This window comes from Pelodiscus sinensis, chromosome 1, assembly GCF_049634645.1.
Source record: "Pelodiscus sinensis isolate JC-2024 chromosome 1, ASM4963464v1, whole genome shotgun sequence".
NCBI classification, from domain to species: Eukaryota; Metazoa; Chordata; order Testudines; family Trionychidae; genus Pelodiscus; species Pelodiscus sinensis.
This window is the reverse complement of record NC_134711.1, coordinates 138,944,032-139,198,047: the sequence shown is the minus strand read 5'-3', so window position 1 is coordinate 139,198,047 and position 254,016 is coordinate 138,944,032. Positions and strand designations below refer to the sequence as shown.

Genomic DNA, 254,016 nt, shown 5'->3' with positions numbered 1-254,016 from the left:
GTTCCAATACTCGCCTGGCTGAGGTAATGGCCACCAGAAAAGACACCTTCTAGGAAAGGTGTAGAAGGGAACACGTAGGGAACAGTGGCTCAAAGGGAGGACCCACAAGCCTTGAGAGGACCATATTGAGGTCCCAGAGGGCACTGGCTCACGCACCTGGGGGTAAACCCTGTCTAAGCCCTTGAGGATCTCGTGCACCATGGGGTGCAAGAAAATGGTCCTTCCCCCAAACCAGAGTGGAAAGCTGAGATGGCTGCTAGGGGCACGCGCACAGAGGATGGAGCCAGGCCCTGGAGCCTCGTCAGCATTGGTTCCTGGACCTCCTCGCCCTTTCAGTGGAGTGGCCTCTGGCCTTCCCCCTGTGCCCGAACCTAATCTCCCAGCAGGATGGGCCTTGTCACCTGACCCGGGGGGATGGGCCTTGTCACCTGACCAGATTACAAACCATTTCCACTTCTCCAGGTAGGAAGACCTGCCAGGTAAAAGGCTTCCAGCCCCATAGGAGGACTGCCTGGACCTGCTCTGAGCACTGCCTCTCTGAGGCCATTAGCCATGGAGCTTCCATGCCATGAGGTGCAGACAGTGGAGGTTCAGGTGTCTGAGCCTGCCAAACTGCTGGGAGATTAGGTTCGGGCACAGGGGGAAGGCCAGAGGCCACTCCACTGAAAGGGCGAGGAGGTCCAGGAACCAATGCTGACGAGGCCAGGCTGGGGCTATCAAGATCACTGAGGCCCAGAATTCCCTGACCCTGAGGATTAATCGGGATCAGCGGGAAAGGGGAAAGGCCTACAGCAGGCCAGGGGATCGTCTACGCTTCCCCCAGAGACCCCAGGCTGTTCCCAAACAGAGAGCAAAATTGGGGACACTTCCTGTTGATGCAGGTGGCCAACAGGTCCAGGTGCGGAAACCCCCACCTGTGGAAGATGGAAATGTGGAAAGAGGCATCTCTGATATCGAGGGCATCGTACCAGTCTCACATGTCTATGGAAGGAATGAAGGAGGCCTGGGTAACCATCTCGAACTTGGACCTCACTATGAAGGTATTCAGATCCCTCAAATCCAAAATAGGACGGAAACCGCCCTTGGCTTTTGTGACCAGGAAGTAGAGGGAGTAGAAACCCCTTCCTCAGACAAGGCTCTGAGCTCCTGCTTCAAGTCTTGGTGCAGCAATTCCTCAACTTGTCCATAGCTGCCCATGAGTTAAAGGCGTACCTACTTAGGAGGACTTGCTGGTTAGCTATGCTGAGTAGGAGACCCCGTGAGGCATAGGCCTTGCGACCCAACACGTCTGAGCACTTGGCTTACCTGTTCTTAGGGACGGAGCAGGTTGGCCCTATTGCTCATAGTGATTAGTGGTCTGTACCACTATCAAACCAGGTGGCGGATGGGAGAACAGGTGCTCACGGCCCACCTGAGGGAAAAATTACCGGCGCTCTGCCCTTTTGTCCATCGGTGGGATAGAAACTGTGTTAGAGGCTCATAGAGCTGCACATCCACCAATGTGATATATGCCATCAAGTGCCACCAGAGCCCCTCAGCCATGAATACTGGCCAAACTGGACAGTCTCTATGACAAAGATCACAAATCAGATATTCAAAAAGGCAACGTACAGAAACCTGTTGTGGAACATTTTAACTTGCCCAGGCACTCACTAATGAATCTCTATATTATTACAAGCCAATTTCAAAAACCAACTTCAAAGGGAAGATGCAGAACTTATTTTCATGTACAAGTTTGATACCTGTGATAGAGGTTTGAACAAAGACCTTAACTGGATTACCCAAGCCAAACAGCAGGTATTTAAGGGTACTTAGAACCCGCTCTATCAGCTTCTGTTAGCATGGACACTCTAATTGATTATTCTTTTCCAATTTTGTTTTCTCCTTCCATTTCCCTCCCCATCTCTTTCTCAGCTATTTATTTGGAACTTGGCCCTCTTAAACGCCATTCATCTTAAGAAGTGGGTTGTGCCCATGGAAGCGCATGATCCCATCTACATGGTTTGTTAGTCTCTAAGGTGCTGCGGGACTATTTGTTGTTGTTTTTTTAATATGCAGTTTACCAGAACTCAAAACCAGTGCCGTAAGTCGTTGTGGCAGCGATGCTTGCTGGCTAGCACACGTTTATGGCAAGGCTCCAGATTTCACTGAATACTTACAAGTGCATTGCTGGAAACCCCTCTTACTTACCAGTGTATTACAATTATCCAAATAAATAATAGATTTTGAGTTGATAAGAATGCATTGAATGTTTTATAAAATGCTTGTAAAATACTACATGTACTGTTCTCACTCAGCTGTGCCCCATCTGATAATGTAACAAGGAACATTTGCATTGTATATACCTCTTTAGCTAAGTAGCCTACTTAACAAGAAAGGAGCCTGGCAGAATGCAAATGACGGTCTTTTACAAGATGTTGTTAAGTCCTGTTCATTAAACACAAATGAGCCATTGCACAAGATCAAGCATCTAAGACTTCATTAAGTGTTCCCTTCCTCTGCACCATCCCTGATACAGGGACTTGTGTGGGAACAGCTGCTGTCAGCTTGAGTTGCCGCTGTGAACATGGATTCAAGGAAGAATTCATCTCCGAATTGTTGAGATTCTAACAAGACAATAATTTAATTGAGAAGACGGAAATCCCAAAGTTATTCTGGGCAGCCCTTTTGGGACATTAGTGGAGGACTTCATCTCTGGCACCTTTTGAAATTATACATTGTTACTCACCTGGACGTATTTTTTACCTGCTTTAACCTCTCAGCAACTCATTCCTTTTTCTTAACTAATAAACCTTTCAACTACTATAGTATTGTCTACTAGCATTCTTTGATGTGAAATCCAGAATGCAAATCTGCCTTGCTGAGTGACTCATCTCTTGGGACTCCGTACCACCTGAATATTTTGTAATTTTTTGGTGTAAAAGTCCATGTCACATAGTCCGGCTTACCTAGGTGGCAAGATAGACTGGAGAGTCTAAAGGGACTCTCTGTGACTCCATTATGAGACTACTGTAATACTTTGAGAATTCACATTGATTACTGGCTTAGGTAAATCCAGTGCTAGAGCATACCATCAGTCTGAGGCAGATGGCTTGAGGTGGGCTCTCATGGTTGTAAACAGTGAACTGGAGCCCATGGGAGCCATGAGGCTTCATGTCTATGGACCTTTTAGATAAACAAAGTGGCAGGGGCCTGCAAAACACTTGGGGTACGTCTAGATTAAAGGCCTCTGCTGACAGAGGCATGTAAAATAGGATACCTAACATAGTAAATGAAGCAGGGATTGAAATATCCCCAGCTTCATTAAAATAAAATGGCCACCGCGCTTTGCCGGTTCAGCTTATTGTCGGCACAGCGCGCGAGTCAAGACGCGGATCGTTCAACAAGGAAAGCCTTTGTTGACCGCTCCTGTAAACCTTGTTTCACAAGGCATACGGGAGAAGTCAACAAAGTCTTCCTTTGACCGATCCGCGTCTTGACTCGCGCGCTGTGCCGACGATCAGCTGAGCCGCCACAGCACAGCGGCCATTTTTATTTTAATGAAGCCGGAGATATTTAAATCCCCGCTTCACTGACTATGTCGGGTAGTCTATTTTACATGCCTTTGTCGGCAGAGGCATGTAATCTAGATGTACCCTTGGAGAAACACTGCTGTGTACTGGTAACATCAGATTTGTCCTCCATTTCAATACCAAGTTGTTTTTTTAGTTCCTGACTATGGCTATGTCTACACTACCTCTTTTCTGTAGAAGAGACAATGCAAATGAAGAGCTTATTAGCAACTTCTCGTGCTTCATTTGCATATTCTCTTTCAATGGTTTTTGCAGAAGAGGTTTTTGCACCAAAAAAAGCAGTGGAGACGCGTCCGTTTTGTGCAAAACCCCCCTTTTGTGCAAAAACCCTTATTCCTCAAAAAATAAGGTTTACAGGTTCTTGTACAAAAGGGGTTTTTTGCTCATAACAGACGTGTCTACACTGCTTTTTTTTGCGCAAAAGCCTCTTCTGCAAAAAGCATTGGAAAAGGATATGCAAATGAAGCGCGAGAAGTAGCTAGAGTGCTTCATTTGCATTGCCTCTTCTGCAAAAAAGAGGCAGTGTAGACATAGCCTGAGGGTTATTAGGCCTTGCACCTTCCAACAACAAGCATTTAGCACTATTTTAGTTAAACCTCAATGTTGTCCTCCCTCAGAAATGCATTAATGGACTCTGTTGCCAAAATACTAGCATGCAAATGCTTTTCTATTACTTTTAATACAATCTTTACTCTTTCCTGTTTGCGAAGTGCAGTTTATCACTTCTACTGCTTCAGATAATAGATATCCCTCTTTCTCTTGTGTGTCACCCTGCCCTTTGTCACATTTGCAAACAGGAGCAGCAAACAGGGAGTTTTAAGAGGGAGTTCTCCAGGTAAAGGAGGAGTAAATATGGGACCCTTGAGGTAAGTGGCTCTCTGTAGTGTGTATTTATGGGGGAGGACCGGGGGGGGGGGTGTTACTTGCTGTGTGCTGAGCTTGTGTTTGTTTGTTTGTTTGTTTGTTTGTTTGAAGGAGTGTGTGCTGTGGCCGGCAGCTGGAAGCTGAGAGCTTCTAAAGGTTTAAAATCTAGAAGCCTCTGTTAATTGGCTGCGCCTTAGTCAGGGGGCGGGGCAACCAGGGCTTTATAAATCTGTGAGTCAGTGACCAGGGAACTTGCGAACAGGAGTAGCAAACAGGGAGTTGTGAGAGGGGGAGGTTAAAGGGCACTAGTTACTTCTGACCTTCTTTAGAAATAACTTTTATAATAATCTATATTCCAGCCATTTAAAAAGAAGCCCAGTTTAATTATAAACTTATTCATGAGAAAAATGGAGACAGAAGCCCAGCAGCAGAGTTGGGGTTATCCTGTTTATTGTGTCAAGTGTAACATGTATGATTACCAGCCCTATGGGCGGGTAGCGTAGGTGTGCACCCATTGCTAGGAGCTCCTGACCCTCAGAGTCCGAGTTCGGGCTTTGGAAGCCAGGGTGGCTGAACTGGAGGAGCCAAGGGAGGCAGAGAACTATGTTGATGAGACTTTCCGGGACACTGTAGTACTGTCCCACCTCCAGTCTGAGAGCCCCAGTGCTCTTAAGGAGGATGAAAGTCTTAGGGGAACAGAACATTCAATAGGAGCAGAGAGAAACCATCCCATAGTTGGGACCCTCCTTCCAAAGGATGTTGTGGTGTCCTCTCGCACTGAGGATACCTCTGAGGGAGAGGGAATGCCTGTTGTTAGGAAGAGGCAGATGTTAGTAGTGGGTGATTAGATCGTTAGAAACATAGGTAGTCGGGTTTGTGATAATCAGGAGAACCGTATGGTCACTTGCCTGCCTGGTGCGAAGGTTGCAGATCTCTCGAGGCATCTAGATAGGCTTATGTGTAGTGCTGGGGAGGAGCCGGTGGTTGTACATGTAGGTAACAATGACATAGGGAAGGGTAGGAGAGATGTCCTGAAGGCCAAATTTAGGTTGCTAGGAAAGAGACTGAAATCCAGGACCTCTATGGTGGCATTCTCGGAAATGCTTCCAGTTCCACGCGCAGGGCCAGGTAGGCAGGCAGAGCTTCAGAGTCTCAATGCGTGGATGGTGTATGGAGGAGGGGTCTAGATTTATTAGGAACTGGGGACACTTTTGAAAGAGGGGGAGCCTGTACAGGAAGGATGGGCTCCACCTAAACCAGGGTGGAGCAGATTGCTGGCACTCAACCTTAAAAAGGCCGTAGAGCAGATTTTAAACTAAGAGATGGGGGAAAGCTGATTGGTGCAGAGAAGCACGTAAATCGGATGGACACTTCTCTTAGAGGAGAATCCATTGATAGAGATTCTCTAAGCTGTAGTCAGAAAGAGAGGTGGGGAGAAGACAAACCATGGGCCAGAGCAGACAAACAACCGCATATAAAGGAATCCAATGCATCATGGAAGCACAGACAAATAAACAGTGGCAATTTTTTAAAGTGCTTCTACACAAATGCTAGGAGTCTGACTAATAAGATGGGTGAACTAGTATACCTCTTATTAAAGGAGGAGATTGACATAATATGCATCACTGAAACCTGGTGGAATGAAGAAAATCTGTGGGACACAATCATACCGGGATATAAAATATATCAGAAGGATAGAGCAGACTGTGTGGGTAGCGGAGTGGCACTGTATGTGAAAAATAATTTAGAATCAAATTAAATAAAAATCTTAAATGAATCAACATATTCAATAGAATCACTATGGATAGTAATTCCATGCTCCAATAATAAGAATTTAGCAGTAGGGATATATTATCGACCACCTGACCAGGACAGTGATACTGACATTGAAATGCTGAGGGAGATTAGAGAGACTACCAAAATAAAAAACTCTATAATAATGGGGGATTTTAATTATCCCCATATAGACTAGGTACATGTCACCTCAGGAAGAGAAGCAGAGATAAAATTTCTCAATGGCTTAAATGACTGCTTCTTGGAGGAGCTGGTACAGGAACCCACAAGGGGAGAGGCAATTCTCGATTTAGTCCTGAGTGGAGCTCAGGATCAGGTCCAGGAGATAACCATTACAGGACCTCTTGGGAATAGTGACCATAATATAATAACATGTAACATTCCTGTAGTGAGAAGAACACCTCAGCAGTCTAGCACTGTGGCATTTAATTTCAAAAAGGGGAATTACACAAAAATGAGGAGGTTCGTTAAACAGAAATTAAAAGGTACAGTGACTAAAGCCAAATCCCTGCAAGCTGCATGGAAACTTTTTAAAGACACCATGTCATGGGACAGACTGCCCCTCAGGCTTACAGCCCTGTCATCATGGGGCTACCTGCCCACACACCCTTCCCCCACCCGTGCCTCACTAACGTATTCTACCAGTTCGGCAAACAAAACAAAAGGTCCGAGGCCCGTTTAAGAGCCCCCTGAGTCTCGGTCTCCCTGGGCGCTATGGGATGACCGTGAGGGAGGAGGGGGACTCGGGCCCGCCCTCACTCCAAGTCCCGACCCAAGACCCTAAAGGCAGCAGCATACAGTCGCTGCCTGGTTGGTGGGGATTCCCCCGTAACTCACCAACCCTCGGGATGCGGTTAAGGCACTGCCGCTGCCTGCCGTCCCCATCCAGGGTCACTTCCTCCTCCTCGCCGGGCTCGTCTCTCCGGCGACGAACTCCCCCATCTCTGCGGCCGCTGATTGCTGCTCCCTCCGCGCTGGGCTCCTCTCCTCCAGTCAGAGCATCTCCTCCTCGTTCTGCTCTCCCCGGGCGTCTTTTGAAGGGGCCACCTTCCCTGGCCCCGCCCTCCTTGCCCGAGCGCCAACTGATGACATCACCCGGGGAGGGGAGTCCCCTCCGGGTGACGTCTATGTCCCCGGCTTTCCCCGTACAGGCGGGGCACGTGAGCTGGGGTGCCGCCCACAAGTGGCCGCGCTTCCGGCTTTCGGGGCCATTTGACGCCGCGGCTTGTGCCCCACCAGCATCTCTTTTGCCCATCTTGGGCTCAGGAGTGTGGCACCCCGTCACACATCATTATAGAGACCCAAATTAAATGGATACTCCAAATTAAAAAACATAGTAAGATACCTAAAAAAGAGTCATTGTGGCTTAACCACCATGCAAAAGAAGCAGTGAGGGACAAAAAGGCATTTTTCAAGAAGTGGAAGTCCAATCCTAGTGAGATAAATAGAATGGAACATAAACACTGTCAAATCAAGAGTAAAAATGTAATAAGAAAAGCAAAGAAAGATTTTGAGGAACAGCTAGCCAAAAACTTAAAAAGAAATAGCAAAATGTTTTTTAAGTACATTAGAAGCAGGAAGCCTGCTAAAAAACCAGTGGGTCCCCTAGATGATTGAGATATAGAAGGAGCAATCAAAGACGATAAAGCCATTGCAGAGAAACTAAATGATTTCTTTGCTTCAGTCTTCACGGCTGAGGAAGTTAGAAAGATTTCCAAATCTGCACCGTCCTTTGTGGGTGATGAATCTGAGGAGCTGTCCTGGATCGAAGTGTCATTAGAGGAGGTTTTGGAACAAATAGAAAAACTCAACGTTAACAAATCACTGCGACCGGATGGCATTCATCCAAGGGTTCTAAAAGAACTCAAATGGGAAATTGCTGAACTATTATCTGTGGTTTGTAACCTATCCTTTAAATCAACTTCCGTACCTAATGACTGGAAGGTAGCCAACGTGACACCAATATTTAAAAAGGGCTGTAGAGGCGATCCTGGCAATTACAGACCAGTAAGACTAACTTCAGTACCGGGCAAATTAGTCAAAGCAATAGTAAAGAATAAAATTGTCAGGCATGTAGAAGGACATAATTTGTTGGACAAAAGTCATGTAAAGGGAAATCCTGTCTTACTAATCTATTATTCTTTGGAGGGGTTAACAAACATGCAGACAAGGGGGATCCAGTAGATATAGTATACTTAGATTTTCAGAAAGCCTTTGACAAGGTCCCTCACCAAAGGCTCTTGTGTAAATTACATGGTCATGGGATAAGAGGGAAGGTCCTTTCATGGATTGAGAACTGGTTAAAAGACAGGAAACAAAGGATAGGAATAAATGGTAAATTTTCAGAATGGAGAGGGGTAACTAGTGGTGTCCCCCATGGATCAGTCCTGGGACCAATCCTGTTCAACTTATTCATAAATGAACTGGAGAAAGGGTTAAGCAGTAAGGTGGTAAAGTTTGTGGATGATACTAAACTGTTTAAGATAGTCAAGACAGAAGCAGACTGTGAAGAACTTCAAAAAGATCTCACGAAACTGAGTGATTGGGCAACAAAATGGCAAATGAAATGTAATGTGAATAAGTGTTTAGTAATGCACGGTGGAAAATATAACCCCAACTATACATACAGTATGATGGGGGCTAATTTGGCTATGACAAATCAGGAAAGAGATCTTGGAGTTATTGTGGATAGTTCTCTGAAAACGTCCACACAGTGTGCAGCAGCAGTCAAAAAGGCAAATAGGATGTTAGGAATTATTAAGAAAGGGATAGAAAATAAGACCCAGAATATCTTACTGCCCCTGTATAAAACTATGGTATGCCCGCATCTTGAATACTGTATACAGATGTGGTATCCTCACCTCAAAAAAGATATTTTGGCCTTGGAAAGGGTTCAGGGAAGGGCAACTAAAATGATTAGAGGTTTGGAATGGGTCCCATATCAAGAGAGGCTAAAGCAACTGGGAGTTTTCAGTTTAGAAAAGAGGAGACTGAGGGGGGATATGATAGAGGTATATAAAATCATAAGTGGTGTGGCAAGGGTGAATAAAGAAAAGTTATTTATTAGTTCCTATAATAGAAGAACTAGAGGACATCAAATGAAATTAATGGGTAGCAGGTTTAAAACTAATAAAAGAAAGTTCTTCTTTACACAGCACATAGTCAACCTGTGGAACTCCTTGCCAGAGGAGGTTGTGAAGGCTAGGACTATAACAGAGTTTAAAGAGAAGCTAGATAATTTCATGGAGGTTAGGTCCATAAAAGGCTATTAGCCAAGGGATAGAAATGATGTCCGTGGCCTCTGTCAGAGGCTGGAGAAGGATGGCAGGAGACAAATCACTTGATCATTGTCTTCGGTCCACCCTCTCTGGGGCACCTGGTTCTGGCCACTGTCGGCAGACAGGCTACTGGGCTAGATGGACCTTTGGTCTGACCCAGTACGGCCGTTCTAATGTTCGTATTTATGTTTTAGTGATAGTACTTTCCCTTAATGATCACCTCCTCCTTCCCCACTTGTTGCTTTGAATACTTTTTAAGCAGCATCCAGCTTCTGTGTATCTTGTTGAGAATTCTTGTCCTTTGTAACTTCTTCGCCTGTTTAGGTATCACATCTCCTCCCTGAGTCATACATTTGAGTTTTGTACTTTTCATAGGAATGCTCCTGCCCACATTTAGCAACCTTGTCTTTCCTCTACATACATTTGTCATATATGCAAATTCTAAACTCTCCAAGGGTGTGGAATACAAGCTAGATCAAAACAACTGATATTCTAGCTTTATTGTGCCACATAAAGCCCTTTGCTTCCATGTGATTTGCACAGCTGTGGATGGTTTCTCCCCTCTACAAATTAATCACTTATCGAACAACACTGGGTCCCCATCCATAGATTTTTTTTTTTTAAAAAATTCATCTTCGGTCATTTCCAGAAGAACTCTACATACCCTTCTTTCTCCCTTCATACATTTGGGTGGCAATCTACTTTTATTTTTCTTAGAATTGTAATGATCAGCAGTTTTTCAGCCATCTCTTTACTGTCACTCCACTAAATCTCCATTCTGTGACTGTCTGGCTGTAGGCATAGCCCCACTGTTTCTAATCCGTTCAAAGGTTTTCATAGGATTATCACCACCTGTCTATCTTTTCTTCCCTCCTCAGTACTTTGGCAATGGCAATACTGTGGCTTTCCACCCTACTCTTTGTTCCTTTTGTGCCTTCTGCTTCTCCAGATGCATCTGATGAAGTGGGTCTTTGCCCATGAAAGCTTATACTCCAATACATCTGTTAGTCTTTAAGGTGCCACAGGACTGCTTGTCGCAGATGTATCTGGTTTCTTCTAATTTGCATCCATTCTTCATTCCACATCTCCCTGCTTTTCCCATGACCACTCTCCGCCCAGGCTAGGCCAATTCAGGATAGGTCTGCCTGGAAGACCCTCAAGGCAGCAACCACTCAACTTACTGTACTTCCTTTGGGCTTAAATGGTGATTCGAGACAATCAGAGACTGAACATCTCCCATCAGGATAGTGACAGGGCCCACCTACTCCTGCCTGTGCTGAAGTCCATAAACTGTTCAGAGATCTTCATGCTGGTAAAACATCCAGGGCAGTTTGTCTGCAATATCGGTTCCCACCACCCTTGTACACTACACAGTAGAGGGGAGCCCTTAGGCACTGAGGCAAGCAAGGAAGCACAATTCCTCTCCCTCAGTCTGCTTCTCCCCTCCAATTCCTTCCTGTGCCTTTTAAGTTAGGCACAGCTCTTCTTACCCAGCCTGATTCTCCAGTCTTTAATTGAAGCAAATGACCAGACTTTCATGAGCACTGTGCTCTCAAACTAGTTTGACATTAATACTTTCTTCAGTGATCTCTGTTAAAATGTCCTAGGTGAAAAAGGGGTTGGATGTCTCGTTCTTGTCCCCACAAGGCCATCGTGCAGTTGATTCCATTTAGCAGTGACTGCTCAAAAGGGGTGCCAGAACTGATCAGGAGCCATTAGAGAAACCAGCTGGGGCACGCAGGCACAGAGGGTGCTGCAAGGCAGGACTGAAGTGTACTGGTAGTGCTGTGTCTGCGTATAACCTTATGGCACCAGCGTCTATGGTAACTGGTTCAAGACAAAGTCTTTAGCCTCCTACTTTCATAATCACTAACCTCACCCAAACTATCACGTGTATATTTTTTGACCTCATCAGTTTCACACTCAAGGGCAGATTAGATTTATCCCCCATGGTCAAGATGAAAGCAATAATACAGGAAGACTTCATGGTGCAAGGACCGACGGAGCAATTCTCTATTGCCACTTCCCTTCTAGGGCTGCTGCAGGAGGGGGTACGCAAGAAAGTGGCAGTGTCCCATTCCATCTGAAATTTTTAATAGCTATCAAATGTATTAGTTTTTCACATTTTGTACAAAATTGAAGTCGGTTTCTCTTAATTAGGAGAATCAGCTGAACGTGAGATTTTAAGTAGGTGAGTCTGAAAACAAAAGGAGACTGGCTTCTCCCGCTTCTGGAAAGGTCCCCCGGAGCTCGTCCCATGTCTCTTCAGCTTTGCTCTCATGATTGCAGAACACTGTCAGCGGAAGCACCCCTGCATCACTGGCTCTTTGGAGGTTTGTAGTGAATTCGGCAGCGCTCATTAAAAACCTAAGAGACCAAAATACAAGGGAGTCACTCCTTGTCATAAGCATCCTCAACACAACACAAGCTGGCACCAGCCTGGCAAGTCTCCCATTTGACAGTGCAAGTTTTCAAACTAGGACTGATGGCTGGCCTTGCAGCCCTAATGCTCACTGGCACTCACGGCGCTCCTTGGCCTACTCACACTGCTGGCAGGCGGGTATCCAGCACTTGCAGCCTGGTGCCAAGCGACTGCATATTACTAGATGGGCTCATTTTTAGATGAAACAAAATTAAGACCCTAACAATTTGCGGTCACTACCCTGTGGCACGTTTCACGGGGAGAAAAGCACTGGCCCCAGTGGCTGAGCGTACTACGTTCTATCAGTCTCCATTCACTTGAGCATTTTAGCTGGATACAAATTAGTCTTTACTTTCTGAGCTAATCTGTTGTCTTGCATCACTGCACTGCTCAACAGATGCTCTGGTGCACACCGGAGGTGGAGCATTATAGTGGAGGATGAAATGCAAATGACATGCCAGTCTGTTCAAGCTTTGGAGTGCTACTCTATACAGTTTCCAATCAATGCAATGGTTTGGGATAAAACAATTTCAGTTACTTGACAGCAACCTATCCTTCAGGTGCTCACACTAGCACCCCAGACACCTGCAGCAGTCACCTTTAGCAACATGCTCGGCTAAAATCTGGTAAATCCAACCAGTAAATTCAGACGACCTTCCTTTCTCCTAATTGGAGGGCTCATACTAAATACAACTGGCTTGTGGAAGAAATTAACAAATCGGAACTCGTGGGTTTAAGCAACTACAGAAAACAATTTATATGAAATCGAAATAGAACACTCAATCTGAAATCATTCTTATGCACCAAAATAACAAAAGAATTTACACTGATTCAGTTATTTTGATTCTAGTTTGTGTTCAGACAAGGCTTGAATAATGGCAAGAGCACCTCTTAGAATCAAGTCAGAACAATGGCTCAGTAGTGATTCAGACTTAATCTCTCTGCCTGCGATAATAAGGTTTATCGTGGAGATTTCTCAAGTAATAACCAAACCTAACAATTACATTTTAATCTCTGAAATGGCAAGAGCGGCAATGCAGGCTTCATACTAATTCTTAACATCAGCTACAAGGTAGAGGTACTTAAAGCTGTTTCAAAGGTTGCCCCTTTCCACAGTCCCATGCTCTTTGGATTGAGCTCCTAGCACTGGAAGGGGCTGTGGGAACCTTTAGAGCCTGACCCCAACCTCAGCAAGCAATTTCTAGTTTGCAAGGTGCACAGGTTCAGATTTTACTTTCAAAGATTTGTTCAAGCCCCCTTCTGCATTGTAAGACATTTGAACCTGAGTCTCCCACCTCAGAGGTGAATCTCTCCTCCCTTCTCATTTTGCGTGACGTTCAGAGTGCTCCGACTATACCTACCAGGCTGTGCCCTGCAGGCAAGACAGGCAGAGCACTGCCTAGTTTCACTTGCATTCCCAGAGGAAGGAACTTCTAGTCCCTGATGGACCTAATGGCAGAAATGCAGGCTCTGAGTAATTTTTAGTTGACTGCAGGGTTAGGTGGCAGCTTAGCAAGAGTTTTGAGTGGCACTTAAATTTAGGACCTAGGCACCCACGTCTCTTTGTGAATCTAGCCCCAACTGGCTAGATGGGTGATATAAACCAGATTCAGCTCTATTCGTAGGCACTCCCCTAAAACAGCCCCCTTTTCTGCTAAGTTACATCTACCTGCCAAGCTCCCCATTGACACCGTGATGCTTCCTGGGCAATGGTTAACCGTTCCCTCAGAACGGCCCCCGGCCTGCTGCACATGGAAGGCTACTCCATCCCATGGGACTGTTGGGTCATAACCAGCATGGGCTGGGACCTGGCAGCCTGCCACAGGGCCGGAAGCAGCCAGGCGGGAACAGCCCCTGCCCACGGTGTGTGTGGGTGTGGGGGGGTGTCGGTCCAGCCTGCCTGCCCCTGTTCAATTAGTGAACCAGTCAAACATGACGTTTAACCGGTTAACTAATTAAACGGGATTTTACACCCTTAGCATCTACTAGGGTTGTGTGAGTAAGTGGCTAAGCTTCTCACTGATGAGCCGATGCTTATCGGTGTCCTTCACACTCAGCAAAGCCTCCTCCCCAGGAGCCAGGTGGGCAGGGGCAGGTGGTCCCACAACCAGGGAGGCTTTGCTGTGGGCCCTGCAGTATAATGTTTAGGTTCACACGCAGAGCCTGCAGCACGGGGAACCGTGAGACCACTGAGAGTTTTGCAGCGGTTACCCTCACACATGATTTTTAACATCCCTAGTGTCTACTACTGGATTCAGAGTTAACTTCCCATTGATACGAATGGGAACAATTCCTGCCTCCCTCAAAGATACTATTCCAGGCTGATATCAGACTGACGCGCAGCTCAACGTACTGGGTAGAACTGTTCGAAATACTCTGAATGAAGTTGACAAATTCAATTTTTTTCTAAATAATAAAGCTGTCATCAATAAAAAGATGGTATAAAAACAAGCCTGGTTACTTACTACTTACTAAGAGCCTGGTTTGTAGGAAGCAAAAATCCAACGACCATTTTTGTCCTGTTTTTTGGCCAAAGACATGAAAAACTTCTAAAAAATATTTTGAAGTAACAACAATTTCACTTCAAACCCTGCACCCCCTTATTCTGCAACCATGTTGAAAAATACTTGTCAGCATTAGTTTGCATTTTGAAGTTTTCATTCCTGTCATAAGGGCTGTGTACTTTTCTACAAAATTTAAAATGACAGCATAATAGACTAACAGTCTCGAATACAATCAATGGGTTCAAAGCTTTTTACAGAAGATTACTTCGATGTCCCAGAAAAATAAACTCAGAAAGAAATTTGATTTACTCGGTCACACAGCCAGCCACCAGCAGCAGTGGGAATAAAACCCTAGAGTCCTGCTTTCTTATTCTCTATTCTCATCTGAACCAAACATAAGGAAATCCATATCCTTTGTATGTATTTTGTGCTGTGCAGCCCTTTTTTTAACCTCTTCAGAGCATCAGAATTTAAAAATTAGATAATGCTGTTCCTGGCCAGAGCTTACTTAGACAGGGTGTAAGGCTCTTGGCTCCAAAGTACCAGAGCAAAGATCATAATTCAGCCTGGTCTGATGTCAGCATTAGCTGCCTTGAGAATGTATCCCCTTTCCACAGGGGACACTGGAATGAGGGAGGAGGCTGGATAACTTGACAAAGAAAGCTTTCTGTGCTATTGGAAACTACAAGAGGATTTCAGGGCAAGATGACCAGGAGTTCTAATACTTGCCCATTTTCAAGAGTTCCAAGATTCTCTTTTGGGCTTTAAATTGATCTTTGTGCTAGATTAACAGCCCCGGAAACTGAAGCATTAGCTGTCCCCAAATTGGCATAATATAAGCATCAGAACTTCTCTCCTACACAGTGCCTCGCCACACCAGAATGCCTCCATCCTGATATGCAGAAGTTCCCTCTAGAGCAGGGGTCTCCAAACTTTTCAGCCCGAGGGCCGCATTAACTATCAAACAGCAGTTCGGGGGCCGACTACACACTTGAGGTCCAAATAAAAAACAATCAAAACATGGATGTTGTTTTTAATTATTTATTTAATATTATTTTATTCAGTTATTATTTAATAACACATTGATACACTACACATGAACACCTGTATTAGTGTGAATGGTGAAATTGTTTCCTGGATGCCAAAATAGCAGACATTTCTGGCTTTAGATTTGTTGTCCCTAACATCAACAGTGACCTGAGATTATCATCGGACAAGTTTGTTCTCAAATTGTTCTTCACATATTTCATTCTTGAAAATGTTTGTTCACACAGGTATGTTGTTCCAAAGATTGAAAGGTACCTTGATGCAAAAGTTTTGACATTAGGAAAGTCTTCCTTGGGCAAAAACTGGTAAAAACCCACCAGTCCTATTTTGAACTTGTCCCTAAGGAGGTCATTTGCTTGCAACTCAATGACTTCCAGCTGCAGTTCATCTGGGCAACTGGCCACATCTGCTTCAAATGGGTTTTGAAACAATCTCACTTCTTCTGCCTTTGAATCCAAGTCAGAAAACCGCTGCTGAAACTGCAGCTGGAGGTCTTTGATGATCTCACATGCAAATGACGTGGGGAACTCAGCTGACACTGCTGAAAGTGCGTCAAGTTGTTGGCCTGTACTTGTTCCAAAAACAAGACAAGTTTGGATCTGAAGGCCTTTAGGTGGGTGTATAGATCAGAAACTAGATTTTGCTCTCCTTGTAGTTTTAGGTTCAGAAAATTTAAATGACTAGTTATGTCTGCAGCAAAAGCCAATTTCCATACCCACTCTTCATCAGACAGTAATGGCTGTGGCTTGCCTTTACTTTCCAGGAAGTCACCTATTTCCTTTCTTAACTTAAATACTCTGCTCAGAACTTTCTCACAACTTAGCCATCTTACTGCTGTGTAATATGGTAAATCTTGTGATTCTGTGTCTGTATCTTTCAACATGTCTCTGAACTGTCTATGGTTGAGCCCATGTGACCTTATTAAATTCACCATCTTCACCACAGGATTCAGTACACTGCTAATGTCCACATATTTAGCACACAAAGCTTGCTGGTGAATAATACAGTGCAGGAACATTGGTTGTATAATGTTTTTCTCATTACACATCTGCTTCACTTGTCCAACCAAGCCTTTCTTTATGCCACTCATGTTCTTTCCTCCATCAACAGTCAGGCAACTGAGGTTAGTCCAGTCCAAGTTATAATCAGCAAATGTTTTTTTCAACTCATTGAATATATCCTCTCCGGTAACAGTGCCATACATGCTATGTAGGGAAGCCAGCTCTTGTGTTATGTTCATGTCTTCATCCACACCTCTAATGAACACAAGCAGTTGAGAGGTGGAGCAGCTGTCCAGCGATTCATCCATTGCAATTGAAAAATGGCGAAACTTGCTTGCATTTTTCGCTATTTGAGTCACAATGTTTTCACCCATGTCTGCAACACGGCGGGCAATGGTATTCGCACCCAAAGCTACATTTTCAAATTGTTTTGACTTTTCTGGGCAAAGTTCCTCAGCCACTTCCAACAAACATTCCTTCACTACTTCACCATCTGTAAAGGGCTTGCCACTTTTAGCCAGGACGTAGGCAACTTTATAACTGGCCTTAGTTAAGGATTCATTTTCATTTGAGGATTTACTGAACAATGTCCTCTGAGATGTGAGTTGATTTTGTAAATTAGAAAATTTTTCGGCACGGACTTTACCCTTCAACTGTACATATTTCTCCTGATGTTTGCTTTGATGATGACGGCGCAGGTTGTATTCTTTCATCACAGCCACGGTTTCGTTGCAAATCACACACAATGCTTTCTCGCCGGATTTGATGAAGAAGTATTTCAAACTCCATTCTTCTTGAAATTGCCGACACTCATCGTCTATTTTTCTTTTCCTCTTCTCGGCCATCGCTGGGCACTAAAATAAAGTGAATTCAACATGAATAAATAATGAAACTGAAAGTATCTTGCACACAATATTGCTCAAAAAACCTGATTATGCGAACTAATTTTGTCGCAATAATAGCTGCAAATGACCCGAAACAATTTTTAAAAATTCTTATGATTTCTTAAGTTAAACTTACCTGAATATAGTGTGCAAATATATCCACTTATGGTAGAGAGATTGTTGCTTTTAATGTTTCCTCTTCAGAATATTCGCCTGCGAATCCGTTTCTCCCGGAAGGGGGGGGGGCTTTTCCCCCTGCTCTCCCCTTCCTCTGCACACTGTCCTCCCCTCCTGCTTGCCACCGCTCACTCCTTCCCCCCCCCAGGCGGAAGGGGTCACCTTTTTAAAGTTCCCGCCGGGGTTCACGTTCCCCCGCACGTCGCCGGGCGGGCGTTACCACCACCGCCCATCCTGCCCCCTGATTGGCCGGCTGCCCTGTCAGTCTGGGCAGGGGAACGCCGCCCGTGCTAACCCCCGCCCCCTGCGCCGTTTGCCGCCGCGCGGCCGCTTGTCAGCGGAGCGGCCCGCTTCTCCTGCCCCCTGATTGGCCGGCTGCGGGGGTCAGTCTGGGCGGGGGAACGCCGCCCGTGCTAACCCCCGCCCCCTGCGCCGTTTGCCGCCGCGCAGCCGCTTGTCAGCGGAGCGGCCCGCTTCTCCTGCCCCGGCGCGGCGTGAGTACACGCCGCACACCCCTGACAGGGCCCCCCCCCCGCGGCAAGAAGGGCCCGTTCGGCGGCACCCCAGGGACGGTCTCCACGGGCCGGATGAGAGGGCCTCGCGGGCTGCATCCGGCCCGCGGGCCGTAGTTTGGAGACCCCTGCTCTAGAGGTAGGAGATAGTTCAGTCTTCTTGGCCAATTCACTCACTCAGAGACCACCAAACACAGGGCATTGATTTCTAGTGTGGGTCTAAACTGCACCGTTTTTGTGGAATAATGGCTATAATTCCAGAAAAACAATACTAGCATCCATACAGCAATTGTGTTATTTTGAAAGAAAATCAAAATAATGGAGGGGTTCTTCCGATGTTGGCAAACCTCATTCCATGAGGAACAACGCCTCTTCCAAAAAAGCTCTTTCAGAAGAGGGCATGTGTAGACGCTCCACAGCTGCTATTTCTAAATAGCTCCTCCCCAGTGCCTCCTGGGGCTCTAAAATGAGCTAGTGCCTACACATTAGGGGAGCCTGCCTCAGACTAATTTTGAGGCTTCCCTGTAGCGTGGAAGCTCTATTTTGAGATAAATTATTCCAGCAGATCTCTTCCAGAATAGCTTTTTCCAAAATAAGCTTGCAGTGTAGACGTACCTTTAGTCTTACAAATCTGAATGGGACTAGCAAACCTGCAGGTGATGTACTTTGAAGGTCATCTCTCTCACACATACACCTTTAAGCCGGTTTTTATCTTTCCTTCGCAGTTTATTTGAAGGGTTCTTTATCTGTAAGCTAATAACTGCAGAGAGGAGAGGTGAAGGTGTGGGAGTCAAACCAGTTCCCGTCCCCTATTCAAAAGGAAGGTGTTAATTGTGCTCTGCAGGAATCACATGTGTTCATGGCGATTAATTGCTAGAACTCTCACAAACTCTGTGTCTAGCGCCCAGAGCCTCAAAGGTTTTCAGGCCTTTAGCTCCCACTGTACCCTAAATACCTCTGAGGCGCTGGGCCTGGGGCCCTGACAGAGTGGCGCTGCCCCTGGCAATGGCAACAGGGGCCACCCCTCTGATCAACCCTTTGTTTCACGCTCTTCCACCTGGGTCTCTCTCCAACCCCACCCACCTGCAACTCACCTTAGGGGGGCGAGGAAGCCAGCACAGTATGTTATGTGCCATTCCTTAGCTATGCACCAAGCTGTGGATGCCAGATCTAGGGCTGACGGTCTTGAGACAGACACCTGCTTAAGAGCAAAAGCAGACAGTTTGAATGTGTTGGTGGCGCTGGTATTCCTGGAAGCAAGGTGCTGGTAAATACCTCAGTGCAGTTTACTTATTAAGGTACTGACTTCTTATAATACACCAAGCATCAAGTTGCACAGTCACATAAGCTGCCAGTGTGATACCTGAGGTCACAAAAGAATGTATTTACTGCACTGATTCAGGGAATTTTTTTCCTCCTGGAAATGGTAAATTTACATTATAGCAAAAAGTCCCACAATTGCATTTGATCTTCTATATTAAAAGTGACAGGGTCGACTTTTAATATGTGTTTGCAACCTTGGAGCTGTGTTGCTCCCAAGATGTAAGAGAGACAAAGTCAGTGAAGTAATATATTTTACTGGACCAAATTCTGCTGATGAAAGATACAGGCTTCTGAGCTAATGGGTCAACAGAGAGGAAAAAATCAGGGCATGTCTACACTAGGAAATTATTTTTAAATCACTTATTTTGAAATAATAATAACATCCAAAATAGCTATTTCAAAATAGCCTGTCCACACTGCAGGGAAGCCTTGAACTTAGTCTGAGGCAGGCTCCTTTAATGTGGCTGTGCTACCTTGACTTACAGCCACAGGAAGCACTGGGGCATAATTATTTGGAATGACTCTGGGGAGTAGTTATTTCAAATAGCAGCAGTGGCGAGTCCATACTACCGCCATTTCAAAATAACTATTTTGAAACTAGTGTTAGTCCTCCTGGAAAGCAGGAGTTATTATCTTGAAATAACCAGCTGCTTATTTTGAAATAACAGGCTTGCTCTGGATGCTCTGTTTGTTATTTTGAAATAACTCCCTAGTGTAGACCAGGGCTTAGTGTGTTTGATCTAAATTCAAGTTGGGACAGCCTATTAGGTGTAAGGAGTAATGTGTGTCTTAGGACACCACTTGCAGGGAGTGGACAATAAAGATTAAACTGTTATGTAAAAGGAGTTTGAAGTTGGCCATTAAGTGTTAGCAGATAGGTGCTATTACACATTGCTGTAAAGACCATAAAACTAGCGTCCCTCTTAAATTCATGCTTTTTAGCAGCTAGCAGTATTATAAATTTAATTTTCCAAGCTTGTTATTTGAAGGTGTTGTGCAGGTTACCTTTGAGAACAAGTATTGACAGCTCCAACACAGGGGCTGTGTCTACACTGGCAAGTTATTCCAGAAAATCAGCCGTTTTTCCGGAAAAACTTGCCAGCTGTCTACACTGGCCTCTTGAATTTCCGGGAAAGCACTGACGATCTAATGTAAAATCATCAGTGCTTTTCCGGAAAAGCTATGCTGCTCCCGTTCGGGCAAAAGTCTTTTTCCAGAAAACTGTTCCAGAAAAGGGCCGGTGTAGACAGCACAGTAGTGTTTTCCGCAAAAAAGCCCTGATCGCGAAAATGACGATTGGGGCCTTTTTGAGGAAAAGGGCGTCTAGATTGGCCACGGATGCTTTTCCGGGAAAAGTGCTTTTCCGGAAAAGCGTCCTGCCAATCTAGACGTGCTTTTCTGAAAATGCTTTTAACGGAAAAGTTTTCTGTTAAAAGCATTTCCGGAAAATCATGCCAGTGTAGACGTAGCCAGGGTGTGAAAAGTGTTCACCTACTGGTGACATAGGTGGATTTGTCTGCTCCAGAATATTAAAAATGCTGCACAAAGTATATTAAAATTCTGAGTACATTATTTGTCAATATATGACACTATAATAATGCCAGTTTCAATTGTTTTGCTAATTTAGTTCAAAATACCTGTCAGCAAGTTTGTCTTATAGTATTTCCCACACCCCTCAGACAAGTGAAAAGACTGGGGGAGTCTGAGAGAGAGAGAAAGAGCCTGGAAATGAACCTGGAGGACTTTTAGGTGTGGGTGGGAGAAGTATGAACTAATTTCTTTGGAGGGGCTTGTTCAGGAGTTAGGGAGCCTTCCCCATGCAGACCCTTACTGACCCCAAGCATGTCCCACTCATTCAGGCACATCTGCCCAGTCTGTGGATGAATCTCTGTAACATTTCCATATAACCATGTATCATTCTCATATAACTTTCTATTAAGAGAAACTTTGCAAGTCCTTTTATATTTATAGATGTATCTTTGGCTACGTCTACACTGGCAGCTTCTTCTGCAAAAACTCTTCCACAAGAGAGCATTTACACTGGCATGTGCCTTTGCGCAAGAGCATCCGTGCCAGTGTAGACTCTCACTTGCACAAGAAAGCTCTGATGGCCATTTTAACCATAGGGCTTCTTGCACAGGAAATTCACGTTGCCTGTCTACACTGGCCTCTTCTGGAAGAGCTCTTGCGCAAGAGGGCTTCTTCCTGAGAGGGAGCGTCAGAGTTCTCATGCAAGAAGCCCTGATTTTCTACAGTACAATGTCAGTTTACTTGAGCAAGAATGCACGGCCAGTGTAGACAGACAGCAAGTTTTTGCACAAGAGCGGCCGTTTTCGCACAAGAACTCACCAGTGTAGACACAGCCTTTATATTAAGCCTTCTTATAGAATCACTTGTATTAAGAGAAACCCTGTATCCTGTCTTTTCCATAGAAACTTTGTATCAAGCTCTTTATGTTATAGGTCTTAGGAATAGTTAAGGTAAAGAAAAATGTCTTTTGCTAGGAGTAGAATAGATCTTTCCCCTTTCATTGATTGTCCTGTTGAAATGAAGGAGGTGTGAATGGAGAATGAAAGGAGATCACCTCCAGCAGCAGTTGCAAGGGTGGAGAAGGCTGGGAGACAGATCCAAGACAATACCTGTGAAGTGAGCTCATTGAAAAGAAGACTGGACATATAGATGCTTTGGGAGTCAAGCAGCAAGTGCCTGCATTTGGAAGGACTCTCTTTGAAGCAGCATTAAAAAAGGCGAGGTGATAACTAACTGGCTGCATGAGAGGGATAAATATGAGGCATCTTGCAGAAGGACCCCTGGTTTTCATCTTGTCAGCATCGGAGCATCGATCCAGATCTGCAGAAACCCGGCTCCACCCCTCCCCCATCTAACTCACCTGCCCAGTGCAGTTAGGGGGAGCAACTATTGGTAACAACAAGACCGAGTGTGCTTGTGTGTATGAGTGCATGAGTGTCATGTATCATATGCATCTGATAAAGTATTGATTGATCTACGTATGTTCAATAAATGTGGCGTGCTGCCTTATCCCCCTGAAAAAGATGCCGGGTGCTTCTTTTAAGCACGACAGGTCCCCCAACACCAACACTATTATTTGTTAGAAGAGTTGCTTGGGAAACGATTTGATTGTTTTTTTAAATTCCTGGGTGACATAATGTGGGCTCCTTCTTTAGTTTTTGAGAGCAGGGCCTTTGGTGAGTTAGCAGCAGGTGCTTACTGCTGGAATGAACGTACCCTTCTGTTACAAGCAACATGGAAACACAAACTTTGGTTTGAAAACCAGATTCCTTTTATTTTCATTCGTGTATTGGCACGAACATTATGAGCCGGGCCTCTGTAGAAAGAGCAGCAGAAGAGCCCATTCCAAGCAGCTCATTCAAAGTAGGTAAGTTCATCACATTTGGTTTTGCCAGTCTGATAGGCAGTAAGACTGGGCTCCTTCTTCTCATGGGGAAGGCTTTTGAACACCCTCAGGTGCACACACTCTTCAGTGCTGTCGCTGACAGAAACCTGAAAAACAAAGAGCATAGGACACCCATGGACTAAGCAGATTCCAAAGAAAGGATGTTTTGGGGAGATGCCGTGCTGAGCCATTGAATAGCTATAAAATAAAAATTAAATCCAACATGGATTTACATAACCCATGTTACACCCCATGTGTGAACAGAAACAGGCCTTTGTGTCCAAACTAGGATGCGCCTGATGATCAGCAAAAATTGGTATCTTATCCCTGCACTCACAAGGTCAAATTCAGCCCTGCCCTAAGACGCTGCTACTTCCATTGGTTGCCCTGGGAGTTGCACCTGTTTATGCCTGGGCTTAATTTAAGTCCCATTCTTCACACTTGTCCTCTTGGAAAGCCCAAACTGTGGCAATTTACAGCTGAACATGTGTGACGTGTGCTTTATAAATACTTAGGTGAGATTCACAAAACCCACTTCTTTCCTTTTCTACTCGTGTAGAGAAATAGCAGCCAACACATGCTAGCTAGACAATGCAAAAATTATATGAGAGATAGTCTCTTCCTTAATTAAAAGTCATCTTGGACCTTTCCCAACATTGTTTGATCACTGTTTGAACGTCTCGCCTCAAGCCACTACAAATGACAGCTCCATTCTACTTAAAGTAGAACACTTAGCAAGGCTGGAAGAAGTAGGGGATTTTGTTGATTGCTGACCTTAATGAAGTAGTTTGTTCCAGCAACCACCTGACTTTTATATTCAATGGCTTCAAAGGTTGTATATCTCTTATTCTCTTTCTGTTCCAGCTGTGACTTCACCTATAATGAAAAAGAAAGGGTTAGGATGTGCAAAAAGCTCAGCACACTCCTTCTCATCATATGTTTAATGCCTCAGTTTCCCAGAAAAGGTACATCAACTTACATGCAGCAGACATTTCGCTTCTTTGGGCCTTGCTTCTTAACAAACAATTCAACTCACCTCAGAGCTTCCCATGGTATTTCCTAAGCTCCACAGATCCTGCAACAGGCTTCACGTCCCAAAACTAGGATTCCTGCCTGGCCTTTCCTGAAAGCTTTTACCTGAAGCTCCTGCTCTCTGCAAACATCTCCTCCTATACCCCCATCCATCCATTGATTTTGGAATTTGTCCACCTTTTCCCATCCCCTTTCCAGAGTACGCCCCATCCTCGTTCCTTCCCATCCCCGCTCCTCCCTCACTCTCCTGGAGCCTTGACATTTCCAGTGTGAGCTACCCCAGTGGCCTCAGGTCACATGATATATCAAGACTCTCATGATATATTAACTAAAGAGGCATCTTGATGAGCTCTGAGCCAGGGTACTCCAGGGGTCCTGGTTCCTTGGGGCTGGCAAACACTGGTTAAAGACTGATTTGTGGGCTGGGAATATACTTTATTAGCTAGGAAAGGTAATGTAAGTGTATATCCAATTTAAGAATATCTTGGAACAATTTGTTTCCATAACTCACACTTGTTCCTGTTTGAACCTGTTCATCCTTAAATAAATTCCCTCTTGTTTTACATGAACTCAAGTACCGTGTGTGCTAGAGGAACAGCGACTTAAAGTAAAACTGGGTCCACTGTTCCTTTGGGAATGGAGGATCTGGGATTTCTATGGGTGTGCAGGAATGAGGGGCTGGATACCACATGGGCGCACCTATTGTCAGTGTGCAGGGCAAAGGCAGGTTTGGTGCAGCCCAGAGGCGAGTGCCTCACAGGGATTAACACCCCTCTTGCAAAGGCAGGACGTGCTGGTGCAGGAGGCAGGTTTGGGTAGATGTGTGTCTCCCTGAGGACACTTCAAATGCTGCGGATTTTTAAAAGCTTATTCAGTGCCAGGACTTCAGAACTGTGACATGGAATGAAGAGAGTTTCCCATTGTAACATACAGCTGAGGGGAAGGGAAGTTTGGGGCTCATCAATGAGGTGACAGGCACATTATTAACGACCGTTACAAAGGCTAAGTGCCCACTGGCGCAGTTTAGGGCAGGGATACTCAACATGTAGCCCGTAGCCTGTTTGTTTGCGGCCTGCGGTGCGATTTGGGTTTACACGGGGCTCAAAAACGGCCCGCAGGTGGGATCCTTTGAAATGGCCTCCACTGGGAACACGCTCCACAGCGGCGAGGCGTCTCCTAGGCAGGGTGAGCACTGAAAGGTGCAAGCGGACGGGCTGGCGGGAACAGATGGGTACAGAGTGGCGGCGTTTCTAGCCCCCAGGGACGAGGTGCCGGGAGCACCTGGGCATTGTGGGAAGTGCTGGCTGCTTAGCCTTGTGGGCAGAGCCTGAGAGGTGCTGACTGGCTCACACAGACCAAATTGGGATCTGGAACCGCGGCTTAAGGCTTCATCTTTATATTCATGTCCCTCAGTGTGAAAGAAGCTATTTGCATGTATATTTGCATGTCTATGGAACCACACTTAAGTTGCGGCCCTCGGCACATGCTGTGAGTATCATTGTTCCCCCCCCAAACACACACCCAAGGCTTCTAAAGTTGAGTAGCCCCGGTCTAGGGCAAGTGCACCTGTGCTTCCCCTTGAAGGTACCAAGGGCACCCACTTGAGGCCCACAGCTCCTCAGCCATCACCTCTCTTGGGCAAAGGCCCTTCTCTCTTTCTTTCCTGAGCAGGGAGTCCAGGCTGCACAGCTTCCTGAGCTACTGTGTGATCTCTCCAGCAAGCCAGCCTGCCTCAGCGGGCCAGCACCTGTACGGCTTTCTCTCCACAGGCTCTGAACAGTGCTGAGCCAGCAGCAACCGGTTATCACACCGCTCCTCCTAAGCCAGCACATTGATTGTGAAGGAAAAGCATTCCATGGAAACCATTCACACAATACATGCCCTACACACACGCTAGCTAGTTCACTAGAGATCACCCCAGCTCCAGCCTAGGGCTCCCGTAGGTTAGGCCCGTCCAACTTTTCCCCAAAGGTTGGACACAAGGCCCCGCTCGTTTGCAGGGTGAGAAAAAAGGCTCGATTCTGTTTAAACTATTTATCTAAAAATCCTTTTTGTCAGTTGGTCTCTGGAGAATCCAGTTGAAGCAGTAAATGCAAGTATCTCCCCAGGTGGTGGGATCTCTGTGGAGGTCTTACAATTTGAGTCAATTTGCCTAACCACGCCCCCTCTGCACTATTCCTAGCCGGCCGTGGCTCCCCTCCCCCATGGAATTATATTGAATCCCTCAATAGAACAGAAACGATTGTACTTTTAATCAATGAACTCCTATAACACTTACAGTGAATTCAAGATGGTTTGTCCAGGAGATTGTCGTATCTGGCACAATCAAGTGACTTAGTTTTTCCCTAGGACTGCTGTGATCACCCTAACCTGGTGGTGTCATTGGATTGCTGTGGTGCATCAGCCCTTCTCAGAATGTGCCAGCTGTTCTGTGTCTCCTGTTTTGTGCAAGAGTGCTTGTGCAAAAGGTCTTGCACGAGAGCATTAAAGAAACTTCAGCTGCAAGGCAGCCTGGGTTGCAACAGCTCTCAAAAGCTCTGGGATACACAGCACCAATGAAATACTCATTTATTAGGGCTGCCAGAAAAGGTCAAATGCCTTAGGGCCTAGGCTCACTCAACAGGCTAGAGATGTTCCCACTGTAACCTTTGGGAGGCAGTTCCAATGCAGGGTAGGGATCCTCAGGCCTCACTATCTTAATATTTCAATCCACTCGCGCAGCAGAAGAAATTCAGAGTTCAGGTCTGTGTATAAAGCAGTGTTTCTCTCCCAGTGGTACGAGTCCCCATAGGGGTACTCTAGAGAAGTCTGGGGGGATACGTCAACACCACTGAAATTTGGAGAAAACTGAATTTTTGTTTTACGTTTGTAAGCCGGGGCTGAATTACAGCTTGCTATCAGACAGCTAGAAGGAGGGAGCTGCCCTGGGGGTGGGTGTGCTCACTCCAGTTGTTTAGCCCTGCAAGATAATTAACTGTTAACCGTTGATATGTAAATCCAGCTCATGCCAGGAGGGGGAAGGAATCCGAGGTGTGGCTATGTAAATCCAATTCAGCCAGGGCGGATGGAGGATCAGTGTTGGAATGGAATGTGGTGTATTGTAACTAATTTGGGACTGTTGTAGGGGTCAGAAATCATGCTACTCCTAAATGTGGGAACTGTAAAATATGACACCAGTGGGTGCAGGAGAGACACCATCATTGTAAGAGGTCTCAGAGGAACAAGCGTTTTACAGCGTTTTATTATTTTTTTACTTCTTACACCCAAACATTTCATCGCCCACCTGGCTATGATTAAGTTCTTTAAACAAATGTGTTGCAATGGTAGAAAAAAATTGCATGTGTCTGAAAAGTGTAGTACTGGGGGGGTCTTTATAATTTTTTTAAAGGAGTACTTTATAAAAAAAGGTTGAGAAACACTGGTGTAACGCATTGGAGGCTCCACACAGGTGCAGCATCTTCTGCTTGAGTGTCAACTCAGGAGCAGCTGTTCCAGTGCTTCCCAGGCTGACACTCTCACCCCAAATCAGGAGCAGTCAGTGTAAGAGACAAGGGAAACCAATGCTCCCCCTGGGTTTTAGTGCCCAAACCCTTCTCTCTTCCTCTCCCCATTTTGACTCTTCCACAAGTCTCCCCACCACAGGCTGTTGCAGCCTAATGAGTCTTTCTCTGGAGCAGATCTAGTCACTAAAAAGTGAAAGGTCTTCCAGCTCTCCAGACCTAGTACCCTAACATCAAAACGCTTAAAAGAACCATTAAGCGGTAATGACGCCATTTGCCAACCCTGAAGTATGAACTGTCCGTTTCTGACACAAACTGTGGAGCATGGCATATTTACTCAGAACTAGGCCCTTAAATTAAATATTTAAAGCAAACTGTAAATATCAACCCTTGCATTGATTTTTAGATGCACAATTTAGGTATTCATCTTTAACCCCCACATGCTTGGATCTTCAGACATATACGTTTTAAATAAATCCTTCAAAAGACCACCCGGATCGAAAATACACATGTTCATTTTAAGTATCAGAGGGGTAGCCGTGTTAGTCTGAATCTGCAAAAGCGACGAGGAGTCCTGTGGCACCTTATAGACTAACCGAAGTGTAGGAGCATAAGCTTTCGTGGGCAAAGACCCACTTCGTCAGATGCATGTAGTCATGCATCTGACGAAGTGGGTCTTTGCCCACGAAAGCTTATGCTCCTACACTTCGGTTAGTCTATAAGGTGCCACAGGACTCCTCGTCGCTTTTGCATGTTCATTTTAATTACCATCGTACAAAAAACTTGCTTCCAAAGTCTTCCTGTCCTTTCTGTTCATCCCTGCAGTAATGTTTCTCCCTTCAAAGACACAACTCTCCTTTTCTTACAGATAGTTGGACAAATGAATTTCTATCATTATTTCAATCACACAAAATACATTCGTGTTCCCTTTTCTAAAAGAAATGAACATTGTTATGAACACGCAAAACCACTCTGATTAATTTAAAATAATGTCTTTGTTCCCAGGTGTTCAATATGTATTGCTTGAGGAAGGCTTAGGAGTACAAATATAAAGTCAGCTTAGAAATACCAATTAAGAAAATGTAAAACAGAGGAGAGCTGCATCATGTATTGCATAATATTTACTGTTGTATTCAGCAGGACGACTGACTTACCCTTCTTACAAATTTTTGCAAATAACTCTAATTATTTGGTATATTTGGTATCTCAGGTATATATTATGGTATATATTATTCGGTATATCAGGTTTTTCCAGGGTATATCAAAAAACCTGTGGCTGACATGCTTTTAGTGCTTTTCTTTAGGTACCAGTTTTGACAATCTGGCATGCAGTGCAAAATATACTCCATTTTCTTTAGGGGTTTTTTCAGATGTTATTTGCTGCATTTGAGTTCAGGCATTTGGCTGGAACGGGTCGAGCTGGGGGGGAATAGAGGAGGGTGACAGTGGGGAGGGGCAAAGCAGGGTGGAGTATGGGCGGGGCCACAGGCTGAGGAGCTCTCCTCCCCAAGCAGCAGTTACACCCATGACCCAAATGCTGCAATCATGGCCCTGCTCCCAGAACCCCGACACCCTTGTTCTTGACTAGACGCTCCTCCGGCTCCCATGGAACCTCCCCTTCTGCTGCTCTCAGCAATTTCAGCGTGCTGCACCCAGGCTCCGTGCAGCTGGAGCGGGTTGCCCACCTCTCCTTGGGATTCCTGCTTTCAGCTCCCCAAATGAAAAGTGCAAAGTGATTTGTATCTGCTGAGGAAATCAGGGTTAAAATCCTTTGTCTTTGGCAAAACACCATTTCTATTTGCTGAGATTTAATTGTTTTGAAGCCTCTTTTAGGAGCATTTGTCTACTGCAAATATGCCCCGCATGGCATCGGGGGAAACTGAGGCAGAAGTGCTGACATGACTTCCCCAAAGTCAGCCCACAGAGTGACTCTGTGGCTGACAGAGGAGTCACATCTGTCCCATGACAACCAGTCCCAGTGCACTAGCTGCTAATCCATTGTGCTTCATTCATTAGCTTATTGGGAACTTTGACTGTTTCTTTAAAAGCACGTATGCAGTAAAGGCAATTCTCGTATTCAAGCCAATCAGCAATGGCATTTTTCTGCTGGCAGCTAGATTCCATTCCCATAAAAATGATCATGAAGGCTGGGGTGGCACAAGTGTTTTAGTCAGCAGGCTGGTGGTCAGATGTCCTTGGCTGCTAAAGAATACCATGGAGTTCCCATTTGACTCTCAAATGCCAGAACCTAGTCAAAATCTGCCCTCTCCTCAGCACACACAGATCTTACGCAATGGCAGAGCCAGCAAGGGGAAGTCAGAACTCGTGAGTTCTTTCTGCTGCTCTAAGCACCAGGCAAGGGTTTCGTCTTTTGGAATGGATGAGAGAGCAATGAATAATGTTGTTATATTTTTTTAGGTCAGGAGTGTCCAGTCTTCTTTCTGACTCCCCCTTGCTGCGCGTGGTGAATATTCTACAGCCCACCTGTGCCACAACAACTGGTTTTCTTCACATTAGACAACTAGATTAAAGCCAGGGCCGAGGCGGGTAGGAAAGGCAACTAACTGGGGCCCTGCAAAGCTCCACTGCTCAGCCTTTGCCTTCAGCCCCATGTGGGGGCTTCAACGCCGGGTGCCAGGGCTCCGGCTTCAGCTTTCTGCCCTGGGCCCCCAGAAGTCGAGCGCTGGCCCTGCTCTCTGGTTTATTTTGGTGGGCCCCCTGAAACCTGCTTGTGGCCCCTGGTTGAGAACTGCTGCTTTAAATCATTCCAAGTGCATGGTCCTTTCCTGAAGTCGTCCAGGTCCTTACATCGCTGCCCTCCAGAGGCTGTCGTCTGCTCTCAGTGAACGGGCAGGGACATTTGAAACCCTCTGCTGACCCTCATGGCAATGAAAGCAGAACCTGACTTGACGTTTCACCTTTGTGCCACATTTGTGTTCACTGAAAACCAAGTATTGTGGCCTCATTTCTGATACGTGCTGTCTGCAGATTTAAACTTGGCTTCTAAAAATTGGTTATTTTTTTGAGAGAAAGTGTCTGTTACATTTCTACAATGCGTGCACACAACACCACCAATGTCTTGTACTTCCATGTTGCCTTTTGAGGAAGACTCTCAATATGTCTTAGTAACATGAATTCAACTTTACGGTCCCCATTTGAGGAAGGGAAGTGTCAGTCTCCCTCCTCCCCCTTCAGTCCTCCTTTTAGAGCTGAGGAAGTTGAAGCACAAAGAGGTAACGTGATATGCCTCCAGTCACATAGTGAGTCCACGGCTGAGCCAGCCAGTCCCAGGGTATTTCCCTCCTCCAGACTCCCAAACCCAAACAACCTTCAAGGGGCCTTAAATCATTATCGGAAAGGCCAACGTTATAAATCACAGCAAGATCCTGACAAACTCTGAAAATCCAAGGTTTCCCAGGGATCTACCTAGTCCATGGACTCCTAGAAGGCTATTTGTTTTTTAAATAGTGGAATCCAGGGTCTCTGAAATACCCACTCCCCTCTTCTATCCTCTCTCCCTCCCCCAGTAATGGGACTCTAGTTGCAGCTCTGAACAAAAGCCTGACTCCCTGGGCTGCTCTGCATTAGCAAATGGGACCCCTAATGCACCAACCGTGCAGCTCCACTAGTCCAAGTACACAAGTGCCCGTGTAGACAGAACACTGATATTTTTACTGCCCCGTCAGCCAGTTCTGTACAGGTCAAGCTTCGATGGCAACTTGTAAAACCCTGTCTCCACGGGTGTTTCTATCACTGCTATTATCAGTTGAACTGCACTGGCAGTTAATTGGCTGTGTAGATTCAATTTCTAGTGCTTATAAAGACCACTAGACCTTGCTGTCTTTCATACATTTCTGTACATGTCTCTAGAGCTTCAAGAAGAAAAGCAGGTCAGAATACTGGAAGAAAGCTAATGTGTTACTATTTCAAGAGTATAAATGGGATAATCCAGGCCAATCTGACCTGGACCATAGTTACAAAATTGAAGCAGCTGATATGGGTCTTGATTAATAAAGAATTAAAGGAAATTAGTATACGTAATGCCAATCAGTGTGAATTTATGGAAATTTGATCCTGTCAGATAAGCTTGATAACTTTTCTGATGAGATTAAAAAGTGGTTGATAAAAGGTAATACCACTGATATAACAGACCACTGTACGGCATTATACTTGGTGCCACATGACATTTTGATTAAAAAACTAGCCCAATTTAAAATGAACAGTAAATTGCCACAGTAAATTGATTAAGATTGAAAAGTTCTATGCCTGTGGAAACCACGTGGTCAGACTAGCTAGTCCCTTCCAACCTTGGCATATCTAGAATTTCCTGGACTGCAGTCAGTATCATCTCTTCTTAAGCAATTTCTCCATGCCCCATGCTTTGAAGCTGTCTAGCGAGCTTTCATTGACTATGCTGGATGTTAGATTTTTAAAATAAATTCTAGCTTCATTCCATAATCTCTCTGGAATTTGCTTTAAAGACATACCCTTTTTCGCTGTTAGTTTGTTTTACATCTTTCATTGGCTGTGACTCACCTGGTCAGCAATCTTTTGGATTTCTGGAGTTGCAGGCTTACTCTCGCTTAAGCCTCCGGTCATCATAGTGGCAAATAACTTCTTAGAGTGTTTGCAAACTCTGACAAGCAAAATCTAGAGCAAATGTGACCAAGAAAACTCAGACTGCTGGTATTATATGGTCCCACAGTCATGTGATTTGTAGATGTGGAGTTTACCATCATCAGGTTTGTAAGGGAAAAGGAGAAAAGAAAGGAACAAAGCAAACTGTAGTATTTTTAATAGTAAGGGAACAAGTACTTTAAAGACCATTATGTGTATATTGCTTTCTGGACCCCAGAAAAGCAGAAAACAAATAAGTCCCCAACCCCCATTATTTACGGTACTTGGTTCAGGCTGGTGTGGCAATTTCTTGACTCAGCACCAGTTTCAAGACATCGGATGAGGATGTGACTCTTTGTGCTTAGGAAAGTGAATGTAAACACTGAACTACACCCATATATTAACCTTAAAATTCCTGTTTAACTTGAAACTTGGTTCTCTAAGTTACCCTAAGCGAGCAAAGGCAGCAGGCCTTTTATTTTTAATTATTTTATTTCTCTATTGTTTGTTACAAAACTGAAAGGTTTTCCAACTGTTGAAAGGACATATAAGAATGCTGGCACATGCTGGCACACCTGCCACCTGTGAAAGTAGACTAAAATATATTGTCAATGAAGAATTGTGTTGAGGAAGTGTATGGCCTGTATTACACAAGAGGTCAGACCAGATTGTCACTCTGGCCCCTTCTAGCCCTGGAATGTCTGAATTTAATTTAAAATATATGTAACAGTGTAGACGTGGCTAATGCACCCATTGCAGCTGATCTTGTCATGAGGGGGAGCTGTGATCTGATTGATCAAGCCATAGCACACTACCAATTTGGTTTAGCATTCACAGAACAAAAGAGTCTTTCACAGTATCTTAAACATACCTTTAACAAGTTTTATTTCACTCAATTCAGGAGCAGTTTGAAAAGCTCTCTCTATATATGTATATTTAGTACTAAGCAATTAAGACAGCATTAAAAGGCATCACAAGCATTAAAAGGCATTAAAAGCAATATTTAAATGGAATAACTAACAATCTACATCTAAGCCTTAACCCAATCGAATACACACACACACACTACCCCTCTGAGGCTGGCCAAACCCCAGGTAATATTGGTTAATTTGGTTGAGATGGAAGTCCGATGTGCACGTCACCCCAATATGCCGAATCAATGGACTCCAATTTGTGGGGGGAAATGGTGTGGTATATATCCCCTTGGCAGGAGCCAGTCCAGACAGATGCCATTCACTAATTGCACACAGTTCAGGTGGGGTGATGTCCATTAGTGACACCCCCTTCTTTTTACTGGTGTGTTCACGACTGATCCAGAAATATCTGGTTTTTGCACTGCTTGCCTCACCACAAGTCAATGTCCTTGGCTAGAGTCTTCCCTTGTTACTTTTTCTTATCTGGAAGTGCTGGAAACGCTGCCTGAGCACACATACACTGTTCTTTTATTTCACAGTTGTAAACAAGTCCATAAACCTCTGGGGCTCTTGCCTGGACCTCAGCATAGCCACTCTTCAGCTCATTGTCTGTAGATTCACTCATGCTAACCATTCACACTACCCATGACAATCTCTAGATTATGTAGTAAGTGTAGTAAGTTGTCATTTGCAGGATAGAGAGGGTGACCATCTGGCCAATTTTTAACAGGACAGACCCGTATTTTAACCCTCTTGCCGCTCTCCTGACTTTTTAAAAAAAATGGTCACAGAGAGACCATGTTGGTCTGATCTTGGTAAAACAAAAACAAAAACAGCAGTCATGTAGCACTTTAAAGACTAACAAGATAGTTTATTAGGTGATGAGCTTTCCTGGGGCAGACCCATATTTTCAGCTCTGGCTCTCCCCTTGCTGGTCAGTGGGCATCAGCTCAGCAGCAGCAGCCTCCTGTTTGTGGCTGGCAGGTGACTGCGGCAGGGGGTGGCCAGCAAGTGGCGCTCTCAGGCAGGGCACAGACACAGAAAGACAAGAAGCCAGTAGGAGGAGAGGCAGCCTGTGTGTGACAGAGGGATAATGGGGATGGGTGTGAGTGAGGGGTGTGTCGCCCCTCCTCATGAGCACCCTACAGCCAGGTGTCCCAAAGCGGGAGGGGTCTGACAGCCCTTTCAGGATGCGGGAGAGAAGCCAAGATCCCCGGCACCTTCTGTGGGGCTGAAAACTTGATCCCTGTTGGCTCTTCCCACACTGAATTCCCAGCAACCTGGAGCTGTAGCCCTGATCCATGGGGCACCCCCTGAATTGCCAACACCACTCAGGCTGCAGCCCGGTCCTCAGCGCACCTCTCCCCTCCCCAGATAGCAACTCCAAACCCCGGCATGCCTCTCCCCCCGAGTAACAGCCCTAATTGCTGGAATGTCCCCCCCCCCAGCAGAAGCCCTGAACCCCCACACTCCCCTCCCCCAAGGACCAAAGCCACAAGCCCTGGCAACCCCTATAAGGCTGGAAGCAAGAGCTAAGGGCAAGTCCAGATCCCCACCCCTGAAAACTTTGAAGCCAGGAGTGCCAGGGCTGAATCCTGGACCCTAGCGCACACAGGCGCAGCTGCCCCCTCCCTGCCCCCGAGCTACCACGTGGCCGCACACAGCCCCCAGCTACCCTCTCCCTCATCTTAAGTTACCCCCTGACCACACGCACAGCCCCAAGCTGCCCCCTCTCATGTGGTAATCACAAACATTATTGAATGTTCTTTTCTACCACATGAAACTTCTGCTGTGCAGTGTGGATTTCTGTATCAAAGGACTGGAAAAGCTTGTTGGGCTTTGTGCAGACAGTGCCAGTACAAATACTTGTGGTGCTAACGGTGCTGGGAAAACAATGTCTGACGAAAACTGCAAGTCAGATTAGGGGAAGAGATCTATGGTTTTGGTGCTCACATTGTTCATAATAGCTTGCTAACAGCAGCTGACTGTCTTCCACTGGCTTTGGAGTCCTTTGCCGTGAAAGCTTATAAATACTGTCACAGTTACACTGTTCCCGTGGAAGAACTGAAAGACTTCTGCCAATGTATCAGCCTTGAGTATCTCACATTGCTAGAGAACGGCAGCACATGATCCCCTTCTCTGGGACCAGCACTAGAGAGAATGTGTTGAAGTCTTCAGTGACCATCACACAAAACAGAGGCTTGTTTTGCCTTGAAGGCAAACAACTACTTTTCCGAAAATGCAATCGAGGAAAACAACCGATCGGTGACAGAAGTTGCACTGCATATTCGTACCTTTCAAAATAATTTAGCATGAGACTCAGTGAAAGATTTGTCACATCACACACATACACCCTCCTGCAGTCTTTGAGGCAAGGGTGGGAAAATGAAGGAACAGGAATTTTACAATGCAATCGAGAATTTTTATTCAACATTCTTGAAGTAGTTGAAACTCTGGAAACCTGCCTTTGAGTGCACGGAAATGTTGGAGTGGGCCCTGTTGAGAAGCATGCTGGTCTTTGCCTTTGCCACGCAAGAAAAGCAGTCTTGCCTTTGCCACACTTTGCAGAGAGAAAAGGTAAAGGTTTATAAAATATTTATTAATAATGGGTGCCACAGTGGCACATCCAAACAAGCCACATGAACTCAGCACTGGTGCACAACACAATTCACTCTGCTCATGGGAGGAAAGTCTAAGGCTATGTCTACACTGGCGGCTTCTTGCGCAAGAACATCTTGTGCAAGGGTTCTTGTGCAAAAACACGTCCACACTGCCATGTGCGAGCTGTGCTTTTGTGCAAGAGCATCCATGGCAGTGTGGACACTTAGCCATAGGGGTTTCTTGTGCAAGAAATCCCTGCCAAGCATCCACACTGCCCTCTTGTGCAGGAGAGCTTACACCTGTTAGAAAAGAGCATAGCTCTTGCTCAAGATACCCTCTCTTACCACACTGTACTGTAACTTTACTTGTGCAAGAGCAGGCAGGCAGTGTGGCTGCTCTGTGGGTTCTTGCACAAGAACGGCTGTACTTGCACAAGAAGCCGTGAGTGTAGACATAGCCTTAGAGGGAACACTTCCCCCAGCCTCTCCGCCCCCGAGTTAATGTCACACACATTGGGTTAATGCACCTGCAGGATAGTTGCACGAGGGGGGTTTAGTGGGAGCCAAACTAATCCCTGTTGGTAGGAGGATGGTGGGAAAAGTCCTTCGAGAGGGGCAACATGACACTTTATTTCTGGTCATGTGTCCATCTTGCCCCAAGCGTGTTACCTCCAGAGGCCTGGTTGATGGGAGCTAGGGGGCGTGGCTAATGGGACACCACCAAAAATTATACAAACCTACTGACCCTGCCTGTCGCTCACTGTGATTAGTGGCCTGTATCATTATCGAACCAGGTGGCGGATGGGAGAACAGATGCTCATGGCCCACCCGAGGGACAAAGTACCAGCTCTCTTCCCTTTTGTCCATGGGTGGGATAGATGCTGGCATCTGCCAGAGGGCCTTCATGATTTTGCCCACTGTTTTATTTAGGGTCCGGGCCATGCGAGATGGCACCTCTGCATTGAGAATGTTGACTGTGAGGTCTGAGTCCTCGGAGGTTTGCTTTAGCTGGATCCCAAGGCTTTGGGGTCAGTCTCTGAAGGAGCTCTTGTTGAGCCTGGGAGTCCATGGCTGGTGCTGACAAAGAAGCCAATCCCAGGGCCTCGTCAGGGGAGGATGAAGAATACTCCTGAACTGTCGAGTCCTCCATCTCTTGCGGCTACTCTGATGCTTGAGAGACTGCTCCGATGGCCCAAGACCCCTGCCCTCTTCCAACTTCGGTTCAGGGGACTTCCCCTGTACTGCCAAGACCTGCGGTGCCGGAGCACTGGGCAGTGGAATGGCTGAAGACGGGGCCTGGATCCCCAAATGTGCAGATCCTGCTGTAGAGGGAATGCGCTCCTGGGCCTGGTGGTATGATCGCGTTCTGGCCCAAGACCAGCAGACCTCATGGTCGGTGCGGGTGCACCAGGGTGCCCCGGGATTGGGGGGGCACCTCGGGCGCATGACGAGGCAGAGATCTGCCCCGCTCCACTCTCCTCTTCTTGTTCTGCATCGGCGACTGAGAGCAGTGCCACTCCGTAGGGCGCCTTGATGCCGACGAGGCCCCTAAGAACCCAGGCGTCTCCCGCACCGAAGGTGGTGCACTGAGGGATTCCGTGCCGAGTCCAAAGACGGTGCCTCCGTCAGGAGTATCTTCAAGTGCAAGTCCCTCTCGTGCTGAGTCCTGGGCTTAAAGCTGCAGCAGATTCTGCAGTTCGCTAGGACGTGGGCCTCGCCCGAGCACTTCAAGCACAAATTGCACAGGTGACCACAGGGCATATGCCTGGAACAGTCAGTGCAGGGCTTAAAACTATGACGCCCTGGCATGCCCCGTGGGCCAGGCGGGAAGGGGACGCAACGGGCAAGCCCCAACCCGAACAACTTATCTGACTCTATCTAACAGTGAAAGTAACTTGGAAAGAACAAAAGGGTTTAAATAGGTGCTAGCTACTTAGAATGCTACAAATACTGCTGAGATTGCACTTGCAGGCAAGTGAGAAAGGAGCTCCAACAACCATCATAGGCAGTAAGAAGGAACTGATGGGATGGAGGGCCAGCGGGGTCTATATGCACCGATATAGCGGCGCCATTCCAGGGGGCTCCCCAGCTGGCCAGATGGGTAGCGCTAAGGGAAAGCTCTCCAGCAAACCATGCATGTGGTGCGCACACATGTAAGTGGAATGGACATGAGCAAGCACTCGAAGAACAGAAAAACTATTTTAGAAATGTTTGCGACAATTAACACTTATATTGTCACTACTTTTCATGATCCTTCTTCTATTAAGTCATGATTTTTAATTTACTCTAATAAAGATTTTCAGAAATGGATGCCTAAAATCAGGTTGCTAAAGCCATATGAAGGCACCTAAATTAGTGACTGAAATTCATGTCAAGGTGATCTTTCAAGTGCTTAGCAGTTTTGAAAAATCAGGCTACTTATTCAGGTATCTAATTTTAATTAGATTCAAAATATTAAATGATTGCCTAAATCTGGCTCATGAGTTCAACTGTTGCAACAAGGAGGAGAAAGTTTACAAGTTTTTCAGTTTTTTTAAAGATGGTTTCCACAGATAATTCTTGGTGGAGTGACTGATCTCTTAGCACTCAGTGCTACCTGAAGAGTTTGTAATTTTTTGTGTAAAAGACCATGTTACATAGTCCAGCTTGCCTACATGGCAAGATAGACTGGAAAGTAAAGGGACTGTCTGTGATTTATATCTTCAAGTCAGCGGCACAGCTATGGGCACCTTCATGGCCCCACAATATGCTAACACCTTTATGGCTGACCTTGAACGACGTTTCCTCAGCTCTCGCCCACTAACACTCTTACTCTACTTATATGCATTAATGACATTTTCATCATATGGACTCATGGAAAGGAGACCCTGGAAGAATTCCACAGGGATTTCAACAACTTCCACCCCATCATCAACCTCAGCCTGGATCAGTTCAGACAAGAGATCCACTTCCTTGATGCTACAAAGCAATTACACAACGGACACATTTCCACCACCTTATACCAGAAACCTACTGACCGCTACACTTACCTACATTCCTCTAGCTTCCATCCCAGACACATTTCTCAATCTATTGTTTATAGCCAAGCCCTAAGATACAACAGAATTTGCTCCAATCCCACAGTCAGAGAGAAACACCAACAGGATCTATAGCAATCATTCTTAAAACTAAAATACACACCTGGAGAAATGAAAAAAACAAATTGGCAGAGCCAGACAAGTACCCAGGCATCATCTCCTTCGAGACAGGCCCTACAAAGAAAACAACAGGACACCAATGGTCATCACCTAAAGCCCTCAACTTAAACCCCTCCAGCGCATTATCAGCAATCTACAGCCTATCCTGCAAGATGACCCCTCACTCTCACAGGCCTTGGGGGTCAGGCCAATCCTCGCCTATAGACAACCCCCTAACCTCAACCAAATTATTTCCAGTAACCAGGCAGCATACCTCCATCATACTCATTCAGGAACCCACTCCTGCTATCAGCCCTGGTGCCAACTCTGTCCACACATCTACACAGGCAATAACCTCACAGGAACTAACCATCTAAGCCACCACATCAGAGGCTCACACAGCTGCACATCCACCAATGTGATCTATGCTATCAAGTGCCAGCAATGTCCCTCCGCCATGGATACTGGCCAAACTGGACAGTCTCTATGACAAAAATCACAAATCAGATATTCAAAAAGGCAATGTACAGAAACCTGTTGGGGAACATTTTAACTTGCCCAGGCACTCACTAATGGATCTCAAAGTTACTATATTATTACAAGCCAATTTCAAAAACCAGCTTGAAAGGGAAGCTGCAGACTTAATTTCATGTACAAGTTTGATACCTGTGATAGAAGTTTAACAAAGACCTTAACTGGATTACCCATTACATTCCACATTCTAATGACATAAAAACCCAAACATCAGGTATTTAAGGGTAGAACCCACTCTATCAGCCTCTGTTAGCATAGACACTTTAACTGACTATTCTTTTCCAATTTTTTTCTCCTTCCCTTTTCCTCCCCATCCCCTCTCTTTCTCGGCTATTTATTTGGAACTTGGCGCCCTTAAACGCCATTCATCTGAAGAAGTGAGTTGTGCCCAAGAAAGCGCATGATCCCATCTACATGGTTTGTTAGTCTCTAAGGTCATCACCTACAGCCCTCAACTTAAACCCCTATTTGTTGTTTTTTAATATGCAGTTTACCAGAGCTAAAAACCAGTGTCTTCGGTCTTTGTAAATGTGGTGGCAGTGATGCTGGCTGGCCAGACACAAGTTTATGGCAAGGCTCCAGACTTCACTGAATACTTACAAGTGCATTGCTGGAAACCAGTCTTATTTACCAGTGTATTACCATTATCCAAATAAATAATAGATTTTGAGTTGATAAGAATGCATTTAACATTTTATAAAATGCTTGTAAAATACTGCATGTACTGTTCTCACTCAACTGTGCTCCATCTCATAAGGTAACATGGAACATTTGCATTATAAATACCTCTGTAGCTAAATAGCCTACTTAACAAGAAAGAAGCCTGGCAGAATGCAAATGACGGTCTTTTACAAGATGTTAAGTCCTGCTCATTAAACACAAATGAGCCATTGCACAAGATCAAGAATCTAAGACTTCATTCAGTGTTCCCTTCCTCTGCACCATCCCTGAAACAGGGACTTGAGTGGGAACAACTGCTTTAACCTTTGGTTCTGTAAGAAGGAGCTGTGAACATGGATTCAAGGAAGAATTCATCTCTGAACTGTTTAGATTCTAACAAGACAATTTAATTGAGAAGACGGAAATCCCTAAGGGTATGTCTACACTACCCTCCTAGTTCGCATTAGGAGGGTAATGTAGGCATACCGCACTTGCAAATGAAGCCCGGTACTTCGTGTACCGGTAGTTCGGAATAGGAATCCTAGTCCGAACTACCTAGTTCGAGCCCCGTGTAGCCGCGCTGCACGGGGTTCAAACCAGCGGGGTTTTAAAAATGGCGGCTCCCCGCTTATGCAAATGAAGCCCGGGAAATTCAAATCCCGGGCTTCATTTGCAAGTGCGGTATGCCTACATTACCCTCCTAGTGCGAACTAGGAGGGTAGTGTAGACATACCCAAAGTTATTCTGAGCAGCCTTTTTAAGAAATTGGTGGAGGACTTCATCTCTGCACCTTTTGAAATTATAGATTGTTACTCACCTGGATGTATATTTTACCTGCTTTAACCTCTCAGTAACTCATTCCTTTTTGTTAACTGATAAACCTTTAATTTACTATAGAATTGGCTACTAGCATTCTTTGATGTGAAATCCAGAATGCAAATGTGCCTCAGTGAGTGACTGATCTCTTGAGACTCAGTACCACCTGTATACTTTGTAATTTTTTGGTGTAAAAGACCATGTCACATAGTCTGGCTTACATAGGGGGCAAGATAGACTGGAGACTCTAAAGGGACTGTCTGTGACTCCATTATCAGATTACTGTAGTACTTTGAGAGTTCATATTGATTACTGGCTTAGTGAAATCCAGTGCTAGAGCATACCATCAATCTGAGGCAGATGGCTTGAGGTAGGCTCTCATGATTGTAAACAGTGAACTGGAGCCTATGGGAGCCACGAGGCTTCATGGCTATGGACCTTTTAGATAAACAAAGTGACAGGGGCCTGCGGAACACTTGGAGAAACACTGCTGTGTACTGGTAACATCAGATTTGTCCTCCATTTCCAAACCAAGTTGTTTTTTTAGTTCCTGACTATGGCTACGTCCACACTACCTCTTTTCTGCAGAAGAGGCAATGCAAATGAAGAGCCCATTAGCAACTTCTTACACTTCATTTGCATATTCTCTTCCGATGCTTTTTGCAGAAGACATTTTTGCACCAGAAGAAGCACTGTAGATGCGTCCATTTTGCGCAAAACCCCATTTTGGGCAAGAACCCTTATTCCTCAAAAAATGAGGTTTACAGGTTCTTGCGCAAAAGCGTTTCTTCACGCAAAACAGATGCGTCTACACTGCTTTTTTGGCACAAAAACCTCTTCTGCAAAAAGCATCGGAAGAGAATATGCAAACGAAGCACAAGAAGTAACTAATGAGCGCTTCATTTGCATTGCCTCTTCTGCAAAAAAGAAGCAGTGTAGACGTAGCCTGAGTGTTATTAGGGCTTGCACACTCCAACAACAAACATTTAGTACTATTTTAGTTAAACCTCAATGTTGTCCTCGCTCAGAAATGCATGAATGGGCTCTGTTGCCAAAATACGGGCATGCAAATGCTTTTCTATTACTTTTAATACAATCTTTGCTCTTTCTGTTCTTTTTCCTGTTTGCGAAGTGCAGTTTATCACTTCTACTTCTTCAGATAATAGATATCCCTCTTTCTCTTGTGTGTCTCCCTGCCCTTTGTCACATTTATGTTTTAGTGATAGTACTTTCCCTTAATGATCACCTCCTCCTCCACCTATTGCTTTGAATATTTTTTAAGCAGCATTCAGCATCTGTGAATCTTGTTAATAATTCTCCTCTCTGATTCATACATTTTAGCTTTGTACTTTTCATAGGAATGCTCCCGCCCACATTTAGAAACCTTGTTTTTCCTCTACATACATTTGTCATATGTGCAAATTCTAAACTCTCCAAGGGTGTGGAATACAAGTTAGATCAAAACAACTGATATTCTAGCTTTATTGTGCGACATAAAGCCCTTTGCTGCTGTGTTATTTGCAAATGATTTCTCCTCTCTACAAATTAATCACTTATTGAACAACACTGGTGTGGAAGCAGGCTCTTTGCTGGCCAGGCCTCTCGCGCATATTGCCATCCAAGCAAAAGGTCAACTTCCCCTTGATGAAAAATCCTTACACTATGTAACAAAGATCAGCAACGAACAGGAACCAAAACCAGACCCAAAAAGTTCATGTAAAGTTCATGCTGGTTGTGCTGACTGTGCCATGCCCAATAAGGCAGAAAAGGAAAAACAGGAAACCATCTCACCCCCTTACTCCTGTCAGGCTAGCAGACCCTGTCTGTTAAGTATCACAAAAAGCGTGCAAAAGCTCTCCCTATAAAACAGCTACCCCGCCTGTATCAAATTAAAGAATCCCGAATAAACATTGGATGGTGGAATATGAGCCAGGTCTGAGGACTGATCACCCGAGGGCCACCTCCCGCTCACCGAACCAAACGAGTTCCTGTAGAGCGTAACGTATACCAAACATAACGAATACCAAATAAGTTGTTATTGTTGTAGTTTGTGTGACTGTTAAATGCAAGTATTATCTGAAATTGTTTAGAGGTATTGTTAAGCAGTGGTGTTAAAAGTTTTAGATAACTGTTTAGTCTTACAAGACCGATGTAAATGTAACTGTTAATAATCCCTAGTCCCTTGTTAACAACTATTGGGATTTAGAGAAACCTCAGGGAATTTTCTTTACTGTATTGCATTTTGCTTATTGGACATTCTAATAATTATTTGGTGCCTACGTATGTAAGAAACTGATAAAATCATAATTTATACGTAGAAGCCCTTTAATAAGTTTAAAAGATATTTAGTAATAGTTTGCCTGTTTCAGTGCCTCCCTGGGACTAGCCACATTTCCAAACCTTTTACTTTAAACCACAACTGGGTCCACATCTATAGATTTTTTTTTTATTTCATCTTCAGTCATTTCCAGAGGAACCCTAAATACCCTTCTTCCTCCCATCATACAATTGGGTGGCTGGCAATCTACTTTTATTTTTCTTAGAATTATAATGATCTGCAGTTTTTCAGACTTTACTTTATTGGCACACCACTACATCTCCATACTGTGATTCTCTGGATAGCCCCACTGTTTCTAATCAATACAAAGGTTTTCATAGGATTAACATCACCGGTGTTTCTTTCCTTCCTTTCTCAGCACTTTGGCAATGGCAATACTGTGGCTTTCCACCCTACTCTTTGTTCCTTTTGTGCCTGCTGCTTCTCTAGATGGATCTGGTTTCTTCTAATTTGCATCCATTCTTCATTCCACATCTTCCTGCTTTTCCCATCTCTAGGGCACAGTCACTCTCCGATCAGGCTAAGCCAATGCAAGATAGGTCTGCCTGGAAGACCCTCAAGGCAGCAACCACTCAACTTCCGGTACTTCCTTTTGTCTTGAATCACCATTTAAGCCCAATCAGAGACTGAACATCTCCCATCAGGATAGTGACAGGGCCCACCTACTCCTGCCTGTGCTGAAGTCCATAAACAGCTCAGAGATCTTCATGCTGGTAAAACATCCAGGACAGTTTGTTTGCAATATCGGTTCCCACCACCCTTGTACCCTACAGAGTCGTAGGGAGCCCTCAGGCCCTGAGACAAGCAAGGAAGAACAATTCCTCTCCCTCAGTCTGCTTCTCCCCTACAATTCCTTCCTGTGCCTTTTTTGTAATCTCTGCTTATGGCTTAATTAGCCTTCCAGCTCCCTCCCCGCCCGTTAGGCACGGCTCTTCTTACCAGCCTGATTCTCCAGTCTTTAATTGAAGCAAATGACCAGTCTAGTGGCTCAGCTGGTTATGACAGTGATCTAGGCAAGGACTTTCATGAGCACTGCCTCTCCTAGGGTCTGCCAGCCCACCCTCCCCACTAGTCTCAGCGAGCTAGTGGGATGGGGCACTCTGAGGCTTGCCTTGTGACCCACCTGTGGGCATGGCTTCAACACCCTTCAAGTTTCACCTCATTATGGTGCCCTCCAGGCATCAGTGGGCTGGGTTTTTCCCAAGCACATTCTTCAGGTGCATGGACCTTTCCTACAGGCACCCAGGGACACTCTTCAGCAGAGCCACATCTGCCCCCTCAGCCAGGCAGAACCACAGTGCACTGGGGCTAGTGGCCCTGGGATGCAGCCTCCTAAAGCCCCTTTCATAATCCAGCCCTGCCTGTAGGGCTCAATCTTGAAGGTGTATTCTGAGCACACCACCTAGACCAGGCCCTGCCCTAAAGACAAGTGGGGGCATTCTGAGGGCTGGCTGGTCTGCATGTCCCAGATCCCCAGTAACTCAGTGGTGAGCATGCTCAGCCTGCATGTAATAGCCCCGACATAATCCTTACTTTGCCAGACTTGTACAGAGATTTGAACCCAAGTCTTTCATAACTCAGGGGAGTGAGAGCACCACTAGGCTATGAAGTCACTCTTTCACGCTCAACCAATATATACTTTTTATAGAGTGGAAAAGATGCCCATCCCAGAATGCCCAATAGCCTCATTTGTGGGAATTCCACCAGGTATGAGTCACTGGCTTTCATTAGGACATTCCCTAATGAAAGGATGTTAGTCTTCCAAGCAAAGTTTTGGTACTATACACTATGGCCAATTTGACTTTGACCACAAATAAGCACATTTAAAGTCCACAGATGCACTGGCTCCTACTGCACTGTGCTCTCAAACTAGTTTGACATTAATACTTTCATCAGTGATCTCTGTTAAAATGTCCTAGGTGAAAAAGGGGTTGGATGTCTCATTCTTGCCCCCACAAGGCCATCGTGCAGTTGATTCCATTTAGCAGTGACTGCTCAAAAGGGGTGCCAGAACTGATCAGGAGCTATTAGAGAAACCGGCTGGGGCACACAGGCACAGAGGGTGCTGCAAGGCAGGACTGAAGTGTACTGGTAGTGCTGTGTCTGCGTATAATCTTATGGCACCAGCGTCTATGGTAACTGGTTCCAGACAAAATCTTTAGTCTCCTACTTTCATATCCACTAACCTCACTCAAACTATCACGTGTATATTTTTTGACCACATCAGTTTCACACCCAAGGGCAGATTAGATTAATCCCCTATGGTCAAGATGAAAGCAGTAATACAGGAAGACTTCATGGTGCAAGGACCGACGGAGCAATTCTCTATTGCCACTTCCCTTCTAGGGCTGCTGCAGGAGGAGGAATGCAAGAAAGTGGCAGTGTCCCATTCCATCTGAAATTTTTAATAGCTATCAAATGTATTAGTTTTTCACATTTTGTACAAAATTGAAGTCGGTTTCTCTTAATTAGGAGAATCAGCTGAACGTGAGATTTTAAGTAGGTGAGTCTGAAAACAAAAGGAGACTGGCTTCTCCCGCTTCTGGAAAGGTCCCCCGGAGCTCGTCCCATGTCTCTTCAGCTTTGCTCTCATGATTGCAGAACACTGTCAGCGGAAGCACCCCTGCATCACTGGCTCTTTGGAGGTTTGTAGTGAATTCGGCAGCGCTCATTAAAAACCTAAGAGACCAAAATACAAGGGAGTCACTCCTTGTCATAAGCATCCTCAACACAACACAAGCTGGCACCAGCCTGGCAAGTCTCCCATTCGACAGTGCAAGTTTTCAAGCTAGGACAGATGGCTGGCCTTGCAGCCCTAATGCTCACTGGCACTCACGGAGCTCCTTGGCCTACTCACACTCCCGGCAGGCAGGTATCCAGCACTTGCAGTCTGGTGCCAAGCGACTGCATATTACTAGATGGGCTCATTTTTAGATGAAACAAAATTAAGACCCTAGCAATTTGCGGTCACTCCCCTGTGGCACGTTTCACGGGGAGAAAAGCACTGGCCCCAGTGTCTGAGCGTACTACGTTCTATCAGTCTCCATTCACTTGAGTATTTTAGCTGGATACAAATTAGTCTTTACTTTCTGAGCTAATCTGTTGTCTTGCATCACTGCGCTGCTCAACAGATGCTCTGGTGCACACCTGGGGTGGAGCATTATAGTGGAGGATGAAATGCAAATGACATACCAGTCTGTTCAAGCTTTGGAGTGCTACTGTATACAGTTTCCAATCAATGCAATGGTTTGGGATAAAACAATTTCAATTACTTGACAGCAACCTATCCTTCAGGTGTTCATACTAGCACCCCAGGCACCTGCAGCAGCCACCTTCAGCAACATGTTTGGCTAAAATCAGGTAAATCCAACCACTAACCTCAGACGACCTTCCTGTCTCCTAATTGGAGGACTCATACTAAATACAACTGGCTTGTGGATAAATTAACAAATCACAACTCATGGGATTAAGCAACTATAGAAAACAATTTAAATGAACTCGAACTAGAACACTCAATCTGAAATCATTCTTCTGCACCAAAATAACAAAAGAATTTACACTGATTTAGTTATTTTGATTCTAGTTTGTGTTTGGACAAGTATGAATAATGGCAAGAGCATCTCTTAGAATCAAGTCAGAACATCGGCTCAGCAGCAATTCACACTCAATCCCTCTGCCTGCGATAATAAGGTTTATCATGGAGATTTCTCAAGTAATAACCAGACCTTAACACTTACCTTTTAAGCTCTGAAACGGCAAGAGCGGCAATGCAGGCTTCATACCGATTCATAACATCAATTACAAGGTCCGGGGTAGAGGTACTCTATAGAGGTACTTAAGGCTGTTTCAAAGTTTGCCCCTTTCCACAGTCCCATGCTCTTTGGATTGAGCTCCTAGCACTGGAAGGGGAAGGGGGAATCTTTAGAGTCTGTCCCCAACCTCAGTAAGCAATTGCCAGTTTGCAAGGTGCACAGTTCAGATTCTACTTTAAAAGATTTGTTCAAGCCCCCTTCTGCCTGAGAAGAGATTTGAACCTGGGTCTCCTGCCTCAAAGGTGGGTCTCTCCTCCCCTCCCATTTTGCATGAAGTTCAGAGTGCTCTGAGAACACCTACCAGACTGTGCCCTGCAGGCAAGACAGGCAGAGCACTGCCTAGTTTCACTTGGTTTGAGGATCCTGCTGGGGATTCAGCATAAGAGGCGCGCATGGGCACCAAGACTGAGGCAGCAGCGTGCATGCCCAGAGGAAGGAACTTCAAGTCCCTGATGGACCTAATGGCAGAAATGCAGGCTCTGAGTAATTTTTAGTTGACTGCAGGGTTAGGTGGCAGCTTAGCAAACGTTTTGAGTGGCACTTAAATTTAGGACCTAGGCACCTACGTCTCTTTGTGAATCTAGCCCCGACTGGCTAGATGGGTGATATAAACCAGATTCTGCTCTATTCATAGGCACTCCCCTAAAACAACCCCCTTTTTTGCTAAGTTACATCTACCTTCCAAGTTACCCATTGACACCGTGATGCTTACTGGGCAATGGTTAACCGTTCCCTCAGAACTGCCCCCAGCCTGCTGCACATGGAAGGCTACTCCATCCCATGGGACTGTTGGGTCATAACCAGCATGGACTGGGACCTGGCAGCCTGCCACAGGGCCGGAAGCAGCCAGGCGGGAGCAGCCCCTGCCCACGGTGTGTATGGGTGTGTGTGGGGGGGTGTCGGTCCAGCCTGCTTGCCCCTGTTCAATTAGTCAACCAGTCAAACATGATGTTTAACCGGTTAACTAATTAAACGGGATTTTACACCCTTAGCATCTACTAGGGAGGTGTAAGTAAGTGGCTAAGCTTCTCACTGATAAGCCGATGCTTATCGGTGTCCTTCACACTCAGCAAAGCCTCCTCCCCAGGAGCCAAGCAGGCAGGGGCAGGTGGTCTCACAACCAGGGAGGCTTCGCTGTGGGCCCTGCAGTATAAAGCTTAGGTTCACACGCAGAGCCCGCAGCACGGGGAACCGTGAGACCACTGAGAGTTTTGCAGCGGTTACCCTCACACATGATTTTTAACCTCCCTAGTGTCTACTACTGGATTCAGAGTTAACTTCCCATTGATACGAATGGGAACAATTCCTGCCTCCCTCAAAGATACTATTTCAGGCTGATAGACTCAACGTACTGGGTAGAATTGTTCGAAATACTCTGAATGAAGATGACAAATTCAATTTTTTTCTAAATAATAAAGCTGTTGTCAATAAAAAGATGGTATAAAAACGAGCCTGGTTACTTACTATTTACTAAGAGCCTGGTTTGTAGGAAACAAAAATCCAACGACCATTTTGGTCATGTTTTTTAGCCAAAGGCATGAAAATCTTCTGAAAAATATTCTGAAGTGACAACAATTTCACTTCAAACCCTCCACCCCCTTATTTTGCAACCATCTTGCAAAATACTTGTCAGCATTAGTTTGCATTTTTAAGTTTACGTTTCTGTCATAAGGGCTGCGTACTTTTCTACAAAATTTAAAATGACAGTTTCAGTTCTGGTGCACCACTGCTTACAAAATTGGGCAATTAAGCAGCAATTTGTAACACTGCACAACAGCATAATAGACTAACTGTCTCTAATTCAATCAATGGGTTCAAAGCTTTTTACTTTGATGTCCCAGAAAGATAAACATAGAAAGAAATTCTATTTACTCCGTCACACAGCCAGCCACCTGCAGCAGTGGGAATAAAATCCTAGAGTCCTAGTTTCTTATTCTCTACTCTCATCTGAACCAAATATAAGGAAATCCATATCCTTTGTATGTATTTTGTGCTGTGCAGCCCTTTTTTTAACCTCTTCAGAGCATCAGAATTTAAAAATGAGATATAGTTGTTTCTGGCCAGAGCTTACTTAGACAGGGTGTAAGGAACTTGGCTCCAGAGTACCAGAGCAAAGATCATAATTCAGCCTGGCCTGATGTCAGTATTCGCTGCCTTGAGAACATATCCCCTTTCCACAGGGGACACTGGAATGAGGGAGGAGGCTGGATAACTTGACAAAGAAAGCTTTCTGTGCTATTGGAAACTACAAGAGGATTTCAGGGAAAGATGACCAGGAGTTCTATTACTTGCCCATTTTCAAGAGTTCCAAGATTTTCTTTTGGGCTTTAAATTGATCTTTGTGCTAGATTAACAGCCCCAGAAACTGAAGAACGAACTGTTCCCAAACTGGCATAATATAAGCACCAGAACTTCTCTCCTACACAGTGCCTCGCTGCACCAGAAAGCCTCCATCCTGATATGCAGAAGCTCCCTCCAGAGGTAGGAGATAGTTCAGTCTTCTTAGCCAACTCATTCGTAGGTGTCTCCAATGAAGATGGTCCACAAGAAGGCCAAATAATGACAAATGTGGTGCTGTTTGTTCCACAAGTGCTCCTCTGCAGTAAACCAATTCACATCAGAGACCACCAAACACACAGAGCATTAACTTCTAGGGTGGGTCTACACTGAACCATTTTTGCGGAATAATGGCCATAATTCCAGAAAAACAATACTAGCATCCATACAGCAGTTGTGTTATTTTGAAAGAAAAATCGAAATAATGGAGGGCTTTTTCTGATGTTGGCAAACTTCATTCCATGAAGAACAACACTTCTTCCGAAAAAGCTCTTTCAGAAGAGGGCGTGTGTAGATGCTCCACTGCTGCTGTTTCAAAATAGCTCCTCCCCAGAGCCTCCTGGGGCTCTAAAATGAGGTAGCGCATCCACATTAGGGGAGCCTGCCTCAGACCAAATTTGAGGCTTCCCTGTAGCTTGGAAGCTCTATTTTGAAACAAGCTATCCCAGAAGATCTCTTCCAGAATAGCTTTTTCCGAAATAAGCTTGCAGTGTAGACGTACCTTCAGTCTTACAAATCTGAATGGGACTCGGAAACGTGCAGGTGATGTACTTTGAAGCCCTTCTCTCTCTCACATTCACCTTTAAGCCAGTTTTTATCTTTCCTTGGCAGTTTATTGGAAGAGTTCTTTATCTGTAAGCCAATAACTGCTGAGAGGGGAGGCGAAGGTGTGGGAGTCAAACCAGTTCCCTAGAACTGCCCATCTTATTTTTCCCCAGCATCGCCTATCCATCCCCTCCATTTGTTTCACATCTCTGCATTGTGATTACATGTCAGTTTCCACAGATAACATTATGGACTTTAAAAAACAATGATTTGCTTCTGTACCTTCCAGCTTCTGTCGTTTACTACTTCTTCCACATTCAGTTCAGACTGCATCAGCTTCAGCTGCAAGTAGGGTGAGAGAAGACAGAGACCGTTCAGAGTCAGATATTAACAACAGGCCTACCCAGCCTTGCCAATTCACATAATGTGACCCTAAAAAGGCCTCAATGCCAACTGGCAAAGAGATCACTGTTCTTTAACAGTCACTCCTGACAAACACTGCACCTAGCACACTGCTTTCAAAGTACCTACCTCTAAAACATGCATTTGAGGTCTTCGGTATAAAAGCTGGGGTCATATTGGTCTTCAGTATTAGTGTGAGGTGTATGTATAAATACTGTGTATGTGTCTACACACCCCCAAACTACCTATAAACACACACAGAGACATTTTCAGTATGTTCCTAACAATGTCTGAGTCAAGGTCAGGTTGGCAAACAAGGCTGCATATTCAACTATGTGCTTCTCAGTTCATGGGTACAGTGAGCACTGTAAACTAGGGATGTTAGGAAGCGAGTAACTAATCGTGTAAGTCGATATCAATTCTGTCGACTATACAATTAGTCAATAAGGGAGGAAGCCTCAGTCCTGGCTTGCACTGGGTCCAGGAGCTACTCCCCTCCACTGCAGCTCTGCAGCTTACATGTAAGAGCTGGGCGGGCAAGCGGGCAGCCTGGCTACTACTATTTTTAAACTGCAGAGCCACAGCAGGGGGTAGGTCTCAGACCTGGCGCAAGCAACCCCAGGGACCGCCCCCCACGGCACTGTGTTTGTGGCCAGTCCTGGCTGCTGCGGACAAGGGCTGCTGCCGCGGGATGTGGAGCAGCCTCTGCCTGCCGCGGGATGTGGAGCAGCCTCTGCTGCTGCCGCGGGATGTGGGCCCTCTGTCGGCAGAGACTACTTCGTGGCAGCCTCCCCTGCTCCCCCGCAGGGTAGAAGTGCAAGTGGGGGCAGGTGGCAACATGGAGACTGTTCTGGGGGGAACTGGCTTTTAAGCCTAGGCTTTTTCGGTAGTCGACTGCTTGCTTACATCCCCACTGCAAACCAACACAACAGAAGTCCTGTTTTCAGACAGACAATGTGCACATGAGGCTGTAAGTCAATAAGAAATCAGCACACCTAGGAATAAAACCTGGGGGTGGGGGAGTCAACCTGACTCCGGGGACAAAGGATGAATTCTGGGGGATACAAAGAGAAGGCAAAAAGATTGTTCTTTTTCCTGCACCTGAGGAAGTAATTAGTGTGATTAGATTCATGAAAATGAAATTCCAACCTGCCCTGGTTGGAAGCACTGCAAATGACATTTAGGCAAGATAAGATGGCTTTTAGGCAGATGGTTATACCATTAAAGTTAAGTTTAATCACTAAGGCTAGGTCTACACTACACCTTTTTTTGATTTTTTTTTCAGAAGAGACTTTTCTGAAACTTGGCCCATCTACACTGGGCTAAATTTTGGAAAATCCCCCTCTTTTGGAAGATCCCTTCTTCCTCCTAGAACAGGGAAGACAAGGCTTCTGAAAGAATGTGTTTGCTCTTCCGCAAAAAGAGGAGCAAATGCATTCCCTGGACATGGTGGAGTTTTTCTGGGATACCTCTGATATCCCAAAAAAATCCTGAAGTCTAGACATACCCTAAAACATGTGCACGAATTCTTTTATATGTAACTTTCTCTTCCATTAGCTCTTAATGCTTTGACAATAAACTTGATTGTTTTCATAATCAATTTCTCAGTACTGTGACCTTATGACTCAAAGAAGTTGGTGTGTACACTGGCCCTTGGGGACAGCAAAGCTGGTATTCCTGTAAGGAGCAAGAAGGGCATATGAATCTTTAGCACATCTGGTACATAAATATATTGTGATGTCAGCTAGCATAGTGCCACGTTGTCACGTGGCTGGATCTTGAGGGGAGCAGCCAGATCACTGATGCACCCATAGGTGGGGGTGTTGGCCCCAAAAATGGTATAGGAGGGGGCCATGTGAGGTATTGAATAGAAGCTTATTATCTGATAATCCTATGTATGCTGTTCTGGTGTTTGTATAATGTCTGTGTGTGCAATTATTAGCATGTACTTTTATAGACACTGAAGATTTCCCTGCATGTGGTTAAGCATTGGGCAGGGCCGAGCCTGTGGACATGCTAATTACCGAGGCCCTGTGGAACAATGGCTGTCAATGGGCTATGGACACACCTAAAGAATGGGGGCTGTCACCTGAGAGCAGCCAGCAGGAAACACAGAGATTGGCCTCTGTCCAGGTGACCTGCTACATACTAGAAGAGGCCAGGAAGGAGGTATAAAGAGGCCATGCGGTCGATGCCATTTTTGTTCTCAGCTCAGCACTTCATGCCAGAGGCAGCATTGCAGGGGTCGAAGAGCCTGGAAGACCTGTGAACCCATCCTGATGCTGGGATGTGCAACAAGAACTTTTAAACCAGCAGCTGTAACATCTCTGCTAGAGCCTGCATCGAGGACTGGGAGATTCGGTGCATGTAACGTAATATTCTTTAACAACCTTACTCTCATGCTTTTCTTTCTTGTGATAATAAACCTTTAGATTTAGATTCTAAAGGATTGGCCCAGCGTGATTTGTGGGTAAGATCCAGAGGGTAAATTGACCAGGGATCTGTGGCTGGTTTCTTGGAACCGGACAGAATTTGTTCGGGGTAGGTGGGATTGGGTGTTAGGACCCCTCACCTGTGTATGAGGCCCGGGGCCATCTGGGGCACGGATATTGCTGGGGTGTCGGAGGGGTTTTGCTCGGGAGGCTTCAGGCAGGCTGCTGAAGCACTCTGAGGGACTGGTTTGTGGCCGGTTTGGAAAGGTCACCAGTCTGGGGGCTGTAAGGAGCCCCGGATTTGAGCAATTCGCCCTGAGCGGACGCCCTCAGCTGTGCCCAGACACGGCCCGGTCCGTCACACACGTGAACACCTTTTCTCGCTTTGAGGTGATATCAAATGAGAAGTGAGCAGCTTCATCTCCTGTAAATGTAAACAAACTTGTCTGTCTCCACGATTGCCTGAACTAGAAGTAGGACCTAGTGGGCTTGTAGGCACTAAAGTTTTATTTTTGAAGGCAGGGATTTTCTGTACATAATTCTACATTTGTAAAGTTCAACTTTCATGATAAAGAGATTGCACAATGATATCTCTGTTAAGTGCTGAAAAATACAAATATTTGCACTGTAATAAAAAATGAGTAACAAAAATTAAGTGAACAAGGTACACTTTGTATTCTGTTACAACTAAAATCAATATATTTGAACACAGAAAACAGCCAACATATTTAAATAAATGGTATTCTATTATTAGCAGTGATTAAAACTGTGGCTAATCACACGATTAAAAAATTAATCTCAATTAATTGCACAATTAAAATAATTGCTTGGCAGCCCTATTTTAAATCCTTAACTAAACAAGATCATGGAGTTTTTAAGGGAACATTCAGGCTGTGCAGAATTTTTCAGAGGGAAATGAGTGACAAATTTGTTCTTTCATTTGCTTTCAAGCATAAGGCCATAAGTACAAATGTACAACCACAAAAGATGCAGGCTAGAAAATTGCGGGAATTTTCTGATGTATGAATTCATACAGGCAAATCATCTCAAGGAGCTACAGTTAAGACTAGGGATGTAAAGTGTTAACCTGTTACCTGGTAAGCATGCCCAATACCGGCTCTCTCCACCCAGCAGTGCAGTCCTGGAGCTGGGGAGAGTCGTATCTCTCTCCAGCCACTGCAGCCCTGCACATTCAAAATTCCCACACTTCTGCACCTCACTCCATACTTCCTATGCCCGCCAAGGCCACCATCTCTTCTTACATGTGTGTCCTCGCCAGGGTTCAAGCACCTAACTAGACAAGCCACAGCTGCATGGCTCTACTAATTAGGTGTGCAGTCCTTCATTCCCTCATGCCCAGCTGCTCAGGCACACACCCTAGAGGGAACTACAGTGAGGACATTATACAAGAGCTGGTCATACCAAATAATCCTGGATTGAGTGTTCACAAAACGGGTCAGTTTCACGAAAGTGGAAGGATAATCAAAATGAGGATGGCTATTAGGATTTTTTTTTTTTTCCTAAAGAGCCATTAAAGGAATTAATTCAAAAAGTCAGAGGGACTGAAGTGCTCAAGGACCAGTATTCAGGACACTTGGAATTTCTTTTAAGTCAGAGGGACAAAATAAGTTATTTCAAAATAGATTTGAAAAATTGCTTATCTTGTTTCAAGTTTAGGGTGCTTTGTAGACGCACCCTATGAGTCCTGGCTAAGATAAATCAGTTCTGGGCCAAACAAGGCTCAATGACCTCCTGCTGAGCAGCGCAAGGAACAACAGACCCAGCTTGCCTAAGGAACTCACACGTACACTCGGTGCATGCCACAAGCGCACTGTACAGAAAATGGAGTAGGGAACGGAGAGGGGCATGCTCTGTGCAGGTCACAGGCACATGGCACTGAGATGGGGCAAGTGGGGAAGAGAATGCCCATTGACATCAATAAGGCACTTCTCTCCTCTGCAAGCTTTGTATGCCATACATAGGTATGAAAACCCATTCCCCGACATGCTAGGCTCTGACACGGGGTAGGGACTCGGGAGGTCGCCTTCCCTTCTCCTAGGCTACCTTCAAGCTGGTATACGTGCTCCCTCACAGCTGATAAGTAAACTTTTCTCCACTCTATGGCCCCTCCAATGCTACTGATTGCAAGAGGGGATTGGAGGAAGGCACTGCTGGTACCAGAAGGGCAGTGATGTGTGACCCCAAAGCCCTCCCATCATACCCTGCCACCACCTACCTCTTCTAAAAACAAGGAATATTCATACAAGCTTGATAAAGGGGGAGTTAGAATTGCCTGGCAGTGCCTCAGACCCTGCAAACTGATGTGCGAGTACATTAGAAAAGAAATTGCATAGTTAGAGTAATGTTATCCATACCACACAGCACCTCAACTGTGCCCCTAAGGGGATAGCAATAGGAATATAACATTACTTTACCTGGTCTAATAAAAACTGCCACTTTCTCAGTGTTTACACAAAGCCCGATATCAGTACTCCAGTTCAGACCTGTACTCTTGAGCACCATTGACACAGCAACCCAGGCATAGGTTGGCCAACCTCACTGGAGACAACAGTTTAAGCTCTCATTCACAAGGGCAAGGGGTTGGTAGGGCCATCTCCCTGAAGCACTCCTTGTGTCAGACATCAGAGAAGGCAGACTTAAGATTCTAGGAAATGTTAGCTAAACTGTGCATTGCCCTATATACTAGTGTTTGCATTTTGTTTATTTTCCAAGATGTTAGTTTTCAGCAGGCACAAGCTTTGAAAAGGTATGAGGTCCTGCCAGGATACCTTTAACAAAGATTTGCTTCTCTTCTTTTTTTAAACAAGGAACATTCACTGTATGTAAATGGATGTTATTTGGTTAAGACCCTACTCTACGATTTGGTGAGTAAACTGTTTATTTTGTATGTTGTCGCAACAAATTATAGATTAAAAGTGTGGACAGTTTTATCTCGTGGACTGAAGGCTGTCCTCTTGCCAATCAACTCAACAAGTAGCCAGACTTGAGTTGTATGAGCTAGAATTCAGGACGGGCTGACAGATCTTCACAATGAAAACAGTAAGTTAGCTGAGACACCAACCCTCTTTATCCCTGAATGAATTCCAGGAAGTGTCACCACTCACCTTTGTCTGCTCCTGCCTCAGATGCTTTAATAATACTATGTCATCCTGGGCCTTCTCCCTCTCTTCTCGGAGAGTTTTTACTACATTTGAAGTCTGAGCAATACAGCTTTTGATTATTTTCTCTCTGCTGGCATGAGCCTCCATCAACTAATTGGAGAAGAAGAGAGTCAGATTAACTCATTCAATTGCCTGTTGGAAGAAAAAGCCTATACATTACAAAAAGGTTGTGTCTATATTGGTGTGATCTTGTGCAAAAGCAACTGCTTTTGCACCAAAACTTGCTGCCTGTCTACACTGGCCATGAGTTCTTGTGCAAGAACACTGACGTTCTAATGTATGAAATCAGGGCTTCTTGTGCCACAACTCTGACGCTCCCACTCAGGAATAAACTGATCTTGTGCAAGAGGCCAGTGTAGACAGTCAACATGAATTTCTTGAGCAAGAAAGCCCTATGATTAAAATGGCCATTAGAGCTTTCTTGCGCAAGAGCACGTCTACACTGGCACGAATGCTCTTGCGAAAAAGCACATCTCTTGCGCAAAGGCACATGCCAGTGTAGACACTCTTCTGGAAGAGTTTTTGCACAAGAACTCTTCCGCAAAAGTTCTTGCGCAAAATCATGCCAGTGTAGACATAGCCAAACAGGTTAAAAAACAGGCTGTGTTTAGTTTTGCAGTGCAGCTACAATAGCAGCTCTCCTTGTTAGTCTAGCAATCTTGCCACAACTGCTCTTCTGTACTTCTGTTTATGGGACAGGTCACCATTTCCCTAGACCACAAGAAGAGAATAACCATTCCCTCTCTCAGCAGTGGAGTTCACTCTCCACAAACTGGCAGCTGCACAGAATTGGAAATAAAATATTGTAAGGAGGGTGGAGAAACTGAATTGCAATAATATAACTACAGGAAGAAACTGAAATCAAGTAAATTGAGGGCAAGACAAGATACAGGTGAGCTACTACACCATTACACTAAGGTGACAGGTCACACCTTTCCCAAAGCTGCTTCTCATCAACACTAGGGATGTTAAATTTAGTTTAATCAACTAATCGATTAGTCAGTAAGCAGGGGAACGGCAGCAGGGTTAGCTCCTGGCCCAGGAGCTAATCCCACTGTGGCTCTGCTTTTAAATGTATAAAGAGCTTGTCAGCTCTTAATACATTTAAAAGGCTAAACTGCAGTAGGAGGGATCCAGTGTGAGCTGGGACAGCTGAATGCCAGCTCATGCTGGGTCACTCCTGCTGCGCTTTAGCCTTTTAAAAGGCTGGTGTGCAGTGGGGAAACCCAGCACAAGCTGGGAATCAGCTGTTCCGGGTCGTGCTGGGTCCCCCCCGCTATGCTTTAAATGTATTAAGAGCTTTTAAATGTATTAAGAGCTGACATGCTCTTTACGTATTTAAAAGGCAGAGCCGCAGTGGGGTTAGCTCCTGAGCCAAGAGCTAACCCCGCTGCAGCTCCTGCACTTATAGACTCTTAATACATTTAAAAGGCTAAAGCACAGTGGGGCAGACCCGGCACAAGCCAGGAATCAGCAGAGGCACAGAGTCTGGGACTGGGCACGAGCTGGGAATCAGCTGATTCCCTGCTCGCACATGGTCCCTGCTACCCCTCTACCTTCCATGGAGATGGTGCTGGGGGGGGGGGAAACCAGCTTTTAAACCGGCTCCCCCCAGCTCCAGCTCCCTCCCCTTGCTGCCTCTGATAGGGGCACACCCCACTGCTCTGTTGTTTCCTTAAGTCAGATCTATGCTATAAACTTACATTGGTTATGTCAATCAAGGTGTAAAAAATCCACGCTTCTGAGCAACACAGTTATACCGACCTAACCCCCAGTACAGACAGCTCTGTATCTAAGGCAGAGCTTCTTTTATTGACCTAGCTACTTCCTCTCAGGGAGGTGGATTAACAACTCTGGCAGCAAAAGCTCTCCCATCAGCATAGTAAAATCTTCTCTGATGTGCTAGTGGTACTGCTTGTATATAGCACAAAGTAAGCACTTGTGTACAAGACTATATTCCCACCCACATCCTACCATTTTATAGGATCAACAGCTCCAGGGAGGAGTTTCTATGACATAAAAGTTTCATGTCTGGTGGCTCCTATTATCTTTAGAATCCACTGTCTATGCTCCCATTAGAATCAGTTTTGACTCTTTAATCTACATCCTGGTAAGCAGTGTTGCTCAGAATACCAAGTAAATGAATTTAGCAAGTAGTATCTGTACCTTAGCTTTATAGATTGTTTTGAAAGTACTGCAGAAATGTATTAGGCTTGGTATTTAGACAGGTCATGGATGAGAACCTGATAAGATCCACAGTATTTCCTGCAGGCATGCTACTGTGCAGCAAGAGGAATTCTGCATATGGCATTTGTTGTAAAATAGCTATACAGGCAGTCCCCGACTTACACGGATCCGACTTATGTCGGATCCACACTTACGAACGGGGCTCTCTCGACCCGGAGCTCGCAGGCAGCGGTCCCGCCATCTCGACCTCCGGGGCGAGAAAAGCTGCTCCCGGTGCCCCTGGTCTGCTGGGGACCATGTCCAGCAGACCAGGGGCACTGGGAGCAAAGCCGCAGCAGCGGCGGGTTCCTGCGCTTCTGAGGCTTTGCGCTGGCAAAGCCTCAGAGGCGCGGGACCGCGCCATGGCTGCAGCTTTGCTCCTGGTGCCCCTGGTCTGCTGGGGGGGGGGGGAGGGGGACGCAGCTAGTGTGCCCCTCCCCCCCCCCCCCAAGCAGACCAGGCTTTTGTTGTGGACCCTGGGGCAGAGCAGCTGGGGCGCTGCCGGTTGGTCCCACAGCGCCGCTCTGGGCACTACTGGACCAATCCGGCAGCACCCCAGCTGCTCTGCCCTAGGCGTCCTGATTCAGCCGCTACTGGTCAGTTTCAGCAGCGGCTGAATCAGGACGCCTGGGGCAGAGCAGCTGGGGTGCTGCTGGGTTGGTCCAGTAGCACCGAGGAGCGACGCTACTGGAGCAACCCAGCAGCACCCCAGCTGCTCTGCCCCAGGTGTCCCCAAGTCAGCCGCTGCTGAAACTGACCAGCGCTGACTACAGGAAGCCCAAGGCAGAGTTGCTCTGCCCCGGGCTTCCTGGAATCAGCCGCTGATCAGTTTCAGCAGCAGCTGACTTGGGGTTCTTAAGTTGAATCTGTATGTAAGTCAGAACTGGCGGTCAGTTTCAGCAGCGGCTGAATCTGGATGCCAGTTCCAACTTACATACAGATTCAACTTAAGAACAAACCTACAGTCCCTATCTTGTACGTAACCCGGGGACTGCCTGTATATGCATGAGGAGTGGCTACATAAAGAAAATTAAGGGGGTCAGTTGTGGATGTATATTGGACTATTTACTGTGCCAGAAATTTGTAACCAGCCGAGGAATGGGTGAGATTGTTTTCTGGACACTATATTTAATGAAGCATCAGGTATTGGGAGAAAAAGACCATAAGAGAACAGATAAACTTACAGACTGGTAGAGCTCTTTACAGGTTTGGCTTGCATCAACTTTCCCTACAAAGGAAGCTGTTGGAAGCGTAGTGTTTAATTCATGAACTATTCTGTCATCAATTGTCCGCATCACCCTGAGCAATTCCTGTATATAAAAATAAAAACCCTTGTTTATACCTGAATGAGAGGGAATTTAGAGAAACTGTTCAATTAAGCATTTTTTGTTGTAATAGCTGTATTGTCTGGAGAATATAGAAAAAAACCAACCAACCAAAAACCCGAAATTTGCCATCCATGAAACAGTGTTTGCTGAATTTTTTTGTGGGTGAATATTGTTCCAAATCTGGGCCACAGCCTCTGAGTATTTCCACTTTGTTCTCTAAGCTACTGCGTTCCACTCCCCTGCTCTCCAGGTAGCTTGCATAAGACCCTCTTTCCCTCAGTGAGTACGCCAGGGAGGTGCTTTCAGCTGGTTTCAACAGAGCCTCATCTTTCCAGAATCAACTATTGTGCTATCCCTGGCTATGTCTAGACTGCATCCCTATGTTGGCAGAGGGATGCAGATTAGGCAGGTCGACATTGCAAATGAGGCAGGGATTTAAATATTCCACGCTTAATTTGCATAAAAATGGCCACCGCGTTTTGCAGACTCAGCACTTTGTCGGCAAAAAGCAGCAGTCTAGAGGGGGATCTGTCGAGAAAAAACCTTTTTCAACAGATCCTCTAAACCTCCTTCCAGGAGGCATATGGCATAACGTGGCGGCCACTTTTGCAAATTAGGCAAGGGATATTTAAATCCCTGCCTCATTTGCAATGTCAACCTGCCTAATCTGCATCCCTCTGCTGACAGAGGGATGCAGTCTAGACATACCCCCCGAGGCAACTCAAGGTGGCTGGTGTATTTCAGCAATATTAGGGTATGTCTACACTACAACGTTAATTCGAACTAACTTAGTTCGAATTAGTTAATTCGAACTAAGCTAATTTGAACTAACGGATCCAGACTAAAAAACTAGTTCAAATCAGCGTTTTGCTAATTCGAACTAGCATGTCCACATTAAGTGGTCCCTGAACCGGACTTAAGGATGGCCGGAAGCAGTGCCGGCACGGCATAAGAGGAGGACTTAGAGCGTGGAGATGCTGTCTCAGGCTACCCGAGGGCTGTGCTTAAAGGGTCCCGACCCCCACCCCGGACAGACAGTTCTCAGGGGTGCCCCGCTTGCAAAGCAGTCCTGGCTTGGATTGCCCGGACTACCCACACTGGGCACATCACACCACTCAGCCATCAGACCAGCTGCACTTGCCGCAGGCTGCCATCTGGGGAGAGGGGGCAATTGGGGGGCTGCAGGAGAGCTTCCACCCCCAGAAGCCCGCAGAGCCAGCCCAGTCCTCTCCATCGGGGGCTCGTGCCCCATTCCTCCCTCACCTCCTTCCACTTACCCTTCCCTAGCCCCTCTTCTTATTGATGTACAAAATAAAGATAACGTGTCTTCCAAAATGGAATCTGTCTTTATTGAACAAAACTGGGGGAGACTGGGAAAAGGAGGTGGGAGAGGGGAAGAGAGAGGCTGGGAGAGGGGAGGGCAACTAAAATGATCAGGGGTTGGGAACAGGTCCCATATGAAGAGAGGCTAAAGAGACTGGGACTTCTCAGCTTAGAAAAGAGGAGACGGAGGGGGGACAGGATAGAGGTCTCTAAAAGCATGAGTGGGGTGGAGAGGGTGCATACAGAAAAGTTCTTCATTAGTTCCCATAAAGAAGACTAGAGGACACCAAAGGAAAGGAATGGGTAGCAGGCTTCAAACTAGTAACAGAAAGTTGTTCTTCACAAAGCAAAGAGTCAACCTGTGGAACTCCTTGCTGCCTGTGAAGGCTAGAACTGGAACAGAGTTTAAAGGGAAGTGAGATCAAGTCATGGAGGTTGGGTCCATGGAGTGGTATTAGCCAGGGGGTAGGAGTGGTGTCCCTGCCCAAGGTTTGTGGAAGGATGGAGAGGGATGGCACGAGACAAATGGCTTGGTCACTGTCTTCGGTCCATCCCCTCCAGGGTCCCTAGGGTTGGCCACTGTCGGCAGACAGGCTACTGGGCTAGATGGACCTTTGGTCTGACCCAGGACGGCCATTGTAAGCTCAGGGTCTCAGTGGACCCCCTTGATTCTCTTGCACACCTGCTCCTGGGTGGCCAAGCTGGCAGCTCTCCTGCCCTAGCCGGCCACTTTCCTGTGCATAGTGCGGAGATCGTGGACGAGGTCCACGATGTCTGCACTAGCCCAGGCGGGTGCCCGCCTCTTGCGGTCCCAGGCAAGCTCCCGGGAGCCGCCAGCCTGGTCCCGGGAAGAGGGTGAGGACTGGGGGGCATCGGGTGGGTGGCTCGATCTGTGCCAGGTGCAGGGTCTGCTGGCTGGGTGCTGGCAGGCTTGCACCTGGCATGGGCACCGTAGCCAGCCCGTGCCCCTTTAAGGGGTCCGGGGCCGGGAGGGGGGCAGACGAGTTTCCCTGGTGTTGGCCAGAGTGGCCACCAGGGAAACCTGAGGAGGGCTAGTCTCCCACTAGTTCGAATTAAGGGTCTACACAGCCCTTAATTCGAACTAGCTAGTTCGAACTAGGCTTAATCCTCGTAAAATGAGGTTTTGCTAGTTCGAATTAAGTTCGAACTAGCGGAGCGCTAGTGTAGTGCCTATGAAAGTTAATTCGAACTAACGTCCGTTAGTTCGAATTAACTTTGTAGTGTAGACATACCCTTAGATACAAAGTTGACTTAATTCTTCCTTAATTCTTTCCTGTAATACTACTGCATTAGTGCACTTCTATGATACCTGCCATCACATGAAATCTAAAAATTGGGTTACATTTAACTTCTCAAATATCCATTTATATCCATTGACATGGAATGGGGGAATTCTGAATATTTTGCTAAAAACTATAAATAGCCTGCATACAAATTCTAGTTTCAGGCATGCGAACATGAATGCCAAACCAGGCATGTTATTTAGCAAGGGATATAAAAACATAAAGCCAGATAAACAACTAACTGTCTGTCAATGAACAGCAAGCATCAGAAAGGGAACAATTAATCTCGGCCTTTGGGTGCTATGTCAATTGAACAGGAGTTAAATGAAGCATCACATTAGAGAGACAAGATGGGTGAGTCAGCGACCAAGCAGCTTTGCGAACAAGGGTTGCAAACAGGGAGTTGGGAAGGGGGCGAGGGACACTCGCCATTCTTAAAAACCTTTACATTAAAGTATAATCAATACTTCCTGAGCTCAGGTGATCCTTCAGGAGTTGACTGCATCAGAGGCAAGGCTTTGAGCTGGGCCTAGCCTCAGCCTTATACAAAAGGCAGTCAGAGCGAACGCAGAGAGCAGCGAACAAGGCAGCAGCCAACAAGCAAGTCTGCCTGGGAAATGTCCCAGAGGAGCTCAGGAGGCATTTAAAAACATCTCAAGAATCTCTCAGAAGGAAGGCAGGTATGGATAGCGATAGATCTGCTGTTGTTACCTGCACAGCATGTGCCGTGTTTGTCTTCCTCCCAGAAGATAGAAGGGATTTCATCTGCACTAAGTGCAAGCTGGTCATCATTTTGGAAGAAAAAGTTAGAGGACTTGAGGCCCAAGTATCAACCCTATGTCCCATCAGAGAGGATGAAGACTTTCTTCACAGAAGGCAGCATTTAATCCTGCAGGCACAGCAGGCTGAAGAGCCAGTGAGGGCAGTACAAGACAAGGAAGAGAACTGGCAGCATGTGACCTCTAGGAGAAGGCAGCCAACTCGGGTTCCTGTAGAGGTAAGTAACCGCTTTCAGGCTCTCTCCGAGGCACTGTGGTGGAGAATGCTTTAGCAGAGACCTCTCAGGAAGAAATCAGAAGGGAACACCATCCACTGGAAAGCATGGGATGCATCCTAAGGATGGGGGTTCCACGACCACCACCCCCAAAAGACAAAGATGAGTGGTGGTTGGGGACTCCCTCCTAAGAAGGACTGAGTCATCCATCTGCCGTCCAGACCTGGAATCTCGAGCAGCGTGCTGCTTACCGGGAGCTTGAATTCAGGATGTGACCAAGACTCTTCCAAAACTGATCAAACCTTTGGATTGCTACCCCTTCCTGCTTCTTCATGTGGGAACTAACAATACAGCCAAGAATGACCTTGAGCGGGTCACTGCGGATTACGTAGCGCTGGGAAGAAGGATCAAGAAATTTGAAGCGCAAGTGTTCTCATCCACCCTCCCTGTTGAAGGAAAAGGTCTGGGTAGGGGTCGATGAATTGAGGAAGTAAATGTGTGGTTGCGCAGGTGGTGTCGCAGAGAGGGCTTTGGTTTCTTTAACCATGGGATTCTGTTCCGAGCACAAGGCTTGTTAGGAAGAGATGGGATCTACCTAACCAAGAGAGGAAAGAGCATCTTCGTGGGCAGGCTTGCAAACCTAGCGAGGAGGACTTTAAACTAGGTTTGTTGGGGGACGGTGACCAAAGCCCTGATGTAGAGTGAGGAAGTCAGATACCAGGAAGAAACACAAGGAGGAGCGAGCAACGAAGGAGGACCCCTAACTCTAATGGAGAAGGCAGGGTGATCAACTGGTTATCTAAGGTGTTTGTATACCAATGCAAGAAGCCTGGGTAACAAACAAGAAGAATTAGAAGCCCTGGCCCAGTCAAAGAACAATGATTTGATTGGAATCACGGAGACTTGGTGAGATGACTCGCATGACTGGAGCACTGCCGCAGAAGGGAATAAACTGTTCAGCAAGAACAGGCGAGGGAAAAAAGGAGGAGGAGTTGCACTGTATGTAAGAGCGGCGAGGAGTCCTGTGGCACCTTATAGACTAACTGAAGTGTAGGAGCATAAGCATTCGTGGGCAAAGACCCACTTCGTCAGATGCATGTGTGGGATGTTTGTGTAGAGAGCCTCTACATCCATGGTGGCTAGGATGGTGTTTTCTGGAAGATCACCTATGCATTGTAGTTTTCTCAGGAAATCCGTAGTGTCACAGAGGTAACTGGGAGTGCTGGTGGCGTAGGGTCTCAGCAGAGAGTCCACATAGCCAGACGTCCTTCAGTGAGAGTGCCAATGCCCGAGATGATGGGGCGTCTGGGATTTCCAGGTTTGTGGATCTTGAGTAATAGATAGAACAACCCTGGTCGGGGCTCTAAGGGTGTGTCAATTTGTTCCTGTGCTTGTGTAGGGAGTGTCCTGAGCAGATGGTGCAGTTTCTTAGTGTATTCCTTAGTGGGATCTGAGGAAAGAGGCCTGTAGAATTTGGTATTGGAGAGTTGTCTGGCAGCCTCCTTTAGGTAGTCAGGCCTGTTCACGATGACAACAGCACCTCCTTTGTCAGCCTCTTTGATAATGACATGCATCTGACGAAGTGGGTCTTTGCCCACGAAAGCTTATGCTCCTACACTTCAGTTAGTCTATAAGGTGCCACAGGACTCCTCACTGCTTTTGCAGATTCAGACTAACACGGCTACCCCTCTGTTACTTGACTGTATGTAAGAGAGCAGTAGGACTGCTCGGAGCTCCAGTTTATAGAGGGAGAAAAGCCTGTTGAGAGTCTATGGGTTAAGTTTAGAGATGGAAGCAACAGGGGTGTTATAGAATCATAGGGTATGTCTAGATTGCATGGCTCCGTTGATGGAGCCATATAAAATAGTTTACTTGGCACAGTCAAAGAAGCAGGGATTTAATTAATCCCTGCTTTATTACAATAAAAATGGCTGCCACACTGTGCCGACGATCAGCTGATCCAGCATAGCGCAGCAGTCTAGATATGGCACGGTCGACAAGGGAAGCCTTTGTTGACCGCTCCGGTATGCCGAGGTTTACCGAAGCGGTCAACAAAGGCTTCCCTTGTCGACCACGCCGTATCTAGACTGCTGCGCTGTGCCGGATCAGCTGATCGTCGGCACAGCGCAGCAGCCATTTTTATTAAATGGAGATTATTTAAATCCCCGCTTCTTTGACTATGCTGAGTAAACTATTTTACATGGCTCCATCGACGGAGCCATGTAGTCTAAACGTATCCATAGAGCTGGCAGAGACCTCAGGAGGTCATCAAGTTCAGCTCCCTGCCCAAGGCAGGACCAATCCCAACTAAATCAAACCAGCCAGGGCTTTGTCAAGCCAAGTCTTAAAAACCTCTAAGGATGGAGATTCCACCACTTCCCTAGTTGGTGTTGTGGTTTGTGTCTGCTATAGTCCATCGGATCAGGTGGATGAAGTAGACGAGGCTTTCTTCAGACAACTGAGAGAAACTTCCAGATCACAGGCCCTGGTTCTGATGGGGGACTTTAATCACCCTGACATCTGTTGGGAGACCAATACAGCAGGACACAGACAATCCAGGACATTTTTGGAGAATGCTGGGGATAACTTCTTGGTAAAAGTGCTGAAGAAACTGATTAGGGGACACAGGCAGCTTGACCTGCTGCTCACAAACAGGGAGGAACTAGTAGGGGAAATAGAGGTGGGTGACAACCTGAGAAGCAGTGATCATGAGATAGTAGATTTCAGGATCCTGATCACAGGAAGAAAGCAGATTAGCAAAATATACACCCTGGACTTCAGAAGAGCAGACTTTGACTCCCTCAGAGTACTGATGGGCAGGATTCCCTAGGATGCTAACATGAAGGGGAAAGAAGTCCAGGAGAGCTGGCAGTATTTTAAAGAAGCTTTATTGAAGGCATAGGAAGAAGCCATCCTGATGCGCAGTAAGAAAAACAAATATGGGAGGCAACCAGATTGGCTTACCGGGGAAATCCTTTGTGAGCTTAAACACAAAAAAGGAAGCTTACAAGAAGTGGAAACTTGGACAGATGACTAGGGAAGAGTATAAATATATTGCTCAAGAATGCAGGAGAGTTATCAGGAAGGTGAAAGTGCAATTGGAATTGCAGCTAGCAAGGGATGTGAAGGGTAACAAGAAAGGCATGTTATCAATAAGAGGGTGATCAGAGAGGGTGTGGGGCCCTTACTGGATGAGGGAGGAAACCTAGTGACACATGATGTGGGAAAAGCTGAAGTACTCGACGCTTTCTTTGCCTCTATCTTCACGGACTAGGTCAGCTCCCAGACACATGCACTAGGCAACACAGTAGGGGAAGAAGGTAGGCAGCCCTTGGTGGGGAAAGAAAAAGTTAGGAACTATTTAAAAAAAGCTAAACGTACATAAATCCATGGGTCCAAATTAATGCATCCGAGGGTACTGAGGGAGTTGGCAAATGTCATTGCAGAGCATTTGGCCATTATCTTTGAAAACTCGTGGAGATCAGGAAAGATCCCAGATGATTGGAAAAGGCAAATGTAGTGCCCATCTTTAAGAAAGGGAAGGAAGACGATCCAGGAAACTACAGATGTGTCAGCCTTACCTCAGTCCCTGGAAAAATCATGGAGGGGGATCCTCAAGTGATCCATTCTGAAGCACTTTGAAGAGGGGAAAGTGATCAGGAATAGTTAACATGGATTCACCGAGCGCAAGCTGTGCCTGACCAATCTGATTAGCTTCTATGATGAGGTAACTGACTTTGTGGATATGAGGAAGTCAGTGGATGTGATATACCATAAAGGGGTATTAGCCAGGGGATAGACATGGTGTCCCTGGCCTCTGTTTGTCAGAGAATGGAGAAGGATGGCAGGAGACAAATCGCTTGATCATTGTCTTCGGTCCACCCTTTCTGGGGCACCTGGTATTGGCCACAGTCGGCAGATGGACCTTTGGTCTGACCCAGTACGGCTGTTCTTATGTTCTTATGTTAGCAAAGCTTTTGATACGGTCTACCACAATATTCTTGCCAGCAAGTGAAGGGACTATGGATTGGATAAATGGCCTGTAAGGTGGATAGAAAGCTGGCTAGAATGTCAGGCCCAGCGGGTAGTGATCAATACCGCAATGTCAGGTTGGCGGTCGGTTTCTAGCGGAGTGCCCCAAACATTGGTTCTAGGGCCAGTTTTGTTCAATATCTTTATTAATGACCTGGATGAGGGGATGGATTGCACCCTCAGCAAGTTTGCAGAAGACACTAAGCTAGGGGGAGAGGTAGATACGCTGGAGGGCAGGGATAGGGTCCAGAGTGATCTAGACAGATTAGAGGATTGGGACAAAAGAAATCTGATGAGGTTCAACAAGGACAAGTGCAGAGTCCTGCACTTGGGATGGAAGAATCCCAAACATTGGTACAGCCTGGGGACCAAATGGCTAAGTAGCAGTTCTGCAGAAAAGGACCTGGGGGTTACAGTGGATGAGAAGCTGGATATGAGTCAACCGTGTGCCCTTGTAGCCAAGAAGGCTAATGGCATATTAGGTTGCATTAGGAGGAGCATTGTCAGCAGATCTAGAGAAGTGATTCCCCTTTATTCAGGTCTGGTGAGGCCACATCTGGAGTATTGTGTCCAGTTCTGGGCCCCCCACTATAGAAAGGATGTGGAGGCATTGGAGAGGGTCCAGCTTAGGGCAACCAAAATGATTAGGGGGCTTGGAGCACATGACCTATGAGGAGAGACTGAGGGACTTGGGTCTGTTTAGTCTGCAGAAGTGAAGAGTGAGGGGGGATTTGAAAGCAGCCTTCAACTTCCTGAAGGGAGGTTCCAAAGAGGATGGAGAAAGGCTGCTCACAGTAGTGACAGATGGCAGAACAAGGAGCAATGGTCTCAAGTTACACTGGGGGTGGTCTAAGTTGGATATTAGGAAAAACTATTTCCCTAGGAGGGTGGTGAAGCACTGGAATGGGTTATCTAGGGAGGTGGAGGAATCTCCATCCCTAGAAGTTTTTAAATCTCAGCTTGACAAAGCCTTGGCTGGGTTGATTTAGTTGGGATTGGTCCTGCCTTGGGCAGAGGGCTGGACTTGATGACCTCCTGAGATCTCTTCCAGCTCTATGATTATGATTACAAAATATATTACTTCCAATATCTTCAGGTCCTAGAGCTGTGTGTGGCTCAAAAGCTTGTCTCTGTCACCAAACAAAAGTTGGACCAATAAAAGACTTCACCTCACCTACCTCATCTCTCCAATACCTTGGAACCAACAGGGCTTCAACTACAGGGATACATGAAACAATATAGTGTCCATATCTTCTGAGGACTGCTCAACTTTGCTTAGATCCTGTCTACTTATAAGAGTCTACATTTAAGAGTTTTGCTGGATCGTAAAATTGGTTAGCTGGCCAAGAGGGGTGAGGTTAGCAACATTTCCAGAGCAGCAAAACCGCTAACAGAGATGCTTTACACCAGAAAAAAATGTTTTAGCCAGCACTGCTTGTTTGCTTAGTGCACTGGCACAGCAGTTCCCAACCACTGGCTGCTGGAGATCAAGCCAGCTGTTCACAGCAGATCTGGGGGCCAGGTTCACCCCAGCCCCCTGAGCTATCACACAGCAGCTGGCTTCACCTTGGCAGCCATGGTGGCTGATTTTGCCTGGCAGCGGTGCTGGAGCTGAGGCAGCAGCAGGAAGAGGTAAAGCAGGAGGTGCCTTCCTCCCTAGTAAGATGGCAGCCCAGCCAGGGCTCTGCACTTCCGCCCCACGCAACTCTGCCCATGAGGGCACAAGACATGCTTGGGGAGGGAGGGGACACATAGGAGGAAGCGTCCGCACCACCAACATCCACTCCCCCTGACTGCACAGGTTGCTTCCCAGGCCACGTTCCCTAGAGGGGGCAGCCTCTCCTTGGGGACAGCAAGGGTGAGATGAGGTTAAAGGGGTGTTTGGTGAGGGCATGGTGGGGTCATGGGGTAAGAGGGTGCTGTAATGGACTGTAGGGGTCAGAGGTTAAAAGGTCAATGGGCACAGGGGTGGTGGGGGGTCAAAGGGTGTTAGGCACTGGGGAGGAAGGGGCTGGGTTGGGGCTAGAGGTTAAGAGGGTAGGGCTGGGGCTGAGGGAGGGCAGGGGTTAGAGGTCAAAGGGCAAGAGGGGGCGGGTTGCAATGGGCCAGTGGTTATGGAGCCAGGAGCGGCACAGTTCATGCTTCTGTCTCAGGAGGCAGCAGATCTGAGGGTGTCTGAGCAGGATCGGGTGCTTATAGAACGGGCAGGGTCAGTGGGGCTGGATCAGGGTTTTGCACAACAGACAGTTGTGGAGTAAGTGGCACTGGAGGTAGTTGGGCAGGATCCTGGAGCACAGGGAATGGATGGCAGGATCTGGGAGTGGTGGGGCAGGAGTCAGGGAAATGGTAGGTTGTCAATTTAAGTTAGGGGTCACCGGGATACAGCGCACCAAGGTTGGTAATGAGATTGGATGCAGGATGGGCTCCAGGTAAGATAGAGCTGGTTGGCAAAAGGAAGTTGGCAGGAGGGGGTGTGAACCGGGGTGACAGGCTTGACAAGACAGACTTGTGAAGTAATGGGGTTAGTGGGATATAGGGGATATCAGATGATGGGTTTGGAAGGTTTACTAATACAGACACGCGGAGTATAGTTGGACATCCCTGGTCCAGCACCCTCGGGACCAGGGCGGTCCTGGATGAGGGAATTTGCCAGACCATGGAAGGTCCCGTCATCTTCCACCTGCCACCCTTCCTCGCTGCCAGCGCCTTCAGCCCTTTTGCCAGCCAGGTGACAAGGCTGTTCCAGACCCTCTGCCAGAGCTGCTGTCTCAGCCCCACTGCCAGCACATGGCACCAGCACTGCTGCTGGGTGGCACATGGCCCTGACTGAGCTGCCCTGGTCCAAGCTGGGTTGCTGCTGGCCCTCCTGCCCCGGGGCTTTCTTGTTCAGGAACAGCTGTGGTTCTGCCGAACCATGGGTGTTGCCAGATGAGAGAGTCCCGGTTTTGGGAGGCGCAACCTGTACCAGTGCTGGCTTGCTGGCGTCAGAAGGTCCTGGGATTGGAGATAGAGGGATGCGCAGTGACAAGACGGGGTCAATGGGTGAGTGGGTTTGTGGACATGTAACATAATATTTGCATATTCACTATTTGCATTATAAATATGCAAATAAAATATTATCAGTCCACCAAAAGTGCGTGAATGGGTTTGCTGGTCACAATATTAAGAAGTTGGGAACCACTAGACTAGTATAAGCTACACTAGCAAAGCAACCTTTTTGCAGGCATAAATTGCAACTACACTAGGAGAAGTAAGCGCGGACAATGCCCCACGCATGACTTCAACTGAGACTCTGCTGCCTCATGCTCTTTCCTTAGCGCCTCCCACTCCCAGTGCAACTGTCACTACCCGGGAATCCATACACACACACACACACACACTCACTCTCACTCTCTCCCTCCCTCCTAGACAGGGCCGGATTAAGGCATGGGCTAGCCGGGCAGCTGCCGAGGACACCAACCTATGGGGGGGGTGTCTGATGGCAGCTGTAAGGAGCACGCTGCAGCAACTGCCAGCAGCCACCCTGCAGTGGCCACCTGGGGCGGAGGCCGCGTTAACCCCCGCAGCACCAGCCAGCAGCGCCCTTCCCCCTGCGGCTGCGGGGCCATGCATGGCCAGGCTCAGCCTGCCCCAGGTGGCACGCCAGCGGTGGTAGCTGGGCCGGGCACGTGCGTCCTGCCGCCGCCAGCTGCGCATGCCCTCCCCATGCACCAGCGCAGGTGCGGGGCCGCGCATGTGCCCTCCCCCAACCCGGGGTGCAATTAAACTGCCCGGTGCGCCGGAATGGCTCCGTCTGGCCCTGCTCCTAGACCCCCCCGCCGCCCGGACACTCGTCTCCCCCGAGAAACGCGCCCTGCTCCTGTCTGGCTGTAGGCGGGGGCTGGGGGGCACCTTGGCGCCCACGCTCCGGGTTGGGGAGAGGGGCGCTCGCCTGCCTTGTCCCCCCCTGCGCGGGGGAGGGAACTCGCGCCCCGCTGTCAGTCAGGGCCCCCTGGGGCCCGCGCCGGGGCGAGGCCCTTTGACCCCGGCTCCGCGTGGGGCACAGCCGGCCGCTCCCGCCCGCTCCCGTGACCCCCCGGCTGGGGCAGGTTCGCTCCCGCCGCCCCCGGCCCTGCTGCCCGCGGGCGCAGCGCCCGGCGCCAGAGGGGCCCCGCCGGTACCTGGAACTCGGCAAAGTCCTCGCAAGTGCGGGCTGCGCTGGGCGCCGCCATATTGGAGAGGCCGCGGAGCCCGACGCCGGCCAATCCGCGGGCAGCGGGGGGAGGAGCCGCCGGCAGCGTCCGAGGGGATTGGCTGGAGCGCCCCGGGCCGGGCTTCGCTGGGCGCTCAGCGGGAGCGGCCCCCGCCTGGGCATTCAGCTCCGCGGCCGTAGCCGCGCCAGGGGCCGGGAGCAGCGCTCCGCTGGGGGCTGCGCGAGCCGCCGCACCCGTGGGAAACTTCAGCCAGTTAGTCCCAGCGGGCGCGCCTGGAAACTGCTCCGCTCCGACGAGAGCCCTGCCTGACAGCGGCTATTGCTGAGAGCAGCGGAGCCCTCGCGCCTCACCCGTGCGTGCTCTCCCCTGCTCAGTCTAAGGCCCCTGGCCCTGCCAACCCTGGCACCCAAGGTCCTGCCCTCACCCCGCCTTTTCCTGTCCCAGTCTGCTGCTTTTCCAAGGCTCTGTCCCCACTCCAGGTTTCCAGATCCACCCTTGCTCTGCCTGCCTTCATCCCCAAGCACCTCCTCCCCAGCCAGCCCCGAACAGCTGCTCAGCTACAGCCTATGGCTGGTGGGTACTGAGCACCCATTGTAGTTTTTCCTATGGGTGCTTGAGCTTCTGAGCACCAAAGAACTGGCACGTATGCTTCACACAGCCTTTCAGTAGTACCTTGTTCCATGTGTCTGCCATTCCAACACAACACAAGAATTGAGTGCATTGGAGAAAAGGGTGGGAGGTTGGGGAGAATGCAAACTTCTACCCCACCCCTGAGGTCTTGACACAGCTCTTCATGCTTTTCTACAGACTGATATATATAAAAGCTTAAACCTCTTTGATGCTTCAGTGGGTCCCGTCTACACTCCTGATCCTTCAAATAGGTTGGTGCAGATGGTTACTCTTCTTGAAGCCTTTTGTCTTTGTAGGGGGCATGATATAAAATGCAGTGCAACTCAGCAGAGAAACCTTACACAGCACAAAGGGAATTTGCACAGACCAGGGCAAGCAGTGCTTGGAGAGGTAGGAAAGGGTGAGTTTTGGAAAAAATAAAATGTGTGAAAGAAAGTCTCTCCTGAGCTGGCAGGGGGTGGAGGGAGAATTAGTTTCTCTGTCAGTTTGGTGCCAGCAGCTGGACTGCAGCAGGTTTGTTTAGTGCAGTAGTTTTCAACCTTTTTTCATTTGTGAACCCCTGAAAATTGTAAAATCCTTTGGAAATCTTAGCCATGGTCTGTATATCCTGTGGGTCCTTGGACTACAAATGAAAAATTAGAGGTTTAGGCTATGTCTACACTACAGGTTGTGTCAGTATATCTTACATTGCGCAGGGACATACGGTTGGGGGAGAAAGGTGACTGGGTTATAGCAGGGAGGGGAGGTGTTTGGCTCTGGGAAAGAGAAGGGAAGGACAGGGGAGGGGGCTTGCAGCCGGGTTTCCCCAGCTGGCCAGTCACCAGCAGCTGCGCGGGGCTTACCCTGCCTCCAGAGGTTCACCACTCGCGCACCATTCCCCGGTGACCCCCGCTGTCTGGATGCCTCACTCCCTCTCCTCTGCCCCCCGCTTGCAGCTGACGGCTGGGTTTCCCCAGCTCGCCGGTCACTGGCAGCTGCGCGGGGCTTCGTCTGCCTCCTTGCAAAGTGGCGGAGGTTCTCCGCTCACCACGCAGTTCCCTGGTGATCCCCTGTGGCCGGACACAAAGCATCCGGCCAGAGGGGGTCACCGGGGAATTGTGCAGCGAGCAGCAAACCTCTGCTGCTTTGTAAGGAGGCAGACGAAGACCTGCGCAGCTGCCCGGGGCTTCCTCTGCCTCCCCTCCTTACAAAGCGGCAGAGGTTTGGCCGCTCACCGCGCAGTTCCCTGGTGACCCCCCTCTGGCCGGACACAAGGCATCCCTTATGCCTCAAAAAAGGAGGTCTACAGGATCCTGTGCAAAAGGGGTTTTTTTGCACCAAATGGCCCCATCCACACTGCTTTTTTTTTGCGCAAAAACCTCTTCTGCAAAATGGATTGGAAGAGATTATGCAAATGAAAGTGTGAGAAATGCTAATTAGTGTTTCATTTGCATTGACTTTGCTGACAAATCATGGATGTAGCCTCACTGTGTTTTTTAATATGGGGTATACATTTAAGTTGGGCCTCTATTATGGTGTCTTTGAAAAGTCACCATGCATCTTGCAGGGATTTTATTTTTGTCACTGTATCTTTTAATTTATGTTTAAGTAACCTCTTCATTTTTATGTAGTTCCCCTTTGTGAAATTAAATGCCACAATGTTGGGCTTCATACAATGTTCCCTTCTTTTAAAAGCAATGAACATTGTTATGAACACACTAACCCATTCTGACTGATTAACTTAAAATAATGCCTTTGTTAAATATGTAATAGTTTGGAATGATAACTTCATGAAGATGTAAGAGTACATTTAAAATATAAAATAAACTTAGAAATACAGATTAAGAAAAAGTTAACAAAGATGAGCTGCATCATGTATCCTATAATATTTACTGTTATGGTCAGCAGGACATCTGATTTGCAAATAAATATCTCATATATCAACTTCAAGGTATATTAAAAAACCATGTGACTGACGTATTTTTATTCCCAAATTTAGTGCTTTTAATTGGGTACTGAACATATCCAGTCTTCACAATCTGACATTCAGCCAAAACATACTCCATTGTCTTCAGAAACAAATTGTAGAAGAGGGTTTTTTTCAAATGTCATTTGCTACATTTGGATTCAGGCATTTGTCTGGAAAGGGGTGAGCAGAGATGAGGAGGGAAGAGAGGAGGGAGACTGTGTGGAGGGGGCGGGGCCTGGATATAGTGGGGATGGTGGATATAGAGTGGAATATGGGTGGGGCCAAAGGTTGGGAAGATTATCTCCTTAAACAGCAGTTTCACCCAATGCCCATGTTCAAAACACAACTCAGTGTTGTCAGCCAGGCCCACCAATGGTGGGATGGGGCAAAGGAGCCAACTACTCTGAGGCCTGGTGATACAAAAGGGCATGCGGATCCTGTCCATGGCTGGAGCCCCGGGTCCTTTAAATCGCAGTAGAAGACCCATGTAGTGTGCTTTGGGTAGCACTGAAGGGCTGGCAGGGGAAAGCTAGCCCTAGCTCTACCCCCTCTACCTGAGGTCCTGCCCCTTCTGGGAATGCAGAGCCAGCCCCCTCACCAGCAGACATGTGCATGCTTTTGCATGATATCACAGGGCTGTCCTAAGCAGATATATTGATATTAGCAGGGCTCGACAAACTGCGATGAGATCTACTCGCCAGCCCTGCACCGCGCATGCGCCAGACTGGGGTGAATGGAGCGATCAGCTGAAATCTACTCGCCATGGGCGAGTAGAAACAGCGATTTGTCGAGCCCTGGATATTAGGATTACCAGGTGGCTTCAAAAAAAATACCGGACACACTTGGTCTCAGATTGCAGAGGGAGGTGGCAGGCTGGCCAGGAGGAGGTGGGGAGAGGAACTGGCCGGCGGGAAGCAGGGCTGGCAGAGGGGACGGTCAGGAACAGGAGAGCTGGCCAGGGAAGATTGGGAGGAGGAGCGGGGGGGGAGAACCAGTCGGCGGAAAGGAGGGCTGGCTGGGAGGGGACTGGGGGGAGAGAATTGGCTGGCGGGAAGCGGGACTGACCCGGGCGCATGCAGATCCCACGGCACTGCCAGTCCTGCGCACGGTCCTGATGAAGCATGAGCGAGTCCAGCCCCCGGGATTCCCTCCTCCCCCCCCCCGGGTATAATTGCATATTGCCTGGCTGGTAGAGCGTGAGCGTGTCTACCCGCCAGGCAGTTCGCAACTAGGTACTGATACTCCAAATAATAATAAAACTAGGTATTAGAAAATACCAGACATTTCATATGTCTGGTATTTTCTCAATTTATTTCCCGGACAGAAACCTAAAATACCGGACTTTTCGGTTCAAAACCAGACACCTCGGAGCCCTAATTGATATTTTCCTCCCCTTAAGGCCTAACTGAGCTATCAATAAACAGGATATGACTGTCTGGCTTTGTCTAGACTGGCAAGTTTTTCCGCAAAAGCAGTTGCTTTTGCGGAAAAACTTGCCAGCTGTCTACACTGGCTGCATGAATTTCCGCAAGAACACTGACTTCCTACTGTCTGAAATCAGTGCTTCTTGCGGAAATGCTATGCTGCTCCCGTTCGGGCAAAAGTCCTTTTGCGCAAAAGGGCCAGTATAGACAGCTCAGATTTGTTTTGTGCAAAAAAGCCCCGATAGCGAAAATGGCGATCGGGGCTTTTTTGCGCAAAAGCACGTCTAGATTGGCACGGACGCTTTTCCGCAAAAACTGCTATTGCGGAAAAGCGTCCGTGCCAATCTAGACACTCTTTTCTGCAAATGCTTTTAACGGAAACCTTTTCAGTTAAAAACATTTGCAGAAAATCATGCCAGTCTGGACTTAGCCACCATGTGGCTTGTCTGCAATGAAAAGTTTCAGAAGTAAATACAGAACAAGTCTAAAGCAAAATGCAGGACAATGTAGCACTTTAAAGACTAACAAGATGGTTTATTAGATGATGAGCTTTCGTGGGCCAGACCCACTTCCTCAGATCAAAGATGATTTGATCTGAGGAAGTGGGTCTGGCCCACGAAAGCTCATCATCTAATAAACCATCTTGTTAGTCTTTAAAGTGCTACATTGTCCTGCATTTTGCTTCAGCTACCCCAGACTAACACGGCTACATTTCTATCACTATTCTAAGAACAAGTCTAGTATCTGTTATACCCTATTTCTGGATGTTTCTGGGTCAGGTGATTAGCTACACACTTTGCACATGTGCTCAGACTCACCATCTCAGTATTTTAAGTTAGCTGAAAATACTTTTGTTACAGTCTATTAGGCTGTGTCCTCACACCTTTCTGTATAATGCAATCATGGAGTTATGCATATTTCCATCATAATGTTGTAAGGTGTAAGAGACAATGCTGTGCTTCTAAATTAAATTTTCCTGCAAATACACAGTAAACTATCTGGTTTATGTCACATGTGGTCAACAAGCAGGTAGCAGTTGAGATTAGAGGAATCTTTACAGTTTAAAGCATCAAAATGGGGATCAGTTGGTTAATTCTAACAGGACAAGAGTGCCACTACTCTATGTACATTGTTCATAGGGAGAATCACTGTACAGGAAGCCAACACCTTGCATGGGTCCAGCAGGATCTACCAAAATACTTATCAGGCCTTCACTCTCTTAATCATGAAAAATGCCTTGACCAGTGCAGGCCTGAGAAAAGGAGCAAGATTACCGTATATACTCGAGTATAAGCCGACCCGAATATAAGCCGAGGCACCTAATTTTACCACAAAGAACTGGGAAAAAATATTGACTCGAGTATAAGCCTAGGGTAGGAAATGAGGCAGCTACTGGTAAATGTAAAAAATGAAGATAGATACCAATAAAATTACATGAATATTTATTTCAAAGAAAAACAATAACCTAGCTCTGTAAGTGGAAAAGGGGGTCAACAAAAACAATATGGTATCAAAAATACCGTAACTCCCGCTCAAAGTCCTCCCACCAATCCAATGAGCCCCTGAAGGGCCGCCTGCAAGAAAGCGCCCAGCGCCAGCACCAGTCACACACGAGAACAGACGCTCGGACACTCGGCCCAACCAGCTCAGCCCCCGCCGCCCCCACCCGGACCTTTCCCAGGCCAGAGCCCCTCTCGGCTGCTCCCCGAGCCTCCCTGCCGGCGGCCCCGGGGCGAGGCCGCTGGCTCCGAGCAGCACCTGCGGGCGCACCTGCAACCCAAGCGGCCGGCAGAGGCTCCGAGCGCCCCGCGCAGCGATGGCCCCCGACACACGGAGCCCAGCCCGCTCCCGGCAGCGCCCCCCGCCCCGAGCGCCTCGGTTACCGGGGCCGGAGCTCCGGGCTCACGCGGCTAGACCCGGCCGGCGGCAGAGACGCGTTGAGCCCGCCCGCGAGCAGGAGGCTGACTCGAGTATAAGCCGAGGGGGGCATTTTTCAGCACAAAAAATGTGCTGAAAAACTCGGCTTATACTCGAGTATATACGGTACCTTAAATTTGTGACTGAAATAAACCAACCATCTGGGGTTTGCAGCTGACCAAAAGCAAAATGGAAAACCCCAATTTGAAAAGTCCTTACAGTGCTACCTGCTGCAGGTTAGTTACGAGATGAGAATGGACTTTATTAAAAATTGTGAAACTATTATAAATAAGATATACTGCCCTCAGAAATAAAATCATTAATAAGGAATATAAATACTTTTATGCTAACTAATAGAAAATAAATATATTCCGCTCACAAGCAAAATGTGCTAATCAAATAATTGAATTTGGTTGTTGTGGCTATAAATGTGTTTTAAAAGGAGATGTTCTGTAACCAGAACCAGAATGTACTAGTAATGGATAAGTACAGTACATTGTATTTAGAATTCTTTACATTCATGCTGAAGCTATTCTAATTAAGTGCTGTACTTTTGCATGACTCTTGCTCTGCATACCTCAGGAGAGTACAGTGCTTGAGAAATACACACAACCTTTCAGTCTTTAAGTATGCTACTGTGTTTGGCTGCTCTAGACCTTTTATCTTGCAAATATGTGTGGAGTCAGATAAAGTCTATAAGCTTTAGAGTGTTAGCCAGAATAATATACAATATCACAAGTTTTTTGTATACCTCCTAATTTTATTAATGTTAAGCCCTTCTAATATGCTCTTTTTTTGCTTACATTAAACTGTGTAACCATGAGAATATGTGAAGAATTGTCCTCTAAGAGTTAGTTATAAAAACATTCCAAAGGACAATACAATGTTGCTGATGCTTAGCTACCATATCTGTACCAAGCTATCATCGATGAAGCATGTCTCGTGTTTTGCTAACTTCTGGAGTGTGATCAAAAACAGGATAATAATTTAGATACAAACTGTCCTGTCTACTGCGGGGGATGTGAAAACCTAGCAAAAAGTCTTCAAAATATGTCAAAAGTAATAGATAAGAAGGATAAGAAATAATGCAAAGGAAGGGTGAAAAACTCAACACTAGTATACATGAACTAAGATTGAATCAGATGGCCAGCCACACAACTGTCTCCCAGATTAGTGGTAACATATTGTTCTTTCTTTCTCCATGCATTTTTAATCTTTCACTAATTATCTTTTATTGATAAAGTTGATTAGGCCTAGATATTTGACAACTCTTGTTATCAAATTAACTCAGTGCATTAACAAATTTTAACCTTATACCATGTATTGAAAAACTATTTCCGTAGGAGGGTGGTGAAGCACTGGAATGGGTTACCTAGGGAGGGGGTGGAATCTCCATCCCTAGAAGTGTTTAAGTCTTGGCTTGACAAAGCCCTGGTTGGGTCAGTTTAGTTGGGATTGGTCCTGCCTTGCGCAGGGGGCTGGACTTGATTACCTCCTGAGGTCTCTTCCAGCTCTATGATTCTATGAAATAATGAGTAGTCCTGTGGCACCTTAGACACTAACAAAAAAAATAGTATCATGAGCTTCAGATGAGATGATCTTGAGAGAAGATCTAGATGTTCTCATCTCTAGGAGTGATAGGACTACTCATTTTTAATGTTGTCATTTCAAAATTGATGCCTGGGAAATGTTGCAAAGGGTTTTTTGCTCAGGGCAACGTTCAGGAAAGTTGAGTACTCCACTTTCTTCCCTCTCTTTGGATCTAAATAAATCAAATGTAAGTTACTATTGGAAGGTACAAAAATGTTCAAAACAGGTCATAAGCTGTTTTGGGATAGGATTCCTGCATTCTTCTGTGATTGCCCTCACTGCCATTATTAAAAGGAAGCCATGTATTTCTGAATGAGAGCATCCATATGGGCTTTAGGAGTTGTAATTTATGTGCAATAGCTTCACACATATGCCTATCCAGGCAGCCCTTAGCAAAGAAAGGGAAAGGAATCAGGGAAACTGGGGGAGGAGGAAAACCTCTATTAGTAACTAAAACATTTTCCAGGTCACCCACACAAATGGGGGGCTGTAGAGCCTCAGATGCAAATAACTCTGATGGCAAGGGGGAGCAGTGTTACTACTGACACAATTAGTGATCATGAATAAATACGTTGCATTTAGCTTCTGTATCATTACAGTCTGTGTCCTCAACGCTGAGAGTATGTGTGGTGTTGTTACTATGGGGTAACTAAGGCCTAATCTACACTAGGGATATTAGAGTTTAACCAACTAATCATTTAACTGATAAACCATTTTGTTAGTCTTTAAAGTGCTACATAGTTCTGTATTTTGTTTTAACTGATAAGGTGAGGCTTACTGGTTAATGACATCAGTTAAACTCAGCCCACTCCTAGGGAGGTGGCTTTGCTGCACAGGGCAGCAAATTCTCCTCCCCGGAGCCCAGGCAGAGTAGGGGCTGATGGCCGCACTCCTGGGAAGACTTCACAGCAGGCTATGCAATATAAAGTTAGTTTTATACTGCAGAGCCCACAGCACATGTAACTGCTAAGACCTCCCTTGGTTATCTAAGATACATAACTTAAGCAACATGAGCTTCAGCGGGTAGCTGAGTTAGTCTGTTACAGAAAAAAAACAGCAAGCAGATGGTCTGGTAGCACTTTATAGACTAGCTCTAAAACTTGTAGATGGTATCATGAGGTTTCATGGGCACAGCCCACTTCTTCAGATGACCGGAGTTATGATTAGAGGATAATGAAACTCGAAATAAATAGGAGAAGGGGGGAGAAGGGAAAGATGTTCTATTGCCCACCCCCCTACCTCTATGCATAAAGTATCAGGAGAAAGGGTGCTAAACTTTAGTAGATAAAGATCAAAATCAGTGGATGGATAAGGCAGGAAGGTTACCATTCAGAAGGTAGTTAGCACCTTCATTGATAAAGGTTCCACCACCCCATATCTTGATTAAGTCCATAATTAATTGAATTTAATGTGCATATGTATTGTGATTCCAAACTTTCAGCGTAGCTGAAGTTGACATACTTACTGCAATGTCTTCTATGTGGTATGGTTTGTAGCTGATGGTCTTCCTTCAACTCCACCTTCTCTTCTGTCCAGGTGGATGGAGTACCAAGACAGGAGAGCCCTGCAGTGTGGATCCACCATATAGTGGAAACAAGCCCTAACAGGCATTACCTCTCCCACTGTAAAACCACAGTGGGGATAAAATCAGGTACTTTAGTTTACTTAAAAGGCAAAGGAGGTGAGGTCAGTACTATGTCTGCCCCCTCCCTGATCAATGCAAAGGACTAACAGAATAATTTGTTTAAAAAAAATCTGTGATTTTGCCCATGTAAAACAATAAGCTTGTCCAAATGTGAATAACATGGTTCATCATCATCATCAACAACCATGGGCTCAACGCCTGTTGGTGTCCGATGCCTCCCTCACGATTTCCTTCCATCTTTCCCTGTCCAGTGCGGAGTGACTTAGTTTCTGTAGACTAGCTCCGCACCAAACTACTATATCATCTACCCATTCGCTGGGGGGGGTCTGCCTCTCCTATTGGACCATCCATTATGCCAAATATCAGGGGCTTAACTTTTTGCTTGTCATTCATTCTGCAGATATGCCGGAATGGCTGTAACTTCTGTTGTATAACCTTCTGCAGTAGGTTCTCTTTCGCCTATATCTTACTATGTAATTCCTCATTGGTGACCTTCTGCATCCATCCTATTCTCAGGATCTTTCTATAACAACTCCTCTGGAACACCAATATCCTTCTCTTCACATGGCTGAACTGTATTATATCAAAACAGGTATCATACAAAAAACCCTCTACAAGTAAAATATGGAAAGAGGCGCTAAACTATTCAGTAGGAAAACCAACCAAACCCCCAGAAGTGGAGGAACAGGAAGGTAAACTGGGCTTCAGTCTTTGCAGGCAGCAGATTAGAGAAACGAGGCTTTTGAATACAACTGGCATTAAAAGGCGGCTCTTCCAAGCCCCGCCAGCCCATGGCAACGAGATGCTGGTTGCCAGCGGTGCCCGCAGAGCCCGTCTCTATTGCCAGCCCACGGAGAAGCGAAGCGGGCGCTAAGATGCACCCTCGGGACGGGGATCCCCTCTGCCGCCCGCAGCCCGGCGCAGCAACAGCGCCCGCCATGGCCACAGGGGCAGAAGCCGCGGCGCGCGGGCAGCGGTTCCCAACGGACACAGGGCTACAGTTGGGCTCAGCTGCTCTCAACCCCCCGTTGTACCCGCTCCTCCCACCCCCCTGATTGGGCCCCACTCCAGCCCCTGCCTCCAATCAGTGGCCTGACTCCCCTGTCACTCGGCGCCCCCCATACCAGCCCCGACCCGCCCCGCGAGGCAGTGACGGGCGTGCTACTGCGCATGCTCGAGCTCGGTGGGCGCAGCTAGTCCTGGGACTCGGCGCAGATTGACCCTTTCCCCGACCCGTCGCGGCTGGCGGTGACATTGCCCCGGCTCCGCTCGAGACTCGGCCCCGCAGGGAGGCTGCTTGGACATGTGGGCCGCCGCCGGTGAGTTTGCGCGGGGGAGGGGCTGGTCTCAGGCCGGGCAGCAGGAGGGTACAGCTCTACCCCCCCTCCGGGCACGGGCCAGGAACCCGCCCGATCGGCCCCTGTGGCTTCTCCGCTGCTGCGCAGCCCGGCAGCCGGCTCCTTGCCCGGCTCCCCGCTCGCCCTGGCGCTGCGCGCAGCGGGAGGCGCAGGCCGGTGCGCGGGACCTGCTTCCCTGTGGCGTGAGCGCGCGGGCAGGCTCCGCTCCAACCGTGCCGTGATGTCACAATCGCTCCTCCGTCACTCTCTGCTGTCCCTCGAGTTCTCCCCCCGGCGGTGACGGGAACTCACGTGTCTGTCTCGCAGGCGCTGCCCTTCGCCGCTGCTCAGCCAGCTCCCGTCACCCCCGCTCCCACCTTACACACTAGAGTTTCATTTATTTAGTTTTCGAATTTCCTCATATAAATACGCACTTGCATGTGTGTTCATACATTTCAAAAAACCTCAGTGTGAGCATAACCAGGTCTGTTGTAATTAAAGTTTAGAACAATTTTCTGTTTAAGGCACAACTTTTCTAAGAGCGCTACATTCTGCACAGTCACTCAGATTGCTTTGAAATGTTTGGTGTTACTTTTGAATTCCGTTATCGCCCCTTCTGTTTTTTAGGCAGAGCTATTGGGATATTGGAAAGAAATGTCCCCTCATTTCTGAGGCCAACTAAACAAATAAATCTGAAGGCCCAGAGAAGTTTTTGCAGTAAATCACAGGAGGGGAGCAAACATAAACATGAAGGTGGAGGTAAGCTTTTTGCTCTGAGATTCAAAAGTATCAGTGTTACTGTTCGTGCAAGCACCAGAGTGAGGAATAGGTATGAAGAACTGCTAAACAATTGTAAAATCAAGAGCAGGAGCAGGGAGCCTTTTTGGATCAGGGGCTCTGGCCCACAGAAAAATCAGTGAAAAACAAAAGAGAGTGAGAGAGAGAAATCTGAACCCTCACTGATGTGACCCCTGACTTGAGAAGGTGAAAGACACATGCCTTTAGTGGCAAAGTATTTTAGTCTCTGGTGGGCCCCCATCTTCTGCACTCAAAATGCCAGAGTGGGGAACAGCTTTGATAGCTGGTAACCTTTAAAACATATTCATTTGTGACCAGATTTGCACTAGATTTGATGCTGCTTTTTGTTAGTCAGGAAGATGCATTAGATTTATACACATTTAAACAATTAGCTTAACATCTAGTTATTCAGTTATTCATTTTTACTTTTTTAGGTTGCATTTCTTAAAAATTAAGCATCTCCTACTAAATATCTGTGATTTTGTGTCAAGCTCTATTTGGATGGAAATTCAAATTCAGTTAAATGCACAAAACAGCATTTTACCCTCACCTTTCATTTAATAATTTTAAAAAATACTATCTTAAATATTATCTCTTCCCCCATTAGGTATCCAGCATACTGATATGGTATACTTTTTGTTTTAAATTAAATGTTTAATAAGTAGTTCAGTTTACTAACCAGAGATAAAATTAATTTTTTTTCTGGTTACTATGTCCTTTGAGATTTTAGAAGTAGTAGACAAGTATCAGAGTTCTTGCGCAAGAAGCTGCCAGTATAGACGTAGTTATACTGTTTTTTTTAGTAGCTATTGCAAAATATTTACAGTAAGTTTAAAACTTATATATAATTGATAAGTTGTTAATTTTAAATAGCTTTACTTTTTTTTTTTTTTTTTTACAATTAACGCTTATTTAAATTATTAAAAATTCAATTTAAATAATCATTTAAAAAAACCCTGTTAATTCACCTTGGGTCGTTTGTAGCTGTGGGATTTTTCCATCCCTCTAATGTTCATGTTACCAGCAATTTCACTGCTAATTGTGAGATAATAATAGTTAGCAACTCATTGCGATAAATGTGGGCAGCTCTCATGTCTGAGATAATAGTCTGTGGCTGATTGAGGATGACAGAATGCATTAGTTATTCCTGGTTCATGTTTCCAAGGTTTTCTTCACAAATATGAGGCTAGAAACACAAGATTTGATTCTCTACTTTTTCACATTCTTTCATAGTAATTTCTAGCTGTGCAAAGTAGATGTAAAATGCTCCCAGGTTACAGTGTGTAACTCTTAGCTGGTATGTTACAGTAGTGCAGTATTTCTTAGACTCTTGAAAGCTGAGCCTGCCTTCAGGAAAATAAAACCAATCTCATCCTCTTCACTCCCACCATATGTTGCTAAAATTGAAAACATTGGTAGGTCATTAACAATATACTTTCTCTCCTTCCATGTTTGGAAAAAACTCTAAATAGTTAACCAACAGTTGGCATCTAAGTTGTCATTAGCATGTGAGCACCTGTTGAATTGACTAAAGCGGATTGCATATTATAGGGATGTAAGCGACTATCTGATAAACATATGCTTATTGGATAGTCCACTCGACCAGTTGCTTCCTTCCCCCCACTTGCTGCCTCTCTCAAAGAGAGGCATCAATGAGGGGAGTAGGAGCTGGTGCCATCTCCGTGAGAGGGGCTGGAGGTACAGCTGTTCTTGCTACATTTGAAAGGCGGAGGTGCCCTTACCGACTAATTGAATAGTCGATGCAGTTTGCATTGACTATTGGATTAGTTGATTAATCTAAATTTAACATCCTTAGCATATTGTGTTTTCTACAAACTCAGGTAGATGTTTCTGCAGTGGTTACATTTGAATTACATTTTAAAAGGTTTTCTTCTCAACCGTAGCAATTGGAGACTTATTTTAAATGAAAGCTGAATCTCTGTAGCCCTGTTGCCCTAGCTAGTCCTTTGTACCCAGCATAATGAGAAATGCTACCCTAGTGTAAAGGTAGCTAATGCTATGTACAGGTGTAAATTTTGATACAAAGTGCAAGGAAGTGGAGAACCAGCACCACAATATTTTTAAATGAATACTTTGATTCTGGAGAATGAAAGGTCTGGGTTCTGAGGCACATTCTCTGCCTTGAGAATTGCAGAGTACATGGGGTCATAGCCCATGGGTAAAGTACTCTCACCTGAAGCTCAGTTCAGTTCCACATGCCCTTACTGCTGCTCAAAGACTGCTCCTCTGATATTTCTGCTCCCCTTTTGGTTACAACAGCAGATTTGTGTTGCTCACCCTGACAGTTTCATTAAGCTGTGATTATTCTCCATATTGTATCTTTTCTTCCATATTTACTATAGGGCAATCCATCTTCAGAGTGCCAGGACACAAGCCCACAGACTGGGAAAAGAAGGTTCTGATGTGGTCAGGCCGTTTCAAAAAAGTAGATGATATACCAGAGACGGTCTCGTAAGTATCAGTCCTGAATTTGGAAGTACACTACTGTACGCTTTCCAAGGAATAAATTAATGGTTGAAAGTATACAGGACTGAGTATCCGTTCTGCAGAAGGGTGATGTCAGATAATCTAGGCAACAGGATATGGAAATTACAGCAGTTAACTCCCTCATACTTCTCCCAAAGTAAAAGAGAGAAAGTAGCAGTCATTTCAATAAAGGAGACCTTGAACCAACTAGTTTTCATCCTAGCTTTTTTGAAGAAGTTTTGCAAACCGTAATATGGATAGAAATGTTTTCTTGGTTGTTTTTTTAATTTCCATGAAAAGTGTATTATTTATTTCATGAAAAGTACATTATTCAATGGAGGTTGAACCTTTTTAGTCTGGCACTCTCTGGTCCAGCAACATCCATGGTTCAGCATAATTTTACTTGGCCACGCCCATGATAAGTAGACATTTGGCTAAGTTTCCTGCAGTCCCATTAAATTTCTTTACAGCTGCCAGTCCTGGCTCTCAGTGTTCTGTGCTGTAGATTTACCCCCAGATGTCTTTGAAGAGTCTAGCAAGCAGTGAAAGTGTTGGTAATGCTGCTAAGTGTAAGCCTGTTTTTTTATTCTTTATCTACTTATTTCCTTGTGCCAATACTGTAAAAATTGTGTAACAGCATTAACCCTTTGATATGAAGAGAACTGATAAAGCTTTGTCTAGGCATAGGCTCCTATAGAATATATCAGTACAGTCACACTTTACTAAGCAGCATTGTTCTGTTTATTCACCTTGATGAAATAAAAGTAGACACCCCCTCTCACTACAATATTGACCTGTAGTTCAGCACTCATTAGATCCAGAGTGTGCCACACTAGAGAGGTTCAACCTGTAATTATTGAAATGACACTCAATATAAACCATGTGATAATAAATAATATTTAACATAGGCCTTGAGAAAGAGAGAGAGAGAACTCAATCTCCCTTGGGATTTAAACAAAGCAAATAGTAGACTAGGCCTCTAATGAAAATAGAGTGTCAAAATTTCGCTGCAGCAATCCGAGCCCCAGTGAGAATACTGTGCTAGTCTGTGAGAACCAAAAAAAAAATAATTAAAAAACTGACAATTTTACACTGTCCAAGCAAGATGAAATGTAAATCATACTTAAACAATTCTCTTTGAATAATTACACATGACATTAATAATGTAGATAAGGCCTTCTCTTTTTAAATGAATTATGTTGATAGTGTCTGTTTAAAAACTTTTTGTTAAAGTGACTCCTATATGAATTAAACTTTTCACCATTTCAGGAAGATAAACGCATCTGAGGGTTCCCTCTAAAACAGGGAATCTATCCTGTGTAAATACATGATGCAGAGTCAGAACACCCTCTAATTCTTACTGGTAAATGGTTTTATTGGGCCTCACGTGTATGTCCAATAAAGAGCGGAACAGAAAAGCTTAGCTGATTGGAGGGCTTCACTACTCTCCTGTTTTAAGCCAGCTGAAGAACTGAACAGCCTTATGCCCAGGAATATGTAGCCAAGAAGTGGAATGCTTAACTGACACTCCGCCAGTTTCATTTTATATTTATTACCTGATGAGTGACTGAAGTCATAGTGGAAATTCTGCCACATGGAGGCTCTAGTATGGCATACCTGATGAGTTTCTGCAATCTCCAATCCAAAGGGTTTTACAAGAGCAGTTGGTAACATAAAATCATACTATAGATGGAATGTTAACTATTGTATATAATCTCTCTGGAACTAAGGCAGCATTAAGGCTACCAATATAAGATAGACTTTGCTACTTTTAAACCAATCAACCTGAAATTCTAAAGGCATGAACTTATACCAGGGATAGAATTTGTGAGGCAACATTAGTCAAATTGGAGAAAACAATTGACACTCAAAAATGTGGTGACTTCATTTTTCTAATTTTGTAAAGTTTTTGAAACACAACAATGTAGCACAAAATAGGTTGGCCCAGAACTTTGATATGAATTATTGTGTTGTTCTATGGCAGAATGGATCCATCAATAAATTCTGGACAGTAGGATGTAGGCATTATTATTTTGAGTAGCGTTCTTACAAATTATGAACATTACAATTTTCCTAACACACAGTGGCTTATAAGCAGTTTTCTATACATGTACCTCCTAAACAATGCACAAGTGTCATGTGCTGTCTAACAGACATAGAGGTGGTATGCTATTTATAATTAAGTACACTATATCAACCTGATCACCTTTGTGCAGGTACTTATTGACACCTTCAGAGAATTCTAATAGAGTTCCTCATATTTCTCAGTAGGGATGTAAGCAACTAATTGACTACCTCATAAGCAAATGCTTATGGGGTAGTGGAGTAAAAACTCGACTACTCGATTCCCCCGCCCACCCTTAATGCCTCTATTAGAGGCAGCAAGGCGGGTGGAGCAGGAGCTGGCTTAAAAGCTGGTTCTTCCTCCAGCACTGTCTCTGCAGGAGGTAGTGGGGAAACAGTGCGAGCAGGGATTGAAACAGTCCCACTCACACTGGTCCTACTGTTGCTCCTCTCCCTTTGGAATGTACAAGAGCCACCTGCAACTCTTGTACATTTCCAAGGAAATGGCACAGAGGAGAACCCGTGCAGGCAGGGACTGCTTTGGTCCCCACTGGCATGGGTTCCCGCTGCCTCTCTACCTTTGAAATGGGTGGCTTTTGTATATTTCAAAGAGAGAGGTGCAGTGGGAGAGCAAGTGCCCCCCTTATCAACTAATCTAGTAGTTGATGGAAATTCCATTGACTACTCAATTAGCTGATTAATCAAAATTTAACATCCCTATTTCTCAGTGCAAAACAAATTCTCCACCTTCAGTTCCTGTTATTAGTTGAAGTATTTACAACCCAAATCATTTAATTCTTTACTCTGCCCTTCATGGAGGGCATTTGGAAGATCAAGATTACTGAAGCTGACCTTGTAGGGGACTTGTCTTCCCAGGAGTTAAATGCTGCAAATATCTAGAAGCAAGTGATATAGCTGCAAATGTTGGGTGTATTTAGATAATAAGAGGTACTAAAATTTGCAAGAGTCTCTCCAGGGCAAAACTTACATGGCATAGCCATAAGCAGTCCTCCATCTTTAATTAAACTCTCGTGAGAACTGTTCCAGGAAAAAAATCAGAAGCTAAATTTTAAACTTCTACAAAGAGCTACAAAAATTTTCGTAGGGATATAAATTGCTGGAGCACATACTGGAAACAGCTGATATGAAGGCTGTACTGTAAAACTGTTTCTATTTGCAGCTAGCATTTCCAAATCCAGTGTTGGAGGAAGCCAGCTTGCTGAAAAGTTTAATTTATGGTGCATAGCATTATTACCCAATAGGAAAAAAACCATGAACCAGTTTTGATTCCCCCCCCCCCCCCCCAAAAAAAAACCCTCTATTCTTCCACAGATTAATCTTTCTTTATACCCTGCAAACTTTCAGGATGTGCCAAAACTAGAAAAAAATGTAGTCTTACCATGTGTTAACATGATAAAATCCTAACATGAAGAAGGCAGCTTGTTGTTTGTATGCAGTTTAACAAGTTGAGGTAAGCACTGGGGGGGGGAAACTAGTGGTAAGAAAACACTATGGTAAGAGCTCACTACTTTTCTGCCTATTCTCTCCTTACTGAAGACAAGACTGTAGGCAGAGCAAAAAGGGGTACACGGTTCCAGTGATCTGAAATGGAAGCACTGACTTGTGATTAGAGCAATGGGCTGAGTGTTAGGAGACCTGGGTTCTGTTCTCAGTTTTGCTAATGACTCATTCTGTGGTCTTGGGCAAGCTGCCTCCTCATCTGTAGAGTGGGGATAGTGCTTTTGGAGGCACTGTTGAAAGGCCATTTACAGATGATAGTTTCTTGACAGTAGATTGTATGGATTCTTGTTTATCAGCACAACAAGACATATCAATAGATACAGCTATGGTCTCTGATAATGATTGTGGTTTCCCTTTGCTTCATGAGGTTTGAGATGATCGATGCTGCACGAAATAAATTGCGTGTGAAGATCAGCTATCTGATGATTGCCCTGACCATACTGGGCTGCATTGTGATGGTCATTGAAGGAAAGCGGGTGAGTACAATATTGGATAGTTGACTGGAGCTGGACCTTGACTCTCAATCTTCAAATCTCTCAAGATCAGGAACGAAGGAACAACAAATACTAACTAAGGCAATAAACAAAAATTGAAACGAAGACTCTGCCACTCCCTTAAAACTTACCCAACCCTAAAATGTACCTTTCTGGGCAAGAGAGAGCTGTACTTCTTAATACAGCGTGGGGTCTTCCTGGGAATGTGTACACTCCTTCATTCCTTCACTTGTGCTTGTACCGTGCTGAGGTAGTGCTCCTGGAAGTGCACACGTAGGAGGTGAGATGCTGTGCAACTTCTGTTATTTCAACATAGCTGGGATTGGGGAATGCCTGTTGCTTCCTGGTAGTGGATTCATAATAAGAGGCACTGCAGTGTGCTCTCAGGTACCTCCAAGAAGTCATCTTGAGAGAAGTTTTGGGATGAGAACCCTCCCAGTAAATAAGTGGGACTGGAGGCAGTGGTGTTTCCTCTCGCAGTCATTTAGATGCTGCAGTGATTAGGCAGGTTCTTTATAATGCATCTAAGAAGGGTGGGGTATCTCCGGCATGCCAGCGGCATGTGGGTCATCAGGGTTAGCTGCTGGCGAGCCATTAGATGCTTTGTTTACCTGAATGTCTTCAGGCACAGGGCCCCTCTAGGAATCATATATATATATAGTAGCCCAATGTCTGTGACTCTAACGTTGAAATGCTGGCTGTTCCCTCTGGACGGCACTGTTGTCTCCTGCCGTGGCGCTCAGCTGACTTCTGTGCGGGAGGCAACAGCGCCGCCCAGAGGGAACAGCCAGGGAGCGTGGGGCTCAAATGGCTGCTTGCACTGCTTGCTCCCACGCAGCGGCCCGGCTGAGTGGCACAGAAGTCAGCTAAGCGCCACAGCGGGAGGCAAAGGGGGTGGGACTGTGACGTACATGCCCAAGAGGTGTGGCCTGGGCATGCATGCATATATATATATATATGAGAGAGAGAGAGAGAGCACTAAACACTTCAGCAGCTAGCAGAATGTTGATGGAATGACAAACTTGAGCAAGCACAACTCAAAGAAGGACAAGGGGTGCACCACAGAGGGACTTAGGGACAGCCACTTGGGGCAATAAGTTGATTACCAAAGCAAACTAGTCAGTGATAAATGTATGTTCCAAGATACTTGTCTTATGCAAGCTGGACTGACAAAATGTGTTGAACAAAAGGACTAGAAAAATCCAGCTCCAGTTGCAAGAACTCAAAAGTTGGTGTCTTGGACCCTGATAGGATGGAGAGAGAGGAGTCTCATTTTAATTGGATATATTCAGTGCTTATTTTGTGACGGTACTGCCCGGTACACAGTACCAGCACCTCCAGTCAGAGCTCACCAACTTTCCCCTGGAGTACTGGCACCTTTTTTTTTTTTTTTAACAAAAAAAAAAAAAAGCTCTAGATATATTGAATCTTTGGAAGAAGTATTGATCACCATCTGACTGGTCCATGCCAGGACCTCCAAGAAGGTAAATTAAGTTGGGCTACCCAGTAGAAATAGGATAAAACTGTCTGTTTTCTTCAGCGTAACACTTTCTAAAAAGCCATAGTTACAAAGAAAGGAGAAGACTGAGGTCTTTGGCTGGCCAGCTGAGAGTCCTCCCAATGACATCAACCATTTCAGAGAGGCATCTTGAAATGTCTCTTTCCCAGAAATTTGGAATTTGGGCTACCTGCTAGGGCACCAGAAAACACTAGGGTTGTTGCCATACTTCACTCAGCTTGTGATTGCTCAGCCAAGAGCTTAGTTACTAATCTCAGCAGAGTTCTGATAATAAGTTAATTTACCACTGCTTGAACCTGGGTACCTAATTACTGAGGCGGTATTTGTGTTTTTGTATGTGACTTAAAGATTGCCATAGTGTATATCCTTGTTTTGTAACAGGTTCCAATCAAGGTTGTTATAAAATAGATTTGATACTGAATAAGTTATTGTTAACTAAGATTGTAGTACACTATACACATGTCTATCGTATTTAATGGTTTCATACTACCTTTCACCTTTAGGTGCATACAGACATAAAACAGACCAGCGTACAAGCTTCTTAAACTGCACTAAATCTATACAGTCTTCACAAATTTAGTGTGTTATGTATTTAGGAGTGTTAGTCAGATCCTGGGACTAATCACTGGTAAGTAGGCTAAAAGGGCTGGCTACCAATAGATCTATTGGGAAGGAGACCTTGGAGAATTGGCATGGAAGTAAATAACCAAATTACCTTTCCCTTTAGCTTTAGATTGTATTTTCTCCATCCCCCCACCATGTTTGCAACAGTGGAGTTGACAACCTTTTGGCATACGTGAGGCCCTATTCTGAGGGGTTCTTTTTCAAAAATCTAACCAAAGTCACCTTCCCATGAGAGAACATAACACGTACACTCACTATTGTGGTTGTGTGATTTTAATTTTGGAATCCTAAATGGTTATTTTCACCAGTTTTCTAGCTTTATTAGCTAATTCATAGTTCAATATTTTTGTTATCTCTTATTCTATCCTATTGGTTGCTTTTGTTAACAATACTCAAGTAAAATTCTCAAATTAAAATTCAGCTCAAGCCAGCTTCTTCAGTTAAGTAACTGAAATTGAAGGACCCTTTAGATGGGTGGCACACATCTGCTTATGCCAACCAAATGGAGATTTAACCTTAAAGGCCAACGTTTTGTAGAGTTCTGAGTGGGTGGGGATGGGGATTAGAATGGAAGCAGTTCTTAATTATAGCAGCATTGGCTACTGGAGTATGGTACATCTGCCTACACTTTTCTTTTCAAATTCTCCTGGTTTTTGAGGAAGAGAAAAATATTATCACTGACTAGAAGGTGGGAGAGCATCTGTAGAAGCCGCCAGTATATTGGCTTAATTCAGCCCTAAGCAAAGAATGACCTGAAAGCATTCCAGGATTTTGTGCCTCTGGAATGTATTTTAACCTCTATGTCTTCCTAGCATTAAAGCAGGCATGTTACAAAAGTGCAACTAAGCATGGGAGCGGTTTCTCAGTAAGGGAACATTCTTGAGATGTATAGGTCAGACCCCCTGATGGTTTGTTCACTGCTACTTCAAACTTCATTTCTACAGTATGGTAAGGAACATGTTGGCTCTCTTATCATATAATTGCAGGCTGTCAGAAGGCATGAATCCCTTACAACCCAAAACTTGGAAAGAAAAGCTCGCTGGAGAGAGGAGATTGCTCAGAGTGCATCTGCCAAACCCTAGGAGAGGCGAGACCTGGGAAGGAGGATACAAAGCTGATGCTTTCTTTGTTGTTGAGTGTGGTAGATCTTTGTGTATTACACTTGTATGTTATGTTCCTCTGCTCTTACACTTTAGAAAAGAGAAATAAATTATTTTGTAGTAATACTGAAAATGTCTTGACTCCTCTGTATTGGGCTATCATCAAAATGCCTTTTTTGAAGAGTTTAGAAGAGCGAGGAGAGTGCAAGGGAAGGGCCTCTTACTGGATCAGTAACTGGTTAAAAGATAGGAAATAAAGTGTTAGGAATAAATGGTCAATTTTCAGAATGGAGAGAGGTGAATAGTAATGTCCCCCAAGAATCTGTACTGGGACCAATCCTATTCAACATTCATAAATAGTCTGGAAAAGGGGTAAACTGTGGCAATTTGCAAATGATAAACTACTTGAGCATTAAGTCCAAAGCAGACCGAGAAGAGTTATAAGGCGATCTTGCAAAAGTGGATGAGTAGGTAACAAAATGGCAGATGAAATACAGTGTTGATAAATGCAAAGTAATGCACCTTGGAAAACAATCCCAAATGTACATACAAAATGATGGGATCTAAATTAGCTGTTACCACTCAAGGGGGCAATCTTGGAATCACTATGTATAGTGACAGAGCTTACAGCTGGGCTTAGAGGCCACTAGATTTTGTTTTTTCTTCTGATTTTTCTATTCATCGCAAAAGGGGAAAGGACTGAGATGAGACCTGATTGTAGGATTAGGCCATGGAAATGATGAACCATATTCCGGAATGTGGATGGACAAGGGAGCAGTAGTGAGAGAAGTCCTGCACTGCTATGTTTGTGACATGGGAGGGGGGGCTCAGTAGGATGCATGCCGTAACAGAGGCCTTTCAGAATAGGGCCTGGTCTGTACAATTACTGATGGCATGGTCTTTCTCCTATTCCCAGCTGCCTTGGAGTGTTGGGGGGCACAGCAGGGAAGCATCCTCCACCAAGACAGTCAGCAATTCCAATACCTTTAAACACAACATTTATCTAGCATACGAATTAAGAAGGAAAAAAGCAGTATTTAAAGAGTACATCTACACTGCACAGCTACATTGAGATACTGGAGGTATCCCAAAATAGCTACCCTGAGTCTACACAAGCCAATCGGTATTTCAAAGTATTTTTCAAAACAACAGGTGCACTATTTCAGCAACCCGGTAAACTTCATTGCATGAAGGATAAGGGATAGCTTGAAATAGCATGTTATTTTGAAATTTGGTGCTGTGTAGACGTGTCAAATTTCAAAATAAGCTATTTCAAAATAGATTTGAAATAAGATATGCACTTTGCGTAGTGCAAATTCGAGTTTAGGGTGCTGTGTAGACACACCCAAAGATGACATAACAGAGGATGTTGGGGGGAAAGGACACTGAAAGAGGAAAGGCTTTTGTGGCAGAACTCTCAGTGGTCCCTCTAAGATTTTCCATCTACGAGCAGAGGGAACCCTGCTCTCAAACCCTATGTCTGTCCCAGCCTATTTCTCCAGAGTTCTCCTTCATAACAGCCATGGTCAAACCAAAGGTCCATCCAGCCCAGTGTCCTGTCTGCCAACAGTGGCCAATGCCAGGTGCCCAGAGGGACTGAACAGAACTAGGAATCAAGTGATCCCTCCCCTGTCATCTGTTCCCAGCCTCAGACACTGCATGCATACATTCCACTGTAGGTATCCACATGCCTAATGCACTGGAGTTGGCAACTGTTGCCAGCAGTACCAGTAGGTGGCACATGAACCCTTGCTATGCTTGTGCTCTCAGGTGAGGGCGTAAAAAGAGTGTATCTGCTGCCTCCCTCTCTGGTCCCTTTCTCTACCATATAGCCTTCGCCTCATTCAACCCACTTTAGTTGTTGCAGTTCTGTGTCATGTTGTATAGTTACACAGATAGAGCTTTCTAGTAGCTGGAGGATTTACTATAAAATCCCTATGTTTTAAACAATGTGCCACCTGCACAGTCATTATCCCCCTTAAAGATGGACACAAGAATTGTCTCGTTAGTTTGTGTTGAGGGATAAATGCCCTGTTTGTGCAACCTTTCCCACGCAAAGTGAGGGCATTTTTTCAGTGAAGATACTACTATGCTGATGGGAAGACCTCTGCCATGGGTGTAGTTAATCTGCCTTGGTGAGAGGCAGTAATGATGCCGATAGGAGAAGCCTTCCCATGGCCATAGCACCATCTGCAGCAGGGATTAAGGCGTGTAGATTTTTCACATCCCATGGTTCTTGATGTCTGTGTAGAATCTGGTGTTGGTCATCTTCCTTTCCAAGTGCAAGCTAATGGTTCTTATCAGCTTCTTGTAACTATTTAGTCTTTAAGGTGCTACTGGACTGTTGTTTTTTAAGTCTTTCCTGTTACAGACTATCTACTTACTGTCTTTTTTTCTTCCTGCCCTCCATTTTTTTCCTTCTCCCTCTCTCTCCTCCCCTTACTTATTCTTGGATCTGTATTTCTAACTCTCTACTCATCTGAAGAAGTGGGGTGTGCCTATGAAAGCTCATACCACAGTCTACATATTTTGTTAGTCTTTAAGGTGCTACTAGACTATTGGTTCTTTTTTACATTTTTCCTGTTACAGACTAACTTGGCTACCCCTCTGAAGCTTTTGAATGATACTGATGTAAGTTCCTACTGTAGATCACACATCTCTCCACCTTAGTGCATGAATGATTGCTAGTTGAACACTTGTGAGAAAATATGTTCCCAAGAGGTCCAAGTCATCTCTGAGAGTGGCAGGAGATCACAAATACCATGTCCAAATAAAAATGGAAGAGATTTTTCTCTTTGGGCATATACCCATAAATTAGTACTCTGTCACACTGAAGTTACACATGCATTGGACTATCTCCCTCTGAAGTCATCAGGGATCTCATAGTTCTGAGAGTTCACCTGGTTTCTATTTTAGTATTTAATTTGCCAACCAATGGATTTTCCATTTTCTCTTATCTGCTTGTTTCTAGATTTTTGAAATGTCTGGTTAACAATCTCCTGTGTCTGCTTTGGTGCTAGTATAGAATTTAACTTTTGTTCTGTGTTGATTCATAGGTCTCCCTTTTGAGCCTATGTCAACAGCTTCACTGTCTAATCTATGAAGAGGGCATGTTTAGTTACAAACACTTCCGTGAGGAAGGTTTCATAATTTCAAGCTGTTCTTGCTGATCCTCCTTTTGTGGCTTTCACAAGGACATGCTGTTCCTTAGGCCACATCCTTAGTTTATGCCTAAAATAGTGTCAGGCCTGCTTTTGAAACCAAACCTATAACTTTCTGACATTTTTCATGAAACCCCATTTGTTTAAGACTAAGGAAGCACTTCTAGAGATTTCATATTTTATTGAGACCACTCAAGTTTTAGAGCAATGGTGAGCAACTTGCAGCCCACAGGGGTTCTATGTGTGGTCCACGAGACATTTTGTTTATGGTTGCCCATGCACAGGGCTGTCAGATTCTGCTGGTTTTCAGCTGTGTATTTCTCCCGCCCTCTTCCCCTGGTATTAAAGTGACACACACAAAGCAAGAGCCCGTGAAGTGAGGTGCATGCTGATGGCACACAACATTGGCTGTAAGAGCCGTGTGCTCCCAATCACAGCGCTGCTACGGTTCAATCAGCACAGCCTGCACATTCTAGATGCGCAAGTGCAGTTAGCAAAACTACCCTATCCCAGGAAATCATCTTGGTTACAATGATCTTGTGGCCCACTGCGATGAAGGGCCAGTCATGCAGCCCACTCACTAGCCAATGCTACTCCTCACTGCTTTAGAGCGTTCCCAAGAGTCTTTGTAGCCTTTGCTCCAAGAGCTAAGTATCAACTTGTGCCATCTCTCACTGGAATCCTGCCTGTGTTGTTTAGATGATACAAAGTCCCTTTATCCCATCACTCTGGAATCTTCCACTAGTTCCCATCGGTAACTTCATCAAATCATCATTATAAATATGTCCCTTCGTCCTTACATTCCTTTGCTGAACTTCATATGGCTCCCTGCACACACTGCTCCACGGGTGTTGCCTTGTGCTCCCTCTTGTTTTTCAGCATCTTGAACAATCTCCTCCATGGCGCTCTCTATACTGCTCAAACTCATACAGAGTCCACGAGGAGTGAGTTGGTGGGGGATACCTACTTTTTCACAAAGAAACAGCTTGAGGTTCCCATCCACATGGACTTTTTCTCTGTCCTGAGCCTCAGTTGAGATGCCTCTTGAAGAGGAGAAAGGAGAACAGATTCCTCAAATTCTCTCTCCCTTTCTCCCTACCCACAGCATCCACAGCACCTGAAGAACGAAGGAAGCAGTACTAGACAGAAAGGATCCTGGTTGGGTGAGAGCAGACCAGGTATGCTTGCCGTCACAGTGAAGCAATGGAAAAGGCACCCCAAGACTGAATCACCAACACCCTCCACTAAAGGATGGAGCAGCACCATCCACCTCTGCAGCTGGTCAAAATATCCCAGCCCCAGATCAATCCAACTGTCCCACAGGAAGGATTTGCTGGCAGAAAAATACTCAAGATTGCCACGGGCATGGATAGGAGGGAGGCCACTTGCCATCCATCCCCATCAGGCTAGAGCTTTTGACCCAGTTGACTTGAGAAGCCTCCACTCACACCAGGACTCCCAGGTCCTGAGTCACAAGGAGCAGATCGCTGGCAAATGCCAACAGGAGCACCTGCACATATGGTTCTCGAAGCACCAAGCGTCTCCTCTTCTGGGGGAGATGAAGGAAGGGCTCAGCGGCAGTGGCATACAGCTTGACACACAGTGAGCAGCCCACACGCTCTTCTTAACTGAGGGCAACAAGTTTGGTCATGGCCCAGGTAAGCTCATGCAGAAACCTCAAAGGCTGCACTGAAGCTGAACACTTGCACACTGCCCAGGAGAGATGCCTGCGATCCATTCTGTCAAATGCTTCTCCTCATCTAGGGGCAGGATGGCAAATGACAGACCATCTTACCATGCTATCTGGGGAAGACCTGGGACTGATAAGCAGATTGTCCCATTATAGTCCATGCTTGAGGGGTGATATTGGGTGCTAATCCCTTCGGCTGCAGCAGCCCCCCTTTTTGAGCAGTAACGTAAGCACAGCCAGCCTGCATAACAGGGGAAGCACTCTGTTCCCCCCAGACACAGCCTCAGTGATGGTGAGAGTAAGGCTAAGAAGATCCTAGAACGTGGCAGAATATCACACTCAGAGACTTCTTGGTGGCCTTCAGGAGCGCTTCTGAGAACTTGGCCAGAGTAAGATGATTCTTGTAGCTAGCCTTGGGTGCCCATGCTGAATATAGGGAACTCATCCCACAGAACCCCAGTGTCAGTCAGGTCCAGGGTTAAGTAGCTGGTGTAGAAAGCATTGGCCCTTTCTTACTTCTCTGCTGGATTCCTAAGACGGGTGCTGGTCTTTGCCAGGAGGCATGGAACAAGTAGGAATTGCCATCTGTCTCTTAAAGGAACTGGATGTAGGAACAAACAAAAATGCCCAGAGCATGAACATTATTGATGCTCATCCCACTTCTCCTGCTAGTCTCTAAAGGATGACAGATCCCTGGAGTGAGTGGCCAAGTACCTCTCCCTCTCCCAAAACTCGTATTCCCATTGCTCCATAACTTCATTCATCTATTGAGTGTCCCATGTGCAATCACAGCAGGAGAGTTGGACACATGATTTCCCTGCAACCCACCACCTCCGCCCCCAAGGGCATGTCTCTGCCCCCTACTGTGCCAGCCAGAAATCATAGAAGGATGCCATGAAGCCCACATCCAACAGGCTGTTACTGAAATGCCTCTCAAGTACCAATGAGACCATGGTCACCAGGTGGTCTGAGCATAGTGCAGGCCTGATGCTGAAGGAGTGGGCCTGTAAGATGTTAAACTTGGAAACATAAAAGCAATTCAGCTGGGAATGGCACAACCAAGTGTACTCCACGTGGACATAGGTAAAGGTAATAGAGTTGTCTAGATGCTGTTCCTGACAGACGTCCACCAGAGAGTGACAGTCAATGGCCTGACACTTCTCTTTCCCAAGGCAGTCCCGCATGTCTAGGACAGGGCTAAAAGTTTCCACCCAGGACAATACACTTGTGAGGATCCAAGATGCTGAGGAAGATGGAGATCTGCAGATAGAACCATAGAACAGTGGACCTGGTATCATGGCACAGATGTAAACAAAGATGAGGGTCAGCCTCTTCTCACAGAGTTGGAGGTTTCTAAATGAGGGACTCTGACAGCGTCTCTTCAACAGGGACTTTGATTGTTTGCTTTGCATAATTAGTTTAACATTTAAACTGATTTATAGCTTGTGTTCACTTCTTTTTGTTCATGTATCTTAAGTTTAGTTTCATGGCAAATTTGTAACTAAGTCTCTATATAACATGCCAAACGTTCTTTAAAATGATTTAATGTTGGACAGTTTGATACCTTTAACTCTTCGGGCTAACATTTCATGTATATTAATACATTTTGGTGTCCCTGGGGCGGGGGGGGGGGGGGAGCTTAAAGACTTAATGTATACTCAACGGTCAGTTTACTGGGCAAACAGAATAAGTGGATGATATCAGATTTGGCTTGAAGAAATAAGAGTTAAAAATTATTAGGATTTCAGAGTGACATTATTTCCTGCCAGTATTACAGGAATGTACTTGGATTTTGTTTGATACTCTGATATTTTCTTATTTAAATGGTTTGATCCCTCTTCCCCTTTTTATTTATAATCTATGGATTTTTTTTCTATTGGTGTTTTGACTTTGTTGTTGTGCCCTGTTTGATTTCTTGAAATTTGTAATATTTGCAATCCAGTGTCTTTTCCAGAAAGACCTCTCAAAAAAGACAAGTTAATGCTGGAATTCTTTCTGTTGCTCAGAAGTCCAGGGAGATATGATTTCTTTACCATCAAGTGTAACTCCCTTTAAACAGTTTGAGGGGGCACCATGTTAGTCTGTAACTGAAAAAGACAATGAATAGTCCTGCCATACTTTAGAGACTAAAAAAAGTAAGATGATGATCTCGTGAGCTTTTGTGGGTACAACCCACTTTTGTGTTTGCTCATGCAGTTTTAGTTCTGAGACGTTCACCTGAATTAGCTACTATATGGATGATGAAAAATAGGGATTTCTTGGAGGAGTAGTTGGAAATGTTTGTCTTGGGTATATATGAGAGTGTATTCAAAGGTGCAGATTCAGTTAAAGTCTGGCTTGCAGATAAATAAGTTGGGTTTGTTTGGGCGTGATTTTGCACATTTTGAAAAGTACTGGTTGTGTAAAAAAGAAAGTTGATAGCTGTGCAAGGTTTGGCAGCTAATACCTGTTTATCAACCTGTTGCATAGAGGTCAGTTAGGGTATGTCTACACTACAAAGTTAGTTCGAACTAACAGACGTTAGTTCGAACTAACTTTCATAGGCGCTACACTAGCGCTCCGCTAGTTCGAATTTAATTCGAACTAACGGAGCGCTTAGTTCGAACTAGGTAATCCTCATTCCACGAGGATTAAGCCTAGTTCGAACTAGCTAGTTCGAATTAAGGGGTGTGTAGCCCCTTAATTCGAACTAGTGGGAGGCTAGCCCTCCCCAGGTTTCCCTGGTGGCCACTCTGGCCAACACCAGGGAAACTCGTCTACCCCCCTCCCGGCCCCGGACCCCTTAAAGGGGCACGGGCTGGCTATGGTGCCCGTGCCAGGTGCAAGCCTGCCAGCACCCAGCCAGCAGACCCTGCACCTGGCACGGCTCGAGCCACCCACCCAATGCCCCCCAGTCCTCCCCCTCTTCCCGGGACCAGGCTGGCGGCTCCCGGGAGCTTGACCGGGACCGCAAGAGGCGGGCACCCACCTGGGCTAGTGCAGACATCGTGGACCTCGTCTACGACCTCCGCACTAGGCACAGGAAAGTGGCCAGCTAGGGCAGGAGAGCTGCCAGCCTGGCCACCCAGGAGCAGGTGTGCATGAAAATCAAGGTGGTCCACTGAGACCCCCGACCCTGAGCCCTGAGCTTACAATGGCCGTCCTGGGTCAGACCAAAGGTCCATCTAGCCCAGTAGCCTGTCTGCCGACAGCGGCCAACCCTAGGGACCCTGGAGGGGATGGACCGAAGACAGTGACCAAGCCATTTGTCTTGTGCCATCCCTCTCCATCCTTCCACAAACCTTGGGCAGGGACACCACTCCTACCCCCTGGCTAATAGCACTCCATGGACCCAACCTCCATGACTTGATCTCACTTCCCTTTAAACTCTGTTCTAGTTCTAGCCTTCACAGCCTCCTGCAGCAAGGAGTTCCACAGGTTGACTCTTTGCTTTGTGAAGAACAACTTTGTTACTAGTTTGAAGCCTGCTACCCATTCCTTTCCTTTGGTGTCCTCTAGTCCTTCTTTATGGGAACTAATGAAGAACTTTTCTGTATGCACCGTCTCCACTCAACTCCTGCTTTTTAGGGGCTGGTTAATCACCCATGAAGCTGGGCTGCTGCAAAGCTCAGAGGGAACACTGCAATGCCTGCCCAGACCCCTACAGGCTGCAGCCATGTGCTCTGAAGCCCCTTGTGCTTTGTGGCTGCCTGTCATTGAAATAGGCAGCTCCCACTGGCTGGCTTCTGGCCAGAAACCGGCCAATGGGATCGTGCTGGGGATGGGAGCAGCTCCTAAAACTTTCTCTACTCCAGACTCAATTTTTAAACAAAAACTGCCCTGCAGCTGCATTTCTGAGCAGTGTGTGGGTGGGGCTCCCTGCACATCCACAAGTTGGATCCAGTGGCTTGGCAAGCTGGATTCGGCCTGCAGACCATATTTTGCCCAGGCCTGGGTTATGGAGTTCCCACTCACCGCTAGTGCGCTTTCTTGTGTCTTGGTCTGGGAGGTAGCTCTCATTGCATCAAATACCCCCTTGGTGCTCGTTGCTTGCTCTGTGAATAGTTGTTCTTCTGGCAAGGTCATTAGTTATTCCACCCTTGCTGGGGTTACAAAGTCAAATACAACAAATGTCCACGTGCTGTCTCCAGACCATGTTCTGTCCCAGCTAGGAAGTCTGTGCCCCAACACACCAGACTCCAAGCCCAGGGATCCCACAATCAGCAATCCAGGTCGGCTCAATTCCAGTCATGTTGCTGTTTCCTAGGACTGCTTCCTATTCAGCCTCTAGCCTCTCTCTCATCTTGTTTCTGATTCACCACTGGAGCTTACTCTGCTCCCTATGACTACTTCAATCTTTCTAGCTTCTTGCCAAACTCCTATGAAAGGCCAGGATCCCAAGGCTTACTTTCCCCCTGGACCTCCTATCCCTTCCTGGTGGTCTCCCTTTAGGGAGTGACTGTAGCCTCCTCCAACTTCAGCTGCAGCTGCTTTCAACCTCCTGACTTTACAGTACTGTCCCATCCCATTTCCAGCTGGGCTTCACTTTCAGTTAATTCAGCCCTCCCTCTTTCAGGTGACAGCAGGCAATGTCCCCTTGGCCTTGCGTGCTTTTGTTAACTCTGATTGTCAGCATTTCTTTTTATCGTCTGCAAACAGATTTGTCAAAGGCCTTTTCAATCAAAGTCCAGTTTTATTTGTGTATCATTACAAAACCAACTGGCCTGAAGAAGAGTATTGTGCAGCTCAAAATCTCAGCTCATTCACCAGCAGAAGCTGGTCCACTGAAAGCTATTAGCTCATTCATCTTGTTTCCATTACGAAAAAAGTAATTAAAATGTGTGTCATGTTTTGAAGGATGCCTCAATTTTAGGGCTTTAATATTCAATTGTTTTTAAATGTATCCCACAAGGTGGATTGGATTGGACCCATGCCAACATTAAACCAGGAAAACAAAGAGCAGTGGTGATTTGTCTTTTTACAAAATGGGTGGAGTGCTTTGCAGTCCCCTAATGAAACTATTGTCATCTCAGCATTTCTTTGGGAGAATAACATTTTTACCAAGTGGCGATTGCCCTTGACATAGGTGCCTACACTATGGGTGCTGTGCACCTACAGAAAAAAAATAAGGTGGGTGCTCAGCACCCCCCCAGTAGCCCACCTGATCAGCTCCTCCCCCAGTGCCTCCCACCCATCAGCAGTGCCTACATGCCAGTGATGAGCTGTTCACCAGCATTTAGGAAGTGCTGTGGGGGGGAGAATGAGGGTGGAGTGTGTCAGGGGGAGGAAAGGGGTGGGAAGGAAGAGGTGGGGTGGATTGGGAGTAGGAAGATGCAAGGCAGGGGTGCAGCCTTGGGGGAAGGAGTGGGGACTGGGGCAGAGCTAGGGGAAGCACCCCCAGCATATTAGAAAAGTTGGTGCCTCTGGCCCTTGGGAATGGAATCTGAAAGTGGTTCCAGTTTCACCTCAGAGATGAACTTGCAGATGTACAAAATACTTGGAACTGAAAGGAAATTGCATATTTCTTATAATCTGAGTCCTCAGGAGTGGGTGAGTGAGAATAAAAGGATTATTGCCATGCTACATAAAAGTTTGCAAGATGATCCAAGAAAGATTAAATTACTCTGGATTTTATGAGCTATCCACTAAATACCTATCTGACCTAAGCACATCCCAATGAATGGATGGTACTAGCAACTCACTTTTTGCATCAGGATTTAGCACAAAATTATTCATTTCCAGCCTTACAAGTGGCTGAGTGCATAAAAAAATTAACATACCTGCAAAAGACTTTTTTCATTTGTACAAATTAAACAGCTAATAGCAGCCACAGGAGGAAATGTGCATGACTGAGCTACAGGCAGAAGCTGTGTTCCAGGATAAGCTTTGGGGAGGGTGACAGAGTTACCAGCTGTGACATCTGAAAGCCCCGTGTTCTTCCATCTGTGAAGTGGGGCTCCGCACAGACTGTTAGAAGGTAAGCTACAGTGGCGAGGCCAAAGAGTGAGGCCAAGCTGAAATAAGACCATACGCTAATGAAGGTACTCAGATGAGGATCTCAAACGCGAGTTATTACCTCCATTTCTAGATGGATAAAGAAACATGCAAACAGATCAAGTATTGCGAACAGAACCCAAGAGAACTGACTCAGTCCCAGCCTCCCTGCATGGGACTATACTGCCACCCAATTAAAAATAGATCCCTTTCTGCTCTGAATTCACATACCCACCTGCATAAGTAACACAAACACTAGCCAGGTTCTTTACACAGAAAGACAAGCCACTCTGTTTAAATTGACTTTTGTTTAATTCACTTATTTAAAGGAAACTGTCATTTCCTTAGGGAGGGTATACAACAATGCACCACATTGTTTTTACTAGCCTGGGGGAGAAAACACACACTGTGTGTGTGTATGTGTGTGTGTGTATATATACAGAATAATACATCTATATATACACAATATGTATACACACACACTTTTCCTAGATTTGTTTACAAAATATGTAGCATTTTCATACCATCCAAGAAAAGGTACATGATTTTAAACAAATTCTATAGAGATGACATGTTATTGTTAATTTACACTTAAAATCTAGCACATGAAGTCCAAATAACAAAAGATTTTGCTACTAATCAGTGCTTCTAGAAAGAGAAACAGTTCAAGTTACTCTTCAAGAAAGAGAAACAGTTATTATTTATCAGATGATGTAAAGGCAACATTGAGGGTTTTTGTTTTGTTTTTAAATTAATCACCTAATTTAATCTCTGAAGTTACAAAGAATTAAAGTCAATTTACAGGTCAAGTTCAGTAAACTAAATGTTCTTTGAGCACACAGCAGCACTAGAGAAAGTAACACAGAAGATGGAGGTTGAGTGGATTAGAAAGGGAGGCAAGAGGCAGCTTTCTTCCATGCCCACATAGGGTCAGTTCCATCCAAAAGCATAGGCTCAAATGAAGACTGTGTGTAAAGAAAGGGTCTCACAAAGCTGATGCTTAGGCCCTTTAGCAGTTTGATAAACACTTTTTTAAGCCTATGTCCTGTGACTAGTTGAAGCTCTTGCAGTGATTTGTCAGTGAATGAAGCTATAAGATCTTGTCGATAGTTCTGCCAATAGGAATTACCATAGATAGATGACACTGTAGTAGGGACAACTTTTGAAATATTTACTTTGGGGTAAATATGTATTCCAAAGGTCCGAGATGGCTTGAGAGCATGTAGCCCAACGCAGGAGGGAGCAGATAGCCCGAAGAATCCATTACATTCAGAAACTGAATTTGTGTCAGATGCATCGTGGTCCAAGCAGGTTGTGGAGCAGCTGTCTCACTCTCAGCAATGCTTTACAAACGTGGCCTGCAGGAACCATTTATTCCATGCTAATTCATCTGGGGTCATTAGACCAGTGAGGGGGAAATGGAAGGCTGGAATGGAATATCACAGTATATTTGTTAACCAGACCTTGATCAGGAGGGCTCTATTTTGCAAGGTGGGCCGACAGGAAGCTCTCTTTCATGTGGTTGAAAGTAGTCAGGAGAGCTAACACTACAGAGTCCTCCTCGTGCTCACAGTTTAGCACACTCAAGTTTTACATCAAAAAGTGATTTACAGAACAGAAACCAGTTCAAGTTAAGCTGCATAGAAAAATGTAAAAGTGTGTGTGTGTGTATGTGGGAGCAGGGATAGATCACCTGTGACTAAGCTAGTGAGGACCAGACTCAGGCGTATGAAGTCAGGAAGGGTTCGACTTCATTTCAATGAAGAGGCCACATTGTGAAAGGGATGGGGCAGCGTGGTAGTTTTTTCATTCTAGAAGCCAGATACAAAAGTGGCTTTTGGAGAGGTGACCTGCTCAGGTCCTTTTTGGGTGGAGAGTTCAAATCTCTGAAGTGGTTTGTGGAGTCCAGTTTGGGAGCTCAGTTTTTTAATGGACAGGTTCAGTTGCATTCAGTGTACCTAGTAACTAGAAAGCTTGTCCTTTAGAAGCTGTAGATGCAGGGGACAGAGTTTACTCCAATATCTGTGATGTGTTCCATATGCCAATGGCCCAGGCTGGCGCATAAAGCAAAATAATCAGATATATTGTGTGTTAGGACTGAACACAGCTCACAAAGGCATCCAAGGAGGCACCCAGGGAAGCATGTGGGAAGGGAAGGTAGACAGGATCAGTCGTGGCTATGGAAAACATTGAAATCACTCCACGGGTGACTGAAGGCTTTACATGAGGACTGTCTGGGTAGAGAAATAGGTAGCATGGGGCACCTCAGAGCTGGAAGCCTTCCATGGGAGCCTCACGCTGCTGGAAGATGTATTGTTGCTGGCTGAGATCCACTTGTGGGACAATACTGCTGTCTTCATCCTCTGACCCAAAGTAGTGCTCAATCAAATCAAAGGCCTTCTGATAGATATCCTGGTTCTCGTGACTCTGCAAGAATTCAATCTTATCCAGGCCTACAGAGGAAAGAAACAAACAAAAAGCACGGCTAAGTCCTGGGCAGGCAGACATGCTCTCCTCATGCCACCCACTACACAGAACAAGTTTCCCCACCCCGAGAATGACTTGGCTCCATTGAAAAAGTGCTTCTCTCTCCCACCACAACCAAAGTGATCATATTCTGTTACATAGGTTATTTGTCTCCCAATGCACCACCAGATCACAAGGTGACACTCTGAAGGCCTGAATAGCAAGGCTTTGAAACGTTCTGATTAGACTGTGTCCGAGTATGTTTGCTGTATAGATTGAATCTCTCTAGGTTGACACCCTCAGGACCTGATAGGTGCCAAACTAGAGAATTTGCTGGACCACAGGTCGTCAATAATGTGTATTTTTATTTTGCTGAGACAAAAAAAATGGAACAAGGCTTCTTAATAATGCATAACTGTACTAATACACCCTATATAAGCCTATGGCTAGATCATGGGTTCCCAAACTGGGGGGGCGTGAAGAAATTCCAGGGGGGGCATGAGGCATCTCAGCCACACACACACACGCACACACACACACCCATCAATCCCACCCCAAGTTTTGCTGCTTTTTTTTGGGAGGGGAGGCATGAGGATTTCTCAAGAATCAAAAAGGGGGGCGTGATGCCACGATAAGGTGGGTGCATAATTGGCTGGATAACCATAGTCAGAGAGTTGTTGTTAACGGTTCTAAATCCTGCTGGAAAGGGATAACAAGTGGAGTTCCTCAAGGGTCTGTTTTGGGACCCGTACTGTTCAATATCTTCATCAATGATGTAGATATTGGGATAGAGAGTACGCTTATTAAGTTTGCAGATGATACCAAACTGGGTGGAGTTGCAACTTCTTTGGAGGATAGGGACATAATTCAAAATGACCTTAGCAAGTTAGAGAAATGGTCAGAGGTAAACAGGATGAGGTTTAATAAAGAGAAATGCAAAGTGCTCCACTTAGGAAGGAACAATCAGTTCCATACATACAAGATGGGAAGCGACTGTCTAGGAAGGAGCATGGCGGAAAGGGATCTAGGGGTCATAGTGGACCACAAGTTGAATATGAGTCAACAGTGTGATGCTGTTGCAAAAAAAGCAAATATGATTCTAGGTTGTATCAACAGGTGTGTTGTAAGCAAAACTCGTGAAGTCATTCTGCCGCTCTACTCTGCACTAGTTAGGCCTCAGCTGGAGTACTGTGTCCAGTTCTGGGTGCCACATTTCAAGAAAGATGTGGAGAAATTGGAAAGGGTACAGAGAAGAGCGACAAGAATGATTAAAGGTTTAGAGAACATGACCTATGAAGCCAGGCTTCATGAACTGGGCTTGTTTAGTTTGGAAAAAAGAAGATTAAGGGGGGACATGATAGCGGTTTTCAAATATCTAAAAGGGTGTCACAAGGAAGAAGGCGAAAATTTGTTCCTCTTGGTTTCTGAGGACAGGACAAGGAGTAATGGGCTTAAAGTGCAGCAGGGGAGGTTTAGATTGGACATTAGGAAAAAATTCCTAACTGTCAGGGTGGTCAAATATTGGAATAAATTGCCAAGGGAGGTGGTGGAATCTCCCTCTCTGGAGATATTTAAGAACAGGTTAGATAGACATCTGTCAGGGATGGTGTAGGTGGAGCTTGGTCCTGCCTTGAGGGTGGGGGGCTGGACTCGATGACGTCTTGAGGTCCCTTCCAGTCCTATTATTCTATGATTCTAAGTCCCACTGACTCAGAGCTGCATGCGGGCGTGCCAGATTTGAAATGTACAAGAGTCTCCAGCAGGGGCTCTTGTGCATTTCAAAGCGGAAGCGCACTCATAGAGCCCGGGGTCGGTGGGGGATTCAGAGTCCCCCGCTGGTCCTGGACTCCATGTTGCACTGCCGATTTGAAATGCCACATGGAGCCCAGGGTCATTTGGGGACTCCCCAGCTGATCCCGGGCTCCAGGTGGTGCTGCCGCTTTGAAATGCTGCCTCCGCATTTCAAAGGGGCAATACCGCACAGCTGAGCCGGACTGAGGTGACATTCAACGTGGCAGTGCTGCACAGCTGAGCCAGGCTCAGCTGTAGGGCGCTGCCCTTTGAAGTGCCCTCTCTTCCCCCCACTTGCTGCTTCTATTGATAGAGCCAGCAATGGGGGTGGGGGAATAATCAACTAGTCAACTGACTATCCGATAAGCATTTGCTTATCAGATAGTTGACTAGTCTTTAATATCCTTAGCCTAGACAAAGCTTATCAGCTCTTTTCATAACAAAGAGTTAGTGTTGTTACCCAGTTTTACTGTACTGGCACAAGGAAGTAAGTAGATAAAGTATAAAAACCAGGCTTCCTTGGAGCGGCATTACCAACACATGCACTGCTTGCTGGGCTGTTACACATTTAAGGGTAAATTAGTGTTAAACAACAGCACAGAACACAGAGGACGACAAACATAATGGGAAAGTGGAATACTTGGCCACAGCCATGATCAAATGACATCCAGTTAATAAACTCATGCCAGATATTGGGTGTTGCCAAACCAGAATGTGCTGGACTAGAAAGGTTCAACCTGTAGTAGCTTTCATTATGCTTCTGTGTGCTGGACATGTACAATGCATCTGAACTACTATAAACAGTGTTTAAAACAAGTGATCTGAAAATGAGTGTGTGAGAGACTTTCTCATCTGCCTGTCTCCCAATTAATTCTGCTAACCAACCCCCAAAGCTATGCTGTTCTCACATCAATTCTGCTCCTCCATTCCCCCAATCCAACAATTCTACCTCCAACAGCCCCTGAAGTACTTAATTTCCCTCTCCCAGCCATGGGACAATGGCAGCCATGTGCCCTTCTCTCACTTTCAGAGCAGGACAAGAACAAAGGAAGTGTCCCATCATTCACAGGAGGGGAGAAGAGAGGAGGGAGCAGAGTTGCTGGGCTTTGTCTGGGCTCAGCCTCTCCTGTGAGAACAGCACTGGTTCCAGAGGAACATTCTGGCTGCTTTCTGTGGTAGATCAGATTAGCTGTTCTTCTCCAGGAATTGGGCAGATGGGGTAAAGCAGAAGCACAGCTCTCTGAGCAGAATTAAAAATGTGCATCCCTTAGCCACCCAGCTAATTTTTTCAAAATTTGTATTTCCTGGATCTGGGGCATTTTAAACAATGAAAACAGGCTTTGCACATGACAAGATCAGGTCTTGGGAGTCTGGAAGCCACTATAGCATTTTCAGAAGCGCTGTCTGCATCTTATCTGTAAAGTCAAGTGAGCAGAAGAGAATACTAAATATGAAAGTCTGGGACCAGTGCCGCATAGTTAGTGTAGGGGTTATCTTTGCACACTGAGAAGATTGCTTTCATGAAGGTGCATGCTAGTACATTCTGTGGATGTTTTTGAAGCACTCAAACTTTTCATTATTGGGTGAGGAGAAACTGATCTATTTTTGTTCTTGGTCAACTTGAGCTGGTTACTCTGCATTTCTGTGCAATATCACTCAGCACTTAAATGAGTTGATGAAAGGCAAGAATAAGACCATGGACACCACTATCAACATTCTGTCAAACTGCAGTTACTACATAAGGCAAAATCTGATGCTGCCTCTGAGCCAAAAGCAGTTCTGTGATGTACAGGGTAGGCTGGGTGAGAATTTTGATGTCAGATTCAGTGGTTTGAAGAATTACAACTAACTTTTGCTTCCAGTGGACAATGCATTTCTCACGGACTTGGGTGAAATGGAAGAAATCTCACAGCTCGGAGATGTGGCTCTGGTGATGGAGTTTGTGGAACTGAAGAGCTCTGGTGAACTGGCACATCAATTCCATCAAAATACAGATGTACCATTTTGTACTGACGCATTTACCTCCACTACTGGCATTTTCCATTACAGCCGCTCCCCAAGTTTCGACCACCTCCAATCACTACCATTCGCACTTACGACCACAGCAGTCGTAAACGCAGATCCGAGTTACGAATGGTGATCCACCCTTACAAACAGCGCAGTCGCCATGTAACTCTGGGATCCGAGTTACCAACACTTCGAGTTACGGACCAACACTTGGTCCGTAATTTGTTTGTAACTCGGGGAGCGGCTGTACTACATTTTCAAATACATTGATTTGAATTACAACACAACAAAAAGTGTATAGTGCTTACTTCATATCTATATTTGATTACAAACACTTGCACTTTAAAACAAAAACAGTCTTTCAATTCACCTAATACCAGGAATGCAGTACACAGTCTCACCATGGAAGCTGAACTTACAAATGTAGAATTTGTACAAATAATAACCGTTCAAAAATAAAACAATGTAAAACTTTAAAGTATTATCTCCTATAAATTTAAATAAACTTGTTTATCTTAGTGATTGGCTGTGCGAGAAGGACTAAATGGACTTATAAACAAACCAGTGTAAAACTTTAGGGCCTATTAAGTACAGTTATGTATCAAAAACATTTGTAAGTTACATTTTCACAATCAAGAGTACTTGTATGAGGTGAACTGAAAAATGTTTTTTTTTTACAGTGCAAATATTTGTAATAAAATATAAAGTGAGCACATATACTCTAACTGAAATCAATGTATTTAAAAATGTAGGAAAATATACAAAATATTTAATACATTTCAGTTGGTATTCTATTAACAGTCCGATTAATTTTTTAAGTCATGATTCATTTGAATAAACTGTGTCAGTTAACTGCAATTGACAGCCCTAATACTATCATATTCCAGGGATCACAGTGCCCATCTCAATCTAAGCAAATCTATGGTTCTGTCCAGAATGGGTCCTATCATGCAGACCTGAGATGACAAGTAATGGATCCAGAACTTTTGCATGCAGAATTAGTCATTCCTGGAGGTATGTGATCAGCTTTCCCTAGATTTTCAGGGTCAGGAAACCCACACCAGTCCAGAAGCAGGTCACTACAGCCCTCTGGAAGCTGGCTATAGGCCTGAGGTTAACCAGTTTGGAGTTGGCAAATCAACCATGAGGACTGTTCAGAGTCAATCAGAGGTGTGTTTTACCCAAAGGCAGAGGACGTAAGAAATGTTCTTGAAATAATTGCTGGTTTTCAGAGAATAGCATTTCCAAATTGCAGGGGCTACTGATGGGATTCATGTGCCTAGTTTGCAAACTGCAAAGAGCACTACTCCACAAAGGATATTTCACCACCACTATGCAGGTTGACCACAGAGGCAGATTCATGGCCGCTAATGGGATGCACCAATAGGGTGTATCATGCTAGGTGTTCCAGAGATTAGAACTTTACCTTAATGGAGAAACATTATTCCCACCAAATAACATGGTGGTAAACAAAATGACCATCCCCACTGTTACAGTAGGGAACCTTATTTGCCCTTGGTGTGATGGGTTATAAAATCAGGCCCTGACTTCAGAGGACGTAGCAAAAGGTTTGATTACACACATTATTGCTGTAAAATGTGCATTTGACAGACAAATCCCACTGGCAATGCCTTCAAAATTGTTTGGGTACCAGTGTCATTAACATAATTCATGTCATTGTGGCTTGCTGTGCCCTACACTGTTGGAAGGTGGGATATTGGGCTAAATGGCACAGTGGCCTGACCCCAGTATGGCTGTTCTTATATTTGTGGGGAGAAGGGGGAATCTTTTTGCTTGGAGTGGACTCAGGATATTATTGGGTATCTGAACTAGTACATACAGCCAGACAATGCACCTACCATGAACATTTGTGCACCCACATAATGCATGAGGGGGAATGAAATGGTATGTGAATTTGTCGTCTGTGCAATATTTTTGTAAATATGTCTGTGCATCGTGAATTCTGTAAACACTTGCATGAAGTGTATGAAGGTATGTTATGTTTTTTAATCAAACTGACAATGTACTGCCATACACAGTTTATGAATTACTGTAGTGACAATTTATACATTTTTATTATAAAACTTTGACACGGGGGTCTAAGAATACATTCATTAATGTTTATGCTCCAGTTGTTACATTTAATAAAACTTGTCCTGGTCAGCTTGCATGCAAATCCAACATTTTATTTTACACAGGTATTCACATGTTGCAACAATCATTAATGTCAACCTGCTGTCATGGTGTGCAGCACAACAGTATAACCTAACTTTGACCCAAAAAACCCTATCAAAAGGTCCATGTTCTCCTTGGCCTTTCTGGCATGTTTTGGGTATGCAGGATGTTCCTGGACAGGAAAGGATGAGTGCATAGGGTGCATCTGTCTCTTCCATGTGCCAGTGTTTGCTTTTGAACATGGTCCAGTCGCCCCTGAACTGTCCAAAGGATGGGTGCTTTGCAGGGCTCAATAGCGGTAAGGAGACTCATGTTGTGGGTCTGGAGCAGACTACACTGGTTGTACTGAAGCCTGATAGCCAACAGCTGCAGCAAGTACTTGAACAGCTCCTTCCGCTGAGCTCTATCTTCGTTCCACAACTGGCTAACGTGCTCCATGAGAATCTGTCTGCCATTCTCTCCTGGTATGGTGCAACCTCTCTCTCATCCTACAAGCATCCTCCTCTTTTTGGTAGCTGAGCTGGATTTCCAGACCTGGATCTTTTGATTCTTTTTGTATTGGGCAGCTCTCTTATCAGCTCATCTTAGGCTCTTTTCCTCTGGAGTACATGGTCTGCAGACCCAGGCTCCTGGTTCCATGTGTTATTCCTGTGAAAGAGACAGAGAACATTTTCTGAACATGGTAAAAAAAAATACATTTCACTGTTTATTAAAGGGATTATTACTTTCATTCATGGTCAAAAGATGCATGATTTTTAATCAATGGGCTGTATTCTATTTTATTCACACAAAACATCATCCATTCCAGACCATGCATTTCACTGAAACTGCAATGAAAACCAAAAGACATGTCATGAGAAACATTACTCAAAACTCAACTGCAAGAAGCACAAAACTCAATTTTAATAGATTCTGCATCCTCTTTTTCTTGGGTGGAGGTAGGAAGAGACATATGAGTGATCTAATTACAAGCAATGATTGCTCAACCCTGTCAGGCAGGGCAAGCTCTGGACAAAACTGACAACCATCTGTACTAAGAAGCTATTTCAGCATCTAGCGATGAATACTACATTTAACAAGAAACTGAATGTGAGTGGAGATGCAGTAGAACAGTGGTCACCAACCAGTAGTTTGGGATCTACTGGTGGATCTTGGAGCCTCTGACAGGTGATCCTGACTGGTTTGGCCAAGAGGCTATCAAGTGCCAGCACTTCAACTGCCCCTCTCCCTACTGCTACACATTTCTTGCCCTTTGCCTTGGAGCTGCCTCCCTCCACTTCTGGGAGCCTCCTGCTTGTTAGGCAGGGCAGGGCAGGGCAGGGAGAAGAGAAGCACTGATATCAAGGTGCCCCCTCTCCTACCCTGTATCCTATGTCCACAGAACAGAGAGGGGGCACAACAGGGCTTGGGATGAAGGGGGTTTGCTGGCTGCTTTTGAGAGTGGTGCAGGGGGGCCAGGGCAGGGGTGAGCCTGCCTTAGCCCCACTGCACCACCACCCAGGAACAGCCTGAGGTAAGCAGTGGCCAGCTGGAGCTCACATCCTGAAACCCTACCCCAGTCATGAACCCCCCCTGCACCCCAAGCCCCTGCTCTAGCTCTGAGCACCCCTGCATCCAAGCACCATCCCAGAGCCTGCACCTAGAACCCCCTCTGGCACTCCAACTGCCTGTCCCAGGCTCAGCTCAGAGCCCCTCTCGCACTCAAAATCCCTTAGCCCAACACCAGAACCTGCACCCCAACCCTCTGCCCCAACATGCTGAAAGAGAGGGAGGATGGAGGGAAGATGGAGTGAGCAGGGGCAAGGCCTCGGAAAAGGGGCACAAATAAGGCAGGACAAGGGTGTTTGGGTTGAGGTAGATCTTGGATTGCACTTAAATTAAAAAAGCAATCTTGTGCTTAAAAAGGTTGGAGACCACTGCAGTAGAGCTTCCCTGTTAGCACCTTTCATCCATGCAAACACACCTGACTCATTGCCACTCATTGGGAGTCACAAGACTGACTCATTTTGCTGCATTTTGGACTCTCATGTTAAAGCCAGCAATGGACCAAACACACACACTGCCTAAGATTTTGTTTGGACTCTCAGTAGCCAAGTTGTTTGGGAATTGACTCAAAGGCATTAGGGAACAGTTTGTGTACAGCTCATCTGTAAGATGCACTGTATTACATGTGAGGCTGTCAATTGTTGAGCACCATCCCAATACATATACCAGTCAGCGAGTAAAAATGTAATAACTGGTTAATAATTTTTCCTCATTTGACTGTGTCCATTTTGAATCCAATGTGGCAATGTGAATAAGGCAGGATGTGGGAGGAGGGCCCTGAGTAGAATGGTTTAGGTCTCTCCCTAAATGAAACACATAGAAATCTTGGGTTGCATTAATTTAATAGGCTCATAAGCTGGAAATCCTTTCCATCCATATGCAAATAAAAACAAACATGGCAGCAGAAACTTACCAGGCTTTGGTGCTTGTTCTGATGCCAGTTCTGCAGAAGACTGCTCCCACAGGGCTGTCCCTGAAGAAGTCCTCCGAGTACACAATGTGCTGTAGCTGCTGCACCATGGCCTCTTCAGTTATTGGCCTCACTGCCAGTGTGACTTCTTGCCCTTTATCTGGCAGCTGGCTCTCCTCCGCTGGTGCCTGTAACAGGAGTTATAAGGTCGCCATTGTCACTCAGCAGTGTCATGCACCACTGGGGCTCAGTGTAATTCCTAGTACATAGCCACAGTCCTTGTAAAGGAGACAGGAAGACAGGGGAGTTCCCAGAGGTGCAATTAGCATTCTTGACTTTCTGGTAGTTTGTCTCAGCCTCTTGATCCACCCTCTGCATTGATCTGCCATCCAGTTGATCTCCAAGGCTGCCAGTAGCTCATATATTGTTTTATACCCATGATTATTTCTTATGCTTTTACTGAAGTCAAATGTCTTGCTTGCCTCACATCAGAGGTTAATTAGAATATGTCTGTGTTCCTCTGGCCGGCTAGTCACGCGCTTGATGCAGGACTTCATCTTGCTGCTGGCCACAGCAAATATACACGAGTTCTGACTGTGTGTGTTGTTTCCAGGTGAGCAGTTGAGATGGAAATGAAAGTTTAATCATCACACAGCTATTTTTAAACAAGGAGGTTGTTTCCAGTTCCTGGGAAGCAAGTTTGAAAGTGGCAAGCTGGGAAGCACAGCACCTGGGGATTCAGGGTTACTGTGGCAGACTTTCCAGACACAAGTCTGATGACCCAGACTTGAGCTATGTCCATACTGCAAAATATTTGGGCTCTGAATCATATCACAGAAGGATACAGGCTTTGACCAACCCCAGCTGCAAAGTCCGCTGGTCTGAGTAAGAGAGTTGGCTCAAGCCGAACTAACTTTTGCATAAGTGAAAGTGGGATTTGATGTCAAATCTAAATCTGAGACGAAGCTTAGCATGCTATGTAGACATACCGATAACAGACCGCACAGAATACAAATACATTTGCATATACTAGCATGATAGACTATACCCATGTCCATACCCTATACAACACTGTATTAATATTTACATAAGATAGGTCTTGTAAGGTATCATTTGAAAATTGAAATTTGCTGACCAATATTGTCCTGATAAAATGTGTGGCAACAGTCTATGTGAAGTTTTTCCTGTACAATATTATCAACATATATGCCAAAGTAAGGCTGGCAAACAGGTCTGCCTCAAACAAAAGAACATGTGTTCTGCTTAATTTGTATTTAAGCAGTAAAGATTCATCAAGCAGGAAGGGAGTTCAAACACGTGGGAAAATTGGCAGGGAATATCTTTACACACAGTTTTCTGAATCTCAGCTGAAAATGGCTTTTCAAAAGGGGGGAATGACACTATAACAAGAAGGAATAAACACCCCAACAACCCTCTCTTCCCTTTCTATCCATCAGTTCATCACATGAGAAGGGTCAAAGAAAGCAGCCATTAAACAGAAGACAAGGTCCTGCTCTATGAAGTTTGGCCTGTAAGACTGCCAAGAAAAACTTTGCTTTAAATTTAATAGCTAGGCACTACCTTTATTATGCTTGTGACTATTTCCAAATTTTGCCTCATTATTTATATTCCATTCAAATCTCTCTTGTAGTTAATAAAACTTATTTTACTGTTTTATATGATCCAGTGTGCTTAAACTGAAGTGTCAGATGAACTATTTGAAATAATAAATTGGCACATTATCTTAAAGTAGTAACAAATGTAACATACTTGTATTGCCTAGGTCATAGGAGAAGGCTGGGCAATGTAAGACAGATTTCTGGGAGAAAATCTAAGATTGGGAGCGAGTTGAGGTCACCCTACGCTATACCCAAATCTGGTAAGAGCTAGCATGTGGCTTGCTGGATGCAGCTCACACACAAACAGAGCTGGAAGTGACTTACATGCTGGATACTGTGTACATCACTCCACATTGGAAGCTGCAGCAACAAAGCAATGTAAAGAGCACTCTGGGCAAGAAGGCCAGAGCTACTCATTAGTATAGATTGTACTACAGCTCCAGCTGCCGCCAAACTGTAAATGGGTAGAGTTAAACCAGGAGAGGGAGCACACTGATGGATGGACACTTGTCTAGGAACAGTTCTTTTTCACCTACTTATGATGGGTGACAATAAAAAAGTACTCAAGAGCACAGCTCCTGGGCTCCTGAATACCCAAAGACCTTCTGATCACTGCCGGCTAATACTTGTCCTCTACTGAGATTTTGCTCTTACCGTATGCTTCTTCAATAAGAGCACAGTAGGGGTTAATGCCAGTGCCACTGCGCTTGGCTTCCTGCTCTCCAAGCCTCAGGATGTTCTCCAGTCCATTCAATGCCACTTGTACAATCTTTGAGTCCATCACTGTAAGGAGGTCACACAGCGGTTTGATACATCCTAGGTCTACCAAATATCTGAAAAACACCACACACAAATATGGTCAAACATTTGGATTAAGAATGAGTAGTCCTGTGGCACCTTAGGGTACATCTACACAGCAATGTTATTTCAGAACAACATAGTCTGCGTCTACACTACAAGCAGTTATTTCAACAATGTCAAAATAATGTTGAGCTGGAGGACTTCTTACTCCGATTCCTGTAACCCTCATTTTACGAAGAGCAAGGGAAGTTGGAGGAAGAGTGCTCTTCCTTCAACGTCCTGGTGTGTAGACAGCACCAAATGCAGCTATTTTAACTTCAGCTATGCAACTAACATAGCTCAAGTTGTGTAGCTGATTTCAGCTTTTGCCTGCTGCTTAGACATGACCTTAGAAATTAACATATATATATATATAAGGTTACCACTGGACTATTCATTTTTAAAATTATAGATTAACACAGCTACTCCTCTGAGACAAATTACACAGGTTACCTTATCCATACAAGTGCAGAGGATTGAACAAAAACAGCTAGGTAGGACACTAACTCGGGTATAGTCTATTCTATGTGTGCCTCCACCGACTCAGCTTTAAAAACAGACTGTATTTGAATGAGGTTTTAAACCAGTAATGTACCAAGACTGTATACTGTACAATGTACTGGCTGACATGGAGGATTGGAAATGAGCCTTAAAACCATTCTCCCCCAGTTGGCCTCTGTGTAATGAGTTGGAAGGAGAAAGTGAAAACACCAGCCTCACATCTGGTTTGACGGTGGACACTCAGCCAAGGCCAAGGATTGAATGGATTATTCATAACTGAACTCAACTCTAAAAGTGGCCTCAAACCACTCCAGAGACGTGAGATGCAAGAAAAGAGACAGCATAGGAAAACTGGGCACTTCAGCTGCCTGCTCTCAAGAAAGTCGTGTTCCAGCCTCTAGGCTCAGTGTGTACCACCTTTCACATAAGCATTACATTCATTCAAACTCGTACAGCAGTTTTCATTGCTACTTACTTGATCTGTTCAGCAGACCCTCCAGATGTTGCATTTGTTATTGCCCAAGCAGCTTCTTTCCTTGTCCGAAATTCAGCTGTTTGCAAAATATTTATGAGGGCTGGGAAAATGTGGGCATCTATGACAGTCTGCAAAAGGAAATGTTCAGAGTATCAACTACAAATAGAAATACAGTTTCTTTCCATGATTTGTTTACTTCCAAACCTCAGTACAATGTAGTAAAGTAAGATGCCTCCTTAGGGTGTCCATCAGCAATCTTTAGCTTTATAGTCATAACCCGCTTTATTGTTCCAATAGATGTTCATTCTATCAGCTTTTCAAAACCAATGCAACTGAAAATATATTAGCTTCTCTCTCAATGAATCAGGCCTTATTAGCGATGGGATTTTGTATTTTACATTATTTTTCAAGGTGGCAAGCCATTCAATTTTAACATCACTATACCAAAAACATACAGCAGAAAGATTAATCAATCTCTGAGTCACACAAAACTCAGCCTTAGCTGTGACTTTTCTATCTGGAACCCTTCATATCAGAAAGGCTTTCCAGTGGAAATATTTCCCATCCCTACTGCAGCTGGAGGCAGACCAGATTTTTAGCTCTGACCATGGGCTTAGGAGTGTCCCTCAGGAAGAACTCTCTCGAAGGATCTCTTTCAAAGAAGAAAATAGTAACCACATACAAGTTATAAAATCCTGTTCAACTGAAGCCATTTGTTGTATGGCCTTGACAATATATTTAAGTATTTCCCTCTAGAAATACATATTTCCCTTTCAAAACTATTTAACAAGTGAGCAATAATCAGAAAAACAGAAGACATAATGCAGTCCTGCAAGGGAGGCTGAGAAAAGATTCCAGAAAGAAAATTCACAAAGAAAGACTAATATTTTTCATTCTCCGTCCCTGTCACATCAGACAATCTTCATAGTAGATGTCAGAAACCAGTAACATCATACTTTTGGGATAAGCAGGAGAGATTTAATGTAACCATGCAGAAAAAGAAAAGGAACTTAAAGGCACCACATTCCACAACACCCTACTACCAATCCCTGCATCTGTAAAGGAGATTTTGAGCATTATGGGGAAATGGGGATCTCCTTGTAAGATCTCTATGCCCATGGTCTTCTCATGGAAAGAGTGACAACATTATTGAAAATGTTTTGAATTAATATTGATGCAAAAATGGTTAGGAATAATAACATTTCATACATTATAAATTTGCCTTCACTGAATTTTATAATACTTTCAATTCACTTCAATCTTGTCGGAGACCACAGTATTGTATTCTCTGTGGCTATGCTTACTTTTAGTGCAGTAGCTCAATCAGGACTAGTGTGAGTCTACTTGTGCTGAGAATTACAACAAATTTGAAGGGTAGACAAATCCAGACTAGGGATGTTAAATAGTGGTTAATTGAAAAGTCGAGTAACCTCATGAATTCTTATTGGTTAGTCGACTATTCTATAGTCCCCGGGGGGGGGGGGGGGGGGCTGGCAGCAGCATGAGGTGCCAAGCGGGAGCTAGTCCGCAAGGGGAGCCAGTTTAAAAACCAGCTCCCCTTGCGGACCAGCTGCTTGTCACCCTTTGCTGCTGCCTCTGATAAAGAGGCCGCAATGCAGGGTGGCAGCAGTCCCTGTCTAGTGGAGGTCTGGGCTCCTGGATCTGGTGCCAACTGGAACTGAGCCAGGTTGCCTGCCCACCCGACTCCTAATACATTTTAAATACAGAGCCACAGCGGGGGTAGGTCCCCAACCCAGTGAGAGCCAGAACTGTGACCTCCAAATGCAGTTCTACAACTTCAGTGTTGCTTCTAACATATATTATATTTTAAAAACCCATATATATAAATAATGGTAATCTGTACCTGGCACAGAATATTTGATAGAAGTCTTTAATTGCAAACTTTAAAGTTAATTACTACAAATAGTAAGGTGTACATAAGAACAAGTGGGTAAAAAAAGATCTAAAAAGCAGGACACATATTCTCTACTTAAAGACTTTCAGGTTACCAGGTACACAATCTCTACTTCAAGAAAATACTCTAAAATATTTATGCTTTAGAGATCTGAATGTGAAAATTAGGCAAAGATTTTTTGTATTTTATTTTAAGGTATCCCAGAAGGGACTGGTGTGTTGGATACATTACTAAAGCCATAAAACAAATTCTAAGGGCCTCTATTGTCTCAAACTCTCCATCCCCTTCCTTCCTCTCTACAAAGAAAAAAAAACTTAGTTTTGTTATAACAGCTCACTAACAAATACCCCTAGGAATCCTTATTAAAATTAACTTTTTATAAACAGTCAATAATTAAAAGAATAAAGACTTTAAGGAGAACAATTCTAGTTGGGAAATGTTTAACAGAAGTTATTACTTAACTCATGATTCCATTTAAAGGTGAAAACATCTCTTTATTCTCCAAATGTTTAACACAGAGTAAGCTTTTAAGTTATTTGCAAATATCCTGTATTTAGATGCAAGCATTTTATATGACAGTTCCCTAATATCACTGCTAAGTGAACAGTGAAATGTAAAAATATAGAATCAAATGACCTTGTTGTAACTACTTACTTATATAAAATACCATTTGAATATGACTCTCATTAAATAGGAAATAAGTTATGGAGAATCCTTAAGTTAATTTCTTTCCAAAACTCAGAAACCACTACTCCCTCTTCAAGGAACATTTCTTCTTCAAGACCCATCTCTGTTAACCATGTAAGTTTAAAGACTGTGGCTTTTCTATACTTAACTGCACTGTTACAGCTGAGCCACAATAGTGCTTCAAGGACCACGCTACCTAGAGTGACAAAAAAAACCCTTCCATCTGCGAAGGTTCTCCATCTCATTCTCCCACCAATCTAGTGCTGTTTATACAAGAGGTTAGGCTGGTTTTCCAAGTAGCTAACTCCCAGATTAAGGGACTGCCCTGAAACTCACCTCTTAAAAAAAGGTCTCTTCAGAACTTTGTGAAAACCACACACTAACAGGATGTAATTCTGTATACTGCCTATTTGGTACTGGGGGGAAAAAAATCTTTATTTAATGTTGTCAAAACAAAGGGAACTTATTACTTCAGAGATCTTGTCCAATTTGGAGATAGTGATGTAAAAGCTGCAATTTCTGCAGCATAGAAGTTGGTAGCATTGCATAGTGTTGCCAACTACATATCATTGATATTGTTGAAATCAGCACAATGAGCATGTTTCTATAGAGCATTCTATATGCTTTTAGAAAAAAAAGGGAAAATGTGCACAAAGTCAAACCCATCACATATAAACACATCTGCCACAGTGCAAATCATCTGCCATCACTGAGAAATAGAGGTTCAAGACAGAAGCTTAGCTTTTCTTGGGCTGGGATAGGAAAAAAGAGAGTTCATATCTCAGTTTTTCTAATTGCTATTTATCTGTCATTTACAAACCTGCCACCCAGTGACCTGACATAGGATGGACCTCCCAGGTCCAGCACCCTTGGGGCCTGACTGGTCCCGAAAGAGGGAATTTGACAGAACTGGAGAGGTCAGTCCCTTTGCTGACAGGGGCCCCTCTACTCAGGGCTCTCCCAGGATCCATCAGCAAATCGTCAGGCTCCCTAGCCCTGCTGGTGCCCCACTGCCCCAAGGCTGCCAGACTCTGCAGCACCAGGGCCACTGAGGCTCTGCTGCCCATTGGCCACCAGCACTCAGTTGCTCCAGGGCCACTAGAGCTCCATGGCCAGCTGCAGGGCCACCTGGGCTCTTCTTCCCTGGGCCATGGGAGCTTTGCGGCAAGCCCCAGGACCACCAGCATTCCACAGACCCAAGGCTGCCCAGGGGTGGGGCTCTCTGGTCCAGCAACATCCATGGTCCTGCCACACCATGGATGCTGCTGGACCAGAAAGGTTCAACCTGCAATTTTCATTAGAATGGGAGATAGATTCCAACAGAGTATCCCAGCCTTACCATACAGTTGGCAAAATGTGGGCGGTGTTTATTGGTTCACAGCTTCTACACATACCATGCAGGACACAAAGATGCCCATATAACTTGGTCTCTGCTTCAGACTGCATCCTCACTGATACCTTGGCCTATTTCTTGCTGCTGATTTTCTTGGTAACCTGACCCTGCCTTATCTTCCTAACACAGAATGACTTGGGTTTGCCCTTTGGCCTGTCTCGGGCTCTGATCTCTTGGTAAGCTGGCTCTTTTCCTCACGGGCCCCAGACACCTTTTCCATCAGTACTAGTAAAAGGCCATGAGAAATGCATGATTCACCAAATCCTGGACTCTAAACATAAATATGATAGGCTCTTGTACCTTGTTGACATGGAGGTACATGGTCCCGAGGAGCAAAACTTCAGAAATGCCCTTATACTCATACAAATAGCCCATAGGAAGCACTCCAAAAAAACAGGTCCAGAGAGTGCCTCTTGAGGAAGGGATAATGTTAAGGACTGAAAGTCTTGAACCCTGGTCGATAGGACTCTTTGGAACTAGTAAGCTCCAAACTGCCACCCAGTAACCTGCTAACTGTTGTTCCCACTCCTGGAATCCAACAGGCGGAATACTGGAGGTCCTGATTGGTTCATAGCTACTATATAAACCCAATACAGAAACACAGAGTTGTTCACACAGCTGGGTTCGCCCTGCTTCAGACTGCATCCCTTATATTATTTGCTCCTAATGTCTGCTGCTGATCTTCTGGTAACCTGATCTTGCCTGCCTCTCTGACCTCCTGATATAGGACTCAGTCTGATCCAGCTCCGATGGCTAGGTCAGACCGCCCACATCCCTGTCATGACCCCTTATTATTTATTAAGCCTATAAATCCCATTTTAAGAGGTAAATTACTAGAGAACATATGCAAGATCACTACAAGTGGCCAGGAATAGAACCAGACTTGTAATCAGAACAAACAGCATCATTGCATTATACTTCTTTCAGACTGAATGAACCAGTTTTTAGTTATCACATGTCAAGCCACATGAAATCATACTCCTGTTCAGGAGCCAGGGATAGTATCCAGGATTCCTGATCATCAGTATCCCACCGCTATTAGAAAAAAAGTTGTGTAACCCACTGAGAAGGTACATATCAAATGCTCCAATGACGGTCTACAAAGGGCAAGCTAGTTCAAGTAGTAAGTCTGTGCAATACAAGTTAGTTCAAGTAGTAAGTCTGTGCTAGGGAACTGAAATAAGTTACTCACCTTGTATAGTAACAATTGTTCTTCGAGATGTGTGTTCCTGTTGGTGCTCCACTTCAGGTGCGAGGACACACTGGCGATTTACTTCAGGTGCTGGTGTGTCCTCCCACCTGAAGTGGAGCACCGACAGGGACAGTGCTTGAAGTAGCAGTAAATGGATTCAGACCCTGAAACTCACTTTTATGGGGTTTTATGGTTCCATGTGATTCACACAGTGAGAAGGCCTCACACAGGTTTTGTACGCGGCTTTGCTGCTCACATATGTGATTTCATATTAAGCATGACTGAGGGTTGGCAAGTGTTTGTGCGTTGTACTGGGTGATGTGTGTTGTGTCTGGTGGTGGCAGTAGGGTTGTGTTGGGAAATTTATACTGAATTGCATGGGTGAATTGCATAAAGGATATGCAGCTCTGGGAGGCTAAATGTATTTGGAATTATTGTGTCTGCTTGTTGCATGGGTGGTTGTGCTGATTTGTTTCCATCGGGGCAGGGAGGAGTAAGGTTCTCTGATTCTTGTTTTGTTTTGTGTGGGCAACCATTGTAGGTGTGTCAGTTGGGTTATCTATCATCAGTGCAAACTTTTGGCATAGCACAGATTTATGCCTTTCTGTAACTGCACACTTCGTAAGTGTAATCTGTCAAGTCAAAATGGTGGAAAACTTAAAATTAGAATGGTAATAAAGCACAAAACCAATTGACAATTCAACCTAGTGAGATCCTTAACAGAAAGAGCCCTCAAACATTTTTGTCCTTGTTTCCATGCTGAACACTGACTCGATAAGCATAACTGTGTTCAGTAAGACTCAGACTTACATTCCTGGAATCTTCCTGTACAGTATTATCTGTAAATTATGGTGAAAGAAACCCCTAAATACCCACTTTTTCAGTCATTCGTTACACATTTTGCTTGTGTAACCCACTGGTCAATGTATATGGTGTGTTGCTCATCCCCATGCCCAATTCAGAAAATGAGACTCCTGGATTGATAGTCTTGTTCTTTAGCACAACTGAAAACATCATCCTTTCACATTCTGGTAGTCCTTGGTCCAAGGCCCAAGACTGAACAAGGTGACACTTGACTCACTTACACATATCACATCACACGCTGAAGGCTAACAGGCAAGCTTTCCTGGTGACAGGGATGGAGCACCTAGAAGAAGGGGGAACAGAGTAGGTAGACCTGCTGGCCGAATGCAGGTACTCTGCTGCTGCAGCCTCACCTAGCTATGTCCAGTTTGCATAAGTCCAGAGAGAAGCTATCGTGCGTTTCGGGTGTGTTTGATGACAGACTGACAAGTTATGTCATCACTGCTAAATATGGATGGTTGCTCTTGGTATACTTACTTTCAGTAATTTTTAAATGGGAAGAAAGGTTTATAGAAACAAGATTTATTCGCGACATGTTACAGCCTCTCATACCCTTCAGAAGGGTCGACAGTCAGGATTGGCTTCAGCAGCGCAGTTTCTCCTTCTGATTCCCAGGCAGGTCCTGCTCCCCTCCTCCCTGACTCTGGGGAGCTATCCACTGAGGTATACCTAAAGCTGCATAAAAATTAAGAAATTAACAAACAAAAACTATGTTTAATGACAGATAATGTTGCATCTGGACACACCGCATACGCTGAAAACTTAAAAGCATAGATATAAAAAGGGGAAGATCCTTGCATTCTTTTCCATCTTCATACTGTCAAGAACACATCTGAACACTCCAAAAGGCATTTACTTCCCATCTCAACATAAGACTTAACTGTGACCTCATATGCTGTTATATCATTTATACAGATAGGTATACATGACTGTCAAGATTTCATGCATTTTGGAAGTTTAACTCTGCTGAAGTCACTGTTAAGTTTTTTGACAAGAGTGTTAGTTGCATCAGTTTAGGATAGGTATTGGTTTTTAGTATTTTTTTCAAGTTGGGAAGTGAATCCTTTGGAGTGTTATTGACAGTATTGAAGGCAACATCAAAGTGGACATGAATGCATAAGTCCTTTCCTCTTCATATTTTCATGCTTTAAAGAGTTTTGGTTAATGGGCTGTGTCCTGATGTCATCTTAACTGTCAGTAAATTTTGGTTTTGTTTGTTAATTAATATGGTTGAGACAAAGCTGCTGGCTGATGGGTTTACTGATAGATTTAATTCTCTAACCCGGTGTGCAACAGCCAAAATATTGCTAAAATATCCTGTTTTGCACTGACAGGGTTTTACTCCGAGTGCGCTAGCAAAAGTTTAATTAAGGGGTGCCTAAATGTTTCTAAGGCCTTGTTCATACTTGAGCTATTAGCCACTAGTTAAATCACATATAAATGTGTGCCACTGCAACTTAACCTGGCACACTGGAAACAAAGAATTCCAGCATGACAAACATGCATTGAGATACTCAACTTTATGAAAAATAAGAATGTTTAGCCTAAAAACTTCTATGTCTGGTTTCTGTCCAAGGATAAATTTTAGCAAAGTTTCCGCAACACTCAATTCCCATTCAGAGCAAAGAAAATGAACAGGAACATAGTTACAATCTTTTCTTTAAAAATCATGCCAGCAGTGTTTATCTGAAACCCCCCATCTGTCTCAGCAAATATTCTTCATGAAAAAGAGTTATAAGAGTTTTGTTAAATGGTGTAGTTGGCTCAGGGTATAAACAGAGGTTGGAATAGCTGTAGGATGGACCCACTTCGTAAGCTGAGCAACTGTGTGAAAGGAAGCATTTGAATAGGAAAACTTGGAGGGCAATAAAGGAGGAGATCTAGATAGGATTTTGTGTTTCACTGTGTTCTTTTCGTGAATAAAACCAAATCCCAGGAAAGGAATAGTTTTAACTCACCACAAGTTATGAGAGCTATTTAAATTAGGGATGTAAAATTTTGAATATCTGGCTAATCGAATAGTCGATGCAATTTGCATCTATTCGATTAGTTGATAAGGGTACTTTTGCCTTTGAAGTGTAGCAACAGCCCAGGGCTGTTGTTACACTTCAAAGGTGAAAGTGCTGTGGGGAGCACAGGGCCAGCAGGGGCCCCGGCCTGCATGCAGCGTTTCAATGCAGCAGCGCTGCATGGAGCTCAGAGTCTGGCCCCAGGCTCCATGCAGTGCTGCTACTTCAAAGCACACACACTTTTCCCCTCCCTTGCTGCCTCCTTCTAATAGAAGAGGCAGCAAGGGTGGGGGTGGGGAGAAGTGACTAGTCAACTAGCCTGTCGACTAGTCATTCAAATCCCTAATTTAAATTAAGCTGGAAAAGGGACAATTCTGTCTTATCTTTGAATTTTTATTTTAGGACTCTGTCAGACACAGCCTTCACAATGGGATATTTCCTGGCTCCATGGCAACCCAGAGACAGCCCAGATCTTTGCCTGGAGCCTGGTCTATGGCTGCCCCTCAGTAAGACCTCTCCAGAACGACAGCCTCCAAAGCTAAAAAATATTTACTACAATAAAAGTGATACTCAACTGAAACCATTTGCAGCAAAGCCTTGAGATGAAAATTAGGAATTTAGTAAGGGAAAAAAAAACCCACAACCACCACACTTGTCCTTTTCAAACTAACAAGTGAGCAATAGCCAAAAAAAACCCAAAACCAATCAACCAACCAAAAACCCCTTCTCACTCTGGACTTAATGCTGTTTCCCGAGGAAGGCTTAGACTGACAGAAGGTCTTAGAATGAGTCAAGAAAAACAGAATTTTTGCTCTCTCGGTCCCCTCCATATAAGACAGTCTTCACAGTGGGATGTAAAAAGCAGCAAGTCTTTGTGGAAGGATTAAATGTACATCTATAGAACTGAAAAGCAATTTAAGGGTTATTGGAGTCTCTGTGCCCTAACATCCTTCTACCAAATAATGGGTGACGATGTAGATGAGCGAGTTTGAATATGGAAGACCTGGAAGTAGCCCTCCTAATAAAATGTGTGCAAGCACTCCACACCACTCCTTCCCCCCAAAACTGCTGCTTTTTGCATAACACATAATACAGTAAAACCTGTGTTATCCAGCACGTTCAGGGATTAGGGCATTCCAGTTATCTAAAAATTCTGGTCATCTGAGGGTCCCATCAACCTCAGAAAAACCAATGGACAATAATAGTAAAACTCAAATTTTTAATATTGGTAGTTTTGTAGTGTGGGGCCATTTGTCTCCTTTTGAGTTAAAGATGATTAGTACTTCTTAAATAAAAAAGTGTTAAGCCAATCATGGTAAACCAAGCCAGGCTTGTGTGCCTGTAGATGTGACAGTATTGTGGCTGGGGGCAATGCCAGTTAAAGTTTTCTGGTTAACAGAGTGTTGGATAACAAAGGTTCCACGGTAATGTGAATGAGACTCTGAATACCTCTGCTATATACACCTTTATTCCTCTGCAGACTCTGTTCACATCTATGCATTTCTACTTCCTTCGGATGTTTGACTTCAAGCAGATGGGCAGCATCACACTTCCTATTATAGGAGGAAGACTATGGCAAAGGAGGCCTAGCTAGTTCAGAGAACTATCATGTTCAATAGAATACGTAGCTGAAGATTCAATGAGAGCATGTGGGACAAAGATGTCAACTAGGCATGATGCCTTCAGTGAGAAGAGGAGGAGATTTGCCAACGGTGAAGCTGAAAGGTGGATATTAGAAGATGTAGATCAAAATCATGTAAAAAATCTGCACATTGCCCAAGGACCAATGTGTGTGACAAAACTCATGATTCTGTTATGTGACAGTTATGATTCTCATGGGTTTCTTACAATGCAGTATGCCTGCAGTCACTGACTTGTCTTTCCAAAACGTACTGAGCATCATGCTCAAACCATCCTGTAAAAATAACAGAATGTCCTTTTTCCTGATGTGCATTCCCTATAACATCTAAACTCAAGTGATACACGGACATTATTTGTGAATGTCCTCAAAGATGCTAGGAAAGTGTTTATCATCTTAAAGTAAGTGACCGTGGTTCCTTACTCTTAGCTTCCCTGATAGCGGATTGTACAACAGTGGATATTGGCTTAGGATATGCCCCTGTGGTTTTTGGTTATGTGTTGAGAGTTTGAGAAGGAGGTTCCAAGTTATACTTAGTTCAGATTGAGCACATCAATAGGTTTTCAGTCTGGTCTGGGAGTCACCTAAAGGATAGATGATCTACCATGCATTCCCTTATGTCTTGCTGAGCCAGGTGAACTTGTCCTTTCTTCTTGATGTAAAACCCTATCTAATCAATGATGAGCTTTCCGCCAAGACATGAACAAGGCAGTGCAGAAGGTTTTTGACTTTAACAGCAACATTCTTCAGAATGCTGGTGTGTATCATCTGGAAATGGAGACATGAACTTGATGGTCCACATTATGAGACAAATTATACTCAAACTTGAGTATAGTAATTCCTCATTTAACACGGTAGATACGTTTCAGAAAATGATCGTGCTAAGTGAAAACGTGTTATGCGGAGTCAATTTTCCCACTGAAAATAATGGAAAAGGTGGGGGTTGCGTTTCAAGCGCACATGCGCTCGCAGCTCCAGCCTGCACTTGTTAGCAGCTGGGATCAGGACATAAGGTTGGGGGAGAAAGGGGACTGGGTTATAGCAGGGAGGGGAGGTGTTTGGCTCTGGAGGAGGGAAAGGAAGGTCAGGGGAGGGGCTTGCAGTCAGCACCTGGGTTTCCCCAGCTGGCCAGTCACCAACAGCTGCGCGGGGCTTCCTCTGCCTCCTTACGAAGCAGCAGAGGTTTGCCGCTCGCCACGCAGTTCCCCAGTGACCCCCTCTGGCCAGATGCCTTGCGTCTGGCCAGAGGGGGTCACTGGGGAACAGCACTGCGAGCGGCAAACCTCTGCCGCTTTTCAGGGAGGCAGGGGAAGCCTCGCGCAGCTGCCGGCCACAGCCAGCCCTAGGGGAAATTGTGTTATTGCAGGGACGGGGTATTGTTGTTTGAAAAATGTTCCCAAAAAAAAAAAAATTGTGCTATCGTGAAAACGTGTTAAGCGGGCACGTGTTAAGTGAAGAATTACTGTACATGTCTAAACTGCACTGTAATTGGCCCTTCCACTTACTCACTCAAAGCCATATATATCTCTGAAGATTTTTAAATAATGCCTGCTGGACCCAGCATAACATGAGAAGGTTGCCCAAACAAGGGAAGATATGTATCCATTTCATTTGAAGGGAGGAACAAAAGGGCAATTTGTGAATATTCATGTAGAAGTGGAGTACCTCCTTTTTGAACTTGGATCAAAAATGCTTCTTGTAACATGTAACAAAAGCTTAAGTATCTATGATGACTCCCTGATCAGATGCTTAGTTGCTCTCCAGGTGGCGTATTTTCATATTCTTATTGCTGTAATAATGGATTTAAATATCTCCATCTACAATATTGATTTCTTTAAGAACATGTTGAAATCTGAGATCTAAAGTTGACTGCATTGCCAGTTTCTCTCTGTCCCACAGAAAATCTTGTGCATTGTCCAAAATACCTGTCTCTGCACGTAACTGGTTGTTTCAATGTGTAGGAGATGGATTACTGCACCCTTCATCCTGTGGTAATATGAACAGTTTTGTTAATGTGCTGGTTTATTTTAAACTTACTTTGGGAAAAAGGTAAACTTGTCCCTGGGACAGTAAGCCAGCTTTACTGAATATATTTCCTGATTATCCTAAGTAGCTGGGGTGGTTTCTACCAGATGAGGGCCTACCCTACAGTGCCCTTCATGGGGCACAGGGACAGGAAACATGCACATCCTGGGAAACCTGAAACAAAAAAAGCTTTTGGGGTTGGATGGTTTTCCAGAGAATCAGACACTTGCTCTTACTACCAGGAAAGGCAGCAATGGCATCCTTCTATCATGTAATCTCTGTGTTATACCTTGGAGGAGCAGTGGCTTCAAATACCTGCTGAAATAGAGAGAACTTTCTGGGTGTCTGGCTGATGAGTCTTGCCCACATGCTCAGGGTTTAGCTGATCGCCATATTTGGGGTTGGGAAGGAATTTTCCTCCAGGGTAGATTGGCAGAGGCCCTGGAGGTTTTTCGCCTTCCTCTGTAGCATGGGATACAGATCACAGCTGGAGGATTCTCTGCATCTTGGGGTTTTCAAAGTATTTGAAGGCTTCAATATCTGAGATATAGGTGAGAGGATTATTCTAGGAGGGGTGGGTGAGATTTTGTGGCCTGCACTGTGCAGGGGGTCAGACTACATGATCATAATGGTCCCTTCTGACCTTAAAGTCTATGAGTCTATGAAATAAGTCAGTCTGAAGATTCTCTCATTGGAAGGACACACAGATTTTATTCCCTTGTCTCAAGCCTCAGTGTCTGCATTGTCTCTATTGTCTTCTCAAAGAGCTCACCAAGAAAACACTGATTTTAGTTTGCTGTTCTAGTTTCTTCAGGTGGAACCAAGGGTCCCTAAGAGGTGTCTTTCGTAATTTTGAATGTATAGCAAACTGGAGTAAGGTAAAATGTTGCTAGGAAAATCCATCCTAAAACTGATTTTATGTAAGGTGGGTGTGTGGGTTTTGTTTTTGGTTTTTTTTGTTGATGCACAATGGGCTCCCTGTTGAATACAGACCTGCTCAATAGGAAAAATGTAACCAAAAATCTCAGGACTCAAACTATAGCATAATCTTATTCTCTACAGGTTGGCAGGAATGTTCCTTCAACTGATCTGACTATGGAGGCAATAGCAGGTTTCTGGCCTGGTTTCAGTGGAGGGAGCTTCCACACAGCCTGCTCAACTGTCTCAGCATGACCTCATCCGCATGCCACCTATGATCTGGTGTCACCACTTCCTGCTGTCAGTCCCCCCCCCCCCCCATGGCAAAGTATTGTCTTTCAAATCATCCTCAAAAAGAAAGATTGTTCCCAGGGCAACTGCACCTGTATTTCCCCTTACTGATTCAAGCAAGGACACCCATTCTCAGGATCCCCTGGCTGCCACCTGTCATAGGTGGAGATTCACATTTCTCCCTTCTGGCCAGAGTATTCCCAGGCTTAATAGTTTCCTGCTTTTTCTTTATAAAAAAAAGAACAAAGAGTCCAGTGGCACCTTAAAGACTAACAATTTTATCATGGCATAAGCTTTTGAGAGTTGCAACTCACTTCATCAGATGCATGAAGTGAAAGAAAAATAAATAGTAGGATACAGAGATAGGCATGTTACATCAGAGCTAATTCAATCAAACTGGTTTGTGTCTATTTATTCTGTTGCATAGAGACAGTCTGGTCTGTCCAACGTCCATGGCAGAGGGGCACTGTTGGTATATATCACATTAGTAGAGGTGCAAGTGAATGAGCCTTTCTACACAACAAAATAAATGGACACAAATCAGACATCAAGAACAGTAACATACAAAAACCAGTGGGAGAATGTTTTAACCTCCCTGGACACACAGTTACAGATATGAAAGTTGCCATTCTCAAGCAAAAAAACCTTCAAAAATAGGCTGAAATGTGAAATTGCTGAGCTGGAATTTATATGCAAATTTGACACCATCAGGAATGGGTCTGAAAAGAGCATGGGAACTACTATCATTACAATAAGCAATTTTTCACCCTGACTGAATTAGCTCTAACGTAACACTCCCACCTCTGTATCCATACTGGTTTTTTTCTTTCACTTCATGCATCTGACGAAGTGAATTGCAACTCACAAAAGTTTATGCCATGATAAAATTGTTAGTCTTTAAGGTGCCACTGGACTCCTTGTTGTTTTTGCCAAAACAGATTAACGTGGTTGCTTCTGAAACCTGCCTTCTCTTGGTTATTCCCCAGCAAAAGATAGTCTGCCTCAACAGTCCTGCTTGCTTCTCCCCTCAGAGATGATATACAGTTATAAATTACCACCCAGCACTTCCTATGCAAGCCTATTTCATTAAAGTAAAAACCATTAAATAGAGGAAAAACATTAAAATAATAAAAACCTACATGCATACTAATACAAAAATCACTAATTGCTACCAAAATAGGCTATGCCAGGTGAGTTTTTCAAACCCATGAAAGGAGATAGCTTTTGTGGTCAACAAGTCCAGAACAGACTCAGCTTAAAACTAGCACACCCTTGAAATATTTAGTCCACCCTTTATCCAGTTCAGAAATCTCTAATCTGGAGTTTCCAGGAACAGGTTGTATACAATGGGTTTTTCTCCTTAGGGTATAGCTTCAAAAGGCCTCTCAAGTCCCCACTTCACAAATATTGATCCAAACGGTCTTCTGAAACATGTGCCTAAAAGGTTGCATACAAACCCATAACACAAACAATTGTATTTAATACAATGGATCCCAGTGGTATTAAACCTAATTCAATAGGTGTAATTTAATTCAAAAAAGTTTATGCAGGATATTGCAGGAAATTGCCACCTGTCGCAGGCAACTTTAAGACAAAAACCTCAAAACCAATTATGAGACTTAAGGTGTTTAGTTTAAAGTATTTTTAAAATCCTGTGAAAACACTGCCACAAAGCAAGACCAGCAGTCGGTCACATGTGCAGATTGGAGGCAGACAATTCTAGAGAGTTATTCCTGAGGTATATTCCTAAACCCATGCTCAAAATCACCAGCATAGACATAATTATGCAGACAAGAGAGAGCATGTATCACCATAGCTGATGTAATGTGAGGAGGTAGTACTATTGTGCCAACAGAACTTACCCTCCTATTGGTATATGCTGCAATTATAGGGGAGGGGCTATACCAGCATAGCTATGCTGATATTGCTTTGCCAGCACAGGCTCTGTAGTATAGACATGGCCTTCAAATTACATTTGTTCCTACACTGTAGTACTGAAGACAGCATGGTAATACAAACTGAGAGGGATGGGATATCTTCAGCTTGAGGATCCGTGCTTTTTAATATACCTGTAAAAACTGTTTTATCTTGTCTGAACTGGATAGGCTAAAATGAGGTATAATGGCCAATGGTATACATTTTGAGGGAATATTGACAAGAAGAATATAAAGAAGTATTTGACAGAGGAGACTTCCAGCTAAGATGGTAAAGTCAAGAAGTGTTTATGTGTTTTCCTAACATGTGGCTGTTTACCTCAGATTGATTATATTAATTTGCTTAGGAGTACCTAACAACACTATATGTTGAAGGGATGAGAGCATGAGGAATTGGTGCTTTTGGTTTTGATTGTTTGCTGGGCTTTTCCCCAGACCGCTTTTAGCAATGTTGTTTTCTTGCATTTAATTGCATTTTGATTTCTTCTGGCATAACTTCTCCTTCCCTCTCGAGTATCTGAATTAAAAAAAAGTTTAAAAAAGCTTAAGCTAGCAAATTCTATAGCAGAAATGGCAGTGTTCTTAAAGCTTTCCATAAACATAGGATGCCTATGACCCTGCTTCAACACATGTGTAAACTAGAAGTGCAATGCCCCCTGATGAACAGTCCTCTTAGAGTGAAGAACAAAGATCACTAACGGAACGTAGTTAGGTCGGTTACCTGGATCTGGGCTCTGTTTCCAGCTGTAATGTTGGATATTGTCCAGCATGACTCCTTTTTGATAGATTCCTTAGGGCTGCTCAGCAAGTGTAATAAACTCTGCAGAGCTGAGCAATTCAGAATTACCTGAAAGTGGGGATGGAGAGGGAGAGGGAGAGGGAGAGAGAGGGAGACCTTAAGACTGTGTCTAGAATAGACAGCCATTTGAAACACAGGTAACCCTTAAAAGGAAAAGATCACCACCAACACTTATCTAGTACTTTTCACCAGATGCTCCCAAAATGTTTCACAAAATAGTAATTAATCCCCTTAAGTGAGTGAACATTGTCTTTATTTTATGGACAAGGAAACTGACGCACAGAGAAATTAAGTGATTCAGTACAGGAACCACGTGTTCATTATGTGAGGTTCTGGATTCAAATGTGGTCCTAATGAACATGAAGGAAATTTTGGTTTTCTTTACAGACTGAGGTGCCTTAGACAGGTTCTGCATTCTTTGGCTTTTTAGTTTCCTGCCTTGCCGTCATAGCCTATGAAGCCTGGTACCACACTATAAACAGACTCCTGGATTCCAGTTGTGAAAACCAAGATTTACCCCAATATGCATTTCAGTGCTTAGTTATATACCAAAGAAGTTGGTTGTTCAATACAGAAAAGTTAACATAACCCTCAGATATAGGGTATAAACAATGCACTGTAACAATCAGAAAAATTACAACTGTCTATAGCACAACTTATGCTAAACTGAAGCAGAGTGTTTCTGGTTGCTATTAAGTCATCTTCCTATCTGAATTCAGGGTTATGAGATTGAAGAAAACGTATCAAAATGTGAACTAATCTTTGGGTTAGGAACCTGGGTTTTAGCTTTGGCACAGCCCATAACGAAAGGGAAATTTCGTTCTCTCAACCTAGAATTTGGAGGACATTAGACCACATCATGGAACCACCACAAAATTCAGTATGTTTTTGCTTGGGACACACCCAAAGAAGGAATACTCAGAGGGCACTGCAGGTCAAGACTGACCAGCAGCTGTATACCTGTATGGGAACCCAAGATTCAGTCTTGACCATGCTGTTTGAATGCAACGATGGAGGTTTGCATGAAAGCTTGAAAAAAACACATGTTCCACTGCAATCAGTACCAACCAGTTCCCTTTCTGAGCTCCAAAAATGACAGTTTTTAATAAATGGAAATCTTAGGAGACTCGTGACTATATCAATTACCCATGCTAACTAAGAGAAAAGAAAATGGTTTTTATAAGACAGTAGCAGCAGAAACCATACCTGGGTCTGGATATCATCCCCTGTTACAATGTTCCCAACTGCTCGTAAGGCAGGAGATACCACTTTGTAGTCACTGTGCCTATAATTCAAAGCAGACTTAGATGAATCAGTCCAAAAGCATTTCCACTTCCACCCTTTAATCAGGACCCTCTGTCACCTTGCTAGTCATGAAGAATTTTCATGCCAAGTTTGACTGAAATTACTGATTTAGTTTTAGAGTTAGAGGCAACCTAACCATGCATTTTCATTTGAAAACTAGTAACTTTTAAATGTTTGACACTTAACTAAAGCTCAGGCTTAAAAAAAAAATAAGGAAAAAACACCACAACCAACACATAAGATATGATTTTACAAAGTAAGTGCCACAACTTAGACTCTTAATTCTAAATAATAAAGGCACCTGAGTAAGTGGCCAGGTTTTCAAAGAGCAGCAAGCACAGAGATTCCCAGGTCAATAACAGGAGCCTAACTTTAGGTGCCTGGAAACTACTGTCTAATCCATTGAAATCCAGGAATATGATGATTAAACATAGGTCTCACAGGTCATAATCAATTATCTAGAAGTTTGATGAAAAATAATTTGCTATGATGGGGTACCACTATTTTTCCTTGACAATTTTATCAAAACTAAAAGGAAACTTCAGGATAAACTGTTAAGGAATATTAACATGAAATCAAATACATACATACACATATATATGTGTATATGTATGTATGTCTCAAAATTGTTAGCTTGTGAACTGATTTTCAGAAGTGCTGCACATCCACAGTTTTATTGGATAGGAGTTGCTCGGAAGTGCTGAAAAATCAGTCATCTTAAATCTAGTTAATTTTAAAAATTTAATTGAAGTGGTTATCAATGTTCCCTCTAATCTTTTCCATCCATGCGTGGAATAAGTTTGTATGTGCAATGAAGCACATATGAATGTGCACCACCAGGAAAACATAAACCTAGCTCTGGGCACTATGCTAATTAGATGGGCAGTATTTGACTTTCTCATGAGCAGCCACACTAGCGCACAGCTTACAGGGAATGTAATATAAGTCAATAGGGTAACATGTTTGCTTTTTTTGCAACCATCATTCTGAGATGTATTACGAGTATTGAAGCAAGACACAAGTAGTAATTTTGCCACTCTATTCTGCGCTGAATAGGCCCCAACTGGAGTACTGTGTCCATTTTTAGATGCCACATATAAGGAAAGATGTGGACAAACTGGAGAAAATCTAGAGAAGAGCAACAAAAATGAGTAAAGCTCTAGAAAGCATGACCTATGAGGGAAGACTGGAAAAACTGGCTTTGTTCAGGCTGGAGAAAAGAAAACAAAGGGGAAATGCTAAATGTTTTCAATACATAAAAGTCTGTTTAAAGGAGGAGGGAGAAAAATTAGTCTCCTTAACCTCCGAGGATAGGATAAAACACTACGAGTTTATATTGAAGAAAGCGCGATTTTGGCTGGACATTAGAAAAAAATACCTAACCATCCAGGAGGTTAAGCACTGGTATAAATTGCTCAGACAGTTTGTAGATTCTCCATTAGGGACATTAGATAGCAGGTAATAGAACAGTCGACTAACCTAATGAATTCTTAGCGGTTAGTCAACTATTCTATAGTCCGTGGGGGCAGGGCAGGCAGCCACTGTGCTCCAGCCCCACTCCCGGGGAGCCCCCTGCTACTCTATGCTGCTACCTTTGTGCCAGAGGCAGCAGCGTGGGGTGTCAGGTGGGAGCCAGTCTGCAAGGGGAGCCAGTTTAAAAACCAGTGCACCCCTTCCGGACCGGCTGCCTGTTGCCCCACGCTGCTACCTCTGATACAGAGGCAACAGCATGGAGTGGAAGCAACTCCTGTGTGCAGGGGTCTGAGCTCCCTGCAGGGGAGAGGATGAGGGAAGCTGGGGAGAGGACGAGGGAGGCTGCCACAAAGCAGTCTCTGTTCGTGGTGGCCAGGGCTGGCTGCAGCCCTTGTCCGAGGTGGGTCCAAGCTCCCTGCTGACAGCGGCTGCTACTGAAAGAGAGGCAGCAGTGCAGGGAAGAAACGCAGGCGGCACTGTGGAGCCAGTGCTGGGGGGAACTGGCTTTTAAGCCGACTTTCGCTTCCCCCATGACCCTGCTTACTGTCTCTGATACAGAGGCAGCAAGGAGGGGGAGGGGGCCAGAATGTGAGTAGATGACTAAATTAGCCAATAAGCCTAGGTGTAGTGGGCTCTGCCTGGCTCAGCTGGAACAGCTCCCTGCCGATGATGCTCTGAGATGGACCCTAACTGGCCCGGCTAGTCCACCATGCCATAGGCTACTTCAGCCAAGCCACTGTACCTCAGGTGGGAGGGCTGCTCCAGTCCAGCCAGGCAGGGCCTGCTGCTCTACGCCACAGACAGGGAGCTGCTCAAGCCAAGCTGGGCCACCATTTAAATGATTACCTCGGTAAGCATGCCAGTAAGGCAAATACTTACTGGGTAACCGGTTAATTGGTTAATCCTTTACATTACTACCAAAAGCACAAAAACTAATTACAAAAAAGAAAAATCTAATCTCTAAGGACAACTTTAGTACACAGAATTATTTTGATCTTTAGTTCTTTAGTTCTATTTTAATTGTTAGGATTTTATTTCTGCTTTTATTAGTCACTAAGGGTGTCTACACAGTACCCTAAACTCGAAATAAGATACTCAATTTGCACTATGCAAATTGCATATCTTATTTCAAATCTATTCTGAAATAACTTACTTTGAAATCTGGCACGTCTACACAGTGCCAAATTTCGCAATAATGCGCTATTTCAGGCCATCCCTTATCCCTCATGCAACGAGGTTTACCGGGATTGCAAAATAGCATGCCTGTTTGTGTAAACCAGGCAGCTTGTGTAGATGCGAGGTAACTATTTCGGGGTTCCTCTGGTATCCTAAAATAGTCGTGCAGTGTAGAAATACCCTGAGTGTAAATTAGAATTTCTTTTTAATAGGAAACTGAATTTCTCTCCTCAACACCACACAAAAATTCCTCAGAATAGACAAAAAATAAATGACTTGTGACTATATCTTTGAGTGGATGGCATTCTGGCAAGCAAAATGTCCTCTTATGAATAACATCACTATTGGAGTAACAAAGGCCTTACACAATTATCTACATGTAAATCACCAGAACCTGTCACTTCTGATAAAGTTTAATTAATTCTGAAATTGCCGTATCTTCTCTCATTCTTAGCGATTCCATCATTACAGGATGGCAATATGATCCTTAACAGGATGGAGAAAATTCTAGGAAATGTACAATAAGATGCTGATATTCAAAATTGGTATCCTTTCTGTGAGATAAAGTAACTAGTATATATTACACATTCACAGGCTGCGCTACCTGCTGTTATTCCTGGCCATTGTATGTGTCTGCTCAATATAAAAAGGTCAGGAAAATAATTTGGAGTACAGCTTGGGCCTCCATGGTACAGCACCCTCAGGACCTGACCAGTCCCGAATGAGGGAATTTGCCAGATCAGAGGAGGTCCCTTGCCACCAACCTCCCAGGACTCTGCCCCTTCCTCCTGCTGGCTCCACTCCAGCCCCGCTGCTACAGGGCTTGGGATTTCATTCTGGCCCACTTCTACCAGCTGGCTGGAGCTCTCTGGGGATGGAGCTCCCCAGCTGCTGTGATACCACTTCTGCCCCACCTGGCTGGAATTTCCCAAGGACAGGGCTCCATGGCTGTCCCGCTTCTGTACTGCATGGCTAGGGCTTCCCGGGGACTGGGCTCCATGGCTGCTTTGCTAGGTTGGAGCTCCATGGCTGTCAGGCTGCTGTCACACCAAGTCAGGGCTCCGCAGTTGCCACGGCCAGCTGGGGCTCTCTGGGATGGGGCTCTCTGGGATGGGGCTCTCCAGTCCCAATGGTAGGGCTCTCCCATTGCTGGACTCCCGACCGGCTCACACTCCCGAATGCTGGGGTTCTCTGGTCCAGCAACATCCATGAGATCCTGCCAGACCACGGATATTCCCAGACCAAAGAGTCCCTGATTTAGGAAGTTCAACCTGTATTTAAATCTGTGTATTATCAGCTGCTATATATTTATTTGTAGAGAAGTGAGTTGAAAATACTTAAGTATTTGAGAAAATTTTAGAAATAGATGAGAACTGCAATAAAAACATTTTAAAAGTGGTTTAAAATTAGTTATTCTTTACCGTAAATTTAATGCATCTATTGCTTCCCAAAGGAGATTTTGCTTTTGTTTCTTTTCTTGAACCACATGTTCCTTTTCAAAGACACACTATTGTCATATACCATGACTGGATAATCAGTTTACCAGGTCAACATTTAGATCAGCCTTAAGGAACAAGATAAATGTATGGAAAAATAAGCATCTCAGACTATTTCTTCTATTTATGATTGATCAATGGTATCATTTTACTGAACTCCAAACGGAGAAAAAAAATAAAAGTGGTACTGTTTCCTGTTATGACAGACATCAGAAAGAAATGTAGTAGCATCTTTTTCATTATTTTCTCTCATGATGCACTTTTAATAAGTGATCATTAGGTTTTATTTATTTATGGTTACCCTCTAACCGTTTTAGCTAGATAATTATGCATTTTATTTAATTTCTTTGCTGCTCTTTCTTCACACATTTGGTAAGTATTTGTATTTACACAGGCATGTCTTGAAAGCTACAGAGAAGTCTAAGATGTGTACAGACTGAACTGGTTTAAGTCCCATTTTTGTAACATCAATAAAAGATAAACTGCTACAGTTTAGTTTTATGGGGACCTTAAAAAGCTATTTTGAAAAAGAACTTGATTTTGAAAGTATTGTTTTATACTCTAGAATAATAATTCTAGACAAGCATTTTTTCTAAAACTGTCAGCATAAATTTTAAAATTGTGCACCTATCATCAGGTTACTAAGCTGATATTTAGGTATAAAAAAAATAAAAGGTCAAAATGATTAGAAGTGCTGATCACGTGCACCTCCCAAAGCCAAAGGTAGTGGCAGGGAGTCTGCATTTCAGAATCTATCAGTCCACGTTTTCTTAGGGGTCTAAACATGTTTTAGATGTTTAACTTTGGGCACCAACGATTGAAAATATTGTCCCCAAATTTTAACCCCTTTGTTCTGAAGCTGATTTCAAATCCCAGTCCCTCCAATTCTCCCATGTCCAGTGTTTCCCTCTAAGATGTGCGGCAGCACAGGTCCACAGGTGATTAATCAGCCCCACCCATTCAGTCAGTCCTGAGCTGCTGACTGGGTGAAGAGGATTAATCACCTGTGAAGCTGAGATGCCCCGCAGCTCAGGGGTAACACTACCTATGCCCCTACTTTCTTGCACAGGAAAAGTAGCAACCAAGTCTGAGAATTGCTCTTGGTCTATAGTCCTCATTCACCTACTTGCTATTGACGGCTCTTCTACAGCAGCCTTGGAGAAAATCAAGGACTGTACAAGAGGTGAATAAGCTGGCTTTAACCCTACTATTGAAGAAATTCTACCTAATATTACTACTGCAGGAAGTTGGGTTGAGAGAAAGATGTGAAGAGGTAACAGTAATACATTTGTTTAAAGTGAAGTTCTTACATCAGCAGCTCCACAAGTCTTCTGCACACTCCTGCATCAATCACAGCTTGGATTTTATCATTAGGCCCATCAGACAAATACGACAGGGCCCAGCAGGCATCAGCTAGTACATCTGTGTCATTGACAAATAGCAGCCAGGACAGCACACTCAGACAAGGTGCAACCTATACCAAGTAGAAAAAGTAGATGTCTGAATAGTGGAATTCAAAGGGCCAAGAATATCAGCTAACCCTGCTTTTGACTGATCAGTAAAATATACAGGTACTCACGCTAGAATGCTTAAAGAACCTAAACAATACTTCTGTGTTCAATTTACATGGGGAAACAGAAATGAATCCTGCTTCAACCTCAGAAGTGTAGACATGGTCAGACATATAGCAGCACATATCACCACATGAGGAAATGGAACCATCAGTGTGACATTCAAAATAAATCTGTTATCCAGCAACACATTTTCAGACTTGTGCCAGTTTGAGTGACCATAAGTAAAATGGCAGCAGCTCAAGGTGGTGTGGTATTAGTGAGAAGTCTTAATACATCTATGCAGAGCCCCACAATTTCCTGCTGCTACAGACCCTGTCCCCGTGGGAGTGACTATTTCTTGGCCATTCATTGTTACTGAACAACATTAGACTATGCAACTCAGCAACCATCCTGCCTGTGTCACTTGTGGCAGTGCCCTATGAAGACTTGCCAATACTGATTATTCCTCCTGGTTCCAACTAGATCAGGGTGGACAATAATTTTTAATGGGGGGAGGGGGCACTCCAAGATTTTGGTAAGTGGTCAAGGGCTGCACGTCTGTGGAGGCGGGGTGGGATCTGGGACAGCTGGTGGGGTGTTAAAGGGAGCTTGAGAGACACAACTAGGGTGCAGAAGGGAGTACAGGGTCTGAGAGGGAGTTTAGGTGAAGGAAGGGGTTATAATCTGGGGCACAGGCTTGAGGTGCAGGGTCCAGGAGGGGTTATTATGGGGGCAAGAGAGGATTCTGGCCTGGGGGAGGGATGTATGAGGAGGTCCAGTGTCTGGGAGGGAGTTGTGACCTGGGGGGGAAGGGGATATAGCAGGTTTGGGTGGTGGCCTGGGGCAGGTAGTTGGGGGGAAGAGGTGGGTGGAGTCCCAGAGGCAGGCGCTGTCTGGAAGGTGTTTACCTAAGCAGTTCCCAGCCAGAAGCTCTGCAGACTCTGTAGCTATCTGCTGGGTTGGCTGTCCCACACGGCTCTGCTCCAGCACAGGAACAGAGGGAGGGGAGGGAGAAGACTTCATTCGTTGCCCGGCTTCAGCACAATTTCTTAGCTCCTATTGGCCAGAAACTAGCCAAAGGGAACTTGGGGATTTTGCTAGGGGATGGGAACAGCACACAAAGCTTTCTCCTCCCTGCCCAGATTGCAGACCAATTAGCAGCCTGCTGTTTAAAGCAGGTGCTCCTGCTCTTGCTCTCTAGTAAGGGTGTCGGTGAGGTGACCACGGGCTGGATTCATTTCTCTAGCCACCTCCCGCCCACCCCTGAACTAGATGCATGCTGTGTACACATCACTTTGTACTATGAATCAGTGCCAGAATGCATAATAAAGGCCAGGCTTTGCTCAGCGCAAATAGGTATGACACAGCATTGAAGACATAATGGATAAGATTGCTGGCAGTTTGATTCATACTTCCCAAGTCCTTCCCCACGCCACATGTATCAGATATTTATTGGGGCTCTGCCTGAGAAATGAGACTCAAGTTTAAGGAATTCGTGGGTTGCTTCCAGACTCCACAGGGTTGACTGTCACAGGGTTCTGTGAGGAGAATTCACAAAGTGTATGGAAGGACGAACATTCTTCCACTCCAATTCTTCTGATGAAGTAGGTTTTACCCATGAAAGCTCATGACCTAATAAATGTGTTAGTCTTTAAGGTGCCACAGGACTGTTCATTGTTTTTAATCATTCTTTCTGCACGTTAAGTCTTCATTCCACATACAAGGTCAGCAAGACTAGTTTGGAAACTGAGTTTTTCATCAAATATCTTTCTCCAAAAAATACTAGCCATTCAAAAACCCCATTTCTATCAGTTGCCCATGAGGTAGAGTTAGAGATCTCATTTTAGTTCCTTGTGGAGAGCTGTCTACATCAGTGTTTCACAACTTTTTTTTTTTTTTAAATAAAGTATCCCTTTTAAAGAAAAAAATTATAAGTACCCCCAGTGCCTATAGTTTTCAGACACACAAACATTTTTCTACCACTTCAACACATTTGTTTAAACAACTCAATTGTAGCCAGGCGGGTGATGAAATTTTTGGGTGTAAAAAGTGCAAAAATAATAAAGCGCTGTAAAACAAAAATTCTGTTTTCTCCAAATTTCAGTTGTGTCGACGTATCCCCCAGACTTCTCTCAAGTACCCTTGAGGGTACTCGTACCATTGGTTGAGAAACATTGGTCTATAACATAAAAACACCATCTCAGCTGGTGCTAAGACACTCCCCTCCTTGTTGGTCTCAACAGATGGGGCAAAGAGTAACTGGATCATGAAAAGTGAACTCACTCATTTCTAGAGGTGGTGTCCATGGTAGAGGTAAGACATATTGGCAAAGGCAGTACATAGGAGAAACTTGCACTGCAGCTGACTATATCCTATTCTTGATTCATAGAATCAGGTACTTTACTTCCCAAACTAACAGATTTATTGGAGCATAAGCTTTCGAGGGCAAAACCCACTTCGTCAGATGCATATCACAGTATCTGACAAAGTGGGTCTTTGCCCATGAAAGCTTATGCTCCAATAAATCTGTTAGTCTATAAGGTGCCATTGGACTTCTCGTTGTTTATGCAGATTCAGACTAACACGGCTACCCCTCTGATACTTCCCAAGCTGTTAATCTATACACCTTTCAACAACACTATGCACACTCACAAACAAGCCTGATTTGTAAGAAGTCTGTTCAAATGGAAATTTTGTAAGTCCCAAACATTTCTGCTGCTTCGTACTAAATATCACAATCACTCTCTTTCTTCCTTAGTCACAGCCATCATCTCACTACCTCTCCAATCCCTGAATTCTTGAACACATTTCCCACCTTGGCAAACTCTGGAGGAGGATTCTTCCCTCTGCAGAGGTTCGACAAAGCCCACACAGCATTTCGGGTCATGGTGAGACGGTTCTGTTTTGAAAGTAATCTGAACATGAAAAACAAAACAAACAAAAAAACACCAGTCTTTACTTCTAAACTCAGTCTAAGAACACTTTTGTGCTATTATTCCAGGTGCATGAAGTATTTAAGGTGGCCCAAAGTGCAGCTTAGAAAGTTTACATTAAACCTGTGTCATTTATGAAATAAAAATCAATCATACATGCTCTCAGCCTGCAGACCCAACCCCTGTGGATCATGCTAGTCCAGTAGCATTTGTGATGTCCCAGAAATAATGTTTGAGCTGGGGAAGGGTTCAGATTTGACTGGAGGCTCAGCTGGGGGGAGTTTCAGTGGGTGCTGGGCAGCTGCCCGGCTCTCAGGAGCTCTGGAGGCAGCTGGGGCCTTGATGTCCACCTGGCTCTTGGACACTCGGGCAAACTTGAGCTCCAGGGCTGAGAAGCAAGGGCCTGAGGCCACAATGAGGTAAAGGGGGGGCTGAGGCCTGAGGGTGCAGAAGAGGTGGGGCTCTGGGCAGAAGGGGTAGGGCTGAGGGACTAGCCATAACCTGCCTCCCCAAGCTAGGGGTTCTTTTATTCAAGGGCTACTTTTATTCAAGATTCCCCTGTTTATGCATTCCAGGGTCACATTAGCTCTATTGGCCACAGTATCACACTGGAAGTTTAACCATCCTGACCCTAAGGCTTTTCAGAGAGTGTTCCCCATGCTGTAAATACAGCCTACCTTCATTACTCCTAAATGTGTACATCTGCACGTAGCTGTATTTAAACACATATTGCTTGTGCCTAGTTTACCAAGTTATCCAGATTGCTCTGAACCACTGATCTGTCCTCTTCATTATTTTCCACTTTCCGGGTTTTGGGTCATCTGCAAACTTTCTTAATTAAAATGTTATGTCCAGGTAATTGATAAAACATATTAAACAACACTGGAACTCCACTGGAAACTTCAGCTTGATGACAAATCCCCACTGATAATTACATTTTGAGACTTGGACAATGAGTTAATATCTTTTATTGGACCAACCTGCCTACAACACTATCAGCCAGTTTTTAATCCATGTAATGTGTAATATGTTAATTTTATATTGTTCTAGATTTATAGTCAAAATGTAGTATGGTACCAGTCAAAAGCCTTACAGAAGTTTAAGTCTTTTACATGAACAATCATCTTTATCAACCAATTTTGCAATCACATAAAAATAAATCAAGTTAGTTCAACAAAACCAACTTTCCATACACCCATGTTTGACTTTCACTACGTCATTTGCTATTAATTGGTCCCTAATTGGCTGCTCCATTATCTTGCACAGGATCAATGTCACACTAACAGGCCTTTAATTTACTATTTCTGGAACTTCTCCAGAACACTATGACTTACTTAAAATCAATAATGATCCAGCAAGCACTGCAGCCACCTCTTTCAAAGCATCTCAGGGAAACAATTACTGCAAGGTAAATAAATTCTGGGTTTTTTTTTTTTTATTGATTGTTCAAATATTCTGTTCCTGGTGACTAAAATAGAGTATCCCTAACAAGTAGTATGAAAGTGACAGGAAGGTTACATGAAGAGTAAGAGGAGGAATGCTCTGCAAAAAAAGTGTCCAACCTGCATGCTTGTACCAGGGAACAATAAGTGTCGAAGATGCGGATCTGTCCTACACAACTCTGATGTGGGGATGTTATCTAAGCAGGCCATAAAGACTGCCTGAGCCTACAGAAGGAACTTCAACATGTTCGGGTGGATCTCTCAAACAAAACACTGACAGGTCAGACACCAGAAGTTATTCCTTAACCCTTTCAACAATGGCCACAAAGAATCTAGGTGTACATCTGAATAACTTAGTCCTAGACAAGTAAAATGACTATGCTTTCATAAAATCCTACATGTGAAGTTTAGCCTGGGGGCGGAATACAGTTTGGAGGGGGGGAAAGGAATGAATCAACTGATTGATGCAGAAGTGGGAAACCACATTAGTATTAGGCAGAAACTGCAGGTGAGATCTGAGAATATGACTTTGTCCTCATGAAAGACAGCATATAGAGGTCCCATCATGAGGTCCTGAATATCTTGCTAGCTGATGTGACAGCCACCAAAAAGGCCATCAACAGATGTTAAATAGAACATGTAATCAGTGACTCAAAGGGAGGACCTTCAGTAAATGCCAGACTGATATTCCAGGACAGAGGGTGAGTGGCTGCTGGGTAAGCAGAAAAACACATGAACCCCTAAAGGAAGCACTGCAGTCTGCAAGACAACAACATAAGTTTGTACAGAAGAATGATTTACAGATATAGATCATTTTGGAGAAATTAAATAGTCTAGAATAGCAGAAACCAGGACCAATGTCCCCTCTAATCTTTTGCATTCATGTGCAAAATAGATTTTTAGTGTGCACCACCAATAAAAACACAAAATCAAGCTGGGGGAGCTCTGCTAATCATCTGGGCAGCATTTTAATTTCTCCTGAGTGGCCAAGTGCACAGCTTACTGGGAACACTGACCAGGCCTGCTATAAGCAGTGCAATGCCTAGACTGAAAATCTCTCCACTTGATTCTAAATGTCAGTCTGGTTGAGAACTTCTTGCTTAGGACAAAGAGGTCTTGAATCTTAGCAGCTTCTTTCTGTAGACATCAGTCAGCTAGAATTCAGACTGTCATGTGCAAAGAACATGAGATCTGGTTGCAAAATCTGGCTGTTATTCTGCAAGATCACATCTGGTTGGACCATCAAAGTGATGAATCATTGTACTGACAGGTTCACAATGGACTAGTACAGTGTTTCTCAACCCTTTTTTATAAAGTGCCCCCTTTAAAAAAATATATAAGAACCCTCAGTACCTATAGTTTTCAGACACACAAACTTTTTTTCTACCATTGCAATACATTTGTTTAAACAACTTAATCGTAGCCGGGCAGGCGATTAAATTTTTGGGTGTAAAAAGTACAAAAATAATACAACGCTGTAAAACTTAAAACAAAAATTCAGTTTTCTCCAAATTTCTGTTATGTTGACCCCCCAGACTTCTCTCAAGTACCCTTACGGATATTCGTACCACTGGTTGAGAAACACTGGACTAGTCCACCAAAACTATCTGGCCCATACTGGGTCTATCCTAATTCACCCCAATTTCCTGCGTCAGTTTCCTCAAAACCCAGTGTACCATGGAACCCCTGAAAATGTGTGCACAGCACGAGTCCATGGATAATTAAGGTGTCTGAGAAGGAGCTCACGCTCATGCAACCACTGGAGCAGAATCTCAGGCCACAAACAGGTCCTCATGTGGGAAAGCGAAGTTACTCACCTTCGGTGCAGTAACTGTCGTTCCTCGAGGTGGTGTCCCTGCGGGTGCTTCACTATGGGTGCTGGGCTTGCCCCAGCGCTGCATACGGAAGCTTGTGATGAGCAGAGTTCGGCCGGACTGCGCATGTGCCACAGGCTCGCGGCTTTTGCGCTCTTTTCTCTCGCGCGCAGTCCAGCCCCCCGCCAGTTCCTCGAGACCGCCTCGAAGTCTGTAAGAGACAAGAGCAGAGAGAGAGAGGGGGGGGGGGGGGGGACTCTGAAGCGGGGAGGAAGGTGGGTAGTGGCGCACCCATGGGGATACCACCTCGAAGAACGACAGTTACTGCACCAAAGGTGAGTAACTTCGCTTTCTTCTTCGGAGATGTCCCCGTGGGTGCTCCACTATGGGTGACTGCGTAGCAGTAGTCACCAGAATGGAAGGAGAGCAAGGAGTCCCTATTTATCCGCTGTGGAGAGCACCGCAGTCGCCACTGCCCCATCTAAACGAGTGCCTAGAGAAATAGAATAGTGTTTGGTGAAGGTCTCATGTGAGGACCAAGTCACCGTCCTGCAGATGTCCTTCAGGGATACCACTCTATGAAACGCTGTAGCTGTGGCCATGGCTCTAGTGGAGTGGGCACGTGGTTGGGATGGGAGGGGTAAACATTTCGCTGCGTAAGATTGCGTTATGCATGAGGTTACGAGATCGGAAATCCTCTGGGAAGATAGGTGTTGACCTTTCAACCTCCGTGCCAAGGAGACAAATAAGTGGTCCATACGCCTGAAAGGTTTAGTGCGATCTATGTAGAATGTTAAGGCCCTCCGAGTGTCCAAGGAGTGTAGGGCCGCTTCTCATAGTGAGGTATGGGGCTTCGGGAAAAAGGTTGGCAGAATCACTGGTTCGTTGACATGGAAATGGGAGACGATTTTGGGTATGAATCTTGGGTGTAGTCTCAAGACTACTCCATCCTTACGGAAAATTGTATATGGTGGCGTGGCCATCATGGCAGAAAGCTCACTCACTCTGCGTGCCAATGTTATGGCAAGCAGGAAAACAGTTTTTAAAGTGAGGAAATGCAAGGATACAGTCGCCAGAGGCTCGAATGGCAGCCTCATTAGGGCATCGAGGACTACATCCAGGCTCCACACCGGTGGGACTGGGTCGTGCGGTGGGACCATGTTGGTAAGGCCCTTGAGAAATCTCTTAGTAGTAGGATGGGCGAAGACAGAAACACCATCTATCGGTGATGTGAATGCTGATATTGCTGTGAGGTGCACACTGATGGAGACAAATACGAGGCCTTTGTCCTTTAGGTGCAACGCGTAGTCCAGTACGGAGGGGATCGATGGACGTCTTGGATCATGGTGGTTCAAGGTACACCAGGAAGAGAATCTGCGCCACTTGTGAAGGTAAGTTTTTCTCGTGGTTTGTCGTCTGCTGTGTACTAGGATGTGTTGGACTGGAACGGAGCAGAGGAATTCAAATTGAGTCAGCCAGTTAGGAACCATGCTGTTAGGTTCAGGGCTTGTATCTGGGGTGTTTCAGGCGTCCTCAGTCTTATGTAAGGAGATTGTGGAGAGGCGGAAGGAGGATCGGTGTCCGCACGGAGAGACAGTGGAGGAAGGGAAACCAGTGCTAGCGAGACCAGTCCGGGGTTATGAGAATTAGCGTTGCCCTGTCCGCCTTCAGCTTCTGGAGGACTTTGGGGATCAGAGGTATGGGGGGGGTGCATGGAGGAGGGGTCCACATCAAGTCGTAAGGAAGGCGTCCCCCAGGGATGCGCAGCCTAGGCCCGCCCTGGTGCAGTACTTGTGGCATTTTGTATTGGTGGCAGTTGCAAAGAGGTCCACTCGGGGAGTACCCCAACGTTGGAAGATCTCGCGTAGGACGCCATCGTGCATTTCCCATTCATGTTTCACATGGAAGGGTCTGCTCAGGAAATCTGCCGTCACATTTGTGGTGCCAGGTAAGTAGGATGCCGAAGGTGTTATTCTGTGGCGAACGCATCAGTTTCAAAAGCAGATGGCGTCCGTGCATAGGGAACGGGACCGAGCGACGTCCTGGCGATTCACGTAATACATGGCTGTGATGTTGTCCATGAGTATCCTCACCATGGTGTTTCAAATGTAGGTGAGGAGGGATTTGCATGTGTTGAAAATGGCGCGTAGCTCTAGAAGGTTTACGTGCAGGCATGCTTCTTGTGGGGACCATTGGCCTTGGACTGAGAAGGAGCCCATGTGAATCCCCCAACTTAGTAGGGAGGCTTCCGTTGTGATTTGGTGGAGTGGCTCCTGCCAATGGAAAGGTATACCTGACAGCAGGTTTCTGTGGCTGGTCCACCATAGGAGTGATTGGAGAACACCAGGTGGCGGCATTACCGGCCTGTGGAGATCGTATCTGGTGTGGTCGTATACGAGAATCAGCCAGTACTGAAGGGCGCGCAGATGTAATCTGGCGTATTTCACCACGTATGTTTTGGCGGCCATATGGCCCATCAGTCTGAGGTATGTGATGAGTGGAACAGTAGGGCTGACGGTGATGGTGTGAATGAGGTCTTGGATGGCTTGAAACCTCTGTATGGGTAGGAATGCTCTGTCGGCAAGTAAGTCCAGGCAGGCCCCAATGAACTCGATGTTCTGAGTGGGGTGCAAAACGGACTTTTGCTCGTTGAGGAGTCGTCCAAGTGATTGAAAGACTTGCCTCGTGAGGTGAACCATCTGGGAGACCTCGTGTGCAGAAGGGCCCTTGAGTAAGCAATCATCCAAGTAAGGGAAGATGAGTACCCCCTTGGTGCCAGAGGAAGGCCGTGACCATGGATAGAACCTTTGAAAACACCCTGGGGGATGACGATAGCCCGAAGGGGAGGACCTTGTACTGGAAGTGGTCCTTTGCCATGACGAAGCGTAAGAACCTCCTGTGGGCTAGATGGATAGGGACGTGGAAATAGGCATCCTGGAGGTCGAGGGCGGCAAACCAGTCCTGTGGATCTAACGCAGGGATTATGGCAGCTAAAGGCATCATTTTGAATCATTGTTTCTTGAGATATTTGTTCAAAAGACGGAGATTTAGGATGGAGCGCCAACCTCCGGACCTCTTCTGGGTGAGGAAACAACGTGAGTAAAAGCCCCTGTTCCTGAAATCCTTTGGGACTGGCTCTATGGCATCCAGAGAGAAAAGACGGTTGACTTCTAGTCAGAGGAGGGTCTTGTGAGAGGGGTCCCTGAAGAGGGATGGGGTGGGAGGGGTGGTTGCTGGGATGGCTATGAAAGGGATAGGGTAGCCAGTTTGAACAATCTTGAGGACCCATCTGTCCGTAGTGATTTTTGCCCACTGATGTAGAAAGGGCCTCAACCGGTGGTGAAAGAGCTGGGTTGTACGATTCGTGGTGCTGCCTGTGACGGTCTGCTCGCTCCCGACCAACGCATCAAACCTGTTGCTTGTTGTTTGGAGGCATGTTCGTCCTGCCGTTTGGGTTCGGCATCGCTGAGGCCTCTGGCAAGAGCGTTGGTTGTTGAAGGGCCTCTGTTGCTGGTGTTGCTGCTGCCACTGATGTCTGATGTTGGAGTAGTCATATCTGCGCTGGTATGGTGAGTACCGGCGTCTCTTAAAGGGGGGAGTGTACATCCCCAGAGTTCGCAAGGTTGTTTGGGAATCTTTAGAGGAGTGTAAGATTGAGTCCATGGTCTCTGCAAAGAGCTTATCCTTGTCAAAGGGAAAGTCCTCGACTTTTGCCTATAGTTCCTTCAGAATTCCCGCCACTTGAAGGAAAGAAGTTCTGTGCATAAGGATGGCAGTAGCAGTGGAGCGAGCAGCTGTGTCAGTGACGTCCATGGCTATTTGGAGGGACATTCTTGCTGATGTGTAGCCCTCTTGGATTACTGACCTCAGGATCGATTTCTTAGAATCAGGGATATGATCCATGAGGGGGGTGAGGCGTGAAAAGGTGTCAAAGGTGTGGTTGGAGAGATGCGCCGAGTAATTGGCGATTCTGAGTAGTAGCGTTGCTGAAGTGTAGACCTTCCTGCCCAAGAGGTCAAGTCTCTTTACGTCCTTATAGAAGCCCTGTTGTTTGAGATGTGGGGCTCTAGCCCGCTGTTGAGCTTCATTGACTACTAGGGAGTTAGGTTGTGGATGGGCAAAGAGGAATTCCATGCCCTTCGGTGGTACGAAATATTTCCTGTCGGCCCGTTTGTTGGTTGGAAGAGCCGACGCTGGAGCATGCCACACTTCATCAGCCAGTTCCAGGATGCCTTCATCAAGAGGAATGGCCAAGCCTGACCTATGCTGCAGTTGGAGGTTCCTGAAAAGCTTGTTTTGCTTGTCCTTGAGTTCCTGCAGTGGGATCTCTCGTGTGATAGCTACTCACTTAAACAACTCTTGGAACTGACGGAGGTCATCTGGTGGCGGTCGCCACGATTATATTTGTCGTGTCGCAGTGAGCGGTCGTCGTGATACGTGGAACGGGTGTAATATCGGTAACGGTACGGAGAGCAGGGCGAACAGGAGCGGATGTCTGATGCCCTGGAAGAAGCAGAAGACGCAAAGAGCTGCCTGTAGTGGTGTCTGAGGTGGGAAGGTGCAGCAACCAGGAATGGTGAAGGCAGCCTGGAGGAGGCATGGGGGGGACCCATGCCAATGGGTATAGCGGCGTGGAGAACGAGGCACCGGGAGAGGCGAGGACGGTGCCAACAAGAGAAAGCGGGAGCGGGAGCAGCCCCGGCACGGGAAGATCAAAGGAGCAGGATTCAGAGCTCTTGATCTGCCGGCATGTGCTGAAGAGACAGCTGGCGCGGTGTTAATCGGTGCCAGGGGCTCAGAGGCAGCAGCAGCAGCCGGTGCCATGCTGGCAGGGAGGCGGATCGGCACCACATAGTGCCAGTGCCATGATGGTCAGCTCCGGGTCCGATCTTGGAGCCGGCTCAGCACTCTGCAAGGGAGGCAGAGGCGGCAGCTGAGGCAATGCTTCCTAGGAAGCCTGCATATACAAAGGCTCTTGCAGTCGCTTTGGCTTTGGAGCCGCTGAGATGGGGGACCTGGCTTAGCTGAGCCAGAAGTCCCCAGTCTTTCAGGCTGGCTTTCCCTGGTGTTCAGGGCAGCTGATAGGGATCTTGTGGGACAGATCCTGGGCTTTTTCTGAAGCCCCGTAGTCGGGGAGGAAGCCCGGCACTTGTGGAGCTGTTGGTCCGCATCTGTTTGCTGGGGCTGCAGAGCTCTGTCAAAGAAGCATCCGAAGACGCCTCTCTCTGTCCTTCCTGACCCTGGAGGTAAGTCTGGTGCAGTGGTAATAGAAATGTAGCCGTGTTAGTCTGGTGTAGGTACATTTCTGGGGGACATGTGATTCCCCCAGACACTGGATACATTCAGAATGGCCATCGGAGGCTGGCATTGCCTTCTGGCAAGAGCCGCATTTTTTGAAGCCGGCAGCTGACATTTTGCCGGTTGTTTGTAGTTGAGTCTTATCTCTAGGTAGAGGTAATGTGGTGATAATGTCTCTGTTATGTTGTCTTTATCACCTGTTTTTTTTGTTTGTTTGTTTGTTTTTTATGCAACTATGTACAAAGGAGAGGAAGGGAGAACAGCTAAGAGGCGGGAGATAAGAACAAGGGGCTTTTATTCTTAATCCTGTTCAACTCTTGTTATTCTGTGGTGGTGGTGGTGGGTTGTGGTGTTGTGTGGGGGTTTTTTTTGTTTTTGTTTTTTTAAAGAAATGAGAGAAATAAAGGAGAAAGAGAAATAAAGGTGTATGTACAAGGGGGAAAACTAGAAATAGTCTAGTTTAGGGAGGAAGTGAAGAGTGCAGTTCCAAGCGTCTGCAGCCTGAGGCGGTGAAGAGGAACTGGCGGGGGTCCGGACCGCGTGATACAGAAAAGAGCACGAAAGCCGTGAGCCCGCGGCACATGCGCGGTCCGGCCGAACACTGCTCATCACAAGCTTCCATCTGCGGCACCGAGGCAAGCCCAGCACTCATAGTGGAGCACCAGCAGGGACATCCCCGAAGAACTGCCATTTGTTACTAACTCTTAGAAGATGAAATCTAAAGGGACCACTCAACGTTTTTAGTAAGTCTCTACAGCATTTCTGGAGCAATGGTGAGCAACCTGAGGTCACAGGGCTACATGTGGCCTGCCAACTTTCTGTGTAAGGCCCATGAGGCATTTTGTTTACCATTGCTCATGTGCTGAATTGCCAAATACTGCTGGTTTCTATCTTTTTTCCCCCTACCAGTATTACTGAAATGACAAGCACAAGGAGGAAGAGAATGTGAAGTGAGAGGTGTGCTGATTGCACAACACTGACTGTAAAGAGCAGTGTGTTCTCTCTGCAGCCAATCAAAGCGCTGCTCTGGTTCAATCAGTGCACACTGCAGATTCTAGGTATGCAAGCACAGTTAGTAAAACTACCTTTTCCTGGGAGACCATCTTGGTTACAACAGTCTTGCAGTCCACTGAGATGAAGAAGGGCCACTTATGTAGCTTGTTCACTAGCCTAGGTTGCCCATCGCTGTTCTGGAGGCTGGAAAGGTGTATATCCAGCAAAGTGACATGATGATGGATGCACTAATCCCAAAAAAGCACAGCTCTCTGACTGAGGAGAGAGAAATCTGGTTCCCCCTTGCCTGTTGATGCAATGCACTGCTGTGGGGTTGTCAGTAAACTCTCACATAATCACATCCTGGAGGAGGAGGAAAGTTCTGCATGCTGATTATACATCCTTAAGTTCCCGAACGTTTAAGTGTAGGGTAGCCTCCTAGGGAGACCACTTCTCTTGAATCTTCAGGTGGTTGAAATGCACTCCATACCCCTAGGTAGATACATCCATAACTAGTCTTTGTTGGTAGAAGCTCTAAAAAAAGATCCTCTGCTGTGCACCTGGGATGGACCTATACAGTAGGTCTGCTGGTTAATCGCCTTCAGTGGAATACAGTAGGGACTACCCCTGGAAGAAGAGGTTACTTACCTGTAACTGGAGGTTTTTGAGCTGTGATTCTTACCTGTATTCTACTTCCCACCCTCTTTCCCCTCTGTTATGGATCTGTTCAATTTGTGGTGAAAAGGGAACTGGAGATGAGGTACTATCCAGTCATCTAAGTAGGTATTCATCTGGGTTCCTTGTCTTCTCAGAGAAGGCCACCATAATTATGACACTGGTGAACACCTGCGGGAGCCATGGAGAAACCAAAGAGCATAACCCTGGTGGTAGTCTGATGTTCTTGTGAGGAACTTCAGATACTTTCTGGGGCTGGATGTGTTGAGATGTAAAACTAGGTGGAGTCTGAAGATGAAGAGCCAGGGAACCAGACAACAGAATCCAGAGAGAGGATCCTATTTAGAAGCAAGGATATCCACAGGGAATATGAAGAACTGAAAAAGGGAGTGAAGACAACTGAGACAGAAGATGGATCTCCACCCTACATTCTCTTTTTGGATTGAGAAGGTTACTTACCTATAACTGAAGGTTCTTTGAAATGTGTGGTCCCTATCTGTATTTTACTTAGAGTTATGCATGCATGCCATGTGTGTGGAGCCAGAGAATTTAAAAGAAGTAGTGTTCATTGGTCTACGCATGTATCCCTGCTGTGTCTGATGGTTTTGCCTCTCCAGTTCCCCTTTCACTGCAAATTGAACAGATCCATAATAGAGGGGAAGGAGAGTATGAAGTAGAATACAGGTAAGAATCACATCTTGAAAACTTCGTTAGGTTTAACCTCTTCTTTCAGGGATAGTCCTACTGTATTGCACTGAAGGCAATTACCCAGTAGTACCTAATTTGGAGGAAAGTGCAAGGAAGTGAAATGATTGAGTAGAGAATCTCCACACTGAATGAAGCACGTGGTAGAGTCCTGTGCAGTGAAGGTATGAATTGAACCTTGACCTACATACCCAGAAGTGGCAGATTGTGGAGAGCGGCCACAACTGACATCTGGGCTCTTATAGGATGGGCTCTCACCCCAAGAGGTGGAGGCAGTCCCAAAAAGTCATAGCATAGAATCATAGGGGTGAAAGAGACCTCACCAGGCCATTGAATCCAACCCCTTGCCCAAAGCAGAACCAACCCCAACTAAATCATCCCAGCCAGGGCTTTGTCAAGCTGGGACTTTAAAACCTCTAGGGATGGAGATTCCACCACATCCCCAGGTAACCCATCCCAGTGCTTCACCACTGCCCTAGTGAAATAGTTTTTCCTAATATCCAACCTAGACCTCCCCCACTGCAACTTGAGACCATTGCTCCTTGTTCTCCCATCTGTTACTATTGAGAACAGCCTGTCTCCAACCTCTTTGGAACCTCCCTTCAGGTAGTTGAAAGCTGCTAACAAATCCCCCCTCACTCTTCTCTTCTGCAGACTAAAGAAGCCCAAATCGTCAGCCTCGCCTCACAAGTCATGTGCTCCAGCCCCTTAATCATTTTAGTTGCCTTCCTTTGGACTCTCTCCAATGCATCCACATCCTTTCTGTAGTGGAGGGCCCAGAACTGGATGCAATACTCCATATGTGGCCTCATCACTCCTGAATAAAAGGGAATAAACACTAGATCTGCTCCTACCATTGCATCCTAATATGCCATTAGCCTTCTTAGGCACACCACTGACTCACTACCAGCTTCTCTTCCATTGTAATCCCCAAGCCATTTTCTGCAGAAAATCTGCTGCTTTGCCAGTTGGTCCCCAGCCTATAACAGTGCTTGGGACTCTTCCATCCCAAATGCAGAACTCTGCACTTGTCCTTGTTGAACCCCCATCAGATTTCTTTTGGCCCACTCCTCCAATTTGTCTAGGTCACTCTGGACCCTATTTCTACTCTCCAGCGTATCTACATCCCCCTCAGCTTAAGGTCACACGCGAATGTGCTGAGGGTGCAATCCATCCCTGCATCCAGGTCATTAATAAGACTCCACCTTAATTAGACTCTACCATACGACTTTGAGAGGAGTGAGTTTAGTACAGTCACTCTGTCCCCTTTCTGGAGAAGAAGCACCAAATGGTAGAAAATACAGCAGCATGTGTTAAGCAAAACAGATCAGCTCTTGCTGTGGCCTCTGAATTGGCTGTCCACCAAATACAATTCAATTCATTTTAAATCTCATTCCTGCAATCCAGTGTAAAAAGAACTGCTCAAACAAGCCAGTCACATGAGAACATTTACAGAAGCTAAACCTACCATCTGGTACCAAGAAGGATAAAAAAATAAAAATGAAAATCTAATTTTTTACTGAAAGAAGATGTTTTTAAATGGCTTATTTAAAAAAGTTACATAAATAATTAAACTTGAAATTATGTCTACCTATGCCAAGGCCTAAGCTACTTATGTGTAGCTGCAAGGTTACACATACTATATACAATTGTTGTCCTGTAATGTCTGGCCAACTTAAGTCTTCAGTACTATTGTCAGTATCATGAGCAGGAATCGATGAAAACAAAACAGACTTACTGCAACAGAGTGGGTAGAATGTTGCAGTCCAACACATAGTCTCTGCACATGGTACTGTCTCCAGCAATATTGCCAAGCGCCCAGACTGCCTGTGAAGAAAAAACAAACAAAATACTTGTAACTCAAGAAGTTTTCCTTTATAGTGCATGTCAGAATGAGAGCGATACCATGCTAATGAAGACATCTTAAGCTGACTTATAGGAGTGAAATATAGTTCACTTGTGAATTATGGTTATACAACCAGGCTCACTAGCTGGCTCTTCGGAAATACCAACAAAGGGAAATTCTCACTAGCAAGAGCCAGAACAATATTAGCATTTCCTAAAAGTAGCGGAGTGAGTAGGAAAAAAGAATCAAGATGAAAATACACAAAATCCAAATGGAAAGCCAAACTAATATTTAGAGTCCAAGCCTCAAGAAATGTATAGCTCCCCTGCAATATACTCTTGAAAAGAAAGCCACGGGAGGCAGAACCCAAATATTGTCTACAAGCTGAACAATGGACATATATGGTAGGAAAGTCAGGACAAACTGTCTAGCAAGTCCTTAGTGGGACAACTTTTTGTATTCGAAGCAAGAGGATGTAACAATAGGGTGGCTATTTTAGATTGGATTCTGACTAATGGGGTGGTAACTGTTGAGAGTCTGAAGGCAACTTGGGTAAAAGTGAAAATGAATTATAGAGTTCCTGATTCAGAAAAGCAGATGTGAGAGCAGCAAAATAGAGATTTCAAAATAGCAGACTTCAACAAGCTTAAGGAACTCATAATTATAGCTCCAAAGGAAGGAAATCTTAGTGAAATGGAAGTTCAGGAGAGCTGACAGTTTATAAAAATACAATATTAAAGGCACAACAACAGACTAACCTGATCTGGAGGAAAGATGGCAAGAGTAGCAAGAGCCCAATATGGCTGTATAAGGCACTCTTTAAAGAACTAAACCAGTGGTTCCCAAACTTTTTGGCATCACACCCCCTTTTTGATTTTTGAGAAACCCTCACATGCCACTCCCCCCACCCCATAGCAGCAAAACTTGGGGGGGGGGGGAGAACTGACCGGGGCCAAAAAACAAAAATAGCAGCAAAACTTGGGAGGGATTGACCGGGGTGGGGGGGGAGGAGTGTCACCTTACCTCCCCCTCCCCCCGGAATTTCTTCACACCTCCCCGGGGGGCATACACCCCAGTTTGAGAACCCATGAACTAAACATTCAACAAGGAATCATGCAAAAAGTAGAAACAAGCAAATTGCTAAGGATGAGTATAAAAGAATAGACAAAAACAGAAAGGCAGAAGCACAAAATAAATTATAACTATCAAGGGACGTAAAATCCAGTAACAACAGGTTCTATCAATGTGTTAGAAGCAAAAGAGAAATACAGAACTTTGTAAGTTCATTACTTAGAGAAGAAGAGCAAATAATGGATGACAGAGAAGGCTGAAGTGTTAACTTTTTAAGCTGAAGTTTTAAAGTAACAGACACCAGATGATTAAAACAATATTAACAATGGGGAACAACAGGTTAAAGAATATGCTTAGATAACTTAAATGTATTCAAGTCAGCAGGACCCGATGAAAATAATGTAGTACTTAAATTAGCCAAACCAATCTTTGAATCATTAGATATCATCTTTGAAAGTCATGGAGAATGAGAGATCCCAGAGGACTGAAAAGAGAACATAATATTTAACAAAAAAGAGGGGAAAGAGGAACTGTAGATCAGTCAGTCTTACTTAATACCTGAAAAGATACTTGAACAAATTATTAAACAATCAATTTGTTCAGTCCTGAAGTAATAGCTAATATAGATTTGTCAAGAACAAATCATACTGAACTAATCTCATCTCCTTTAACAGGGTAACCAGCATAGTGGTTGTGGAGAGGAAGAAGCAGACATGATATATCTGGAATTTAGTGAGTCTTTTGCAACTGCCATTTGACATCTTTATAAGCAAACTAGGAAATATTACCTAGACAATTTCCTGGAAGGATTTAAAATCATCTCACACTGTGGGTGGGGAGGGCATAATGGTATCATCTGGTGAGGATCATGATAAATGGGCAGGTGCAGGCAAATCTATATTCCTCCAAAACATCTGCCTCCTCTTTGGGTCCACAATGATCTGTGGAGCTGAAGGAGCTGCAATGGAGCTGTCTGTTGGGCACGTGGAGGTTTCTGGGATCTATACATAGTCCAGCGTTCCCAGTAAGGCCAGCTGGGTGGCATGGGCATTGGTAGAGTTAGCCATTGGGTGAGCTGCCACTGCGGTGGTTGCTAGGTTGGATTGGGCTAGAAGTGTCACAGTACGTAGACCAGAGAATGTATCTTCCTCCTCATAACTAGACAGTGGAGGGAATGAAGCAGTTGGAGTAGCTGGCAGACTAAATCTAGACATTGTTGGGGTGCCATCAGTACCAAAGAGTAGAGTCCCTAGTTGAAGTAACTGACAAATCTGCTTGGCAAGAGAAATGTTGTAGTGCCAAGATGATCAGTACATACCAGTATTGGTGCCAGAGAAGCAAAAGGCGGCTGCTTCTGTACCGTCGGTCAAGGTTTCCTCTAAGCTGTGTGGCAGCATGGCCCTGCAGCAGCTTAATGAGGCCTCCCAACCAGGGGCTCGGGGATCCACAAACGGAGCTGCCTGGCTGAGGGAGGGGCACTTCTCCCTCAGCTACAGCAGTAGCTCTCTGCTGAGGACAGAGCAGTGAGTCTCTCCCAGCCAGCAGGGACATGTCCCTCAGTGCTCAGTATCTGACGCCGGATGGACTGATTTCTCCATGAGTAATCACCTTTAGTTGAAGCTCTCTGGCCTTCCTGATTCTGGCTGTGAGTTTCTTGCTGGTATTATGGTCCTCACCCAAGCAGTAAACACAATGGGAGTGTCCAGGGCTTGACAAATAATACAATCTATTCGCCCGTGGCGAGTGGATTGCAACCCGGAAGAGCTGGGTTTGGGCAATCTGTGCATGCGCAGAACGATCTGCGCATGCGCAGATTGCCGGACAGAGTGGCTGGCGAACGGGGCTCGCCACAGTTCGGCGAGCCCTGAGAATGTCTGCCAAACAGGAATATACAGTCTGCAAGTAATGCAGCATTTGAAACCCGGGGAGCCAGGCATATCCCTTTGTGGGGAGACAAGTCACGAAAGTAGCAACTAAAAGCATGTTGTTTTTTTTTAAAGAAAAGAAAAACTAGTTGGAAAACCGGAAGAAAGAAAAGAACAAAAACCAAAAAGGAATGGATTTCAACAGCAGGTATGAGGACGACTGCTAAGTTCCAACCAAGGCCAACGGCGGTCGAGAAGGAACTGAAGGGTCAGTTGGCTGCGCATGCAGATTAGTGGTTTCACTGAGCACAAGCCAGGTTCCCACATGCACAGCCACCAAGGACACTGCTACCACAGTTCTCAGACTTGGGGCTCAGGGACATGCAGACATCTAAAGTGGAGTATCCACAGGGACACACCTCAAAGAAGGGGAGAGTGGTAGGGGGCTTCAAGAGTTGACACCCCTCAGTTCTGCTAGTGCATCCCAACCCCACCCTCCTTAAACTGTCAGTGCACCCCAGTCCCTTGAATTTCTTAGCTCTTCCAATGCACCCAAACAACCTGCACCCCATCTCTCTGCCAGTCCATCCAAAATCCCCAGCAGCTCAATTGCTACCAGTGCATCCTAATCCATACACAAACCCTGCACACATGCATCAACTGACAGAGTCTGTGAACTCTCTGGGGCTGAAACTGACTCTTATTATTACGGTGTTACAGCAGCACCACTATAGTGAAGGTTCTATCACAATTTCTCTCTCTGTGTCAACCCTTTTACAGTCCTAGATGCTGAGTCAGATTCTTTTGAATGTGGTGTGTCTCAGGAGAGTGCAGGAAGAATAGATTTTGGCACATTTGAGATAGGATCTGCAGAGATAGAAGACATGCTACATATATAGTGATAGATAAAACTCAGGTTGCTTGCTACAGGTTGTCTCTGTTACAAATCTCTCCTCCCCCCTGCCCTTGCCTTTTTGTCCTTTGATAGTGATAGACGGAATCTTGTAGATAAGAGTAAATGGGTTGTAAAAGGAGGTCAGGAGCTTATACATTTCAGCAACTATGGGGTTGGCAGAGTAAAGGCATATATGTTATGGGAATTTATTGTGGAATTGCTGAAGTTTGAGTTTTGCTCAATTCAATGCTCTGCATGGAGATGACATACCACCAAGCAACTTTAATTCCGTGCTAACCGTTTATTAGTAATAATTAATTACAGCCAACAGGGGTTTATGGAATTAACTTGATATATTTTCTGATAAGATTACTAATCAGACTGATAAAGAGAATACAGAATTCTGTTGCACAAACAGTAAGACAGCTGACTTGGTAACAAATAAAACATGTAGATGGTATCACGAGCTTTCGTGGATGCAACCCACTTCTTCAGATGGCTGGAGTATTATACTCCAGCCATCTGAAGAACTGGGTTGTGTCCATGAAAGCTGATGATACCATCTACATGTTCTGTTAGTCTACTATATAGGTATAGCACTCCGGTACTACTGGACTATTCGTTTAAGTTTTTCTAGTTACAGACTAACTCAGCTACCCTTCTGAAGCTTTTGGTAACAAATAGTCTGATTTAAAAAATAGAAATAAAATCAGTGCAGATGAAAACTACCTAACCGATAAGTTTCACAGTGAAACTGTAATTGGGGAATAATCTGCAAGCATGTGTGTTTATTAGTGGGGTCCCTCAGATTGGCTCTTCATTCCACATGGTTTAAGACAATGATTAGGAAGGGTAGTACTGTAGCCAAAATGCAAATATGATGCCTGGATGTATAAACAGGTGAATCTTGAGTTAAAAGATTGTGTTACTTCTTGTTTGGTGCTAGTGCAGCTGTTATTGGAACACACTGTCCAGGTTTTGGTTGGCAGTTTTCTTATTATGTGGTAGGCTGGGGTGGGAGAAGGGTTTGTTCGGGATTTTCGGTGTGTTTTTCAGTAATCTGAATCCCACAACCAAAAGTTCAACTATGAGGACATTGTGGATAATTCTCTGAAAACATCTGTTCAATATGCAATGGCAGTCAAAAAAAAAAAACCCCTAATAGAATGTTAGAAAGGGAGAGATCATAAGACAGGAAATATTATGACACTATATACATCCATGGTACACCCACTTCTGGAATATTGTGTATAGTTCTGGTTACCTCATCTCAAAAAAGATACTAGAATTGTAAAAATTATAGAGAAGGGCAACAAAATGGTTAAGGATATGGAACAGATTCTATGAGGAGAGATTAAATAAACATGTATATCTTGGAGAAGAGATGACTAAAGGGGGGATACTGTAGAGACCTATAAAATTACGAATGGTATAGGAAAAATGAATAGGGAATAGGAAAGTGTTATTTATCCCTTTATGTAATGCAAAGTAGGGGCCACTCAATGAAATTAATAGGTGGCAGGTTTAAAACAAAACAGAAGGAAGTGCTTCTTTACATATCACACAGTCAACATATGAAACTTGTTGACAGGAGATGTTAGGGTGGTGAAAACTATAACTGAGTTAAAAAAAATGAGCTAAGTTATTGATGGGCCTGTCCTCCACTGTCTATTAGCCAACATGGTCAGGAATACAACCCCACGTTCGGAGTATCTCTAAGCTTCTGACAAACATTCCTTGTAAGCTGTGCGCCTATGCAGCTGCTCAGGAAAGATTCAAATGCTTCCCAGCTGATTAGCAGAGCAGCTACCCTAGTTTTTTTTGTTCATTCATTTATTCAGTCACACATGCCTGGAGCATATAAAAATGTATTCCATATATGGATGGAAAAAATCTGTACATGAATGGAAAAGACTAGATGGAACACTGCCTCTGACTGACAGATGCTTGGACTGGAGGACAGAGGATGGATCATTCAATCACTACCCTGCTCTGTTCATTCACTCTGAAACACAGGCCACTGTCAGAATAATAGAAACAGAGCTGGAAGGGACCTTAGAAGACCATCAAGTCCAGCCCCTGCCCAAGGCAAGACCAATCCCAATTAAATCAACCCAGCCAGGGCTTTGTCAAGCCAAGACTTAAACACCTCTAGGAATGGAGATTCCACCCCCTCCCTAGGTAACTCATTCCAGTGCTTCACCACCCTCTCAGTGAAATAGTTTTTCCTAATATTCAACGTGGACCTCTCTCACTGCAACTTGAGACCATTGCTCCTTGTTCTGCCATCCCTCACTACTGTGAACAGCCTCTCTCCAGCCTCTTTGGAACCTCCCTTCAGGAAGTTGAAGGCTGCTATCAGATCCCCCCACTCTTCTCTTCTGCAGACTAAATAGACCCAACTCCCTCAGCCTCTCCTCATAGGTCATATGCTCCAGCCCCCTAATCATTTTGGTTGCTCTCCACTGGACCCTCTCTAATGCATCCACATCCTTTCTGTAATTGGGAGCCAATTACACTTGACACAATACTCCAGATATGGCCTCATCAGAGCCGAGTAAAAAAAAAAAAATCATATCTCTAGATCAACTGGCAATGCTCCTCTTAATGCACCCTAATATGCCATTAGCCTTCTTGGCTACAAGGGCACACTGTTGACTCATAGCCAGCTTTTCATCCACTGTAATCCGCAGGTCCTTTTCTACAGAACTGCTACTTAGCCAGTTGGTCCCCAGCCTGTAACAATGCTAGGGATTCTTCCTTCCCAAGTGCAGGACTCTACACTTCTCCTTGTTGAAGCTCATTAGATTTCTTGTGGCCCAATCCTCCAATTTGTCTAAGTCACTCTGGACTCTATCCCTGCCCTCCCCTTAGCTTAGCCCTCCCCTTAGCGCATCTACCTCTCCCCTTAGCTTAGTCCAGTCAGGATACTGGACTGGATGAACCATTAGTCTGATCCAATATGGCCGCTCTTACATTCTCGTGTTCAGAGAAATGCAGAAATTCAAAATTCCTGGGTTGAACTCCAAGTTCTGGGTGGGTGTTTTCTCTAGTGGCTATAAACCATATTGTCCCATACAGTACTTCTCTGCTCTAATACCACTTCCCCAACAGCTTCTGTCACACACACTGCTCCCTACAGTCCTCTAGTTCATGCCCATAAGCCTCCCATCCCCGCTCACGCATTATCCCCACTTGCTCATCTCTTTGCATGTGAATCAGCCTAATTCCTTTCCCTTCGTGTTGCCTGACTGCCAGAAGGGGTGGCACTGAAAGAACAGAAGGTAATCTCCCTAGTCTGAATTTCAGTGTTCAATATCAAAGAACAATTGCAGGGAAGATTCTGCTCAGCTGATAGGTCTGGGATGCTGTATGCTAAACTGCTCTCTGGGGGTGGTGCAGGGTAGTGAAGATGGAATTTTGGAGAAGCCTATAAGCAGCCACTGAGCATGTGAAAACTTATTTTGAAAGGCTTACAACTTAGCCAAATGTGGGTAGATTTTCACAGGGACAGCAGAAAGCACAGGCCTGATATTAGGGCCAACTCCCTAGTATTTCCAGTTATTTGAAGTATTTCAAATTTCCAGTCCCTCTCAAAAAACAGCTAGCACTGAAGTTTTCTAATGAAATGGTTATAAGGATTTTTAACATAACATTTTCTTTAATCTTGTTATCTGAATCAGCTACATTGTTTTATCTGAAATTTTGAAGAATTCAGCTGGAGTTAGACTTTAGCATGTTTTAAAAGCACAAACAGCTTAAGTCTCGTAAAGCTGTAAGCAACTGGAAACAGGGTCTTCTAATGGAAAATGTAAGGCAACCTTAAATATAGGCAATGCTAGTCACACCATCTAGAACAACAACAAAAATCATAAAGTGATCTAGTATCATTGGACAAAATGGGTTCATTACAACATATACCTTAATACAGTCAAATGTAATGTCACTCATCTATGAACATAGAAAGTAGGTATCACAGAATGGAGAACTGTCTCATGGAAAAATGTCATTTTGAAAAGAACAATGGGTCATGGTGGATAAACAGCTAAAAATCAGAGTTTCCCATAAGATACTGCAACTGACAGGCTTAATTCAATTCTTGGCTATAATAAGAAGACATATATCAAGTATAAAAAGGAAGGTGACATCACCTATGTATACAGAATTGGTGAGGGACCATTACTTCAATTGTGCCCAAGTCTTATGATCTCAAATCACAAAGTATGTTGAAAAATTAGAACAGGTTCAGAAGAGGGACTAATAATTTGAGAATGAGAATACATATTGTACAGTGAAAGAGTTCTGAAAGTTTGATCTACATAGTTTATCCAAGAGACAGTTTAGAGGTTATTTGATTGCTATCTATAAGTAGCTACATGAGAAGATAAAAGACTCTTTAATTGTATAGTCAAAGAAACAACATCCTGTGTCTGGAAGCTGAAGTTTGATAAACTCAGACGCGAGATAAGATGCACATTTTAAAAACAGAATAACTATTGGCACAACCTATCAAGAGATGTGGTGGATTCACTGGGCTTCACAGTGCTGCCGCTTTGAAAAGCTAGGAGGAGTCTGATGCCAGGCTCCTGTGGCAGCATTTCAAAGAGGCAGCCCAGCGTGGAACTCTTTGAAGTACCACTTTCTTTCCTGCCCCCTTGCTGCCTCATTCTGATAGAGGGAGCAAAGGAGGTGGGAGCGACTATCCGATAAGCATTTGTCGACTATCCGACAAGCTTGTTGACTATCCGATAAGCATTTGCTCATCAGATAGTTGACTAATCGACTAGCCCTTCACATCCCTAATCAAAACTGGATGTCTAAGATATAAGGTCTGGCTCAAATACAAGTTATGGGATTGATGCAGAAGTTACTGAGTGAAATTTTTGGATAATGTTATGCATGAAGTCAAGCTAGATTATCGTAACGGCTAATTATATCTTTAAAATACATTAATTTAACCTGCAGAATACTTAACTGCACACAATAAAGATTGAATGCAATATTTTTACATTTTAGTCTCATCCGACCATGAGCACTCTTTGCTCCTTAAAGTTGTATTCTGTTTCAGAATGTTTCTCCTAAGACATAATAAACAGTAAACATTTCTTTAATGTTAACGTGCTTTCCTATTCAAGAGAACAAGCAATAATTCTCATTCATGCTTTACCTCATTCAATAACCGTCATTTCTGAAGTACCTTTTTAAAAACAAATAAAGTAATACAACCTCCTTGGAACATAGAAAAGTGTTATTAATTGCTATAGATGACATTGACAATGGGTATATCACTATCAAATATACCATTCTGAAAAGCACTGGAAGACATTGGATTCTCTTGCTAGGTTAACTCCTGTGCCCTTGCCTAGGAAGAATCAAAAGATATCACTCTTGATTTTTACCTGCTCTTGTACATCTTCAAATTCTGAGCTGAGAAGCTCTATAAAGATAGGAACAGCTCCTGCTTGAATCACAATTTGAGTTTGAAGGGAATTTCCCGAGGCAATGTTTGTCAGCACCCAAGCAGCTTCAAACTAGAACATGAAATACAGAAGTGATATTCATTAGATGCATTCAGTAGCATACACAAGTAAAAGGAAGTTTAAACATCTTCTATAAAAAGACAGCATTACAGAAAATAATGGTGTAGCTAAATGAATTAACTAGGGGGGAAATTGCCAACATTTTCAAAAACAAGAATGTACATTTAAAAGATGATTTATAGAAATAATATCAAATTTTCTAGAGCATCTCAGCCACCATTTATTTTTATGAAACTTCACAGAAACTTTTACTTTTTTCTATCCCATTACCTCTTTGACAAAGGGACTAGTATGCACAAATGAAATCCTAATATATGAGTTTTCACACAGGTATAATTCTGAGGCTAGGTCTACGCTGCAATGTTAAATTGGAAAAAGAAATGCAATTTGAGGTTTGCAAATTGTGTATCTTTTTTCCCCGATTTTCTTTCGAAAGAGGCTTTTCCAAAATTTGACGCGTCTACACAGTACCAAATTTCAGAAAAAAAGTGCTCTTTTGACACATCCCTTATTCCTCATAAAACAAGGTTTACAGGGATGGCAAAAGAATCATCCACTTTTCCGAAAAAAATTCAAAACAACAGACGCATTCCTTGGCATGGCATTCCGGAAAAACAATGCAGTCTAGACATAGCCTGAGACTCTTAATCAACCTGTTCAATGCACTGCTCAGCTATCTACGTGAATATGCATTAAGGGCCGGAGATGGATGAATAGTTTGAGTGACACAAGCGACTGATACATCGAAAAAAGAGGTGTCATTTTAGAATAAATAGGAATGAAGACTGAGGTTTTCCTAACCTTTTTACAAGAAGTTTCCTTCTAATTATGACCTAATATTATTCTACAATAAAGAGTACTATATTTCTTCAGTTACCCCTACGTTCTATATCACTGTTAGGATTTATTAGCGCATGATGTATATTTACACACACACACACACACACACACACACACTTTAGTTAAATTAAGATCTTGCATTAACAATCAATCCACATAATCATTTAAAAATTACAAATATTTTAAACAAAAAACAATGTCATTATTAGTCAAATTTATGGGTTTTTTTTAAACATATCAGACATTTTTACCGTGAGTATCAATCATTTACACACTCTAATTTGATTGGATTGCCCAAGGCATATGGAAAGCCAAATATTCCTATAATGTGTTGGCAGAGGAGTCAGAATAAGATTATCTAGAAATCAATTTATAGTACAATGAATTAAATCTGAAATGCAAAAACAAAAAACAAAACAAAACAAAAAAAAGAAATAGCACCAATAGATGGAAAGTAAACTAGATATTATAAATTGTTCCAAACTTAATATCAGTAATGAATTTTTAAATATATAAATTATTCTTTATCCAACTATATCCCTTTAAAAGATTAAATTTACTTTAATTTACTCTCCTGGAAGAGTCACTAACTTCTAAAGTGCAGTAGGGAACTACACATAGGAATTAATGATTAAATCAAATATAATAAAAGTCATACACAGATCCTTAAGGGGATGAAAATCAGGACTCAACAGGTATGAGGGAGGTGTTTTCAAACTCCAAGTTTAAATTTTATTAATAATATGCATTTAAAACTTGTCCCCCATCCCTGGAAATAAATCTTCTTGGAACTTGCTGGTTTCACTGACATATATCAGAATGCATTGTTCTGTGACAAGACAAACAGGATATGCTGCAATGAGATTTCTGGTATTTGTGATGTCAGACTGCAATAGGTATCTTCAGTGAACAAGGAAGTAATCAGCAATGTTTCACAGAACAGAGGGAAAACTCTTTAAAAAGACAATTAAGACTGAAATTTACTATCTTCCTGTAATTTTTCTTCTCTGAAGCAAGCACCTGGTGCTCCATGACCTACTAAAACTGGGTTATTTTTCCTCATCTTCCAAACACACATTCCTCTTTTAAAATAAAATAAAACAAAACAAAAAACAAAAGATTGCACACATCCCACTCTCTAGTTTTACAATGTATAAAAGCTTCAGAGGGATAGCCGAGTTAATCTGTAACAGGAAAAACTCAAAAAAAAAAAAAAACAAATAGTCTAGAATCATAGAACTGGAAGAGACTTCAGGAGGTCATCTAGTCCAGCCCCTACCCAAAGCAGGACCAAGCCCAACTAAATCAACCCAGCCAGGCCTTTGTCAAGCCAAGTCTTAAAAACCTCTAGGGATGAAGATTCTACCTCCGTAGGTAACCCATTCCAGTGCTTCACCACCCTGCTACTGAAATAGTTTTACCTAATATCCAACCTAGACCTCTCCCATTGTAACTGGAGACCACTGCGCCTTGTTCTGCCAGCCATCACTACTGTGAGCAGCCTTTCTCCATCCTTTTTGGAACCTCCCTTCAGGAAGTTGAAGGCTGCTTTCAAATCCCCCCTGACTCTTCACTTCTGCAGACTAAACAAACCCAAATCCCTCAGTCTCTCCTCATAGGTCATGTGCTCCAGCCCCCTATTCATTTTGGTCGCCCTTCGCTCCAATCCTTTCTATAGTGGGGGGCCCCAGAATTGGACACAATATTTAGGGTTGACAGAGAATTTAACCAAAAATACCACCCCCCCCCCCCCAAAAGGACCCTGACAGTTATTAAGCAAAAAACAAAACAAAAAAAATTACAAAAAAAAACAGCATGGCCCCTTTAAGGTCTTTGTGGCTTTTTTTGGGCCGGTGGCCATCTTTTTTTCTTACTCTGTGCCAGAAGAGAGCTCCCCTGCAGAACCAGGTAAGCAGGGGAAAGGAGAGGCTGGGGGGACCCCCAGGGGCTGGGCCCAGTTGCTGAGTGTGGTAGAGTTGCCAGGCGTCTGGTATTTTTGCCTCCTGGCTGGGCGGGGGGGAGGGGGAGGAGAAAATACCGGACATTTTAGGTGTCCAGCATTTTCTAATTTTTTTTTTTTAAAACAGACAGGAGGCGAAAATACTGGACACCAGGCAACCCTAATAATATTCCAGATGTGGCCTCACCAGACCTGAATAAAGGGGAATAATCATATCTCTGGATCTGCTGGCAATGCTCCTCCTAACGCACCCTAATATGCCATTAGCCTTCTTGGCTACAAGGGCACACTGCTGATTCATATCCAGCTTCTCATCCATTGTAATCCCCAGGTCCCTGTCTGCTGAACTGCTAATTAAACAGTCGATCCCCAGCCTATATCAATGCTTGGGATTCTTCCATCCCAAGTGCAGGACTCTACACTTGTCCTTGTTGAACCTCATCAGATTTCTTTTGGCCCAATTCTCCAATCTGTCCAGGTCTAGTAGCACCTTCAAGACTAACAAAACATGTAGATAGTATCATGAGCTTTTTTTTTTGTGAGCACGAAAGCTCATGATTCTATGTGTTTTGTTAGTTTTTAATGTGCTTACTAAACCAGTGGTCTCCAACCTTTTTAACCTCAAGATCACTTTTTCAAAGTAAGTGCAACGTAAGATCTACCTCAAACCCAAATATCTTTGCCCCACTTCCTTCCCCCCATTCTCTGAGGCTCTGCCCCTGCTCTACCCCTTCTCCGAGGCCTCATCCTGCTCACTCCAACCCCTTTCCTCCCCGAATCTCATTCACTTTCACCAGGCTGGGGTAGCGGGCAGGGGTCCAGGCTCTAGTCTTGGGCCAAGGGTTAAAGAATGTGGGAGGGGAAGTCCTGAAGGTAGGGAGGTCGGGTGGGTTCTGGAATGGCCTAGAGCAGTGTTTCTCAAACTGTGCTCTGCGGAGCCCCAGGGCTCTGCAAGACATCTCCAGGTGCTCCGTGAGGTTGACAAACTGGAAATATCGATAGGTACAATTAGTGGACCGCTGGGCCTCCGCATACATTTTTATGCATGTGAAGGGCTCCGGAGCCCAAAAAGTTTGAGAAATGCTGGCCTAGAGGATTACCCTGGGGAGTGCAGGGTGGTGGGTTTGAGTCTCGCTAGGGTTACTAGATAGTTTAAAAAAATACCAGACACTTGATCTCAGATCCAAGGGGGGAGCAGGGCACGGGGTTGGCCTGGTGGGGGGAGCGGAGCTGGCCAGGAGGGAGTTGGGGGAGCGGGGCTGGCCAGGGGGGAACCGGCCACCGAGGAGTGGGGTTGGCGGGGGAGGGGGCGCAACCAGCCATCAGGGAGCAGGGCTGGCTGTGAGGGGATTATGGAGTGCGGGGCTGGCTGGGGGTGGGGAGTGGGGAACTGGCCGGCAGGGAGCAGGACTGCCTTTATGAAAACTGGTAGTAGTGACAGGTAGTGTGTACAAAGGGCAGAGGCAAGGACTTAAAAGCCAGCTCCCAGCATGTACTGGCTCCAGCTTACCCACCTCACCCTCCATGCTGCTGCCTCTCTGTCGGAGGCAACAACAGTGGGGGAGGGAAAGTATGTAATTGACAAGATTAACCAATAAACTTGGGTTTATCGGTTAATCGTGCACTCATCTACACAATGACACCCTTAAATTGGTGCATGCATCATTCTTGTATGAAGTTAGAAATATGAAGTACAAGACTGTTTATAGTTTTAAATGTGCTAATGAGAGCCATTACTGGTTCCCTTCCCACAAAGCCTTAACTTATGAACAGCCTTTTTTCTGTAAATCTAAGCAGTGGTTGGTGACCATACCACCTGGTTCTGGGATTCCATTTTTCCATAAAGAAGGGGGGAATATAGAACGAGGGGTTCACGCCCTGTGGAAAGATCTATTTAAGCAATGGGAAACTATCAGCCCTTTATCTTTGGCTGGCCTGGAAAACCCTGAAAGGATACAAAAAGAGCTGGAGACCCAGTCAGGGTAAAGAATTAGTCTCTGATTTGAAGATTATGCCTGAAATAAGATCAGCTCTTTAGGGTAAGAATCTGGATAAAATAAGTTTTATTTAGTGAATTAGAACTAGCTAGGAGTTTTCTTTTGATTTAGTAACTTACTTTGATATGTTTTGGCTTGCAACCACTTAAAAATCCTACTCTTTTCATTTAATAAAAATACTTATTTTTTATCAGACCCAGGGTAAATAATTGTTACCTAGCTGGGTAGGTGGAGGGATGACCAGTTTGCCTATCTCTCTCTAATGAAGAAGGAAAACATACTCATGAACTTTCCCTGTCTAAAACTTTTACAGAGAAAGAATTATTTAATTTGAGGGTTGAATTCCTGGATGTTGTGCCCTAGAATTACATCCTCCCAAAGCTGACAAGTTTCAGTGTCTGCACTGCTCTTCAGGGAGACGGTAACTCCAACTCTGTGACTTGTCTGGGAGAGCCCAGAGAATCTGGTCCAGCAGGACAAGGTGGTAGGGAGCCCTAGAAAACAAGGCAGCGGATATCCTTGGCATGATCAGCAAACCGGAGAACAATCAATCCCAAGGGGATTTCTGTGCCCATCACAGGCACTTGATCCAAAAAAGCTCCAATAGCTGCTTGAGCTTTGGTATAGTAGGCACTACCATGTCAGTTGCAAGGATATATCAGCAATGTCAAAGCACAGATGTAATGCAGGATGAAATCCTCTGCACTGAGACTGTAAAGCCTTTCATCTGGTCTGCCACTGACACAAACAGCAGTGATGAAGACCTGAAAGACCTCATTCCAGGTGTAAAGCCAAAGCCCTTATAACATTCAAGGAATGCAGTCTCTCCTCATCTTTATGAAAATAGGTCTTAGGAAAGAAAGTTCATAAGTATACGGCTTGAATGAGGTGGAATTACAATATTACTTTAGGCAGGAATTATGAAGTAGATGAAGGTATAACTCTTCCTTATTAAAAAAACTGTGCTAAGAACTTCCAAAGCTTTTAACTCTGCCATTCTTTCCACAGCAGCAACAGCTGCCAAAAAACCTACTTTCATGGCCAGATGCAGCAAATAGCAAGTAACCCTGGTTTCAAAGGGAGGACACTAACTGACTTAGCACCACTCTAAGTGACAGGAAGAAATGGGATCTATGATGTAGAGATGTAACCTGTCCAGATCCTATCTGAATCAAATTGGTACAGGATTAGAAGATACCGAATAGGCTACAGTTGGACATAAAGTAAAAATAAGCTGCCAGGTGAATGCTGTTTAAACTAAACAATAGGCCTTCTTGTTTTAGGTGGAACAAACAGTCAAAAACATGTTCATTAGAGGCCAGGACAGACAAAATACTCTTCTGTTTTGACCATAAGGAGATTCATTTCCACATCAACCTCTAAGCTTCTCTAGTGGATGGCTTTCTGCTAGGTAGGAGAATGCTTTGCACAGTCACTGAACACTCTGCCTACCAAAGCATTACCTCTCGATCATCGAGATGAAGAGCAAGTACTCCTGCAGGTCCTATCACTGCATGACAAGCCCAAAGTAACTTAAACCTGCCCGGAAACTCTGAGATGAAGTCTGGCATGTTGAACCACATATCCCAGTGTTTCTTAAACTTTTTAAGACCGAGGAATACCAAATAATTTTTTTTATGGGGAACACCAAGAATTTTTTGTTGAGAAAAAAAGTGGGGGAGGAAAAAGGGCTAGGGGGAAAGTTATTGAGCCAAAAAAAAATTGCCTGTCCCTTTAAAGGGCAGCCATTTTGAATTCTGTTCTTCGTGGCACACCTCTGACTGCCTCACGCCGGTGTACCACGGAACACAGTTTAAGAAACATTTACATTCGTAAGAGGCCATGTGTCCCAGTAGTCCAAGACTTTCTTTTACTACTGTAAGCAGATGAGCGTTTATATCTATGGCCGTGGTTTCCAACACACTAGCCACATGTGGCTATTTGGCCGGTTGACTGTGTCTAGTTGGCTTGAACAATGTGGATACAGGGCATTCCCACTATAAGTCGCCCTTGTATGCATCCGTTCCGCACTGAAGTCATTGACGCTTGTAGGAACTGATGCGTTATAAAGCCTCCCATTCCCCACTCAAGTTGCACAAAAAAAAAAAAAAAATTTGCACAAATGGAAGTCAGTCATGGGGAAAAAAATTCCCCGCTTTAAGTTGTTTTGCTATAAGTCCAAGGTTTTTGGAACGTGTCTTGGACTTACATCAAAGACAGCCTGTATTTGGCTGGTTGAGTGGGGCTAGCTCGCTATAGCAGTAGCCACTATAGTGACTACTGCTTCAGAACTGGTTGGACACCATGAATCTATGGAAATGTTTAATGCCAGAAATCTGGCTTGAGGTTAAGAATGCCCTAGCTACTGCAGAATCCAGGATTGCTCCTATACATTCTGTTCTCCGAACTAGGAAGAAGATTGACACGTCCTCATTAATCAACAAATTCAGCAGTCCAAAGAGGGAACAGATCCTGGATAGATCTCATAACAGCCAGTCATCTAGGTGACGAAATATTTGCCCACCTTGTTTCCTTAGGAATCCTGCAACCAAGGTTGTGCATTTTGTAAATACTAGCAGAGCAATAGACAGGTCAAAGTGGAAGACTGTAAACTGATGCTGGATATTGTTGAGCAGAAGTCTTAAGAATTTCTGGAGGCTTGGATGGATTGCCAAATAGAAACAGGAATCCTTCAAGTCAAGGGCAGCATACCAATCATGAGGACCCAGAAAGTGATCCAGGCAAAAACTTATTTACTTAATATTTTTGTTCATACTTCCCATGGAGGATGGCCTGAGACTCTTTTTGCCTTTGGAACCAGGAATAGGACTAAAAACCTTTCCTTTAATGGAGGTTGGGGAAACCACTGCTGGAGCTCCCAGCAGAGAAGAGACTGCATTTTTCAGAGAAGGTCTTTAGGGACAATAGTCCCTAAAGAGAGCAGGGAGAGAAAGAGATGGAAATAAACTGCTAGGTATATCCCCATTCCACAGTTCTTAGGAGCCAGCAATCTGTGGTAATAAGACCACACAGACAGGAAGCAGGATTCCCTGTTTTTTCCAACAGGTTAAGGAGAAACTAGACTGATGTGATCTGGCACTTTGTGCTTGACAAGACCATCCAACAAATGGGGTCTGCTGACTGCCTAGAAGAACTTGCTAAAGAATAAAACTAATAAGGAATTGGTCTTCTCCCATGGTTCTTTCCTTGTTTTCTAGATTGGTTAGGTTGCTTGGTGGAAAAGGCAGGTCTGCATTATTTTAAGGAATGGTGTGTAAATTCCCTATAATTCCAAAATGGCCCTCAAACATTAAGACTGTGGAGCATTTCCTGCTGCATTTACAAGAACATAGGACCATCAGGAGAGAGATTCTGTGTCCTCTGCTGAACCTCCTGTGAAACACCCAAGGATTGAAGCCATAAACATCTGTGCAGAGATACAGCAGATGCCATGTCTTTAGCCATTGAATATGCCCCACTTAAAGCCTGAGCCACTACCTTGCTCTTATTTTAACAGAGTCTGGAATTCCTGTTTCACATCCTTTGGCAACTTATCTGAGAACTTCTACATATTATCCCAGATGGAGAAGTCATTATCTGGCCAACAATGCTTGTTGGTTAGCAATGTGAAATTGTAGACCAGATGTGGAATAATTTTTCCTACCAAAAATGTCAAATTCCTTTGCGTCATTGTCTTTTGGGGACAAAGAACTAACCTGACACACACTCATTTACTGCCAAGAAGCTAAGGAACCTGACCAGGGATGTGCATAAACATGATCCTGGTCTTGAGAAAGAATGGGATGGCTTCTTTCTGTTCTCTTGGCTGTTGGAGGCAGTGAGGATGGCATATGACAAGGATTATGTAGGCTCTACAATGGCTTCATTGATAGGGAGAGCCTCTCTAGAATGTCCTGCTAACTTCAGAATGTCCACAAGCTTATGAGGACTCTCCTGGACTACCTTAACAGGGGTATCAAGAAAAGTCTCTTTAAAAGGTCTTGGTAAGCTTTGTAGTCATCTCAGACTAGTGACATATCTCCAAGAGCAATAATCTCATCAGGCAATGAGAAAGACAAATGCAAATCCTGCTGAACTGCAGTGAATGGATGTTCCATAGCTCAGAGGCTTTGGGGGCTTAGCTCAATAGCAAAGACATATACCTGGACCTCATTACATGAGTCAGCACATTGCCTGGCAGGAGATCTAAAAAGGGAGGCTCTGGATGAAGATGACTTGCCCCAAGGGGTTCTAATAAGGCCAAGTGCTCCAAGGTTCCCTTAACTTGGACCATATTGGGACAGAGTGGGCATTAGTAACAAAACTCCTTCAATGAAGAAGGGAATGTCATTATCTGTGAACCAGTTGAGAAAATGCTGGATATTCAGTATACTGCGATACCGCAGACTGACCTCAAGCCTGAGGTAAGTCTGTCCCTAAGGCCTGAGGTTAGCTCACCTGGAACCAAAGTATCTCCTGTACAACAGGGGATTCTGGTAGTGAAAGGCAACGTAGATCTTGTACTGCTGTGTAGACATCCAGCATCATCAGTACTAAGACACTTTCTTATTGCTGCTGATGTTACACAGAAGTAGTCAAAATGCTGGTACTAGAGAACATCTCTTGCCAAAGGACATACTTCCCCATCCACCTGATTACTTACCAGAGATTTCAATCATCTAGTGCAGCTAATTCTCAGCACCATGAGGCTACGTCTACACTGCAAGCTATTTTGGGATAAGTCTTAAAGCAGCCTATTATTTTGAAATAATGGACGCGCTATTCCGGCACCCCTGTAACGCTCATTCCATGAGGGTTAAGGAATGTTTTGGATAGCACAAATTGCGTAGCTAATTTCAAGGTAAGGGTGCAGTGTAGACGCAGCCTGGGTGATTTAACCTCTTAGGCTTCTTCCGTCTCACCAGAACAGGGGGTTGCGTGCAGGCATTCTGAAGCAATATCTACCTGATGCTAAAGTTCATGATGCATGCTAGGGATATGAAGGACTAGTCGACTAGTCACTCCCCCCCCACACACACACTTCCTGCCTCTATCAGAGAGAGGAAGCAAGGGTGGGGGAGAAAAGGGGGAACTTCAAAGAGGCAGAGCCGCTTGAAGCCTGGGGCCAGGCTCTGGGCTCCATGCAGCGATGCTGCTTTGAAACACCTCATGAAGTCTGAGGCCTGCTGGGGTGTCCCCAGGCTGCACGCGGCGTTTCTAAGCAGCAGCGCTGCATGGAGCCCAAAATCAGCTGGGGACTCCCCCGCTGGCCCCAACCTCCATACACTGCTGGCACTTTGAAACACTGCAGGGAGACCAGCATCAGGCTTCTTGTGGTGTTTCAAAGTGGCAGCACAGCATGGAGGCCAGGGTCAGCAGGGAAGTCTCTGGCTGACCCTGAGCTCCATGCAGAGCTTTCACCTTTGAAGTGTAACAACAGCCCTAGAATGCATTGACTATTTCAGCCATGGCCAACCTGCAGCTCGTGAGCCGCATGCAGCTGGCTCTCTCCCCTGCCCCCCCCCCCCCCACCCCGGTGCATCTCGTATCTCGTGAAGCTACCCCTGTGGCTTGTGAAACAGCCCCTGCCTCCCGGCAACCTGTGCTCTCTGGGGTAGGGAAGCCATCAGGTGCAGCCATTAAAAATGGTGTCTTCAAGATGGTGTCAGCTGGGTGGAAGCCTGATGTGGCCAAAAAGCCTCTAAACATGTTGCTTAAAGCAGCAGGCTTTTTTTTTTTTTTTTTTTTTGCGCTAGACAACTTCCCCCCTCACCTCCCAACCCTTTGTGCTATATTCACAACTATTTTGGCTCTTTTCCTGTAATGGGTTGGCCATCCCTGGAGTATTCGATTAGTCAATTAGTCGATATTTAACATCATTAGTGCATGCCCTAAGAAGGTGGGCTCAGAAGGTTGATGCATAGTGGCCTTCATAATGATGTGGTGTATTCTTGCCTCTTTCTGTTTGTACAGTGCTTAAAGCCTCTGCAAATCTGTCAGTAGTCTCTGAATGAGGGTCGCTCACCAGCAACAATTTTTTGCAACCAGCTCAAAGTTTAAACATTGGAAACAAAGGCATATCTTGGCACAGTGCACCAGCACCCCATAACAATAGTGAAGCAATGCAAAAGAAAATAAAGAAAAACAACAAATGAATTTTAAATTAACTATCTAAGTAGTACCATTAAACTTGAAGAAGCAAGCTGACATGCTCCATCTACTTATCAAAGGTGGTAAGAAGGAACTCAGGGGGCCTAAGGAGGACCTCTGTCTTGTATAGGATTGTGCAGAAACACAAGACAACAGAAGTTGCATGCGCCCCCTTAACAGGGCATGCCAAAGGGAAAACATCCAACTCTGGAACTTGGGCATGCATATACCTGAAGTGGAATTGATATGTGCAATCACACAAAGAAAAACAAAACAGGGTGGGACAATTCACTGATATTTCACCTGACCAAACCTGCATTCAAATCTTGCTTCTGATACATCAGAAAGCCAATGTGGTGGTCCTATCCTAGCCTCTGCCATACTCAGCCTCTTTCCAGGAGGCTAAAATTCAAATCACAGGAATCTTTTTGAGTTAAGATTTTGTTTCATTTTCATAACCTTGGAAGAGGGTAGTTTGCTTAATGTGTACCTGCTTTAGATATTAACATCCTGACATTAACTTTCATGATCACCAAATCCATTCATAAAATAAAGGGAAAAAATTGTGCACCTGTAATGTACAATTTTCTTTTCGTTTGAGGAACTCCACAAACCTGGCCACCACTCCTGGTGTGCTGATCACTTCATCTATTGGGGGATTAGGTTCTGTTTAAAATAGAATGTGGAATTAGATTCAAGACTCTCTTTGCAGAATTCCCAAGTGACTACACCAAAATTCCATTATAATTACTTTTTTGTCAAACAAAATTACATTTTACACCAACATTACTTTGCCCTTTTCAGGGACAAGGATTTATATCAGTGATAAAAAATAGATTCCAACATCATGATTCCAGAGATATGTATGTGTGGGTACACACGCACACATGAAAAGAAGCTGGCTAATTAAACCAAGAAGTTAAGTTATGAAAAAGAAAGACTACTACCTATTAACAGCAGTTTCATGATACTGCCTCTGTAGATTCATACTTTGAAACGGGTGCACATGTGGACCAGCTGTCTTAGAACTGTCCAGGAAGCACCATGTTTGGGCCACACAAGCATCACCTAGGTCCAAAAATTTGTTGTTTCCTATTGTGAGGACACGAGAGCCCAAACCATCTCCTTGTCATTTAACAGTAAGAAATTAAATGTCACAAGGAACTATTACAATAACTAAGTCTGACTTCCTGCCTAAAATGGACCATAAAACCTCCCATAGGAATTTCTGCATCAAACCCGTAACTTCTTTGCCATTTAATTTAGATTTTATAAAAGATCTGCTCTTTTGATTTAAACACTTCAAGTGACAGCATCCACCACATCCATAAGAAAGTTGTTCCAATGGCTGTTTACCCTGATTTTTAAACAAGGTGCAAAATTTCAAAGTCAATTTCTCACTTTACTATTTCTTCTAGATAAATGAGATCAAATAGTTGAAAGCTAGAGGGCTCTTTATGCCATCAGAAATCATTTATTTATGTTACCAAGCACAAAGCACTTCCAGCCCATAGTCAAGTCACTTTCTCTTGGTAAACTAAAATAGACTGAGTTTCTTAGATCTCTCACAATAAGGCAGATATTCCACATCTCAAATCATTCTTATAGCATCTTCTGAATTTTTTCCAAATTTTCAACATCCATTAAAAGTGCTGCTACCAGTAGTGATCAGACTATTCTACGGCAGTAGTCCAATGCCACATACAGAGATAATATCACTTTCCTGCTTCTACTTGACATTCCAAGACTTACATATCCAAGAAAGTTTTCCCTTGTAGATACACCATGATATCAGTAGCTCATGTTCCGCTGGTAATCTACCATTATCCTCAAGTCCTTTTCAGTGCCACTGTCTTCCAGGATGCTGTGTTCCACCTTCTAAGTGTGACCTATATTCTTTGCTCCTAAATTCCTTTGGCAGCTTTTAAATGCACGTTGTTCAAATGAGTCCGCTTTACCAAGTGATCTAAATTGGTCTATATAACTTATTTATCCCTATCATTGACCATTCCACCACTTTTTGCATTTACAAATCTTACCAACAATGCTTTTATTTTCTCTCAAATCATTCATAAAGATATTGAATAGCACTGGACAAAAATATATTCCTACAGCAACCCTCAAGAGACAGCCACATTGGATGATTATTCCCCTTCTATGGTTTTTTTGATTAGTTAACACTTTTTAATCTATTTACTATAGCCTACACTGATATTTCATCTTTTTTTTAAAAAAATTAAAATATCACGAGATGTCAAATGCCACTTCAAATGTCAGTTCCTTTTGTCAACCAGATTTATAATCTAATTTTAAAATCTTGTTTGATAAAACCTATTTTACACTCTACCAATCAATGTAGTTTTAATCATGTTACCATACATGCTCCTCCCTCCCCCCAATATGGAATGCCCTGACCAAATTCCAAATCAGCCATTACAGGATTTTGCCCCAGATCAGTTACTCGGATCATTCTTCTCCCTCTCTTGAAATATTGCACAACGTTAACTTTTTCAAGTCCTTTGGAACTCTCTCAATATTCCAAAATGTGTTTAACAATAACACTAGGGGCTCAGTGAGCTTCTTGGCCAAATATTTTTTCTGCGAGTTATCCAGTTCTGTTGAATCAGATATTTGATTTTTGGCAGTTGCTGTTCAGCATCCTCCTTAGTTACTGATGGAATAGAAAGTATTTCCTTATTCCTAGATATGAATACACCACCTTTACAAATGCAGATGGAAAAGCTTGATGAAACTTGTGCCTTTCCTATCAATGATTTCCACCTACTTGAAGCTCCAAAATAAGATTCCAAAGAAGGTAGATTCTGTGGCTATCGAATGGCTACCAGCTCCAATGTAAGTAATCCTTCTGTGTCCTTTAATAACTGCCTGTTATACAACAGACAATGACAACAGTTCCTCCTGGTCTTAAAAACCTATGATTCTAGGATACTCTTATGGGCCCTCCTGACCACCACAGCTAAGATCCAAATGTTAATTACAATTGTGACTGTTATTGTTTCACTTTTTATCTTGCCTCCCCAACTCCCTCCATTTCTTTATTTTAGTCACCTGTTCTCTATCTTAGATTATAAACTCTTTGGGTCAGGCATTATTCTGTCACATGTGCCTAGCCTAATGGAGCCTTGATCAGGGCTTTTATCGGGGGTGTCCCACCAGTTCTGAAGCAGTAGCCACTATAATGGCTGCTGCTATAGAGAACTAGTTACACTCAACCGACCAAATAGCTACATTGTTTAAGCCAACTAGCAACATGTGGCTAGTGTATTGGGCACCACAGTAGTTGCTACCACAATAATAAATGAATGATTTACCCCCACAGAACCTTGTAAAATAAGGAAGTATTATCCCTATTTTACAGATGGGGAGTCAAGATCCAGATTGAAGAGTTCACCCACATATTATACAAGAAAGCCAATGGCACATCCACAAGTTTAACTATAAGACTATCCATTCTTGACAATACTCCCTCTGCTTCAGACAGGGCACCAGAAGCCCCAAAACATGGAAAACCCATATCTAAACTATTTGGATCTGAGGACTGAGAGCATACTACAGAGTACTTGGACGTGAACATCTCTTTCTTCTGGCTCAAAGAATAAAGTTGGTACAGGTGGATTTCTATCTCAAAGAACGACCTGTTCCCAAGAACAAAAGGCATACCAGTTGATCACCAACATTTTAGCCTTATAAAAGAGGCAAAAAATTTAAACTCCAACTTCCTATGGGACTCTGAGTCCCAGAGGTCAGAAGCCCCTTAGGTGTCGGTACGAAGCTGACCTTGACACTGAAATAGGCTCATGCCTGAAAAGCACAAAACGCTGGTTACTGTGAAGATCTGCACCAGTAATACAATGAAACAGAACAAGCCACACAGTAAGGAGGAACTAGAAATAAAAAACCCTTTCTTTTAAAGTAATAAATAACTAGCACAACAAATGAAAATAAAAAGAAGGAAGAGTACAACAGATTCCAAATAGGATAAGACTGCGGCAAGACAGAAACAGTCAGAGCCACAGATACTTTTAACCCATCACACTGAAAATTTGGTTCTAAGCTGAGAGATTCAATTAGTCTTAATAATCAATTAAGAGTGTTTTCCAAAAGGCTTTGACCCAGCACTTCCTGATGGGCATGATGAAATGGGAATCTGCACAGGCAATTGCTCGAGATATAGCAGATTTGATTTTGAATAAACATGGTCAGGAAAGTTCCTAAAGTGCCTTGATGCTAGAATATGTAGTTAGAATGGCAAGGGTTTAAAGAGTGTGATGCTAAGAAACATCATATCACAAAGACAATTCACCACCTTGTTAATATCTCAATTATAAAATGTATACTCCACCTCAGTATTATGTTTCAGTGCTCACCTTTTGAAAGTAACTTCCGGAATTTCTGAGTGGCTGAGAGCTGCTGTTCTGGGCTATTGGAAAAAATCATCTCAATCATATCAGAGGTGATGACGGCACTCTGGGATGACAGAAAGCAAACTAGTAAATTTGGGACTGAATTCAGAGGGAAAATATTAGAATAACATTTGACAAACTGTGCTATTGAGTTTATTACTGTGTAAGAAGCCAGACAATAAAAAGTGATATTGACTGCTAGTGTTATCATTCAAAGGGCTTTAAATGGTAGTGTGCTAATTTCATCTCCAGAACCCCAATTTTGTTTCATAAGCTATATGAGCAAAATTAACAGACATTTTCCACATCACAAAACCGCCATATAATTAGCAGTCTTATCAGCAGAATGAAGTGGAGGATCAAAATAGAAAAGTTGTTGATTTATGGGTGTTTGTGGGTATAAGGGATCAGTTTCTCTTGGCTAGGATAAGTTATTGTCTAGACTTGGCCACTATGTTTGCTTCAAGCCATTTTTGAAGCATCACAATTCACACAACCTATTTTTCTTAATAAAGTATAAATGATTGTAGTTCTGGTGAAAGACAACCTTGAAGACTAAATTCCTGAGCACAAACATCAAAACAGAACTTCTAGCATTGGTTAACAATAGGTGTACCCCTGTCCTGAAGCCCTTTTGAAGGGTTCCCTGCAGTATCCAGCTCCGTATCCACTGCATATTCACAGAAAAAACAGATCAGTCATTTCTAAGAGAGCAGTGAACACACCAGCTTGGAGAAAGCAACTCAGGATCAGCCCCTAGTTTAATATCACTTACATATTATTACAGTGAAAACAACACGTGAGGATAATGAAAACAAAAGGTTACATATACAATAAAATCATAACATGATTTCTAGAGTCTAAACAGACTAACCTTCTGTCTAAAGTTTATCTAACCCCAAACATCCTTTGTATATTTTAACCAAGTTTTCATTTATGTAAACTGCATTGCCCAATTACTTCTAAATGCAAAATGATGGAGGGTCTTTTTTGACTTGTCCATAAATCCCTCAAGCTTTATAATTTATGCCTAGAATCAAGATAATGCTACGTGTGGCTTATCTTCTAGTATGCTGCATCCCTGCTGATTTCACAACCCCATGATGGCTTCATATGCAAATAACTCTCCATTGTGTTAGCTTGCAATGATTAATTAACAGACAGGTGAATATATATGCTTTGTCTAACAAGACACTGTTTGTCAACTCTGCCTTGATACAGAGATTAAAAGTGTATTTTCAGTAGACATACATAACTCTTTACGCAGTATCTGTACACGTCATAATATTAGCAACCAGTATGATCCTGGCTTTCATGTACAATCTCAGGTGACACTCTTTGGTGAACTAGGGCATACATACCAGGATCAGGATATTTCTGTAACTTTTTTGCCTGCTGGCAGAAGCAGCCCGAGGCAGGCTGTGGCAGCTGGAACCCCAGGAGAATGCACGATCGGCGCTCCCGCCTGCACGGCCATCAATAGAGTGACGTCATCATCGGGCACCGTGACATCATCATCAGGCGCCATGGGCGCCCTGTTAAAGGCGGCACTATAGGCAACGGCTGAGTCAGCCTATAGTCACAGGGCACCCTCCACCTCTGCCTGCTGGCATTGAGGAGTTCATGGGTCACAACTAGCAAAACCTAATTTTCACTAAAATCACTGTTTGGTCACTCAGTACACAAGAGTATGGCAGTAATTTTAGTGGTAGGCTTTAGGAGAGAGTGAGGTTAGGATTAATGTACCTCTGACCGAATTTTAGACAGACCTGCCTAGAGTGATGTGCAAGGGATGCTGATGGACTAGAAGTTAAAGACAGGCTAGCTATAAAGCTCAGCCTACACAAACAACTAAGTATGCAACACACTGTTTTAAAGAGATGATGCCACTTGAAAATGTGCCCAAGGTACAGTTTTCTTACAGTTCCCTCTCCTGGTATTAATATTAAACTCAGCAATCTGTTTCTGAATCATTTTCTTGTTTTAAGCAGTCTTAACTTCAATGCTGCCACATTATGTGCTATTCTAGATATCTCCAAAAATGACATTATAAAGTTCATATAAGTGTGAGGTCAACCTAATACCTTAATTATTTAAAGACATACTAGTGTATAGATGTCAAGTCTTCTCTCTGCTCCTCAAATGCTATCATTTATTACAAGGTATCCATACTATAAATCACCCTGGTATACATGCGCTCTGTACTAAAATTGTTGACACTTGTAGAAACTGATGCATTGTCAGTCCGCCCATTTCCTGCTCTTAACTTGCATAAAAAAACCTACAATCTACGCAAATGGAAGTCAGCCGTGGGGGAAAAATTCCCTACTTTAAGTTGTTTTGCTCTAAGTCCAAGTTTTTGGAACGTGTCTTGGACTGATAGAGACGATGGCCTGAAATGCTAACTCTCAGTGGCAGAAAAGCAAACTGGTAACTACAAGTATTAAAGTAAGGGTTGCAACCCTTGGACAAATATAAAAATACTCTGTTATTTACAGTTAAATCTGGTCTCAGTTCAGTACGCTGTACCACCAGCTTCTCCCAGTCTTTACACTGCAATTAAATCCAACTTGATTTATGCCAGTAAATTTCCAGGCAAGAAGGTAACTAGTGGGTTCTGTACCAAACAAAACAAACTGCGATTTTTAACCACATATTGGCAAGTTTCTCTGCATCACTCAGCCTCAAGAACAAAGTCCACGAGGAGCTGTTTCAGGTAGCATGTTTTACACCCAGAGTTTTCTTGGAAAACAAACCACCAACCCATCTTCCACAATGTTGGAGCAATTTGACATTACCATATAAGTTGTATACCATATAAGTTGTATTTCAGAATATTAGCTCTTTACAAATTGATGGACAGTTCCCAAAGTGCCATATTTGCCTATGGCATTATTTACCACTATATACCTACCTAATATCCATTTTATTGACACACAAAGAATGTAGAGATTCTCAAAGCATCACGCTTACTTACAGAAGACATCTCCATGTTGTTCAGTTGAGCTTCATGAAAAACTCCATCTGACATCACTTCTTCCTCTGCTTCTTCTTCAGCTGTAGCAACATTTCTGCGCTTAAATAACTAAAGAGGAAAAGACACAACGTTAGTAGCAATAGTACAGAATCCCAGGTTAACTTATGTTCAGAACAGCACATTAGGCTATTAAACTGAGATGTGACAGATGCTATGGAACCCTAGAACATTCAAAGACACTGTGTTAGTGAATTTATTGGCTTGCCACTAATTGTATTCCTGGTTCAATATGTGAGCTCAAGGATGCTTTTTGCAGCAACTAAAAGCTCTAATGAATAATTAATGCAAAATCTTAATGCTGAATCAATGCAGGTAATAAACCTTTGGAAGAGTGACCTGGTGCAAAACAAACACACAGATTAATGTGTCTTGGCCTTAACAGACAACACAGCTGAACCTTCATAAAGTATCAGCCCTGACCAAAAGACTTGTTCACTCATGAGACTGTGACCAAGAATGGCAGGCCCTATGGAAAAGAGCTGCAGCACTTTAAATCTATCAGAATGTCCAGGTGGAAAGATGAACTGTCATTTAGTAAACAAAGCATGCATATAGTCTGTTTTTCAAGATGCTCTCTCTAAAATGCTTACGTTCTGAATAAATAATAACTTAATTTATGAGAGCTGGTTGTCAGAGAATAATTCTGTCATTGTCCCTGGGAGAACATAACTGCAAGTCAAATTGGCTGAGGTAATCACAGTGAATTACAGGAGTTTTCAGCCTAAACTGAAAGGAAAGGATCATGGGATTCTGGTCCAAGAATGATAATAACTACAGATCTAAGACTAAAAGGGATGCCCTCCAGAGATCAAAAGGAGACAGAGGTTAACAGTTAACTCAGGAATGACAATAAATAATTGCTAAAAGTTTGTGTTTCCAGAAGAACACTGAATCAAGTCAATGGATGTCTAGGTAGTTGGAGGAAACAGTCAAACTCAATTTAAGACCAAAGTTTCATAGTAGATTAAAATATAATTTAAGAATACATAATAATTCTAAACACACTTTCATTTAAATTAAAATAAAACCTCTTCACCTGAGGTGCTAGAAATGCAAACCCAACAGGATGATTGTAACAGGAAATACATCCAAATTGTTCTAATCAGAAAACTGATCAGAAACAAAGTCAAACACAAAAGAAAATAAGCACATTATGATGAACAAATTATATTCTAAATTGTTATTTATATGAACCATCTAAGGTCTTGTTTAGGCTACAAACTTATATCAACTCACATCATGTCAGCACACAGCTGCCAGATATCACTTGTGCCAAGTGTACATGTGCAACTTGTATCAGTGGTGCTTACTCTCACCAGGAGCACTTGTATTGATACAATGTGGTGCATCATGGGAAGGTAGCCCATCATGCAATTCACCAGCATCCAGAGCACACTCTTTTGGGAAGTTTTGGCAATGCATGATGGGGCTGAAATGAGTCGTGCAGGGATGACTGGGAGCATATGATCAGCCTCCCAGTTTGCAATGGTTTCCAATGTCATCTGTATTCCATAATTTTTGTAATGTCTTTTAATCCCACCATCCCACAATACCCTCCTCTCTGTCTTCCATCTCCAACAGAAGCATGGAGCCTGCACAGCTCTGCACCAATTTTATGAGTGTTGCAAACATACAGTGCGCGATGCTGTAGTATCTGTAGAACCTCAGGAAGAGCCACAGGAAACTTGACAATTCCCTGGAGGACAGATCATTGTAGGTCATGACGAGAAACAATTCAAAGCTGTTGGTGGAATTCACAGAGCAGCTGCAGATGGTGCACCACTTGTGGGTTCAAGAAACATATAGTGGCTGATGGGAATGCATCTTATTGCAGGTTTGAGATGACAAGCACTGGTGGCAATTCACATTCCTGGATTTCTGTGCCAAGCTTGCCCTTGCCCTCCAGAGCAGGCAAACCAAAATGAGAACTGCACTGAAAGAAGAGGATAATGATAGCACCGTGGAAAGTTGCAATGCCAGATTACTACCAGTCATTTGAGAATAAATTTGGAGTCAGGAAATCCACTGTGGGAGGGTCTTTTTCATGCAAGCGTGCAGGGCAATTAATCATCTCTTACTATGCGGGAGTGTGACTCTCAACAACATATAACGGATGTGCAATAATGGGATTCTCAAAATGAGGTGACGCAATAAATGACATGCACATCTCTATTTTAGCACTAGCCCATCTTGCCAAAGTACATCAGTAGTAAAGATCACTCTTCTATGATTATCAAAGTGCTGGTGAATCCCCAGGGATGCCTCACTGACATCAACATGGGCTGTTCAGGGAACACTCACATCTTTAAGAACACAGCAGTGTTCAAAAATCTGCAAGCTGGGACTTTCCTTCCTAACTAGGGGGTTATCATCGGCAAGCCTCAAGTGATCCTGTGTGACCTAACCTACCCCCTGCTCCCATGGTCCATAAAGCTATAGACTGGCCACATCAGCAACATGAGGGAAAGTTTTAACTACTGGCTCAGTAGCAGCTACCGGCTCAGTAACAGCAAAATTACAGTTAAATTTGCCTTTGGTCATCTGAAGGAATGTTGATGCTTACTCACAAGATTGGACCTTAGTGAGAAAAATATCCTACAGGTTATAGCTGTCTGCCGTGTTAGACATATCATCTGTAAAGCAAAGAAGGAAATTGTCCACCTGCGTAGAGGTAAAGCAGCTGCTCAATGTGCTCAATTTTAACAGCCAGACACAAGGGCTACTAGAAAAGCTCAATGTGGAGCCATATGGCTTGAAAGACTGTGAAAAACTATTTTAATAGTGAGCCAAGATTAGCAGGTGGTGGTATGTGCTCTACCTGGCCCTGCTCTGTCTTGCTTCTTGGTATGAACTGTGTACTGTCTGCTGTACCTGTAGGCATATAAGATTGTCAACACGCTATTCAATTTTTTTTTTAAATTGTGACACTGTAGAAACTAATGTTGTAAAAACTTGGTTAAATAAATAACCCTGTAACTGATGCAAATATCAGCAGTTACACAGTTATATGCACTGCAGGCTCTGCAATATAGAACTTAAGGTTTATACTGTAGAACCCGCAGAGAAGCCTCCCCAGGAGCAGGGCCACCAGCCCCTGCTATCTACACTCCTGGGGAGGCAGCTTTGCTGCCGTCGTAAAGCCACTTCCCCAGGAGTGGAGTCAGCAAGAGCTGCCAACCCCGCTCTCACAGTGAAACCTCTTCCCCAGGAACGGAGCCGGCAAGAGCCACTGGCACCACTCTCGAGGGAGGAGGTTTTGCTACAGGCTCTGCAGCGGACTTCCTGGAAGCAAGCCTAGCAGCCCCTGCTAGCTCTGCTCCTGGGGAGCCAACCTGTAGCAGGGGGGCCAGGCTGGGCCTGTCATGTACAGGGTTTGCTCCAGCTAGCCGGAGCAGCTCCTGCCTGCGGTGGGCCCCATGGGACTGGAGCAATCCCCAGCCTGGAGCAAGCAGGGAGCTGCTCCAGCCCCAGCTGTTAACCAAAACTGGTAAGCATTACCCATTTAGGGTGATGCTTACCGGTTAGCCGGTTAAACTTTCACATCCCTAGCTGAAACAGTTCGTTTTCAGGACAACTGAGTACCAGCAAGAATATGTTGTAAACTAATAAAGATGAATTATATTCCAAATAAGAATTTTATTTTGTAACAAAAATCTGTGAAACCAAAACCAAAACCAAACCTCTGGGTAGGTAGTTTAAAAACAAATACATTAAAAATGAATAAAAGCTTAATAAATTAAAAACCAGAACTAATGAAGGCAAAAGAACATTCATGTGCATCTCAGCTAAACCGGCAGTAATTGTGACTTTCACCGGCCTGCGTATGCGATGCTGCGATTGTCTTTAGTGTCCTCTGGAGTGGGGTGACAGCAATGATACCATGGTCCCAAATGTTATATGGAATGTTGGGAAGGGATGGAAAAGGGGAGGTTCTGATATTGAGTCCTCAGTGGGCTGAAGAGGGAGGCAAGCATGGGATTGTTGAGAACCTGCATGTTCAAAGTCTGCAGTATCTCTATTGGCTGTCTGAGAAACCCTATGGTGCAGCTCACTCTCCTTTTCCTGTACTTTTCACCTCTCTTCTCTTCCCTTCTTTAGGTTGTCCCCAGTGTCCATCCTGCAGGCTCCTTGCTCATTGTTTGTAGCAGCACTGGTTTGCAGGATCTCCTGGAACATGTCATCCTGAGTCCTCTTCTTTCTCCTCCGTATATGGTTCAGACAGTGAGGCTATGAAGACTGCAATGGCAGCACCTGCAAATAAAACACAGAAGTACTACTGTCAATGTACTCACCACGGAAAATGTAACTCCCCTTAAGTTTTAAGTACTAACTACATTCTCATGTCTGCTTGGATTTGCCTGTGCACAGTGCCAACCACAGCATCAGTTACAATACGGCCAGTTAGGAATTGGAGAAATGGGGAGGAAATTGTTCAGCTGTATAATTCTAGAAATACAAGTAGGAGCCTTCATTTTCAGTTTTTAATCCCCCCCCCCCCCCACCATGAATTATCAGTATGTATTACCACAACAAAAACAGGTGAAAATAAGTGAAAAACTCAATTTTTCTGGGTAAACATTGGGTTTTATTTTAGTGGATGGAAAGACAGGGGAAAATAGCATTTAACAGAATAATGCTTTGAATTCCTTTTAGCAATGTGGTTTTGTTGCAGAACTAAAACAGAATTCAATATGCAATGCCATCTCTGAGTTTAAGGAAACAATACATCTTTAATCTCAAAATAAAATTTTTCATGTGAATAACTTACTATTGTAGACGTAGAGGTATAGTGTATACATATTTACATTTAATATTTGGGTCACACCACTTGCAGCACATACACTCAACTTCATTCTTTTTTTTCCTGTTTCTGTTTAAACTTTTGAATATTTTGTTGTGTTCTGTAATGTATTTTGAAACAGATGTTATGTTTTTCTTCCCATTTTAGGATGTCCAATTATTAATCAGTTATTTTCTCTCAGCTTGAAATGCGTACATGTAAGCATGAGATTCATCAGTATGTTCAGATGTGCACACATTTCAGAACTTCCATGTATGACTGATTTTTTATTGTGAGTAGCTTCTAGACTAATACAGTCTTATTTCAATAGGCAGCTTTGCATATATACACACGCACACAGCAATGTATTGCCAAAATACATATAACTCATGCAATGTATTATATTTTCCTAATAACAAATATTTGTATACATTTGAATGATACAAAAGTAGGGTGAAAAAAATAGAAAAAAGTAAACTTCTTCTAAAATAAACATGGGAAATGTTTGGTAAAAGTCAGTTTAAACAGAAAAGGAAGGGGCTTAAGTATATGGCAATGCCAAAAAAAAATACTGGCACTGTTTTCAACAGGTAGTGGTGATTTTTAACTCGTGCCTCACTACTGAGCATAAACGCAGTGAGAGAACAGCTCCTGTGGGTATCACAAAGAACATGTCCAGGACTACATGCTGCTAGTCTGTGTACAGCAAAAGTGCCTGATGAAATTATTGCTGACTGTCATGGGAAAGAGGAAGAAATACAGCTGCCATCACTAGAAACCTTCAGGAAAGGATTCCATAAAAGTTTCACTGACATCTTTCAAGAGGATTCATCAGACATATTCAAGACAAAATGCTCTACAGCCCTCCAAACCCCGCATTCCAACCTAATTCTAGAGGGGAATGAAAAGAAGATTGCTCTGCCTCTCTTGGTTGTAATACTACCTCTTCTACCATGAGTAAATTAATGGTAACTCAACAATGTCCTGCTATTTTGGGAGTACCACCCTTCCAATTAAAAATTAAATTATAAACTTACCTGAGGTTTCTTCCTCTGCAGCAGGCTCACCCATGCTCATCCGACAGGACTGGCTAGACTGCTGTAGAATAAAAACAGGTCCTGGCTCAGTGCACAGCTGGATCCTTCAGTCACCTGTCCAACATAATCCTCTTCTTCCTCATTCACAACTTCCTCTGTGCTGTTCACAGCGGAGGCCTGTGACTCTTTGCTCCTCACAGCTATCCATGGTGCTGTGGTAGGCAGTGGTGTGAGGAGTATGGTATAAGGCTCTGTGTAAAAGCAGTAGGTCTGAAGCTCAGTACTGGATCAATTCATGGCCTCCCTGGCCACGTGCTGCATGCAGGTCTTCAACTTTCATGCAGGGTTATTGCTGATCCCTGTCATGCCCCTTCTTCAGCATCCCCCAAGCAAGTTTCTTCGGCTGGTTCTAAACAATACTTGCACAGCATCTTCTACCCACAGTATCTCCTGTCTACTCCATAGTCAGCTGGGCAGTTGCCTTCAACAATGGAGAGCTGGTAGGTGTGCCCGTGATGCCAAGCAGTCAGGAAAATTAGTTTAAAAAAATGGCACTTACATGCTGATAAGTGCCAAACTGAAATGTAGACTTATGCTCAACTATGTCAACATGAGTTACCCTGCATTTATCTGTATCTTTGTCGTGTAGACCAAGCCTAAAATGTTAGCATACTTTTTAACATACGGAATTTTAATTAATGTAGGGAAAACCTACCACACTGGATTTTAATAAATAGGAAAATTATAGGAGAACAAAAATGTCTCAAATTAATAAAGATTTTTATTTTTGTTTACTAATATATCTCTGGGTCAAAAAATGGGGGGGACCTGAATAGTTTAAAAATGTACACTACCACCTGCTCTTCAGCTACTACACTGCTGGCTTCTTGTGCAAGAAGCCTGTGCAAGGTTTTTTGCGCAAAAACTTCTTGCACAAGAGCACGTCCACACCTCAAAGCGCATCGCAAAAGTGATGTGCTTTTGCGCAAGAGTGTCCACACCGCATGGATGCTATTGCACAAGAAAGTTCTGAGCACCTGTGCTTTTTCCCATAGGGAAACCTCTGGAGCGTCCACACTTGCCTTTTTGCGCAATAGCTACAGCGCAAAAGAGTTATGCCTCATAGAAGGAGGTTTACCTACACCAGCAAAAGCCCTCTATTCTGCCATTTTACTGCTGATTTACTTGCGCAAAAGCACTTTTGAGGTGTGGACGTTCCACAGGTTTTTGCACAAAAACGGCCATTTTTGCACAAAAACTTTGCGGTGTAGACATAGCCTCAAGGAATAATTCTATGCTGATTTATGCTGGGTAAGACATTTCTTGAGTGAAAGCTCTGAGATGAGTATTGGTCTAGCAGAAATGTTTACATTTTAATTATGAACCCTTCAGAAATGGAATTTGCTAGCAGAACCTGAAAAACATTGAATTGAACTTCTCTAATCTGGCACACGCTGATCTGGCAACATCCACCGTCCAGCATGATTTCAGTTAGCCAGATGCCCACTTTTGGGTGTGGCCAAGTTTCCCATGGTCACAAAGTTTGTTTACAGCCACCAGTTCTGACTCTCAGTGTTCTGTGCTGTTCTTTAGCTCTAAGTTACCCCTCAATGTCTTCTAAGAGCCCAGTAAGCAGTGGAAATGTTGGCAATGCTTCTGGACAATACCTGTAATTTTAGCAATATGTGCCACTAGCACTGCACTATTGTGTTACACAATATTCATTAATAGTAGAACAAGTGGTCACAAAGTGAATCCAGTCAGTCCATTTAAAATCAAAAGGAAATTGTACTACATAGTGTCTGACTGCCGCAGGTTGACTAATCCCTAAAGAGATTAAAACTTAGCCCACACTTTTCACTCTAAAGATAAATTCATTTGTTTTCTGATTCAGTATCTTTAGTAGTATGTCCTATGATCTAGGAATGAGATAGTCATTGTCAAGTGGTAGAGATCAGGAAAGACTTTCTCTTCCCAATCTCTCGTGAACAGAAAACAAGTAAGTACATTTACATGAATTCCCATCCCCAGCCTCTGCTCCCTGTGACCCTCAATTTCCTTTGAAGCATCTAATAGAGGCACTTCCAGTATTCTTTCTCTGGTCTTAATGGATTGATTTTGTACTACTGGATCAGGTCATCAATGTGCTACTTTCAGCCCTTAATCTAGCTCCAAAAGTTTCAATCACCTGAAGTGCAGTTTCATTTGGCTTTAATCCATCTCAAAGTGTCCAGTTTCTCCAACAGGTGCAAAGAAGGACTACTAAGAAAGTCATAGGAATGGAGAGCCTATCTTACAAGAGACTTAAGGAGCTTGGATTGTTTAGCTTAACTAAACAAAGGCTGAAGGGAGATATTACTCTCTATGAATATATCAGAGGGATAAACACCAGGAAGCAAGAGGAGCAGTGTTCCCTGTAAGCTGTGCACTTGTGTGGCCAGTCAGGAGAAATTCAAATGCTGGCCAGCTAATTAGCAGAGTGTCCACAGCTAGGTTTTGTGTTTCTATTGGTGGTGCACAGTCACACATGCCCTGGTGCACATACAAATTATTCTGCATGTGGCTGGGAAAAAATCTGCACATGGATGGAAAAGATTAGAGGGAACACTGGAGAGGAGTTATTTTGGCTTAGGAACACATGGACATAAATTGGCAATCAAAAAATTTAGGTTTGAAATTAGATGAAGATTTCTAACCATCATAGTGATGTTCTGAAACAGTCTTCCTAGCCAAGCAGTGGAGACAAAAACATAACTAATATCTATATGGTGAAATTGCCTACAATGGAATGTGGCCCATCTGGGACTGCTAATAGCAAATACCTCCAATGTCTGGAGATGGATTCCAGATGTGGAAGGCTCTGAGTTACTATAGTGAATTCTTTCCTAGGTGTCTGGCAGATGAGTCTCACAGCACGCTCAGGCTCTAACTGACCACCATATTTGGGGTCAGAAAGGAATTTTCCCCTAGGTTATATTGAAACCATTCCCTCCCTCTCCCCCCCTCCCTCCCACACACAGAGAGTCTCTGCCATCTCTTCTGCAGGTTTGACAGCTAGAACTAGAATAAATGGTAAAGTCTCTGTAACTTGGAATCTGTAAAATATGATTTGAGGACTACAGTGACACAGCTAGAGATTATGGATCCATTACTGGAGTCAGCTGTTGAGATTCTATGTTCTGTGACATGCAGGACCATAGACCAAATGATTACAATGATCTCTTTTAGCTTTTCAACTATTAGTTTATGATAGGGGACACCCCCCATCTTACAGGTGGAAAGACTAAAACATTCCTGTAAGCAAGCACTGCCATTTACGTGCACAAGTGGAATATACTTTACCTGAAGAAATGCAATTTAAAAGAAAGATTGGCCACAGAAAGGAGAGGGAGTTTTCCCTAAAGGCGTGAGGCTGCCAGGGACTGCTAATGAGCACCACTGCCAAGGGGGGCTCAGCCCGGGGTAGGGATGTAAGCAACTAGTCGCTAGAAGAAGCCGGCTTAAAAGCACCATCTCTGCATGGGGACAGAGGAGGCAGAAGCACAGTGGGGTTCCGTGCTGTGCCTCTGGCCTTTTAAATTTAATAAGAGCTAGGTGGCTCTTACTACATTTAGAAGGTGGAGATGCAGTGGGGCTAGCTCATGAGACCGGGCGTTAATTCCCACTTCAGCTCTGCAGTTTCCCTCCATCGATTAATTTCCATCGACTACTCAAGTAGCTGTTTTAAATGCAATTTAACATCCTTAGCCTGAGGCAGTTGCTAACTTCTTCCTTCCCCACTGATTTGGGGCAGACAAACTAGAAACTTGATATAAGCCAAGTTCCTAAAAGGCTGTTTCCAGCCAGCAACCTGCAATGGAATCAAGAGCTGGGAGGTCATTAGGGGTAAAATGATTGTAAGCTGGGTTCTGAGAAGACCCCAAAAGCAGAATTCCTGCTGAGGACAGTAAGATTACACAGGAATTGGAGCTCTTATAGAGGATCCAGAGGCAAGAGACTTAAAGACACTGTGGTTGAGCCAAAGCTGAGGGTTGGCAAACTACACCAAGCAACATCCCAAGGGTAAAAACCTCTACTTCTACTCAAGACACTGCTCCTGGTAAGAAAATTCTCTCAGCACTGTCCCTATTTGCAGGCTCCCTTCTTCTGAGGTAACAGGAAACCAATAATCCAATGGTTGTTTTCAGCAAATTGTAGGCACAAAAAAAATGTTCAATTCCCTGTTCAACATATCAGTCTCAAAAGCAGGACTGGTATATGAACGTATCCCATAGTCATGGCAGAACCAAGGCTCTATCTCGTGTGATTTCAATATATCAAAGAGCAACCAGGCAACAGTATAACTGGCTCCCACTATCAAGGAAATCTTCTCTTTAATCACCAGAATTCTAGCATGCACAAACTTATGACAGGGATAACCAGTGGAGCAGACTTTTTCAAGAAAAGTCTTTTAAGGACTAGCTATAGTTACAAGAGAAGAGTTCTGCAGTACCTGTTCTTCCCGTTTCTGCTTCCGCAGCTGAAGGCCCTCTTCCTCCCGTCTACGACGCATCTCATCAGGATTTAGAGACTTGTTCTTGTAGCTCTTCAATCGAAAGTTCTCTTTTCCTGAGGTTGTCATGATTTCTAGAATACTGCAATTAAAAAGGTTTGTCATATGAAGAATTTCTCTTCAGGAACACACTGCTTCCAGTTCTATCTTTATTATTGCTATTGCTAGCTATACCTCCAAGCACTGTTCCCATCCTGACTAGTGTTTCTCAGAGGAGAGACTATTAAGAGAAGATAGAAAGAGTTTACAGTACTGATACACAGTTCACGTGTCAGATTCCAACAGCATGAAAGTACTAGTACAGGAGATATTCCAGGCTAGCAGTTCCCAACCCCTGGTCTGAGGACCAGTGTCAGATCGCAAACCACTGGCTGCCAGGTCACAGCAGGTCTGGGAGCTGAGGCTGCAGTACACCACCCAACACATCCCCTCCTGCTGTGGCTGTTGGGAGAGGTGTGTCCTGCCCCACCTGTCAGCCAACCAGTACCAAGCAGGGGTGGGTTCTCCTCCTGGACATAGAAAAGTAGTTCACTGCACAGTGGGAGGGCTGCGCAGAGCCTGGGAGGCAGCGCAGGGCTAGGTAAGGGGGGCAGGGCAGGCACTAGGGGCTTCGGGGGCAGAGCTACTGCTAGAGGGCTCTGGGGGTGAGGGGCTCTGAGAGGCAGAGCTGGCTCTGTGGGCAAAACAAATACTGGGGGCAGGGCTAGTACATTCTAAGGGGTGGGGGAGTTGACACTGGCATCTGGAGTAGGGAGCTGGCACTGGATTGTCTTACTTTTGGGTGCAGGTTAAAATGGATCCTTATTGGATATTGGGGCTTATTTGTCTAATTGCTCACAGGTAAGTAAAAGATGGCCAACCTCAATAATGATTGCAGGACAGCTCTATCAAAATTAGCAATAGGGAAGAGCAAGCACTAATTGTGATTCTCTAGTTCCGTGTAGCTGTTCTACAGCAGGGATATTAGCAAACTATTTTTGTAAATGTGTAATGGAGACCAGATCCCGCAGAGCAGCCTGCCCCCCACACTGCTGCCTCTGATAACACCGTCCTTTTGACAGTATGTGAAATCTGCCATGAGAGCTTGAAAAAGCTAGTCTCTTCCCTGGGCAAAGGAGATAAGCACTACAAGTCTGAGGCTACATTTAGACTGCAGCACTCCCGTATCCCGAAAAGCAATGCTGTGTCCAAGGAATGCGTCCGCTTTTCCAAAAAAAAATTTGGACAAGCGGGCATGTTTTCGCCATCCCTGTAAACCTCATTGTACGAGAAAGAAGGGATGGCTTGAAAGAGCAGGCTTTTCCAAAAGGCATAGCAAAACCATTACTTCTATTAATATGGACTTGATTTTAACCACATCTACTCCACGCTAAACTAAAGGCTCTCTCATGCTATATTCCAGATGACTAATCACTATTACCTGCTTTGAAAAGGCTGCCCTGTGGCATTGCAAATACTTATTGGGTGGCATTCCTCCCTAAGAAGGAAAAGGTGATTCCATAGGCAACTGTAATAAGGCAGACACGATATAAGACCTCACTGTGGGAAAATGGCAGGGCTGGCTTAAGCGGGTGGGGAGCTAGCCAGCCATCTGCCCAGGGCGCCAACCTATGGGGGGGTGCCTGATTGTAAATTGGAGGGGCATCATGCACCCAGGGACGGAGGCCGCGCATGTGCCACAAGCCCAGGGGCAGGGCCGCACATGCGCCACACGCCCGCGGCACAAGAATGGCTCAGGTCGGCACTGGAAAATAGGGAGTACTGGAGCCCCAATCTCCAGTCTCAGAGTTGCTGAGACCATATACAAGCCACTTTCAGACATGCAGACCATTGGGATCCAGCACATTAAAGACTAAGTCAGGCAAACCTGCAGCCAATCCAGAATGCTCACACAGGCACCCCTCCAACAGAGCTGCAGTGAATCATCACTCAAACATGCATCAACAACCCAGCTACACTGATTTACCTTACCAACAGAGCCTGGAGGCAAGTGGCAGCAGCCTAGCCCTGAGATGGACATGGGTCAGATACCTAAGCTTGGGGGTTATCTCCCCAATCTGCTAATCAGTCTGTGCAACAGCACTACCCAGCCAAACCTTCCTGTTGTCTTGAAACATATCGGACTCTTGAGACTCACAGCCTGTTTTTTATTCAATTCCTGTCCCAGCCTTGCTTGAGCCCGGATCCAGTCTCATTCTTGCCCTACTCTAATTAGGGATGTGAATGGTTAACAGATGGGGGCTAGAGCAGTCCCTGTCCACAGAGGGTGAGCTGCTCCAGCCCCCTCCCCTGCTTACTTCCACTTTAATCTGTTTACTGGTTAAACATTTAACCAGTTAACCAATTAAATGGGATTTTACATCCCTCCCTCTAATCTCACTTCACTCTGTTTACTGACCAACTTCAGCCTTGCTTCCACTTCCTGACCCTCCCTGGACCATTGGACTACTCAGTTTGCATATTTGGCTATATCTGGATAACCCTGACTCTACATCTAACGTCTATCTCCACGCCAACCGCTAGGCTGACTGCCAGGACACAGTGCCTCTCCAAATCCATTACTTTCTTGTAGTTGATCTAAAGGCCAACAAAAACAAAACCTTTGTTCATTGGTAAGTGGTAAAGGGAGCAAGGTAAAGTGTAAAAAGTTTCCATCAATCCAATTAGAATTATATCAGGGTCCCAGAAAAGTGGGGGCTCCATATTTGAGGATGATGGGAGGAGGGAGAACACACCAATCCCTTTGAATTTTGCCCCTGTAAGGTTATAAAATATAGTTTGGCCCTACATAAGGAAGTAATTTGCAGATACTGCTGCCAGGCTAACACTTACTGAACAGCTAGAAAATCCCCAGTGCTTCAGAGCTAGAAGAGATCAGCTAACACTGCTCAGGCTGGTGCTGCCAGTGGAGAAAACAGGCTAAAATGTCCAGACAGCAGACCTCTTCTCCATTTAGCTCTTTAGATAACCTATAACAGAAGCACTATGTTTTCTTTCATGCCTGAAGACAGAAAGGATTTTACGTATATGATGTGCAAGGTGGTGGATGTGCTGGAAAACAAGACTCTTGGATTGGCGGGGAAAGTTGAGAAGCTACTGATAATCAACCTGAGGGAGTTCCTACACAGTCAGACTGAGGAAAAAATCAGTACCATAAGTTCAAGGGAAAAAAAAGTAGCTGACCAGTAGAAATCATAGAGAAAATAATTTGACAGAAGCCTGGTGGTTTGTAACCACCAGAGGCAGGAAGACACAGTAGCTTTTTACACAGTTGGAGACAGAAAAGGATGGAGAGGCTGTGGCCACCAAAGAGAAGACTAGAAAGAATTCCACACTGCTAGAAGTTTCAAATCAATTTCAGATATTCAACCTGGGAACTCTGGAAGATACCCCTCAAAATCCAACAGCTCCAAAGGAATAGAGGAATGCACAGGATACATACATGGATGGCAGTTCAGCCCATTTGTAAGGAAATCAAGCTTGCACACAGAGTTCTCCAGGTATTCATGGAAGACAGACAATCCTTGATGAAGATTCAATACTCAGAAGAACTGAGAGAACATTCTGCAAGGGAAAGGTGAACACACAGATGACAGTAAAGAATGATAGAACCCAATCCAGTGCTGGGAGTTGAAGAAATTCAGAAATGGACTGGAAGTAAGAGAAAATATATATTTTCCCAAGGACCGACCTTAACGCACACTAGGAACCTTTTAGTTAGTATCTACAGCATCCACACAAAGAAGTCACAGAGCAGCACTTTTCACACTGCTTATTCACATCCCAAATAGTCTGAACAGTGGACCAGTGTAGACAATCCTTCAGTTATCTGAGGCCTGGTCTACTCTAGGAGGTTAGGATGATATTAATCATGTTAGGCCGATTTTCTAAACAATCTACATCACAAAGCCCATTCTGACAACTTTAAGGGCGGTTAAACTTGATTTCTATACTCCTCCTTGATGAGAGGAGTAGTGCTAAATTTAATCTTGCATGGTTGACTTTGCGATTGTAGTCTGCACTAACATAAAAAAAACATAGAAAAACATGAACCATCTAACCCGTTGGTTACACAGTTAAATGTTTTAGGAGATACAGTGGTAGGGAGAGAAGGGTTTTGCCCTGGTCCAGCTGTTGGCCCTACTCTTTGGGGGAGCCATGAAAGCTGGCTCCAGTGCCAGCTGGCTCTGGGCTGCTGATAGGGTCCCAGTGAGTTTAACCATTTAAGGTGGTTTTCCCAGGGTAAAGTTCACCCATTGCACTGCGAGTGTGCTGACTTCTGCGATTTCCCCAAATTTGGGAAACTAGACTGCATAATTTGTGGCAGTGGGGGACTGTGTTTGTGCTTTCCCCTAGGGGGAAAAAAGTAACTAATAAGTATCAGTTATCTGTTAAATGGTTGAGCTTTAACATCCCTAGTGCAGACACAACACAGTTAAAAGTCAATGTTCTTGGACTCCAGGAAGTGTCCCACCAAGCTCCAATGTGACCAATCTGGCCAGCACTTTCAACTCCGCTGCTCTCCCAGGTACACAAAGAAAAGCCCCAAGAAACTTTGAATTCTACTTCCTGTTTGGCCGGCGTAGAAAGCCCAGCAGCACATCTTAGCAGTACACCTGACCATGAATGCTCAAGGCCCCAAACAAGCTCCAGCATGAAGTATGCAGGAGATCTTTTACCATCCTAACTGATGTGTAGGGAGAGGATTCTATGCAGGAAGAACTCCAAAGCAACAGAAGAAATGCTGATATCTATGCCAAAAATTGCACAAAGCATGGTGGAAAAAGTTTCCACCAGGGACACCCAGCAGTCCCATATCAAAATAAAGGTGCTCAGGCAGGCATACCAGAAGACAAAGGAAACAAAAGGTAAGTCTGAGTCAGATTCACAGACATGCCGCTTCGATATCACCGACTATCTTCATCACACATCTAGAGAGAGCGATGGACAAGATCAAGGAAGAGGTAGAAGGGATATCGGTGCTCGGGATGAGAATTAACAACTTGAGGTTCGCAGATGATATAGTTATCATTGTGGAAGATGAAGAGAAGTTAGCGAGAATGGTGCAGGTGCTAAATGAGGAAGGGGAGCAGTATGGGCTGATTATGAATATCAATAAAACGAAGACAATGGTATTTGGAGATACGGAAATAGGAAGGAAGATCAGCATAGCTGGGATTAACTAGAGAACGTAGAGAAATCACGTATTTGGGGAGCAACACAATGTATGATCTAGATTGTAAGGAGGAAATAGTGACTAGAATAGCAAAAGCAAGAGCGAGTTTGAAGGCAATAGATAAGATTTGGAAAAGTAAAGCAATTAGCTTAGGAACAAAGCTGAGTGTCTTGAAAATGTGTGTATTTAGCAGCATGTTGTACGGATGCGAAAATTAGAAGGGAAGGATATTGGTGTTCCAGAGGAGTTGTTATAGAAAGATCTTGAGAATAAGATGGATGCAGAAGGTTACCAATGAGGAATTATATAGGAAGATACAGCCGAAAGAGAACCTACTGCAGAAGGTTATACAACGAAAGTTTCAGTTATTCGGGCATATTCACAGAATGAATGAAGAGCGAAAAGTTAAGACCCTGGTATTCAGCATAATAGATGGTCTGAATAGGAGAGGCAGACCCCACAGAGAATAGGTAGATGATATAGTTAATAGTAGACTGGTGCGCAGCTAGTCTACAGAAACTAAGTCATTCCGCACTGGACAGGGAAAGATGGAAAGAAATAGTGAGGGAGGCATCAGACACCAACAGGCACTGGGTCCATGGTTGTTTATGATAATGATATGATGGGATTCTAGGGGGGCACGCAGTGTCCCAAAGCTGTCCGTGATACCTCCCAAGCTACTCTTCAGATAGCCTCAGGTAACAACAGGGAGGACATTGCAGATGAGGAAGGTAGATAAGGAGGAGGAGAAGAATGCTCACCAGGCAGGCAGAGCATTTGACCCTACAGACAGCCAGAAGCATTTTTTTTAAACTTTGGAACCAATCCCCTCCACCCAAGATGTATTGCTACTGGACTCTGAAGGAAGGGAGAGCACTTCTAGTGAGTTCACATTTGTATTCCTACTACAAGTGGGTGAAGGGAATTTGGTTTTATCTGTGGTGGCCATTCTGTCTACACAGAGGGGGCTCTCTGGAACAGTTTAACAACATGTCTGGAGATGGAATGGGAATCCTACCTACACATCTGTACAAAGCTCTCAGAGATACTAGATTTCTGGGAAGGCCTGCCTTATTCCGTTCTCCCCGGAAGGATGGCATCATTGCAGCACAAAGAACCACAGCATACCTCCCAGATATCTGGGCACAATCAGTGAGTCCAGAATGCAATTTTGTGATTAGGACAAAACTGTCATCATGCATAGCAACCTGGATGAAGAAGGGGAACTTCTGTAACTGATATCACTGGCAATCCACCTCTGTTTGCTCATCCCCAACAAATCAAGATTCCTGGTTTGCTAGCTCCTCCTTCCCAGTCCCCCCCCCCCCTTGGCAGGCCCACATGGGAAGGGAGAGTTATACTCTGCAGGTGCACAGCGGGTGGGGGTGGCAAACACACACTGATCACATGAGCCCATGCAAATCCCACCCCCTCTTGCAGGGTCCCTCACAAATGCGGGCCCCCCTTTTGCAAATGCAATGGACACCTGGTAGGTATGGAAGCGGGTAGTGGAGTCACTTCTCGACTAGTCACTCCCTCCACTTGCTGCTTCTTGTACATTTCAAAAGGAAAGGCACAGTTGTCAGGACCCTGTGCAAATGGATTTCCCCACTGCGCCTCTTCCTTTGAAATGTAGCAAAGCCGCAGGTGGCTCTTGTACATTTCAAAGGCAGAGGTGCAGTGGGATAGCGAGCACCCCCCTTACTGACTAATCGAGTAGTCGATGAAAATTCCATTGACTACTCAATTAGCTGATAAATTGAAATTTAACATCCCTAATGCCTGGCCAAGAGAGCTGCACTTTGCAGCCACTTTGTCACATGTTTTCAAAGCCAAATACCAAGAATCCCAAATTGCTGATTACCAAGTCTGTGGCCAAACAGATATAACTGCAACGTGCAGGGCTTGTGTGTCTTGTACCTGCCTAGTAGGCACTTAAAAACATCTCTTTGGCCTTGTACAAAACACATGCCTTTGTATACCCCAGAGCTTCATTCAAGGTAAAAGACTAGCTTCTGCATTCTACAAGGTATTGTCTCTAAAGCCTGTCCTTCATTTTTTCCCTCGATGCAGCTGCAACAGTGAGTCTGTTACCCACTTCCCCTAAGTCCTGCAGCACTTCAGCTATCATAGATCAGACAGCTAAAAAACATGACATAGGATAACATGTTTCATGAGCAAATGCTATTCACCCACATCAACGGGGCACAACTAAATATAAGAAGACAAACAGGTTGCTACACAGGGGGATTGTAATAAACCACTTGCCATTGTGCCCTCCACCTCCTCCCTGCAAGACTCACACACTGACCTCCTTTTCTTTCTCTTTTGCCTGGGTTTCATAAATAGAAACTAATGATTTTTGAACAGGAGCTTTATTGCTTGTGTCAACTGCATGTGGGTGTGAGTGAGGGGAGGGTTAACAGACCTGCACATGTAATGCAGGGGGTACCTGGTTAAAAACAATACATAACTGCCACATCACTGTCTGGTCATTCACGAAACCAAAGAATGGTATTGGAGAAATGAGTAGGAAAGTTTTTATCCCTTCAAACAACAAAAACCAGAAGTCAGATAATGAAATTATTAGACAACAGGTTTAAAAAAAACATAAGGGATATTACTTCAACACAGTCAATCTGTGCATCTCATTGCCAGGTGATGTTGTGAAGGTCAAAACTATACTGGGTTGAAAAAACAATCAGATAAATTCCTGTAGAATATGTCAGTCAATGGCTATTAGCCCAGAATGTCAGGGACTCAACCCTATGCCCTGTATGTCCCTCAACCTCTGACTGCCAGAAGCTGGGACTAGACAACAAGGATGGATCAGACAATAATTACTCTTTTCTGTTCTTTCCCTCTGAATCATCTGGTATCATTCACTGTCAAAAGACAGGATACTTGGCTATATGGGCCACTGTTTTAATCCAGTATTGCCACTGTTAAGTTACTGTGAAAAAAATTACCATCAACACTTCAGCAAGCTCCTCAGCCAGTTCTTTTAAAATTTTATCTGAAGCCTTCGATTTATAAATATCTAATTTAACATCCTCCAGAGTAGGGATGTAAAATCCTGTTTAACTGGTTAACCAGTTAACTGATTAAATGTAATGTTTAATAATGTTTACCTGATGAAGGGGGGGTGGTTAGACTGGCAGGGGTACTGGAGCACCCCCTCCTTTCTCTCCTCCATCCGCTCCCCACAGAGGCTGCCACAGCCAGCCAGAAAGCCCTTGTGTACAATGCGCATGTGCTGGGCCCACCACAGATAGGCATTGCTCTGGTCGGTCTGGAGTGCTCCAGCCCACAGAAGCCCCCACTAGTAAACCAAAACTGATAAAACTCACACATTAAACCTTATCAGTTAACTGATTAACCATTCACATCCCTTCTCCAGAGATACCAATGGAAGGGAAAAAAATGTTATCACAGTCCAACTACATTTGGGGTAAAACAGAAGATAGAACAGAAATATTTATTGAGCACTTATACTTTTTCCACATTACTATTCTACCTCTTCCATCTAGTAATGGACCAACACCATTGTCATGATTATTTTTGTTCCTCATATATTTTAAGTACTTACTTAACTCTGCAGGCCAAAGGATTCTCCTTGCATTCCTTGGCATTTTCTACAATTCCTCTCAGCTTCTCATACCTTCCATTTGTTATATATAATTTTTGTATCATAGCCTTCACTTCCATTCTATTGTTTTTTTTAACCAAAACAACCTTCTCTCTCAATTGTGGGACTGTGGGTTTTGGGAATCTCAACTCAAGACTACTTCTACTGTATTATGGCTCCAGCTAAGACTAACTTCCTAAAGTGTTTTGCATGATTAACAACGACAAAAGCAAAAGAAGTGATGTTCACTATGAAAGTTGCCAGGAAACTGAAGTCTGAGCAAAGAAACTATCAGCTGTGAAGGCTGAAGAATATTGCTCCAAATATTTATGTTCTGTGTCATATTTTTATCTTTCTATTCATTTAATGCACTCTCACTGTTGTGCTTAAAATCCTCAATGCAACCTTGTTTCTCTCTATGGTGAGTTCTGAAACCAACATGCAAACCTAACTCTGAAGGGTGAATTATCAAGGTGAGAGGTGTGTGATTCTCAAAACCATCTTAACGTGAGCCACATATGGTGGCTATTTTTCCTTAACAATCCAGAAAGAGTTTGAACATGTCAACAAATATATGGACAAAAAACGTTATACACATATTGCATTTTTTTAAAAAGCTGCACCACTTCATTCTGTAAAAGCAGATTTCCTTCACTTTCACCAAAATAATTCATCTTTTCAAAGTTAAACTATTTGAAAGTAAAAAACCTAGAGTTTTTGGCATTAAATGGCAGCAGGGAATTGAGACCTATCCTTCAGTGCCCAAGCTAACAGCCTGTAACTCAAAAGAAGCTAAAGGAAACTTCTTCACATTTAGGAAAACTGCTTCTCTTGAAACAGAAGTGTAAATCTGGAAATGTTACATCCTTAACAGTCTGCCAAGCCAATGCCGTGCGGGAGCTAAACACAAACTTTACCACAGGATACTGCTGAAACCCCAACGACTGTCCTCCCCCCTCCCCCCAACAATGCCAGGTCTCGTTTATCACGGCTCCACCCACACACGGCACTGGGCACGCGAGGCCGAACCGCGACTGCTGCACGCGGTACCTGACAGCGGCACGAGCACCCGCCCCAGGGCCCGCTCAGCAGGGCACTGCCCCTACTCACGCGCGCGCCGCCGGCAACGGTCCCGCCACGGGCAGGGTGACAGCGCGTGCAACGGCTCTCGAACTGCTCCAGCAGCGCCCGGCCCAGGCCCCGCTCCCCAGCGGCTGCCGCACCAGCCCCGAGACCCCCACACGCCCGTCGCTCGGCTCTTCCGGGCCACTACAGCCCTGCCGGGCAGTGGCAGCTGCGGCGCCCGGTCCCTCCGCTCTGGTACCTTAGGCCCGGCCTGCGGCTTCTCCTCTCGGGCCCGAGGCGCGCGGGCGCCCCTCCCCTCTCGCCCGCCTGCCCAGATCTGGCCGCTGCAGCGCTCACTGCGGCTGCGCGCGTGTGTGTGTGTGTGTGTGTGTGTGTGTCCTCTCGACGCGTCGTTTCCGGCCCCGCCGCACAGGCCCCTGGGAGATAGAGTCCCCGCAAGCCGCCAAGCGTGGGGCTCGGATACTCTCCGATCGTTCCACGCGACAGGCAAGGTCCGGGCCGAGAGGACTAGCTTCCCAGAATGCAACGCGTCGCCTCTGTGCGGCCACGCGCTAGCGGCTAGTGGATGAACCGCAGTGGAAGGCGCTGTGGCCGGGGGCGGGGGCCGGCCGGGCGCGAGCGCAGCGCGCGAGGACTGGGCTGCGTCATTGTGCCGCGCCTCGTCTCGCCGCTGGTGGCGCGCGCCGCCTGCTATCCCAGAATCACAGGGGGGGGGAGGCGGCGCCGAGCTGCTCCTAGGAAGCCTGCGCCTGGTGCCAGAACCTGCACCCCTCCCCCGCGCAAGGAGAACTGGAGCCTACGCGCGTTTCCTGGCCCCGCAGCCGGGAGAGCTTGGGAACTAGCTGCAGCGGGTTGGGAAAGAGGCGCCAGCCCTGCGGTGTTGTGACAATAACCACACCCGACCCGCAGCGCACACAGCTGGAGGAAGAGGCTGAGGCTGTAGTGCAGTGAATAGGCTGAACCGTTTATTTATAGGAGGCCTGTGTTGTCTGAAATTGACCATTAACTGCTATCATATTCCAGAATGCAATCCAGGGCAGTGAGTGATTGTGTCGTTGCCTGTCCTGCAACCTAAGGTGCCTCCTAGGGCTTTGCTGTTGTAGCTCACAACCTGGATCACTCGTGAACAGCCTGCAAGCATGTCTCTGTATCTGCTGCCTGCCCCCAACCCTCTTGCACTCTGGCTTCCACTATCCTTGGTTATTACTTGCAGTGTAACCCCAACACACTCCTTGCCTTGGATTTTCCCAAAAATGTATGCTATGCAGTGTCCAACCTTCTCCAGACAGTCCAGAGAGTAGAGGTCTGTTCTTAGTATTCAAATCTGCTACTTTAAGTGGAGTTACCACACTGTTTAGTTTGACATAGCACTGGATTTGTTTAGATTAAAATAGATTTTATGTAACTACAAGTACAAGGTGAGTACAAGTATGTGACATTAAAGACAGAAACGTTTACAAGAGAAATAAAGATGAAATGCTTTCTAGTAACTAAAACTTAAACTAGACTTAGTTCAAGGTAAGATCCTTATCACGTGTTGCCAGTAATATGTGTGATCAAATTCTCTAGTCTGGATCCTTCCTCTCACACGTGCATCTCCATTAAGTCCCAGGTATGGTTCTTTTGTCTTCTAAAGCAAAAGAGAGGGACAAATGTACTGGGGGACTTTTTGCCTCTCACTTTTATAGTCCAGTTGCCCTTTGAAATGGGATTCTTCTGAGAATTAACCCTGAAAGCAAAGTTTATGCAAAAGGTAAAGAACGAAACCTGGAGTCTGGGGATTCCATGAAGGAAGTTTCATGCTGTTTCTTCTCTTTATATAATGAAATATAGATTTGCCTTGTCTGCTGCTATTTCCCCTTCAAGCAGTCTCAATAACCGTATTTACTACATATATACAAATTGAGGTAAACACATTCTTTTGATTAGTTTAGACCGGTTAAACAACTTTTGTGGTAATATCATACAGGGGAAATTCATAATGCTACATATAATGTTGCTACATACATTTCACCATAATATTGACCAGCAAGTTATTAATTTTCAAATGATACTTCACAAGGCATATCTTTCATAACAGTTGTTGCAGTAGGATGCTGAGTGTGTCAACAAGAGTGCATTCAGTCATAATCACTTACTGCCATTGCCAAAAGAAGCCTGGCAAACACCCCAGCCTCCAAGAGTACACAGATTCTTTTTGCAACTACACATGTATAATTTACAAATTATATACAAAGCTGGGAGAGATTTGGTGCCTGCAGAAATTAACTAAAGCATTTGACTAAAAGGGGTGCAAAATACAAAGCTAGATTTTTGAACTACTCAACCCTATTTCTTTAAAAAACTGCCCCGTCTCAGACAAAATGTAGACTGTGATTGCCAGAGCTGCTGCTCAGGATGAGACCCTGCAGAAAGTAAATAATATCCCAGGTTGCTAGGGCAGCATATACTCAGCTCTTATTAATTTTAGCAAGCAGCATTCAAGAATACAAGGAATTTTGTTTAAAGTTGCGAGGATGGTACAAAATATGTTTTTCTTTTTATATTAACTAACCACTGGCCAGTTTTTCTTCCACTATTTGATCTGAGGAAGTGGGTCTGGCCCACGAAAGCTCATCACCTAATAAACCACCTTGTTAGTCTTTAAAGTGCTACATAGTCCTATTTTTTGTTTCAGCTACACCAGACTAACACGGCTACATTTCTATCACTATTCTATTATGACCCAGGAATCCTTTGGTGCCAACTGGCAAAGGGCAACAGGAGACACACAGGCTATGTCTACACTGGCAGCTTCTTGCACAAGAACAGCCCTTCTTGCACAAAAACTTGCCTGCTGTCTACACTGTAAATTTACAGTACAGTGTCAGAAAACAGGACTTCTTCTAGAAGAGTTATTCCTCTCCCCAAGAGGAATAAGCCCTCTTGTGCAAGAGCTCTTCCACAAGAGGGCAGTGTAGACAGTCAACATAAATTTCTTGATCAAGAAACCCCTATGGCAGTGGTCCCCAACCATTTGAAGCTGCCGGGTGCCAGGGGGCGTGGCCATTCGCCTGCCAGGTGCCAGAGGGCAGGGACACTTGCACACCCGGGGGCGGGGCCGTGCATATGCCACACCCCCATGAGCCACGTGCCTGGGGCCAGCAACCCTATGCGCCGCGTGGCCACAGGCTCTGTCCTTCCCCCCTTGGGTATTCATTATCGGACCTGTGATTCTCGCGACACGCTGCAAAGTCATAAGGTGAGCTGTATTTATTACGTGAGGGTGTCTTTGTAATCGATTTCTAAGTTCTAGAATGTGCATTATGATTTAATTTACTCATTTGTTTCCAGTACTTTCACTTGCTACAATTTGAATCCTTTGTTAAATAAGCTTCTTGTTTTCATTCTACATATATCTGAGCACTATATGCTAAGCAGAGCATTGATCTGATGTGAAAGTGGTAAATTGAGGAGTTCTGTTCCTTTGGAAACAGTGAATCTGAATGTCATCAGTGTCCAGCGGCTCTAGAGCTGGACTCTCCAATCCAAGGGGATGCTTAGAGGATTTGAAGATTGGAGTGTACCTATCACTAACCTGTAAAGGGACAGTGGGGCCTGTGAGGCCTAGAAGAGAGTATATGTGTTGTCCATAACAGGATTTGGGGAGCTGATTCCTGGCAGGCTCAGTCAAAACTTTCTCACACAAATGACAGGTGATAGTGAGGTGCTTCACAATTCTGAGTACCCTTAGGGTGCATCACACCTGCACTAGAGCAACACTGGTGTTCAGAGCATTCCCTGGGATCAGTGCACATGAACATGCCTTGGTGCACATAAACATGTATTTTGCACCTGGATGGAACAAAATCTGCACATCAATGGAAAAGATTAGGGAGAACATTGCCTGGATTAAAGTCCCTGCTCCAGATCAGGGATCTGAATTTGGAATTTCAGTAATGCATATGTGAGTCCTATTGAAGCAATACATACCCAGATTTCTTGTCCTCACCCATATTTTATGCAGAGCCCCAATCCTGTAAGCTGACTCTGAGTATACTTACAGGATTGAGTTCCACTGGTGAAACAGACAAGGGAATTAGGATTGCCAGGTGTCCGGTATTGCCCCAGACAGTCCGGTATTTTCACCTTCTGTCCATTAAAAAAATTTCGGAAAATACCGGACGCCTAAAATGTCCGGTATTTTCTGATTTTTTTCCTGGCCAGGAGGCAAAAATACCGAGTGCTTACCTGGTTCCGCAGGGGAGCAGTCTGGCCCGGAGAAGGAAGACAAGATGGTAGATGGCTGTTGGCAGCCTGCTAGAGCCAAAAAGCCTTAAATGCGTTTCTTAAAGGGGCCATGCTTTTTTTTTTTTTTTTAAATTAACAACTCTCGGGGTCCTTTTTTTTTTTTTCTCAACAACTTTGGTCTCTCCCTTTATTTTCCTCAACAGAATTTTTTCCCCAGGTTTTTTTTTGGGTAGGGGATGTTTCAGTATTTTTGGTTAAGCCATCTGGCAACCCTAAAGGGAATGTCTTGGCTTTGGCTTCAGCTAGAGCTCTGAATAGCTCATTTAACTCTGGCAGGGCGGATTAATGTTTTGAGGGACTTAAGGCTAATGGGAAGGAAGGGCCTAAGTATGTTGCAAAAAATTATGAAGTCATCAAACATTTATCTATATACATATTTACATAAACTTAACACATGTATTCTACCCTCACTACACTTAAACATTTTTTCCACCTGTAACTATGGCAAAGTCATGAATGATTTCATCATAATTCAAAGACTTGACAATTTCATTCTCAGTGCTCAAGAGGGACAAAGCACTGAGATGCTCTTGCATTGTGGTGGATCAGAGGACATTTTTTACCCTGGTGAGAAGAGAAATGGAACATTCTCCAGAACAGTTAGTGATTATTGGTGACAAATACAGCTATAATGCAGTTACAACAATTAGGAAACATTCTGTCAAACTGGATTCTGTGATAAGCTTTCATCATCTTTTCTTTCTATATCTGAGGCTATGTCTAAACTACACTTCTTTTTTCGAAAAAGGTACACAAAGTGTGCTCCGATTCTTTTTTCAGAAGAGGCTTTTCCGAAATTTGGCCCGTCTACACTGGGCCAAATTTCAGAAAAACCTTCTCTTTTGGAGGAGCCCTTCTTCCTCGTGAAATGAGGTTTACAGGGTTTTCGAAAGAGCGCATCTGCTCTTCCGAAAAAAATTTCAGAAGAGCAGGTGCATTCCCTGGATGCAATGGAGTTTTCTGGGATACCTGAGAGCTGTAGCCTGAGAGTGATAAGAATCCAACAAATTAAGGAAATTCTTTACACCGATTACTTTTCAGGAATAAGGGCATTGCACAAGAGGTTTTTTCTTGCGCAGGAAGGGGCAGTGTAGACAGCTCCTTCTGGCGCAAGAGCCTCATCTGCAAAAATGGCGGCTCATTAGGTATGCAAATGAGGCTCGGCGATATTCCATGCTTAGCCTCATTTGAATATTTCTGGCGCAAGAAGCCGCAAGTGTAGACATAGCCCTGGAGCACTCCTGCAGGCCGCTGTACTAAGCAGCAGGCCAATGAAAGGGGTTGGCTGGGGGTGCGCCCCACACCAGTCCAGGGAATGTGTTTGCTCTTCCGTTTTTTTTTTTTGTTTTTTTTTTTTGCAGAAGAGCAAATGCACTCTTTCGGAAGCCCCCGCATTTCTCGTTCCACGAGAAAGAAGAGGGCTTTCGACAGAGGTGGGGGTTTCTGAAATGTGGCCCAATCTAGATGGGCCAAATTTCAGAAAAGCCCCTTCCAACAAAAGTAACAGAAAAAGATACGCAAAATGTGGAGCGCATTTTGCGTATTTTTTTTTCCGATAGATCCTCGCAGTCTAGACATACTCCTAGAGTCCCCAGCTGACCCTGGGCTCCATGCAGCGCTGCCCCTTTGAAGCATCATGGTGGCGCATCGAAGGGGCAGTGCAACACAGGGCCCAGGATCAGCTGGAGTGCCCAGCTGATCCCAGGTTCCGTGTTGCACTGCCCCTTGGAAACGCCGCGCCAGCACCTCAAAGGGACAGCACGTTTGGAGCAGTGCAACGTGGAGCTGGGGATCTGCTGGGCACTCCAGCTGATCCCCGGTAGGGAAGTTAAAGACTAGTGGACTAGTCAACTATCCGATAAGCAAATGCTTATCGGCTAGTCAGTCGACTAGTGGACTAGTCGATTCCTCTCTTTGCTGCCTCTATCAGATAAAGGTAGCAAAGGGGCGGGGAGAGAAGGGGTACTTCAAAGTGGCAGTACCACGTGGCATTTCCCAAGAACCGGGGGTCAGTTCTGGGGAAATGCCACACAGAGCTTGGGATCAGCTGAGGAGTCCCCAGCTGACCCCAGGCTCCACTGCCCCTTTGAAACACATGGAGGCGGCATTTCTAAGGGGTAGCCACCACACAGCTGATCCCCAGCTCAGCTGTGAGGCTGCTGCCCCTTTGAAACGCCGCCTCTGAACATTTCAAAGGGGCAGTAGAGCCCGTGGTCAGCTGAGTGATCCCGGGCTCCGCGTTGTGCTGCACTTCGAAGGGGCAGCTCAGCATTAATGCATGTGATTAACGAGTTAAAAAACGTAACACGTTAATCCTGGACTGCATTAATCGCAGGCATTAATGCATGTCAATTGACAGTCCTAGATACTATATATATATTTGTTTGTTACTCTCTAAGGGTATGTCTGTACAGTGCCATGTAGCTTGAAATAAGCTACACAATTAGAGCTACACAAATTGCCTAGCTTATTTCAAGATAGTCTATTTCGAAATTTGGCGCTATCTAACAAAGCCAAATTTCGAAATAGACCACTATTCCAACAAGTCACTTTATCCTTGTGGAACGAGGTTTACTGGGATGTTGGAATAGCAAGCTTATTATTTCAAATATATTTCAAAATAACAGGCTTGTTGCTAAGACACAGAAAATGCTATTTTGGATACCGAACATATCCCGATATAGCGCCGCTGTCTAGACCCTAAGATGCCACAGGACTACATGTTGTTTTTAAAGTTACAAACATACACAGCTATCCCTCTGAGAGAGTTTGGCTTACTCTAGAAAAACATCTTGCTTATGAGAGGTATTTTAAAGCTTTTTAATGAAAGACAAAATACTGATTTGAACATTCTAAAGGTCAGATGTGTGAATTTGGGGAGTTATGTAGCTCCCTGAGACAGGATAGTCTGTGACATTTTTTGAATTAACCCAGATATCCAAGATAAATTGCTGCCACATGCTTACAGGATGAGGAAGTGTTGTCTGTAACACATAAGGAGTTCTCCCAAAGTTACTGTCTGCAGGCAACATAAGCAGTGTACTCCAGGCTACTGCGAACTCACTCTTTCCCTTTGTAGGCTATCAATTATATTCCTTGCTTTGTCACACTCAACTGCTTAGCTCCTTGTCTTCTGATCAGCCACTACGTACACCAGTCCACTGCCTTTGGGGAAGCAGTACACCCTCATTCATTAATTTTGCTTCAGTTCAATATTCTTCTTAGCACAAGGTTCTTAGATAGAGATATCGTAAAATCAAGTAAAAAGTTTATTTAACAGAGTCTGAGATATAAATTCAGATAAAATAAGTGTAAGACTTTGGAAATGAGATTACAGGTAAAAGAAATACAAACTCTAGCTATAGACTGTATTTACTAACAAGTTATTTTCCTGTTATTAAGGTATTTCTTGCCCAATGGTCAGTCCATGCAGTGCTTATCCATGATACCTCTGGAGTGCCAACGCCTACTCCCCACTGTTGGGGGTGAGCCCTCTCCCACCCTGGTCCCCCATCCCAGCCCACTTCTTTACCTCCCTTCTGCCCAAACCCTACACCCTGTGTCCTCCTGCACCCTCCCTCCTAAACTCTGTACCCCCAGTCTGCTCCTGTGCCCTACCACACACCCTACCTCCGATCTGCTCCTGCACCCTACCCCCAGACTGCACCCTTTCTCCTGTGTATACCACCCACTCCCATCCCAATCCACTCCCTGCTAGACCCCTCTCATACACTGAACCCCTCATTGTTGGCCCCACCCCAGAGCCCAGGGGGAACCCACACAATCTACTAGCCCGGCCCCCTGAAGACTTAATCTGGAAGCCCTGAGTCTTGGTGTCTCCTAACGCCCCCACAGGGCTGCATTGTGTGGGGAACATGGTGCCCTAAGTTGCATGAGTGAGATGAGTGTCTCTCTTTTTTTCCTACTTATCAGTTGGGGGCCACATCCATGAAGTATAGTTGAGACACACCCTTTGTGTTTTGATCTGTTCTTTTCTTAGTTGCTCTGTAATACTTAGCAACAGAGTATGCTTTATCAAGTGTATCTTTTTGTTCTATTAATAAAATTGCCTTTTTTAAGGCAATGACTTGATTCTTGTGTCATGAAAGATAATAGAAGGTCAGTGTGTGTGTGTCTGCTTAGCCTGAAAGGTCAGCTATGAGAGAGACAATTTATTTTCTGTGCTTTTTGGTTCATTTTTCAAGCTCTCTTGTGGCAAAAGAGCTTCGGGTAGCCCTGGGCAAGAAATTAAAGTGTTTCTTCCTATTTTTTCAAGGTTAAAATCACTAGATGGGGGCAGCCTATTTTCCAGAGTCAGTGGATCTGTGACTCTGGGATGGTTTTTTTTTTAGTAGAACCTATAGAGGCAAGGCATTTCAGGTCTTTTGCGGGGCTCCACCTGCCGCACTCTGACAATTCCCTGCCTCTGTTGTAAATGCTGGAACAGCATGCATCTGATCCAGACTGTAAACATAGGACTGGGTTTGGCCTACATATGTCAATTGTTCTCAGGGTTGATTGAATCAGGTAATGTTCACTAAGGATGTTAAAATGAGGCTATTTTACTAATTGAACAGTTGTTAGAATTTTTATCAACTATTAGATTAGTCAGTAGGGGAAGGCAGCTGCATCAGTCCCGGCTCATGCCAGGTCCAACCCCACTGCAGTTCTGCAATTTAAAAGGCAATAGGAGCCAAGCAGCTGAGCTGGAATGCCATTGAGAAGCAAAATTGGAAAAGTAACAGGAATACTTCTGATTGTATCTACTGAGGAACAACCTATCCTGAATGCTCAATTACAGAGGGACAATCTACTCTCATTGCTATTTGTTTTCCATAACTAACTCTTAGAATAAACTTTTATATATGATAGAATTCAACTATTTGGAAGGTTTTTTTAAAACAAGACTTTATACTTTGGGATAATTTAAGCACTGAATCCAGATGTGCAGACACTCTTTCCTTAACCTATATATGATATAATTTCAACTTTAGCTTTAATAAAAAATCTTTATACCTGCCTAAGCGTGTCAATATCACACTTGTGTGTGTAGAATGAGAAAGCCCCAGCCCTCCAAAAACACATCTGAGCAGTCCCCTTGAATTTAATAGGACTAGACCTGTAGTGTTGCTGTGTCTCATGAATTTTTTTCGTACAGAACCAGTTCCTGAACTACAGGAAAATCTTAGCTTTCATCTTTAAAAAAGTTTCTAGCCTTCAAAATCTAAAATACATTAACTTTGCAGGGTCTAAAAGGAGAAGTTAAATGAAAACTCCACATTTTTAGAAGTTCTTAGGTTTTATAAATGAATGGCTGGAATGCCATTGAGAGGCGAAGTTGGAGAAGCATTTGGAATACTTTTGAGCATATTTTGAGGTCTAACTGGTTCTGTGGCTGAGGGAAGTTGGGTGAAAGATGAGGGAACATGAGTTTGCAAGGATATCAGGGGAGTAGCTGAGGAAGCTAGGTTTTGGGGGGGTGTCATGGCTCCTTCCCCACTCTGGCACGATAAATGCAGGAGTGGGGGCAAGCAAAAGTACCCCAAAACCTTATCTACCAGGCTTTGGTATAAAACTTCCCCCTCAAAATTGTAACAACCTAGATTTTGGGGATAAAATTTCTGCTGCCACAACCCAAATATTAATAAAGCAACCAGGGAGTGACTACTTGGGAAATCTCACCCCTAAAGTACAAAGTAGGACACAAAAATTAACCAATACCAGGTTAATAAAAAGAAAAGAGAAAGAACTTTTATTATCACCACAATATTCCTGTTGCAAGCATAATGACTAGATGGAACAGTAACAAAATAATATACTTATGGAGTAGAAATTTATCATGGGCCAGGAACTTAGTTATAAAGGAGAGCAAAACCCATTTTTAAATGCACAGACACTAGATCCTATTTTCCAAACCATAAAACAATAAAACCTAATGGATTTTTCTAAACTTTATCTTACTTACAGACTGTGAAGACTATTTTCTTGTAGGGAGACATCCTGTCCCCTTCAATAGCTGGAGAGTAACTACCCCCAGGACCAAGGAGGGAAAAAATAAAAAAATTCCTTTGTCCCAGTTTGAAATTCCTACCTATGTTTCCATTGGCCACTCCACCTGGCTAGGTGTAGTTAACCCCTTAGTTTCCAGGCTGCTGGCCATCTCTCATGATCATGACAGGGTGTGTGTGTGGAAATTGGAAGTAACTGAGCTATCAGAGAGGCTGAGTGTATGGATGTCTGTGGGGATGGCTGGGGGAAAGCTACATTTGTGGGATGCCCATGAGGTAGTCAGGGGAGGAACAAGATTTGTGGGGGTGTCTAAGGGAGAAGGGGCCATGGTTAGATGCTGGCTTTGCACACAAGTCCAGTGGGGCAGCTGGAGGATGCCTACATGACTAGGTGTGTGGATATGTCCAAGTATAGCTGGGTGGCTTTGGGGACAAGCTAGGACAGCTGAGTTTGGAGATTGTCCAGGAGAAGATGCACATAGGGACAAGTCTATGATAGCAGCTAGATGGAAGTTCCTTGGCAGCTGAGACTGTGGTGGTGCTGGGATTGTTGGACAGGCGGGAGTGTCTTGGGGATGAGCTAGTCACTGGCTGGGGGAGTCAGGATCATGAAGGGGGTAAAAAATGGTTTTCCTATCTCAGGAAAATGTTTGATACTGTGAAAAATTGTTCCTGTCTGCACTGACACTAAAGTAAAAATCTTGAAAAATTTCACAACCAATCTAAAAAAAGTTAGATTCAAGTTCATTGAAACATTTATTTAGATTTTGACTTTTTATATCTTTTTATTTACTATATTAGCTGCTTACATATCTAAAAAAAAGTCATTTCAAACCAAAAATGGGTGATTTGAAGACTAGTGGACTGCCTGGGCTGTTGGAAACACAGCGGTCTCTGGTGGCTGTGAACTACAATTGCAGATCATTTCTGCAGTGCCAATGATCACCTGACATTACAGTCTGCAGAGAATCATGAGGAGTGGCTTGTGTGCATGAGTATGCCATATAGCAAACCTATGTGCTTGAAAATCATGAGTCAAACCCTCACATTAAGTTGTTTTAAAATTAGATTTAAAATTAAATATTGATATTTGTATTTGCTTTCTAATGTTCGCATGCTTGAAATTCACATTTTCTCTCCAATCATAAGGGCTAAAAACTTTTGATTTTTAAACTAAAGCTGAAACTCTCAGGGAGTAACATATGTCCAATGGTGCTCAGTTACCACACAGTGCATTTAAAGTACTTGCAAAGACACTCCTTTATTCTGAGTCAGACTGCAGCTAGCTGTGTGTAACAACAAGAGCTTCACAGCATCCGCTCAGGCTCCCTGACTGAAAAGCTCAGCCTTTAAAGCAACGGTCCCCAATATCACATCTCTTGCCATACAAAATTTAACAACCATAAAACTTTTAAAAATCAATATAACATACACAAATACTTAGTGCCAACTTAATAGCTAAGCTTATTAACATATTCAAGTGGTCCTTGAAGGCGCACTGTCATTTCGCTCTGTAGGGCTCCTCAAGAGCATCAGCACTACTGCTGTCAGGATGTGGCAAATCTCTTTGTGGTAGTTATTCCATGATCCAGGACTGGTTTTTCAGAGTGGTGCAATTGTTAACTTGTCTGAGACTGTCTCAGACAAAACAGCTGACTCATTGCCCCTTAGCTTCCTTCCATTCTGGGATTTGTCACCTGTTCTTCCTTTGCATATGTCAGTCTAGGGATGATAACCTCATACGACCACATGGCTATCTTTTCTAACATTACTGCTGTTTGTTTCCCCTCAGAGATACACAGCATCGTATTCTTGAAGTAGTGGCAGCCCTGAGGACACCAAATTATTATTATTGTTTGCCTTGTCTGTCTCTTTATACATCTGTAAGTCCCACACATCATTGGTGCCATTTCATAATTCCACTGAGCTAAATATAGATCAGAGTCTAGCTCTGCAGTCTTTTGTAGCAGATACTTCATTGTCACACTGGTTTTCACCAGCTGCTTGGATTGGGGATAATGGAGACTGACAAATTACCTGCTTAAACCCGTACTCCACTGCAAAATGCTTAGATTCATGCCCACTAAATTGTGGCCTATGAGTACGCATTGTTATGTCAGATACGTTATGTGTAGCAACAACTGATTACCTGTAGCTATTGCTGCGTGTAGCTATAGCTGTAAATAAGGCTATTTTAAGCAAGTGAGAATAATAATATAGGATAAATACATAAACCTATCTATGCCTACTTTGCTACACAGCTTATTTTTTCTGTCACCAACATGAGCTATTTTGCTCAATTCGGCCTGCATGTTTGGCACATGCAACAAGCCTTTCCAGCTTCCTGAATGTCACTGTTCATTTGAGGCCAGTGTGAAATGTCTTTGGCCCATCTGAGATTTTCCAGTCCCCAAATAACCTTTGTACGTCCTCACCATACTTTTCTATAACCCTTTTGGGGCTTTCTGCAACTGCATTTTTTCTTTCTATTTTCTGTATTTTAGTTACAATACCTTTGTGAATATCGCTCTCCCCTTCCAGCCAAGGCCTCACCCCTTCTGGAAGCAGAGAGCCAGGCTCCCGCACACACATTGCTCAGCGGCTCAGAGAGCCTGTCGGCTCCTGCTTGTACTTGTGCTATGCTCAAACACTGAGGTTTAGTCTGCACACAAAAGTTAGGCTGGCACAGCTATGCCCGTCAGGTGTCTTTTTTCACTAACCTTACCCCATTCCTCCATGAAGCAATCCACATTTCAAGGCCAGTTGAATAACAGTATGGATTTTACAGCATTTAGAGATGTCCTTTAAACAGAAAGGGCTTTTCAACCTTACCTACAGGGGAGTGTCCAAGACAACGTTTCTTTCAAAGACTGTACACTACCTCCAATCTAAGAAAAAGATTCAGGGGTAGCCGAGTTAGTCTGTACAGGATAAACATAAAAAACAACAAATGGTCTGGTAGCACTTTAGAGACTAACAAAACATGTAGATGAGATCATGAGCTTTCGTGGGCACAGCCCACTTCTTCACATGACATTCCTGGATGTGCAGTTAAATAAACCTCTGATTTGGTTCATTTCAGAGGTTCATTTAACTGCACATCCAGGAATGTAATCCATGCCCTCAAATGCCAGCAATGCCCCACTGAAATATATAGGACAAACTGGACAGTCCCTACGGGAAAGAATTAATGGACACAAATCAGATATCCGTAAAGGGAACATACAAAAACCTGTTGGGGGACACTTCAGTCTACCAGCGCATTCATTAACAGATCTTCAAGTGGCTGTTTTGTTACAGACCAATTCCACAAGCCAAATACACAGGGAAGGACTGGAACTCCAATTCATTCACAAGTTGGATACTCATGTAATGGATTAAATAAAGATACCAGATGGCTGGGACATTATCAATCCACCAAACAATAAAGGTGCCAATGATTCTTTGGCTGTATAGTATCTGGTGTTAGTACTCTTCCTCTCTATTGCCTACTAATGGTTCTTATCTGCTTCTTTTGACTACCCAGTCTTTAAGTGTTTATAGACTTTGTTTTCCTGTTACATTCCAGCTCAGCTTTCCCCTTGATATTTTTTATACCCACTACCTCTTCTTGTTTCCCAGCCTCCCTCCCCTGTTTATTTTAGTTCTGGACATCCAACAATCTGGTCATCTGAAGGAGTGGGTTGTGCCCATGAAAGCTCATGATCCCATCTACATGTTTTGTTAGTCTCTAAAGTGCTACCAGACCATTTATTGTTTTTTATGTTTATCCTTAGAAAAAGAATTTGTTCATAAAAGTGTCACCTGGTGGCTCCCAGCATAACAATACTGGAAATCAATCTACAGTTGTAACTCTCTTAGCCACTAAGAGACTGGCCCAATGTCACTCATCTCGGGTGACATTCATGCACGCCAGCCATACATCGTGCCTTCCAGCGGACCCCACTGACTGCATTCAGCGGGGCTGAGAAATAACTTGCAGTTGCAGTTCATGGCCACCAGAAGCCACCATGGAGCTTGCTGAGCTGATGGACAGGTGGTCTCTGTTTCCCCTTCAACTTTGCATCCTTGCTTACTCACTGAAGTGAGCTATCATTGACACCCCTCCCCCCCCCGAGGAAAATGGTGGCAGAATGTACAGTATTGTCCCTAGTCACCGTACAGATCCCCTTAAAAAGCCACCTAGATGCCTTGACCCTTCTTGAGCATCCAACCCTCCTTCCCCAGGCCGAACTCACCATGTTTAGAGTGTTTCACCCAGGAGCACGCTTGCCAAAGGACAGTGAGAAAGCGATTTGCAGATGTTAAAAGGTATATTTTACTGTAATGATTCAATGTGTGTGTGGACTAACAAAACCATGCTTCTGTTTCTTGTACTTCTGCAGATGCGGCCTTCAGGGGATCCCCCTACACATGGCTGCAGCATCTCTAGCAGATAAGGAAGTGTTAGAGCAAGGAGTGCATGTTCTGAGAGGTGTTCCAGTTCTCAGAGGCTGAAAAAAGAGAATGCCTGGAGCGCAGAAAGACCCCGAAGGAAAGGGTTTAAAATAGGCAGTTCAGAAAGAGAGCGAGGAGAGCGTTGTAAAGGGCCAGGAGCAGATGATAAAAGTGATGGAGGAACAAACAGTGATGTTGAAGTCCCTAATCAAGCTCAAGGCAGAACACTTGCATGCTCACTCCCAGCCCCTACGCAATACAAAACTGCTTTCCATGTCTTCCCCAAACTCCTCCCGCACATTCCTTGCAGCTCTCCGGAATGTCTTGGTACCCACTCACTCCAACCCTCCAGCCAGCTTCCAAAACGATAGCTTGACTTATGGAAGTTTACACTTCCCTGCACTCTTACCTCCCTTCCCACTAAGCCTTCTCGCTGTGTTAATATTAGAACTTAAAAAAGAGCTCTCTGAAAGATAACCAGACTTTGTCTCCCACACATGGTGATTGCTGCTGACAGTAGTACATAGTAGCGATCTGATCGTTTGCTGGCTACAAATCCCAGTCAGGAATAATTTTTTCATGCTGCGCTGGGCAAACTCCTCACAAAGTTTCAGAAAGACATTTTTCCACCGTGGCACAGGAACTAATTTTGGGGTCAGAGTGATGATGTGCACCTCCTCTTTAGACCTATTGAGATCAGGTTGCCAACTCTCCCAGACTGGACGGCTCAGACTCCATTGATGTAAATGGTGTTTGGTCCATCCAGTCTGGAAGAGTTGGCAACCCTCACCGCTCCAGGCTGGGGCCACAGAGACATCAGACAGGGGGACCCCAAGGACCGGCAGCGTTCACAAGGCTGGTGGCTGACAGGATCCCAGGGGCTGTCAAGGCTGGCAGGACCCTGGGGGCCCAGCAAAGCTCATGGCAGAAGGAACCCAGGGAGCCAGCAAAGCGCATGGGGGGCTGGCAGGATCCTGCAGGGCAATCCAGAGGCCAGGAACCAGAGCTGGTGAAGCCAGAAGTGGAGATGGCCCCCAGGCATGGGGACACCAGGTAAAAAAACTGGAGGTGTTGCAGCAGCTCCCACATCTTTCCTGTGCCTATGGCTTTCCACAGGTCAGAGTTCTGCAGCCACTGCTCATCATCCCAGACCTCATGTGATCACACCACTCAGTGTTTGTTTCCTGAAACAAGCCTAAATCCGAGGAGCCACCATGTTCAACTGCTCTCTGGATGCCAAAAGTAATCCAGTGGTGTTCCCTTCCATGATATACTGCACGGCCCTCCACAATGTGTCATGACAACGACCATAACAGCAGAGAGCAGCACGGGATCCATCCTTTCAAACAGAGACGGTGGGCACACAGTAAGCAAGGGCCATTGAAAAAAAGCTGCTAAATGCAGTCAGAAGCCCATGGAATGATGGGACGGAAAACTGCATTATGGGACATTGATGATGTGCTGCAATATGCTCCCCCTTTCCCCAATTCCTAGCTGCTGATGGTGGTGAGTAGCACAGTGGGAAAACTACTCACGGTGCAGCATTCTCACTGACCATGCTGGAGCACCTACCAAGTGTGCATGTGCTCTGCCAACAGAAGCACTATGTGAATGTGAACATGCACAGAAAATATAATTATACAGGTTTTTTAATCAATTATGTAATTTGCATCAACAAAAAATTGCATAGTGTAGATAAGCCCATAGGGCACATCTACACAGCAGCATTATTTTGGAATAACTGACGTTATTTCAAAATAACAAAACATGCATCTACACTGCAAGCCATTATTTCAAAATAATGTCGAGCTGGAGGACTTCTTACTCGGACTCTGAATAACCCTCATTTCACAAGGAGTAAGGGAAGTGAAATGTGTGTTCTTCCTTTAGCTTCCTGCAGTGTAGACAGTGCCAAAAGCCGAGTTAAGCTATTTTGACTTCAGCTATGCAACTGATGTAGCTGAAGTTGTGCAGCTCAATTCAACTTTAGCCCTGCTATGTAGACGTGCCCTTAGTGTCTATTACTGGAGTTAACAGCTACAGGATCAGTGGATACAGTGATAAGTGGGCCACTAAAAGACACCATCTGATATGGACAATAAGAAGAGTCAAGTTCTAAAGGTGCAGGAATAAGGAGTTTTACTGGAGGATTCCAAGGAAGCTTGAAACAGTTACAATACAGAACGCTAGGAAACTCAGAAAATGTAATTGTGCATTTCTCTAATCACCCATTGCTGAAGAAATGAGTCAGCTCTATTGTTTTCTTTATTAACTATCACCCCAGCAGTGACACTGTTAATAAATGCAGTGGACGGACGTCTCTGTAAGCTGAGCCGTGTGGTCACATTGCTCAGTGTGCTGGTTTTATTTTTAACATCCAAAAGCACTGGATAGATCTTCCTACTTGGGTTTGCTCTTTCTCCCTGCATTCTCGTCTCCTGCTTAGCCCTAATCACCTCACCTCAGCCCCACTCAGCAAAACCAGGAGAACCAGTGTCTTGGACACAATCACAGCGACTGCATGATCAAGGTAAGGCTTTGCAAACAAGAAACAGTCTTTTTTGTTAATCAAAACTTATGCTACTCCTACACAGCCAAGCCTATATCAAGGCTGAAATCCACAAGACAGTCTCAGGGTCTGAGTACAAAAACAAACAAAAAACCCTCACAGCCACATGTTACAAAAGGGTTCACTAACACCAGGTGGCCCACTTTGGGCATGCTTTCCTTTGAGGCACTTTGGGCTAGATCCACAAAGTCTAGGCACTGCAAAGCTCAGTGGTGCTAAGACTTTTGGATAACCTGCCGGCCAGTGAACTCCACACCCTGCATTAAGGGCACAGCCCCCCTACACGAGGGAGTGTTTAACAGTTAGGTTCACAGAAATCAGCAAACTGAGTGGGGAGCTACATCAGGCAGACAGTAGGAAATGCTGAGGAGAGGGGTTAGGTCTAACCAGTCTTTAGGTGCCTATCTCTGCTCAGGATTCACAACCATGAACCCTCTCCTGAAGCTAGGCGTCTTAGCCAGTACATCCCTGTCTCAAGAGTAACTAGACCCCTGTGCTACCACCACCAGAAGCCCAGTGCTTAATGCACTCACACCCTAGTTTCAAATATTTGCTTTACTTGATTTGGAGCAGAGAGTTGAACTTAGGTTTCTGATACCTTCAGTGAGTGCCCAGCCCACCCGACGTTCTGAGGTGCTAGACTCTCACTATCTCCTGTTCAAGCTGTTCCACTTTGCATAAATAATTTAATATTAATTGGAGCTTAAGTCTCCTATGTCCTATGTGAGCACCTTAAGCCTGAGCTTTTGGGTAGTGTAGGACACACACATGCTCACCATATTTCTGATCTAGCTACCTCAAGATATCTTTGGTGTGGGGCTTAAACCAGTAAGAATGTTCTGAGACCCACCTGTGGAAATGTAGGCACTCAGGGAACTTTACTGTAGCTAAGGTAGCACGTAGGGAATTTAGATGCCTCCCAGATGAAATGTAGGTGCCTCCAAATGTAGGTGGCAGCTGAGCAGGACGATGGGGATCTCAGAGTGCCTAAATGTTAGATGTAGGCATCCCTTTGTGGATCTAGCCCTTTGTGCCTGATTTCTTATCATCTCTGCATAGTCAGGTATGAGATGTTTTAAGATGGATACCACATAACAGTGGCAGTATGAGTGAACATTTCTGAAAACGATGGTCCTGTGCGTGATTGGTTTCTTCTCATAAGCTGTAGAAATGTTGACTACTTTTTGTTGCAAGGGGATGTGGATTGCAACTGCTTTAAACACTAAGGAGACGGGATCACCACATAGGAGTGTAAAGGGTTTGTTTATTCAACTAAAACTGGGAAGGGAGGGGAATCTCACTCATACACTCAATCACACTTACAATCCCAGGCAGGATGATAAGGCGAGCAGAAGGCAGTTCATATTGTTTGATCTTCCCAAGTTGACTCCTACGCTGGTCCACTGGCCGGGCGATCCGAGCAGAGGGCGTTCTGGGAGGCTCCACTTGATGGTCAACCACTACTGTGTGTCTGTCCCTCTCTCCTTTAAGGATCAGCCACATGCAGCCTCTGAGTCTGGGCCTCTTGGGGCCATATGCACTCCCTGCTGGGGCCGTGTGCATTGTTGTTTACTCCTGCTGTTTACCTCAGACATTATTCTGCACTCACTCAGGGAAGGGATAGGGGGTTAACAGACAACACTCCAACAGTTTAGGGAACCAAATAACATTAACAGGAGAGAAAGAACAACCACCATTTTAACTCTCCCCTTGCTCCTCCTTTGCCTCCAACACTTTTAAGGGATCAGAACAATTGCACCATTTCTTGAGATGTGCTAGGTAAGTGATGCGTGTGAGACAGAACACTCTCCTTTTTAAAGGGTCAGATTCTGAATTCAGCTTCCTTGGTGTACATTGAGATTACCTCAGTTTAAATCAGTAGAGTCACAACACTGATTGAGATTTTTGTAAAAGCCAAGTTTTCTGTATGCTGGCATCTTCATCACGAGCTTGCAGGAGAAGAGTAAGGTAGACATTTCAAACACTGTAATTTTCAAATGGTTTTTAAAAGGAATTTTAGAAAACATCCAGATATACGAGGCACTGGGGAAGCATCAGGAATATTATTTATGTTGTGTATTAGTGCAGTGCTTAGGAGTGGCCCAGGACCCCACTGTGCTGTGCTCTGTACACCCAGAACAGAATGATGGACCATGGACCAAAGCACTCGCAGTCCAAGTGTGCTGACTGATGGTGTAGTGCAAAGAAAGTGAGATAATAGTTTTTAAATAGACCAGATAGACACAGGATGAGAGAAGGGTCTAAACCACAAGTAGAGTGAGCAATGTGATGGCAGCAAAGAGCATGCCTGTTCCATGATTTTGGGGGGATGGGGCAGTATTATTTAGGAAGGGCTCAGCTAAATAGGGAGGGAAAGGTGTGGAGTGAAACCTATCTTTTTCTTTGCTTTTGACAGACATTGTTAGAGGATTAAGTGGACAAAGAGAAGCAGCCTTTGACAGAATAAATTCACATGCTGGTTTTGCATGAAGCAAGTATTTGGAAAAAAAGATGGTGAAAAGGAAGGAGTCTGGCCAACAGACAGTTAAAGATGACATTTCAGTTGCTATTATTATGGCTGTTGTAGTAAAAACCATTTCCCACTGCTTGAAGGGTCAGCTCTTTGATAACTGTGAAGCCTGTGTGATAGATGAACCCAGTCAACACCACCATGATTGTATGTGGTAAAGGCATGCAGAAATGTGCAACCGGATGAGATGCATTTCCTCTAACTTGCATGGAGCACGGATCCTAAATATATTTGTGGCCTCAGGCTATAAACTGCAGGGTTTTGACAACTGAAACTGTAACTGAGATTGTCAATATGATCTGAGAGGCAGAAGCTTCTGTAAATCTGTTGTCTTTGCTGGGAGATATTCGGAACAAGGTGCCCCAGAAAATTGGCCAGATTGTATATTGGAGGGTTTGTTAAATATGTTAACACTTTTTACATGCAAGAACCTCACACTAAGGGGCCAAAAAGAATAAAACTCAATATTGATAGCATGCAAACAGCCTACATTTCATAAACAAGAAAATAAATGTGTATAGTTGCTTCATATATTACTCTGCTTTTAAGAATATAATGTGAAATATGCTGGTTTGCTCTATATTATATAGAGCAGCAACAAAACCCAAGTCTGCTTTTTTACATATACTTAAGTCTTAGAGTAAGAAAATGTATTACTGTCCTGGGGAGGTTGAGAGTTTTGGGGATGCAACCACTTTATTTCAGGCTAAAAATGTGGTAAAATGGAATACGGCTGAAGCGGTGCTGGTGAAGCATGTTGAAAACAGTTTAATAAGGACTGTTTTAAAATATAATGGCCACAAGCTTTTTTGAAGATAGATACCCTCACATGATCTAATCACAAGGAGCTTTTGTTAAGGGATATCAGGAAATCTTTGCAGATGAAATATTTATTGTGTCTGAGGTTTCACCAGGATGGTGTACACACTAACTAAAAGATAACAGAGAAGAGGAAATCACAGGGCCTTTTGTCTCAGAAAAATTACAAAAAGTAAACCCTAAACAGGACCATGTGTATAGAGTAGAAAAGAGTCAAGCAAAAAGAGGATGGGTGAGAAACAAGTATTTTCTAGTGAAACAGAGGATGGACTGAAAAATTTAACAGTTGAGTTGAAGCATTTCCAGTTCAAAACTTCTGATAAGGGGAAAAGTGGCTGAACAGGGTTTTATGTCACCGTACCTAGCAATGCATCTGTGGCAGCTTTTCCTCAAAATTCTAGTTCAAAATTTACAAAACAGCAGTCTAAAGTAATCCCAATCTCCTCATAATTGGGATGTTGCTTTATCTAAATTCATTATGGTCACTCATAGAACACAATCTCTCATGATTTACAAGTCACGATAGCACCAAAAATAGAGAAAGTACTGCCATGTAGAAGCAGGTTACTACTTAAACATTCAGCATTTGGTAGATAACATTAACAAAATCATCAGCAATGATCCGAAGAGACCAGACGTCAGAATCATTTAGGATGCATGACAAGAATGGTTCACGTAAAACCAAAAACAAACAAATGTGTGTGCGGAAGGGGAAGCGGGAGGGAATTGGAAACAGTGGATGTAATCCAGAATCAGAGTTGCAAGGTAGTCTTGTAATCTGCGGACATTACATGGTTTAATTCTTTATACATACAGATGTAGTGGAACACCAGTTACGCTATGTCTACACTACAAGGTTATTTCATTTCAAAATAGGTTTATTCTTCTTCACAAGCAGGAGTTATTATTTTAAAATAATAGGCTTCATAATGTACATGCTCACCTCATTATTTCAAAATAAGGGGAACTATTTTGAAATAATTCCGTAGTGTAGACATGCCCCTAGTGAGAGACTATTATGTGCCACTGTAGCTATAACTACTCAAGAGAGAGATCGTGGAGTCATTGTGGAAAACATTCTCTGACTGTGCACCAGCAGTCAAAAAAGCAAATATAACCACCACCAAGGTGGATTTGAACCTGGGTAGACTACGTCTAGACTGGCATGATTTTCCACAAATGCTTTTAATGGAAAAGTTTTTCCGTTAAAAGCATTTGCAGAAAAGAGCGTCTAGATTGGCAGGGACGCTTTTCTGCAAAAGTGCTTTTTGCGGAAAAGCGTCCCTGCCAATCTGGACCGCTTTTGCACAAGAAAGCCTCAATCACCATTTTCGTCATCAGGGCTTTTTTGTACAAAACAGTTTTTAGCTGTCTACACTGGCCCTCTTCTGCAAAAACATTTCCAAAAAAGGGCTTTTGCCCGAATGGGAACGTCAAAGCATTTGCACAAGAAGCACTGATTTCGGACAGTAGAACGTCAGTGCTTTTGCGCAAAATCAAGCAGCCAGAGTAGACAGCTGGCAAGTTTTTGCGCAAAATCGGCTGCTTTTGTGGAAAAACTTGCCAGTCTAGTTGCAGCAAGGTGTGTGGGTTACACAAACAGAATGGAAACAATTTAAAAAGGGATAGAGAATAAGACAGAGAATATCTTAGGGTATGTCTACACTACAAAGTTAATTCAAACTAACGGATGTTAGTTCGAATTAACTTTGATAGGCGCTACACTAGCGCTCCGCTAGTTCGAACTTAATTCGAACTAGCGGAGCGCTTAGTTCGAACTAGGTAAACCTCATTCTACGAGGACTAAGCCTAGTTCGAACTTACTAGTTCGAATTAAGGGCTGTGTAGCCCCTTAATTCGAACTAGTGGGAGGCTAGCCCTCCCCAGCTTTCCCTGGTGGCCACTCTGGCCAACACCAGGGAAACTCTACTGCCCCCCCTCCCAGCCCCGGACCCCTTAAAGGGGCACGGGCTGGCTACGGTGCCCGTGCCAGATGCAAGCCTGCCAGCACCCAGCCAGCAGACCCTGCACCTGGCACGGCTCGAGCCAGCCACCCGATGCCCCCCAACCCTCCCCCTCTTCCCGGGACCAGGCTGGCGGCTCCCGGGAGCTTGCCCGGGACCGCAAGAGGTGGGCACCTGCCTGGTCTAGTGCAGACATCGTGGACCTCATCCACGACCTCCGCACTAGGCACAGGAAAGTGGCCGTCTAGGGCAGGAGAGCTGCCAGCCTGGCCACCCAGGAACAGGTGTGCATGAAAATCAAGGTGGTCCACTGAGACCCCCGACCCTGAGCCCTGAGCTTAGAATGGCCGTACTGGGTCAGACCAAAGGTCCATCTAGCCCAGTAGCCTGTCTGCTGACAGTGGCCAACCCTAGGGACCCTGGAGGGGATGGACCGAAGACAGTGACCAAGCCATTTGTCTCGTGCCATCCCTCTCCAGCCTTCCACAAACCTTGGGCAGGGACACCACTCCTACCCCCTGGCTAATAGCACTCCATGGACCCAACCTCCATCACTTTATCTCACTTCTCTTTAAACTCTGTTCTAGTTCTAGCCTTCACAGCCTCCTGCAGCAAGGAGTTCCATAGGTTGACTCTTTGCTTTGTGAAGAACAACTTTCTGTTACTAGTTTGAAGCCTGCTACCCATTCCTTTCCTTTGGTGTCCTCTAGTCCTTCTATTATGGGAACTAATGAAGAACTTTTCTCGATGCACCCTCTCCACTCCACTCATGCTTTTATAGACCTCTATCCTATCCCCCCTCAATCTCCTCTTTTTAAGTCCCCGTCTCTTTAGCCTCTCTTCATATGGGACCTGTTCCAAACCTCTGATCATTTTAGTTGCCCTCCCCTCTCCCACCCTCTCTCTTCCCCTCTCCCACCTCCTTTTCCCAGTCTCCCCGAGTTTTGTTCAATAAAGAGAGATTCTATTTTTGACCACACATTTTTCTTTATTTTGTACATCAGGAAGGGGGGCTAGGGAAGGGTAAGTGGAAGGAGGTGAGGGAGGAATGGGGTACGAGCCCCCGATGGGGAGGACTGGGCTGGCTCTGCGGGCTTCTGGGGGTGGAAGCTCTCCTGCAGGCCCCCAATTACGCCCTCTCCCCAGATGGCAGCCTGCGGCAAGTGCAGCTGGTCTGATGGCCGAGTGCTGTGATGTGCCCAGTGTGGGTACTCCGGGCACTCCAAGCCAGGACTGCTTTGCAAGTGGGGCACCCCTGAGAACTGTCTGTCCGGGGTGGGGGTCGGGTCCCTTTAAGCACAGCCCTCAGCTAGCCTGAGGCAGCAGCTCCACGCTCTAAGTCCTATTCAGATGCCCTGCCGGCACTGCTTCCGGCCATCCTTAACCCCGGTTCAGGGTCCACTTAATGTGGACATGCTAGTTTGAATTAGCAAAACGCTAATTCGAACTAGTTTTTTAGTCTGGATCCGTTAGTTCGAATTAGCTTAGTTCGAATTAACTAATTCGAACTAAGTTAGTTCGAATTAGCGCTGTAGTGTAGACATACCCTTATTGCCTCTATATAAAACCATAGCATGCCCACATCTTGAATACAGTGTACAAATGTGGAAAAACAAGTAACAAACTAGATGTGATTCTGCATAATAAATACTCTTACAACAAGGTTGTAAAACCGGCCTCCGGTTTTTCTATCATAAATGACTTTGTTTTTGTTTTGGTTTGAAAAGAGTTCTTGTCTGTGGCTATGTCTACACTGCAAGTTATTTTTGGAAAAAGGTACTGTACATTTAAAATGCAGAGCTGCAGTGGTGGTAGCCAGCACGCTCCCCCTCCCCCCGACGGATTAATCAAGTAGTCGATGGAATTTCCATCAACTTCTTGATTAGCTAATTAACTGTTACTTAACATGCCTAATCAACCCCCTAGCAGAGACAGATACAGACCAAGCGACAAAGCTGAGTGATTAGAGACGGAGGATGCAGAGGCCAGGGTGGAGCAAGGTCAGAGTAGGGCAAGAAACTAGGTGAGGGTCAAGAGCCGACAGAGAGTTGTGACCGTGGGGATACACTGAGAGGCAGCAGGAGGTTCCTGGCCAGGCAAGTGCACAGCCTGATCTGTGGCTCTGGCTGGGTTGGAGCCTGGGACTCCTCGGGCTCGTCTATATTGGCCCCTTTTCCGGAAGGGGCATGGTAATTTTTGAAATCGCAATAGGGAAATGCGCGGGGGATTTAAATATCCCCCGCGGCATTTAAATAAAAATGTCCGCCGCTTTTTTCCGGCTTTTAGAAAAGCCAGAAAAGAGCGTCTACACTGGCCCCGATCCTCCGGAAAAGGGCGCTTTTTCCGGAGGATCGGGGCCAGTGTAGACGCTCTTTTCCGGCTTTTCTAAAAGCCGGAAAAAAGCGGCGGACATTTTTATTTAAATGCCGCGGGGGATATTTAAATCCCCCGCGCATTTCCCTATTGCGATTTCAAAAATTACCATGCCCCTTCCGGAAAAGGGGCCAATGTAGACGTAGCCCTCAGGCATAGGCTGCTGCCACATGCCTGCCAGCTGAGTCACTGCTGTAGGGGAAGGGTTTGTTAGCACAGCTGAGCAAGCAGCTCTATCTGCCTCACAGCTGTGGGACAATCCACAGAATAATAAGGCTCAACAGCAATACTGACTAGTTACTGTTCAGGGAGCACTGTCCATGCTGTGCATAGGGTTGCCAGGTATCTGGTATTCACCCAGACAGTCCAGTATTTTGGGCTCCTGTCCGGTAAAGAAATTCAGAGAATACCGGACACCTAAAATGTCCAGTATTTTCTGAATTTTTCCCCGGCCAGGAGGCAAAAATGCCGGGTGCCTGGCAACCATAAAAACACTCAGTACCCGGCCTCCTCCCGCACCCTCCTCTTGGTGGGGTGTGAACCTGCTCTCTTTTCTCTCAGCTTCTATGGTAACAAGGCCAATCATTGTGCCCTGGCTGGGGCTGCAGACCTGACTCTGGGCTCAGTTCTCCACTCCTTCTGGGCTGGCTTTAAGTCCTTCCCTACCCTGGAATGGAACAGGGCCCCGCAGGGCTTTCGCCATGGAGACGCTTTGCCCTATCAGTTCCCCCCCAGCACTCCAGCCACATTACTCCTCCTCCTTCAGCCCCCCCTTTCAGGGTAACAAAACTCCAACAAATTGTTGACCCTCTGCAGGGTCTTCAGCCCCATCCCTGAGTCCTTCAAACTCCAGCCCTGTGCTTGGGCTTCTAAATGAAACCAGCCCCCTTCTCAGAGCTTTGGCCACTCTGCCAGTGGGGAGAGCCAGGCTTACCCACTTCTCTGGGTACCAGACCTGGGCCCGACAAATAGCATCCCTAAGCTGTTTCCCCTTCCTACTTGGCTGCTCCCTGTCACCCTTACCTAAACATCTCTCCCATACCACTTTCCCTGCAGCATTTCAGCACCTTCTTCCCACCTCAGGTGCTAGGCAGCAACTGATCTGCATCCACTCAGGCCCAGCGGCCCCTTTTAACTCAGCCTGATATGCTCTGATTGGTTGCTTCCCTGGAAGGCCCACCTCCACTGCTTCTTTTCTGGGGTGGGGTGTGGTTGAACCAAAAGGCTTACAGCACAGGGCCTCAAAGCACTTGGTACACCCTGTCACACAATCTTTCTTGTGACTTCAGAATTGATGATCATGCATAGGAAAAAGGTTCCTCACCTAGACCTATCAGGAGCCAGTGACCCACAGAAAAAAAACCTCACAGGCCACATACAGCCCCACTACTAAGGGGCAGTGCCTTGGGCCAAAAATGAGAGGTTCAGGATTCAGAAGAGAACTCCAGGCTGGGACAGAGGATTAGGGTACAGCAGGAGGGGGTTCTAATTGGGGGTGCAGACTCTGGAGTGGGGGTGTGGATGAGAGGTTTGGGGTGGTTGAGGGGGCTCTGGGGTATGGATGCAGGCTCTAGGCTAGGGTAGAAGGCTGGGGTGCAGGAGGGAGTAAAGGGCACTTGGGCAGCTCCCATTTGGTGGCACACAAGGGCTAAGGCAGGTAGCTGCAGCTGGCATGCCCCTGTAGCCCTTGAGGTCAGGGGAGCAGGTAGCTCCGCAAGCTGCCCTCACGTGCAGGCATCGCCCACACAGTTCCCATTGGTTGCAGTCCCCAGCCAATGGGAGCTGTGGAAGTGGTGCCTACAAGCAGAATGTTGAGCTTCTCTGATCATGACTAGCTGGCAGCTCTAGACTAGTGAGGCAGGAACCAAGGCTCAGAGCTTCTGGCCCACGGTGCAGAGACTTGCCATGGGCCGGGTGATATTAAGCAGGGGGCCAGATCTGGCCCATGGGCCAGAAGTTCCCCACCACTGCTGCTATAGATTTTTGGAAGGATCATTTTCTCTTAATTTGCAAACAAATTTCAGATGATAGTGCTACCCAGTTATTCTAGAGAGAATTTTTATGAGACTTTACAGTAATATTTTGGATTTGACATATGAGCTCAATGTCTTCAGTTATCAGCTATCCGCACATATCTACCATAGCAAACAAATGTACCGCTTTTGGTGCATTAACTAAAGATGATTTAATTCAGGATAAACTCAGTGAAAAATAAATTATAATTAATTTACAAATTATGAGTTATAGACACCAAATAGACCTGTCCCAGAGACTGGCAGCCTGGCTGCTAAAAGAAGAGCTGTATATTTTTAAACCCTTCTTGGTTTGCTGTCATGACAATCTAGAAATAGACATTATTTACCAAAGTGGACAGAACACGGCCACATCTTCTCACTCGATTTTAGTTGGAGCACAGTTCAAGTAAACATTTCACTTTTTATTCAGTTCTTCTGTAACTCTTTGCCAGTTGGAGGGAACCTGAGAAATAAAGTTCATTTTACATTTTAAGTATGGTTAGGGTTCATATGTTTGTTTTTATTAGTGTATATCAACACCAGCCCTCGGGTGACCTTGTGCAAGTCATGGCTGAGACTATTTGTAGAAATTACAGTTGCAGCAAAATACGACAAGAATCAGGGCAGCAGTGCTGCTGCCAGTGCGAAATAAATGGGTCGGTGACTGGCTCCTCTGAGCACTTCAAATGCAGATCAAACTAAATTCCAAGAGAGGCAGATCTTATCCTCTATAGTATGTGAATATAGGAACAGCACAGTGGATCAGATCAGCAGTCCACTTACTCCAGTACAAGATGCTTCCCAGGAAGGTGGAGGAAACTCCATAATGGAAAATTAGGCCATGTCTACACTAGGAAACTATTTCAAAATTACTAAATTCAACTTAATTACTCCATATTTAACAAATTTGAACTATTGTGTTCTCACAACGGGGAAGCCTCGAAATTAGTCAGAGGCAGGCTCTGTTAATGTGGATGTGCTACGTTGAACTTAGATGCCTGGGAAACACTGGGAGTAATTTGTTCGAATTACCCTGGGAAGTAATTGCTTCAAAATAGCGGCACCGAAGCGTGCACGCTGCTGTTATTTCAAAATAAGTATTTTGGAATTAGTGTTACTCTTGATGAAAAGCAGGAGTGCAGATTTCGAATTCCACAGCCCCTTATTTTGAAATAACAGGTTTGGTAGTGTGAACGCTCCGCTTATAAATTTGACCTTCGGGGAGGTTATTTTGAAATAAAGTCCTAGTATAGACCAGAGCTCACAGAATATTCTTTTGTAAAGTGGTCTACACAGTACCTGTAGCACTCCCTTGTGTCAGGATGCGATGTTACAAGGGGTTCTTGTCTCTAGTATTCTAGAGGCCATCTCTCTCTCACCAGGTGTTTTGGGACTCAGCCCTCCAGCCAAGTCACATAAAGTTCAGTCTCCTTCCAGGTTAATAGAGATGTCCTAACAAATACAATGATTTTTCAGCCCCTCTCTGGCCAAACTAATTGCTAGTTCTTTCCCAGCAGAATTCTCCACTCTCCTTCCCTGCTCCAGGCATTCTGGCAGTTTGGTCTAGGAGGATCTGCCTGTTCCCACTTGCACACATTTTCCCAAGACGTCTCTCTGCAGGAAATTAACATGGTCCCTGTGGGTTTCTTCTATCCATCATGGGTCCTCATTCAAGGCTTCCTCCAGAGTTTACTCCTGGGGTGTGTCTAAACTACATGGCTCCGTCGACAGAGCCATGTAGATTAGGCAGGACGGCAAAGGGAAATGAAGTGGTGATTTAAATAATCGCTGCTTCATTTCAATCCAAATGGCTGCCATGCTGTGCCGATCAGCTGATTGTCGGCACTGCGCGGCAGTCTAGACGGAGATCTGCTGACCCCAGAACCCTTCGTTGGCAGATCCTTTATGTCACGACGCTTACAGGATCTGCCGACAAAGGGCTCTGGAGTCAGCAGATCCCCGTCTAGACTGCCGCGCTGTGCCAACAATCAGCTGATCGGCACAGCACAGCGGCCATTTTGATTTAAATGAAGCAGCGATTATTTAATCGCCACTTCATTTCCCTTTGTGGAGTAAACTAATCTACGTGGCTCCCTCGATGGAGCCATGTAGTTTAGACGTACCCCTGGGAGTTACTTTCTCAGATTTTTCTTTATCCTTCTTGCTCCCTTCAAGCAGGATTGTGAACCATTAATAACTACTCTCTGAGAACAGTTATCCAGCCAGTTATACACCCAGGGAGCAGGTCAGTGCTGGGAGAACTGCAGCTACCAGAGCCAGAGGGGCCAGAAGTAGGCCAGAGAGCTGGAGGCAGAACAGCAGCAGTGCTGAGGCAGGAGCTAGGTCCAGAAAAGTGCAGAGCCACATGTGGAGAGCATCTGGGGAAAGTGAGGGGAGTTCTGGGTAGCAGGCCCAACACATGAAGACACCCCAAACCAATATGCCCTTGCAGACCAGACTTGGAGGGGAATAGTAACCCTGATAAGGGGATGATGCTGGGAAGAAGACTCCTGCCCCTAAACCCTGAGAGTGTATGGCCACCACCAAGTTTCTGACCTACAGGAGCGCCAGGGCCTGGGAGAGAGGCCTGGCACCTAGAAGGAGCAGACTCTGACCTGCCCCGCTGCCCGGATGTTCCAGAGAGGCTGTGTGTGATGCCGTCTGCGACAAAGTGGGATGATGTGTTTTCCTTTCACCTTGTTTCCTTATTCTTTCTTTAAATGGATTTCTGTTTAATACAATGTACTCACTGTGAGCTACATGCAGTGATCAGTGACTCGAGAAAGTGTCCTGTGCAGTGTCCCGTGCCCTGGAGGAGGGTCCCCTCCTATGTGACCACAACACTTAGGAGATTAGGGGTCAAGCCCCTCAGGAATCCTGGGGCCAGCCTTGTTGGGGTACGCACAGGAAGGTGGATGGGAGCCCTCGAGGTCAGGGAAGGCTCTGGGTAAAGGACATGGTAGCAGGGACTCAGATCCTTTCACTGGCTCATTTCACTAGGGTAATTTATAAGCAAAAAAAGTTCCCCACAGTAGTGGGGCCATCCCCCCATGTACATAATGGTTCCTTTCAACCCGCACTGCAGTGCTCCTCTCAACAGAGCTCCTTTCTCTCCCCCTTTCCTTTCCTCAGCCTCTGCCCCTGCTGCTAGCTCAGTTGCTCCATTACTACTCCTAGGTGGGCACCTCTTGGAGCATCTCATGGCTTCCACTAGCAGCCCACAGGGTTGTCAATGGCCACTTAGGCCCTAATTCTCCTGATGGGCCAGTGGCCCCATGACAGCTGCCAACGAGAGGAATATTTTGTCTTCTCTTTTGTAGGACGGAAAAGATATCAATAATCTACACCTACATTTATAAATCTGCTAAACTGGCTCTGTCCCCATGCGCAGACACAGTCTGGGTAAGCAAGCCTAATGATTCAGCGTGTGAGCTGAGGAGAAGTAGAGGGTCAGGAAGGAAATTTACCCCTAGCATGTAGGGATGTGAATGTTTAACTGGTTACCCAGTAAGCCCCACTCTTAACGGGCGATGCTCACAGGTTAAGGTTAACCAGTGGGGTTGGAGCAGCTTCCCTCCTGCTGCAAGCAGGGGCTACTTTGGTGTCCCAGCTAGAGAAGCCTCTGTCTGCGGTGGGCCCGGATGACTGCAGGCAAAGACTGCCCCAGGGGTGGGGAGTGGGGGGGTCTCCTAAAACATTTTCCACCCAGGACAGCCAAATAGCTAGCGCTGCTCCTGAGGGGCTCTGGCATCAATGTATTTGTTTAGTTTACTGAAATCCAGAAGTCTTGATTATTTGCCTAATTATTTGCTTTTTTTTCCTCAGAGACAAACAAGACAGTCTGCTGGAATTATGGTAGGTGCTTTTGGGAAGGAAGTGTGATTTCCTTGTAAAATCCCACCCGTAAAATTGTCCATCTCCTTGTCTTCATCTTGATAGCTTAAAAGGTCCCCTATCTTTGTACCTTTTTGTCGTGTATTCAATGAAAAGGAGAAGGGAATTGCTTAGAGATTTAACTACAGTCCTTCATCAAGTGCTTGTTCATGTGCACAGGTGGTGAGTTGTATGGGCCCTGATGCCCCAGCACCAGGAATATTCCTGGCCCAGGGCCAGGTTGGGAGCCAGGTCTTTCCCTGCCTCTACCTGTGCTCCCAAGTGCGCCCCCTGCTTGTGTGTCTGCCAGCCCCCCATGCTGCCCTTGGGCGATTTAAAATGCCCCAGGGGCTCCTGCTGCCATCACCAGCAATACAGCAGCGCTAACGTAGCATCCTGCCACTCACTCCCCATGGCCGCTGTGCTTCCCTGTGGCCCCTGGGCATGGCGGAGTGCCTGTGTCTCTGTGCAGTTGTCCCAGCAGCTGGAGTAGCGCACGGACACCCTCCAAACCTCCTCAGCCACAGGGATGCATGTGCCAGAGGCCACCCTAGCCTCACTGAGCTGCTGGTGTTGAGCAGGAGATGGGCTGGGGGATGCACAGGAAGCACTGTGTGGCAGGCGGGCAGCAATGTTTGGAGACCCTCGCCCCATGGGAGCTGTTGCCAGAGAGGGGATGCATCAGGTAAGCATGGCACTCCCCACCAGTCTCTCCACAGCCTACACCCTTCTCCCCCAGCCCCATATCCTGTCCCCAAACTCCTGCACCCCCTGCAGACCACAAATTTCTTCCAAGAGCCTGCCCCCAGAACCCTTCCTGCACCCCACCCCCTCTGGCCCAGGCTGGAAACTGTACCCAGACTCTATCCCGGAGTCTGCACCCCTCACCCCTTCTGCATCCACATTCCTGCCAGAGCTTGCAGCCTGTACCCCAGTTCCATTCCTAAGCCTGCATCCTGCACCCAAACTCCCTTCCAGAGTCTTAGGGTGCTGCTGCACTGCACCTGCAGCTCAAAATAAGAGGAGCAATTTAAGCTATGCAAATTGGGTAGCTTATTTCAAGTGTATTTTGAAATAGCTAATTTTGAAAGTTGGCTCTGCCTAAATGGTCCCAAATTTTGAAACAGAGTGCTATTCTGAACTGTCCCTTAGTCCTTGTGGAATGAGGTTTACAGGGACACTGGAATAGTGCATCCGTTATTTTGAAAGCTATTTGAAAGCAATTTCAAAATAACAGGCATGCTGTCAAGACACAGAATATGCTATTTTGGGATACCGGAAATATCCTGAAATAGCGCCGCCCGCAGCGTAGACATACCTTTACACGCGGTGCAGGCTCTGGGCATTCTGGGCACCCCCAAAATATCTGCAAACCTGCTACCCCTGTTCATGTGCATTGCAATCAGGTGTGTGTGCATGCACATGCACAGTAGCCAGGAGAATTTTCTCCGAGCAGCTAGCTGCAGGGTCAGCCTGGGTGCCCCCTGGAGTCACACTTCCATGGCACACAGGATAGAGCCCTGCTGACATGCCCCCTCCTCACTGCCAGTGACTGTTTGCTGGAACTTCCCTGGGCTCTAGCTTGACCAGCACAGCAGCCATTCATTGACACAATTCTATTAGTTCTTCAATAGTTAGTAGTTAATAGGGGAGGTTTCCCTCCTGTGCTCCTCTGGCACCAGAGCATGCTGGGTCTCCCAACTTCAAAGTCTGCAAGCGCAGGCCCAGAAGCAACCCTCACCACACATCTAGTTTGAAGTGCTCAGGCGAGCACCATCCAAAGGATCGTGGTGCCATCTTCGAGAACTTTCAGCCCCAGACGGAACGATAGGGATCAGCGCCTCCAGGGCTTGCTAGCGGAAACTGTGCTTCGTCCCCAGCCAGATCCTGCACTGAGGGACCCGGCATCGAGTCTTTCATTGGTGCACAGTGCTCAGGCTCCAGCATTGTGAGTGCTGGTGCCAAGACTAAGGATTTACGACACCACATGGGCTCCACTCGCAGCTCACATGCTGCCCTCAGGCACCAGCCATAAGCACCAGTGCCACAGAGAAAGAAGAGGCCAGGCAGGATGCTCTCCTGCTACTAGGCCTAAGGACAGGGCCGCTGTGAGCACCAAGCTGGGCTGCACTGATGTGGTTCTACCACTGGTGCTGGTTGAGTCAGCTCCTGCCCATGGGGAAGGGCAGTGGAATCCAGACCCGCCCCCTTACTCGCCAGCACCCGACTGAGCTCCGCCGTCACGTTTAACCAGTTAACGGATTAAACGGAGGGAGCATGGGGGCTGCTCCAGCCTGGCTGCGTCCAGCCCAGTGTTGGGCTGGGACTCAGCAGCTACACGCAGGGCCACAAACTCTGCCTCCCCACAGCCACTCCCTGCAGTGTCACTCCCAGCTGAATACATGAGTGCTACTCATCCAGCCAGCCATGACTCAATGATAGAATGACTCCCACATAGTCCAAGCCACATACTTTGCATCCTAAAAACGGTGCCCCCTACGTTGTTTGGCACACGAGTGAACAACATAAGCGCCTAGCTAGTCTGCCAGTCCAACAAAGGGTAACATTTATGCACCAGCCTTGTTGTTTCAGATGGAAGTTTCCCGAACACTTCAATCAAGCACACTGGTTTAGATGAAACAGTAAGACGAGTTTATCACAAGAGAGAGAGATTGCAAGTGATCAGGCATAACCATCAGAACTTTTAACAAAGGAAATAAAAAGATAAAACTGCAATCTTTTACCAAGGCTAATAGTTCTAAAAGCAAAATAGGTTGTCTTACCATTAGCTGCAACACACTTCATGGGCTCAAAGCACTTCCCCACTTAGTTCAGAGTTCTTCAGGTATTCACTGATGTCAGGGGAGGTGGAGAGGCAAGGGGGCCAGAGGCCTTTTTCCCTTTCTACTCTGACCCTTTGTATTGGAAAAGGCTTCTCTTGGTCACGGGGTCAGGAAGTTCCACTGCATACTTCAGCTACCAAATCCTTCAGGCTATGTCTACACTATGGGGCTTTATCAGAAAAAGGTATGCAAATTTATGTATCTTTTTGTGATAGTTTTTTTGGAAAAGGCTTTTCGGAAATTGCCTGTCTACACAGGCCAAATTTTGGAAAAACCTCCTCTTTCAGAAGAGCCCTTCTTCTTCATGGGAGGAGAAAGACAGGGCTTCCAAAAGAGCACATCTGCTCTTCCACACAAAAAAGCAGAAGAGCAGACGCATTCCCTGTGGGCTCATCCTCCCTGACTGAATTAACCTCATTATTTCTAGCCTTACTCTTGACTGGAACTTTTTTCTTATGCCTGTATATTTATACCTGCCTCTGGAATTTCCACTACATGCATCTGATAAAGTGGGTCTTTGCCCATGAAAGCTTATGCTCCAATAAATCTGTTAGTCTATAAAATGCCACAGGACTTCTCGTTATTCCCTGGATGCAGCGGAGTTTTTCCAGGATATTTCTTGTATCGCAGAAAAACCCCATAGTCTAGACATAGCCTCAGATGACATACTTCATTTATACATTCTCTCTGCTGAGGACATCCAATTAAACCAGGTAATGGTGCTTTAGCACTTTGCTGGAGAGTTCCTGTGCCTTTGTCTCTGAGCAATTGACTTGTGGGTGTTACCCAGAATTATAACATATGTCAGGAACATTGATACAGCAAAATCTCATAATTTTACATGCAGTGTTGTTACACACATCTTAATAGAATAATAATATTCAGCAGAGTCTGAGGACAGATCATTGATATAGAACAATTTAGATTGCAGAGTAAACTGAGCACAACCAAACAATATGTATTTTAATAAGACTAAACGTATACATCTAGGAAAAAAAGGCTGTAAACCATATTTACGGGGTGGGAGGGGGCTCTATCTTGGGAAGCAGTGACCCTGAAACTAATTTGGGGGTCATGAATAATCATCTGGATATGAACTCCCAATGCAAATCTTCCAAAGTTCAATTTAGAGGGTCTAGTATAGACCCACTAAATCGAACTCAGAGAGTGCCCCCATTAGCGCCGATACACCTAGTCCTCATGAGGAGTAAGGGAAGCTGATAGGAGCATTTGCTCCCATCGGCCTCTTGCTGTGTGGATGGCACAGAAACATGGTGTAAGATACATCGACTCCAGCTACATAATTTACGTATCTGGAATTGAGTATCTGACTTCGTCCTTCTGCTGTAGTGTACACCAGACGTAAGAACAGAAATCTAATAATGGATTCTTCAGTTTAGCAGAGAAAAGTATAAGATAAACCAATGGCTGGAAGTTGGAGTTAGACAAATTCAAACTGGAAATAAAATGTAAATTGTGAACAGTGAAAGGGTAATCAGGAGACCAGGTTAAATTAATGATGGCTGAATAAACCTTAACTTAAAGTTTTACAAACTAAGGACAACAAAGAAGCCCATGTGAGCATGCTATGCATCTGGAGAAAGAAGCAGGTTTAGCTGTGCAGCATCCATATAGCTGTAAGGGAGCAACAAGCTCTGTTGGTTAAACCATTTGTTGGAATTTCCTTCTCCTCCCCAGGAAAAGCTATGCCACCTGATAGAACAATATGTAGTAAACTTTGTGAATATCAATTCCTGCTCTTGTTATGGGAACAATCTACATAGGTGACCAAAAGACTGTTGTGTGCTCAGTTACATCCTTGCAGTCACATTTCCTCTAGTTAGTTAGAATTTAGCAAACAACTCTGTAAGGGTATATCTACACTACCCTCCTAGTTCGAACTAGGAGGGTAATGTAGGCATACCGCACTTGCAAATGAAGCCCGGGATTTGAATTTCCCGGGCTTCCTTTGCATAAGCGGGGCGCCGCCATTTTTAAATCCCCGCTGGTTCGAACCCCGTGCAGCTGGAGGAGTAACATTCCACGAGGAGTAACGGTAGTTCGAACTAGGAAGTCTAGTTCGAACTACCTAGTTCGTGCCCCGTGTAGCCGCGCTGCACGGGGTTTGAACCAGCGGGTATTTTAAAATGGCGGCGCCCCGCTTATGCAAATGAAGCCCGGGAAATTCAAATCCCGGGCTTCATTTGCAAGTGCGGTATGCCTACATTACCCCGCTAGTTCGAACTAGCGGGGTAGTGTAGACATACCCTAACGGATGCACCAGGAAAACTAAAATCCAGTTTTCCGAGCTGTGTTGTTCTGCTGGACTAGCAAGAGCAAAGAGCAGTAATGTCTTATTTAAATCACCATTATTAACAGGTATGATTCTGATACCCACAGGAACCTGATCTGATATGTAATTTTTATGTAATTACTTTTCAGACTAGAACAACGTCTTAAGATTTGGCCTGTAGGAGTGAAGCAACTTCTGTCTTTGGCCAGTCCTGCTTCTCTAGCTAATAACTGTGCTTTCTTTTTGTCTTCTCCTATCTATGATGTTCGTAGGGCAGAGCTCAGAAAACCGCTCCTGGGCAGCACAGACACTGTGAGAAATGTTTCAACCGACAATGCCAAGTCCCAGTCGAGGTCACTGTCTCCTGCTTAGTGATCAATTGCCATTCTCGCTGTGGGGCTGCCTTTCACATGTGTAAACAGGAAGAACACCAACTCCTATGTCCCCTAGAGCAGGTCCCATGCCTCAACTCAGCTTATGGCTGCCCTTCCTCCATGGCCCGCTTTAAGCTGGCAAAGCATCTTCAGGTTTGTCCAGCCAGTGTGGTCCACTGCTCTATGGAATGGAATCGGTGGCCGAATGTAGACTCAGAAACCATTCTACATAAGAACATTATGAAGCATCCACATAATGAGCAGAGTCTAGATACTGCTCTGGCCCTCAGAGATCAGAAGATTCTTTTTAGGACTCTGAAAATGGCTGAGCTGTTTCCAGAATGGAGAGAAGATGATGAAATGGAAGAACCTGGAGCTGCAGGTTTGGATGAAGGAGCTGTTGGAGGAATAACAGGTGATTCTAGAGAAGCTGATGGCCAAGTGGCTGAGCTTACCCAGCAGGAGCGTGAGAACTTGGCAAAGGATAAGGAGGGGATGGATCTAGCAAGTTACAAAACCTGGGAGAACATGTTTAGCAAAGAGCTTTCAGCATTGAAGGCAACAGGATTGTCAGCAAATTCAGAAAAAAAGGAGGGTGACAGCTACAAGAAAACAGGACAGACTCTTTGTGGTGGCAACCCCACAGAGAAGACAAAGGAAGCAGCTATTGTGGAAGACCCAAAAGAAAGCAAAAATAATCAAGTGATGGCTGGTGCAGAAAAGACAGGCCTAGCTCCTTGGCAAGACGGGATCCTGGAGAGGTTGAAAAAAGAAGTTAACATAGGGGATTATAACATGTACCTGGTGCATCATGGGAGAATGCTCATCCATTTTGGTCAGCTAGCTGCTTGCACACCAAGAGAGAAAGACTTTGTGTATGGGAACCTGGAGGCTCATGAGGTGAAGACTGTCTGCACCTTCAAAGTGCCAGTTAGCTATCATGGCAAAAGAGCACGACTTGCAGACACCCAGGCATACAAGGTAGTAACCATGGATAAGTCAGTGGATACCTCAGACTTGCAGATGAGCCTGGAGGAATGTCCTCAACTAGATATAGCCAGAACTACACTGCTGTGTGCATTGGAAAAGGAACTGAAAGGTCATGAGATCTCAGAAGCAAAGAATATTGATGGACTGTTCATGGATTTTGGGACACAGACATACAACTTTCAGGTGGAACCCTTCTCCTCTAGAGATGTCCTAGCAGATGTTCTGGATATAAAAAGCTCACCGGGACTCCATGTAGAGCTGCACACTGAGTGTGTGACTAGAAGACATAACAAAAGCTGCTCAGCCTTCACATTCACTTGCAATCACTTCTTCAGAAGGGATGAGTTTCCTTCACATTTCAAGAACGTCCATACTGATATCCAGTCCTGCTTAAACGGATGGTTCCAACAACGCTGTCCACTTGCCTACTTGGGATGTACCTTTGTTCAAAACCGCTTCTATCCTGCCACTCAGAAAGCAACGTTTATCTACAGCCAGCATCTTGATACGTTAGCTATTCAACCAGAAGTTGACGATGCACTCTCTAAAATACAGAAATGCAATTTTACTGCAAGTAATGAAGGAAAAAATAAAGACTCCCTGAGCAGCCTTCCACTGGAACTTTTACAGTATATTGCTGGCTTCTTGGACAACTTCAGCTTGTCTCAGCTGTCCCAAGTGTCTGTACTGATGAGGGATATCTGTGCCACTCTCCTTCAAGAGAGAGGGATGGTCTTCCTGCTGTGGGAAAAAAAAAGATATTCCCATGGAGGCACATCATGGAGAGCTCGCAAAAAGGCAAGTGTTTGGGACACAAAAGGTGTTTACAGGAAAGGCTCATCAAAAATATAACACAACACACTCTTTTTTTGGTGTGAACTGAGTTTTCCTGACACTTAAAGGTCACACAGAACTTTTTAGAAATTGGGCTTCTGCTGTAACCGTACCGGACTTAAACCGGTATAACAGAATGACACGGATGCCCAAAGGAGGATTTACCAGACCTTTATTAATCAGCGCTGATGGTCGTCCCCTCGAGCTTTACAGCAAAAATGGCGAGGAGCGACCCCGTGCCGCTCTGTGCATAGCCTTTTATCGGATACATGAATAACAGTTTGATTGGCTTTTACATTTCATTGATTAAAGCACAGCAATACATTATTTCTAACGTTCACAATTGACATTCCAGTAACTGGGGAGGGGTACTCTTATCTTATGCCTATGTGCGGTTTTACTCTGCCTGCTTGTGCCTGTCACAAGTTAGAAAATGTGAAATCCAGCTTCATTCTTGCTCACAGGCTAGTGTGCCCCTAATTGCTGTTAGGCTAGTTCCTTATCTTTTTCGGGCAAGGGGCAAATTCCACTACACTGCCTCCTTTGGGTTCTGTGCAGTGTTTACAGATAGCCTGAAACTACCACAGCCTATTGGTAAGGCAAAAGTGAAATATTTGCAAGGAACTGTGATTGTGAAGGGAACCTAGATTTTCATATCAACGCCTACTGTTTTCACTGATTGGTAATTTATAGGGTTTTCATGAAATTGTGCTTTGTTGGGACTTGGCCACTAAGGTATCAGGCATGGGACAGGACGCCCTTTATCTTTAAGTTTAAAACGAGCCCAGCTTGATAATGATTGAAAATTAATACCACCTGCTGGCCACTTGGTGGTCTAAGTGAAAGGTGTTGGCACATCTTACTTCATCCCTCAGTCAGTGTCAGCATCACACATTCAACATCCCAGCTGACACTTGTGAGAGTAACAGCAAAATCAGAGGTCAAGGACTGAACAGTTCTGGAGACTTTGGGCTTTTCTACATGGTATGTGAGTGCATTGGGATGTCAATTGTAACGTGCACCAGCTGGTGTGCGCTAAAGGTTCCCTCGTGTGTGTTAACATATTACTGTTTGAAACAGGACTACATCAGTGCACCCTAGGGAACTTTTGTGTGTGTCCCAGAAGGGTCCACATAAGCCAATTAGTGTGCAAACATGTGGGTGCACATTAGAATTTATGCTCCTCTGGCAGTGTTCTCTCTAGCTGTGGGGCAGCACAGCCCCACAGCTGGTTACTGAGCCCAGCCCAGCCAGGGGCTCAGGGCTCCATGCATGGAACTGCCTGGCTGGGGGAGGGGCACTTCTCCCTCAGCTTTAGCAGCAGCTCCCTGCTCAGGACAGAGCAGTGAGACTCTCCCAGCCAGCAGAGAGGGGACGTGTCCCTACCGCCTGGGAGAGATTCATTGCTTGGTCCTCAGCAGGGATTTGCTGCTGTGGCTGAGGGAGAAGTGCCCCTCCCCCAGCCAGACAGCTCCATGCACAGAGCCTTGAGCCCCTGTCTGGGCTGGGCTCAGTAAGCAGCTGCAGGGCCATGCTGCTGCACAGCTGAGAGGGAACACTGCCCTCTGGTGCACGCTAACCTTGTATTATGTAGACAAGCTCTTCATTACGACTACATGTACCAGATCATACCTGTAGAGACAAAGACTTTGAGTCACACAAAATGGAGAACTGTATCTTGAATAGCAGTGACTCTGAAAAGGACTTAGGATAAGAGTAGATAATCAAATGAACATGAGCTCTCAGTTTAAAGCTCTGGCCAGAATGCTAATGTGAATCTTGAATGTGTAAAAAAACAAGTCTATCTATTGAGTAGGAATAGGGATGTTATATTACCTATGTATATGACAGGGGACTATCATCACCTCACCTGCTACTGGCTCACCTCATCCATCTTCACTCCCCCACCAGCTACAAGACCCCACTCCCTACCCACCTTTTCACCCCTTCTGCCTGCCTGTTACTTACCTCCTCACACACCCCCTCCTCCCCAACCCTTCCTATCCACCACCAGACACCACCCCTGCCTGCTGGCTTGCCACTTGCCTCCTCACTTTCCTGCCAGACCCCCTTGCTTGCCACTGGCTCGCTATGCCCCTCCTCGCTCCCCTGCCCCCACAGGGATAGAGGGTAAGGAGCAATGCAGTGAGTGGCAGGGATGAGGGGTGGAGTGGAGGAGAGGAGAGGTATAAGATTCATTAGGCGGCAGCAGGCAGTGGGGGCCTCACAGAGACGGGACAGAACAGGGAAGAGGCAGGGCCACGTGACCCAGGTATCCAGCAGCAAGTCAGTAGCAGCTGTGCCAGGGGAGACTTCCCTCCCTGTTATACCTGCTGCCCATGGGGCATGGGTCACTTGCTGGTTAGAGCTAGAGTAAATGGCGGATTCCCTGTAAATTGAAGTCTTTAACTCATGCTTTGAAGATGTTCGTAATTCAGCCAAAGGTTGTGGGCCTGTTATAGGAGTGGGGCAGGAGATGAGGTTCTGAGGCCTACAACATGCAGGTCATCAGACTAGATGCTCATGATGGTCCCTTTTGGCCTTAGAATCTGGGTCTATAAACTCCAGAACACCGAAATGGATGCCCTAGGACAGAGCAATGGACTGCTCCATCTAGTATCCCATCTCCTTGCCTCAGGGAACAGAACTGATTCAATAGGATAATAGTTTGGTGTTTACTCTTCTCCATTCATTTCAAAAGTTTCTGCTGCCATCATATCTAGGGATTTATACAGTGAGAAATGCCCAAAAAGACAAAATCATTTTTCAACACTCCTCTCGATATAATCCTGGGCTGCTGACTTTTAGTCCAGTGTAAGTTCACTGTCCTACTTTTGGATTTACTTTCACGAGAGCGATGTCAGTCTTCCCTTGTTGTGGTTCTTTAGGAAATGCTGTGGCAAAAAGATGTTTTACAGTATGAGCTGACGGTGATAAGAGTTAGGCTCTTCATGTCCTCTTTTGAGAGCATTTCTCAGAGCCCTCTCCTGCTCTCTCAAGTCTCTCTCTGGACTTCAATGTATATAACGTGCTAGGTCAATGCTGCTCTTGTAGATCGTCCTGGGAGAGAAAACATTTCTGGCTTATCCACTGGGAATGTTGTGCCAAAATTGATCTGCACCGAATGCAAAAAATAAGAGCAGTGTGTCTCCGATACTGTATCTCACATTTAAACATATCAACCAGCTACTTAGTGTGCAATTCCATTTTGCACTTAAAGCATGAGTGTGTTTGGTATGAAGGATACAGTTTTCCCAAATGTAGAGCACTGACTCTTTGAATAACAAAATTTGCATTGGCTGGTGAAAATGGACTAAGCAGATGGGAGAGCTCTGCAAAGCATTGTGAGGTATTTGGCATGGGTTAAAAGAATTGTGGAAAGGTGTTAGCTGGTGGCCGGGGCAGTGAGTGGTCTGTGAACCCTATCACACACCCGAGTCTTCAACTGCTAGGAAGTTCCTAGAGTCCCTTCGCAGCGGGCAGCCAGGGAGACTGACGGGTGCCTCAAAGAGTCTGCCCCGTGGAGGTGGCTCGACTCAACGCTCAGCTCTTACTGCGTTTACCCCTGACCAGCTATGGTTCTTTTTTATTGTGTTTGGTTCTGTTATAGCAACAGGAGGAGTCAGGTTAAAAGCTTAAACAGTTACTATTTTATTGTTACAAGGCAAGCTTAGCTGTCAAATGTTACTGCTGTGTTACAGATGACACAGCCACTACAAAAGGACAAGACAGAAAATTACAATAAAAAGTCACTTACAGGTACCATGAAACCCTTTTGGTTCTCTGAGCTCCTATTAAATCCGTGCAAAAACAGACACCTAGCAGATATATTCTCACCCCTGTGATCTTTACTCCAGCGAAGCCAGCGTTTCTCTCAATCCCAATGGGAAGCAGTCAGTACAAGAGTGTGTAGGTGTATCAATACTGGTACCAGCCATAGGTAGCCCAAGGCCCCCGACCGCCTGCTGGCCCAATTGTCACTGTTATCTGGTTCCTGTCTAGCATCCAGGGCCATGGTTATTCCAGCACCTCTGGAGGCCCTGGAGCCTTTGAAGACAGAGTTTCTCTCTCAAGGATTCCCTCTCCAAAGGATGTCGGAGGGAGGGAGGGGGGCGGCTACAGAAGGGTATGACATATTCAGTTAGCATAATTTCCCAATGCCTCTGTGTATGTGTGTGTGTGTGTGTGTGTGTGTGTGTACTATTACTATCATGTGAGTATTGGTTAATACATATTAGGACTTACACCTAACTAACTGTGAAGATACTGTACTAGATTTATAATGCTTTGTTTTGGAATAATTGTAAGTCTAATGTTTTTTCCCTCTAAGTTCCTCATGCACACTCTTAACTTTGCTTCCATGTTAATGTACTTTTTGTTTAAGATAAATACGTATGTATTTACACAAAGGGAGATGTTATGACAGTGCACATAAAGAAACGGAACCTGATTTTCTACTGTTATACCAATCCTGTGCTATCATGACTCCACTAGTCAGGCCAGTTAATTAAGAGTAATGAAAGTCCATTGTAATATCTGAACATAAATGTATTTGTAAAGCCTCTGCATTTTCATTAACATTCCTATCTTCTCTCCTTTATTCCCACATATTAGATCTGGCAGTTTAGCAGCCTGTTCGCCCCTGTTAACAACTGGCAGTTCAGTGACATTCCCTCCATGTCAGAACACCTGAAGATCTGTCCGTTCTATGATGTGGAGCATAAGAAGGACCCATTCTTGCTGGTCAGCATGAGTGGACCCCAAAAGCAGGCTCAAAATCGCTTGGTCTCAACCTTCAAGCATAGATCCTGAATACATCTCCCAGGTCACTCAGGGAGTATTGGGATCTGGGTTGGAGAGATTATTATGTAGGCACTCCACAAGACAATTCCCTTTGGAAACTCAAAAATCAACCTTTTGCTGATCTGTTTGGAATATGGTGAATCATTTTCTTTCAGTATTTTAGCAATGCTAAAAATGAATTACTTCATTCAGCTGAGGGCTAATATCACAAGTTTTCTATTTTTGTGTTTCATGCCTGCTCATTAGTAGAGCCACCTGGAAAAAGCAATGAGAGGAATACTGGGTTATAGCACCCAGCTTGGCAGTCTAGAAGTCAGAGAACAGCTATCGTCCCCGTGCTTTTTCCCTAAGGGAGGAAAGAGCAGGTTTAGTGCCTAGTTTGGGTAGATCTAATCCTCGTAGAATCATCAAAAACTACTAGCACACGGAGAAATTGCTGGAGTGTGAGCATGCTAGATCACTTCAGTACTGACAGATGTAGAGACAGCAAGGAGAGCTGAGTGCATAAGCACAGGAGAGCAAGTTCAAACTGGTGGATGAGTTACAGCAGTTAGATGGGAGTTGAGCCCACGAAAGCTCATGATACTCTCTATATGTTTTAAACTTAAAAACAACAAATGGTCTGGTAGCACTTTATAGACTAACAAAACATGTAGATGGTATCATGAGCTTTCGTGGGCACAGCTCACTTCTTCAGATGACCAGAGTTTAATATGTTTTGTGAGTCTCGAAGGGTAATGTAGGCATACCGCACTTGCAAATGAAGCCCGGAATTTGAATTTCCTGGGCTTCATTTGCATGAAGCCGGCCGGCGCCATTTTTAAATGCCGGCAGTTCGAACCCCGGGCCGCGCGGCTACACGCGGCACGGAGTAGCTAGTTCGGATTAGGCTTCCTAATCCGAACTAGCTGTACTCCTCGTGGAATGAGGTTCGAACTGCCGGCATGCGGTATGCCTACATTACCCTCCTAGTGCGAATTAGGTGGGTAGTGTAGACATACCCGAAGGTGCTACAGGACTGCTTGTTTTTTATGTTTTTTAGTTACAGACTAACACTGCTCTCCCTCTGAAGCTGTTTGATGTTTTGTCAAGGGGTATATCTAGACTACACACCTCTGCCAGCAGAGGCATGTAAATTAGACTACCCGACATAGTCAATGAAGCAGAGATTTAAATATCCCCCACTTCATTAAAATAAATATGGCCGCCGCATTGTGCTGGCTCAGCTGATCGTCGGCACAACGCGGCCGTCACGATGCAGATTGGTCGGCAAGGAAAGCCTTTGCTGACTGATCCCTTATGTCTCCTGAAACGAGGTTTACAGGATCGGTGGTGGCCATTTTTATTTTAATGAAGCGGGGGATATTTAAATCCCCACTTCATTGACTATGTTGGGTAGTCTATTTTACATGCCTCTGCTGGCAGAGGCATGTAGTCTAGACATACCCAAGGAGACAGGAATTCATCAATCAGTAATAAGCAGCAGTTTGAGGAAGAAAGATTTTAGGCTTTGTGTCAGGACAGCGTCCCGATTCTGGACTGCATTTTAAGTGCGTGCTTAAAGTAAAAAAATTGTCAAAAATGAGAGTCAAAATTAAAGACTTGATACATAAATTCCAGGCTTCTGTGCTCAAACTTCTAAACAATTCTCATTTGGCCAGCTGATCCAAAGTGATATAGGACTATGAAAATCAGTGTATACCTTTTGAGGATCTGACCAAATTTACTATTAGTATCGGTCCCAATGGTGTTGATATTATTCCAGCTTTGGTCTGCTTGCGTCAAGTCTAGAGAACATTGCTCCTGTAACTCCCTTCATACAGAAAGAATCTGACATAAGTGTCACCCTCCCGCCCCAAACCTGTGATCTTGACTCTTCCTTTATTCTGCCCATGAAAGCCAATCCTGGAGTCAGACTGGGGAGAAAAGGCAACATTTGCAATTTTGGCAACTCAGGATATGAGTTAGAGAAGAAAACATCTTTCCCTTCTCTTTCCCTTCCTTTCATTTGATACTGCAGGATGGTGCCCCCATTCACTGGTGGCCAGGCACTAGCTGGGATTGAATTAATCAGAAGAGGTATGCTGGGTTGTTCTAACCTGGAAGCCTCCTTGGTTTGGTTGATCTGATACGAACTTTTACCCAAGAGTACATCTACACAGCAGTAACACAATAACATCTTCACAATAACTTTGTCCACATCTACACTGGAAGCCGTTATTTCGATATAATGTCAAAAAAACATCGAGCTGGAGGACTCCTTACTCTGACTCCTGTGACCCTCATTGTGCAAGGAGTAAGGGAAGTCGGAGGAAGAGTGCTCTATTTCCAAATAAGTGCTGTGTAGGCGTGCCCAAATTCAAAAGAAGCTATTTTGACGGAAGCTATGCAATTAGAGTCACTCAACTTACGGAGCTTATTTTGAGTTTAGCCCTGCTGTGTAGACGCACCCTTAGTGAGCACAACATGGACACATTTTAAAGATGGATACTTAGCAGGGTTGGCTATGAGAAGCTGGGCACCTGTTGCTTTTGTAAACAACTTGTCTGCAATAGAGAGGTTCAAACTGGGAGACTGAATCCAAATCTTGGATTTCGTGGCCTAGGCCCATTTTAGTCGCCTGCATTATTTCCAAAGAGTAAAAGTCACAGTCCACTCTGGGTCTTGACTGAGACTGTGTGTCAGTCCCAGTGCCCTACACTGAAGCTATGGCAGAGGTGAGACCTGGGAAGAATAAGGAATGCATTTAAATGCATGAGACAAGCATGGGCTTTTGGTACAATAAGTGCTAAGTGGGTTTCCTGAGAAATCCCTGGAGAGTGGTTAATGTAAATTCCACTATGGAAAACCCTAGTCTTCTCAAGCAATGCCCTGAGGAGTGGCCAATCAACTTGCCTGTCACAAATGGGCTCATTTAGATTACACGGAAAATTTGAAAGACGATATGCAAATTCCGCAGGAATTTGAATATCTTCTTCCAATCTCACTTTTGAAAGAGGAGCTTTTGAAAGTGAAATTAGTCTAGACGTGGGTTTTTTTACAACCCCCCCCTTTTCAAAAAGCTGCTTAAACCTCATTTTTTTGAGGAAAAGCGGCTTTTCAAAAAAGGGGGGGTTGCCAAAAAACGGGTCGAGACTACTTTCACTTTCGAAGTGAGATCTTCTTTCGAATCTTCCGTGTAGTCTAGACCTACATAGCCTCTGTTCTCAGAGACTGGAGAGCAAAGGCTGAAAATTCCAGTTGGGGCTCTGGTGCCTGATCTAAAAAATGACATGAACATGTAACCCATGGGGCAAATCCAGCTGCGAGGTTTGAGTAACTGACCCCCACACCAGAACCCTAAATTGGAATTAGGATGACCACTAATAGGCTATTTGTATGCACGTAGGTACTTTTATTTTGAATAGGTTTTCTCTGTAATGCCTTTTACTTTAACAATAAATGTGCTTGCTTAGAAAGAGCTGTGTGGTGACTTGCAATCACTGCAATGCAGATTCAGGCACTAAAACAGCACAGGTGCTACATCTGTGCTACTGTAGTGTCTGGTATAGATATTCACTACAGCCATAAAAAAAAATTTTTTCCATTGTTACAACAAACTTACCTCTCCGAGAGGTGTCAACTAGAAGTGGTTAATGTAAATTCAAGTATGGCAGTTATGCACAAATCCAGCCATGCCCTGAGGAGAGGGCCATCAACTGATAATTACCTATTCTCCCAGACTAGCAATCAAAGGCCCAGATCTGTATAAAGAATCAGCTGAATTGTGCAATTAGGGTTCTGGTGCTTGATCTAAAAATTGACATGAACTTGTAACCCAGAGGGCAAATCCAATTGTGAAGTCTGAAGGAATGACTTTTACCAGAGTCCTGGGGATGACCTCTGATACACTTTTAGGGTACGTCTACACTGCATCCCTAGTTCGAACTAGGGATGCAAATGGAGACGACCGAAGTAGTTAATGAAGCGGGGATTTAAATATCATTTTTTGAGGAGTAACATTAGTTCGGACTAAGGGCTTTAGTCCGAACTAGCGCGTCCCAGCGCGCACTTCCTGGTTCGAATCAGCCGTGATTCGAACTAGCGCACCGGCGAGATCATGTTAATGGAGCGCGGGATATTTAAATCCCCGCTTCATTAACTACTTCGGTCGTCTCCATTTGCATCCCTAGTTCGAACTAGGGATGCAGTGTAGACGTACCCTTAGTATGTATATACACTCTTTTACTGTTTTATGTAAGTGCTGGAAATACCGCAGTGGTTCTCAAACATTTTCCCTACATGATCCCATCTTCACATGTGTTGCTTTTCCTGGTCCAAGATAGCATGGAGGATGCCATTTAAAAATGCTTTACAAAATGGAGTCTTCTGCACAGCATGCACTTGTACATGTATGGTGTAGGTCAGGTCACACTGTGTGGATGGCACCATTTTTGGAACAAAATAGCATCCTGTATGTGGCTTGACTTCACACATCTGATGTGTGCACGCACTATTTTGTTGTGCGGAGCATGCCTTTTTGTAAAATGGCGTCCTCTGCACACTCAGGACCGTCACAATCCCATCTGTTAATGGTGCTACTCCCCTTTGGGAACCACTGCAATACAGGCTATATCTTCACTACAAATGCTATTGCTACAGTGCTGCAGCTATGTCATGGTAGCATCTAGTGTAAACACTCACTGCAGCAATGGATGGGTTTTTCCATTGCAATAGTCATGGGTGGCGGGTGAAGGCCCAGCTGGGGAAGGCAAGCTCCAGTGCTGCCCCTTCCATCCGAGGATCCACGCGTTCCACCAGAGACCTCGTCTCTTCTGCAACCTCACTCTGTAGAGCCAAGCTCCCCCCAGCCCTGAGGCCCAGTCCTTTCTGTCCAGCCAGAAGGCCAGGCTGCCACATCACGGTCCCAGCCCTCCCGGGCAGCCAGTGGACCAGGCTGTCATACGGTAGCCCCTGCCTTCCTGGGTGGCTGGGGATTGTTGGCAATTTTGGGAAGGCAATGCCCTCCCTTGCATGCATTACCCATCGCCCATGGCAACATTAGATCCACTAAGATATAGAGGGGTAGCTATGTCAATAGGGCTTAGGTAAGCTTAACAACATCTCTGAGGGGTGTGAATTTCTCACACTGCTGAGTGATGTAGTACAGTCTACTTAAGTATTAGGTACAGCCCAGGTCACACTCAGACATAGCTCTGAGAGAGAAAGCAAAGCACAAGCACTGACCTTTAGACAAACTGGCTTGCTGGAGATATCACAGGGCAAGGCAGGGAACCATGCAGCCTTAAAAACAGGGTTCGCAGAGTGTGGGACAAGGGTCTCTCCCCAGAAACGGGTAATGACAGGAGACTTGGGAACTGACTGGGAACTCCTGGTGTTTATCATGGAGAGATGGGGAGATGGATGTAGCTGTCCTGAAAATGTGACAGAAGTTTCTTCTCCCTGGGAAATGGGACTTAGTAGGTGTGAAATAATGGAACGGAGGAAAGGTGGAAGGATAGAAGTCGGGGTGGGGAGCAGGAAAGGTGGAGGGGACTGGAATCAGGAAAGGTAAGTGTGTACACCAAAGCAGAAAGTATGGACTGGAGAGAGGCAAGTGGGGACTGAGGTTAGGAAAGAGGTGTGAGAATGAGGGTTTGGGAGAGGTAATTTGAATGGAGATGAGGTCAGGAGAAAAAAAGTAGGTGGGGTGAGTGAGTAGTAAATGCTTGACCCTTCCATAACCATATCATTCTGGCAAGTTTCAACCCCTCTCTCCATACCGCATAGTCAGAGAGAACCCATGTGAGTCCTTCTCCTTTGGTCCTTCTTCTTATTTTCTCCACTGAGCAGTCTACATCCCTTAGGAAGCTCCCTCTCCCCTTTGCTCTGTTTCCAGGGCTGTTAGAGAACATTTTTGACCACAAGCACACTTATGGTGCTGGCGCTCTTCGGCTTTTACTCCAGTCCCTTCAACATTCTTGCATACAACTTCCCTGGGACAAGTCTTCGTGTGACCCTCCAGTTAAATCACTCAGGGTCTCTTGGTCAGGGTCCAGAGTGGCAAACAAATCCTGAGTCCGCAGTCTGTTCTCAGGCTTCTCCTGTGCACTGGGCTTGTGACCTCACCCAGCAGCAGTTATCCCCATGGCCTTGCTCCTACTGTCTCGACCGCCAGCTGCCAGGGATATCTTTATTTCCTCGGTTCCCAAAATGGGACCCATGGAATGAGGTTTAACTGTTAATTCGAACTAAGGGGTTTATCTCGGAATCGCGCTTCTCTGCCACGTGTAGATGCAGGCAGTTACTTTGGGTTAGTCAGTTTCCAAAATGGCGACCAGGCAGGAATATGCTAATCAGGTGTGGGATATTTAAATCCTGCGCTTCATTAGCAATTTCGGTCACCCTCATTAGCCTCCCTAGTTCGAATGAGGGGGCTAGTGTAGACGTACCCCCAAGCACGTCCATCTTTAACTAACAGTCCGGTTCATCTTTTATACAGTGGCTGCACAATTCTTTCTTAATCAATAGTGTAGGGACAACACTTAAAAAACGTGTTGGTCTCCCACTCTAGATAAAGAAGACAGCTTGTTTGGGGCATAGTAGGAAAGGCATGGTTGACAAAATGAAAGGCGGTATTATGAAGACATTTCTGCACTCAGTTTGGTATTATTTTTATAGCTAGTACTCAGAATGTTATAGTTTGTGAACAATAAAACTGCTCCTCTGACAACGGCCCCATATTCTTTCGTGTGTGTGTGTGTGTGTTAGGAATAGGGATGCAAGGTATCTGAAGAATCACAAAGTATCCCTTAACCCTTCAACTCTCCCATTTCCTCAAATCTCCTCTTAAACCACAAATTCTTCCACCCACACATGTGAAAGCTAATGGCACTGCAGGTGCTGCCACCTCCTCTGGCAGTAACAACCCAAATACATGCTTTCCGCCATCAGCATCCCCACTAAAAAAATTGTTTCAGCACCACTGCTTCCACTTACTCTATGCCTTTTAATTTCCCCCAGGTTCCTGCGCACTGGGGCTTTAGTC

General features: G+C 44.8%; 5 protein-coding genes, 1 long non-coding RNA gene and 1 other non-coding gene across 19 annotated transcripts; 4 read left to right on the top strand and 3 right to left on the bottom strand.

Moving 5' to 3' along the window:
- Positions 1–22,656: 22,656 nt before the first annotated feature.
- Positions 22,657–32,015, bottom strand: LOC102460036 (cystatin-B). Its single transcript, XM_006124180.3, has 3 exons — positions 31,862–32,015; positions 23,568–23,669; positions 22,657–22,900 (listed from the first exon to the last, which is right to left on the bottom strand). Exons 1-3 carry the CDS (start codon positions 31,925–31,927, stop codon positions 22,763–22,765), a joined length of 306 nt encoding a protein of 101 aa, XP_006124242.2. The 5' UTR covers positions 31,928–32,015; the 3' UTR covers positions 22,657–22,762.
- A 13,349-nt stretch (positions 32,016–45,364) lies between these two features.
- MIX23 (mitochondrial matrix import factor 23) lies at positions 45,365–71,433 on the bottom strand. 3 transcript variants are annotated; one of them, XR_012897002.1, is made up of 6 exons: positions 62,803–62,982; positions 59,321–59,446; positions 55,854–56,000; positions 50,177–50,236; positions 46,718–46,879; positions 45,365–45,659 (listed from the first exon to the last, which is right to left on the bottom strand). XR_012897002.1 is itself a non-coding variant. In XM_075904399.1 (5 exons), exons 1-5 carry the CDS (start codon positions 71,326–71,328, stop codon positions 45,609–45,611), a joined length of 435 nt encoding a protein of 144 aa, XP_075760514.1. In that variant the 5' UTR covers positions 71,329–71,433; the 3' UTR covers positions 45,365–45,608. The 3 variants fall into 3 exon arrangements, 2 of the variants coding, with proteins under 2 accessions (XP_075760514.1, XP_075760502.1); XM_075904399.1 differs by lacking the exons at positions 46,718–46,879; positions 62,803–62,982 and adding an exon at positions 71,278–71,433; XM_075904387.1 differs by lacking the exon at positions 46,718–46,879 and having other exon boundaries at positions 62,803–62,938.
- A 94-nt stretch (positions 71,434–71,527) lies between these two features.
- LOC142819204 (uncharacterized) lies at positions 71,528–80,471 on the top strand. Its single transcript, XR_012897009.1, has 3 exons — positions 71,528–71,662; positions 72,118–72,191; positions 80,356–80,471. It is a non-coding gene; the product is annotated as an uncharacterized LOC142819204 (long non-coding RNA).
- A 1,153-nt stretch (positions 80,472–81,624) lies between these two features.
- On the top strand, positions 81,625–92,541 carry FAM162A (family with sequence similarity 162 member A). 2 transcript variants are annotated; one of them, XM_006124178.4, is made up of 5 exons: positions 81,625–81,783; positions 82,429–82,560; positions 84,963–85,071; positions 89,039–89,147; positions 92,295–92,541. In XM_006124178.4, the coding sequence occupies exons 1-5, from the start codon at positions 81,768–81,770 to the stop codon at positions 92,388–92,390; spliced, it is 462 nt and encodes a 153-aa protein (XP_006124240.1). In that variant the 5' UTR covers positions 81,625–81,767; the 3' UTR covers positions 92,391–92,541. The 2 variants fall into 2 exon arrangements, with proteins under 2 accessions (XP_006124240.1, XP_025040997.1); XM_025185212.2 differs by lacking the exon at positions 92,295–92,541 and adding an exon at positions 91,188–91,313.
- Positions 88,440–204,340, bottom strand: KPNA1 (karyopherin subunit alpha 1). 5 transcript variants are annotated; one of them, XR_012896995.1, is made up of 15 exons: positions 204,213–204,340; positions 194,025–194,166; positions 183,656–183,763; positions 180,643–180,742; positions 176,826–176,920; positions 165,167–165,298; positions 155,829–155,917; positions 143,046–143,145; positions 139,988–140,151; positions 134,434–134,512; positions 133,150–133,275; positions 117,562–117,689; positions 116,400–116,578; positions 101,214–105,685; positions 88,440–98,547 (listed from the first exon to the last, which is right to left on the bottom strand). XR_012896995.1 is itself a non-coding variant. In XM_075904361.1 (14 exons), exons 2-14 carry the CDS (start codon positions 194,151–194,153, stop codon positions 105,498–105,500), a joined length of 1,617 nt encoding a protein of 538 aa, XP_075760476.1. In that variant the 5' UTR covers positions 194,154–194,166; positions 204,213–204,340; the 3' UTR covers positions 100,517–105,497. The 5 variants fall into 5 exon arrangements, 2 of the variants coding, with proteins under 2 accessions (XP_075760476.1, XP_075760491.1); XR_012896999.1 differs by having other exon boundaries at positions 88,440–98,519; XR_012897000.1 differs by lacking the exons at positions 88,440–98,547; positions 101,214–105,685 and adding exons at positions 111,553–112,319; positions 114,130–114,314.
- On the top strand, positions 198,283–198,439 carry LOC112545981 (U1 spliceosomal RNA). Its single transcript, XR_003089577.1, has one exon. It is a non-coding gene; the product is annotated as a U1 spliceosomal RNA (small nuclear RNA).
- Positions 204,341–221,076: 16,736 nt separating the features above from the next.
- FBXO40 (F-box protein 40) lies at positions 221,077–253,711 on the top strand. Of its 6 annotated transcripts, XM_075904304.1 has the most exons (6): positions 221,077–221,239; positions 234,300–234,381; positions 234,805–234,834; positions 235,325–235,537; positions 240,261–242,150; positions 246,801–253,711. In XM_075904304.1, exons 4-6 carry the CDS (start codon positions 235,484–235,486, stop codon positions 246,996–246,998), a joined length of 2,142 nt encoding a protein of 713 aa, XP_075760419.1. In that variant the 5' UTR covers positions 221,077–221,239; positions 234,300–234,381; positions 234,805–234,834; positions 235,325–235,483; the 3' UTR covers positions 246,999–253,711. The 6 variants fall into 6 exon arrangements, with proteins under 6 accessions (XP_075760419.1, XP_075760428.1, XP_075760454.1 ...); XM_075904313.1 differs by lacking the exon at positions 234,300–234,381; XM_075904339.1 differs by lacking the exon at positions 235,325–235,537 and having other exon boundaries at positions 240,266–242,150.
- The last annotated feature ends 305 nt before the right edge of the window (positions 253,712–254,016 follow it).

Excerpts from the sequence above, each read along its gene's own strand:
- LOC102460036 (XM_006124180.3), bottom strand. The coding sequence starts at position 31,927 with ATGATGACCGGAGGCTTAAGCGAGAGTAAGCCTGCAACTCCAGAAATC. Across the intron at positions 23,670-31,861 it reads TCCAAAAGATTGCTGACCAG|GTGAAGTCACAGCTGGAACA; the intron begins GTGAGTCACAGC and ends TTTTCATTATAG. Across the intron at positions 22,901-23,567 it reads GAACAAACTACTTCATTAAG|GTTTCTGTCAGCGACAGCAC; the intron begins GTCAGCAATCAA and ends TTTGTTTTTCAG.
- MIX23 (XM_075904387.1), bottom strand. The coding sequence starts at position 62,937 with ATGGGACATAGGGTTGATACTTGGGCCTCAAGTCCTCTAACTTTTTCT. Across the intron at positions 59,447-62,802 it reads ACACGGCACATGCTGTGCAG|GAATTGCTCAGGGTGATGCG; the intron begins GTAACAACAGCA and ends TTTTATATACAG. Across the intron at positions 45,660-50,176 it reads TAAACGACAGAAGCTGGAAG|GTTTTTAATGAGCGCTGCCG; the intron begins GTACAGAAGCAA and ends TTGGTCTCTTAG.
- FAM162A (XM_006124178.4), top strand. Across the intron at positions 82,561-84,962 it reads ACATAAACATGAAGGTGGAG|GGCAATCCATCTTCAGAGTG; the intron begins GTAAGCTTTTTG and ends TATTTACTATAG. Across the intron at positions 89,148-92,294 it reads TGGTCATTGAAGGAAAGCGG|GCTGTCAGAAGGCATGAATC; the intron begins GTGAGTACAATA and ends ATATAATTGCAG.
- KPNA1 (XM_075904361.1), bottom strand. The coding sequence starts at position 194,153 with ATGACAACCTCAGGAAAAGAGAACTTTCGATTGAAGAGCTACAAGAAC. Across the intron at positions 183,764-194,024 it reads AGCAGAAACGGGAAGAACAG|TTATTTAAGCGCAGAAATGT; the intron begins GTACTGCAGAAC and ends TTTCCTCTTTAG. Across the intron at positions 134,513-139,987 it reads AGACTTGTGGAGCTGCTGAT|GCACAGTGACTACAAAGTGG; the intron begins GTAAGAACTTCA and ends TTTGAATTATAG.
- FBXO40 (XM_075904313.1), top strand. The coding sequence starts at position 235,484 with ATGTTTGGAGACCCTCGCCCCATGGGAGCTGTTGCCAGAGAGGGGATG. Across the intron at positions 235,538-240,260 it reads CCAGAGAGGGGATGCATCAG|GGCAGAGCTCAGAAAACCGC; the intron begins GTAAGCATGGCA and ends TGATGTTCGTAG. Across the intron at positions 242,151-246,800 it reads CATGGAGAGCTCGCAAAAAG|ATCTGGCAGTTTAGCAGCCT; the intron begins GCAAGTGTTTGG and ends CCCACATATTAG.